The 250,118-nt window shown below is 46.5% G+C and overlaps 1 protein-coding gene and 1 long non-coding RNA gene across 3 annotated transcripts; one reads left to right on the plus strand and one right to left on the minus strand.

Moving 5' to 3' along the window:
- The first annotated feature begins 835 nt into the window (after positions 1 to 835).
- On the plus strand, positions 836 to 203,726 carry LOC138260997 (metabotropic glutamate receptor 6-like). The gene is made up of 11 exons (XM_069209587.1): positions 836 to 1,232; positions 21,641 to 22,200; positions 116,112 to 116,328; positions 117,056 to 117,191; positions 119,002 to 119,156; positions 124,941 to 125,081; positions 137,102 to 137,302; positions 143,775 to 143,914; positions 149,273 to 150,208; positions 171,439 to 171,682; positions 198,670 to 203,726. The coding sequence occupies exons 2-11, from the start codon at positions 21,697 to 21,699 to the stop codon at positions 198,723 to 198,725; spliced, it is 2,730 nt and encodes a 909-aa protein (XP_069065688.1). The 5' UTR covers positions 836 to 1,232; positions 21,641 to 21,696; the 3' UTR covers positions 198,726 to 203,726.
- Positions 108,504 to 219,753, minus strand: LOC138260998 (uncharacterized). 2 transcript variants are annotated; one of them, XR_011199038.1, is made up of 3 exons: positions 219,623 to 219,753; positions 166,995 to 167,082; positions 108,504 to 108,639 (listed from the first exon to the last, which is right to left on the minus strand). It is a non-coding gene; the product is annotated as an uncharacterized lncRNA (long non-coding RNA). The 2 variants fall into 2 exon arrangements; XR_011199039.1 differs by lacking the exon at positions 219,623 to 219,753 and adding an exon at positions 202,880 to 202,966.
- Between the last annotated feature and the right edge of the window lie 30,365 nt (positions 219,754 to 250,118).

Below are 250,118 nucleotides of genomic sequence, written 5' to 3' on the forward strand. Positions count from 1 at the left end.
GAAGGGAAGAGAAACGGGGCAAGGAGAAGTGAGACGGAGGGGACAGAGAGAGAGAAAGGTACAGCGATAGAGTGAAAGAGAGAGGGGAGAACGAGCGATAGAGAGGGAAAGGGAGACAAAGAGAAGGGGAGAGAGAGCAAGAGACAGAAAAGAGAGAGGGAGGGAGTAGGGGACTGAGGGAAATAGAAGAAGAAGGGAAGAAGTGGGTGGCCGAGGGAGGGAGGAGCAGAAAGGAAAGGAGGGCTAGAAATAAAGTGAGGGAGAGAGGGGACGGGAGGGACGAGAAGAGTGGGAATGAAGGCGGGAGAGAGGTAGGGAGACGAAGAAGGGAAGAACGGAAAGAGTGAGAGAGCGGAAGGAGGGCGGTCAAAGAAAAGAAAAGGGGGGGTGAAAGCGCTATATCAAGCGAGAAAGAGGACAAGAGACAAGTGACGGGGAAAAGAGGGGGGAGAACAACAGACTAAAGGAAGAGTCTGGCAGGAGGACGCGGAGGGAGGGAAAGCAGAAAAGGAGCGAGAAGAGGAGAGAGAGCAGCAGAGGGTGAGAGGAGGAGAGAGAACAGAGGAAAGAGGGGAAGAGAGACGGGGCATCTCAGGGGTAACAGGAAGGAGACAGGTACCGGGGAATTGAAGGAGCGGGGGGCAGGTAAGAGAGGAGGGCGCGGGAAGAGAAGGGCACGGGGGCAGGTGGGGGCTGGACGGAGAGTGGATACGAGTCATCGAAGAGGAGGGGGCGGGTGGACGGGTGAAGGGACAGAGGGGGCGCTTCTGTGGAAGGGAAGAAGGGGGGGCACAGTAACAGGGGGGGTGGGAGACATCAAGAACTGTACAAAGAAACGAGGGAAGAGGTGCGAGAGAGAGGGCTGGTGAAAGGGAAGGGAGTGATCATGTGCCGGAGGGAAGAGTGAAATCAGAGGAGATGCTGGGAGCCTGAAAGGGAGAGGGGAGGGAAGGAGCTCCCGAAAGAGACGGTGGGAAGAGGGGATACAGAGAGACTTAAATAGAGACGGAGCGAGAGAGAGGAGGGGAAGGAGCTCTAGAAATAGACGGAGCGAGGAAGGACAGAGAGAGAGAGGGGGGATCGCAGGTCCGGGGGAGACGAAGGGACCCACCACCGGGGCTGCGCGGACACCGGGGGGAGTCGGAGCCCAGGAGGATGCTGCAGGTCGGGACCTTTCCAAGGAGAGGCGCCATGCACCGGCCCCTCTGTGACTGAGACCCCCCAGGAAACCGGTGAGTAGCCCCTGACTGATCGGCCACCTGACGAGTGACTGACACAGCCCCAGTCCTCCCGGAATGTCAAGTACACGTATAGTCCTCCGAGGCGCGACTGATAGACACCGAACACTACCAGGGTTTAGGGGACACTGGACTACATACCACCTGACCTGTGCCTGGCCTCTCCCCAACCCTCACAGCCTTTCATCAGTCATGGCCTCACACCTGACCTGTGTCTGACCTCTCCCCAACCCTTACAGCCTTTCAACCGTCATGGCCTCACACCTGACCTGTGACTGACCTGTCCCCCACCCTTACAGACTTTTATCAGCCATGGCCTGCCACCTGCTCTGTGACTGACCTGTCCCCAACCCTCACAGCCTTTCATCAGTCATGGCCTCCCACCTGACCTGTGACTGACCTCTCCCCAATCCTTACAGCCTTTCATCGGTCATGGCCTCACACCTGACCTGTTACTGACCTGTCCCCAACCCTCACAGCCTTTCATCGGTCATGGCCTCCCACCTGACCTGTGACTGACCTGTCCCCAACCTTCACAGCCTTTCATCAGTCATGGCCTCCCACTTGACCTATGACTGACCTGTCCCCAACCCTCACAGCCTTTCATCAGTCATGGCCTCCCAACTGACCTGTGACTGACCTGTCCCCAGCCATTACAGCCTTTCATCAGTCATGGACGTCCACCTGACCTGTGACTGACCTGTCCCCAACCCTTACAGCCTTTCATCGGTCATGGCCTCCCACCTGACCTGTGACTGACCTGTCCCCAAGCCTTACAGCCTTTCATCAGTCATGACCTTCCACCTGACCTGTGACTGACCTGTCCCCAGCCATTACAGCCTTTCATCAGTCATGGCCTCCCACCTGACCTGTGACTGACCTGTCCCCAACCCTCACAGCCTTTCATCAGCCATGGCCTCCCACCTGACCTGTGACTGACCTGTCCCCAACCCTCACAGCCTTTCATCAGTCATGGCCGTCCACCTGACCTGTGACTGACCTGTCCCCAACCCTCACAGCCTTTCATCAGTCATGGCCGTCCACCTGACCTGTGACTGACCTGTCCCCAACCCTCACAGCCTTTCATCAGTCATGGCCGTCCACCTGACCTGTGACTGACCTGTCCCCAACCCTCACAGCCTTTCATCAGTCATGGCCTCACACCTGACCTGTAACTGACCTGTCCCCAACCCTCAAAGCCTTTCATCAGTCATGGCCTCACACCTGACCTGTAACTGACCTGTCCCCAACCCTCACAGCCTTTCATCAGTCATGGCCGTCCACCTGACCTGTGACTGACCTGTCCCCAACCCTCACAGCCTTTCATCAGTCATGGCCGTCCACCTGACCTGTGTATGACCACCAACCCTGACATCCTTGTATCCATTGTAACTGAACTGTCACCTAACCTGTGACTGACCTGTCCCCAACCCTCACAGCCTTTCATCAGTCATGGCCTCCCAACTGACCTGTGACTGACCTGTCCCCAGCCATTACAGCCTTTCATCGGTCATGGCCTCCCACCTGACCTGTGACTGACCTGTCCCCAAGCCTTACAGCCTTTCATCAGTCATGACCTTCCACCTGACCTGTGACTGACCTGTCCCCAGCCATTACAGCCTTTCATCAGTCATGGCCTCCCACCTGACCTGTGACTGACCTGTCCCCAACCCTTACAGCCTTTCATCAGTCATGGCCTCCCACCTGACCTGTGTATGACCACCAACCCTGACATTCTTGCATTGGAACTGAACTGTCACCTGACCTGTAACTGACCTGTCCCCAACCCTTACAGCCTTTCATCAGTCATGGCCGTCCACCTGACCTGTGTATGACCACCAACCCCACATCCTTGGATCCATTGGAACTGAACTGTCACCTGACCTGTGACTGACCTGTCCCCAACCCTCACAGCCTTTCATCAGTCATGGCCTCCCAACTGACCTGTGACTGACCTGTCCCCAGCCATTACAGCCTTTCATCAGTCATGGCCTCTCACCTGACCTGTGACTGACCTGTCCCTAACCCTTACAGCCTTTCATCAGTCATGGCCGTCCACCTGACCTGTGTATGACCACCAACCCTGACATCCTTGGATCCATTGGAACTGAACTGTCACCTGACCTGTGACTGACATGTCCCCAACCCTCACAGCCTTTCATCAGTCATGGCCGTCCACCTGACCTGTGTATGACCACCAACCCTGACATCCTTGCATTGGAACTGAAATGTCACCTGACCTGTAACTGACCTGACCCGAACCCTTACAGCCTTTCATCAGTCATGGCCTCTCACCTGACCTGTAACTGACCTGTCCCCAAACCTCCGAGCCTTTCATCAGACACGGTCTTCCACCTGACCTGCCCCCAACTCTGAGAGCCTTCCAATAGTCCAGGACTGTAGCTTTAACTTTGACTGACCTTGTCCCAACCGCAACAACATTTCATTAGCACTAGACTACCATCGTGTCTGTGACTGGCCTGTCCCCATCCCAGAGAGCCTTTCTGAAGCCCTGGACTGCTACCATACCTGTGACTGGCCCGTCCCCTGCCCTTCCGAAGCACCGGGCTGCTATCTGACCTATGACTGGCCTGTCCCAAACCCCCCAGCCTTTCCGAAACACTGGGCCGCCACGTAACATGACTGACCCAGCCCAACCCTACCAGCTTTTCAAAAGCCTCGGATGGCTACCTGAGTGGGCCTGTATCCAGCACCCCTCCCCCACACTTCCAACTTATCAGAGGCACTGGATTGTCTTAGACCGAGAGCCAGCCCTACCGGCCTGCACGGGACTGTCACTGGCCCATGACTGACCCATTATGAACTCCCTCACACTTTCCAGCGCATGTAATTCACTCAGGCAAACTATTTTTAATTGGACATCCCGCGGACGTCTCGGCTAATAATTTGGCATTTTTACTGCTTCGTGGGTACTGCTGCATTTTCTAAGCGCTATAAATAACAGGCGCTCCTCGTTTCCAGTTTACTGGCAATCATTTTCAATATCTGAAGGATGGGAGATTAAGCTGGCCCTGCCATGAGTCAAATTCATCACCTGCAGAGCACACACTGACTCGCCCCCACCCATCTGCTTGTCACTTGATGTGACTGACTCCGCTCCAGCCCTCCTGGCCTTTAGGTGATACTGCTCAGGCCTCTTACTGTCCAAACCCTATCAGTTTGTAACAGGCTCCGCTTGTTGCAGGTTACCCGATTTCTCCTTAGTCCACTCTTGTCGCCCGGCTTAACAAAAATACTTGACCACCCATCCACCCATTCATCCATCCCGAATGAGGAGATTGAGAGGTCTGCTGGCCCTGTGTGTTGTCTAAAAGGCTGGCATGTGCTATAAACTTTGGAACTTTGAAAATAAGGGGTACCTGCAGCAGCAATTACCGTGTTACATGTAGGAAGTATGTGGCACAAGAGTTATCGGCTGCAATAGTGTTACATGTAGGAAGTATGTGGCACAAGAGTTATCTGCAAAGCAATGTTACCTGTAGGAAACGTGCGGCATACGAGTTATCTGCTGCAACAGTGTTACATTGTAAGAAGTGTATAGCATAAGAGTTATCTCCTGCAACAATGTTACATTGTAAGAAGTTTGTGGCACAACAGTTACATCCTGCAACAGTGTTACACGGTAAGAAGTATGTGGCATGAGAGTTATCTCCTGCAACAGTGTTACATTGTAAGAAGTGTATAGCATAAGAGTTATCTCCTGCAACAATGTTACATTGTAAGAAGTTTGTGGCACAACAGTTACATCCGGCAACAGTGTTACATGGTAAGAAGTATGTGGCATGAGAGTTATCTCCTGCAACAGTGTTACATTGTAAGAAGTGTATAGCATAAGAGTTATCTCCTGCAACAATGTTACATTGTAAGAAGTTTGTGGCACAACAGTTACATCCTGCAACAGTGTTACATGGTAAGAAGTATGTGGCATGAGAGTTATCTCCTGCAACAGTGTTACATTGTAAGAAGTGTATAGTATAAGAGTTATCTCCTGCAACAATGTTACATTGTAAGAAGTTTGTGGCACAACAGTTACATCCTGCAACAGTGTTACACGGTAAGAAGTATGTGGCATGAGAGTTATCTCCTGCAACAGTGTTACATTGTAAAAAAAGTATGTGGCATAAGAGTTATCTCCTGCAACAGTGTTACACTGTAAGAAGTATGTGGCTTAAGAGTTATCTCCTGCATCAGTGTTACTTTCTAAGAAGTATATAGCATAAGAGTTATCTGCTGAAAAAGTATTACAATGTAAGAAGTATGCGGCACAAGACTTATCTGCTGCAATATTGTTACATTGTCAGTATGTGGCACAAGACTTACCTGCTGCAATACTGTTACATTGTCAGTATGCGGCACAAGACTTACCTGCTGCAATAGTGTTACATTGTCAGTATGCGGCACAAGACTTACCTGCTGCAATAGTGTTACATTGTAAGAAGTATCTGGCACAGGAGTTTATCTGCTGCAACAATGTTACATGAAGGAAGAAGGTGGCACAAGAGTTATCTGTTGTAACAATGTTGCACTGTAAGAAGTATGCGGCACAGCAGTTATCTGCTGTAACAATGTTACCCTGAAAGAAGTATGTGGTTTAAATGTATCTGCTGCAACAAATTTACAGTTTAAGACCTATGTGGCATAAGAATTATTTGAAGTATGTGGCACAAGAGTTATCTGCTGCAACAATGTTACATTGTAAGAAACATGTTCATTAGAGTTATTTGCCACAATAATGCTACATTTTAGAGAGCATGTGGCGTAGGGTGTGTTAGCAGCTATAGGAATGTTCGTTTGTAAGAGGTAAGTGGAATGAGAGATTGTATTGTAAAACTTATAGTGGAAAGATGCAGGTGCCGTAAGGATGCATGTGCTGCAGGAGATAAACATTGGAAGAATTGTGTGGCACAAATTATGTGCTATAAGAGGTATAGGTTAATGGAGCTGTCTCTCATATATGGTATGTCCTTTAGTGAGCATTGTGGGTTATAAGAGTAGTTTTGTAAGAGTTATGCAACTTCATATTTAAGTGGTATAAGAGATATTGTGCTGTAAGAAGTAAACGTTGTTTGCATTGTTTGGAACTATCCTGTATTGTAAAAGGTATAGTTTGTAAGCTATATGAGTCACATGCTGCAAGTGCCATAGGCTATAAGAGTTATGCGGTATAAACATTGCCTGCTGTGGTAAGTGGTGTATGGCATCAGAATTATGATATACTGAAAGTGCTGTAGAATGCATGGGTATAGTGGCATAAACATAATTTACCATAAGGTACATAGATTGTAAGAGTTATGTGGCATAAGTGTTATGTGCTGTAGGAGTTATATGGTGTAAAACACATGCATAATACGTGTTATGTTCTTTAAAAGCTGTTTGTTGTAAAAGGCATGCAGAATAAGTATTATGTGCTGTAAGAATAGTATGTTGTAAAATGCATGCAGCATACGTTTTATGTGCTGTAAGAGTTGTATGTGGTAAATGGCACGCAGCATAAGTGCTATGTGCTTAAGCATTGTATGTTGCAAAAGGCATAAATGTTGTGTGCTATAAGAGTGGTATGTTGTAAGAGGTATGTGGCACGAGTGCTACGTGCTATAAGAGTGGTATGTTGTAAGAGGTATGTGGCGCGGGTGCTACCTGCTATAAGAGTGGTATGTTGTAAGAGGTGTGTGGCACGAGTGCTACCTGCTATAAGAGTGGTATGTTGTAAGAGGTATGTGGCATGAGTGCTAAGTGCTATAAGAGTGGAATGTTGTAAGAGGTATGTGGCATGAGTGCTACCTGCTGTAAGAGTGGTATGTTGTAAGAGGTATGTGGCGCGAGTGCTACCTGCTGTAAGAGTGGTATGTTGTAAGAGGTATGTGGCGCGAGTGCTACCTGCTATAAGAGTGGTATGTTGTAAGAGGTGTGTGGCACGAGTGCTACCTGCTATAAGAGTGGTATGTTGTAAGAGGTATGCGGCGCGAGTGCTACCTGCTATAAGAGTGGTATTTTGTAAGAGGTATGTGGCGTGAGTACTACCTGCTATAAGAGTGGTATGTTGTAAGAGATGTGTGGCACAAGTGCTACCTGCTATAAGTGTGGTGTGTTGTAAGAGGTGTGTGGCGCGAGTGCTAAGTGCTATAAGAGTGGTATGTTGTAAGAGGTATATGGCACGGGTGCTACATGCTATAAAAGTTGTATGTTGTAACAGTCATGCAGTATAAGCATTGTATGTTGTAAGAGGTATGTGTCTTAAGCTTTAAAATATACTAAAAGTTTTATAGGTTGCATGATTACAGCAGCATAAACATTTGTTGTAAGCTATATAGGCTATAGGTTTTATGTTGTATAAGTAATATATACTTTAAATGTTATCTGTAGCAAGAGTTAAGTGTCATAGGTGTTATATGTGATAAGTGTTTCATGCTGTAAGGCATGTGGGTTAAGCGATATCCGCCCCAAGACTTATATGGCATAGGAATAAGTAGTACCCACTTTGGGTTACCACGCAGGCCTCTTGGGGGAGTGGGGGAAGCATGCCTAGTAGTTTCCCGCTAGCAGTGTCCCACTCACACCCACGAGCACAAGCCGGGTGCGAGCGGGACAGACACTACTATGTGGTTCCGAGGTGTGCTACCCTTGATGACTGGGTGACTACAGGGGCACGCTCCCCCGCCCCGAGAGGTTACAGTGGTAACCCAAAGTGTGTACTACGGCCAGTCGCGGTTGGCGACTTGGAAAAGTGATGGGGTGGGATAAAACAAAAATAAAATATATATTTTTTTAAACTTACCTGAACGTCACCACCGCTCAAAGTCTCTCTCCTCTGCGCTGCAGGCTCCCAGCCTGCCCTGCGGCGAATCATGACGCTGCTCAAAGCAGCCCTATGATTGGCTGGGGCGCCCTAGCTGGGTGCTTCAATGCAGACTGGGAGCCTCGGACGGCTCACTCCAACCCCGCAACACAGTGCCAGTTTAGAGAGAGCCCTTGTGCACATGTGTGTATGGCCGGCCCGAGACGGCCGGCCAAACATACATGCGCACTGAGGGGAGTGCTCTGTGCACTCCCCTCACTGCTCGTCACCCCCATGGCCCCGCCACCTTTAAAAATAAAACCATAATAAACGTGGTTTATCATCGTTTTATTTTTAAAGGTTTGCATCTCCTGCTGCTGGCAAGGGGCGTGGCGCTCCTCTGCCCTAAAGGAGGAGCCGCCCCCGACTACGGCCCTGCTTTTTGATTGGAGGAGGCGAGTTTATATATTTTTAGCATGTACGTTTTTAGCACTGCATGTCTCATGTGTTCAATTTGACTGATTGTACGTAGGTGCCGGCAGTGCTTAATTTGTAAATAAAATCGTGCCGGCACCCAAAGCCCTCCTCTGAAACATGCGGCTCCTGCAATTAAATGTGCAAGCACAGAATACCGAGGCAGCGTAATCCTGAAGCCATCTCGGGCCTCCTTAATTCATTTACAGCACTCCCTGCCCTTTCAGCTCACTCCTGCAGCTTTCTGTTTTCTCCCTAAGTGACGCTTTTACGTTTTTCTCTTCCTCCGTCTTTCCCATATGTCTCTTTGGCTTGCAGGAAATGCTCGAGGCAGACAAATAAGTGCCGGTCCTCAAAAATAAGTGCTGGTGCCTTGCACTGGAAACCACCGGCTCAAATTAAGCACTGCTGCCGGCGCAACTTCAATCATAGACTTCCCGATGAAAGCCCAGGACCTTTTCAAGCCACAGATAAGGGCTGAAACATGTTGACAGGTTAAGCAAGGGTCTTAGGACCACCAAGCCTTAGCAGTCCCTTCACAGTGATTTTAACTTATACCCACGTTTACCACAAATAAAGGGACACCTTTGCCCGACGCCTGGTATTTTTAACTTTGAAGTCCCCGGTAGGGTCTATATCAAAGTGCACCTTAGAATATGGTTGAGCCCAACCTGGATTTAGCGGTTGGGGTGGACCCGATGTTGAAGCATGCCACTACTAGAGAGGGTGAGGGTCACATCTAAAGAAAAGAGCTCTTTTCTTTAGAAATGATATCCAGTTTCTTGCCTGGAGAAGGAGTCTTTTATTTCTCAGCTGGGAATACTTAGTTCTGTGTAGTGTTGATGCAAAACCTAGAGTGTAATTCTAAGACCCCCATTTAACAAGGAAATATCTTCCTTTTCCCTTCGTAGTGGAGGGGCCCCTTCATGGCCTTTTTCTACTTTTTTGTAATAGTGACCTCATGCATATTCATAAATTGAGCTTAAGATTGGGTGTCTCGCAGAGGCCAGATCTGCTTAACGCCACCTCAACCTCAGTCCTTCATCTGATATTTTCGAATGCTACTATTGTTCCTCTCTTGGTAATCCTAGCACCTTACCTTGTTGCAGATAGTTACCCGCACTTCTGAAACATTCTCTAAATGTTTTCATCTGCTTGGCTGCCCTTTTGCTCTTGCTTTTTTTCAAGGTGTGGCTTGACAGCACAGGTGTCTACTATACTGTGTGTTACCAATTCCGTACAATATATGTAGACTGAGCTTTGTCTCAGGCAGGAGGAGTATCACTCTCTCACCTCATATTATTGGGCGCTGGTATACCTTTCCACCACCCACAATGTGCTTGCATTTCAATGCACGTGGGACAATTCTTTTTTTTATTTCAAATGTACACAAAGACTTCACACAGTAAATTCCATATTTCTAAAACATGCAGTATGTACAGGATACTTTTTTTTTATTTTTGGAACTGGAGCAGGCGGCTTTAAACCGTTTTATATATTTTAGTAAGGATTCAAAATGCAACCAAGAATTGTTGGTTTTGCTAATGCTTTGCCAATTCTTGTTTTGAGTTGTAACGGCATGCACATTTCTATTTACTTTTATTGGAAAGGCAAAAACCTTTTCAGATTGTTTATATCATTTCACTGTATTTGACAATCATTCATTTTGTTGTTTAATGATTCTTTATTAGTATATTTATAATACGACTTTAAACAGAATAACAGATGTAACTCTAGAGCAGTGATCTCCAAACTTTTTAATGCTGCGTCCCCCAATTGATAAATAAAAATAATTGCCCCCCCTCAGATTTGTTCACGATTGTTTATAAAGATGGCAATGTTTAATATGTCTAGACCTATTTGAACATTGCAGTTAAGTACTGTTACCTCTTTAAAAATGCAATAACATGCTTCTGCTTATCACTAAGGTGTGTTATTTGTATAATGCTTCTTTTGGCCAGTGTCTGGCGCCCCACCCTGGGATCACTTGAGGCCCCCTTAGCCAGGCCCGCCTCCCAGTTTGAAAACATCTACTCTAGAGTATGATACATATAAGCGAGCAATGTACCTGAGGAGCCACATTAGGAGTAAACATTCTTTCTCCAGAACCGCATCCCACCTCACATAAGAATGATGTGTACAGTGGCATGTCCAGTATATGTAGCTTGAGTACTGGCATGGAAGGGCACAAACTACAAACCATTGTCATAAAGTGTCACGGATAAGGTACGACCCCAAGCTAGGTCCTAATTCCCAACACAGCTTCTCTGGTACATTGGGCACCAGTGAGTCAGGAGGTCAAGTGATGGAGGCCCAAGCAGAGATCCCACAGGAAGGAAAGATGGGCGTCTACCACCATGTCCCATGCAGGGGGTAGAGTGGCGAAAGGCATTGTATGGGTACCCAACACCTGGGTACTGACACAACCAGCCCTCTACTGCCTTAATTATGCATGCATCAGCCCAGCCACATCCACCATGTCACGGCATCTGAGTTATAGCATCTTCTTCCCGTGGACCAAAAGCAGAGAGCAGAGATGATCTACTCATGAGCAGACAGCACACTAGGCTCCCGAGCATCCGTCTAGGAATGGCCACCATCTGGGTGACATGGCTCTCATTATACCTGCAGACAAATGATGTACTGCATCCTTCCCAGACTTGTTTTAGGCAGGGTAGTTGTAAAGAAACAGCACTGCTTGCAGCGACAGAGGAACCTAAAACCATTCTTGACCAGAGAGGGACTTTAGTCCTGATCTTATTAGATCTCTGCTCTGCTTTTGACACTGTCTCCCACCCAGTGCTAGTCAGAAGATTAAAAGCAGCAGGCATTACTGGAACAGCACTAAAGGGGCTTATTTCTTTCCTCCAAAATAGAAAGTTTTGCATATGTGAGGAAGGTATACTGTCGGAACACTACACCTTAAAGTGTGGGGTCCCACTGGGATCCTCACGGAGACCCACACTGTCCAATCTGTCTGTCCTCTCGCTGACTGAAATCATACACACCTATGGTTTCCCTACAGTATCCTATGCTGATGACACTCAGATCATCATCTCCCCTCCAATCAAACTGATAGGACATCCAGCCATCTTAACAGCTGCCTTAAGGAGGTGATAGATTGGAAGACAGCAAGCACTTTGAAACTAAATGAGGAAAACACAGAGGTGATGGTGGTGGGAAACAACCCAGGGAGGTGGCTAGATTTGAATTGGCCTGATTCCCTTGGCAATCACCTACTCCTAAATCAGAAGTCAGGAGTCCAGGGGTATGGCTTCATAACAGCTGTCAATTGCAATTCAAGCAAAAAAAATGGCATCCAATTGCTTTGGCCTGTTAAGCACCTAGAGAAAGATGCTGGGGTGGCTGCCAGATTCCTCAAGAAGGATTGTTGTGCAAGGATTGGTCATAACCCAACTAGACTATGGCAACTCCCTGTATCTGGGTAGCCCCAAGTCAGTCGTAAAAAAACGTCCATTATTAAAACGCTGCAGCTCGCATATTGCTGAACATTCCTAGGCGTCAGTCTGTAACAGCGGCATTGCCAAACCTGCACAGGTTACCAGTAACCAAAATGATCCATTTTGAGGCGCTGTGCAAGGCCCATTGAGTAGTGCACCAAAAGAGTCCTAATTGGTTCAAAACTTCTCACCCTATGAGGTCGCTTTGCTCCATCAGACAGCAATTGTTCAAACTTCCCAGGATCAGGAAATCTAGCAGTGGGGGACGCTCCTTTGTGCTCCTGGTCTCTAAGCTGTGGGACTCTCTCCCGGAGCATGTAAGGAAAACTGAGTCAGAGCTTGGATTCAGAAAGTTGTTGAAATCAGTTCTTTTTTAACTTCTCGGCATTCCTGCGTTAGCTGTTTAGCACCGGAAGACCCTTCTGGGTAGTCACGCACTCCACAAATCCCAGAGATAGAATAGAATAGAATAGAACAGAATAGAATAGAACAGAATAGAATAGAATGGGATAGAATAGAATAGAACAGAACAGAATAGAATGGGATAGAATAGAATAGAATAGAATAGAATAGAATAGAATAGAATAGAACAGAACAGAATAGAATGGGATACAATAGAATAGAACAGAATAGAATAGAATGGGATACAATAGAATAGAACAGAACAGAATAGAATGGGATACAATAGAATAGAACAGAACAGAATAGAATGGGATAGAATAGAACAGAATAGAATAGAATAGAATAGAATGGTGTTGAACCATCTCATACGATGCTGCACCCACACGTGGGGATGGAATCATAAGAACCAAGCAGTGTCACCAGGATCCTTGGCAGTCGCTGAGGTTGTGGCAGTCCTGCCTTCTCTTCTGATGTCACTGTATCACCTTTAAGTGCCTTTGTACTCCTCCGCCCATCGATTGTATCGACTTAAGTGCAGTTCTTACTTCTGCTCCGAGATTGTATCATCTTTAAGTGCCTTTGCAGTTCTGACCAAGAGATTGTATCGTCTTTCAGTGCCATTGTGCTTGTGCACCCAGGGACTGTATTTCCTTTAAGTGCCTTTGTAATTTTGCACACACTGATTGTATCGTCTTTAAGTGCATTTGTACTAGTGCACCCAGAGATGGTCTCGTCTTTAAATGCCATTGTACTCCTGCTCCCAGAGACTGTATCGTCTTTAAGTGCCTTTGCACTTCTAGACATAGAGACTGTTTAATCTTTAAATGTCTTTGTGGTGCCGCGCCAAAGGCTCGCAGGTTTCGCCATGCATGACCGGCCTACCCACTGCATGTGTCTCTGCATTCCGGTGCCTGTATTCCTATTTATTCCCTTGTAAAGCGATGACTACAAGTCAAGTCCCTGAATTCCGATCCAAACGTGCACTTGATGAGCTGCTCATTGAGTGAGCTGGGGCACGTGAGAGCTCTGTGCACCCCTCATCGGTCCTCTCATCTTACGCATTATTTACACTTGCCTCTGTGTTTTGCCTTCCAGTTCCATCTTGAAGCATTCGCACCTCTGCGTTAAATCCCTCTCCAAGTCTTTCTTCTTCATTGACTTTGTAAACAATGAGCTCCCCTTCCTCACTCAACCTGCCACGCTGCCCCCTCCCCTCTAGAGTCAACATCTGTCTACAGCTTTCCAAATAACTTTTCTTAATCTTAAAATATCTGTTAATATTATAAACCATTTGTACTTGTTATGTACCCCATCTCAGCATTGCATGTATTTGGAAACAGTGTTGTATAACAGCAATAACATATATGTGTGCAGCCTAGGACTAGTTACTTGCTCTCAGAGTTCGGAGGCATAGAAACTATGTAATATGACAGTAAGATGCTCATGTACTCCGCAGAAGAGTTACAGCTGCTTCCGTTTCTAAATCGTATGTGGCATAAATATCATATTCTAAGAGCTGTAGATTGTATTTGAGTATGAGTTGTGGTTCGTGAGAGCTATGCGACAGTAGTTATGTGCTGCAGGAGTTACATAAGGCAGCTAGGGATGTATGTGCTATAAGTTATATTATGTGGTGTAAGTTATGTGGCATAGGAGTTATGTGGTGTAAGAGTTATGTGGCATGGGAGTTGTGCGCTGTAAAGTTATGTTTCAAGTATTATGCGGCTTTGGATTTATATGGAGGAAGAGCTAAATGTATGAGTTATGTAGGACATGAGGTAAGTGCTATAAGACCTATAGTTTGTGAAGGTTAAGTGATACAGTAGTTATGTACTATAAGCAGGGCCACTGGAATTACGTGATTCTGTGGCTTTGATGTGTTGCACACAATTTGGGATTTGCCACAAATCCAGTCATATGCTGCATCATCTTCAGATGTTAAAAATGTTGTTTCTAGCTCAAACGGATCAAACGTTACTAAAATTGTGGCAACCCGTGTTGCAGCGCAGTGGAATGCCCTATGCACAGGTTGACTGGTCATTTTTCAATTGCCTATTACGGTATTTGAATGTTAAACTTGTACTAATTAGATGAAACCTTTGCCTAGACAGTGTTAACGTGAAAAAGGACAAAATTATGTAGTAATGCTATCACAAAATGTAAAGCATCTGGTTGCTTAATTTGCTTTTCTTGATAGTGGTGTAAGAAAGGCCCCTGCAGACCCCACGGTGCTCCAGGGGGCCCCCTCAGAACAATACTCTGGCCTGTGAGCTCCAGAGTGACTCAGGAGGGGGGCTCTCCAGGTATTGTGCGGGTAGGAGGGTCTCCTTCATGTTTCATAACGCCACTGTGGGCTGCATCATTTAGTGAACCCTGCATCATAATTTGGTCCTTCCCTGCCACATCATTCTAGTGGCCCTGGCTATAAAAGTTGAGTTGTAAGAGACCTAGGGTATGAGTTAGAGCATAGAAAAAGTTGCATGTGCTTAGGATAATGAGTGTTTGATGCCACCTCCAAAGACAGCAGACTTATTAAAAGCAAAACAACAATAATAATATTAATGACATATTTTAAAGTATTAGCCAGGCTTTACTACTATTAATTTACAAACATTGTCCAGTAATATTGCTTGCTTAATTAAGCATGCAGCAATGTGTAGGCAGATCCTTATAACTGAAATATGAAACTACAGTTCCCAGCATGCATAGTGCTGCTAGTTGACAACAAAACTTGACTGAAAGTCATCCTTATGACATGGGCCTAGTTGTCATATGCCTGCTAATAAATATCACATGGCTGATGGCATCTCATACAAACGCAGTCAGGAATGTAGGACAGTCTTCTTTGACAGCCTCCTCGTGGGTGTAGTTTGGTCAGTAAGATTGGGAGAGGGGAGTGAGAGCTTCAGATGTCCAAGAACCCAACAGGTTAAAATAAATTATATGTGAAGCAGGACAGGAATGGGACATGGAAAAGGCAGTCAGAAGGCAGAGAAGCGCAGATTGTAAGAGGTACTTAAAAATTATATTTTGGAAAATAACAATTTTTTAAGACCTTTAAAAAAGCGACAAGTGTGTGTGCTTTTGCCTGCGTGTGCGTAAAAATCACAAGTGAATTCCAACACACACCTCACCATATCCGACTTGAAACACCTGTACCCAACTATTTACTATAGAACACATGTACTGGTAGGGGGGATCCTAAACAAGTCCCCAGAAGCTATGCCCCTGAGCCTCCTATCTTTCTCTCTTTTATCTGGGGGTTTCCACAACAGCTCTGGACTTAAGGACCGGCCCAGGGCTTCAAATGGAATAATAGAAGTGCATGTGCTCCGTACCAGAGTACCTGCTTGTTTCTGAGAAGTGCAACTGCTCTCCACTTAAAAGTATTACGTTTTTCTTGAGAGGTGCAGGCCCTCCCCTCTCAAAATAAAAAAGTGCCGTTACTCAGTACCGGCCCACTTAAAGCACTGGGCCGGCCTATTTAAATGTAATTAAATGTGATAGTTGCTGGGTGAACTTTTTAAGGATTAACTTCCAATTCTAAAAGACGAAGGTCAAGTCACATTAGAAGTTCTTTATTGCAAAAGTCGGTCGAGTACAAATCCCCGACCCCGGCTCTCTAGTGCCACGAGGCCTCCTGGCCACCTTGGAGCACCGCTCGGAGGCTTTAAAGTTTGCACCAATTTGGGATGGGGGCGTGGAACGCGCAGCGCGCGCGCGTCGGAACAAAGCCCCGCTGCCCTCTGGCCCCGCGCGCGCGCGCCGATTGGCCGGGTCTGAATTCCGAGCACGTGGCCACCTTCACCGAACGGCGCGCGGCGTCCTCCTGCCTGGGGAGCGCGCGACGGCCCCCGGGGCCGCCACCGCTTCCGCATCACAGGGCGATCCATTCTAGCAGCGAACAAAAGTCTCGAAGGAGAAGGAATAAAGTGGGTGGAGGCCGCGGGAGGAAAAGGCTCTTGAGAAACGTCGCGTGGGCTCCACAAAGGAGAGCGAGCCCTTCTTCCCGCCGGCGCCGATCGTCTTCAAAGAAGTGCACTGCTTCCTTTTGTGGGCTTTTGTCCCCTTAGTATAAAAGCTTCCATCGCATATTTCTTTTACCTCCTCTCCTGCCTCTCTGACTGATGTCCCTCCAGTTTCCATGTGGTCACCTATCCTCCTTGCTCTGTACCAGGCTTCTCCCAGGTGTAGCTCGCGAGCCGCTGGTAGCTCTCCAGCGTGCACCCAAACCTACTAAATTAGAAGCTTTTTTAAATCTATGAATTTTTAAAAACAAAATGAAATTACAATTAATTAGCCTGTCTCAATCCCCTCACCTCCCCCCCAACAAGGAGAGAGATGTGAGTCACAGCATGTGCAAATGAATATAAATCCTTACATAACATTGGATTACTGAAACAGCATACTTGGTATTATTGCATCAAATTACAGTAGATCACCATTTAGAAGCAATAGAAGCTTTTGCTTGGCTGAAATAACTTACGTACACCAAAATTGAGGGTGTGTATTTGAGATGAAAATATGTTTATTTTCAAAACTCATGAGCTGATATTATAAGGAAAATGGTGGAATTTCCCAAAAATATATTTACAGCTGATAATTTGAGTGATAAATAGCGTGGGATTGAGGAGACGTTTCACAAATGTTTTTACTTTGGTAAAGAGTGCAGCCCAGACTTATGTATTACCCATATAGAGGCATTTCATATTGCCAAAGCTTTTTTTAATATTACTACCGGCAAGTATGCCTGATGCACTGAGGTGATCCCTGGCAGCAAACTGGTAATAACCTTGCAAATAGGGGCCACTAATATGATATAGTCTAATGTGGACACTATTACACTGCTAATAATATTAGTAGCTCTCAATGAATTTAGTTGAACAAAAGTAGCTCTTTACACAGAAAAGGTTGGAGACCCCTGCTCTCTACCCTTGGAGGTGTGGCATGGGCTGGCTGTCTTGCGAAGATGAGCAGGGCAGACATTCCTGCTGGAGGACAGCGTTTGTTTACATGGCAAATGAGAGCGAGGTGCTGAAATACAGACTGTTCTGCTAAACACAGCTGTAGAAACAAAGGAATGCGAACAGTCAAACCAACAGGGAACCAACCTCATAGCCTTTGATGCAGTCTGGCCTGACAACCAAGCACTTGATCGAGTGAATGGTCAACCTACCACATACCTCACCAAAAACAACCAGTACCTAATTTGTAATTGAATGAGTGCTGGGGCCCAAAGCTTCGCTCAAAGCCCCCAGCATGTGCAATTAAATGTCAGTGCCCTGAATAACAAACTGCGTAGCCTTCAATCCACCTCCTGACTCTTTAATCCACTACCAGACGCTCCCTGTCCCTTCATCTCAGTCGTAAAAGTTCTTGTTTTCTTCCTTTTTGATGTTTTTCCGTCTTTCTCTTCCTCCGTCTTTCACTTTGTTTGTTTCTCCTATTGCTATCGCTAAATGCCCGATGCAGAAAAAAAAGTGTTGGTTTCCCAAAACTAAGAGCCTTATTATAAGTCTGGCGTTCAATACACCACCATACTCGCGGTGGTCGTCATGACTGCCATGGCTTTGACAGTCCAACCGTTAAATTAAGAGTTTGGCGGTCAGACTGCCAGAAGACCTTCGTCTCCACCGGGAACATTGTTCCCAACTGGCTCATGCCGGTCCTGGTTATAATCACCGAGGGCGGTGCTGAACGCGGCGCCGCCCTGCTGATTAGAACCTTGTTCTCTGCCAGCCTTTTCATGGCGGTCCAACCTCCATGAAAAGGCTAATAGAGAAAAGCTGCAGGGGGCAACGGGGGCAGTGGCAGTGCGGGGTACCCCTGCCCAGCACCCTTGAAATCGCACTGTCTGCTGTGCAGACAGTTTGCATTTCGGGGGTGCTGGTGCCCCTTGCGTGCTATTACGAGCCAGTGACAATGCTGCCGCACCTTTCCCACTGGGCTGACCGGCAGAAACCAGTGGAAAAGTCGTAATGACGCCGGCTGGGAGATTGCCAGCACCGCGGCAACACTCCCCGACAGGAGTTTGGTGGACAGATGTTTCCGTCTGTCAAACTCCTAGTCAGCCCCTAAGTGTTGGGCCCCCCTTCCCCGGCAACCACCGACTCAAATTAAGGGCCGAAATCCACAAGTTGTCGTTGTCAATGACCAAAGGTTTGACTTTTATGATGTCACAAATTTGTCCCCTGCTCCCACCCTAAGCTATATTTGCTACTTAGGAGCGACAAGGGTGGTGATAGTATGGTGCAAGCCAGTGGTAGAAGTGATACACATGTCTACTCTTAGTTTACATCTGTGCACAAGCCAGTGGTAGCAGTGATCCAGCCGGCTCTCCAGTTATCTTTATTAGCAGGCACTCCCTCCCCCACCAGTCCTGGAACAGACTGAAGGACCCCTCGTCTCCTCACCAAAGAGAGTTGGCAAGCCCACCGCCGCCAGCTCTCAACCCAGACCCCATCAGGTTTCTGTTAAAGACCTCAAAGCACAAGAGAACAATATTAACACAGACAAGAAGATACCATATTAAATGCTGTCCAAGCACCTTCATGCAGGGTAATATTCTGACCTGTCTAAGAAGTTTTGAAGTTATTCTACAGAGCTGTACCAAGGCCAGTGTAAACTACTAAAGATGGTCAAACTAACTGGCCAGGGACAAAAACATCCCCATTCCAGAGTTCTTGGGAAAGAAGCAATGGAACAATTCATCTGTGGCCCTCACTGATCCATTCAGGCCCAGCTAGCACTTTAAGCAATGGCGAGTGTAGGGTGTGAAGCTGAATCCCTTACCATGCAACTACAGGCATCCCCATGCTTTGCACTTCCAAACACAATGCATGCCAACCCTAGGCATCCCAGTGTTCTTCCTCTTATTGTAAAACTATGTGTGACTCTCACATCTTAAACAAATGTGTCAACCATATACAACCCAATGTACATAGACTCATTGCAAACAATGTGCCAACCCAAGGCAGCCCAAACAATGCTATCTCGTAGCAAACACATTTGTCAATCAAAAACAGTCCAATTATTGTTTCAGGCTTAGGCAGCTCAGTTCAATTCTGTGTTGTAATTTTCTGCACACAGCAATGTCACCAGGGTCGGATTGGGGACTCAGAACAGCCCTGGGGAAAATGATAAATTCAGCCCCCATGTACAGACATGCTAAGGCACGTTAGAATCAGAGCAACTCTTTCAAGTTGCCGGCAGTATTGCGTAACATGCACCACCACTCCTGGAAGCCAAAACCAGCCTCCAAGTGTCAAAACAGGCCTCCTGTGACTCCAGTGTCCTCGGGGTTTGCCCGCTTGCCTTTCTGGCCATTCCAACCATGAATGTGACCATCACTTGGGTCTCTCCTGGTGCTGATTCCCCTAAACTTCTTGTCTCTTTTTCCAAGGGCCCTGAATGTCACCCACAACCTCACCAACAGCCAGTTACTTCAGTAACTCCCAACTTGAGGGTATCTGTGACAGAGTGAACGCACCTCTTGGAGCACCCTGTTATCACGCTTCTTAAGTTCATTACGGTCTTCTTGGATATCATCACCATAGCTGTTTTGAAGGGAGCACAAATCCTAAAATAATGAATTGGTGGGCAAGATCATGAAGAATTGGGATACAGACAGAGTGATTACCAGTGGCTGAGATTAATTCAAGCAATACACCTTTCTTTTTTGGTTGTATATTTCTGTTTTACAAATTAAGCACCTCCTCTGCATGGAGCACAAGAAAACAAAAAGCTTAATGTTGGTGCAAATGTGGCAAGTCCATATGAGGTATAATAAGGAAAGCAATCTAATGAACACCAATCCTACAGGTACCCTTTGCCCCACACTACTCCTTGACAACGAGTTTCCACCCCTCAAAGCATCATCAGTGGGCAAAGGGCTGGATCGTAAGTGACACACAGTCAAACGGGCCTCCATCTTTTTGCATCCATGATGGGCGTGTGCCAACAGACATCTCCACAGCAGCAAGACACAATGATGATTTTCTCCCTTTTGGTCAAATCCAGTGGCCATCTTGAGGGTCCTGAAAAGTGATGCTACCCCTAAAAAAGAGGATGTCCTGAGTGATTTCAAAGGCTTAAAGAAATGGTTTACTACAGACTCTCTCTTTTACTCTCTCTCTCACACTCACTCATTTAGACCTGACCTGAGAGAAAAGACCTATGTCTGCACTCATGACAGCCTCCCTCTCTCACCCAAGCCAAAAGTAGGGGTGTTGTGATCAAGACGGTGGTTACCCATGTTGATGTTATCTCATATATCTGATAGGATGGAGGTAAAGTGCCTACACAGGATCGGGACGGTGTTAAACCTCCAGCATTTATGCAAAATGTCCCTAAATGGCATCAAAACACAATGCTGAGATAAATAGCAATTTCAAGGAAATAAATGATGTGGAGTTGGGAGTAAAATACAAAGGATAAAGACTTACTAAACAAATTCAAGGTGCAGTACAAAAGGCAAACATATTAGTTGAAATGCAAATCTAGTCGATATAGAGAATTAGCTTAAGGTTCATTCATGTGCAGCAATATATATGACATCAAAACAAGCCAAAAATATTCTAAGTCCAGATCATGAGATAAACCAACAAGAGTTCAGCCTCCAAAGGTGGGGGGGAGTCAGAAGACCGGCTCACTTTCAAAATGCATCATTTTTACAGGCAAATCCACAGTGGAAGCCGAAGGAAATTGCACAGTCAGCTTAGGGGGACCAAAGGTGCAGTAAATTGACAAATCACAATACGGAATTATACAATGTCACCCAATGACACCATTCAAGCACTAACCCCTAACTGAACATTAATATGCCCTATTCTAACCTAATGTCTTCAGCGGTAGCAGTACAAATCTAGTTACACAAACAATGCTGGACTTATAAACAACGATTCAGGCAAGAATAGCCTTGAATGTTGAAAAAGGCTTCCTCAGTAGTTCTTCGAGAACAACACGTCAACACAGAGCATGAGGGCACATTCTGATTGCACGCGGTGTCAATGAATAATGAAAATACGCATCATGGCTGCGTTAAAATTCAAGATGGAAGTTAGGCCTAGTTTGGACCTAGTTTAGCCAAGCACAGGAAAATAGTGTTATGTTTATTGCTGCATTTTCAGTTTAGTGTATAAATGTTAATTATGTGTGAATGCATAGTTTATTAAATGGAAGTCAGTTTTGTCACCCAGTACCATGTTAAAAGATGAGTGAGATTGTCTGTATGTCCTTGCCTTATTGTCAATTTATTTCTCCTCTTTCAGAACTGAAGCAGCACAGAGACTCAGAGTGATCATCTCTTGCCTGTAGATCTACAAGCATGTGGCTACTGCCGGCCTGCCTTCATTGGCCACATTGGATGAGTCTGGTTTGGTGCTTGGAAGCGTCAGTATTCATGACGCGGGGGCAGCAGACAACCCAGCCCCACTCCATCAAGATAGACGGAGACATTACACTGGGGGGACTCTTTCCCGTCCATGCCAAGGGACCGGCAGGGATCCCCTGTGGGGAGATCAAGAAAGAAGCGGGTATTCATCGCATGGAGGCCATGCTCTACGCATTGGACCAAATCAACAGCGACCCCGATCTCCTGCCCAACATGACGCTGGGAGCTCGAATTCTGGACACCTGCTCGCGAGACACCTACGCGTTGGAGCAGTCGCTCACCTTCGTCCAAGCATTGATACAAAAGGACACGTCGGATGTCCGCTGTTCTAATGGGGAGCCACCCATCATCAGCAAACCAGAGAGGGTGGTCGGGGTCATTGGGGCCTCCGCTAGCTCTGTCTCCATCATGGTGGCCAATGTTCTGCGTTTATTTGCAGTGAGTATTCCAAGAAAAGGTAGGGTGGTGTCTGCACCGGTGCAGTATATGATGGAACTGGTCCATTCTTAGCCCACAGTCGCATGAGGCCAGTGGTCTAGCTGTTAGCGCCATCGAAGCTGGTTTGCTGTCAGTTGCCCAATAAAATAGTTTATGGTGCTACTGAGGAAGTTGTAGGAAACACTAACTTGTTGCCATAAAAACAATTTAGGAATGAGTGTGCAGAGCTGCGGGACAACTGTACAGACATGGGGAAATGTCAACATCACATGGGGTCTCAGTTTACTTAAAGCAGAGGGACCTTGATTGGCCACAAAGGTGGCACAGGGAGGTGGGATCTGAAGAGGGGAGCTTGAGGATATTTTGGTAAATAGCAGTGTAATTTGAAGACTGAGGGGAAAAAAGACATCAATTGTGCATGATGAAAGAGGGCCTGGGGGAAATTCCAGTTCATCACTTGTAGGTGACTTTTGTTGGATCCAGATGTTAGGATGTGGACTTTTACACGTTCCTATGGAGGAACTTTCAGTTGATTTTGTTACATGTTCGGGCTTTAATACTTTTTAATGGTGTACATTGGTTTTAGCGGGTATTTTTTATTTCCCAGCGGAATTTGTCTGCAGGATATACATAGGTGAACGGCCAAAAACACTAGGAGGAAACACATGTTTAAACATTGCAGTTGAAGCTCAGTGAAGGTTGTCAACTTTATCTTCTTGGCTGGAGTGGAAGAGGTGATGGGAGTTAATTGTATGTGAACCTTTATTTGCGAAACAGTTTTCCTGCTAAAATTGTTTTTATCATTTTTAGCTGGAGCGTGCAAGCGCTCTGACGTTTTGTAATCTATCTGAGGGCTTTTAACCACACCCACTGCACGCCCATCACTATCACTCGTTCGTGGATTTGCCATTCAAAAATCCTGTGCTATCATTGGTAACTGCTTTATGTTTGTCCCTCCTTGGGGCAGTTTTGTTACCGCCTTGGCCATCGACCCTGTTACATTGATAGTTGCACTTTTGCCCATATGTTTGATTGCAGCAAACTTCTTTGTCCTTTTGTGTCTCTCCTTCATGCTCATGGCAGCCGTGACGCTTTGAATCGGCTTGCTTATGTCAACTGTTTTACTTTTCATTTTTCAATTTATGTGACAAGAAAAGTCCAGTTAGGAATTTACAACGTTAATAGCTCTAACTCCAGCAAACAAGAAACCCATTGTATTGCAAATGATTTTTTTTTTCTGCCAGAAACCTACTCGTAGGTAAAATCTTCTCACATAACTAGTGTTTTAAGTCTCACATGCTTCGTGAAGTCCAGAAAGATTGCAAAATGTAAAACTTCAGAAGGTTATAGAGTAAAAAGCTTTGCAATTCGCACTCCCCTAAAACACAGATTACAACTGGATCAGGTAGAACCTGTTTGTAATCAGTTCATTTTTGGCTGGACGGTTCATTAGATTAAAAAAATATGTTATTACCCAATCTAATTTAAACCTTTTGCAACTGACCTAATTGAATTTCAACCAGGGGAACACACACAGAATGGAAATACAGGATACCATCTTTGTTTTTTTCATGTACAGATTTATTTAGTGGAACTACAAAGAGCATGGTATAAATCACAAAACCAATGTTGTTCAGAAAAAACAACACTCAAAAGTGAAACAAAATATGATAATTACAAAAAGTAACAAAAAGTGCATTTTTCTCCGATACTTTGGAGAATTTGAAGGTCAGACTCTGGAGGCACTGAAAAGGAAAGACATTTTTGACCTTTTGGAGTGAAGGCAGGAGCAGCCATAGTAGAGAAGTTTGTTTTGTAAAGTAGGAATGTCGTCCAAGGGGGTTGCAGAGATGAGGATGCTGACATTGGGTGGATCACAGCACGTGAGCCTGGGAGGTTCTGTTCTAGGGCCTGGGCCCGGGATTTTACTGCTGCGATTATTGTGCTTCTGCATCTTTGGCAGGGCTGATAGTTTGTGTGCACTGGACCCCTGGTGGAATCTGCTGCCTTTTGCCAGAAACTGAACAATATTTGTTGCAATCTTCAAAGGTCCCTTTAAAACACTACAAAAGGACACAAAAACAAAATTAACTCTGTGCAGTGCTTGGTAAAGCGCCACAGAGGATCTTGGAACGAACTGTGGAGCTTTGCAAGCACATTATGTGTCACACGTGTATAATGACACCGTATGTCACACATATTTATAATGTTATGCTAAGGGAGATTAAGCGATATAACCTCAGTCACAAGATATTCAGTCCAATGCCAGAGCAGGGATTAGAACCCAAGACTCCCGGTTCCGAAGTTAGTAGGTTCACCCTCTGACCACATCTCCTCTGGTTGTATTTCTGTCACCGTTGTTGAGTGGTGGACAGGGGCGCAGATTTAGGGGGGTGTCTGGGGTGTTGCACCCTCGTAATTAATGTATTTTCTAATTAATAGTTGGGTACAGGTATTTTCAGATTTCACCAGGAAGTTTTACATTCACACAGACAAAAACGCACACACTTTCAGGCTCTCTGTTTTGAAAGTCCTTGAAAATATTTGGTAATTTCCACAGTGCTTAATTTGTGCTTGTTGTGTCCGGTGCTGAGCACCAGCACTTATTTTTGAGGGCCGGGGCTTATTCTTCTGCCTCAAGCATTTGCTGCGAGCAAAAGACACATATGGGAAAGACAGAGGAAGGGAAAAACGAAAAACCGCCACAAAGGGAGAAAGTAGAAAGCTGCAAGAGTGAGCTGAAGGGGCAGGGAGTGGCTTTATATGGATTGAAGAGGTCCGACGTCAGGATTACGCTGCCTCAGTATCCCATGTTTGCACATTTAATTGCAGCAGCCGCATGTTTAAGAGTAGGGCTTTGGGCACCGGCACCTTTTTATTTACAAATTAAGTACTGAATTTACAAAACTATTGTGTATTCTCTAACTTAGTACTCCTACCAATCAACATGCCACCCCCTTTCCGCTGCCCCTTCGGCCCCTCTCATGCACTCTGAATGTTGTGTAATGTATGTTAACATTATATGCCAGCCAGATTGTTAGAACATCTGAAGCTCACCCCCTTCAGGCTTCCTGACCAAGCTACGCGCCTGGTGCTGGATTCCTGGGTGCCCAGCATCGAGGGTCTTTCTCTTGAGTCATTACTCCTGCTCCGCAGGGGTTTACCATCCTGTGCTAACATGCTCGGGCCTCCCCGAGCCTGAACCCCCTCTGCTAAAGGATGGGTTTGATGGTACCCCAAGGGCACGAGGCTGTGGGGACACTATGAGGTCTAGCGACGGTGGTCCCAGAGCCGTGGCCCCATGGACGAGGGGGCTCTGGTGGGCTCTGGGAGGGGCTAGGGTGAGGGCTCGGACAGGCTGGACAGCACCGCCAGGTTGGTTGCCTGTGGTTTGGCTCTGCAGGTTGGCGGATGCGGTACGTCCGGGGTTTGTTTTTATGTGTTTGTGTTATGTTATTGAATGTGCTTTTTGGTTCTGTTTTACTGGGTCGGTGTGCTGTTGTGTTTTGGTTGTACATCAGCTACAGTGTTTCTGCCTAAATACGTACCCAGGCTTGTCACTTGATTCAGACACGATGCAGCGGTAAATCATTTTTGTGCTTAGTACCTCAGTATTTCCCGCCGTTGTAGCACTGACCCCTGACAAAGGGTTAAAAGAGGATATGTGACAGGTGCCGGTCTGTGACCTGTTGACTGCACCGTGCTGTGTGCTCTTACACAACACAGCACTGTCTGCAGCCAGGCCAGGGTTTTGTAGAGCAGACCAGTGATTCATTTGTAAATAAAAGCATGCAGGTGCCCAAAGCTCTCTTTCGAACGCACGGCTCCGGAAATTAAATGTGCCAGCAGGGAATACTGAGGCAGCGTAATCCTGAAGCCATCTAGGGCTTTTTCAATCCACTTACGGCCACTCCCTGCCCCTTCAGCTCACCCTTGCAGCTTTCTGCTTTCATCCATTGCGACGCTTTCTCGTTTTTCTTTTCCTCCGTCTTTTCTACATGTATCTTTTGATCGCAGTAAATGATTGAGGCAGAAAAAATAAGTGATGGTACCTCGCACCGGAAACCACCGGCTCAAATTAAGCACTGGGGCAGACCCAGGCTGACCTTTTAGCAATGTTGCACACCAGTGCGGCTGCTGTTCCGTGTGGCTAAAAGTTAGTGGCTCGGGGTGGAGTGGGGTAGATTAGGGAAGAGTGAAAAAGGGTAGATCGGAGGAGAGTGGAGTGGGGATAGATTGGAGTGGGATATATTGAAGTAGCGTGCAGTGGGGTAGATTGCGGAAGAGCAGAGTACAGTGGATTGGTGCAGATCGGATTGGGGTAGATCAGTGTGAGGTAGATTGGAGTTGGGTAATTTGTAGTGGAATGGGGTAGATTGGAGTGGAGTGGGTAGATTAGAGTGGATTTGGTTAGACTGGAGTGAGATAGATAGGAGTAGGTAGATTGGATTGGGGTAGACTGGGCAGGGGTAGATTGTGTTAGGGTGGGGTAGACTGAAGTGGAGTGGGGTAGATTGGAGTGGGGTGTAGGGTAGTTTGGGGTGGAGTAGGGTAAGGTAGATGTGAATGGAATATGGTAGTATGAAGTGGAGTGGGGTAGATTGGAGTGGGGTGTAGGGTAGTTTGGGGTGGAATAGGGTAGGGTAGATGTGAATAGAATATGGTAGTATGATGTGGAGTGGGGTAGGTTGGGTAGAGTAGAATGAAGAGTGGTAGACTGGGGTAGATTGGAGTGGGGTAGATGGGGTAGAGTGGAGTGGGGTAGATTGGAGTGGGTAGATTGGAGTGCGGTAGATGGGGTAGAGTGGAGTGGGGTAGATGGGATAGAGTGGAGTGGGTAGATTGGAGTGGGGTAGATGGGGTAGAGTGGAGTAGGGTCTATTGGAGTGCAGTGGGGTGGAGTGGAGTTGGATAGGTTGGAGTGGAGTTGAGAATGGAGAGGAGTGGAGTGAAGTGGGGTAGATTAGAGTGGAACGCAGTGCAGTAGATTGGTGTGGAGTGGGGTACATTGGGTGGATTAGAGTAGGGCAGACTGGAACGGAGTGGGGTAGATTGGAATGGTGTGGATTGGGGTGGAGTGGGGTAGATTTGGATGGAGTATGGTAGATTGGAGAGGGGTAGATTTGGTTAGAGTGGAGTGTGGTGACTGGAGAGTGGTAGAGTAGAGTGGGTAGATTGGGGGAGTTGGGTAAATTGGAGTGGGGTGGGGTAGATTGGGATGTGGTGGGGTAGACTGGAGTGGGGTGGAGTGGGGTAGGGTGGGATGAAGTGGAGGAGGGTAGGATAGAGTGGGATGGAGTGAGGTAGAGTGGGGTGGGGTGGGAAGAAAGGGGGTAAATTGGGGTTGAGTGGAGTAGATTGGAGTGGGGTAGATTGAATTGGCATAGATTGTGGTGAAGTGGAGCAGACTGGAGTGGGATCGTTTAAAGTGGGGCAGATCGAGGTGGAGTGGAATAAGATATATTGGGGTAGATTGGAGCATAGTGGGGTACTGTAGGAAGTTGGCTCTGTATATACTATCTCAAAGTAAGAGATAGTGTGCACAGAGTCCAAGGGTTCCCCTTAGAGGTAAGATAGTGGCAAAATTAGATCATTCTAATGCTCTATTTTGTGGTAGTGTGGTCGAGCAGTAGGCTTATCAGAGGGTATTGTTAAGCATTTGTTGTACACACACAGGCAATGAATGAGGAACACACACTCAAAGACTTAACTCCAGGCCAATAGGTTTTTGTATAGAAAAATATATTTTCTTAATTTATTTTTAGAACCACAAGTTCAAGATTTGAAGTAAATACATAAAATGCAAGGTACTCCACACAGGTAAGCTAGGAACTTTGAATTAAAGCAATATAATGTACAGTTTTTGTTAAAATGGCTGTAAGCTATTTTAAAAGTAGACACAGTGCAAAAATCAACAGTTTCTGGGGGATGTAAGTATTGGTTAGATTATGAGGTAAGGAAGACACTTACAAGTCTCAGTTCCTGGGCATAGGCAGCCCACCGTTGGGGGTTCAAGGCAACCCCAAAGTTACCACACCAGCAGTTCAGGGCCGGTCAGGTGCAGAGGTCAAAGAGGTGCCCAAAACACATAGGCGCCTATGAGAACAGGGGTACTTTGGTTCCGGTCTGCCAGCAGGTAAGTACCCGCGTCCTCGGGGGGTTTTGTAGAGCACTGGGGGGACACAAGTAGGCACATAAAACACACCCTCAGCGGCACAGAGGTGGCCGGGTGCAGTGTGCAAAGCAGGTGTCGGCTTTTGTATTGGTTTCAATGGAGGGACCCAGGGGTCACTCTTAGCGGTGCAGGCAGGGCACAGGGGGACTTCTCGGGCCAGCCACCACCTGGGCTAGGCAGAGGGTCGCTTGGGGGTCACTCGTGCACTGAAGTTCGGTTCCTTCAGGTCCTGGGGGCTGCGCGTGCAGTGCTTGGTCCAGGCATCGGGCCCCTTGTTACAGGCAGTCGCGGTCAGAGGAAGCCTCTGGATTCTCTCTGCAGGCGTCGCTGTGGAGGTCCAGGAGGGTCGTCTCGGGCTACTCATGGGGTCGCAGTCGCCTCGGAGTCCTCCCTGTGGTGTTGGTTCTCTGGATCTCGAGCCAAAGGGGCGTTGGGTGCAGAGTGTGAAGTCTCACGCTTCTGGCAGGAAGAGTGAGGGCATTGAAAGTTGCAGAAAAGTTGCAAGAATGTTGCTGGTTGTTGAGCAGACCCGCTGCTCATGGGAGTTTCTTGGTCCTGGGGTTCAGGGCAGTCCTCTGAGGCTTCAGAGGTCGATGGTCCCTTTTGGATGCGTCGCTTGTTGCAGGTTTTTGAGTCAGGAGACAGGCCGGTAGGGCTGGGGCCAAAGCAGTTGTTGTCTTCCGTCGTCTCTGCAGGCTTGTAGGTCAGCAGTCCTACTTCTTAGTTCAGGTTGCAGGAATCTGATTTCCTGGGTTCTTGGGTGCCCCTAAATACTAAATTTAGGGGTGTGTTTAGGTCTGGGAGGGCAGTAGCCAATGGCTACTATCCTGGAGGGTGGCTACACCCTCTTTGTGCCTCCTCTCTGAGAGGAGGGGGGCACATCCCTAATCCTATTGGGGGAATCCTCCAAAGTTAAGATGGAGGATTTCTAAAGGCAGGGGTCACCTCAGCTCAGGACATCTTAGGGGCTGACCTGACTGGTGGGTGACTCCTCCTTGTTTTTCTCATTATCTCCTCCAGCCTTGCCGCCAAAAGTGGGGGCAGTGGCCGGAGGGGCGGGCATTTCCACTAGCTAGGATGCCCTATGGCGCTGTAACAAAAGGGGTGAGCCTTTGAGGCTCACTGCCACGTGTTATAGTTCCTGCAGGGGGAGGTGAGAAGCACCTCCACCCACTACAGGCTTTGTTCCTGGCCAAAGAGTGACAAAGACACTCTTCCCATGTGGCCAGCAACTCGTCTGGTTGTGGCAGGCTGGCAGAAACTGGTCAGCCTAACACTAGAAGTCGGATTGGTATTCAGGGGGCATCTCTAAGATGCCCTCTGGGTGTATTTTACAATAAATTCCACACTGGCATCAGTGTGCATTTATTGTGCTGAGAAGTTTGATACCAAACTTCCCAGATTTCAGTGTAGCCATTATGGAACTGTGGAGTTTATGTTTGACACACTCCCAGACCATATACTCTTATGGCTACCCTGCACTTACAATGTCTAATGTTTTGCTTAGATACTGTAGGGGCATAGTGCTCATGCATACATGCCCTTACCTGTGGTATAGTGCACCCTACCTTAGGAATATGAGGCCTGCTAGAGGGGTGACTTACCTATGCCACAGGCAGTGTGGGGTTGGCGTCGACTTAGTCTTTTTCTTCTTACCAGCACACACAAGCTGTGAGGCAGTGTGCATGTGCTGAGTGAGGGGTCCCCAGGGTGGCATAAGACAATGGCAGACCTTCCCTGGAATCAGGGCCCTTGGTACCAGGGGTACCATTTACAAGGGACTTACCTGAGTAACAGGGTTGTGCCAATTGTGGAAACAAAGGTACAGTTTAGGGAAAGAACACACGTGCTGGGGCCTGCTTAGCAGGGTCCCAGCACACTTTCACTCATAACTTGGCATCAGCAAAGGCAAAAAGTCAGGGGGTAACCATGCCAAGGAGGCATTTTCTTACAGGTACATACAGAAGAGTGGCGTGCAGTGGATTGGGATAAATCGGAGTGGAGTAGATTGGAGTGTGTGGTGTAGATTGGAGGAGAGAGGAGTAGACTGAAGAGAAGTGGGGTAGAATGGAGTGAAGAAGAGTAGATTTGAATTGGATTGATTGGAGCGGAGTGGGGTAGGCTGGAGTAGAGAGGAGAAGACTGTAGTCCAGTATGGTAGATTAGGGTGGAGTGGGATAGAGGGAAGTGGAGTAGGTTGGAGTGGGATAGATTGGGTGGATTATGGTAGGGTAGACTGGAGTGAGATAGATAGGAGTGGGGTAGTTTGGAGTGGGCTAGATGTGGGTAGATTCAAGTGGGGTAGATTGGGCAGAGTGGAATGGAGTGTGGTAAATTAACCGACAGTGGAGTGGGTTAGATTGGGTGGATTGGAGTTCGTAGATTGGATTGGGATAGATTGGGGTAGAGTGGTGAGGGGTAGATTGGAGTGGAGTGGGGCAGAGTGGAGTTGAATAGATAGGGGTAGACTGAGATAGATTGCAGAAGAATGGAGTGAAGTGGGGTAGACTGGAGTAAAATGGGGCAGATTAGGGTGGGATAGAGTGGTACATTGGGTGGATTAGAGTAGGGTAGATTTTAAATGAGTGAGGTAGATTGGGGTAGGGTAGATAGAAGAGGGGTCATTGGAGTGGGGTAGTTTGGTAGATTGGAGTGGAGTGTGATAGATTGGAGTGGGGTAGAGTGGGGTGGGTAGATTGCAGTGGGGCTGGGTGAAGTGGGATGAAGTGGGGTAGGCTTGGGTAGAGTGAGGTAGATTGGAGTGGGGTAAATTGGAGTGAAGTGGATAGGGATAGACTGGAGTGGGGGAGATTGGGGTGGGGCAGACTGGGAAGGGGTAGATTGGAGTAGGGTAGATCGGGTGGGGATGGGGCAATTGGAGTAGGCTGGGTTGGGGTAGAGTGGGTTAGATTGGAGTGGAGTGGGGTAGATTTGAGTGAGGTAGATTGGAGTGAAGTGAAGTGGGGTAGATTTGGGTAGAGTGGAGTGCAGTTGATTGGGGTAGATTGTAGTGGGATAGATTGTGGTGGAGTGGAGTAGATTGGAGTGGACAGGTGTAGAACTGAGTAGAGATGAATTGGATAGATTGAATGGGGAAGACTGAGTGTAGTAGGGTAGATTGGACTGCAATGGAGTAGACTGGTGTGGAGTGGGGTAGATTGGGCTAGAGTGGACTGGGGTAGATTGTAGTGGACTGGGGTAGATTGGATAGTAGTGGAGTGGAATCAGGTGGATTGGGTTGGAGTGGTTTAGATTGAGTTAGTGAGGGTAGATTGGAGTGGGGTGGGTAAATTGGGGTGGAGTAGATTGGAGTGGAGTCGGGTAGACTGGGTAGATTGGGGTACATTGGAGTAGAGTGGGATAGATTGGAGGGAAGTGGGGTAAGTAGTTTGGAGTGGAAGGGCGTAGAGTGCAGTGGCATATGTCGTGGAGTAAGTGGCGTAGATTGGAGTGGCATTGAGTTGAGTGGAGTGGAGTGGCGTGGCATATCGTAGATTGGAGTGGCATCTCATAGAGTAAAGTGAAGTGTTGTTGAGTGGAGTGGCGTGACATAGAGTGGAAGGGCATAGAGAGAAGTGGCCTAAGGTGGAGTATGCATGGTGTGGTAGCGCACTGCAATTAGAGAAACACAATTAAATGACCATTACACTGGGACCGAAATACGGTTTTAGTGCATGCAAACAATAATGTGTGCAAATGTCACCCCCAGTGTATTGATGTGTTTTGATACCTATTCAAATATTTGTTTCCAGCACACTTCGGAACGACAAAAAGAAATTGCTTCATTTGTATAAATTCTGATATAATCTGAAACATGAGCACAGTTCATTTTTGTGTTGTGTGCCAGAAAACAAATCCCTTCCTCTCTTACATGGGTACTCAGCAGAATTGTCACATAAATTCACTCACTTTGAAGTCAGAGATAGAATAATAAATACCAAGCTCCCTGGAAGAGACAGCCTCACATGTGACCTCTGTGTTTGAATGCCCAGCAAAAAGGACAAAATAAGAACAAGATTTAAAGGCCTGTTTACCTAAATCGTTTGTAGAACAATACAGTAAAAAGGTTTGGGCAATGGGAGGGGAGAGGGACGAAGTCACGCTGGACAGCCTACAGCAAATAAAAACAGTAAATAGAAAGCCAGAAAATGTGAGTTACAAACCACAAAGCCGATGCTAAGCAATGGCGAATACGTTCCTAGGTCAGCTTTCTGAATGTCCCCAAGATGTCTTTATCAAATCAGACAGCTTCAACCTAAAAAGGGGCCAGATGTGGGGGAAGTGCAGCATTTGGCTCAATGTGGAAAAGAACACACGGTGTAAGATATTGTGAAACCCTTGGAAGGTATTTTAGTCTGTTATAAAGTAACCCACCACCCTCACATGGTCTTCCATACTCACATATCCTTGAAGATGTAATGAACTGGATTTAGAGATAGGCCACAAAGGGAGTTGAGTGTTCAACAATGTCTCCTCTGCCCTGGGCCGCCTTACCCACACAAGAGGGGAGGACAGCCTGTGTTCAGACCATGCATGGATACTCGTGCCTACAGCATGTGCTTGGATGCACAGACATCTGTCATGCATGCAATCATTCAGAGAATAAAAACTAGAATAGTGATATTGACTCAAATGTGAAAGAGTTGTGCAGGTGTGTGGTAAGGGAGAAGGGAGCAAGGGAATAGATGGTATTTCTCTGATATAAGAGAAGCAGGCAGAGGTGGCATGCGTCTCTCTTTGGTAGAGTGTAGGCACATTGAACCCTGGCTGCAACAGCAGCATCTGCCGCTGCATCCGGGGACCGGCCACACATATTCAGGCACTCCATGGGACCTGATACGCACAACAGTGCACCTCTGGTGACCTGACATGCATACCCTAGCACTTCTGAGGACCTGACACACACACACCCATGTACTTTGGGGACCTGACACGCACACTCATTCACTTCAAGGGGCCCGAGATGCATATCCACGCTCTTCGGGGGACCTGCCACGCACACCCATGCACTTCTGGTGACCTGACACGCAGTCCCATGCACCAGGAGGACCTGACATGCATGCCAAAACCCTTCTTTCAAAGTGTGGCTGGGTTTGAACTAAATGATGGCAACCCCATATTTCCAGACTTTTTGCACATCCAGGGATGACTCAGCCTGGAGATAATCTCTTATGTACAAAGATTTGCATTATGCTTGTGTAACCTTTCTAATGGAGACCCAGCACAAAACCCAGTTTGGTATTTAAAAACCAACCCAAATGGCGATTTGTGTTGGTTTGTAACCAAAAGTAACGCAACACGCAATTCAGCTCAGTACGCTGCAGTGTTTCTCACAGCACTTGAGGCGGTCAGATTGGTTGTTCAAAGTAACCTGGTTGAATTTGCCTTTTTTTCAAAATAAAATAAAACAGTTAAATTCAAAGAATACCTCTATAAACTACTTTGTTCATAATATTATATTGTATTATATTATACTGTAGCATTTGTATAGCGCTTACCACCCCTATGTGGGACACTGAAGTGCTTACCCACACGAATAGCAGGTTACACCGTGTAGGGGGTGTGGTTGGGAGGGTGCTGTCTTTGTTTTGTGCCTATATGGGAAGTGTTTTCATATTGTGCTGATGACGACTGAGGTGTGGATCTCGTGTTATGGGATGCAGTGCCGGCCAGTGTGAGGGTATATGAGAGATAAACGTGCAAATTATAACTATAGTAATGACCAACCTGATTAGCCACAGTAGCAGTGGGAGACTGGGTACTGATACACCAAGAAAAGGTGGGTAATCAGAGAAGGCCAGTAATCCATATAGTGACATGTGCCTGGGAGAGATCCTGACTAATCGGATAACAAAAGGGCAAGAATGAGAATTGGTAACATGAGCAGTAGCCACAACATAGCCATGCAACCTTTGTTTCAAAGGCAGGGGCACTGCCTATTGCTGAAAAATACACCCCATGAGGGAGGAGGGGTGTGGAAGAGCAATCATGACTGGCAACCTTAGTAGAAATGGCCCAAACTTTAAAATTCCCTGATTCCACCTACTACTCCCAGACTCAAGGAAGCCATAATTTTGAGCAGAGGTTGATGCCCAACCCTCTCCCAGTCACTCAGAGGTGGACAAACACCGCTCGTATCAGCCTTAGTAGAATTACAGCTCAGACTGTAACTAGCTGGGCACTTTGCACATATGAAGGTGAGAAACAAACTTCTTAGTAGTTTGCTGTCCTGACAGCGCAGGAGGGAACCCGCTTGCTTTGCGTTATTCTGCTGACCTCACCTCGACAAGCCTGCCCAGTAATGTTCTTGGATTCCAGGGACCCCTGTGTTTTTTCTAGTTTACATACGGAGGCATCCTCCTGACCTAGAATTTCCTCCAAGAACAACTTCCATTTTAATTATTAGTAGTGAATGACATCTTAAGGTAAAAGAGAGACAATGCGGTTAAAGGAAACATAGGCCGCTTGCATTATTTTGGGTACGACAGCAGCATGGCCCAGATTTGGTGTTCTCAATTTGATCAATCGCGGCCCAGCTCTTCTCTGGTTTGCAAGCCTTTTTTATAGTTGTCTCCACAAGTAAACTTCCCTTACACACTCCTTTCTCTGTCCCTGCACTCTATTCCTACCCCCACCCATTACTTCTGCCCTCACCTCACTTCAGAGGCCTTTGAACTAAAACGATTATAGCCAACAGGTGTCATTGGCTGCCCTGGCACACTCCTTATACAACCCCTATGAAGCCGGATCCAGCCGGCACAGTGTGTTGGTTGAGTCTACTGGATACTGCAGCCTTGGTTTGCCTTAGAAAAGCAGAGCTTTTGGTTGTTTTGTCCATCCAAGAACAATGGTTTTGGGCAACACATGCACGTTGTAGTGAAAAATTAGACTACCTTACTACTTTACGGCTTGCCAGTATGTCCTGGGCTGGCCTCATTGATGCTTGTGCACTTGCTTACATCCTACTGACCCTTCAGATTGTAGGCTGTCTTTATCAGCATTAGAGGATGTAAGTGCTCTGAGGCACGCCAGCAGGAAAAAAGCAAACTGCCTCCTACCACATTCAGGTTTGTTGCTGAAGGAAATCCTACTTTTCAGCATGGTCACTCCAAATTTTTCTCATTTTGCTGGACCCTATATTTTTGTTGGCTTTAAAACTCTGTGCACTTTACCCCAGCTAACTAGTAGTAAAATGCCTGTGTTCTCCTTTTAATCATCATTAAATTGTCTTACTCATAATTGGCACATTTAAGTATATAGGTAAGAAATCCTGGATGTTAAATGCCACTTGTGGACTGAAGGACATAATGTGCCATCCACTACAGTGGCAGTGCAAAGATGGCTTAAGGCCTACCTCTGTAGTCTGACTATACCAGTGCAAAACATGCAGTATGACCTTTCTAAATAAATCCTTTGTCAGGTAAAAAAACACCCTTTTAAATATTAGTAAGTCACTGCAATGCAAGTTGTGTAGCCCACAAGGTAGGGTGCATGGAATTTGAAGTGGGACGTGTAGAAAATTAATATTACCGTGCCCCTACATTAATAAAATAGCTAAAACACATTTTTTGATAATTATTAACATCCAATTCAGTGGTGAAGTCAGATGTGTAATAAATATTAAGGAAAAACAACTTTTTAGAAAGTTACACTTTATCTGCCTGAACTGCCAGAAGGCAAATTAGCCGAATCCTCCAGTAGCTCTCAGCCCGTGTACATCATTTATTATGTGTAAAAAATGTGTGAAGTGCCTCCCAGGAGCAAACAATAGGTTGACCCGAAAGGGCTGAGATAATCCCCTGAACTCCACAGAATATGCTGGCTGGGGACTTCCTTTTGACAGAACATTGTCAAGGTTTGCCTTACAGGTCTGTTGAGCCACATGTAACACTGAAGGCATACTTGAAAGGGATAGTAGATGAGGTCAAAACAATACTTTTGCATCCACTCTGTGTTTGCCGGAGGTCCCTGCTTTTGTCTTACCAGATTTTATCTCTGGGTTTGTTATGAGGATAGTGTCTGCCTCAAACTGGATTTAAGTGTTAGATGTGGGAGGACACTAGTATTACAATAGTACACGCCCCACACACTCCCCAGACCTCAGAGTTCATGTTTGTTGTTGCTGAAGACTTTTACCATCTTGAAAATGCCCTTACATGTGGCATAGTGCCTTGAGAACCTATGGGTGAGTATCGAGCTCTAGAAATAATTGATTGACTGATTGTATGAAGTCAGGCAAACAGGAACAACTGAACAAATGGTTAGGGTTGGCCCAGGGAACTTTTACTACATTGATTAGAGCATGCCCGTGAGTCACCCTACTCTCTAGATGGTTCCAAGCATAAATGTGACACCTCCATGCACCCACTTCAGAACAATTGTTCCACCTGTGTAAGACAGGAAGAGGACTGGACCTGCTATCTGTGACCTGAGGGGAGCCAGGAAGGACTGAACCTGCTCCCTCTTGAACCCAGAACAAGGAAGTGGACTCCAAGGGTCAGTTGCTGCCTCTAGTGTGGCTACATAGAGGCAACAAGCTGCAAGAGGAGTTGTATGGAAGTACCCAGCTTGTCAGTCAGCAGGCCTGTTTTTTGTCTGTTTGTGGGCCTGCATCATGGTCTGGTGGGCTGGTTTTTATTGCGGATTGCCCTGATATTACTAAAGACATTGCCTGCAGCAAGCACACATGCATGCAGTCTTCCATGTCTGGCAAAACAACTATATAGCGTGTCTTTTGACAAGACAAAAACTGTGCTGAGTTGCAAATGTGGGCCATATTTTTAGTTATCTTATTCATGCGGCCACTTTTGTTTTGATGCCCAGGCCTATTTTCTGTCCCAGCCAGCCCCTGCTGCACACTATTGCGGTCAGGCTCAAGTTGCACCTAGGTTTCTGTCTACTGCGAACATTGACTATCATCAGGGCTTTGTGCTCTATGGCACTAACTCTACCTAAAAGTTTAAACATTCATAAGTTCAGTTCCCACTTTTTGGGCTTTTGGCATTTTGGTGTAATTTTGTTTAATAAATTGTACTCTAGTTTTCTAATTCAATTTGGGGTTTTAATTGGTTTGCATTTTGACTTTATTACTGTTTTGTTACAACATAAATACTTTACACATTGCCCTGAATTAAGCCTGTCTGTTCCATCCCAAAGCTACAAGGGGTTGAGCTCAGATTATTCTATTGACTTTGAGTGTTCACCCTGACAAGGGTTGTGATTATTCCTTGAGGTGAGTAGTCACCCACTACAAAAAATAATCCAATTTCTTGCAGTTGCAGTCTCAGGTTATTCTTTCTAAATCCCAAGCAACTGGTCCCATCCTGCTGAGCCTTTCCTTTGTGAAGGTATGACCCACGATCTGCCTTTATCGGCCTTAGAATCACAAATAAAGGTAGAAAACAATCTGCTCAAACAGGGTGCATATATGAAAAAGATTAGCCAACGCCCTCTCTGTAGTACACACATTTTGAGGGCAGAATTCAGAGGTGTTATGAATGCTCTAGGTCAGTGGTTCCCAACCTGTGGTCTGGGGACCGCTGGGGGTCCGCAAAGCCTTCTTGGGGGGTCCGTGAGAGCCTAGAAAATTAAAAAATATGAACAAATATTGACAAATTAGGTCCCCAGCTTCCAGTAATGACTCAGGTGGGGATCCACGGATTCCCATGATGATTCAGTGGGGGTCCCTGCGTTCCATCAATGTTAAAGTGGGGGTCCACAGAAATCAAAAGGTTGGGAACCACTGCTCTAGGTGTTATTATTTTAATAAGGCTCTATTAGTGGTGGGATCAATGTTCATGGAGGTCTTGCATCCTCACCGTGGCGATGGGGTGAATAAAAAAATGCTGGTTTTCTCTTCTTTCAACAAAATGTGTTTTGGTCTTTTAGAACCCTGACAAGGTCAAAAAGGGTCATATTCAATGAGTCCTCCACCAGGTGCTATGGATTGCAGAAAAGGGGGCACCGGAGGAAATTCTAGTGATGCAACTGCCTCCTTTCCTATCATGGGAAAGACCTTCTCCCTAAAGCTGCTTTAGGTTTTGAGGCAGATTTTGTGGCGGTGCCTACCGGAAATCCCCCAATGAGTCAGTCTGCTGTAAGGCACCTGGCCACTCTGTCATCATTAGAATGACTATCACTGAAAGCACCTGGCCCTTCTGCTGTCATTGATATGATATGATATGATATGAGTGAAATGCATAAAGTGCAGCACGTGCCCGTAGGCGTCAAGGCGCTGTAATCATGGTCTACTGCTCGGTAAAGATGCTGGTTTGGCACGATTGCAAAATGTACTAACTTCCCTATAGGGTAAATAGCCAGGTCTTTAAGACTTTCCTAAAGGGAAGATACATTGTAAGACCTGTGAGATGATGAGGAAGCGAGTTCCAGAGCTTTGATGCCGAGACCGAGAAAGCTTTGCCTCCCCATCTCTTCTTCCAAATTCTGGGCACAGTTACCAAGTTGTGGCGAGCTGAGTGGCGATTCCTCCCAGGAATAAACCAATGAAACACGGCCTCGAATTACAATGACTGTCACTGACAGCACATGGCCCTTCTGCTGTCACTGGATTGGTTATCACTGACTGCGCCTGACCCTTCTGCTGTCACTGGATTGGTTATCACTGACAGCGCCTGGCCCTTCTGCTGTCCCTGGATTGGTTATCACTGACTGCGCCTGGCCCTTCTGCTGTCACTGGATTGGTTATCACGGACAGCGCCTGGCCCTTCTGCTGTCACTGGATTGGTTATCACTGACTGCGCCTGGCCCTTCTGCTGTCACTGGATTGGTTACAACTGACAGCGCCTGGCCCTTCTGCTGTCACTGGATTGGTTATCACTGACTGCGCCTGGCCCTTCTGCTGTCACTGGATTGGTTATCACTGACTGCGCCTGGCCCTTCTGCTGTCACTGGATTGGTTATCACTGACTGCGCCTGGCCCTTCTGCTGTCACTGGATTGGTTATCACTCACAGTGCCTGGCCTGGCCCTTCTGCTGTCACTGGATTGGTGATCACTGACTGCGCCTGGCCCTTCTGCTGTCACTGGATTGGTTACAACTGACAGCCCCTGGCCCTTCTGCTGTCACTGGATTGGTTATCACTGACAGGACCTGGCCTTCTGCTGTCATCAGAATGACTATCAATGAAAGCACCTTGTTCTTCTGCTGTCATTAGAATGACTATCACTGAAAGCTCCTGACTGTTCTCCTGTCTTTGTAATGACTATCACCCTGGCCCTTCTTGCAACACCACCTGTCCTCTTATGGTTAATTTACCCTCATCCTTCCTTTGCTGGTAACACAGCCTGCCTTCTTCTACAGCTGGTAACAAATCTTGTGATGGATGTTATGTTATACTGATGTGTATACCTCACTAATCACCTGAGAGGGTATCCAGGCTGGAGGCGTGCAGGTGTGTAGGTGTGAGGTGCCCAAGGTGCTTACTGGAAGAGCCGGGTCGTCAGCGTCTTGCAGAGCTCAGAAAGTGAGGGGGAGGCTCTGATGTGTTGAGGGAGGTTGTTCCATGTCTTGGGTGCAATGTAGGTAAATGAGCGACCTCCAGTTTTGCTTTTGCGGATGCGTGGAATGTGTGCTAGTGAGAGTGAGGAAGAGCGTAGGTGTCTGGTAGGTTGGTGAAAGTGTATGTAGCTTTGCAGGTGTTCTGGTCCTGTGTTGTGAAGGGCTTCATATGTGTGTGTGAGACATTTGAATTGGCTGCACTTGTGAATGGGGAGCTAGTGAAGCTTCTTGAGGTGTGGTGTGGGTGCAGCGTGGAACGTCGAATATGAGTCTGGCAGTAGTGTTCTGGATGGTCGGGATTCTGTGTAGGAGCTTTTTGGAGATTCCGGCATGGAGAGTGTTGCCGTAGACCAGCCTGATGGTGATGAGTGCTTGCGTGATTGTCCTCCTGGTGTTCTGAGGCAACCATTTGAAGATCTTTTGTAGCATGTGTAGGATGGATATACCCTCCTTGTTCTACAGCTGGTAACAAAGCAGGCCTTCTTCTGATGGCTATACCCTTCTTTTCCAGCTGAAATAAAAGCATGTCCTCGTCTGATGGCTGTACCCTCATTCTTCTACAGTTGGTAACAAAGCATGCCCTCTTATGATAACTATACCCTCATTCTTCTCCAGCTGGCCACACAGACTGTCCTCCCGTGATGACTTTACCCTCCTTCTTCTACAGGTGGGAACAAAGGAGGTTCCCTTCTGATCGCTATACCCTCCTGCCTCTACAGCTGGTAACAAAGCAGGTCATCTTCAGATGGCTATACCCTTCTTCTTCTCCAGCTGATTCCCAAGCATGCCCTCTTCTGATGACTATACCCTTCTTGTTCTTCAGCTGGCCACACAGACTGTCTTCTCCTGATGACTATACTCTCCTTCTTCTACAGCTGGTAACAAAGTAAGTCCACGGCTATACCCTTCTTCTTTTCCAGCTGACATAAAAACATGTCCTCATCTGATGGCTATACCCCCATTCCTCTACAGCTGGTAACAAAGCATGCCCTCTTCTGATGGATATACCCCTCTTCTTCAACAGCTGGTAACAAAGCATGCCCTCTTCTGACGGATATACCCCCCTTCTTCTCCAGCTGGCCACACATACCGTCCTCTCCTGATGGCTATACCCTCCTTCTTCTACAGCTGGTAACAAAGCATGCCCTCTTCTAATGGATATACCCTCCTGCCTCTGCAGCTGGTAACAAAGCAGGTCCTCTTCTGATGGCTATACTCTTCATCTTCTCCAGCTGGTAACAAAGCATGTCATCTTCTGATGGATATACCCTCCTTCCTCTACAGCTGACAACACATCTTGTCCTCTCTTGATGGCTATATCCTTCACCCACTCTACCAGGAACCACAGCCTGTCCTCTTAGGGTTTTTGCATGCTAATCCCTCTACAGTTTGTAATACAGCCTATTCTCTTCTGATACTATACCCTATACCCATGGCAGCTACTAACACAACCTGTCCTTTCCGGATGGCTGTACTCTCCTCCCTTTGCAGCTGGTAGCACAGCCTGTCCGCTCTAGATGGGTACACCCTCCTTCTGGTTTGGCTGGTGACACAGTCTGTTCTGTTCTGGTGTCTATACCCTCTGCCTTCTTCAGCCGGCAAGACAGCATGTCCTCTCTTGATGACTAGGCCCTTCTCCCACTCCCGGAGGAACCTCAGCCTGGCCTCTCAGGGTTTTTACTGGCCAGCCCGTTTACATTTTGTAACACAGCCTGTCCTCCTCTTCTGATGGTAACTCAGCCTGCCCACCCTGAGTGAGTATACCCTTCTCCAGCTCCAGGTGGTAACACAGTCTACCCTTTTCTGGTGTCTATACCCCCTCCTTCTATAGGTGGTAACACAGCCTGTCATCTTGTGATGGCTTGACTCCCCCGTGCAACCAGTGACACAGTTTGTGCCTTCGCAAGGGTTTTACCTTCCACCCCTTTCACCCCAGCAGGCTCCTGTCGTCCATGGCCATATCCCGTTGTTTGATGACCTCCAATGTGATAATCTGTGGACTCCCCATGGTGTTGTATTCCATTGCTACCACTGGAGCCTTAAGCTGGTGACCTTTAACCCCGTAGTCACATCCTGCACCATTCCATGCATACATGTTTCTTAATTTTCGTGGGGAGGGGAGGTTGCTGCATGGCCTGCACCCCTCCCTCCATTGTCTCATACAGTATGCTGTATGCACCCACACAATGCACACACGTGATAGGCTGGCGATGAGGGTCCATAAACACTGCTTTTGGGGGCCATATTTATGGGCTGGTTTTCATGACTCTTGCACCATGCAACATGGTGCAATAGGGAGGCAAACCTTATGTGAGATTTATGAAGCCACGCAAGACCTCTGAAAATCACTGTGTTACATTACTCTGTGCCAGGGAGGTATTTCCATGGGTGTTGCATGGCTGTTCCCACGCAACATCCATGGATTTTGATGCACTCCCAGAATTACAAGAACTTGTCAACCTGCAAATGTGCCAACAAGCTACGCCTCCCCAAGAGAGGCACAGCAAGGAGAAATATCTTTATCTCTCCTCATTTTTACCTCTTTCTATGTGTGCCTCATTTTGCAGCACACAAAGAGGGACAAGCATCTCAGGATTGCTATTGAGCAGGAAGATGTCCCTTCGAGAGCAAAACCAATCCAGCAGGCAATGCAGGGACCTTTGCGCCATGGTGAAAGGGGGTCTGGGTTGGCGCTGGGCTTCAAAAGGGCGCTGGTGCATGGGGAAAGGAAAGGAATGTGCTGTATTGGATAAATACGGGCCATTCCTGGCCTGTCCCTTTGACGCAGGGCGCACATCAAGGAAACTTGTTGAGCTGCTCTGCACCATAAAGCCCATAAATATGGGCCTGGATTTAAAATGGCTACAACAGGACCATGTGGTCACTGAAAGATGGCGACATGGAGGATAGTATAGGGAGAAGCCTCCTTTTAGAGTGCTCCTGATACATCTGGTCATTGCATTGCCCAGTGGCAAATCAGGCCCTGGTTCTGAACCCCTAGATGCCACTCCAGGTTGATTCCACCCTCATAACCCTAGGTCCCTTCCTCTGACTTGTCTGAAAACCTTCAAAGTTTTATATTTCGAGTTAAGCAGTCCATACAAGTGCCTGTGTTTCCAGCTACCTCCCTTGTGTAGTGCTGTCCCTGCTGCACTCTGTGTTGCTGCCTGTTGCCCTCATGCTTCTCTCTGGCCCTACATGTTGCTCCTACTCCCCAGTCCTGGCCTCCAAATTGCCCCCCACAAGCCCTTCTTCTCTTTCACCTAATGCTTTCCCTCCCCACCCCCTGTGTTGCTTCCACCTCCCTTTGCATTGTATCCCCTCCCCCGCACTCTCTGTGTTGCTTCCATCTCCCTTTGCGTTGTATCCCCTCTCCCGCACTCTGTGTTGCTTCCATCTCCCTTTGCATTGTATCCCCTCTCCCGCACTCTCTGTGTTGCTTCCATCTCCTTTTGCGTTGTATCCCCTCTCCCGCACTCTCTGTGTTGCTTCCATCTCCCTTTGCGGTGTATCCCCTCCCCTGCACTCTCTGTGTTGCTTCCACCTCCCTTTGCGTTGTATCCCCTCCCCCGCACTCTCTGTGTTTCTTCCATCTCCCTTTGCATTGTATCTCCTCACCTGCACTCTCTGTGTTGCTTCCACCTCCCTTTGCATTGTATCCCTCTCTCCTGTACTCTCTGTGTTGCTTCCATCTCCTTTTGCGTTGTATCCCCTCCCCCGCACTCTCTGTGTTGCTTCCATCTCCCTTCGCGTTGTATCCCCTCCCCTGCACTCACTGTGTTGCTTCCACCTCCCTTTGCGTTGTATCCCCTCCCCCGCACTCTGTGTTGCTTCCATCTCCCTTTGCGTTCTATCCCCTCCCCTGCACTCTCTGTGTTGCTTCCACCTCCCTTTGTGTTGTAGCCCCTCCCCCGCACTCTCTGTGTTGCTTCCATCTCCCTTTGCATTGTATCCCCTCCCCCACACTCTCTGTGTTGCTTCCCCTGCCCCAGCTCTGTGTGTTGCTCACCCCACACTGCGCTTTGGAAAAAAAACACACCTTTGCACTACTTTAAAAAAATGTACCAATAGCAATCAATGCAGATACAAAGGTGGTTAGAGACCATCTTTCAAGACCTAAATTTGATTTCACTGTTTGGCATAAAAATGTTGGCAGAAAAGTTTGAAGTGACTGCAATGTCCCCTTCAGTTCTTAGTTTGTTGATTTTTCTTTATAAAGGGACTCATTGCGAGTTGCCTGTTATGCTGGGAGTTAACACTGCACATGATAACTATTGGTGCCACATGGTGAGGTATTTACTGTGTGACGCAGTGCCTTCTCATTCCAAAGTCTGCACCTTGGTCTGGGGATAACACAGTTATAGCACACATTTTCAAGTTTTTAAAACTCTGAAACCCAAACTTTGGAGTGGTTTCACCCATTCCCAGCTGGAAATGTTAGAGTAAATGGTATTCGCACCAAACAAATAATGCCAGAATTTGTGTTGGGGGCAGTGTGGTATTTCTGCACCAAATAAATGTGCTGGCCCACCGCTGCCTGTGGAATGATGGCTGAAGGAGTTTTCTGTACCAGCTGACTACCAATAGCTCTTGGCAGGAAGCAGGCTGGTGGGTGGTTCTCTTTCCTTCAGAGTAAGGGTGAATGAAGTCACAAGTCAGTGGGGTAACACAAAATGATGGGCCCCCTTGATAAATGTGATGAGGGGCCCGACATCTCCCAGATCGCACAGATATTCATTGGTCTTGGGCTCAGAGGGGTCCCCCTGAAGGGTTGGGACCCCCTTGTACTGCAGGTGGCCTGCTTGGGAAAGCAGAGTACTTTCCAGAGCACTTGTCTGTTTCTTATTCCGCGTCATTGCACACGTTCTGCAAGGCATGCAATGGCATGTCTTTGGGAGCTGAGGGGACCCCCTCCAACAAAAGGAACCCTGGGGGCCCATCCACATTAGGGGGCTGCAGGGCCTCCGTTGTGCCACTGTCACAAGATGGTTATCCTTATAATTTTTGTAAAATTCTATGGAGAACTCCTAATTTGGTGCACCATGTTATGTTAAATGCATTTGTGTACTTTTAAGATTGCGAAGAGTTTTCATAACTTGTGCATCTTTGCGGGTCTGGTATTGCTGCTGAAGTGGTCTATTGATATTGTATTTGGTTGTATTTTCTATTGTTTAGAGCAGCGGCTCTTAACCGTTTGACTTCTGTGGATTCCCACTTAATCATTACTGGAATCCAGGGACTCCCCACTTAATTGTTACTGGAATCCAGGAACCCCCTACTTAATCATTACTGGAATCCAGCCCCCCACCCCACTTAATCATTATTGTAATCCAAGGATACCCCACTTAATCATTACTGGAATCCAGGGACCCCCTACTTAATCATTACTGGAATCCAGCCCCCCACCCCACTTAATCATTATTGTAATCCAAGGATACCCCACTTAATCATTACTGGAATCCACGGACCCCCTAGTTAATCATTACTGGAATCCAGGGGCTGCTACCCCCACTTAATCATTATTGTAATCCAGGGACCCCCCCCCCCCCCACTTAATCATTACTGGAATCCGGGGATCCCCCACTTAATCATTTCTGGAATCCAGGGATCCCCACTATATCATTATTGGAATGCTAGGGACCCCAGCTAAGCAATTGTGATGATTTTAACTGCATAACAATACACAAAAATATCGAAAGAAGCATTCATCAAACAAATACAACAATGATGAAATATTTGATTTAATTCACAAACAAATATAAGAAACAAAATCAATATTTTTATTTTAGTGGGAAGATTGGAGCTTTTCTAAATTCATCTGTGGCTACCCATCATCCGTGCTATATTCTGCTTGATTCACCTATACTGCTCTCCCAAATCAATCGGAGGATACCAACTTCAATTTTACATTTTACTTCTTTATTTACATACAAGTTATTATCCTGTTAATATTATTTGATTTTCTAAACAATCGTGGACCCCCTGAGTAGGCCCTGTGGACCCCTGGCGTCCCTGGAGCACAAGTTAAGAATCACTGGTTTAGAGACAAGTAATAATGAATAGTGGAGGTTGGACTCGACTAGAGTATTTGTTTAATTACTGACTATATTGGATAGTGACTGGCTCAATCATGCTATGGATCAGTATAGACCAATATGTGCAGGGTTGTGTATGCCGGAGGACTGGGCCATTTATTTAATTCCCCTGTGATACGAAGTTCTCCATCGCTCGGCTTTGAGTGCTTGTTATGTTTCGAGGCACTTTTCCCTATTACGTGGTTTATATATGTGCAAGTGGGTGTGTTTAAGTTTATCTGCCCCAGGGACAGATGATATGTAAATTGGTGTCAAAATATAGATGTGTGAGTGCAGCTTGCACAGAGGTGGCAAAAGCTTATCCAGCTATATGTCTCGGAGCCGTCTTGTGTGCCTGATGGAGCCAGGAGCTGAGCTGAGTCTAATGTATACAAATGACGTATGACAGTGGGCGAGAATACCGTGATCAAGATGTGCTATAGGTGAAAATGCTTATCTATTTCATGATATTTTTAAAGATTGCAAAGTTTTTTTCCCTAAACTATTGTAGTTAGAAAAGACCAGTCCGTTTTGTGAGTAGAAATAACAGCAAATTTACTTTTTGCAAATTTGCTTTTAGCAAAACAAGTGGTATATTCTTTGAAGTTCTTTCCACTTTTGTTGATGAATACTCCTCTGCTCCATGAAAATCAAAATTTTCATGAAAACTCAGAAAAAGTTTGCTAATGGCAAACTTGGACAAACATTTTCTAAGCTTTGACGTTTCATGCAGTGAAAAAACTATGAATTCCAACCCCTTGCGCTTGCAAGATCCTGGTTTTGCAGACTTCAACTTTGTGTCTGAAACGGAGCTCTCATTTTCAAGCACCTGGTTCAAAGATGTGTCATAGTGAGTGGGGCCTCTTGTGTGAGGAGCGCCCTCGCAGGCACACTCAGGTATCACTGCTCCCAGCTGTAGAAGCAGCACGGAGGGTGCTGTCAGCATCTGCCAGGTGAGGTCCCCGTCAGGATATCTTATGAAAGATTCCACTACATTTCTATCTCAGTACTCCCCTTGAGAAGGTGGCCTTTGCATTACACCAATGGAATGCCGTCCTAGACAAGAAAGGAGTCAAGGGTGTTGCTCGGTTGGCTGACATTTAACCGCCTGTCCGCCCCTTTTATTTCAATAGCTTTCACCCTACCGTTCACATTAAAAGCCCCACCACTATATGTGTCACTTGTCTGGAGGAAGATCTTTCTCATACCTGGCAGCTAAAGGTTGCAACACCTTCCCCCCCCAGACAGTCGCCATCGCTGCCTCCGTTCAAGAAGGACCTCAACACCTGGCTCTTCAGCTGATCTCTGAGGACCCCCTTACCGCCTTGAGACCCTATGGGTGAGTAGTGCGCTCTAGAAATGATTGATTGATTGTCACCCACCATATAGCCATTTTGAGTTGTGCATGTCCTTGAATGAAAATGACCAAGTACGAACCCGTAGTAGCAATAAAATCCATTCCGAAGAACCTGGCTTTGAGGTGGCTGTTAATGGACTATACTCCTTTCTGGAGGAACTGCTACCTCCAGAGGAGAATCCGCTGGTGGAATTTCCTGTTGATGTAACAATTTCCCCTGAAATTAGACTAGTTTATTTTTCATCCTTCTTTTACTAGGCCTACAAATCATTGCCCAGACCATGAGCATTGGTGAACTAGATGCTCTCTTTGTTTTCCTTGGCTCCTTTATTATAGCCTTATAGCCTGCTGCCGAGGGCTATACCAGTTGTTAAAGGCCCTGAACCACAGTTATAGGCTCGAGCCTCAGCCACTAAGGGTAGAATGTTCTACATTAAAAAGAGAGAAACATGATGCCAATTTATAAGCCTAGAGCCACTTTGCTGTATTCAATAAAGCTCTCAACATTCCAATGTTCTAATTCTTCATATGTCTTGCGTCTTTTCCCTGTTCTCTGTGATTCCTAACGGTGCTTGACTGAAACTGCTGCACGCTTGCTTGGAGGATTCACACTCCTCAATACTTTTCACTTCCCTGCGGGCTTCACCTAAGCAGAAAGCACCTCTGCCGAGGAAGACAATGCTCCTAATTATTACCTTTGTGGTGCAGCCGTCTGAGTCTGGAGACCACTGAGTGGTTAGGAATCCCTTAGGAGACGCATATCTTGCTTTGCAGTACGACAGCTTGGGTGCACAGTCGCAGCTACTCGAAGCGTGTTGAAGGCTTGAACTCCCCTGGTAGAACTGGCTTGGTGACCCCCACAGGGCGCAGGTGCTTTTTCTTTGGTGAGAATTGATTCAGAGGGACACTGTGTTCTGCAAATCTTTGCTGATTGGGAAAATAAGTGGGTCCTGGTAGAGACAGAACGTCATGGAACACAGGACCCCTAGACGCCCGTGTCAGGGCTCGTTACCACCTGCCAGACACAATTCCTAAGGACCTCTAGGGATAAGGATGGCTCCTTGGACCCTCAGATGATCAGCTGCCATGGCCAAGCATTTTGGGATCATCTTGAAGCTGCTCTGTATCGAAATTGCACCCCCCCCCCAATCTATCCACCAATCACCACCCAGGATAACTTTTTGTATTTTTTTAAAAGTGCATCACTGCTAACAGGACTGCTGCACGCAGCAGCAAAAAGATCTTAAGAAAGTTTTAAGTTGGGTAGTAGAAGAGTGATATATGATGATATGAGCAGCAAAACAGAGCCATGCAGGCCAGGAGACATCCACACACAGAACACCTACATCATGTGCAGCTGTATACGTACTACTTCAGGACACCTCTGACAACTCGAGGGTCCAGAGATCTGGCCTCACTCTTCCGGTACAGGAGCAAGCTGGACTGAGATCCCTTCTTGAATTAATTCCTCTGTGGTGTCTGTTCTTTTGAGATATATTGTCCTATGAGTCTTGATTCGGAGTTCCACGTGACCCCTCAGGTCATTGGCATCATTTGTACTCTCTTTGTCCGAAGGCACTTTGGGGCATACTCATGAGGAAGTGGCACTGTGCCGCGCGGCGAGTCACCTTGCTGCGCTGCCTCGCTGGGAAAGGGCAGGGATGCGCTGTATTAAATGCACGCTGCACAAACCTGACTTTTCCTCCTATGCTGACACCCTTTTGGGGCAAGGGTGCCTGTGCTGCATGCAGGATTGTTTTTGTGCAGGAAGGGGCATCTTCCTGCACAACAACAATTCTGTGTGCAGAACGCAGCACACTTAGAAAGAGGAAGAAACACGTAGAATTGAGATATTTCTCCTCGTTACACCTCCCCTGGGCATGCGTAGGATTTTGGCACATTCCCAGGTTTACAAGGTCTTGTAAATCTGGGATTGCTTCAAAAACCCTGGGAGTTGCGTGGGAACACCCACACACCACCCATGGAATGTCTTTGCAGGGCAGAATAATGCAATGCAGTGATTTGTGCAGTGTTGCGGTACTCCATAATTTTGGAGCCACTCAAAGCCACACAAGGTGGCTTTACATGGCTTAAAAAATATGACTTAAAGTATGTGTCACGCATGTACAATGTTGTGTGGTGCAAACTGCTCATAAATATGCCCGTTAGGGTTGGAACTAACAAAGGCGCCCCCTCTCACTGCCCCTGTGGAGAGTGGAATCCCTACAGGCACGCAGGTGAACAGCACCTCTAGGAGGTGGCTTAGTGCTCCTATACTCTGGTACAGATGAGAGAGTCAAGCAAGGCACACGCTCGGGGCAGTGCTTAATTTGTGCTTGTTGTTTCCGGTGCTGAGCACCGGCACTTATTTTTGAGGGCCGGCAGTTATTCTTCTTCTTCAAGCATTTGCTGCAAACAAAAGAGACATATGGGAAAGATAGAGGGAGAGAAAAACGAAAAAGTGTCACAATGGCAGAAAGCAGAAAGCTGCAAGAGTGAGCTGAAGGGGCAGGGAGTGGCTGTAAATGGACTGAAAAGGCCTGAGATAGCTTCAGGATTACGCTGACTCAGTATTGCGTGTTTGCATATTTAATTGCAGCAGCCGCGTGTTTGAGAGGAGGAATCTGAGCACCGGCACGTTTTTATTTACAAATTAAGCACTGCCCAGGGGTGAGCCTTATGAGCCCTGATGGTACCCCACACCCAACATTGAAAACGAGGGGACACTGTTGAATAGGCGCTGCCCCCAGTAACGTGAGAGTTGGAGGGGACATTGTGGAACTGCAGAGGGAAGCCCCCTTATGAAGACAGATTTAATATTTAGTCAGTGGCATTTAGGCCCACATGTTTCCAATAAATCACACACATCAGCGTTTGAACAAACTCCGACACTAGAGCTCCTTAGAAAATGAGTGCAAAATGGGGCGCACTTGTGTTTTCACGAGTTATAAGCACGCGAAGCTGTTGGCGGTGGTTAAACTGCGCTGGAACCCATGTTCCCAGCCTTTTTTAAATTTTACAAAAGCAGTTCCCATACTTTTTTTAAAACTAAAAACGAACCGTTGATGAACAGTTATTGACGACTTTCAGGTGCCTCGGGCTGAAAGGGAGGAGAGGGGGGTTCAAGAAACCAGCCTTCTCGAGATAGTCTTCTACCTGCAAGAAATAGAACTTGGGGATTTTTAAGGGTGTTACCAGCTGAGTTCTGAGGTGCATCCTTCTAATGGAAACTTGAACAAACAAGGTTTTTAATAGGTACACTCTGATTGTTGCTAAAAATTTATATTTTGAAAGCAGTTGTTTTATCTTAAGCTCATAGGGTCTCATTTAGAGTTTGGCAGACAGGTACTCCATTGCAAGTGTGATGAATTTCCAGCCCACCTTATTACAAGCGTACTAATGCCTTTTTAATAATGCTTATGGCATACGAGGGAGTAATGCACTTGTAATAAGGCAGAGAGGATATCTGTTACATTTGTGGTACACCTCCACCAAAATCTAAATCAGGCCCAATATCTTTTTGCAGCAGTCAATCTAATACTGTGTGTGATAGATTTTTAAAATAATGATTTGCATATTCACGGTGCTTTCAGCTTAAGACTGGGACCTTGCAGAATTATAAATACATTTGTAACCATCTGGTTGCATACACAGACATCTGCAGTGATCGCATTAACCAGTTGAGCTTTCATAACATAAATGAGTGCATTTCACTAATTACTTTTATTTGCATTTATTTTTTTCATTTAAAGCGTGTGTTATATTTTTTAAGTGAAAGGCCAACAACATAGTTGCAGAATACTTAGTTTTTTTTGCCACGTCTCTGACCCCCACCTCCAAATTAGCCAACCCCACACTATACTTTGTAATCCTCTTCTACTGCTGCCTGTAGGTTAAGCAGGTCTACTTGTACTGCAGCCCATGCTGTTAAAGGGGATCAACGCAAAAAGAACAGTTGATGGACGGAATGTAGAACAAATCAAACATTCACCCCCAGTCACAGATCTGGGTTTAATTCATCCGTTTTGTTGCTCACCATGCCATTCCAGTTTGGGCCCAGTCATATCCAAATCAGTCTTGACCTTGTTCCCCTAGGGAACAGTCCAGCCCGAACCACCAGACCAGGTCCCCCCTGGACCAGAAACGAGCATCCTGGGACCGGTTTCGGGGTATCACCCCTCTTCAGCCAGGCTAGCTTGAATCTGGTGGCATAGCTAGCACGGGACCCAAGTCTGGGCATACCCTTCCCATTTGGGGCAACAAACGCAAAAAGAACAGTTGATGGACGTCCATTCTTTGTGTTTGCTTTGCTGTTAAAGGGGATCAGCAGTTTGGCAATGAAAACACTTTTGAGAAATAATAACAGTAAAAATAACTATTTTCTTTTATTATTTGTGGCTTTTCTAAGTATTTTTCAACTATAAGGTACTGTAAACAAAAACAGTTCTGGTGATTTCAGAATGAGCTGATCACTTGGGCACCCCTTTACCCGGAAGCACCCCTTGCACCCCAGCCTGAAGAGCGGCCAAACCAGTGTGCTCCCCGGCATAGTCTCCTTGCTTCCCTACTGGCTGCTCCCCCATTCATCACTGTGGGGATCTGGCACAGTGAGAGAACACCGCACCCCCCATTTTCTTGCCAGGCTGGTGCAACTCTGTGCACATCTCCTGTGGTTGCAGACAGTGCTTCATTTGATCGGGTGGGTGACAGTGGGGACTACCGCCACTCATTTTTTGGGAACCAGCTCTTAATTTGTCCTCATAAGACATTTGACGAGAGCAAGATAGGGAAAAACACACCAAGAGAAAAGAGGGAGGTAGAGAAAGATGGAAAAACTGTAACAAAGGGAGAAAGCAGAAACCCGCAAGAGTGAGATATAGTGCCAGGGAGCGTCTTGTACGGAATTAAAGAGGCAGGAGTGGATTTAGGTCTACCAGCCGTGGCATTCAGCCACCAACATTGAACAGCACCAGTTGCTGGCTTTTCAGAAGAGACTTAGGCACCGGCACTAATTCTTTCACAAATTAAGCCCTTGTTGCAGACGACCATGGAGCTGCTTCTGTTTCCTTATTCCTGGTCACTGCCTGCTTCTCTGATCCTTCTCTGCCTGCTCAGTCTGCGACCCATTTCCAATTCTGAGCTGCAGCCTCCATGCGGTGGTTGATTTTTTGTGTTTCTTTTATCTTTCATATAGGTGCCAAACCTACTGATTTAGGGTGGCTGGTTACTGCTGTTTCAGCAAACCTACAGCCTTGATATTTACTGGAATCATCTGCCAGCTTTTGAGGAACCTGTAAAATTAACCTGTCAAGATAGGAAATTAGGGCGAGATGTAGCAAAGGGTTTTTCTCATTCTGTGTCAATAGGAAAATGTGTTCGTACATATGGCCCTTAGTTCCCCGAGAAGGAACAACTCCCTGAGTGTCCCGTACTACTTTCAAAATGCCTTTCAATTTTTCAGCTTGCACAGTGAAAGCCAGGCCACAGCACATGGCTGTTTACTCAGTTACATCACAGGAAGTGACATCACTTTCAAACTAGTGACATCACAGGAAGTGATGAGAAAATGCTCTCATTTATTCAGCAGACATTATAAACAAGCAAATGAAAGAGCATTGGTGAGATCAAAAAGTCACTCATCTGGTCTGGGCATGTGCAGTAGTGACGCTCACAAAATAATTTGTCTGTCTCAAAGTACTCAACTTCTCTTAGCACTTCACCTTAAACAAATAAAAGGCCTCTTCTTCGCAAACTCTACGTTATAAACTTGCCAGACTCTAAATAACTAAAAGTTGTCAAATGTATGCAAAATGCTTTTTACCCTCTGGTCCTGGTATGAAGACTCCTGGTGGGGGCATTACCAATGCTGCTCTGTCAACACTCGGTGAAAAACAGCCAAATAATGATGCCTCTCAGGCAGATGATGACACTTTCAGATCCAATGAATGAATGTTTCTTATAGAAAAAAAAGCAAGGGTGAAAAACTTGAAGGGACAAAAAATGGGGTATATTTAGGCATTTTGGCCAATGGCTAAGCTGTGGATGTTGTTAATATTGTCTAATTGTAAGTGAAATACATGGACACTCATTATGAGAGGCCTGGTAATTGCTTTCATATTTATTGTACCTGATAAAATCAAACTCCGTCAAGTCAGAATTTATCGTTTATGGTAAATACCAATCAATTTTAAGTTTTGTGGGAATAACATTCAAAAGATGGTGCTTAGTGTACAAAAATCTGTATGTTCGGTTAAATACCGGGCATTTTCCCGCGATAAATATTGTCAGGTTTGACCCACCAATATTTATCACAAAATTCATATTTGCGATATTTCTGTAACAGAGGGTACTGCGCATACCACATTTAACTGGGCTGATCATTATGAGGGCCTTAATCTCTGTATGCGTGAATTGAAAATATACTATGTGTGTTACATATTCAGAAATCCCGTTTGCCGAAATACAAATCCCATATGATGTAATGGGATTTATATTTCGGCAGACGGGATATCTGTCACAGTTGTGATGGAATAACCCCTCTGCCAAACTCTAAATCACGCCCTTAGTACTTCTCCCAACTTTGTATAGCTTGTGCGCCTTCTCTAGTGACAATACAAGGTTGGTTTCTCTTCTATTGGGAAGGTGGACATGGCAGACCCTCTCACACAAACGTGTAACCTTGCGCTAGGAGCTTCATGCGTCTCTGGTCTCCGGCTCATTGCGTCCTTCTTGACTCGACCCCGGTCTGTGAGCCTGAGATAGGCACAGGTAGCCATTTGAGGTTACGCGCCCTCATTGTACTTACTGACGATATCCCACTTGTCATCACTGTGGTGGGTCATAGAGAGGAAGTGTGACACCTTCCACAGAGGATGAGTTGAAGCATAACCTGGAAATGCCTGTTTTTCAGCAGCTACTGGAGTTACTGACAATACTGCACCACAGTGAACTCTTTAGCGGGGAAGATATGAGCTATCAGGTCTAATACTGGCCACTGTGCTCTAAAGTTGCAGTTTCCATGCTGCTTATAAAGTCTGTGCTGGACAAGACCTTTTGATTCTACTAATCGTATAGATATAATATACGTACTTATAGTGGCTTTAGTTTTCACCAGCCTTCGTAACCCACTGGTTAGTTATTGTGTCATTAACATTTTTCTTCTGTCCCCATAGCATAGAGCACTGGGCAGTGGGTCAGCCCTCTTCAGCCATTGGCTAACTTCACAGTGAGTGACTGCATCCTGCTCTTTCACAAGGAGCTCATTGGCACACAAAGTAATTTCATTTAGTGACAGAGACTACTATGGTAAAGTTAACATTTTAAGACCAAAAAATAATTTTTCCTTCTGCCAATATTTTTTTAATATTGGCAAGGGCCTGGCAGCTCCTCAAAAATTAGGTTACACAAAACCACGAAAAAACAAAACAAACATTGACAAATCCAAAAGCCTTACAGCCAATGCCAAACCTATTACATTTGGCAGTGCTTCTTTCTCATGGTGCTATCTTGGTCAAAAACCAGTGTCATTACCTCTGATCTGGATCCAATGACAAGGGTTGTCATTTCCTGTGATGTCATCATCTAGTTTAAGACTGTGTGGTGACATTTCCGGTGATATAGTAATTGTGCTAATTGGTGCTATTGAAACCTGAAAGATCTTACCTCTTTTCAGTCCTAAATTGTCAGCAAGCATGCTTTCAGCAGGAGAGGAGCTCCACCTGCCCCTGTATTTTCACTATTCCCATAACCCTGGCCACCATACTGAAATCAATGTTTTTCTCCCTCTGTCACTAATATAGGAGAGTTGTAGAGCTGTATTTAGAGCAGGAATCCACTGTGCTAAATGGCCACAGATGATAGGGTTACATATCACAACAAATATATCCAGGGCAGATACACGCCAACAGGAATGTATCCAAGTCAATTTTCTTTGTAAAAATGACAGATCTGAAAATAATTCTTAATATGTCTCAATTCTAAAATCAGATCTTTGAGTGTCACATCTATTTTGATTAAAACTACATTGTTATTCCTCTCGCATGTGGGGATTAGAAAGCGTGGGGCGCTTTCTGTTCAGTTTGATTCCTTTTCCCTGGCCACAAGGCATTTTTAAAACCATTTTGGTGCCAACATATGGTTTGCAGTGGCTTCACTGTAGAACCAACCTTAAGCGGCTTTCACCAGAGCCCGTAAACACATGGATATCTCCTAGATGAAAGAAAAGGTCTGACAGGCCTGTCACCAGCTTTTTTACCTCCTACCGCTCTTCAGAGCCCACCATGTCTTGGGATTGGGCCACATCTCCATACCACTGAGGAGCAGATTTCATAATGCTTTTTTTTTAAACCCGGAGGTCACAATCTGTTAGTTAATGAGCCACCGCCCTCCCGCTGGAACACCCACATCTTCAGAGAGACCGCTCTATGTATCTACATCACTGCTGAGAGACTGCTTTATGAATCTACCACCTCTGCTAAGACCACTCTATGAATCTGCATCACTGCCGATAGGTTGCTCATTGAATTTGCACCCACTGCCGCAAGACTGGTGCATGATTCAATCACATCTTCTGAGAGATTGCTCTATGGATCTACACCATTGTTAAAAGACTGTTCTATGGAGCTACTACCTCTGCTAGGAGACTGCTCTCTGAAACAGTCACCCTACTGAAAGACAGCTGTATGAATCTTCCACCTCTGCAGCAAGACTCTTTTGTGACACTGTCTGCTCTGCTCAGAGTCTGTCCTCTGGATTCCTCATCTCTTTAGGAGGCTGTTGCCTTCATTTCCCTCCACTTTCAGTGGCTGCTACTTTGATGATTTGTACCCCCTCTCTCACCCCAGTGTGGATACAAATCCCTTCAAGCACATTGTGACTCCTTGATCAGCAGCACTTAGCATCTGACCCGGATTTGCACAAATAGTCTTCGGACTTTTTGTGGACTTTGTGTTTTTAACCATTCTTTCATTATCTATTCCTAATGTTGCTAAAAAGTGTTCGTTTTGGTGCTTTAAAACAAATGAAATGTATGTGAGAGGGGGCAGTGGAGCGATGTGGGGCACTTTAGGCCGGTGGAAGCCAGGGAATCCGAGGAGGAGGTCCAAAACAGTGGTGTAACGTTGGCCCCTGCAGCCCCAGTGGTGTGGGGGGGCATCCGAGCTCCAGGGTTCACCCTCAGCGCAGTGCCATAGCCTGAGAGCTCCTGACTGAGCTTGGAGGGGGGTCCTCTATGTACTTTGCAGTGGGGGGGGGCTCAAGTTTCCCTACACCACTGGGCCAATAAATGATTGCCATCCCGGGGGCCACCAACGCTAAAGCCCGCCCTGCCTTAAGCTGTCTCCAGTGCATCCAACTCAACAGTTCATGGTCTCTGCTGGTCAATCCTCAGTCTATCCTCCCTCAGAATGAAGAATTTTGATTTGTGCCAGTCAGTGCTTTAAGTGTCTATCCTGCAGCAGAAGGACCGATTCATGACCCCTGCCTGTCCATTCTCTAACAATCTGTCCTGGGTTAAACAATAGGGAATGGATGTTTTTTTTGCCTGTTAGTTCTCTAGTTGTCGGTCCTGAAATAATATACAGAACAGTGATTTCTGCACACCGGGTCTCTGGCTGTCTCTTCTTAATCTGAATAGAGGCTTGAAGGCCCCTACATGTCAGGTCTCCAGCTCTAAACTTGGGATCCGTGGCTCCCAGGGGATCTGCAACTCTAGAAAATTACATAACATTAAGCAGATTCATGCAGTGTTTCCATTAAAAATGCACAATGTAAAACCGAAAAGATTAAAATGCTCCGTGAATGTGAATAAATTTGAAATTGGAGGTTGACAATTACAAACTGTGTTGGTTTTCAGCGCAGGAACTGCGGACAGACTCGCATGACTAAACGGTGCCACAATTTACGCACTGGTTTGCTCGACAAAAAAGAGAGCTTGTACCAGGAGCAGGCCAGGCAATGCTATGCTAAAGCCACATTTTGAACAGCTTCAATTAACATTTAGATTTTTGTATATTTTTGTTTGTGAATTAAATCAAACAATTCACAATTTGTGTATTTATTTGATGTATTCTTGTTTCTGTATATTTGTGTATTGTTTTGAGGTTCGAATGGCGGAAATGATGCATGCTGTCTGACCCGCCCCCTCTCGACGGTCCTGGATCAGCACACAGAGCGGGGGTAGGGTTAGAAATCCCTGCCACTCTCTGCTGTGGCTGGCAGGGCTCCCTGGCCTCCTCTCTGTAAGCTTGCCTGCCCCAGGGGTCGACATACAGCTGTTAGAGAATTATATTCCAGCAGCTTAGCCTCTCATCCATTAACAGTTTGCTGCAGGAATCTCCTGTGCTGAGGTGAGGGCTGGAGGGCGCATGCGCCCGCATCAGCAAGGGAGGGCATCAGACTGTGGCGCAGGGCGCATGCGCCCGCATCAGCAAGGGAGGGCATCAGTCTGTGGTGCAGGGTTAGACTGGCACATAGGTCAGTCTGTCAGTGTCGGATGGGCTGCTCCGACAGGTCAGTGAGTGGATCAGACTTCTGGCTATTTGTGGCCTGTTTTATGGTCTGGTGGGCTGGCTTTCACTGTTGATATCCCTGATATTACCACAACAATTTCCTGCAGCGAGCACAAATGGATGCGCCAATCCATACCTTGCAAAACGCCTGTGCATCATGACTTTACAATTCAAAAACGACTCCAGTTTGCAAATATGGGCTACATTTTTAGCTATCTGATTCACTAATAGGGACCACTTTTATTTTGGTGCCCAGGCCTATTTTCTGTCACAGGCCGGCCTATTCGTGGTGCATTATATCCCATTAGTATGGCCTTCAGTTCCCTTACATGTGCTATCTGCACACATAAAAACATTGGCGTTCTATTGATGTTTTGCTTTGCTAGCCAGACTATTTTTTCAGAGGCGCTTTCTATTGTGCACTTTAATTTTGGGATTTTTGGCTTTCAACTTGTGTGGATATTTTCTTTGCTTTTTTCACTTCAGCAAACTATTCCACCACCCCTCATTTTCACTCAAAGTTTGGCCGCCTAAACGCAATTTAGTATTTTGCTGTTGAAGTATGGCCCTTTGTGTCACAAAAATATATTGTTATGAAAGGCAAAAATGTTGAGCGGGGCTATGTTTTCCAGAAGCTCACATTGAGTACACGTGATGCCAAAATAAATAAATCCCCTGGAATCCGTGTTCCACTCAAGCCGCATTCTGCAGCACACATAAAAAGAGGAAAACACCTCTTTGCATTGTTTTTTTGTGCAGGAAGGTGCTTCTTCCTGCACAAAAACAATCCTGCCAAATATATAGACACATGGGGCAAGGGCGCCTGCTCTGGCTCTAGGCAGCAGTTCGTGCGCCAGGGCAGGGGGAAAGGATGGAAATGCACAGCATCTTGTAAATATGGTGCCCTTCTGCCCTTCCGAATTGGCATAGGGCGGTGCATCAGATATACCTGTGTCGCTGCCCTACAACAATTCCTTGTAAATGTGGCCCCCTGATTTTTTGTGCTGGGTCTAGCCGCACGCGCTCAACACCTGAAAGAATTGTGCGTGCTTTTATTATTGTTACCGGTTCAAAGTTTCCCTAAGAAGCTGCAGGGTTTCATGGTTCAGAGGTGCAGTTTTCATCCCACGACGGTCACGATTTACGTGTTTCATTACTTTATTTCTAACCAAGGGGGTTGTGCTAAAATCTATGTTTTTTCCTCCTTGCTATTGACATTTCCAATAGAAAAGCTCTATTCACCTGCACTTGCTCCTTTGAATTGTCGCAAAGTGCTTTCTTCCTTTTCACTCAAGTTGACTTCTACATTCTTTACATTTTGTCGATCCCGAAGTCTTTTCATATTTTAATGTAAAGGGCTTCATTCAGGATTCCCTAAACTATGTTTTCATGTCTCGTTATATTATTGTTTTTATTTCTGTCAGTCAATTGAAGACACGTGATCCTTTTGAGACCTGAAAGGAATCACCTAGAAATCAATGCTGTTCACATTCCAAGCCATGTAACTGCATCTTCTTCCGCCTTCCTTCCTGGGAGACATCAGAGCCCCCTAAAGACAAGGGGCAGGTGGAGCTCTGTGCACACTTGCATTCAGATAATAATCTCATTAGATCATATACATCCTGAAACAATATATTGACGTGTCTTGCATTGCAAAAAGACAAGGTGATCTGAAGTCGTGGATGGAGATCTCAGAAATGTAGAGTGAATGAATTCAGGGATGTCACACAACTCATCTTAGTTTACTAGGTGCCCTGATCTTTGGAGGCAACATGTAACATCAGGCTGGTTGTTACTTCCCTCCTATACTTCAGTATGCAGAATAGCTTCACACCTGCTTGCTATCTCTAGGCCAACTACACGTCGTGCACCCAAACTATCCACTTACTTCATAGTGCACAGACATCCATTACATTGGAAGGTGGGGCTGTAGATATGTTACACTTACAGAAGGGAGACAAAAGGGTCAGATGCTTGGCTTGGCCATCTCCATACACTACTTTTTGAGCAAGAAAAAAAAAATAGTGGTACTCTCAAGGTTTTGTTGATGCTTGGGTGCACAACTGAATGGAATTCACAGGACTATGATCAGAGCCACAGTAGCAGCTGTTTGTCAGAATATTGTCAGAATTTAGAGGACAAAAATATTGCCCTACAAAAATACTGTGGCCTAAATATCAGGAACAAAAATACTATGAAGCAAAGAATATGTATGAAACCATAAATTTACTATTCTTAAATACACATCTACGTACCATGGTATCTATCTATATATCTATCTATCTATCTAGCAGCAGCTGGCATGTATTTAGAGTGGAGGGGTGGGCAACATACAAGTGATATTAAAATAATAGAAAAAAATGCAACTTAACTTTTTCACTTGCCTCATGACCTCAGATGTCTTCTTTCCTCGAGGCTCAGACCTAAGAAACTGCACTACGTAATCCTGGCACTGCTCTCATGCTGTTAAACAGCATGAGAGAAGTGTCAGGGTTGAGAGAGCGTCCTCTCTTAGTGCTGGAGGCCTGTGCTTTCTCTAACCCAGCTGTCTAAGACAGCTAGGTTAGAGAAGTTTAAGATGTGCACTTCTGGCTGGCCGTTGCAAGGCGTCCGGCCAAAGGGACATGCGCACTTTAAACATAAGTGCACAGCTCCCTGCTGCCACTCAGCAGCAATTTCCCTGCCCCGTCCTGACGCGGTTCAATACAGGTTGCTGAAAAATAAAATGGTAATAAGTAAACTTGATTACCATTTTATTTTTGAGCTGCTGTGGGGCATTTTTTTAGTGGGGTGAGGCTCTTCCGCTCTCATGGAGGAGCCGCTTCTGTATCTATCTATCTATATTCCTGAGTTATAATTACTTCAGCTAACTACAACTGCTGAATTTCTATGGCTGTGTGCGAGTAACTTCAGGACCTAACTATAACGTTCCTCTAACCTTTGGATTTTTAAGTGAATTTCTATTTTTTGTTTTTTAACACTAAGTAATTTTAATTACTTTACGTTAATCCAACCATTGCTGCACATGGCCTGTGGCCAAGTTCTGCGGCCAACCCCCAACGAGCACCAAATTCCACACCATGCACGGCCTTTGGCCTTGCACGGTGGGTGTTGGACATCTCCTTATGCCAACCCTCTGAAATCACCAAACGCTGCTCCACGCACAGCCTTGGCCAAACACACAAAAAGAAGATGGGGCTGGGTACAAATACCCTAACACCCCTGCCTTGTTCCTGGTGTTCCCCTGGCCAGGTCCCGTGGGTATGCCCAATATAACAAATAAGGAGGGGGTATATGGAGCACCCCTCCTAGGGCTTTTAAAAGCCCCAGTGACCCCCACCTTCCCGGGGCTACATGAAAATTTTTTAGAGGAGGCGGTGTGGGCCACCCCTCTGGGCACCGGGGACCACCACCTCCCGGGGGCTACATTAGAAAATGTTTTAGAGGGGTCTACATGAACCCCACCCTGGCCCGAGGGACCTCCACCTGCCTGGGTCTGCATTTAATAAATATTCGGGTGGCCACTCTGGGCCTCGGGAATCATCACCTCCCCAGGGCTACATAAGACAAAGTGTTGGGGGTGCTGCACGGCCCCTCCTCCCCCCGAGGCTCCCAGGATCACATCTCTCTGGGGCTACATTTAATAAATATACAGGCAGCCATGTGGACCCCCCGGGGATCACCACCTCTCTGGGGCCAAATATTTACTTTAAAATGAGAGTGGGGAGGCATGTGGCCCTCCTGCATAGACTGATTTCATCCCCAGGGACCCCATACACCTGTGATCGGCCATGTCCTCTTGGGTGCCCTGGCCCCACCCAAGACACCCAGTATACTTTGATAGGGACCTCGGGGGAGCCTCAGGGCCCCTGCGGTCCCAGTTGGCTCCATTGTTCCAGCACGTTGGGAACTGCTAAATATACTGCACCTGGCATGCAGGAGCAACACTTTCATCTCTTTATGTGGTCAGGGAAAGAGATGAAATCTCTGCTTCCAGCAAGTGGGAGCATTTTTACAGTTTCCGATTGCTGGAAGCAGAGCATTTTCTTTTGCTTGGCGAGAGCTGTCACAGCTCCTGTCAAGCAAAAACAAACAGCTATCTCCCGAGGTGGGCACCTCGGGACGTAGCAGGAGCCAGCGTGAGGGGTGGCGGTCCCCCAGGCCATATATGGCTTCCAGAAGGGGACACGTGGCCCCCCTCCTTTTTCTTCACAGGCCGGCCCCTGAGAAGTGGTGGTCCCCAGGGCCGTATATGGTCTGGGAGGAGGGCAGCATGACCCCCTTCATGTTTTTAAAAGTTTATATGGCCCCTGAAAGGTGATGGTCCCCGGGGCCTGGGAGTCCACCTGGACCCCCTCTTTCAATTTCATTGTAGCCCTGGGGAGGTGGTGGTCTCTTGGGATGGGGTGGGGTACCCCACGACCGCGCAACAACATTTATTATGTAGCCCTGGGGAGGTGGTGGTCCCTGGGGTGGTTTGCGTGGCCCCTAGTATATTTATTAAATGTATCCTGGGGAGGAGGTGGTCCTCAGAGCTTTTAAAGGCCCTAGGAGGAGGACCCTGTGTGCCCCCTCCTTTTTTATTATGCCCTCAGGACCTGGCCCACCCAGGGGCCAAATTAATAAGCACAGGAGATCTCGCAAAAAAAAAATTGTTAAAATCTGCAGCTCTACACGTGGATTTTGCTAAAAATGTAACAAAAAATACTTTTTAGCCCTGTCGGGGTCCTGGTGGTCCCCAGGACTAAGGCAAGGGGGTTAGGGTATTTCTACTCCACCCCCTTTTCTTTTTTTTAGAGCTTATGTTTTTAGGACTTGGCTGAAGCCATGAAATCTGTGCTTAGGTCCGCTCAGATATCTATATTTCTTCTGCCATTAATATCTCAAAAACTACTGAATGGACTTACACCAAATTACAAACAGGGCATTTTCTGACCCAAAACCTACCTTTCTGCCAAATGTATTGTAATTCCACCCAGCAGTTCGGGTTGTAGTCGTGCCTAAAAATCCCTATGATGTCATTTGAGATGTTATCAGTGCTGTCCTCAATTATGTCATTTAACATGTCATGAGTGATGTAATATGTGAGGTCATAAGCAATGCACGTTATAGTTATCTCAGTAAACTCTAACTGGTAAATTTCAGTGGCTGTTAAGTGAAGTTAGTTACCTTGGCATCAGAATTCCTTGGCACATGTGACCAAAAGTTGCCCAGGAAAGCAAAATGACCTAAAATACTGTTAAAATTCAATGACTAAAATAAAACTAAAAGAACAACTGTGCACCAAACAGCACTGAAACTAAAATAGAGAATTAAAATAACTAGTGAGTGGTGGGGTGCAGGCTCCCTTAAAGTGCAGGGAAAACAATAAACTGGCTAATGAAATATTAAAACACACTGTGATATAGTAACAGCGATCTCAGCCACCTTCAAGCTGTGCGTTTGTGCCTCTATCCATCTAATTAAGTCCTCGGAACTGAGAAGGGAGCGTATGTGGAACTGGTGGGTGGGGCTAGTTACGTAGGCAACAGACACTTGTTTGAACTGCTGACCAGGAATAGACCGCTCACCACCGAAGAAAAAATAAAAAAGTAACCAAGAGCCCAGTGTCCTACTTTCTGCCTCTGCGGTTTATTGGACAAACAAAATGATCTAAAGGAAAGTTAAAAATCAAAGCTAATCTTTATAAAATGGAAAGTACTTTCAATGCATATAATTAAAAGTTACATATGAAATAGGACTACACGTTGAAAAGCAGAGCTCCGCAGCATTTCTTTGTCAGAAATCTGATCCAAAACATTATTCTGTATCATACAATAGAGCAGCCCACTATATCGGTGTGGAATATGGGTATTTAATTATGATTGTACGACGAAACAACGACTTCAAAAACAACTACTGCCTTAACAACGAGGTCGGAACACCGACCTCGTTGCTACTACTAATGATTTTACCACGAATGCCTTAACAACGATATTTCGTTGTAAAAGCATTCCTGATAAAAGCATTAGTAATAGGCACCATTCACCCTACATCCCTCACCCCACCCCCCCAACCCTACCCCAAAACCTAAAACCCCCTGACCCCCCACCCCCTCCCCAAAACCAAAAACGCCCCACCCCCCCAACCCCACCCCAAACCCTAAAACCCCCTAACCTCCCACCCCCTCCCCAAAACCAAAAACGCCCCACCCCCCCAACCCCACCCCAAAACCTAAAACCCCCTGACCCCCCACCCCCTCCCCAAAACCAAAAACGCCCCACCCCCCCAACCCCACCCCAAAACCTAAAACCCCCTAACCCCCCACCCCCTCCCCAAAACCAAAAACGCCCCACCCCCAACCCCACCCCAAAACCTAAAACCCCCTAATCCCCCACCCACTCCACAAAACCAAAAACGCCCCACCCCCCCAACCCCACCCCAAAACCTAAAAACCCCTGACCCCCCACCCCCTCCCCAAAACCAAAAACGCCCCACCTCCCCACCCCACCTCAAAACCTAAAACCCCCACCCTCCACCCCCTCCCCAAAACCTAAACCCACCACTTACCTTCGCCAACTCCCTTCTTTGTACCTTAACCATGCATGTTCGTTGTTCAGAATATACGTAGTTAAGGCACAAAAAAATGGAGTCGTGGTTAAAAAAAGCGTTGTTGCGCTTTCGTTAACCACGACTTTCGGAAAAAAAAAGTCGTAAAAAAGGATGTTTCCCTTTAACTATATACAGGTCAATGCATAGGCTGGAAGTCGGAGTGTGAAGGTGCTGCGGCACCCCTTAAATAACCATGATGGAGTACACAAGGTGAATGAGCAATAAAGATGCCTTCAAATTTTGTTTTTATCTTGACATATTGGTGGTACATTCATAGACAGAGGTCAAAAGTAATTTGGCAAATTGCTGCTTATTCTTTTAACATGGAAAGTGTTAACTTTTCTTTCTCTAACTACAAAGATAAAGATTTTTGTTAGTTGAGCTATCTGACTATGTTGCTGTGGATCAAACAGTGTAAAAGAAAAGGCTGTAGGAAGTCAGTTTTTTTCTAACACACAACAACATTTACAAACCTGTAAATGAACTGAACACACATTTCAAAATATATCAGCTGTCAGGAAAGTACAAATGAAGTTCATTTATTTTCTGATTTCGAAATGCAATTAAATCAAAGATTTTAGTAAATGAAGACACTTCACTTGAGGATGTGCAAATGTTAAATATTTGATGAAACCTCATTTTCACACACTATTGCACTACGGTTTTATTAGCAAAACTGCATGCCAGCGTGAATTCTGTGGCCATTTCAATGGGAAATGTGCTTTCTTTAATAGTTTTGTGACAGTCCTAGTGCTTAATGACCCTTGAAGGGGCTTCCCTGCACAGTACATGGAGGGTCCCCTCTCCAGCCTCACTCTGGAGGTCTCAGGACAGTGTACTGTGCACAGGGGACCACGTGGATCTTGTGTTCCCCCGCACTTTGGGGTCTGTGGGGGCCTTTGTTATGCCACTGGGCAGTCCATTCCAGAATGCATCACTGGCTTAATACCACACCCTTACCACTCTACTGCTGAATGGCCATGGCTCATTTGCAATGCTTATTCTCTGTGATGCTTGGATGGTTCACAGTCCCTAGGACTTCAGTGATATGACATTGATGGAAGCACCCCCGCTCTAAAAATTGCGCTAGCACGACTGGAGCAATGATTCCAAAGGTTTCCATCTCAACAAATCTTCAGCTCTGGGGCTCCCGCTAACGAGGCCATGTGCTCACCACATTCATGTAGTTATTTAGTTGTTTGCAAACATAGATACTCTAATGTCCAAAAGTCAATATATATGAGCAAAGTTACAATAATTGTCGTCTTAGCCCAGTAATCAGGGAGAAACCTCAAGAACTTTTATATTTGTCTGGCTCACTGGCTCAAAAATGAAAAAGACGATGGAGACTTTACAGGAAAAGACATTGGGCTGGGGGCACAGCTTAGCATCCCTATGCAACATTCTGTTCCAACAGGGAGTGAGTGTGCATGTGTGAGAGACTACATGATGGAACCTATATGCCTGTGTCCATGTGAGCCTGTGTCCGTGTGCATGTTTGTAAGTGTGTTGGCTTGCGTGTGGAGCACATATGTATGCCTTGCAGGTGTATCTGTATGTTCATGCATGTTTGGGGTGGCAGCTACATCCTGCACCCCAGCTGTTGTCCCAGGGCATCTGATGCCATTTCCCCACATGGTGACACCATCTGACATATTGTGGGCTTTCCAGGCATCATGGCATGCCTGGTATAAGGTGTCCCTTAGAATATAATGGGCATTCTAGTCACTGGGCCTTATTACAACCTTGAAGGAGGGGTTTTCCTCTATCACAAATGTGGCGGATATCTCGTCCGCCGTATTATGATTCAATGCAGATCGTAATGCGGCGGACGGGATATCAGTCACATTTGTGATGGAGGAAACCCCTCTGTCAAGGTCGTAATAAGGCCCATTATGATTACCCTGCTTCATGTGGTGTTGCGGCGTCTAGACATGGTCACCTCGCATAAGTTATCCTTCCTTTCCATATCGTGGCCATTTTAGGCATAGTGTCCTTCCTTTGCATAATAGAAGCATCATATACCTTGGTATATGCTGACCTCTTGCATGCCTGCATATGGTGGCTACCCGTGGCTTTGGACAGGTAGCCTGGCATAGGGTGGGCATGTTGACCTTTCATGACTACTACTAGCATACAAAGATACATAACGGTGAATAATGGCATGCGGGCCAGATACTCTATCTGCTTTAATTGCATGAGTCCACTCTCTAGGACCTCGTCTCCAGTTTTACTCATCTTCACTTTTCACGTAAACCAGCAAGAATCAAAGAGAGGCATTCGAGAACTATAATTGGACATTTTTGAAAGCCAGAGGGCTTTGACACTGAAGTATCCCCAATAGCCATACTCCCCTGTCACTTATTTCAAGATTGGAGAGTTAGTCAGACCATTTTCTGCCAGAAGGAGCCACCTTTCGATATATTGCACAACAGCCACGGGAAAACAAGTTTCCATCTTCAGCAAAGCTGTAGGAAGTTGGCTCTGTATGTGCTATTTCAAAGTAAGGAATAGCATGCACAGAGTCCAAGGGTTCCCCTTAGAGGTAAAATAGTGGTAAAAATAGATAATACTAATGCTCTATTTTGTGGTAGTGTGGTCGAGCAGTAGGCTTATCCAAGGAGTAGTGTTAAGCATTTGTTGTACATACACATAGACAATAAATGAGGTACACACACTCAGAGACAAATCCAGCCAATAGGTTGTTGTATAGAAAAATATCTTTTCTTAGTTTATTTTAAGACCCACAGGTTCAAATTCTACATGTAATATCCCATTCGAAAGGTATTGCAGGTAAGTACTTTAGGAACTTCAAATCATCAAAATTGCATGTATACTTTTCAAGTTATTCACAAATAGCTGTTTTAAAAGTGGACACTTAGTGCAATTTTCACAGTTCCTAGGGGAGGTAAGTATTTGTTAGGTTAACCAGGTAAGTAAGACACTTACAGGGCTTAGTTCTTGGTCCAAGGTAGCCCACCGTTGGGGGTTCAGAGCAACCCCAAAGTCACCACACCAGCAGCTCAGGGCCGGTCAGGTGCAGAGTTCAAAGTGGTGCCCAAAACACATAGGCTAGAATGGAGAGAAGGGGGTGCCCCGGTTCCGGTCTGCTTGCAGGTAAGTACCCGCGTCTTCGGAGGGCAGACCAGGGGGGTTTTGTAGGGCACCGGGGGGGACACAAGCCCACACAGAAATTTCACCCTCAGCGGCGCGGGGGCGGCCGGGTGCAGTGTAGAAACAAGCGTCGGGTTCGCAATGTTAGTCTATGAGAGATCTCGGGATCTCTTCAGCGCTGCAGGCAGGCAAGGGGGGGGTTCCTCGGGGAAACCTCCACTTGGGCAAGGGAGAGGGACTCCTGGGGGTCACTTCTCCAGTGAAAGTCCGGTCCTTCAGGTCCTGGGGGCTGCGGGTGCAGGGTCTCTCCCAGGTGTCGGGACTTTGGATTCAAAGAGTCGCGGTCAGGGGAAGCCTCGGGATTCCCTCTGCAGGCGGCGCTGTGGGGGCTCAGGGGGGACAGGTTTTTGGTACTCACAGTATCAGAGTAGTCCTGGGGTCCCTCCTGAGGTGTCGGATCTCCACCAGCCGAGTCGGGGTCGCCGGGTGCAGTGTTGCAAGTCTCACGCTTCTTGCGGGGAGCTTGCAGGGTTCTTTAAAGCTGCTGGAAACAAAGTTGCAGCTTTTCTTGGAGCAGGTCCGCTGTCCTCGGGAGTTTCTTGTCTTTTCGAAGCAGGGGCAGTCCTCAGAGGATGTCGAGGTCGCTGGTCCCTTTGGAAGGCGTCGCTGGAGCAGGATCTTTGGAAGGCAGGAGACAGGCCGGTGAGTTTCTGGAGCCAAGGCAGTTGTCGTCTTCTGGTCTTCCGCTGCAGGGGTTTTCAGCTGGGCAGTCCTTCTTCTTGTAGTTGCAGGAATCTAATTTTCTAGGGTTCAGGGTAGCCCTTAAATACTAAATTTAAGGGCGTGTTTAGGTCTGGGGGGTTAGTAGCCAATGGCTACTAGCCCTGAGGGTGGGTAAACCCTCTTTGTGCCTCCTCCCAAGGGGAGGGGGTCACAATCCTAACCCTATTGGGGGAATCCTCCATCTGCAAGATGGAGGATTTCTAAAAGTTAGAGTCACCTCAGCTCAGGACACCTTAGGGGCTGTCCTGACTGGCCAGTGACTCCTCCTTGTTTTTCTCATTATTTTCTCCGGCCTTGCCGCCAAAAGTGGGGCCTGGCCGGAGGGGGCGGGCAACTCCACTAGCTGGAGTGTCCTGCTGGGTTGGCACAAAGGAGGTGAGCCTTTGAGGCTCACCGCCAGGTGTGACAATTCCTGCCTGGGGGAGGTGTTAGCATCTCCACCCAGTGCAGGCTTTGTTACTGGCCTCAGAGTGACAAAGGCACTCTCCCCATGGGGCCAGCAACATGTCTCGGTTTGTGGCAGGCTGCTAAAACTAGTCAGCCTACACAGATAGTCGGTTAAGTTTCAGGGGGCACCTCTAAGGTGCCCTCTGGGGTGTATTTTACAATAAAATGTACACTGGCATCAGTGTGCATTTATTGTGCTGAGAAGTTTGATACCAAACTTCCCAGTTTTCAGTGTAGCCATTATGGTGCTGTGGAGTTCGTGTTTGACAGACTCCCAGACCATATACTCTTATGGCTACCCTGCACTTACAATGTCTAAGGTTTTGTTTAGACACTGTAGGGGTACCATGCTCATGCACTGGTACCCTCACCTATGGTATAGTGCACCCTGCCTTAGGGCTGTAAGGCCTGCTAGAGGGGTGTCTTACCTATACTGCATAGGCAGTGAGAGGCTGGCATGGCACCCTGAGGGGAGTGCCATGTCGACTTACTCATTTTGTCCTCACTAGCACACACAAGCTGGCAAGCAGTGTGTCTGTGCTGAGTGAGGGGTCTCCAGGGTGGCATAAGACATGCTGCAGCCCTTAGAGACCTTCCTTGGCATCAGGGCCCTTGGTACTAGAAGTACCAGTTACAAGGGACTTATCTGGATGCCAGGGTCTGCCAATTGTGGATACAAAAGTACATTTTAGGTGAAGGAACACTGGTGCTGGGGCCTGGTTAGCAGGGTCCCAGCACTCTTCTCAGTCAAGTCAGCATCAGTATCAGGCAAAAAGTGGGGGGTAACTGCAACAGGGAGCCATTTCTTTACACAAGCCCCCCCCAGCCCACAGGCCAGGAGACTCAGCCCAAGCTGGGAGAGTCTTCCTAGTCTGTCAGGCGAGGAAGAGTAGGAGAAATAGGCTGGTTAGTTGCAGGGCCTACTCTGCCTTACATCCTTCTGTTCAGGTCATTCCCTTTGGGGAACTGACCTACTTCCACAGTGATAGGACCTAGTCTGAATTGCCTCTTGTCTGCCTCTTCAATGTCTCCACCCATTCTTTCTATTTTGGTCTTAGAGGTATCCACCTCTGCTAACTTTATCTTGGCCAGGGTCACCCCTAGCTTACCCAGAGAGGTTACCCAGAGCTGGAGTAACCCCACCATGACCAATAGGGTCAGGGGGCCTAACTTGCTATTTGGCATGGGGTCAGACCACCATGCTAAGGATAGTGCAGCCATAAAGGCTAACACCCAGCAGAGGCCACTGACAGCTGTCAGTGCCCAGAACCACACCTTTAGCTCTTCACCTACAAGGGAAGGGGCTAAGTTACAGGCTTCTTTGGGTTCAGGGTGCCTGTCTGCTGTATTAGAGTGGGGGGTCACCACATCTTGTAGTAAACACCCTTCTTCCACTCTTTCTTCTGTTAGCTGAGGAGCCACCCACTCAGGCTTAACAGTTGCCTGACTAGCCAGGACTTCTTGTGGGTCAGGTTGGACTTTATCAGAGCCATTTTTGGAGTTCTCCCCTACTGGAGCAGAATCTCCTTGGCTTGCTGGAACCTTGGCTAAAGGTTGTCCACCTTTCCTACTCTGTTTCCTTTTCTTTTTCTTCTGGGGCCTACTTGCATTTACTGCAGAGGCAGGACTTCCAGAATCCTTGGGAGAGGACTGGCACTGGACCAGTTCCTCTCTTGGGCTCTGACTAACCTCTGGGTAGTCATTTCCAAGGAGACAATCAAGGGGGAGGTCTGTACTGACTACTACCCTTCTCCAGCTAAGAGTGCCACCCACTTCTATGGGTACTAAAGCCACAGGCCTCTTAGTGACCCTGTCTAGGCTAACTCTTACCCTGGCAGTCTCACCTGGGATGTACTGGTTTGAGAGCACCAGCCTGTCATGCACAATAGTGTGACTGGCACAAGTGTCTCTCAGGGCAGTGGTTGGGATTCCATTCACCAGTAGGTGGTGGAAGTGTCTACTTCCCTCTGGAATCTCCAACTCACCTGTTGGGCCCTGTTTCCAGTTGAAGGCTATGAAGACCTCCTCATCTGAGGTGTCATCTCCCATGGCTACACTGGTTACCCCTGGAATCTTGTTCTGGGGTTTGTTTTTGGGACAAGAAGTGTCCTTGGTGTGGTGCCCAGACTGTTTACAGTTGTGGCACCATGCCTTAGTGGCATCCCAGTTCTTACCCTGGTACCCACCTTTGTTTTGGGTTGTGTCTTGGGGCCCACCCACCTGTTCTGGTTTTTGGGGGCCTACAGAGGACTCTTTTTCTTTGTTTCTAGTGTCACCCACTTTCTCCTGGGGAGTTTTTGTAACCCCTTTCTTTTGGTCACCCCCAGTGGAAGTTTTGGTTACCCTAGTCTTGACCCAGTGGTCTGCCTTCTTTCCCAATTCTTGGGGAGAAATTGGACCTAGGTCTACCAGATACTGATGCAACTTTTCATTGAAGCAGTTACTTAAAATGTGTTCTTTCATAAACAAATTATAAAGCCCAACATAGTCACACACTTCATTTCCAGTTAACCAACCATCTAGTGTTTTTACTGAGTAGTCTACAAAATCAACCCAGGTCTGGCTCGAGGATTTTTGAGCCCCCCTGAATCTAATTCTATACTCCTCAGTGGAGAATCCAAAGCCCTCAATCAGGGTACCCTTCATGAGGTCATAAGATTCTGCATCTTTTCCAGAGAGTGTGAGGAGTCTATCCCTACACTTTCCAGTGAACATTTCCCAAAGGAGAGCACCCCAGTGAGATCTGTTTACTTTTCTGGTTACACAAGCCCTCTCAAAAGCTGTGAACCATTTGGTGATGTCATCACCATCTTCATATTTTGTTACAATCCCTTTGGGGATTTTTAGGATGTCAGGAGAATCTCTGACCCTATTTAAGTTGCTGCCACCATCGATGGGACCTAGGCCCATCTCTTTTCTTTCCCTTTCTATGGCTAGGAGCTGCTTTTCCAAAGCCAATCTTTTGACCATCCTGGCTAACAGGGGGTCATCTTCACTGAGAGCATCCTCAGTGATTTCAGAAATGTGGGACCCTCCTGTGAGGGACTCACCATTTCTGACTAACACAGTTGGAGACAGGACTTGAGGGGTCCTGTTCTCCCTATTTAGGACTGGAGGAGGGACATTGGCCTCCAAGTCACTAATTTCTTCCTCTGTGATGTCATCATCAGAGGGGTTGGCTTTTTCAAACTCTGCCAACAGCTCCTGGAGCTGAATTTTGGTAGGTCTGGAGCCAATGGTTATTTTTTTGATATTACAGAGAGACCTTAGCTCCCTCATCTTAAGATGGAGGTAAGGTGTGGTGTCGAGTTCCACCACATTCATCTCTGTATCAGACATTATTTTGCTAAAAGTTGGAAGACTTTTTAAAGAATCTAACACTGTTTCTAGAATCTAATTTCAAACTTTTAACAAACTTTTAAACTCTAAAAGAAAATGCTAAACAGGGACTTAACACACAAGGCCCTAACAGGACTTTTAAGAATTTAGAAACATTTCAAATTGCAAAAATGAATTTCTAATGACAATTTTGGAATTTGTCGTGTGATCAGGTATTGGCTGAGTAGTCCAGCAAATGCAAAGTCTTGTACCCCACCGCTGATCCACCAATGTAGGAAGTTGGCTCTGTATGTGCTATTTCAAAGTAAGGAATAGCATGCACAGAGTCCAAGGGTTCCCCTTAGAGGTAAAATAGTGGTAAAAATAGATAATACTAATGCTCTATTTTGTGGTAGTGTGGTCGAGCAGTAGGCTTATCCAAGGAGTAGTGTTAAGCATTTGTTGTACATACACATAGACAATAAATGAGGTACACACACTCAGAGACAAATCCAGCCAATAGGTTGTTGTATAGAAAAATATCTTTTCTTAGTTTATTTTAAGACCCACAGGTTCAAATTCTACATGTAATATCCCATTCGAAAGGTATTGCAGGTAAGTACTTTAGGAACTTCAAATCATCAAAATTGCATGTATACTTTTCAAGTTATTCACAAATAGCTGTTTTAAAAGTGGACACAGTGCAATTTTCACAGTTCCTAGGGGAGGTAAGTATTTGTTAGGTTAACCAGGTAAGTAAGACACTTACAGGGCTTAGTTCTTGGTCCAAGGTAGCCCACCGTTGGGGGTTCAGAGCAACCCCAAAGTCACCACACCAGCAGCTCAGGGCCGGTCAGGTGCAGAGTTCAAAGTGGTGCCCAAAACACATAGGCTAGAATGGAGAGAAGGGGGTGCCCCGGTTCCGGTCTGCTTGCAGGTAAGTACCCGCGTCTTCGGAGGGCAGACCAGGGGGGTTTTGTAGGGCACCGGGGGGGACACAAGCCCACACAGAAATTTCACCCTCAGCGGCGCGGGGGCGGCCGGGTGCAGTGTAGAAACAAGCGTCGGGTTCGCAATGTTAGTCTATGAGAGATCTCGGGATCTCTTCAGCGCTGCAGGCAGGCAAGGGGGGGGTTCCTCGGGGAAACCTCCACTTGGGCAAGGGAGAGGGACTCCTGGGGGTCACTTCTCCAGTGAAAGTCCGGTCCTTCAGGTCCTGGGGGCTGCGGGTGCAGGGTCTCTCCCAGGTGTCGGGACTTTGGATTCAAAGAGTCGCGGTCAGGGGAAGCCTCGGGATTCCCTCTGCAGGCGGCGCTGTGGGGGCTCAGGGGGGACAGGTTTTTGGTACTCACAGTATCAGAGTAGTCCTGGGGTCCCTCCTGAGGTGTCGGATCTCCACCAGCCGAGTCGGGGTCGCCGGGTGCAGTGTTGCAAGTCTCACGCTTCTTGCGGGGAGCTTGCAGGGTTCTTTAAAGCTGCTGGAAACAAAGTTGCAGCTTTTCTTGGAGCAGGTCCGCTGTCCTCGGGAGTTTCTTGTCTTTTCGAAGCAGGGGCAGTCCTCAGAGGATGTCGAGGTCGCTGGTCCCTTTGGAAGGCGTCGCTGGAGCAGGATCTTTGGAAGGCAGGAGACAGGCCGGTGAGTTTCTGGAGCCAAGGCAGTTGTCGTCTTCTGGTCTTCCGCTGCAGGGGTTTTCAGCTGGGCAGTCCTTCTTCTTGTAGTTGCAGGAATCTAATTTTCTAGGGTTCAGGGTAGCCCTTAAATACTAAATTTAAGGGCGTGTTTAGGTCTGGGGGGTTAGTAGCCAATGGCTACTAGCCCTGAGGGTGGGTACACCCTCTTTGTGCCTCCTCCCAAGGGGAGGGGGTCACAATCCTAACCCTATTGGGGGAATCCTCCATCTGCAAGATGGAGGATTTCTAAAAGTTAGAGTCACTTCAGCTCAGGACACCTTAGGGGCTGTCCTGACTGGCCAGTGACTCCTCCTTGTTTTTCTCATTATTTTCTCCGGCCTTGCCGCCAAAAGTGGGGCCTGGCCGGAGGGGGCGGGCAACTCCACTAGCTGGAGTGTCCTGCTGGGTTGGCACAAAGGAGGTGAGCCTTTGAGGCTCACCGCCAGGTGTGACAATTCCTGCCTGGGGGAGGTGTTAGCATCTCCACCCAGTGCAGGCTTTGTTACTGGCCTCAGAGTGACAAAGGCACTCTCCCCATGGGGCCAGCAACATGTCTCGGTTTGTGGCAGGCTGCTAAAACTAGTCAGCCTACACAGATAGTCGGTTAAGTTTCAGGGGGCACCTCTAAGGTGCCCTCTGGGGTGTATTTTACAATAAAATGTACACTGGCATCAGTGTGCATTTATTGTGCTGAGAAGTTTGATACCAAACTTCCCAGTTTTCAGTGTAGCCATTATGGTGCTGTGGAGTTCGTGTTTGACAGACTCCCAGACCATATACTCTTATGGCTACCCTGCACTTACAATGTCTAAGGTTTTGTTTAGACACTGTAGGGGTACCATGCTCATGCACTGGTACCCTCACCTATGGTATAGTGCACCCTGCCTTAGGGCTGTAAGGCCTGCTAGAGGGGTGTCTTACCTATACTGCATAGGCAGTGAGAGGCTGGCATGGCACCCTGAGGGGAGTGCCATGTCGACTTACTCGTTTTGTCCTCACTAGCACACACAAGCTGGCAAGCAGTGTGTCTGTGCTGAGTGAGAGGTCTCCAGGGTGGCATAAGACATGCTGCAGCCCTTAGAGACCTTCCTTGGCATCAGGGCCCTTGGTACTAGAAGTACCAGTTACAAGGGACTTATCTGGATGCCAGGGTCTGCCAATTGTGGATACAAAAGTACATTTTAGGTGAAGGAACACTGGTGCTGGGGCCTGGTTAGCAGGGTCCCAGCACTCTTCTCAGTCAAGTCAGCATCAGTATCAGGCAAAAAGTGGGGGGTAACTGCAACAGGGAGCCATTTCTTCAAAGCTCATCTTCCTTCATCGCGAGTCTGTGTTAAGTTTTGCTACAGAGATTATAGACAAGGCCTGGGACAAGGATAAATATTTATGGACACCTACCATCATCCATAATGCCTATGTGCCCTAAGAGGGGCGGTGAAATTAGGCACCATGCTTGCAATTGTATTTTTTACCTTATCTAATAATCTATTGTAGTTCAGTCATATCAATCATCACTCATAGACAAATCACCCATTTAGATTATTGCAAAAATACTTTTTCAAACTCACTCTACCCTGGCACCATTACATGTGTTTCAGGGTTGATGATCTTGCTGATTTGACTCTCTATCTGTTTGACCTTTGTCTGCCAAGCAAGAAACCTAGCAACCTTACCTATTTCCTCAAACACTTTTTTAAAGCTTTAAGTGACGTTGTAGTATCAGCTTCCAGATATTTTTATTTTAATTCTCTCACAACTGAGCTCACATGTTTTTGGAGGTGTTTAGAATAACAAAAGCACGTCCATTTGAAGCTCTTTTTCTTACCTTAAATGAGCTAAGTCCTTATTTTCCTTGTTATAATAGTGTATTGACTCGCTAATCCCGAAGGTAAGCTTTTAAGGTGTCCCATCTATAGTGAAAGAGCATTTGTTCAGTTCTCAGAATAGCCTTATCTGCTCTGACACCTGTGGGAAAGGATCTCATCCACTAAAATCTCTCTTTTCAGCCTTTGAGGTTGTTTATCTAATTCAACCTTGCCTTCTCCAGGCCACCCACATTCAGTCATAACCACTGAGTGATCAGGCACTACAGCATGTAAGCTCTTAGACTCAGTGTATTGCTGTTTTCTTGAGATGAGAAAATGATGAAGTCTTCCTTGGCTTTTATTCCTTTCGGTCAATATTTTTTGTCTGCTCTTGTTCTTTAAACTCCTTTATTTGTGCCATCATTGATACAATCTTAGCCATACGTTTTCAGTGAAATGGTTGTCCATTTCCCTGTTCCTTTCTCTGAGCTATCAGAGATCTTTTATTCCCACTATATTAGGTACAAAGTAGACTTCTTCCTTATTCTGTTCGGTCACAGTCCTTATTATCTTTTTATTTATTAATGTTTAACTAAGTAGCAGAAACCCAAGGTGTCCCTCGATCATTTTTGTGTTTTTCTTTAAACGTTTTGATTTTCTTTGAACTCTTTATTCAGATGGAAGGTTGAGCTATGGGGTAGGTGGTTGGGTATTCGGAAACCATGTCATCTCAAGTTACATTTCTCGACCCACTTACAATTGTGACTTCTGTGCCCTGAACATATGTTTCCTCAAGTTTGTGATGACTTCCCCCAACCCGCTGGGCCTATTAGCTTCTTTGGCCTGAGGGGTGAGAGAGAGGTTGACACAGGTGAAACGGCCCTGGTCGATGGCGAAGTTTGCAACGTTCCTGCACATCACGACACATACACAGTTCACAGTTTCACATCTGGGTTTCAGCCTCTAGGCCACTATTGGTTTTGCTTAACAGTTTCATGAAGACAACATTGTATAGTGTCCAGCATGTGCACAGTCCTTGATCCTGACTCCTTGCAAAGGGACACCATTCCAATTCCTCAAACTCTTTACCGGTTGCATGAGCTGGTCCTCACTCCCTGCTTTCATCACCTCGCAGGCCCATTCTGAAATAACTTCTCTCACATTAGCTCATTTCCCCACCACTGGTAACACAACATGCCCATGATATCAGCATCACAAACTTCTCAAATAATCTGGGGTCACATCCTTTTTACTTGACAGAGACAGGCGCTAAAGGGGCCATTGAATTCAAACCTCCAGGTGATGAAATATCTATGAAGGGTTTGTTATCTGTACTTAACTGGAATCTACCACCCCTCACATTGGGGTCTCTTTAGAAAGGTATTTTGGAACAGGTAAAGCAGCATCCCTGTATTACTCTGTTACATACTTTTACAGGCCTTTGTGAAATAGCCCCAGAGCGTCTAAAGGGGGAATATTCAGGAAGTATTCACATGGAATCAGTACAAATAGAAAGAACTGTGCCACAGTTGCTCTTTTACTAATAAGGAGTTGGGTGTTTCTGGGCTGATTCACAAAGATGTGCAAGAGTACGTGAAGGAGTACTCAGACGTCTCATTCTTACAAACTACGTATGTGAATTACCCATAATACCTACAACTACATACTCCACATTCACAGATCACTGGCAGGCACTCCATTGGTGAACACACCTGCCCATCTTATTCACTGGGTGCGACTCAAGTGTCAATTTAGATGCTTCCGGCCAATGGAGAAGACAGCATTCAGTCAATAGGCTGTAGCATTTACCACCATTCTACACATTTACACCACCAAAAATGGTTTCCGGGACTTTACAAACCCCCATTGACCTTGCTGAAGTCTTATTCCTTCTTTCCCCTGCATATAACAGACCAGTCTGAGTATTAACTCTCTAACATCAACAAAGCATTCCACAAATTTACTGTGATATACACAAGCTACAAAAAAATCTTTTTGTCGGTATTTGGAGATGGCAAGTGTTGCATATACCATTTGCGTTAGCTTTATATCATTGCTGGAAACTGCAGGCCCTAAGTTGTTCTCTTCTTGTTCAGGCATCAGCCATATCTCTGCTGTCAGTGTCAAAGCTTTTTGTTGCAAGATTTCACAAACTTCATATAAAGCCTTTTTTATGTCAAACCTCATCCTTTGTGGACACCAAAATATCATCTTGGAAACATTTAACCTTTACCGCCATATTGTTTAAAAGATGGTCCATTGCCCTTTGGAAAACAGAGGCAGCAGAAGCTAGCCCAGATGGCATTCTTTTGAACCGGAGCTGGCTGTGGGGAGTGATGAAAGTGCTTCCATCCTGACAACCCAGTTTGCCGTTATGCTCATCACAGATCAAAAGCATAGAACACTAATGCACCTTCTGACGTTCTTGCTAATTTATCAACTTTAGGTGAAGGATGAAGGTCTGCAATAATATCACAATTTCTTCTTTTATTAAATCCAGCATCATTTTTTCTAACACATTTTGTTACTCCTTAAAAGTTAACTGGGAAATGCACCCTTCCTCAGCCAAATTTTAAGTGCAGTAACCAGCAATTTTCCTAAATTATATAATCGAAAAAGTGAAACAAAATGTCTAATAAAGGTTTCTCCAACCAGTACCTAGTGAGCTACGTGTAGGTCTCCAGCTGCCTCTAGGTAGCTCCCATTGTGCTGCTCAGCCTACTAAAATTTGCTTGGTTGAATTAATATATGCATACCAAAATTGGACAGTGTGTATTAGAGACAAAAACATGTGCATTTCCAGAACTCATAACCTGATGTTTGGAGAAAAATTCTTGTTTTTCTAAAAAGTGTTTAATGCTGATATTTGCATGATAAATTGTGCAACGTACAAAAGACTTATTACTAACTAGTAGAATTACTTAGGTGCTAAGTGGATTGCAGTTATGGCGGGTATCTATTAGCCATGCAGGGGAATTCCAAACTGATATAGCCTTTTTATTTACATTACTGCTGGAAGTCACTGCTGACACTCTTGCATGGTGTGGCCACTAATGTACTCATGTCTGATGCAGTGGCGTAACAAAACTTGAGGGGGCCCCCCTACAAAGTACATGGAGGGGCCCCCCTCTGTACTTACTCATGAGCTCTCAGGCCGTGGTAATGTGCAGAGGAGGCCCCCTAGAGCTCATGGGCTCCCTTGCACCACGGGGCTGCAATGGCCTTTGTTACGCCACTGGTCTGATGTGGTCACTATTACAACAATAATGATCATTGTAGGTTCAGGATGATTTTCATTGATCATAAGTAGCTCGTAGTAAAAAAAAGTTTGGAGAGCCCTGGTCTAATAAATTCCGTTTCATCTCATTACAAAAAGAACCAAACTTGCTCCTTGGAACAAATGTCCAATGTTATTCTCATTCAAACCTTTAAGCACCTGACACATCTTGGTGTTTTCTGGCTGTTACCTACACTATACTGTTGCAAACACTCCTGATGTGTCCCTCGCTACTTCATGTTTCACACGAGCAACACAGTAACTAATTCAAAGGCTTCTTAGTGATTGTATATGGAACATTTCATTTACTTACTTTTTTAGCACCAATACTATTTTATGATGACACTGATGACATACCTTGGTGAACTGTCCTCTGCATCCACATACAGTAGATGACTTATCAATATCTGTAAAACCTTCTCAAAGAGTAACATGGGCAATGCTCCATCGTCAATAAAACAACACAATTGTTTTGTTTTTAGATTTCTGTTGTCCTCTGTTGTCACAACAGTGCACACTTGACAAATCTTTTTTCTCCTTTTTCTTTAGTGACTGACTTTTACCCTCCAAGCCCTACCTTATGGCAACTTGGGGATGTTGCTGAAGATACTATTTCCTTCCATGATTGGCCCACGTTGAGCTCCATCCATTGATCTCTAAATATTGCACCAAAAAACCCATAAACTGCGCCTAGACACTAAGGGCCTGATTTAGACTTTGACGGATGGGTTACTCCATCACAGCGGTGGCGATAGAACGGGACTTATATTTCAGCAGACGGGCTATCAGTCACTGTTGTGATGGAGTAACCCATGGGTGTCCTGGGTTTCGTCTGGAGGTCCGGGGTGACATGCCGGCATTGACCAATATTGCTGAAGCTTGATGTTTCTGTCCTGTGTAAGGAGTTTGTTGGAGAGATGAAAGTGACTTAAATGTGTACTGTTCACTAGTGTGGTTTACATCTTATACACATTCATTGTCTGTTCGGCTTGTTTTGCATTCTTATAAGTACAAACCTTAAAATGCTTTACGCTTTTCCATTCTCCCTTACATAAAATATGTATATTTCTAAGACCACACTAAGCATGCTTTGAAACACTCTTTCAGTTTATACTTTGCTTCATCAAAATCACCCGAGCTTTGGAGCTCACCAATGAGGTTAATTCCTAAATACCTCCTCAATTGATTTTTAAGCCGCCCTTATTTTTTCATGAATCTGTGTCTCTGGACTGGACAAAAACTGCTTTCCACATCTTCCATGGCATCACCCCTCAAGCTTGGTAGTGAAAAAACTTTTCTGGTGTCTCCAGCTGCTGCCTGACTCTCTTGTTGGATAAGATGGAGTCCCCTTCACCTTGCACAACAGATTCTGCCTCTCCACCGCTACTTCCAACCAAGCGGCGGTGCACCAGGGTAGCTAATCAGCAGCCCGCAGTAACAAGGCCTTCATCTATTTTCTTCTGAAAGGAGACCAGTCACCTTCTGCCACACCTCAGTGTTGGGATCTCCACCCTCCAGCCACAGAAGTGCAGGCCATCCATTTACGCTCTCTGGGGAAGCTGTGCTCACCCTACGTCTTTTACGTATACCATGCCAGACCAGACACATCCAAAAGGACCCCACTTTGCATTTTGTAATTAATCACCCCTGAGCCAAACTCTACGATGACACCAGGCACCAGGAGACATTTGATCCAACGTTCCCAATGTTTGCACATGTCACTATGTATTTTCCTACTCTTTGAGCTTGTTGCTTCCTTAGAGCACAATATTTGCTGCATAGGTGCCCATCCATTACTTCTCACTTCAACCCTGGAGCTCATTAGCTGAGTTAGAGCGCTGGTCTAGCAGTAGCTTAGTAGTGGAAAGACTGTTTGCCTGATTTTATTGCCAATCAGAAATACCCAACATAGCACTATCTTCACTTACAAACAATGTTTATTTTATTTTTTCTACAGTCTGCATCCTCAAATTGCATGTGATCTTAAAAAAGATCTGCAATAGCCCTAAAATCTGGCATGAAACACTGACCTTTACCCAAAACTTCTTATTATGGCCTCTTGCTCTTTCTTCTAACTCAGCCTCTCCTTCTCTTCCATCATCTCTCTGCCTCTTCTTTCCAAACACAATATATTCTCTCAGATACATCTTTGCCATAAGCTCTATTATTCTCTTTCTCCAAACTGCTCACAACACATCTACAAGATCACAACCTCTCCTCATCTGGAAGACATACCCGTGCCTCACCTATGGATCCCACCAAACATGTGCACGTTCCACACACCCCTACTAGTGATGACAAATAACTTGCATTAATTTAATCCATTGTAATGAACCTTGAGTGCTGCATGGAACGGTGTATGCATGGATACACAAGACTAATCCCAGTGGCACACAGTAACCAATAATTCAGGACTAACCACTAACCTTGGGTTTCCAGCACAGCCTGGTGCCTGGCATAAAGCGCTTCAAAACCTCGTCAGTGGTAGTAGGTGCTATATAAATGCAAACACATTTTCAACTACAATAATTCAAGTTAGATGAAGATGATGTGTTATTTAACCAAATAATAAAGTTAACTTTACTGTGATACACAATATGCCAGTAAAAGCCCAGGAAGCTGATAAAATAAGTGAACATTCAGGCCCATATTTATACTTTTTTTGCACTGCATGTGCGACATTTTTTGACGCAAAAACGGTGCAATCTTACAACATATGTTTTGTTGTTCAAAAAGTGACGCAAACGCGGCGCAAATAAAGTATAAATAAGGGCCTCAGTGTCCTCATTGGAAAATGCATTTGTGCCATAGACGTCCCCCTACATTACCTTTTTAATGTGCGAATGCAGTTCACTGGCACCAAAATTATAAAAACTCACTTTCCCAGATCTAATAATGTACTTGTCAACCCTTCACAGGAGTAATCTATTAATGATTTTTCCAAAGATTAAATGTGTGCCAAACACAGAGTTAGGGTAGCTGTTGAAAATGAAATTCCATAAGGATACACTTCTGAGGGAATTTATTTTATTCTTTAAATTGTTTGTGGATCACCGATACGAGTTCCTACACCTAGAATGGCTGTCACCCTCCTTGAGAGATGGACCTCAACCAGAATGGAAGGATGTCCATACAATACAATATGCACATTGTAGGAACTCAGAAGATGGCTGCAATGCTCTTAATGTTCATGTGTAGCAAATGCTAACTATATTTAGAACCCCAGCAGATAATGGAACCCACATACTTCCTGTGTAGATGCTAGTTCAGGGAACCGGAGCACGTTCTCTAGACCTAACATCGGTGCTAGTATGCAGCTTTTTGGATTTCCAGTTGTTGCCTACCTCCTCTAGAAGCTTGACCCAGGCAGGAACCAATATGGCTGCGAGGAGGAAACTTTTATCGCTTAGACACTGCGCTATCCCATCATCACTAGTGTACTGTATAAAGATGTCACACCATTGTGTGAGGGATGCAACCCTTTTAATCGGTACCTCCTACACTATCCATCAACTATATTTAAATCCTCCCCTCATTTGATCCAGTGGTTCCTTACAAAAACTTTGTTTCATCAGATGTGCATTCCCGACCAACCAAGTTGATAAATGCAGCAAACTCTAGCCAGAACTACACCATTCCAGTGCCTCGTCAGGGCTCTGAAAGCATGTCACTGATGCTTGAAACACTACGCCACAAGCACTCCAACACCTCTTGTCCCACCCAGGAAGAACATCTAGTTCAACATCTAGTTCAACACCCCGTGGGAGCAAGTAGTTGATCCTTTCTGGACTGAGGCCAACAAGTCCAGCCTCATCCTTTCCTAAACAAATCCCCACCAGACCCCCATAGATGCCCGCAGTCTCCAGTGCATACACGAGTGAGCTCAGTGTCACACCAGGATCTTCAAAGCATGACGGCTAGAGGATGACGAACAAGAAATGCCATGACGTAGTGTAAATTAATAGTTTTACTAATTCATCTCTTAATAAACCAGAACAAGTGACAAAACGGATAATGCTTCCTTTTTCTGCAAAAGCATACCTAAAGTTAGACAATTACTGGGCCTGGCCTAGACACCAAGGGTCTCCAGATTCTGAATCATAAGCTAAACCTTAACCATCCAACTGAATAAAAACAGGGAACTCCTATGCCAGTACTTGAGGTGGAGAGAGAAGGGCTGTCAGGGAGGGTGATCTGTGGCTCATATAAGAACAGAAGAATGGAGGGTACAATTAAGGGCTCGGTTTCTTGATCGAAGACACTGGAAAAATATATCCGCTCTGGCTACAGCTCCTATGCACAAAGATGAGTCTGATAAATTGAGCCGTACCACTTCTTGGAGGGAAAGATGACTAATTCCAGGCAGGCTACTATATACCTGTTAACTTGAACAGTTTCCTTTTTTTGGGTGATATGGTGCCGCCATTTTTGACCCTCTGAAATGTATTGAAGTGAATGACTCCTTTTTTGTGTCATATAAAGGAAAACATATCAAGGGTTATACCACATATCATACTAATTTTAGGTGTTCTATTAAAATCTAAGGTGATATTACCCTGTGAAAAATGCTGATCCTCTGTTGGGATTTGATGAATTATGTTTGAGAGAAAACATTTTTGTATGATTCTCTCAAACAAGGTATTGAAGGTGTTCAAAAGCTAAAATTAGAACACCTTTTCTACAAATTCACACATCTCTTCCTCAGCCATGTGAAAAAAACATGCTGAGTAATAGCTTCCTCATTTGTGTCAGAAAAGTCTGGCACGCTGATGGTCGAGCATCTGCGCTCCGTGATGGATTCCGGTCGGACGGCGGCACTGTTGTTATTAGATCTTAGTGCCGCCTTCGACACGGTCTCGCACGGAATTCTGATTCGGCGTCTTGAGGAGGTGGGCGTTTCTGGCTCCGCCTTGCACTGGTTTCGTTCCTTCCTTATGGATAGGTCATTCCAGGTGGCGATCCCGCCCGGTAAGTCGTCACTCTACCCGTTAGACCAGGGAGTCCCACAGGGGTCTTCACTGAGTCCCACCCTTTTCAATCTGTATGTGAGACCGTTGGCTGCGGTCGTCAAGCGGTGGGGCCTAACCATGGTATCCTACGCAGATGATACGCAGCTGGCGGTCACACTGAGTGGGGACTCAGACCTGGAGGCTCCCAGGTTTTGTGATGGTCTGCGAGAAGTGGCTAACTGGATGAAATCCAACTGTCTCCAGTTAAACACCAAAAAGACGGAGATTATGGTGGTTGGTAAACAGGTGGTTTTGTGGGATGATAAATGGTGGCCTTCGGAGTTGGGTGTGACTCCCCTCCCAGCGGCAGAGATAAAAAACTTGGGGGTATGGTTTGATTCTTCTCTGAGTTTCATCTGTCATACCAAGAAGGTGGCGGCTTCTTGCTATGGCATCATCAGAGGACTTCGACCTATCCTCAAATTCTTTGATGCACCTACAAGACAGCTGGTGGTTAAGCATCAGTGCTGTCTAGGTTGGACTATGCCAACTCCCTACTGGCGGGGATAAACCAGTCAGAATTTCGGCGGCTCCAGCGGGTTCAAAACGCTGCGGCCCGACTGGTGACTGGTCTCCCCAGGCGATGTTCGGTGTCCAATAATCTGCGCTCTCTCCACTGGCTCCCTGTGCAGCAGAGGATTAGATTTAAGGTTCTCTGTTTTGCATTTAAAATCTTAAAGGGTACTTCCCCGCAAATCATGGAGAAATTGCTGATTCCTTATGTTCCCTCTCGCACTCTTAGATCGTTAGGCCAGAACTTAGCAGTGGTTCCGCGCTTTAAGCTGAGCAGAATTGGGGGCCGCTCTTTTCGAGTCCTGGCAGCGAGTTGGTGGAATTCTCTTCCTCCACAAATCCGGGCCATTGATGAGCTCCTTCAGTTTAGGCGGGCTATTAAGACCTTTTTATTTGTCTAAGCTTATCTGTTGTGTTTTGTCTTCTTTTGCCCGCTTTTAGTGCTGTGTTGTGTTTACCTTCTCAAAGCGCCGGGACGCCCCTTTGCTGGGGCAGCTGTGCGCGGTACAAATAAAAATAACATAACATAACATAACATAACGTGCTTCCAACACCTGAAGCAGTCTGTCATCTGTGTCCATAATGACCTACTGTAGTTTCATCCACATTCCAATGAACAACTAGCTAACTCAAAACAAAAGTGACACACTCTTGAGTGCCATTTTGTTGAAATATAAGCTGTGGAATTGAAAGCCTTTCCTGTGCTTTGAGGTGTTAATGCAGATTCAAAACCCGCTGGTTGAAAAGTTTGAGGGGAAGCATATCTTCAGTAATTTGTGGCAAAATATATATATATGAAGGAGCTAAAAATAGTTAATGAAAGAGATCCCTACCCAAGTCCAGCATACCCTTTCCGCACGTGTTTACTCACTGTACCCATTGTTTCTGTTGCTTACTATTGCTTAAATATTAAAATAGTTACATTTTGGTACACATTGAAAATTAAACCTTTTAAGTAGATGCAAGAAACTTTTCACAAAGAAGTCTTATATTTGAAATCTATAGACTTGTGCTCCAGGGGGTAGTGAGACCCTCCAAATGAGCTGCTCTTTGGACATTCAACTTTTTCATTTTACATTTTCTTCACTTCCTCGAATCGGTAGTTGTGTCTCGCTACGCGAAAGTGCACTGGCTTCAAAATATTTTTTCCGCGAGTTAAACATAAACAATTTACAAAACACGTTAAAAAATATGTTTGTTGCCAACAAAATGTTGTTCTGTGTACCTTATATACAATATCTTTCAAAGTCAGTTAAACATATTTTACAATAAGTACCTTTGTACGTCGGACAGTACAAAGAGGCTACTTTTTTTTAAAACACAGTGAAAGCTCCTATGGATTACACAATATTAAGACTTGGAATAATTTAAATATCTAATGAAAACAAACGGAAAGGAATGTTTTCAGTATGCTTTTATTTCAGGAATGTTTAGCAGCAGAGGTAAGAAACATTTTCATGTACATATTCAGCATCTCCACAGGCAAGTGAATGATTCTAATGTTGACATTTTCAGCCACATATCTCGCACTGCGGGCGCGTTTGTTAGGCCTGTGTGATGCTCACAGGCAGCTGCTATGAGAAGACGGTGAAGTGGAGGGGTGGTTGATACTGTGATGAGGCTTAGCTTGGGTACCATCTAGGAATCTCCTCATAGATATCACCTGGCTAGGAGCCAATCAAGATGCAGCACTTGTGGTAGGTTAGCACCGTCTGATTTACAATACTTAACATCAGTCTTGAACCACCTGGAGGTACATTCAGGTAACCTAATTTATTAAAGGGGTACTCTATGGAGGAGAAGATATTCAAATTCCATTGAAATCTGACAATATGGTCATGTTGGGTGTTATGTGTATCACCACATATTTTGGAGAAATTTAGGAAAACGGTTATTTGGCAGAAGACATCTGGGTTGGTAGTTTGTATCTAAAAGCTGTAAGACCTAATGGAAACACATAGGCAGTCCTGGTGTTTTGATGGACACATGAAGTACGTGGGAAAAATCATTACTTGGGAAAGGTGACAATGGAAAATAACACTTTGACCCGTTACTTATAAAATTAACGAAAGATGTTGAAATGAAGCCGAATTTAAACCCAGGATTCTTGGTTAAATTAAATTTGGTATAAGTGATATGATGTTACCTAAATTTATCTGTGTGGATACTCATGGGTTGGTTTCATGGCCTATGACATACTTTAAGAATTAAAAAATATTTGTTCAGATTGAATGTAGAATGGCAAGGAATTTTTTTAAGTTCTATACAAAGATTGCATTCTGTAGTCAAGAACTGGGGAACGGGGTTGGTCTGCCCTCTCGGAAGAGGTATAAGGAAAGGTTTGTGCTTCAACAAGCTTCTAGAATGTTTCATAAAGGTGAAGGAGAAAGTCTGCTGTATACTGCAACTGAATAAGAACTCCTGGGAAAAACTCCAGTTGAGTATTTTTGGGAAATGTAAATAATTAGAAGGGCATAGATGTCCCTAATCCTTTGTTAACTAGAAAGATTTTTTGCAACTTAAATTGACAGAATAGAAAACCTTTTGACGAAGAGGAGTTTCTTCTCATTTTGGAATAACGCAGGGATTAAGGTAAATCACAAGGTGTTGTATTGGCAAAACTTGTCAGAGAAATGCGTGAATATAACAGGGCAATCGCACAAGAGAAATTGGAAGAGATGTTTCCAAGATGTCCAAAGGAGTTTGTCCCTTGATCTGCTAGACAGGCAAAGAAACAAGGCCCTTAAAAGTTTTATGTAGAAGTTCCAGAAAAAGTAATGGGTAGATTTGGCTGATACAAATGCGAGGCTGGCAATGAGTTGAGTTGTTAGAGGTTCTGTGGACCTGTGCTTTGTATCTGTCCTATGTGGAACAATAGGCCATACTACGATGTACGTGTTGCAAAAAGTAGAATGAATCAGATTGACGAAGAGTCAATCACCAGAAATGGAAGGAGACCCATTATCCCAATCTCGAAGGTCCAGGGAAGCATGTTCGGAAGGAAAACTTAACAGAAATTGTGCTATATTCTTCCCTGGGGACCTGCAAATGTGAGATGACGTAGGGGCTTATTTACAAGCCCCTTGCACAGCAGGTGTGTCACTTAATCCCATAGAAAAAGAGACGCACTGGCTGCGCAAGGGGCTTGTAAATAATTAGGTTGTTAGTCTCAGACACTTCTTGGATATGCAACTCTGAGGTAGGGATTGAAAACGTACCTTGTTGAGGGGTCCTGAAACTTTAACATTTTTTAAATTAAAGAGTTAGTTTCATTGTGGAATAAATGTGGAGTAGCCTTCTATGAGAAATTGATAACTTTAAGGATATTTTGGTATGTTGGGGCCAAGTGCTCTTTTAAAACTTAGGATACAAAAGATGGTGATGGCTGTGAGGTGATGATCTTCTGGAAGATTGAAAGATTCAACATCTAGCAGAAAACAGTAACCTTCACTAATCGGAATTGATTGAATTTGGAAATACTTTTTGGAATTCCATGCAAAACTGTGTTTCCTAATGTTAGGTCTGAATGCAATTTAAATTACACTAGTGAAACTTACAAAATCCCCAATTTGTTGCCACACGAAATTTCGAAACTTTCTCGATTTTTTTTTCATAATGCTATTTTGTGTAGTTTTTGCCCTCATCAAACAACAGTTTCTCCTCTAAGCAGTCTTATTCTGGTATCTCGCTTGGCTTTTGAGTTATGTATGCCCTTATGCAAAAAAACATGTTGATTCACTGAAATTCCCATTAAAGTTCACAAACAAGTTACCCAATTTTGCACACCTCTTCAGTATATTCCTGAAGACACATGCATATGTATGTTTTGCTTTGTAGAGTATGTTTATTGTGGAATTTAGGTTTTGTGTTTATCTGCTATTTTATTGTTATATGATTTTATTTCATAAGAGTTAGTTCTTGTATTTATGGAGAATTCAATAACATAAGTTGTAATTCAAGGAAATTGCCTTAAGGGGGCTATCAGTCTTCCTATAAAGCATGTGTATTGTGGAAGCAGTTTCAAGATGAGATAAGACTGAATAAACAACTGATGGCATTCCGAAGGAGTATAAAAACAATAAATGTTATAATTCCTTTGACTCCACATTCCTTGGAACCCCAGTTTGAGTAATTCAATGCTTTTTGGTAATGGGGAGTTCTACTTGGGACCCTGTCATCCAGCTGCTTAACTGAGCAGCGTGATTTGGTCAAGTTGATCAACCTGTTGTGCATCCAGTGCAAAACGCACACAGTAAAAATATGTGGGGTTTCATCATCGGCACAGTTAGCACCTGCAGGACTGAGTGGAGAAAAATCTAGCATGTTTAGATGTATCTGACATTTGCGGCTGATTGACACTAACATCAGCTAGCCAGATTTCAGCCAAAAAGTCAATGGTCCAAGAGGCAAAGAAACACTTTCCTAGCAGAATTATATGCAAAGTCCACTGCTCCAGCAGAATGTTTGTCAGGTTTTGCAGATCCTGCAAATGTACCTCTAATGATAATTTACACCGTACCCACAACCACCGTGCCATAGACCTCCTGCGGAAGTTCCTCTGCATGAGACAGATTGATTTGTACCTTTTTCTGCAGACTCTTCCGTGTTTCCTTGGCTGACATATTGACCACGTTGTTAACATGATGGCAGATTTTCAGCTGTCAATAATTCAGGTTGATCCCCACCGTGTTGTATCAGTTTTGCCAATGCTTGTTGGAGTAAATGGTGGTGGTCCTGGCAGAGCTAGCACGGTAGAATTATTGCCAATTAGCACAATACTCAACCGGTGGTAATTCTACTTCTGGTAGAATTGCTGGATCTACCAACCTTTTGGTGGATTTTTTGTTACTGCTGTTCTCAAAGCTTGCTCCTGGCTCCTTGTAAACACACATGTCTAATCTGAATAAAGCACACTGAGTGCCTGCACCCTGATAAATCACTCCTACAATCTTCAAAGCTAAGACTGTGTTGTAAGTGTTGCTGGTCTTTCTCTGCATGTTTGAGATGCTTGCCTCTTGGGCCATCATTATGAGCTGGCCAGAAATTGGTGCGGGGATATTGGGGTGCCAGAATCTGTTTCCTGACAGTATCACCACACTAAACTCTGGTGATTATGAGTTTTCCCCCCAGAATAGGGTGTAACTGCTCAGAACTAGTTATACGAGATACATTTCTGAGGGGTTTAGCTGATTTCAGAGGAAATAAAATGGTGACATTGTTGCTGTTTTTGATCAGCCGGAAAGGGTCAGCAGGGGTGCTGCAAGGCGGGTCAGAGTGAGTGAAGCGCGGGATATCGAGGGTAGCATAGTCTGAAAACTCCACCCTTGCAGCAGCAAAGTCAGGTCTGGTGTCTACGACTCAGAATAATGGGGTGCAAAGTTTGTGGACAGGATAGTTCCGGGCATGGAGAGAGCGAGAGAGTTGTCATTCCGAGCTGTCGAATTTCATCCGGAATTCTACTCCTGGTGAAATACCCCAATTTCTGATGAGGGTCTTACAAGCCATCGTAAATTGAGAAAGCCTGGCGCCAAGAACCCTCAATGAGCAACTTCTCCACCCTCAAAACAGCCATGGGCAAACACCACCAACTCATCCGGTCCACCAAACAGTCCTTCTACAAAGAACGCATGGACAACAACACGCACAACAGCAAGGAACTTTTTGCCATCATCAAAGAACGCACCAAAACCCAAATCCTGCACCATCGACCCTCCACACTCCCAAGACCTCTGCAACTCCCTCTCCAACTACTTCCACCGCAAAATCGCAGACATACACAACAGCTTCACATCGTCAGCACCCACCACCACCGACACAACCAACACAACAACACTATGCCGCACCAACCTACTGAACACCTGGACCCCCACCAACGACGAAGAAATCGGGAAAACCATGAGCTCCATCCACTCAAGCTCCCCAACAGACCCTTGCCCCCACCACACCGTCATCAACGGCTCCTTCGACACCTAAACCTTCCCAGATATTTGGAAGCACGCCGAAGTCAACGCTCTTCTCAAAAAACCCAAAGCAGACCCTGAAGACCTCACAAACTACCAACCCATTTCTCTTCTCTCCTTCCCGCAAAGGTCAGGGAGAAGATAGTCAACATTTAACTGTCTCGCTTCCTAGAAGACAACAACATACTAGACGTCTCCCAGTCTGGATTCTGCAAGAACCACAGCACCGAGACCGCCCTCATCGCCTGCACAGACGACATCAGGACCAGATTGGGCAAGGGCGAGACAGTCGCCCTCATCCTCCTAGACCTCTCTGCAGCTTTTGACACTGTATGCCACCAAACCCTCTGCACACGCCTCTCTGACGCCGGAATTCGCCACAAAGCCCTGGACTGGCTCACTTCCTTCCTTGCCGAAAAAACCCACAGAGTCCGCCTTCCTCCTTTCCGGTCTACAGCCACCAAGATCATCTGTGGGGTCCCCCAAGGATCCTCCCTCCGCCCCACCCTCTTCAACATCTACATGCTCCTCTCGCCAACATCCTCTGCCCCCATGGCATCTCCATCATTTCATACGCTGACGACACCCAGCTCATCATCTCCCTAACTAGGAACCCAGCTACCGCCAAGAATAACCTGCACGCCGGACTCCTCAACATCGCCAACTGGATGACAGCAAGCCACCTCAAATTGAACTCAGACAAAACAGAGATCATCATCTTTGGCCCCAACAAGGCAGCATGGAACGACTCTTGGTGGCCCACCACCCTCGGACCACCCCCAACACCCACCACCCATGCACGCAAACTTGGCATCATACTGGACTCGTCTCTCTCCATGACCCAGCAAATCAATGCCATATCATCCTCCTGCTTCAACACCCTTCGCATGCCACGCAAGACTTTCAAATGGATTCCTTTAGAAACAAGAAGAGTCACCCACGCCTTCATAAGCAGCAGACTGGACTACGGCAACGCCCTCTACGCAGGGACCACAGCCAAGCTTCAAAGAAAACTCCAGCGAATCCTGAACACAGCCACACGTCTCATCCTCAACCTCCCTCGCCACGAACACATATCCACCCACCTCAGATCCCTACACTGGCTGCCCATCAACAAAAGGATAATTTTCAAAATCCTTGTCCACGCTCACAAAGCCCTCCATGACACTGGACCGGCCTACCTCAATGACAAGTCAACTTCCACATACCAACTCGACAGCTCCGCTCCACCGACCTCGCTACAGTCCCCCACATCCAACGCACCACCTCCGGCAGCAGATCCTTCTCCCACCTCGCCTCCAAAACCTGGAACTCCCTCCCCACCAACCTACGCAAGACCCAGGACCTCCTAACCTTCAGAAAGCACCTAAAAACATGGCTTTTCAAGCACTAACCGCCCCTCTCTACCCCCTTCTCCCAGCACCTTGAGACCCTACCGGGTGAGTAGTGCGCTTAAGAAATGTATTTGATTGATTGATTGATTGATCGTAGGATACACCTGACCACCTAAGAGTAGCCTTTAACCAACCAATGAACCTCACTACACTTCTCACAGTTCTTTCAAGATAGTTTCCTTACGTAGCGCCACTGACCTTTACCCAATATTGTAAGTGTCAGGAAGTAACTTAAAGAATGAATTCAATCTGTAAAGCTTTGTTACTTTGCTTTAAAACAGTCCAGATTGTCTGCAGTTGCAGAGAATGTTTTGGGGTCTACAGCATGGCTGCTTTGCATGGAAGAAAGTGTTCCTCTCACCTACATGACGTATCATTCCCTGCGCCCAGTGGATTCTCCCTTCTGTGGTGCGGATCCCTGCTAGCTACCATTGTTACTCTTACCACACGTACCAGAAATGTGTGTTTTGGGGCTAACTTTGCACTCTCCCAGTTTTTCTCTGATACCTTTTGGCAGGTCAATAGTCATGGGTAACTCATGCATTGAATTACATGACAGTTATAATACATACATGACATTGGCCTAACCACTATATTGCAAGATAAGTATAGGTCAGTACAATAGGTGGCTATAGGTGTTAATAGCATTAGGTGGGTGATTTAAAGGCAAAATAATAAAAGTAATAATATAATGACCATCACAAGGTCATGGCAGACTGTAATGGCTGTGATAAAAGTGTAGGTTGATAATACTAAATCTATGTAGTGTCATTCAATCGAATAGAAGGTTGTAAGGGAGAAATGGGGGGCGGGCTCCTCCTTTATCAATTGAACTTAAACAAGAATTTAAGGCAAATAGTATTTTTGACAAAACAAAACATGTACAAATTGCCTTTCAGGTCATTGTGGTATAATTACATTTACCTTCTGGAATTTTAAATAAAACAAAGGTGATCTGATGCAATCGTTTTAGGGCAAGTCACAGAGATTCGTGTAAGTGTTCTTCAGCTGGTGATTCTTTTGTACAAATGTTGCCTTTGGATAATCTCCCATAACTGACCTGCTGGTGCTTCCCATACCAAGCAGACAGCTCTGATAACTTAAAACCTCATATTGGAGTAATATGTGGCTGGCCCTCTAATTGCTGGGGGTATTGGTAGCAATTGTATTCAGTTCTCACAATCGTGATCCATTGAGGTGGTTGCCCGAGGTTAGGGTGGTCAAAAGGTTTTGCTTGAGAGAGTAGCAGGCTGTTTACCAAGACCCAGATGTATCCCCAGATACACAATGAATGTCAATATTTCCCCGTTAATTCTTAGCCATAATATTCCTTGTTTTTTTGTTACTTTTCATAGTACTATTAGCACCACAACTTTACCACACTAGTCTCATTTTAAGTGCCATGGTTCTCCCATATGTAAGAAGCATTGGCAAAGCCAATAGAGCTCACCTTTAAGACCTATTGGCTTTGCCAACAGTTCTACTCTTGCTGTGCAGCAAAAATGAACGTCTATGATGCGACTGACTGCACCAGTGTGTAGGTGCCCACACCATGCATGTTCTGCCCTACAAATGGGCATAAGCGGTTATTTTCTTTTTGTTTTCCTATCCGAGTTGACAAACAAAAACACAAAAAAAGTAGGGAAGGAAGTTACACGGAATGAAGAAGGAAGGCCAATGACCGGGGGCTATGGAGGAAACAGGAGGGAGGGAGTGAAGCAACACAGGGAGATGGGTGAGGAGGAGGAACACGGGGCAGGAATGGGGACAAGGGACACGGCGGTCGCAGGTGGGGCAAGGAACGCACAGGATGCAGGTGTGGGGAACCAAACGCAAGAGGCATCGTAGACACCATATTGGAAGGGATTTAATCTTTTCTAGAAGGTAGAGATATGTCTGTTGTCTTGCCACCATTTTTATCAAGATCCGTATATAAAGATGAGGATGGACTATATCTTTGTTTCATTTCAGTCTTTACGTGCAGCTTCCAGTTATTTTACTCCATCGGGGGGACTGTGGGTTCCATGTCTGTGAATGACACCCGCTCTGTTTTTGGCCTCCTCTCACCGAATCTCCTAATGAAAAGTCAGAAGCCCTGCAGATTGTCAAGCTTTGACTCAATGGTTGATAACCTGTTCATCCTGTCCCAAAACCTGGTAAAGCTTTTATAATTTATTGTACGTACATTTGCAAAGTTAGTTATGGAGCATGTACCTAGCTAGCTAGCAACTGAGCAGTGGCCAAACACCAGGGCCAAGTAGGGATCGTGAGACGATTCAGGATAGGTTATAGCGAGGCCTTTTTCTTATGGGCCGTGGCACCTAAAATGTAGAGATGTAGTGCTGTCTGAATAGGATGTTCTGAATTGAAAGAGGGTTGGATTGGTGCTGATGCTGACAGGGTTGTTATTCCAGACCTGGAAGAGCTGGGGAGGAAATGTCCAGATGAGGAAGACCTGTCTCTGTTGCAGTTCCCACTGATGATGTCCTGGCTTCTGGTGAAGTGCGGATGGCCGAGGTGGTCATTTTCCTGGCCTGATATAAAGGGCTGTTGTTTCTGGTGATCCTGCAAGTAAGACAGCTCTTCTTGAAGATGTGGCTTGAAAGTTGTTCCTTCGGAGTTGGGATGATGTGGTCAAACTTCTTCAGGCCTGAGATGGAATTGCTACAGTACGCTGGATGACTTTCAGGGGTGGCTGAAACCTGTTCTGGGAAGAATGCTTTGACCTCCTTCAGGAGGTTCCAGCTGTTTTGGTTTTCGTAATGATGTGTTCTCTGAGGGAGAACTTGATGTCCAGGGTAAATCCAAATAATTTGGCGTTAGATGTCAGCTGGGTTGTAAAATCATGCAATTTATTTTCCAACACGTAGGCTTGAATTTGTGGTTGCTTGTTGCTGGTAGTGAAAGGGAGGAATTTGGTCTTTGTTTCCTGAGCACCTGGCTGCAGTGCAAGTTTGCCTATAGAGCTTCAAAGCAAAACCCATGTTTTTTAATATGGATCTTGTTAATGTATGTACAGTCCTGTCGGTTGTGTACCTTGATCATTCCCATCTCTTCACACATAGATTTGCATAACCGTGCGGGCTGCTCCCACCCCAGTTTACTACTTACAGCGCTAATTGCATAACAGCTGCATCTCTTTAATGAATACAGATCAATAACATTTGCGAACAACAGCATCACTGGATTGTTAACCAATAGGGGGCGCTGCGGTGCTCGCCGGGCGCTGGATTTCTTGCTGGTAACGAGTTCCAGTCTCCAGAGTGAAGGATATCTGAGGAAACTGGCGGTTTTCGTTGAGTTTTACTTATTCCGGAAAATGTGAAGGGAGGAAATGTCGGATGCGCATTTCCACACCCTTCACTGAGCCTCTTAGCGTTAAAAGCAAAGCTACAAGGCTCTGAATGCGACGTGTTCTTCACTGAAATGATAAAAATAGAGCCTAGCAGAGACAGGCTGTGAGATGCGCGCTTGCTTAAAGTCCACCTGTGCAGGGAGTGATTATTTATTCATGGGGGGGCCCTCTGCTGCTGGCAGTCTGCGTGTGTGTGTGTCCGGGGGACCCCCTGTCCTGGGTGTGTGCCCCGTCACCGTGAACGTGTGTCCGGGGGACCCCCTGTCCTGGGTGTGTGCCCGTCACCGTGTGTGTGTCCCGGGGACCCCCTGTCCTGGGTGTGTGCCCCGTCACCGTGTGTGTGTCCGGGGGACCCCCTGTCCTGTGTGTGAGCCCCGTCACCGTGTCTGTGTCCGGGGGACCCCCTGCCCTGGGTGTGTGCCCGTCACCGTGTGTGTGTCCGGGGGACCCCCTGGCCTGGGTGTGTGCCCCGTCACCGTGTACGTGTGTCCGGGGGATACCCTGTCCTGGGTGTGTGCCCCGTCACCGTGTGTGTGTCCCGGGGACCCCCTGCCTGGGTGTGTGCCCCGTCACCGTGTACGTGTGTCCGGGGGATATCCTGTCCTGGGTGTGTGCCCCGTCACCGTGTACGTGTGTCCCGGGGACCCCCTGCCTGGGTGTGTGCCCCGTCACCGTGTGTGTGTCCCGGGGACCCCCTGCCTGGGTGTGTGCACCGTGTGTGTGTCCCGGGGACCCCCTGCCTGGGTGTGTGCCCCGTCACCGTGTACGTGTGTCCGGGGGATACCCTGTCCTGGGTGTGTGCCCCGTCACCGTGTACGTGTGTCCCGGGGACCCCCTGCCTGGGTGTGTGCCCCGTCACCGTGTGTGTGTCCCGGGGACCCCCTGCCTGGGTGTGTGCACCGTGTGTGTGTCCCGGGGACCCCCTGCCTGGGTGTGTGCCCCGTCACCGTGAACGTGTGTCCGGGGGACCCCCTGTCCTGGGTGTGTGCCCCGGCGCCGTGTACGTGTGTCCGGGGGACCCCCTGGCCTGGGTGTGTGCCCCGTCACCGTGTGTGTGTCCCGGGGACCCCCTGCCTGGGTGTGTGCCCCGTCACCGTGTACGTGTGTCCGGGGGATACCCTGTCCTGGGTGTGTGCCCCGTCACCGTGTACGTGTGTCCCGGGGACCCCCTGCCTGGGTGTGTGCCCCGTCACCGTGTGTGTGTCCCGGGGACCCCCTGCCTGGGTGTGTGCACCGTGTGTGTGTCCCGGGGACCCCCTGCCTGGGTGTGTGCCCCGTCACCGTGTACGTGTGTCCGGGGGATACCCTGTCCTGGGTGTGTGCCCCGTCACCGTGTACGTGTGTCCCGGGGACCCCCTGCCTGGGTGTGTGCCCCGTCACCGTGTGTGTGTCCCGGGGACCCCCTGCCTGGGTGTGTGCACCGTGTGTGTGTCCCGGGGACCCCCTGCCTGGGTGTGTGCCCCGTCACCGTGAACGTGTGTCCGGGGGACCCCCTGTCCTGGGTGTGTGCCCCGGCGCCGTGTACGTGTGTCCGGGGGACCCCCTGGCCTGGGTGTGTGCCCCGTCACCGTGTGTGTGTCCCGGGGACCCCCTGCCTGGGTGTGTGCCCCGTCACTGTGTACGTGTGTCCGGGGGATACCCTGTCCTGGGTGTGTGCCCCGTCACCGTGTACGTGTGTCCCGGGGACCCCCTGCCTGGGTGTGTGCCCCGTCACCGTGTGTGTGTCCCGGGGACCCCCTGCCTGGGTGTGTGCACCGTGTGTGTGTCCCGGGGACCCCCTGCCTGGGTGTGTGCCCCGTCACCGTGAACGTGTGTCCGGGGGACCCCCTGTCCTGGGTGTGTGCCCCGGCGCCGTGTACGTGTGTCCGGGGGACCCCCTGTCCTGGGTGTGTGCCCCGTCACCGTGTGTGTGTCCCGGGGACCCCCTGCCTGGGTGTGTGCCCCGTCACCGTGTACGTGTGTCCGGGGGATACCCTGTCCTGGGTGTGTGCCCCGTCACCGTGTACGTGTGTCCCGGGGACCCCCTGCCTGGGTGTGTGCCCCGTCACCGTGTGTGTGTCCCGGGGACCCCCTGCCTGGGTGTGTGCACCGTGTGTGTGTCCCGGGGACCCCCTGCCTGGGTGTGTGCCCCGTCACCGTGTGTGTGTCCGGGGGACCCCCTGTCCTGGGTGTGAGCCCCGTCACCGTGTGTGTGTCCGGGGGACCCTCTGTCCTGGGTGTGTGCCCCGTCACCGTGTGTGTGTCCCGGGGACCCCCTGCCTGGGTGTGTGCCCCGTCACCGTGTACGTGTGTCCGGGGGATACCCTGTCCTGGGTGTGTGCCCCGTCACCGTGTACGTGTGTCCCGGGGACCCCCTGCCTGGGTGTGTGCCCCGTCACCGTGTGTGTGTCCCGGGGACCCCCTGCCTGGGTGTGTGCACCGTGTGTGTGTCCCGGGGACCCCCTGCCTGGGTGTGTGCCCCGTCACCGTGTGTGTGTCCGGGGGACCCCCTGTCCTGGGTGTGAGCCCCGTCACCGTGTGTGTGTCCGGGGGACCCCCTGTCCTGGGTGTGTGCCCCGTCACCGTGTGTGTGTCCCGGGGACCCCCTGCCTGGGTGTGTGCCCCGTCACCGTGTGTGTGTCCGGGGGACCCCCTGTCCTGGGTGTGTGCCCCGTCACCGTGTATGTGTCCCGGGTCCCCCTGACGTGGTTGTGAGCCCTGCGCCCCTCCTTTGTCTGTGCGCACAGCGCGGGGCGGAGGGGGGTGTGGAGTGAAGTGATCGAGGACGACGCCCCCTCTAACAGCCCGCTGACCCGTGAAAATAATGACAAATCAGCAGAACGAGGATCCAGGAACCACGCAGGGGCAGTGGGAGACAGGGAGAGGGGCCGGCCTAGGATGGGGCCCCCGGATGCACCAGCCTGGCCCTTAAGTGCGTCACAAGGGCCACGGGAGGGAGGGTGAGGGAGGAATGAAGGGGGTCCCCGTGGGATGCAGCAGAAACCAGAGGCCGCGTGGCCTGGCTCACCTCTGGCAGCTGCCCCTGTTGGATTAACCAGATTTAAGGGGGGCTGGGAGTTGGGCGCAGCGATGGATGGGGTGGCCCCAGGACACCTTCTATCATTGTTAGTTTTGTGCTCTCCTCTCTTTGGGGTGGCGCCAGGGTGGTGGGGTCATCCCCAGACCTTCAAGCTCATCTCTCCCAAAACACCCCACACCTCCTCTCTTCCTCTCCCTAAAATCTCGCCCACGGTTGCCATGGTAACTCTCTTGCGGAATGAGCGGTGCGTGCGATGCGCTTGCATTCCTAGTACTTTGATGTAATCCGAAATCGGGCGATGAGCAGTGCGCCTGGGGCTCAGCTGGCGAACTACTGCTTGGTGGGACCACCAGCCCGCCTCTGTCAGTGAAGCGCAGGCTGCGGTCTGATCCCTCCCCCAGGGACATCCTGAGGGATTTGGAGGTGCGGGGCCAAGCATATTTTGGGGCCCCATGTCGGGAACAGTTTTGCGTTTATGATCCAGTTTCAGCACTTTCATGCCCTTTTGGCCAGGTCACTGACACTCGTCCGAATTCTAAATGTTATTACATGTAATACCCAGGCACAGTGATGTGTTCTCTCAGTATTGTAACACAACAGCTGCTCAGTAATATTCTTGCACATAATCTCTGTGACTCTTTCCCAGTTCTCATATGTGAGGTCCTGAATTCATCTAAAATAAACATTTTTATGGCTGTTGCACGTTTTTCTCTACAAGATGTCTGTAATAGACGTTCACACATCAGCCACATTGAAAATAAAGCAAAGGAGAAAGGTATTTAAAACAATCAGTTTAAGAATCATTCAAGGTCATGAGAGCGAGACTCAGCAGAACAGAGCTGACTCTGCCAGGGGGCCCCTGAAAGGCTGGGGCCCGGGGCCGAAGCCCACTTTGCCCATGCATCACATGTCTCTGCCCCCCCCCCACCCCCCCCGTCCAGCTCTGGTTGCTCAGCCATCACTTAGTGTAACCCAGACTGCTCTCCGATCTCTTCATTTGTGGGTTAGTTTAACAAAGGCTCCCTCAGCTCTTTTTCTCTTGAAGGGTCTCTTGCACAAAGGGTCTTAGCATTCATAAACTCTCTAACTCAGTAAATCATAGAAAGGGTCCCTTAGGGTCTCCTTTCCTTTTGGCATTTTGACAAAAACATGTTATAGTGGTAGGCAGTGGTCCTATTCATAAAAAAAGGTTTGTAAACGTTTAGTTTATTCTTTAGACCCATTCCTTTTTCCTTTAAGGACAATTGTCTGCATTTCTAAACACCCTTGCTTCATTGAAAGCAATCACAGATGTGCTTTAGTGGACCAAACGCTGATCCGAAAGCTCTTCCTTTCTAAGGGTAACCTAGTAGACTGTTCTCTGACCCTTGCTCCCTTGGTTTAGTTTAGCCCAGGCTGCCCTGTGAACCCTTCCTCTGCGGGTGCAGTTTAGCACAAGATGCTCACAGGCTGCTCTCTCCATGTTTGCACAGCCTGCTCTCTGCTCACCTCTGTTTAGCAGTTTTTTCTATAAATGTAGCGTAGGCTGCTCTCTTCCTCTGTTAGTTTTAACAAAGTTTGTACAGTGATTGTCTCTTGAGTATTGAGGAGCATATTTCCAAGAAAGTAGTGCATCGGTCCTGGTGCGCCACTTTTCTTGATCGCCCTTGCTCCACCTAACACCACCATGGTTGCGCCAGATTTACACCACTGTGCATCCGCACCATGGCGGTCATTGGGACAAGAGCATCAATATTTTTAATGCTATTGTGGCGCTTTGCTGCAAATCTGAATGCTAGCGCCGCAAAGCACAGCGAGGTCCATTTATTAAAATGGGTGCGTCATTTTGATAGCTGCTCTGAGCAGGCGTTGAAATGACAGAAAAAATAGTGCAGTAAAATGTTGTAAATATCACTGCGCCATTTTTGGGCCTCCATGCAACCGTGGGCACCCATGCATCGGAACGCCCTCCCCTTGCATACATTATTCATGCTGCAGGCATAATGTGGCTCCAGGGTTTACAAAGGGGAGCAATGCAGCCATTGCAACACTTTGTAAATACGGCGCGGGAGAAATGCATCTTTAAAGCTGCCTCAGCGTAAAATAAAAAATTGACTCTAGTGGGGTGCTAGGGGCTTGGAAACATGCCCCTTAGTTTGCGTCCCCTTGTATATGTTCTATTCCCATTGGCAGATCTGTGGCCATCTTGTGTGTTAAGTTAGCATAGGCTGCTCTGTGACTGCCTCCTCCTGTGTGTCCAGTGGAATAGACCGCCAGGTCATTGCCCCACCGCGTGTTTCATACCACAGGCCGCTCTGTCACAGCTTGGTCTTGTACTGTGTCTTCTTGCAGGATAAGCTGTTCTGTGACATGCTCCTCAGGTGGGTTGAAGTGGGATAGGCTCCTGCATGACGCCTCCTCTTCTGAGGACTCTCACCCCTGAACAAGGCATCAGGGGAAGATACAAGAAGACCTCCCGGCCTGAACTTGTGGAATTTTGGAAAAATAAACCCCTCATCCCTGCAAGATGAAGGGTGCAGTACAAACCCTCCAGCTCTTGATCAAAGCCTGGAGGGTGACATTATACCAGGGGAACTAATATCCACCCCACAATAAGCAAGACTGAGCAGTGCACATAGACATCTCGCCGAGGATCTATTGCAAGTCTCGGCGGGTGGGGATAGAGAAGAACCACCACTGGGCTCTTAGCCAAATTAGGGTAAAGATTCCAAAGGGAGTGGTGCTCACTCTATTTCAAGGCTATTAAATTCTAAGCCCCCCTCCTCATCTACAAGTCTAGTAGGGCCAGCCGGTGACCCAGTGGTGTAACAAAACTTGAGGTCCCCCCTTGCGCAGTACATGAAGGGGCCCACCTCTTCAGACTCACTCAGGACTGAGCTTAGGGGGCCCCTGGAGATGGCCCCCTGCCCGCACCGTGGGGGCAGTGGAAGCCTTTGTTACGCCACCGTGGTGACCATGTAAGACCTTTTCATTTTATATCTCTACCAGTGGGGAGATCTTGATAAAGCCTTATGCAGAATGAGGTATCCACCCTAAACCATTTTCAGTTGGACTTTGCCGATCCCGCAGAGGGGTGTCCATGCGTATTCGTAAAATCCAGCCAAAAAACAGCATTCTTTGCACCGCATACCTGGCAATTGTGGTGCAGTTTCATTCCCCCGTTTGTTTGTTAAGTATGGCTACACTTGCTTCTGAGAGCTTCTATTTTAAATGGAAGACATCTTGTTTTGGGACACTTATCACCTTTAGCCCTGATGAAGGATCTTCAAGGAATTTGCCCAATTAACAACAGGATTTTGAACTGTGTTTCTCCAAAGTTTGATGTAAATTGTTGAAAGTGGGTAAGCATATTAAGAGTGCAAAAATGGATTTTCCTTTATAGTTTTGTGCACATTTTAACTACAGACACACATATATCAGTGAAGTGCCATCCCCGGAGAGCGAACATGAAGCAAGGGATCAGCATGTGGGAGCCGTGTTACCTCCTCGATGCAGGGATGCTCCATTACACACCGTCAGCTCCTAGCTTACGTGGACCTGTGGTTCAGTCAGTGATAATTATCAATGAGTGATCCTGCAGAGGGCCATCCAGGTTTTGTAAAACCCCAGTTTGTAGATGTCCAGGAGGCCCTAGTTGCCATGGTGGCAACAACCATTGAGAACATCAGATGCTTCCATACCTGTTGAAGCAGCTGTGGTCAGCAGTGGGTGACAGGTTTGACTGGTTTCATCCTTGAGGCCAATTGCGGTGTGCTCAAGAAGGTAAAGTAATTGTCCTGTGTAAGTATGTCTAACTATCCTTACCTGCATCCAAGAGTGTCCTGAAGAAAGCAGTAGGAATCAGAGAAAGCAATGGTCAGAACACAGGGCCTGATTTAGAGTTTGGAGGATGGGATATTCTGTCCATCGTATTATATTTCCGTACAATATAATGAAATCATAATACGGTGCACAGGACATCCGTCACGTTTGTGTAGAGTTACGCCATCCTCCACACTCTAAATAAGGCCCATAGTTTTTACCCTTGAGTCAATCTTCACCTCGAAGTTTGATTGATAGACACAGTGCTGTCCTCTCCTTGGCGTTCGACTACTATAGAGTGTTTGTTCAGCTCAACATATCTGTTAGATCAGGCGTCTCCAACCAGTAGCTCATGAGCTACTGGTAGCTCTCCAACAGCTTCTAAGTAGCTCTACATTGTGCTGCTCAGCCTACTAAAATTAACTTGGTTGAATTTATAAATGTTTACCAAAATTGAACAGCGTGTATTAGAGACAAAATGTTTGTATTTCCAGAACTCATAACCTGATCTTTGGAGAAAAATTCTTGTTTTTCCAAAATATGTTTAATGCTGATATTTGCATGATAAATTGTGAAATGTGGAGAAGACATTACTAACTAGTACAATTACTTAGGTGCTAGGAGCATTGCAGTTATGGCAGGTATGTATTACCCATGCAGAGGAATTCCAAATTGATAAAGCCTTTTTTATTTATATTACGGCGGAAAGTCACTGCTGACAATCTTGCATGGGGTGGCCACTAATGTATTCATGCCGGTTGCAGTGTGGTAGCAAAACATGAGGAAGGCCCCCTACAAAGTACATGGAGGGCCCCCCCTCCGGACTCAGTCAGGAGCTGTCAGCCATGGTAATGTGCTGAGGGGGTCCCCTAGAGCTCAGGGCCCCTCTGCACTGCGGGGGCTGCAGGGGCCTTTGTTACACCACTGGTCTGATGTGGTCACTATTACAACACTAATATTCATTGTAGCTTCAGGATGATTTTCATTTCTCAAAAGTAGATGGAAGTAAAGAATAGTTTGGAGGCCCCCGTGTTAGATTAACACTTAGAAGTCTTTGATTTCATACTCTTTGTTGAGTTAGCCTGAGCAGAACTCTGATCGGCTCCTGGATGTTGCGTTAGCTCAGCTCTCTCATCTGTGCCTTGATGTTAAGTTAATACAGACTACAGAGCTCCTCTTATTTGGGGTTTCATATATTGTACATCCAGTCATCTTAATTCTGCTCTCATTGGAAGTCCCAGCCAAAGTACAGGTACTGGAGCATCTCTAGTAAAGAAAAAGAGATATATTTGTCAAAGGAAGCCAGGGTGGTTGTATGCCCAAAGCTTTACCTATTCCATGTGCCTATTCACTCTCATACCTCAATTCTCTTCTTTCGCTCTAGGTGTTTCACAAGGCGCACAACCTCTGTCAGTGATATTCTTGCCCTTCTTCAGGACATGTTCTTGGGGTCCACTATATCTGTGCTATTGGAGATGGGTTCAATAGATGTCATTCCTGACAAGGAAACATCTTTGAAGCATACCCACAATGTTGGTGTCTACACCTTGGGTCCAAGAACTTCAGTCTTGAGTGTGCGCTCTGCGATTCTATCTCCTTCATACCATTGAACAACACTGATTTCTCAACTGGCCTGAATTCTTGGTTCTGAACAATCTTGAGGAATTTGTTCAACAGAAGCAAAAATGTTTCCAGTGTTTTCAGGGAAATGCTCCTTGTTTTCGAAGTTCTAGCATGTGGGTGACCTATCCTTTCTGGAGACATTGTTGTGAAGAACTATTTGGTCCTCCACTGTGCACAGGAGATTCTGAGATGTGGCCATCCATATATCTCGGTTTATGTTCCACGATTCTCATGCAATGTACATTCAGCAGTCTCAAACATGAGATGCCTTGGGACTTTTTATGCCAATGTTCTTGTAAGGAAATGCCTCTTTTTGCATGTTCACCCCACAGTTTTGGACTGATGCTGCTGTTTTGTTTTACTTTGAGAGTGCACTGAGGCCTGCTAACGAGACCTCAGTGCCAGTGTTCTGACCCCATGCAAAGTATATGTCGAATTGGATACAGCCAATTGGCAATGTCTGGCTTACTTATAAGTCCCTAGTATATGGTACCCAGAGAACCTAGGTCATGTAAGGCAGGGTGTCCACGCAGGGATGCAGCACTGTTTGTGCCACCCTTCATGTGACAAGACAAAAAATGGCTCACAGCCACCCACTGCAGACTGGAAGGCCGTGTCCTCGCTGTCAGTTCAACTTTGCCATTTAAACTAAGGGCAAAGCCACCCTGCCCCTTAGCTTTGTCCCCTAAGGAAGGCCTAGAGAGCCCTAGGGCAGGGCGCTTTATCCTGTTAAGTGAGACATATATATTTTAATATGTCTCGACAGCAATACTTCTAAATTGTCATTTTGCGGTGTGGAAAGTTGGTAGCCACATTAGCTAACGCAGGTATACCCGGTTGCATCCCCACCCGACTAATTTTGACTGGGACTACCAAACTCAGTCATGTACGGGATCAAATCACTTGTGATATTAAATGCGATCTGATGCTCAGGTCAACATTAATGTCACTATTATTAGTTGGCCACTTTTAGAAAGTGACAACTCTGTGCTCTGCTTGTCCAGGAGCCTCACAGAGACACACGCATACCGACAGTTTCTGACCACCTGGGGAGACATGTCAACAACTCCCAGGCTCAAAGACAAAGGCAGTGCTGCAGCAGCAAGGTGTCACCTCCTCTGCCATCAGGGCCACTCAGAGGATTAGCCTGGAGGCATGCCTCTAAAGGGAAGCCGCATTTGATGGGCCGCCTGGCCCAACACCCCTGCGTTTGATGCCTTTTGTCATTGTAGACATTCTTGAGACATTATGAGGAGGGAAACTTGCCCCAAAACCGGTTCTATCTTGGGCATGTTGTCCCCAGATACCCACACTTCTAGGGTGGGCTACCTTGCTCCTCATGACCAAGGAACGGTTGTGCCATCTTGAAGGGAGCAAAAATGTGGCATTCTGGGATAGCCAGATGCACACATCACAGGAACTTTGTCACTAGGTAGGAGGGGATCCAGTAACCCATTGACTAGTGACCGGGTGGTCCCCTCTGGGAACTTTCCTGGGATAAATGAGGCACCCCTGAAATGTTGACCCTCAGTTCTTGTTGGACCTGGAAAGTGGATGAGAAGGACACCACTCTGCACCCGCTAGAAGCACATAATGAGAGGCTGCGACGCCGAAGCAACGGCACTTGCTGTACTTTGGGCTATCTGAGTTTGGACCCTGTTTTGCATGCCTAGCTCAGGAAAACACTGATCCCCAGTCCCATTCTCAAGCACAGACCCCAAGGTCAGTTGGTTGGCCCCCAGAACAGCTCTGGCGACATTAAAGCTGGAGGAGCCCAAGTCGCATCTCTGTTAGCCAACACAGAAATCTTGCTGCAACCGGACGCCAGATACCCCCAAGGACAATTCAGAGATAGCCAAAAGGTGCACCCAGGTCTTCTGGACCCATGGTTGCTGGTTGTGACCAAATTCATCACTCGTGAGGGACACCAGCCTCCACCAAAGATTGGCACTGTGACTGCTGTGTTGCAAAAGCGCAAGGTCTGCATCGGCAGCCCTTGGAACCCTACAAAGAGGACATTGTGCGACTCTGCAATCCATGGCCAGAGTCGCCCCCCACTCATCTGTGGACCCAGGACTCAACCGTACTTCACCCCTCTGAACAGCACAGTATCAGAAGCCTTCCTGACAATTTTTGAGCCTGCATCCCTCAGCATCAGGACAACTCCATTATTGTCTCAGGCGGTCATCCTGTAAAGTTTGGATCTTGCTCTAAAAACGCTCTGGTGGCTAAGTAATTGCCCAAAGTATCCTCTTGGGCCCCCTGGAACTCTGTCCTGCTGGACTTGGTCAACCAACTCGGGCCAGAGTTGCCAAACTAACTTTCCCAAGCTTTTCAAAAGTTTCTAAAGTTTTTGTTGACCAATGCTTGTTTGCGGTTGATGCTAAAATGATATATTCCTTTAAAAATCCATATCTCTGGAACCCTCTGGTGGATTTTGATGATCAAGGTCTCTAAATATACATAAAAATCTATTTGTGTGATAAGGTGACTTGTCTCCTTGTTGTTTGACATTCGTATTGTGTTGTATGGTGTTGTTAAATGCTTTACACATTGTTCCTTTGCTAAGCCTTACTGCCCGCAGCAATGGCTACCCAGGGTTGAGGTTAAGGTGGGGTAAAAGTACCTGACTGGACTCAAGGCAGTAGTTGTGGGTGTACTGTACCATAGGGCTACCCAGCCACACCATATAGTACACCCCAAATGCTCACAGTGTTGATCAGGCCTAATTTGATTGGAAGGATGTCAACTCCTGTGGTGCCAAATTGATTGAAGAAGAAGTCATTATTGGACTAACATTGACCCTTAGGATACCACCAACACCTTGAGATCCATCCTGAAGGCCAGCCTGCTCACAGCGGAGGACAGTATTACCTTGTGTTAACCCAGCTCAGACTAATACACGTTCCTGGTCTGAATCAGATGGTCATCAACACCGGTGCCAGCAGAGGAGAATTGTCACCAGTGCGGGTCCCTGCGTCAGTCTCACTGATCAATATCCGTGTGATCTGTAATAGGATACTAGTTGACTAAAGAAAGCCCTTATTGGTTAAGGAACGCTATGCATGTGCCAATAGCAAATTCACATCTGCCAAATGAAGCCTTGATAAAATCCTTTTAAAACTTTCACGAAACAAATGCTCCTGGTTCCCATTGAAAATGAGACCTCTGACATCTTTGTTCTTCTGGTCTTAATCTTGCAGCCACTGCCACTTGTGGTGGCAATGCCTACTGATCCTTCTGTGCCAGGAACTTCCCCGCCAGTGTCACCTCTCTCTGCGCCTCTTCACTCTGCCATAACCCTCTAAGGAGCTCTGACTGTCCGTGCTGAGGAGGAAAATGACCACAATGGGAAGATGATATTGAAGGTCAAATCCTATCATAATATCCTCATTGACTTGGTGATGTGGCTGGAGAAAAGAAAGGCCTTCTTTCCATCTGAGCTGGCCCTCCACACAGGGACTCTAAGAGAGCCAGGGCACCACTCCATACAAATGTTTTCAGGGTGGTCACTTGGATATAGCAACAAGCCTTCCTCTCAGCCTCGGTTAGTAGGCAGGTTGACATGAAGCTCAGATTGGTACTAGAAGAGTCGGTCTGTAGGCTAGGCCAGCAATTCCACAGCTCACTTCATCCTGGTAGCAGGTTAAATGCAATGGCCGTATTCATTGATGCTATACGAAAGGCTGACTTAAAGTCTCCATTTTGGGGACTCTCTTATGATATTGTGTGTGGTTGTAACAGTAAAATTAGAAAAATATTGACTGGTTTCACACAGACTTTCACAAGGACTTTCTAAATTCCTTAAAACCCACTTAATGTGCTCCACAACGTTTTTGTTATTCCTACAGCAGAGCACTAGATTCTCTTGGATCTTCATCCATGCAGAGAGCATATACTGCAACCTCTGCCACCAGTTGAAAGACTGAGGATTAGTGGACCCTGATTTTAGCATGGGGCCATGGGGCTTTTTACAAAGCCATCATCAGCAGCACCTCCGCTTATCCTAACAGACAAACTCATCATCTATAGTGATTCTTGGCACTCGTGCAGGCACAGCCAAAGGACCACCAGACTGCAGATCAAGGGCCTCTTAATGAGTTTGGCAGACTTTCGGCCACCAAACCCGTGGTGGCAGTCGACTTCTGCACTCCTGGCGGTCCGACCGACAGATTACGACCCTGGCAGTGGGACCAGCAGGAGACCACCGCCACCACTGGGATCATGGATTACGGTGGGTTAGTGGCGGTCAGAGTTGTGGTCAGCCACTGTGGAGCCCTTGGCAGCTCTGCTATATTGATCACGACTCCACTTTCCTCCGGCCTTTCCATGGTGATTTCCCCACCATGTAAAGGCTGGTGGAAAGCCGGTGCTGGGGGCCCCCTGCCAGCCCATTGGGATGCACACTGTCTGCTATGAAGATAGTTCGCATTCTGACAGTGCTGGTGTGCGACGGCATTGGCTTCGGATCCCTTAAGGGAGCTGAGGCCAATGCTGTCGCACTGTTTCTGATGGGCTCACCGGTGAAAACGTCATAATATGATGTTTCCGCCAGTCAGCCCAGTGGAAACATCGTAGTATGACATGAGGTGAGGCCGCCGGTATGACGGCAGCCTCACCCCGGTGGCTTTGACAGTCCCTCGGTCAGACCGCCAAAGTCATAATGAGGCCCTAAGAAGTGTAAGAAACTAAAATCAAGGCAGCAGGCCTTTTCCATCCATGCATCCAGAACAACATCCACGTATCGATCAGGACTGCCCCAATGCTGCTACAATTTAGGAAATAGTTGAAGCTGTACTTCTTTACAGAATACTACATTACAAATAAAGTGCTTTAAGCAACCACAAAACTGCAGCCTCTCCTATCACTCATTTACTTACTTTTTCGGGTACGTTTGTGCTATAGAAATACCAGATATATGCATTCATACATACAAGCATACATAGATACATACATAGATGCATATATAAATACATTTTACCTGAAACCATGGAAGATGGGCTCACCAATACTCTTGTTAAAGTCCATGCTGTTTTCATCACAGGGACTCTTCACTTCCTCCTAAGACGGTGTGCATGATTGCACTCACATGGGGGCCGTGTAGGGTATGACTGGTGCCCTCTGGCTTCTACGACATAATATTGAGGTTATGTATATTATGATAGAAAAATACTGCAGCAAAAATATTGAGGTAAAAAATATCGAAATAACATACTTACTATGTAAAGTACAATAACATCGACTACAAGAATATTGTTTACAAAAATATAAAAAATACATAGATAAGTATCTTTAGATGAATGTGTTTAACAATAAAATAACTTCATAGGAAAATAAGATATATATGTAACTTCAAATGAAACGTAAATACAAAATAAATATATACTAAAATTAATAGACAAACAATTTAAATAAATATAAATGTAATCATTTAAAACTGTACTAAACAATAAGATTCAACAAGAGTATTCATAGTGAAATTCTACTCCGAGTATTTGTCAGAGTGGGTGACAACACCAAAACTCTTGCCTACTATGGTATTGGTTTAACACATGCTTTTCACAGAAATGCCGGGCTTACTGCCTTTGTCGTAACATTTTGTAATAAATAGGTCATACCTATGACATCTGGCACACCATTTTCCTGCACACCAGTCAAGCCTGTAGCTGTTATCACTGACTTTTCACCATAACCAACTCAGGCCAACTGTATAGTGAATATGAACTTTTCCACAAGGCAACCCTCAGTCATACAGTCATAAACTTGCACATTTATACAAAATGACAGTCAGCAAAGTGCTAACTCTACTAACAGAAACTAACAAGGGCTATAATAGTGCATAATATCTGTACCCACAAGTTGTTTGGGTGGGTCACTAACACCAACCTCTTGCCTTCGGCGGTAATCAGTGAGATCCCATGCTTCTGCTTACAGGCTTTCCTTTATCGCAATATGTAGGTTAGCCCTAGTGAGTTTGTCATAACATTTCATAATAAATAGATCAACCCTATGGAATCTGGCATGACTTTCCTCAATGAACTGATAAGAATTATTCCCTTTACCATTGGCCTATTATCTATTCAAGTGCTCATAAACTAGCATCCATCATGCATTCCGCAATAAAAATATGTAGATAAATGCAGTTTGCAAACAATTTACAACCCCTGTCAATAGGGTCTAACAAGACTCATCAAACTGAAAAAATCCCAGGGTTTGTCAGAGTAGGTGGCCAATGACAAAACTTGTGCCTACATAAAACAAAATACCCGTCTATGGCCTGTAACACGATGTGATAATGACCAACTGATCAGAAAAGAAGCTAGACAAACTGCCTTTGCCATGACATTTCCTAATAAGCAGACCAGAGCTATGGCATCTGACATGATGTTTCCCTGTGCACCAATCGGGTCTTTAGCTTATGACCATAACCAACTCAGATCTAGTGATCTGAGTGTAAGCTTTTCTACGAGGAAACCATTAGCTGCCTAATCATAAAATTATAAAGGTAAGCACAGTTATAGTTAGGTAAGCAAAATAATATCTCTCCTATGAGGGTCTAACAAGGTTTCTCACAGAGAAAATCTTCTATACTGATGGTTTGTCTCATTGGGTAACAAGCACAAAAACCTGTTCCTACTCCAGTAAACTTTGAGAATCCATTTAACAGACTATCTATGTGTTGGCTTTTATATATATCAACAATCTACCCTTAAATACACATCGGGCCTCATTACGGGTCTGGCGTTCACTAGACCACCAGACTTGTGGATGGCAATTAAACCGCCGCCAGTGCGGCGGTCCGAGCGCCTCATCACGACTCTGACGGCGGTCGGGCCACCAGGGAATCGTCAGCTTCGCCAGGATCAGAGATCCCGACAGTCTGGAGGTGGCGCAGTCCTAATTCACCAGGGCAAAACTGCAAGAACCGCTGCCCTGGGGATTACGACGCCGTTCTCCATCAGCCGTTTCATGGCCATCAAAAGACAGGCGGAGAACGGGTGCTGAGGGCCCGGGGGGGGGGGCCTGCACTGCCCATGTCAAGTGCATGGGCAATGCAGGGACCCCACTGGCCAGCACCATTGCAATGTTTACTGTCTGGTTTGCAGACACTAAACATTACAAGGGTGCTGGTGCACCCTGCGCTACAGCATTGCTGCAGACTGTTTCCCATGAAGCCAGCGGGCGAAAACTCAGGTTTCTGCCTGCTGACCTAGCAGGAAACTCTTAAATCAGGCCAGCGGGGTGGTAGCCTGTTTGGTGGCAACCTCCCCGTCGGACGTTCAGCAGACGGTGGAAACCGTATGCCGAACTCAGAATTATCCCTATTGACTTTAACATATGCCTTTCACAATACATTTGTCAGCCCTATTGCCTTTATCATAACATTTGATAATAAACAGATCACACCTATACCCAGGACCTTTGTCTTGCCACCATGACCAACTCAATACTCCTGCATTGAGTATAAACTGCAATAAGTCAAAAAGTGCAATAAAAGCACTCGTTTTGGTGGGGGCATATAAGTTCAGCCCAGACGAACCCTGTAGTCAGTAGTACACTTTTCTTTTATTGTTAATCACGAGGTTAGGCAACAGCAGTGTTGTTAAGCCAGGTCTAATAAAATGTAGATTAATAAAAAAATAGTTAGACAAACCTAAAAATATGCACAATAACTAAAAATGAAACATTTAAAAATGTACATATATATAAAATAAAAATTAAGGTAATATAAACAAAAATGTTTAAAATCAATGTTAATTATTTAAACACTTAAGGCCTGATTTAGCGTTTGACGGATACAGTAGCGTCTATCGTAATGGTGGAGAACACATTAAGAGGTAATTTCCTTACCTTGAAAGGAACCAAGGCGGTTCACTTCAAGGAAAGTTTGGTGGACGCCCAATGTCGATTTTCATGGCCATTCACTAACCGTTTAACGTTTTTGTTTTTCAGAAACAAAATTCCAAAACAGGAGTTTGTTTCTGAAAAACAAAAGACTAATGGCTCCCACACCTTGAGAGTTTTCACCCAGGTGGTGGGGATCATTATTGTTTTATTCTGTCTCTCACAGATAAGCTTTCCTGGCAATGACGGACAGGAAATAAACCCTTGCACCATCTGCTCTAAATAGGGAGGGTGGAGTGGTGGTTTTACTCCAACAGATACTACTCTGTAAGGCCTCTGGAGTAAGCTTTCTGTCAACAGAGCCAATAGGGGCTGGGCTGACAGAAAGCTTTCATCCCGTCTGTCTCCTAATGAGATACGCAGATGGACAGTTTGGCAGACGCGTACTCCGTTGGATTTGCGTCAGGGTACCCTGTCCACCAAACTCTAAATCAGCCTCCAAATTTGTGTATTTATCAAATTATTCTACTAACCAATAAGTAATACATCAAATTTTAAATTAAGAAAATGAAATAAAAAAAAACTTCCATCCCCTTCCCTACAAAACAAACCGCTCACCTCAATTAAAAAATGTAAAAATAATTCTTATAAATTATGAAACATAGTAAACCAAACAAAATAGAATTACAAATAATAAACAAAGCAATTACAAATGTACAAAATATTTCTTATAAACAACCATAAACTCTTAACCCTTTTTCAAATAATTATTGAAATAACTGGCATATTTAATAAACTGACCAATGAATTAGAAATAATTAATGAATTTAAAACTTTAACAATATCTATATTTAAAATATTTTTTATCCTACTTCCCATTAAAGCCATCAACCCACCAAAAATAATAATATTTAAAAATATATTTATAAGTACACACACACATCTGTTGAACCATTTCTAATGTAATATATTAATTAACAGATTTTAAAATACTGTAACACACATGTGTAAGACTCCTCACCCTATCCCTCATAAACATCCAAACCACCAACAAAACAATCTAAATAAAAATTACCATATATCACCAAACCGCCAATATTAATCTTTATCTAAAATAATCACTAATAAATAACAATAAAATGTTAACCTATGTCACTACAACTAATAAAACATAACAAACGTTTAAACAGATGTTACAAAATGATAATACATAAAACAATATTAAATCATTCAATATATTTAATAAAGTGAAAGGGAGATATTCCTGTCTGCAATATTAAGGGCCATAATATTATTCTCATCACAATATTTTTAACAATATTAGTATAGCAAAATAATGTTCAATGAAATTAAGGTTAAACACTGTCCTCTTTTAGACCACACTGCATGTAGTACAAGTTTGTGCTTTTGCGATTCAATATGAAGCCATTCAGACTTGCCTTTCTTTGAATCAGCCCCTGGTGTCCCGTCCAGCCATCCACCCAGAGGCCTACCTAAAGTATGGAATGTGTCTAGCCTGGATGCCCTACTCACTATCTGCTTGGGTCGACCCTGTGATAGCTCATTTCTGCTCAGTGTGTGCACCCCCTAAAATGACCCTGTGGACATCTATGAATCCTTCCTTTATGATGTGCTCTGAGAAGCCTGACAACAGGAGCGTCCCCTCTCGGGATGTCTTCATAGTGCCTTTCAGTACACATTCTACTGCCCATGGGGTACTTCTCTTTGTGTCTAGCTGCCCTCTGGAGCTGAAATGCCCTGGAAGATCTGCCATGCACTGCTTGGTTAGAGTTATGTCTTAGGGTGACAAATCTTATTAGTCCTGGCCTTTCACCAGTGTCTCTACTTCTGGATACATACTCACTCTCTGGAGCCATTAAATAATATTTGTCTGAAGATACTGTACAATACTATTTAACCAAGACAAGGATGTGAAAGTTTCAGCATCCTTCTGAGTGTGGGAGTAGATAACCTCCGATGCTGTCCAGGAAAGAAGAAGATGTACCTTGAAATGGATAGCAAGCGGAAAAAACATCTGACTCTGACCTGCGTGTACGACAACTGAAGAAGCAGAGCTTTCTCATGAACCCCCATTAGCCAGGCAGGAACTGGTTGACTATTGCATCAAAACTGCCACTTAGCTTCTCAGTTCCCAAGCTGCTTGAAAAATTTAACTGCAGTGAGTAGTTAAGGAGATGCTGGCACGCTGACTTTAGTACTCCTTGGAAGCTCCTTGTAGATGCTAGCCTATCAAAAGCTTAGTTCTCTCTGAATATGTTTTCTTTAGTTTTCTTCCCCTCTTTGAGTGACCACCCTACTCCAGGTGATTCAACATTAACAGACCAAAGTTTCCAGATGCCAAACTAACACCTGCATTGCAGGATAGGTTGGAAACGCCATCCCACCTTTGGGTGTTGAGTTTGTTATGTATGGGGTAATTGTTCAGCATTTGCTCAGGCCACTTAAATATCTTGCTTCAGCTTAAGGCAGAGATGAACTTACAGCAGAGGGTTGGCATAACACCACTTCCAGATGTGAAGGTGACCGGATCATCCCCAGATCTGGTGAGGGCAATTACTTTCCCCGGTGCTGACTTGGCCTTTCGGGCAATCTGGAACTGCCAGATAAGCCAGGTTGAAAGGGCCAGTTTTTGGGTCTCTTTTCAGACAAGAAACAGTCATGATAAAAAAACAACCAACTCTCTGGCCCTTTCAAGCAGTCCCATCTGGCACTGCCAGACTGCCTGAAAAGACAGACCAAACTGGCATTCTCCATGGTGAAAATACTTTGGTGCTGAATAAAACAATGTCTGTTTGCACAGGGGATCTTATTCCCCCGCTCCGTGCTGAGCGTTTTTTTTACTATGGATATATCCACACAGACATTATAGGAGACCTCTTTTAGCTCAGCTTTGCAGGTGTGCCACTGTGAATGTTTGTGAATAGGAAAACGTAGTAAATTTGCACCCACAAGTAAACATAAATCAATGGGCGAAGATTTACTACTTCTAAATCTATGGGTGCAGATCTAATCCTTTTTGTGAGTAGGACCCCATTATGTGGTATCTGTGCCTATGGGCTTTAGGTGTCAGTGAACCTATATTAGGGCAATATTCCACTTTCAAACCACTTGACTTGTACAGTAAGTGAGCTCCAGATCCCTATCATCTCCTAAAGTAAGCTTTGACTGCTCCACCACACTACCCCTGGACATGCACTGCTCAACCATGTTAAGCCTTGGAAGGCCCTTCACGACCAGACTACTGTTGGAAAGCACTACTTGACCATGCTGATTCTTGGGAAGAACTGCTCGACCTTGCTAACCCTTGGAAAGCCTAGATGAAAACGAGTACACATGACACCCGCCAAACATTGCAGCAGTGCACAAGGCTCTGGGAAGCCAATGGTACAGGCCAGTTACTCACCCAATCTCTGCTCAGTAACCACAGGGTGAGAAAAGGCCCAAGAGCTTCTAAAATGACTTCATGGTTTCCAAGAGCTCTGTTCATGGTGTGGTACATAAAGGTGAATGACAGTCAGTCCAGTGTGCAGACTGAATTCCATAATAAGCCAATTGGAACCAGAAGCCCCCTATCTCTCCAGGTTGCTTCATCTAGGAAGGTTGTGAATGATGTATTTAGTATCCCAAGAAGGCCGGTCTGTTGGACTGCTTTTGCCCTGTCATCTTCTGAGAGGAATCCGCAAACTACCATCAATATGAATTCTTCTGTCTTTGAAGAGGTGGGAAGTTGGTGATGGTCTTGGTGGACAATATGATGTTGTATATAGAAAAAGTTGAAGGTGACTGCAAATTTGAAGTCCGGCCCTCTACTCCTGTATCCTTGCTTTTACACATGGCCTCTGCTTGTTTGTAGTTATACTTTGAGGCTCATCTAACATCCAACTAGATTTTGAGCAAGCTGATGCATCCTACTTAGTACTGACACCAGATGACCTCACACAGTGCCTATTTTTATAGTGGACAAATGTAGTTTCAGAAATACAAATGTAGATAGTTTTCACCTTACATGTATAGTTCCTCCCGCTCACTTGGGATTATCTACCTACTGAACTTGAAAGGTTTATTGCTTTATGTCTTTACACATGATCTCCTCTCACTCTGCTCTGATCCCTGTGATACCCAAAGTCATCTTTAAGTTAGAGCACTCCCTTGAATGCTGTAGGATGCTCATGGATCTCTGTGGCCTGGTATGTTATGGTTTTTAGACTTGATCAACTCAACTGGCAGTAGAAGACTTCTTTCTCCTCCCAGCCACTGTTCATCTGCTATCTTAACAAGAAGGATAGGTGCTACATCCTTGAATAGCTGCTTACTGAGAGCCTACGATTCAGCAAATTAGTTCTTTTTGATGATAATTTTCTGGCTGCCAGAATAAGATCTGCCAGATCCCAATATGACAGTAAGTAACAAAGGGCCTGATTTAGATCTTGGTGGAGGGAATAGGCCAATATATGCTTTCCCATTCTGATGGAGTAGTAATATCTAATTTGATCTCCTTGCATTCTCTGTTGGATTAGAATGTGCTGCTCATGCATTTCCTGCTAATTTAGTGTATGCTACTCTGTGATTTCCTTGCTTTCCCTTTTGATTTAGCATGTGATGCTCTGTTATCTACTAAGCTCTCTTGATATACTGTCTGGAGCTCTGTGAGGGACATTGGAATAACATTTATGTGTATTCTCCTTTATTGTTGTGGTCTTCATTATCTCTTGCTCTGTCTTTGCTCTTGCGTAGATACCGCAGATTAGCTACGCGTCCACAGCTCCTGAGTTAAGTGACAACAACCGCTATGACTTCTTCTCCCGCGTGGTGCCACCTGACTCTTACCAGGCCCAAGCCATGGTGGACATTGTGAAGGCCCTGGGATGGAACTATGTGTCCACGCTCGCCTCTGAGGGCAACTATGGTGAGAGTGGGGTGGAGGCCTTCGTGCAGATCTCTCGTGAGTCGGGTAAGAGCCAGCAGGGCACAACCTCTCACCCGGCCGCCAAGTCTGTGCTGCATATCTGCCTCATCCAGATCTGGCCCGGTGATCCGTGCTCCATCATTTCAGTCCATACTCCCATCATTGCAATCCATGCATCGGTCACTGCAGTTCAAGCACACCTTGTGTGATCCATATACCCTTTATTGCAAGCCACATCACCAATCATAGCATTCCATAATCCCATCATGGTAATGTATACACTCATGAAAGTTATAGAAATACCTCTTCCTGTAAATCCATATTCCCGTAGCTGCATTCTGTGCACCCATCCTAGCAGACCATCCACCTCATCATGGCGATTCATGCAACCAGTTATTTAGGCACACATATCATGACAATCATTGCACCTTCTCAAAGTAATCTGTGTATTTCGAAGTTTCTCAGCATGCCTTTTTAATTCTCAAACATGCTTCACATATTGTAAATGATGTTTCATGCAATGTCACATGATATTCCCTAAATCACAATACAGCAAACACCTAAATTGAGGTATTCTGTGTACAGGCTCTTCATTTCTGTACCACCTATTTGATGTTTCCTCACATCCTCATTTAGCACAGCACACACAATGCAGTTAGACACGGGATTCTGATTGCAACTAGCTGATGTCTCAAATTTAAGGGTGGGACGAAGCATCAACTTTCAAAAGGAGTGTCTCTAGTCAACTGACTGGAATGTTTCTTTTGCACAGGGGGCGTCTGCATTGCCCAGTCCATCAAGATCCCTCGTGAGCCTCGACCAGGTGAATTTGATAAGGTGATCAAGCGGTTGCTGGAGACGTCCAATGCTCGAGGGATAATCATATTCGCTAACGAAGACGATATCAAGTAGGTGGAGACAAGAGTCTAAGGATATCAATCAATATTTGTAAAGTGCGGCTACTCACCCGTGAGGGTCTCAAGGTGCTGGGGGGCTCATCCAAAGAGCTTCGTCTTGAGGTTCTTCCTTGGTTAACTTCTTCAAAGATGTATCAGCCGGTGTTCTAAATGTATATACTTACTCGTATGCAAGATTTCCCTCCTAATCCACACCTCAATATCCTGGTCCACATTGTATTTTGTAAATTTGCGCTGCTTTTGCGTCAAAAAATGACGCACATGCGGCTCTAAAAAAAGTATAAATATGGGCCTTAGCCCTCTGACTCCCTGACTGTACCTAATTGTCCTCTGTGTGTCTACTTCGCCTAGTTCACACTCATTCCTCCTAGCCAGACTTATTCATAACAATTTCTGTCCACCTTTGTTTGTTCTTCACCACACCTTCTCATTCAGGTCTGCTGCCCCTTGTTTTTATTAGGATTTTATTTTCATCAGAGGGACAGTGCGGAGCACACGTCTCACAGCCAGTTTCTGGTTGGTTGGATTTGTCCAGAGGATGTAGGGAGATAGGTGGAAGAACACAGGGAGAAGGAGGAAAGAAGGATTGCAGAAAATAGATCCTGAGCTTACAAATGAATAAAGCTGTATGCTTGTGTATAGGAATTGTACATTTTGAAGACTGGAAGTAGAGGAAATATTCATTCTAACAAGTGCATACAAGGTCTGAAATAAATAAGTTGAAAGTTAATATGGTCAAGCTTCAAGTAAATTATGACTTGACAACTGAAGGCTCCAATGTGAAATAATTTTGTCAAATGGTTAGATAACAACATTAAAAAGTCTTGCCCCATTACATGATCTCTAGCACAAATTGCTACGAGGGAGCATTAACTCTAGGTGGAATTCTGCCCTAGACAATTACAAGTTCCTTTTGGGATGGATTTTTTAGGTCTGCAATGTCCGGACCCAACAATTCAGGGCTCGGAGACAACCGACCTCACATAACCCCGGGGATAATTCTACCTCCAGACAGGTCAAATCCTGCCCTCTCTGCCTGCTCTCCCACCCAACCTCTCACCCTCTATACTTTCCACCTACTCAAAAGGCAGAAAATGGCAGTGGTTTGGGGTACCCCTTTATACCTGAAGCCCCACCACCCCAAAATGAATGTTCCATTTGAGGTGCTCCATGGATTCTGATACCCCTTGCTACCTGAGAGAAAAGGCGACTGACCACATAGTAGACATTCCACTACGAAGGGCACTTGAATTGTGGTACCACCTTAGATGAAACCCTCCTTGCCACAGAGTGGACATTCTACTAAGATACTAAGAAGTGCCCACAGGATTGTGGTACCCCTCCTTCATGAGAGAAAAGACCACTGGTAAAGGAGTGTATGTGCCTCTTAGGCCCTGGTACCCCCTCAAAGTTGAATCTCATTGATACTGAGTGCACATTCCACTAGTAAGTTTCTCAAGGAGTGTAACAGCCCCCTGAGTAAGGACACCCATTGCCACAGAGGGGCCATTCTAGTAGAAATTCCCTCGAGGTTTCTGGTGCCCCTTTCCATGATGTTTCATTCCATACTATCCCCAGGGAGTGAGAAAGGAACCCTTTTTTTTTTATGCTTGCAAAGTAGCACAATGCTTTACTTAACAAAGACAATGCACAATTTGAAATACAGACCATGAAACTGGGAGTTGAGACCCTATGCCCAGTCTATTCTTGAGCTTTCCAAGGACTGTCCACGGTAGACCCTGACGGGGAGTTTCTGCTGCTCATTAGAGTCTGATCTTTTCCCTTTTTTGTCTTTGTGAAGGCGTGTCCTGGAAGCGGCCCAGAGAGCCAATCAGACGGGTCACTTTCTTTGGGTCGGCTCGGACAGCTGGGGCTCAAAGATCTCGCCCATCCTGAAGCTGGAGGAGGTGGCAGAAGGGTCGGTCACTATCCTGCCCAAGCGGGCTTCCATTGATGGTGAGTCAGGGTGTGAGGGGTGAGAGTAGCCTGGGTCGTGGGAAGTGAGGAGTGGTGAGGGGTGAAGGCAGGGGATGTAGTGATGTGTTAGAATAGCTTGGGATTTGAAAGGTGAACCTGGTGACAGAAGTTGATGGACGAGGGTAGTCTTGGTCATTGAAAGTGAAGGGTGGTTAGGGGTGAGGATAGACTGGTGTGGTGATCTGTTGGGATAGCCTGGGTTGTGGGATGGGAGGTGTTGCGTGGGGTATTGAGGGGTGAAGGTAGCCTTTTGAGGTTATTTGCTAGGCTTAGGATAGCCTGGGATAGGGGAGGTGAAGGTGATGAGGAGTAAAAGTAGCTGGGAGGTGAGAGTAATGAGGGAGGTTGAACCGTTGGTGCAGGGTGCAGATTAGGAGAGTTGAGGCAAAGGGTGGAAAGCACGGGTGTGAGGAAGAATAGCTTGGCTCACAGGATGGGAGAGATGATGAGTGTGGATGAGGGCAATAAGGACTGGGTGAGGGGCAGGGACTGTTTCATTGGTGGCGAGGGTGGTGCAGTCGCTTGAGGGGTGAGCATAGCCTGGGCCATGGAAGGTGAGGGAGAGGACAATGGGGATGGTCTGAGTCAGGAGATGTGAAGGTGGTGACAGAAGGTGGGGATAACCTGGGCATGGGAGGTGAGGGAGAGGACAATGGCGATGGTCTGAGTCAGGAGATGTGAAGGTGGTGACAGAAGGTGAGCATAACCTAGACCATGGGAGGTGAGGGAGAGGACAATGGCGATGGTCTGAGTCAGGAGATGTGAAGGTGATGACAGAAGGTGAGCATAGCCTAGACCATGGAAGGTGAGGGAGAGGACAATGGCGATGGTCTGAGTCAGGAGATGTGAGAGTGGTGACAGAAGGTGAGCATAGCCTGGGCCATGGAAGGTGAGGGAGAGGACAATGGCGATGGTCTGAGTCAGGAGATGTGAGGGTGGAGACAGAAGGTGAGGATAACCTGGGCATGGGAGGTGAGGGAGAGGACAATGGCGATGGTCTGAGTCAGGAGATGTGAAGGTGGTGACAGAAGGTGAGCATAGCCTAGACCATGGGAGGTGAGGGAGAGGACAATGGGGATGGTCTGAGTCAGGAGATGTGAGGGTGGTGACAGAAGGTGGGGATAACCTTGGCATGGGAGGTGAGGGAGAGGACAATGGCGATGGTCTGAGTCAGGAGATGTGAGGGTGGTGACAGAAGGTGAGGATAACCTGGGCATGGAAGGTGAGGGAGAGGACAATGGGGATGGTCTGAGTCAGGAGATGTGAAGGTGGTGACAAAAGGTGAGCATAGCCTAGACCATGGGAGGTGAGGGAGAGGACAATGGCGATGGTCTGAGTCAGGAGATGTGAGGGTGGTGACAGAAGGTGGGGATAACCTTGGCATGGGAGGTGAGGGATAGGACAATGGCGATGGTCTGAGTCAGGAGATGTGAGGGTGGAGACAGAAGGTGAGCATAGCCTAGACCATGGGAGGTGAGGGAGAGGACAATGGCGATGGTCTGAGTCAGGAGATGTGAGAGTGGTGACAGAAGGTGGGGATAACCTTGGCATGGGAGGTGAGGGAGAGGACAATGGCGATGGTCTGAGTCAGGAGATGTGAGAGTGGTGACAGAAGGTGGGGATAACCTGGGCATGGGAGGTGAGGGAGAGGACAATGGCGATGGTCTGAGTCAGGAGATGTGAAGGTGGTGACAGAAGGTGAGCATAACCTAGACCATGGGAGGTGAGGGAGAGGACAATGGCGATGGTCTGAGTCAGGAGATGTGAAGGTGGTGACAGAAGGTGAGCATAACCTAGACCATGGGAGGTGAGGGAGAGGACAATGGCGATGGTCTGAGTCAGGAGATGTGAAGGTGATGACAGAAGGTGAGCATAGCCTAGACCATGGAAGGTGAGGGAGAGGACAATGGCGATGGTCTGAGTCAGGAGATGTGAGAGTGGTGACAGAAGGTGAGGATAACCTGGGCATGGAAGGTGAAGGAGAGGACAATGGGGATGGTCTGAGTCAGGAGATGTGAAGGTGGTGACAGAAGGTGAGCATAGCCTGGGCCATGGAAGGTGAGGGAGAGGACAATGGCGATGGTCTGAGTCAGGAGATGTGAAGGTGGTGACAGAAGGTGAGCATAGCCTAGACCATGGGAGGTGAGGGAGAGGACAATGGGGATGGTCTGAGTCAGGAGATGTGAGGGTGGTGACAGAAGGTGGGGATAACCTTGGCATGGGAGGTGAGGGATAGGACAATGGCGATGGTCTGAGTCAGGAGATGTGAGGGTGGTGACAGAAGGTGAGGATAACCTGGGCATGGAAGGTGAGGGAGAGGACAATGGGGATGGTCTGAGTCAGGAGATGTGAAGGTGGTGACAAAAGGTGAGCATAGCCTAGACCATGGGAGGTGAGGGAGAGGACAATGGCGATGGTCTGAGTCAGGAGATGTGAGGGTGGTGACAGAAGGTGGGGATAACCTTGGCATGGGAGGTGAGGGATAGGACAATGGCGATGGTCTGAGTCAGGAGATGTGAGGGTGGAGACAGAAGGTGAGCATAGCCTAGACCATGGGAGGTGAGGGAGAGGACAATGGCGATGGTCTGAGTCAGGAGATGTGAGAGTGGTGACAGAAGGTGAGCATAGCCTAGACCATGGGAGGTGAGGGAGAGGACAATGGGGATGGTCTGAGTCAGGAGATGTGAAGGTGGTGACAGAAGGTGAGGATAACCTGGGCATGGGAGGTGAGGGAGAGGACAATGGCGATGGTCTGAGTCAGGAGATGTGAGGGTGGAGACAGAAGGTGAGCATAGCCTAGACCATGGGAGGTGAGGGAGAGGACAATGGCGATGGTCTGAGTCAGGAGATGTGAGAGTGGTGACAGAAGGTGGGGATAACCTTGGCATGGGAGGTGAGGGAGAGGACAATGGCGATGGTCTGAGTCAGGAGATGTGAGGGTGGAGACAGAAGGTGAGCATAGCCTAGACCATGGAAGGTGAGGGAGAGGACAATGGCGATGGTCTGAGTCAGGAGATGTGAAGGTGGTGACAGAAGGTGAGCATAGCCTAGACCATGGGAGGTGAGGGAGAGGACAATGGCGATGGTCTGAGTCAGGAGATGTGAGGGTGGAGACAGAAGGAGGTGAGCATAGCCTAGACCATGGAAGGTGAGGGAGAGGACAATGGCGATGGTCTGAGTCAGGAGATGTGAAGGTGGTGACAGAAGGTGAGGATAACCTTGGCATGGGAGGTGAGGGAGAGGACAATGGCGATGGTCTGAGTCAGGAGATGTGAGGGTGATGACAGAAGGTGGGGATAACCTTGGCATGGGAGGTGAGGGATAGGACAATGGGGATGGACTGAGTCAGGAGATGTGAGGGTGGTGACAGAAGGTGGGGATAACCTTGGCATGGGAGGTGAGGGATAGGACAATGGCGATGGTCTGAGTCAGGAGATGTGAGGGTGGTGACAGAAGGTGAGCATAGCCTAGACCATGGGAGGTGAGGGAGAGGACAATGGCGATGATCTGAGTCAGGAGATGTGAGGGTGGTGACAGAAGGTGAGGATAACCTGGGCATGGAAGGTGAGGGAGAGGACAATGGGGATGGTCTGAGTCAGGAGATGTGAAGGTGGTGACAGAAGGTGAGCATAGCCTAGACCATGGGAGGTGAGGAGAGGACAATGGCGATGGTCTGAGTCAGGAGATGTGAGAGTGGTGACAGAAGGTGAGGATAACCTGGGCATGGAAGGTGAGGGAGAGGACAATGGGGATGGTCTGAGTCAGGAGATGTGAAGGTGGTGACAGAAGGTGAGCATAGCCTAGACCATGGGAGGTGAGGGAGAGGACAATGGGGATGGACTGAGTCAGGAGATGTGAGGGTGGAGACAGAAGGTGGGGATAACCTTGGCATGGGAGGTGAGGGAGAGGACAATGGCGATGGTCTGAGTCAGGAGATGTGAGGGTGGAGACAGAAGGTGGGGATAACCTTGGCATGGGAGGTGAGGGAGAGGACAATGGCGATGGTCTGAGTCAGGAGATGTGAGGGTGGAGACAGAAGGTGAGCATAGCCTAGACCATGGAAGGTGAGGGAGAGGACAATGGCGATGGTCTGAGTCAGGAGATGTGAGGGTGGTGACAGAAGGTGAGCATAGCCTAGACCATGGGAGGTGAGGGAGAGGACAATGGGGATGGTCTGAGTCAGGAGATGTGAAGGTGGTGACAGAAGGTGGGGATAACCTTGGCATGGGAGGTGAGGGAGAGGACAATGGCGATGGACTGAGTCAGGAGATGTGAGGGTGGAGACAGAAGGTGGGGATAACCTGGCCATGGGCGGTGAAGTGGTGAGGGAGTGTGAGGAGTGAGGATAGCTTGAGCACGCCAGGTGAGGAAGGTGAGGGAAGTTAGGCAGGCTAGGATCGGATGCATCATGGGAGGCGAGGGGGCTTTCTGGGGTGAGGATAGCCTTCACCATGGGAGGTGAGGGAGATGAGAGGAAAGCATGGTCTTACTCTGGAGAGGTGAAGGTGGTGAAAGAGGTTGAGACCTGGGTGAGGGATGTGGATTGCCTGGGTCATGGGAGGTGAGGGAGGTGAAGGGTGAGGGTAGGCGGTGATGAAGGTGAGGGAGGGTAGAAGGGTTGGATAGGCTGGCTCAAGGGGGGTGAGGGTATTGAAGGGGGGCGTGGGGTGAGAATGGCCTGGAACTGGGGACATTAGGTAGGGTAGAAGGGCAGAAGAATAAAATGATCCTGGGCCAAGGGAGGTGAGGGGTAAGAGGGGAAAGGATCGTCTGGGTCAGGAGAGGTGAAGATGGTGTTAGAGGTCGAGGTCTGGGCGAGGGAGGAGCCAGGGTCGTGGGCGGTAAGGGAGGTGAGGTGTACTCATAGAGGTGAAGCAGAGCGAGGATAACCTGAGAACAGAGAACTGAGGGTTCATGTGTCCCTCTGGTGTGCTCTTTGGGTCTTTTTGGCAGAACATTTTAAGAGAAAAAGGGATAATTCCTCGTTTAAGTCAATGGGACAATTGCATGTGGCGTAAAATGAAACTGCGCCCTCAAGCATCAGACTCACACTCGCTGAATGTGGCGGAGGGGTTTACCCTGATGTCTACCCTGCAGCAAATCACTGGACATCCAGGCTGAACATGTGGCCTCTGGTCTGCTCCAGAAGCAACATAGGCTCTCCCTGGAGGGAGCCGTAGTCTGCCCCTCTGCTCAACAGATATCCCTCTTAATCCACCTCCAGTATGCATTAAATTCCTAATATGGGTACCCCCTGAGCTGCGTAAGCAAACTCACATGCCCTCACCACACATGCACACACACACGGTAAGGAGCTCCATTGCCTTCAATGGCCAGGTCCATGCTGGACAACATCACAATAATCATCAAAGAAAATCCAGACAAAGCAAGTGAGGCCTAAGGGGTCAAGGAAGTGGATCACTACTAGACAAGACTTGCATCAGGCCAAGAGGTATGCCACAGACAACACATGTGCCAGGCTTACAGAGGGAGACCACATTATTTAAAAGGCAGCAAGCCATCCCTTGGAGAGGACAAAAACTCCAGCCCTCGCTTAAAGGATGCCAGATAGCCCAGGAGACAATAACCCTAGACTTCATTGTAGGAGCACAACACATCACTCAGAATAGATAACCACTCCAGCCATCATCTGAAAGAAGGTACCATATCACTTACACAGAGGACCCCTCAAGGGTTCTCACAGACGTCTGATGCAAGGATGAGGATTCTCACCCTCTTCTGTCCTCTCCTTCCACACCCCAGGTTTTGATCAGTACTTCATGAGCCGCTCCTTGGAAAACAACCGCAGGAACATGTACTTTGCAGAGTTCTGGGAAGACGACTTCCAGTGCAAACTCACTAGGCTTGGGACCAAACCGGATGGCTTAGTTCGGAAATGCACAGGTAAGGCTGCGCTCTTTAATAATTATTTACAAACTAAGTTCTATTCCTGTAGTAACTCTGGGTGTGCCAAGTTGTGAAATTAATTGACTCACAACATTGTTAATTTATCTGATGTAGCCTCTGACAAGACCATTGGGTTTTACTAAAATTTGATTTCCCTAAAATTATAGGAGCCCTTTATGTCAGTCTTTTTTGCCGTTGCTCATTGCTTTCTCACTCATATTAGTGTCATGTTTGATGTGCCTTGCCATGTGCACCAGAGACTGTAGAGCATGGACAGACAGGGAGCTAAAACCTCAGGTCATGGAAGTTGTGCAGATTTGCACTCGCCACTGTCTATTTGTGTCTTTGGGAGAATCTGACTGACTTTAGGGGTAGAAACAGGCCTGTATGTGGATTTTGTGGTGGGTTGCTGGTTGTGTCAGTTTCTCAATGTAGAATGTATTCTTAATGTAAGGCCGTAGGTTTGCCATTCTATGACATCATAGTTATACGATACTACTGTGTATTGTAGAACCCCTTGGACTGCCACACGGGAGCGGCTTGCCCATTGGTGTTGAGTCTTTGCTCCACTTCAGTGGCGGGTGGTTTCTATTTACGGGCGGGGGGTGGGGGGTGCGGGTACAATAATAATATTTTTTTAAAAAGATTAGGCACTTACCTGCCAGCGATGAGTCTCCCTCTCTTGACAGCGTCCTCCTCTTGTCGTGGCTTCAACGTGGCGTGGGGACCAGGAAACAGCGCTACCAAATCCTGACGTCGGTTTCATGCTGGTAACCAGTATGAAACTAACATTAGGATTGGGGACACACCTCCTTCCCCCAGGTTTGGAACAAGTTTGAATCTGATGGCACATCTGCTAGTTCTGCATGATGCCAAACAATATTGATTTAGAATTCAATTTTCAAATCCTGGGTCACAAAGCTGAAATATGCCTTGGCCAGGGTCATCCTAAGGATACCACTGGATAAAGGGAGAGTGAGAGGTTGCAGGGGAGAGAGTTGTTAAGATAAAGAAGTAGATGGAGGTGAGATCAAGAGAGAGTAAGATTATTTTCCTTGGGGTTTGTTGGAAGGCGGAGTCCCTGGGCAAATCCCCACTTTGCCCATGCGCTAAAATGTCTCTGGCGAGATTGGGTTGCAGATGTCTGCTTTTTTGGAGCTCCGATTTTGCTAGAAAAGTCTTGTGCATTGGTTTTTGTGAAGTTGCAAACCTTGTGAGGTGTTTGAAAAAAAATATTAGCTTTTCATATTTCAGGGAAGTTTGTTATTTTCTGGGAAAAATATTTGCAGAAAAACATCTCACAAAAGTAGTTTTTTTACCACTCTGCAAAAATTCACTAGCAGTGTGAGAATTTTTTTAAGGAAAATATTTTCTGCAAAATTAGCTTTTTCGTGAATTTTAACCCACAGTGACCCCCTCACCTGAGTACGTTTTAATTTTTTACTTTTAACAAGAACCCCAGTAATGCTGTTGTTTGAAGGTTTGTGCTTCTGTTAGTATGAAGTGTAGTCCCACCTCTTAAGGGGCCACATACAGTTTACCTAATGGAACACACAAGTTAAGCCACACATTGACGGTCGACACACATTTTAAGGAGGGGCCTTGCAAAGGTAAATTAATCTTTCTTCGTGACTGGCACTTTTGAAACCTTGAAAAGTAAAAAAGCTTTCACAGTACAGAAAAAAGTATATAAAGATATTATTCAAATAATCAATTTCCCTCACCCTCAAACACAATGAGGCTGATTACAAGTTTGGCAGTCGGAAAACCCGACCGCCAAACTCCTGATGAGGAGGCCGGCACAGTGCTGGCGGGCCCCCACCGACCCAATTACGAGTTTTCCATGGGGCTGACTGGCGGAAACTAAGGTTTCCGCTGGTCAGCCCAATGGAATCGGTGCGGTGGCATTGGACTCGGCTTCACATGGAGCGGAGTCTAATGCTGTTGCACGGGGACCCCACTAGCACCCTCAGAATGCGCATTGTCTGCTAAGCGCTGCCATGGCTGATTACAGCCACGACCGCTGTCATCCCATCAGGATCAAAGATACTGACGGAGATGGCGGTCTTCTGGCGGTCCGACCGCTAGGGTCGTAATGTGGCGGTTGGACCACCAGACCTGTGGCAGTCCAACCTCCACCGCGAGTCTGGCGGTCTTTGGACCGCCACACTCATAATAGGGCCAATCATCTATGCAATGTGGAATCTTCACCCAAGCAGGGTTGGACAAACTGGACATGCACGCCCATTTTTGCAAATATAAATTTACTTGATGCTTGCTTAAAACATTTGGGAGCCACAAACCCACACATCAGAAGATCTACAACATTTTGTGAACTGGACACCTTTAACTCCAACTCTGTCTTTTGTGTGGCATTATCACCTTCATCCCTAAATCTAATGCTGTCAATAATTGATGACAGCAAATCTGTACAGACTAGACTTACTAAAACATACCTTGCCCCCTAAAAGTGGGGCTTCATGCCACACAGCATTTTGTGCCTGGTACTTTTCAAAGATTTGATCACATCTCACTACTGCTAGTATCTCTTCAACGGACACGAATTGAAGCAAGGGCCCTCTGCAAGAGGGTATGCACCACCCACTGAATCCTGCATACTATCGGCTCGCATTATCGTGCAGCAAACAGGAAAATGTCTGGATGGTCCAGATCCTTGTGTAGCTCTGAAAGACTTCTAGAAACACCCAGTTTCAAATTAGAATGCACAATGCTTCAGAAGGAATGTGACTAGGCTCTGGAACTCCCCACCAGATCCAACAACCACTACACCTTGGAGACCTTCAAGGGTGAGATGAAACTTCTCCTCTTTAAACTATACCTACTGTGAACTCCCAGCTAATTTGGTTGTACGAAAACATTATACCAAGTTCCATTCTCTCTTTTCTTTCTCACTCTCTATTCTTAGCTGCTCCACCTAGCCCCATCTCTCCCGCTGCTCCTCCTTCTCTCAGGTTTCCCACTCATACCACATCCCACCTATATTGTCTCTGCTTAACTTGGGTCTCCATCACCGATTTTGCCTGTCTATATTCCTCTGCGTATTCTGATGTGTTTGCTTCTAAGCAATGACCTGAAACCTTGGCCAGGTTTAGGACACTCCTCCCTTCTACTGTCTTTTTCATAGATACACATAATTTGAAAGTCAAAATATATATTTTTTACATTATTTCTCAGGGGGACTTTTAGTAAGTCTCTGCCTCTATTATTTGTTATGGAGTGTGTTGCAATATGTGTGAGTTGTCTTGTGTGGTGCTATACCTACTCCAAGGTTGGGCTGGAGCACATTTACTACTGTTTAGGGCAGTGGTAATTTTAGATGTGTAGTTTGTGAACAGCAATGGTCTTACTTATTCTTTTGTGGGTGGGTATTTGTATTAGCATGCTCCTCCCTAAGCTCCTCCTCTTCCTCTAAACTGCTTCTTATTCTTCCCAAAACCCCTCACTTTTAGAAGTAGATAGGAGTCATTTTCTCACCACTCCCCCAACCCCTCCCACATTTAGGCCCATATTTATACTTTTTTAGCACCGCATTTGCGCCACTTTTTGATGCAAAAGCGGCGCAAACTTACAAATTACAATGGAATTTTGTAAATTTGCAACGTTTTTGCGTCAAAAAGTGGCGCTAAAAAGGCGCTAAAAAAGAATAAATATGGGCCTTAGTACTAATTGTACGCTTATGTGCAAAGATCTATCCCCATAGAAAATACAGGAGCTGTGGAGGGGGAGATTTCCATCCCTAAGCTTATGATTTGCATTTTGTAGTAAGTAAACATTACTACAATATTACTACTTTCAGTATTACAAAATGCAGTTTTTGAATTGGGCCCCAAATTTCTGTTTTAAGAAGTTCACACCTTTGCTATTTTTCTGTCAGTCTTTGTTCAAACATCACATTATTTCTCTTTTAACTGTTTGCCTGTGCTTAATTTGAGCCAAGGGTTGCTGTTGGGGGACACCGGCAGGTTTTTGGGGGGACTGGCTCTCATTTTTCCTCATTGGACATGTCCCGGGAGCAAGAGAGGGAACACACACAAAGGGGAAATAAGGAGCAAAAGTCATGGACAAAAAACTGACACAAAGGGAGAAAGCAGGAACTTGCAAGAGTGAGATGAAAGGGCAGTTAGTGTCTGCCAATGGTTAAAGGACCATGAAACCGATTATTGACCATGCAGCCTTGGTATTCATCCCGCTGGTGCCAGCTGAGGGCTTCTGTGCAGAGCTTTGGGCACAGGCACTTATATTTCTGCAAATTAGGCAGTGTTGTTTGCACTTGTTTGTTGATTCCTGCATGTCCAGCGCCTCTGGCAGAGTAAGGCCCTGAGTCCGGTCTGTGCTACCAAAGGAAGAGCGTAAACTACTACAAGGAGGGCTTTGTGCCACTCTCTTCATAAATAAATGGGCGAGGGTGTTGTGGGAGCTCAGTAAGAGAATGTTGGGGTATATTTATGGGGGCTTGTGTTGCTGTTGTGTCACTTTTAGTGATGCTGCAGCAGCACAAACCTCAACCATATCCATGAGGCCACGCAGAGCCACTTTGCGTGGCTTTCAGCGGGCCTCATAGATACTAAGTAAGGCGAGGCAGCGGAAGTCAGTGCGTTGCCTTAATCTGCGCTGGGGGCATTCCATGAGCGCTGCAGTGGGTATTCCCATGCAACACCTATAGATCCTGACACATGCTCAGATTTACAACAGCCTGTAAACCTGGGGGATGTGCCAAACCCCTACGCCTCTCAGGTGAGGCGTAACAGGGAGAAGTATACTTCTTGTTTTTTCCTCTTTCTATGTGTGCTGCATTCTGAAGCACACATAGCAAGGGGAAAACACCTCTATGGATTGTTTCTGTGCAGGAAGGTGCCCCTTTCAGCAGAAAACAATCCTGCCTACAAGGCAGACACCCTTGCACCATAGTGCAAGGGTGTCTACATTGGCGTTAGGCTGCCAATTGTGTGCCAGCACAGGGGGAAAGGACAGGAATGCACAGTGTTGGATAAATACAGTGCTTGCCTGCGCGTTCACTTTGACGTAGGGCCGCTGAGGAAGGTGACATGCTGAGCCGCCCCGTGCAAATCCCCATAAATGAGGGCTCTTGTGCCAGTGGTTGCATTACAAGTGCCCCTCCCCCGCACGCAGAGGGGGGCCCGCACTGTTGCCGCTCTTGGGGTGCTGAGTGGATTTCCGCAGGCTTCCTCTGCCCCATCCTGCTTGTGGGAGCTGGTAATCCTGCTAACAGATTTAGTCAGGCAGAGGTTTATCTTCTCCCTGCAGGCCCAGCACTGGGCGGCTCCTGCTGAGGCAGCAGGGGGGAGCGCCTCCCTCTCCCGCAAGGGAATCAAATAATGAACTTTCTCCTGACTGAAATGCATCTGAGAGGCGTAAAATGCCCATCACTGCTGCTTACACTGGCACCAGACTAAGGAAGGCAGGGAAAACCTTGAAGGCTCTAAGAAGCCTTCGTCAGGGAGCTTCAGTGTGATCCAAGCCACCAAGGCTGTAAGAACCATGGCTCCAGGATTCTGGAGCTGGGAGGACCCTGAAGAACATGTGTGGGCCATGAGACGCCGGAGCCAGAGAGAATGATGAGTCTAATAGATATAACAAACAAAAATGGCCTCCGCGTGGGAACAGGTCTGTGTACAGGCATTTCATAGAGAAATCAATAGGTTAGCAATTTTCCATTGATAACAACTTATTTCTCATCATCAGTTTGAACCAGTTTTCAACATCCCCCTTTGCGGATTACAGATCGGTCTAATACAGTTAAAAGGAAAACGTTTTAACTAAAGGAAGTTATAGTGTGTGGTGATGTATTTCTTTTATAGTGAATTGTTGCTTTGAATCATTTACCACATTTTTATACATTTCTCTTTCTAAATATACGAGATCATACTTCAAACCATACATATAATTCCAGTCGTGGCTGGCACCAGGGCAAAGTGGGGGGGCAGGGGTGGGGGAGGGTGAACAAAACAAAATAAAAGTAAAAAAAAAAAAAACTTACCTTGAACCCACTGCACTGCTGCTTCTTGGGGCGTCACTGGACTGCAGGCGCCCAGGCACAGACTCCCAGACGGCCCAGCAGTGAATCCTAACGCTGCTCTCGTGCATGAGAGCAGCGTTAGGATTGGCCTGAGCACCCTGGCTTTGCTCTCCCAGGCAGACTGGGAGCCTCGGCCTGCTTTCTCCAACCTGGCAACACAGTGCCGGGTGGTAGAGAGATCAGTGCGGATGTGTGTATGGCCGTTCCGAGACAGCCGGTAAAACACACATTGATACTGAAGGGAGTGCACACCACTCCCCCCGGTGCCTGTCATCCCCCATGGCCCATCTCTTTAAGAGTAAAACAACTATAAACATCATTTATTATCGTTTTATTTTTAAAGTTTTGCAGCTGCTGCTGCTGGCAGGGGTGATGCTCCTCTGCCACATCGGAGGAGCTGCCGCTGTATAATTAAAAAACAATCTCTTCTTGTCTCTCAGTGTATAATGTTTGGAAAATGGTAGGGTATACAACATTTCATCCCTTAATCCAGCAGGAGGTAGTCAGTATGGAGATAAAGGAAATCTATAGAGTAATAGCCTCTCCAAACATTGCTTTAAATTCCTAATTCGTGCTGTTGCTTCCATCAGATGTAAAATCGTCAGGGTTATCCACATGCAAGGCCAACACGTTTCGGCCTCAATATTCTTGGCCTCCTCAGGACCATAGAAAGACAAGAATGGTTTCTGTATAAACCACAATACACTTACAATCACTCATTAAAATCAAAAAGGACTTCTACTTTTACCGCACACTTCTCTCGATTCACTCTGCCTATAGGTCCCCCATCCTATACAGAAATGTACCGCTGTGTCATTTCTCCTTCATTGAAGGGTCCACTTATACACAACACAACAATTAGTTAATAAATGTCTGTCCGCAAAACTAAATGCGCACAGACCCGCAACTGTCCCCTCCACTGTTGTCCAAAAACAATACGGACAAAGACCCAGCCAAATGTAGCTAGGAACTACAGGTAGGCTTCCAAATCCTCTGCACAGGAAGGATACTCTGAGTGAGGACACCCGCAAGCAGGATTCCCTGGGTGAGGCACTTACACAACTTGTCAACAACTCGCATGGCTGGTTGCACAACACCCAGTGGTTACCCACTGCTGCTCCTGGATGGACACAGTACACAGCACAGCTGGTTGTACCATGCCCAATCCTATGGGGGGTGCACTGGTGCTGTGCTCTGAGAAGGACATAGCATATTGCACGGATGTATGCACAATATCAGTCCTATGGGTCGCTCCCTGCTGGGTGAACCCCTCAGAGTGTATGCCGTGGTGGTTATACAATGCCCATTCCCATTTGGTGCTCATGGTTGGTCCTAGGTTGACCTCTCTCATCATATTGTGTGGATGCTGGTACAATCCCAGTTCCTTTAGATTGTCACTTCTGGGTGGACTCTTGGAGCATAATCTGACTGGTGGCACAGTTCCCCTTCTTATTTGTTGCTCACTGCCACTCCTGTGTGGACCACTTAAGGCTTATTCTGTGGCTGGTTGCACTATTCTCATTCCTATGTGTTGCTCACGGCCAGTCCTTGGTGGACTCAACAGAGCTTCTAGAATGGGTGATGGAAGGTGACACCCTTGGGGTAGCACCCTTACACTGCTGCAAACTTTCCTGTGCTCCATGCTCGGTGTGACTTACTGTGTGATACAGACAAGTCTAAAGACCAGAGGTATCCACATGCATCACTGTGTCACATCTCTCACTTTTCTGCTACATCCATGCGTAGTTGCAGCTACACCCTTGCTGACACATGTTTTGATCAGTCTCGGCCATGCCCCCACGGTAACATAAGCCACACTGGCCTCACACACCGTGGCCCTCATTTACGCAGATTTGGCGTAGGGCAGTGCAGCAAGTCACTTTGCTTCGCTGGGCCACGCCAAAGTGAAAGGGCAGGAATGCACCGTATTTATGAAATACGGTGCATTCCTGTCCCTTCCCCCGGCACTGGTGCCATTTCGGCAGCCTAGCACCAATGCAGGCATCCTTGCACCGCGGTGCAAGGGTGCCTGTGTTGTCAGTGGGTTGTCAGAAGGGACACCTTCCTGCTCAAAAACAATCCTGAGAGGCATTTTCCTCTATATGTGGGCTGCAGAATGCAGCACACATGAAAGAATTAAAAACAGGGAGAAATAAAAATATTTCTCCTTGTAAGCCTCACTTAGGGTGGCATGAGGTTTTGGCGCATCCCCAGGTGCACATGGTTTTGTAAATCTGGGCAAGCGTCAAAATCCATGGATGTTGCGAGGGAACACCCACTGCAACGCCCATGGAACGCCCCGCTGGCGCAGAGTAAGGCAACGCAGCGACTCGCGCTGCCTTGCTTCAGCCCACATATATGAGGCCAGTCATAGCCACGCAAAGTGGCTCTGCGTGGCCTCACAGATATGATTTTGTCTGCGCTGCCGAAGCATCACAAAAAGCGATGCTCTTGCAGCACCCGTGGCTCATAAACATGCCCCCGTGTATCCAGGCACTAGCATCTAAAGCTGAAGTGTGCAAACCAGCAGAAAACCACAACTCTCGCCTCCACACACAACATCAACACAATACCTATGCAGGCCACAAGGCACAAACACTCACACACCCGGAGCCCTCCAGTGGAGTAGTGTGCTTGATGTGGTTCATCAGCGCTATATGTATGTATATACATGAAGCACTATATAAATGCATCTATGCACCCAGGACAAAGAATCATGTTGTCACTCTGTGCAACACGTGGTGTGAAGATCTTGGTTGGTTTCCAAAAAGGGCGATAGATTGGAGGGTTCTCACTTCATGGTTACAAACTCATTCAGACCTCATCATTTTTACACTCGGGTCACATAAGAGCCACATCCGAGTAGGGGTTTCACCTTTGTCGTATGACCAGTTTACATGTGTAATTACCAGGCACATACAAATATATGAAGACACGTGTTATATTTCCATCCTCAGCTGATAAGGTTTGCTTTACACCAGCCGCTGTCTCAAGCTGAAGATATCTGTAGATTGCGCAAAAAATCAATTCCACGAGGGGCGATCCTTAGATTCTCCTAATTTTATTTAACAATATATGTGTTTGTCATTATTTTGTGCCCGGGTCGGGGTCCGGCCTTGGACTGGGTTTCTAATAAAGCTATTTCCCCATTCGTGCACTCTAATGTATCTTCTTAGCATGAGTAATAAAAGCGTGCTTCCTCGTTAAATTACTTATGCATGCAATATGTGTTTTTTTCTTTACTTTTCTGGGCCCAATTAAATGCAAAGAAGCGTTTATGCTAAGAGTCACCCTCCTCTGACATCATCACAGTGCATTATGCGTAAATATTCAGGGCATCTAATGAGAGAATTCCACAGAAGGCAACTGGCTATAAATAAACACAACAGAAGCTGGAATAATACAAACATATTCTAGAAGTCGATGAAGGTAGAAGGTGCCTCGGTTGCATCACCGGCGGCAGTTTACAAAAATCAGCATCATTTCTGGAACCTCGCTGGGGCTGTGGCTTCAGCCTTGACAATCCAGCATTAGGTTTGTGAATGCATCATCCATCCATCTCGGTAATGACGAGTGCATAATAGTGCAGAGTTATTGAACGTGCACGTGTAATGGGAGGAACAACTTCAAAGAACATTGTTTGTGCGCTCTGGCGGAGGTGACTGTGTGGGGGGCACGGATAGCCCACAATGACACACACAAGTGTGGTTGTCACATTCAGAGATCTGCGTTTAGATCCCGACTCCCAAAACAGTTGGAAATGTACTCCTGTAATTTTCCTGCTCCCATCTGAATTCACTGCCTGGATGACAAAAGTGCCCAGGAGCACTCCTGGGATGCGATGACTGGCAGTTTTCCAAGACTTCTGGACTTCTTTTGTAAATCCCATCTTCGCATAAGCAAATGCCCACCTGCATAGTTATGTAATCGCTATATATCTCTATATTTGGAACTGGAAAGATACACTTGCTATTTTTTCCTTTTTGCTGCACAGGTCAAACATTTCCCACATGAAAAACCCCTTGCCCTGCACTAACACCTGTTTTGGGAGTGATCCCTGCCCACACCCACCCTGGAAAGGGATGTAGCATGCAGTAGTGGCTCGCGGGGCGGCGGCCGAGGGGGCGGGAGGGAGGAAATAAATATTTATTTTATTTAAAAAAAAAAAAACACTTACGTTTCCTGCCCAGCCTGTCCTGCACCAGTCCTGACGCTGCTCAAATCAGCATCAGGATTGGCTGGGAGCATCCAGCCAGGGCGCTCCCAGGCAGACTGGGAGCCAGTGCCGGCTCTCTCCAGCCCGGCAACCGAGACGGCCGGCCAAACACACAAATTAACTCTGAGGGGGCGTACTGTGCACTCTCCCCTCACTGCTCGTCACCCCCGTGGCCCTGCCCCCTTTACCAGAAAACGATCCAACTCAAACGGCACCACTCAGTGCGCCAGAGGGTGCTACTTCTTTCTGCCGCCTCGACTAGATTCTCTACCTGAGCGGGAGCTTTCTCAACGCTAACAGTCGCATCCTGCCGTGAACTCCCGCTTTGAGAAATACCGCCGGTTGGCATTCTAGTGGCTGAAAATCATGCTAGGGGTTGCAAATTTTCACACTCGCCTGCTTAACGCTTGCGAGACACGTCCAAGAAAAAACTCCGCCGTGTGGCAGATGGCGGAGGTTTGCTAGAACTTCGTGCTCACCAAAACTCCGTGAACTCTCAGTGGAGTGGAATATTTTGCCCACTCCTAATTAGACTGCAGTCATTCGTGAATCGGTGATAAGGCATCCTTCGCTGGTGAGATACTTCAGGAGGAAGAGGTCTTATGCTTTCCCTGGTCAGGTAGTGGTGAGTTCCAATTGTTTGGAGCACAATCCCAGAACGTCATACCCAGGGATGCATCAGGCACTTCAGGCGTCCACTAGGCCGCTCACTATTAACAACTACTAAGGTGAGGTTTTTCACAAGATGCCTTGGGACTTTGTAATGTACAGTGCTCTGTGTTATGCAGACTGCACAGGGCTGGGCTGGAGATACAGGAAGGGATTCAGGTAAGATCTTCTTTAATAAATCAGGAGATCCTTTTATTTTATTTTATTTATTTATTCATTTCATTCGGTAGCTGGGTATTTATCTCATCCCTAACATCACTGCCTTTTGGAGTTGAATCACAGGGCCACATTATTATATAAGGTAAACACATTATTAGAGAGATGGCATGTGTTACCTTTGCCGATCATAGGCAGAGTTTTTTTAAATCAAAATGTCGATCCAACCCTTATTTCTATTTGACCCATTGATTTTTTGACAACTTTTTTTTAAAGATTGATGCTAAAGGAGTCAGAGCCTCAACTTCTTTGTTTAAACTTGGAAATGCCCTAAAAACAAGATATAAGATGTTAAATTAAATGATATTGAGGAAAAATGAAACTGGAGGAGAGTATGGGATACCGGGTTGCCAACTTTTTTTTTTTCATTCCAGATCTTATGCCTCTGCATATGGATGAGGTCAGGGGGATAGTCAGTCTTCTGTCCCTGCATAAAAATGAGGGGGAGCAGTGATGGGTCTTCTTCACTTGCATTAACCTGAGGACAGGGGCTCGTCACAGACCTGCCAGCGCATAAACGCAAGGCTGGGGAGTGGTTCGCCTCCTGCATCAACAAGGTGGCAGGAGGGGGAGCACTTATGCTCTAGACCTCAGTTTTCTGTCAGTATCCATCCTTCCATGGTGGTTAGATCCTTAATATTGCCTGGTAGCCTCAATTTGACCCCTGCCTTCCTCCCATGGGCATGTCTTCAAGTGTCAGTGGTTACCATGGTGATGCTGAATCATGACAAACTGGTACATTTTGGTGGTAAACCTCAAATGTGTGGGGGGGTAACAATAAAGGGTGGAGGGATGAGTATGGATGAGACGACTGTACCCTGTTTAATCTTTACCCCTCAACACCCTCTTCTTCTGCAGGTGAGGAACGGATCGGCAAGGACTCGCTGTACGAGCAGGAGGGCAAGGTGCAGTTTGTGATCGATGCAGTCTATGCCATGGCGCACGCCCTGCATAACATGCACAACGACCTGTGCCCTGGCTCCATGGGCGTCTGTGACCAGATGGACCCCATGAATGGTCGACAGCTGCTGCGCTACATCCGGGGCGTCAACTTCAATGGTGAGTCGCCTGTGAGCCATCAATAAACGGCACTCCATGAGCTCGCAAGGTGTATCCTGTCCGCGCGCACTGCTCTATGCATTATTGTGTGTGCATAGGAACCATCACTGTGCACATCATCATGTGCCTAAGTCTGCATTTCTCGGAGTCCTTAAGGGTAGTCAGCATCACTCCACCTTAGATGAGACTTCAGCACATAAGGAATAATGTACAAGATCTGTTGACACTGACTCTTGAGGGCTGTCATATATAATTATTCTGCAGGTGTTAGAATTGTAAAATAACTTCACTGTGTTCAGGGTGCATTGCTTTATTCCAGATGCATGGTAACCTTGCGTCCCGCAGTGAACACCTATGCGTCAAAGCCTTTGAAGGAACAGCCTCAATTTTCATACAGTTGTATGCAATATTGTGGGGGAATGTATAGCAACAGGAGTGTGTAAACAATCATGTGCATTATTCTATATGTAGCATAGGGCGTGAGTAGCAAGATAAGCAGCCCGGTCTTTTTTTGCCTTACGGTGGATGTACTAATCCGTCGCAGCTCTCCCTGGCCATTTGCAAGGATTCGCAGAAATCCTATCTCATGCACATAGATTAAGAAACCAGGATTCCCTATGTAAATCTTTAGCAGTAGATGGGAATGAAAGCATGGAGGCCTGTGTGGAAGAGCAGATCTTCATCCTTACAGTCACATCCTCAAAACTTCTCGTTGGCAGGCCCTGTCTTAGAAACAAAATATGCATGATGCGCTGGACGTCAGGGGAGCATCTATGTCTCCTGAGCCACTATCTCCCCCACACAATGGACCGATTTAGATACTGGAGGATGTGTTACTCCATCACAACGGTCATGGATATCTCATCCGCGGACTTCTAAATTCCATAGATTATGATAGGATTTAGATTTTGGTAGATGGGAAATCCGTCACAATTGTGATGGAGCAACCCGTCCACCAATATCTAGATCAGGCCCAATCTCTGCTACGTTCAGTGAGTAGAACCAGTCCGTCACAGCTGCCCTTTGAATGGTTACCACCCGTTTTCAGCTGTTGTCAGAGCTCAATGAGCCTTCCAGAGGGGGGTGGGTTTCATGAGCAGTGTGTACATGAGAAAAGCATGATGGAGCTGTGGGATGAGGCAACAAATTAAGGAAAGGAGCCTGAGCTGAAAGAAGGAGTGTTGATGGGTAGAGCGATGAAGAGATGGATGGAGAGACGGATGGTTGGAGGGAGAGGTGGATCGATGGAGGGAAGATGTGATGGATGACAGAAGAAAGGAGGGAGCAGAGGAATGATGAATGATGGAGAGAGGGATGGATGGTGAAAAGAAGGATGAGTGGAGAGAAGGTAGATTGAAGAAGAGAAGAAGAATGAATTGAGAAAAGGAACGAAGGATGTAGAAATTGATGGATGGATGACTACATTTATTGAAAACTGAGGTGTGAAAGACACAATCTAGCCACACTGTTTTCATAACTTCCCTTGGCAAACAACTGAACACGTTCCAGGCCTGCTCACCACACGCAATCACTCCATGCTATTCAGGATGTGTTCAAGTGGAATGTTTACTGTTTTTCTAACGACTCCCGGGGGTGCTGATATCCTAACATTGGTTTGCAGCCATGGAACAGATGCTACCACCTTTCCCCAGATGTAACTTGCAGGATGCCATTTTCAGGGTCGAGCCTGCGTATCGCTTGCAAGACGCTGTAGTAGTTAAAAAAGGGCTCGAAGCCCCATCCATGTCAAGTCAGTGTCTTTCATTGGTTCGTGGGCTTGCCTTTTAAAATCCGTTTGCTTTCATTGGTGAAAGGCATGCATATGTCATGCCTTTTCCGGTGGTTAGCCCTCCTCGAGCACAGCGACCACTGAAAACATTTGAGGCTCGCTGTTTTCAGTCTGGTTTTTGGACTACTTTTTCTCTTTTTTCGCAGCGTGATCTCGCTTGTTTAGCACCGCGATTGTGCTTGGTTTTTTTTCATTTAATGAGGCAAGAAAAATCCGGTTGGGAGTTTACAACTGCTAATAGCTCTAACTAGGAGAAATGCGAGACCCGTTGCATTGCAAATGCTTGTTTTTATTACTTCAGCTGGCTACAGGGCCTCTGTCAAGGCATTTTGTGAATGCGACTACATTGATGAAGGTTTGGGGCCATAATGTAGAAAGTGTCCTTAGGATTTTTGTATGTGCTTTTTGCACCATCGGGGCACTTTGGTATTACAAAAGGGGCTGCAGACACTTGTGCTGTTCCTTCAGTAATATAGTTATATATTAAATTAAATATAATAAAAATGAGTCAGTACAATTTTAAAGGGGAATTCCCTGATTTGCATAATAGTATGTCTTCAGGCAAATGAGGGAATCCTTTGCCTTTGTGACCATACCGTATTACTGATACAGGTTAAGTGGCAAGGAGGCCATCATGAAATGGATGACTGTGCCACATAAAGGTGGCTCATTGTTAGTACCCACACCGTGACCACCCCACCAAAGATGTCCCTTGAAAGGGAGGAAAGGGGCTCTCAGGAACCCCCAGACAGGGCCCTGCAGAAGGGTGCAGCCATTCACATCACTCGCCTGCATAGAGATCTCTGTCCCCCCCCCCCGCCCCCTTTGAAATGCAAGCTAGGTTGCCACCTGCTCAGTGCAGCAAACAGCAAACTTGTTGTGAAGGGGCACACTTTCCTAATCTGTGCCTGGCCCACACACGTGTGTGCACATCTGCACAGCAGAGGGCTGTGCACTAAAGCTATACTGAACCCCTGCTATTCCTCGCAGGATCCCTCACTGCATTTACAAGCATTCAGTCGAATTTTAATTGGGAGTCCAGCCTCATTAATTTGCATAATGGGGGATTTCTGTAAATCCCATCGCATGGGATTTTTTGTGATGTGCAGATCATGCAGGGGTTTTAGCAATGAGTTCATAACCTACTTGAGATGTTTTAAAAGTGGCACGCAGGAATATATTGTTAAAATACAGCAAATAAAAGCGGGAAAGGAGAAACAGATGGTTCCATACCATGCAGCTTGCCTGTGACGTCCAGACTATTTAAATACCATGTATCCTTCCAAAATTTCAGGCGATTAGTAAAGTGAGCATCATTTATTTGAAATGGTGATGACAATTACTTAGAATTACTTATGCAAGCACGTTATCAGCATAGTCCTATAAATATATTCTTGTAAATGTGAGGATCCTAAATGCTCCTAGGAGTGATATTGAATAATTACATTGTTATAAATCGGAGCCCAGACCCCCTTCTAATAATGTCAGGTTGATGATGTCACTTCCTATGACAGTATCTCCTCTGACTGCACTGGGATTATCAACCCCCACTTCTTGTTAATAAAATGTTTAGCCTTGGTAACTGTAATTCAGTTTAGACTGAGGTTTGCTCTGCTTTTTGTGCTGCTCAGCGCAATGTCTTTAATCTGCCAAGTGAGGCAAAAAGACGGTTTTCTAGCCTACGGGTATCTCGCCAGCCTCTTGTAATAAAAAAATATAAATAGAACATACACACAGAAATATATATTTGCACCGATACAAGTCTTCTTATCCTGTGGTATGCATTGAAACTAAACAGGCCTTCTCTACCTCTTTAAAGTACACGTCTGGTAGGAAGTACATACATTTATAACAATTTTATGTGATGATTTTTTTTTGTGAATTCTAATTTTTTACAGCAAGGCCATGGTTGCCGTATTTAGGTTTTAACATCTTTCCTTTATTTTATTTTTAGCATATACTTGCAATTAAAAATATTAAAAATACACCTGTAACAGCAGTTTGATAATGCCACACCTATTGGCTTTGCTAATGCTTGTTGATAGTGTATTCTTTTTAAAAATGCAGTACAGAAATACATACTCTACCCTGGTAGTCCTGTGCATTCAGCTGCTACTTAGCATTATATGAGTTATTAGACCTGGTGCGCTGCTTCGGTTCAGTTCTTTCTGCACCGCTCTGCCGAGCTCTGCTCAGTTCAGCAGTTCCTTGGTGTAACTGTTTTAGAATATTTTAGGATATTCTCACCCCCAGTAACTGCTGCACGTGGTTGATTCTCTCTCTGAAAAGATTGTGTTTGTTGATTTGTGGCAGGGCACAATAGCACTGTTCCTCGCCACTGGGGTGGGCATTGGCACAGTCCTACTGTAAACACATACACATTGGGTCTGTATTGCTTAAGTGCCATCGTGGCATTGTGCCAGCCAGAGGGAGGGCTCAGGGGGCCTATGTGAAGTGTAAACAGATAATCCAGGTCAGCTTTCTTTCCGTTCTGATACTTGCAGTTTTGATGTTGCTATTGGAGATGTAGGATTACAAATGCCAAAATGTAAATACAAAACCACACACAGAACTGAAGGAGCCGGTCCGGAGTCACAGGGGATAAGTTAATTACTCAAGTGTCATATATTCCTGGTGGTATAAACCAAAAAAAGCTCATGGACAGAATTAGGAATCTGATAAACATGAAGGGAAAGGTGTTTCCACAGAACACTTCTGGGACATGCAAAGAACTTGAGAGAGTTGGACAAGTGGGATGCTTACCACCACTTCAAGATGGAAGAAACACACCTGTTAAGGAACATTGTGAGAGCCCACGAATGAATCAGGTGGTGTTGAATGACACGTGTTTCACAAGCTCTGCTCATGGGGGGCACCAGGAGGTTTGCAGTCTCTCTGTGAGTACAGGTGGTGGCAGGTTAAAGGTCTTCCTTATCAGTTGTCTTCTGCTCCTTGCTGCTTTACCAAGCTCTTAAGGCCAGTGGTAGTTTTTTTGTGAGGCAGGGGTGTAACAAAGGCCCCGCAGTCCCCGCGGTGTGGAGGAGCCACTGAGCTCCAGGGGGCCCCTCAGCACCGCACCTGACCATGTTCTGTGCAGGGAGCCCGCCTCCAGTTTCGTTACGTCATTGTTGTGAAGGATGGGTATGTTTGGATCCCAGAGTATCTTTTGTAGGGTGACTCTCGGTTGGGTTTTCTGTTGTTGAACGCCCCCAAGCCTGACACCTGGTTAGGATTTGCATTGCAGAATTTGTCTTTGTTTGATGTTCCTGGTGGGGTTTGCATAATGGGATGTCCATTTTGTTGACCATGTCAGGTCACTTTGTTTCATGATGTGCGGATTGTTTTGGATTTCAGAAGATCTCTTTACCTAATAATGCATAGATTTGGATTCCTGAATGTCTCTTTGCTGTTGGCGCGTTTTAGAATCCAGAATGTCAATTTCTTTAATATCTGGGTAGGAACTGAATTTCTGAATGTCACTGTGTTTGATGGTGTCTGGTTGAGTTTTGGATGTCAGATATCTCCTTTGTATGATGACGTTATGGTGTGATTTGGATTTTATGATGTCGCGTTGTTGGGTTCCATGTGTACTGGAGTTTTAGATTATATTACAGACTGCCTTTTTAATTAATGACACCTGGCTCAGTTTCAGAATGCAGACTAGCCATGTGTGTGTGATGAAACATGTTTTGGATTCCAGAACATGCACTTGTTTGATGATGTTTAGTGGAGTTTTGAAAACATGGAATGTGCCTTGATTTGATGCCGGGTTGAGGTTCATCTTCCAGAATGCAGATAGTGTTCTGTTTGGATTTTGGATTCTGCAGTATCTCTTTGGTTCATGATGTCTGCTTGAGGGTTTGGATTTCAGGATATGCTTATTTCTGTTCATGACTTGTTTGGAGTTTGGACTCCAGAATGTCCCTTAATTTGAATGTATCTGGTTGGATTTGAGACATCCTGTGACATCATTGACTGGTTGCCCCTTTAAATAAAACTCTCCCCGCCGGAGTAATTACGAGTTTGCCGCTAAGTCGGTGGGCGGAAACCTCAGTTTCTGCCCACCGGCCTAGGGGGAATCAGGTTACAGCCTTGTCTCAGGCTCGTAATCAAGCCGGCCGCAATGCTGTAGCCCGCAGGGAGCACCAGCACCCTCGCAATGTTCACTGCCTGCAAAGCAGACAGTGAACATTGCGAGGGTGCTGGGCAGGAAGGCCCCTGCATTGCCCATGCCAAGTGCCTCCCTTTGGCCCCCTCCACCTGTGTAACTGCCATGAAAAGGCTGGCGGAAAAAAGCGGATTATGATCTCTGCCACCGCCAGGCCAGCAGGATCATGGATCCTGGCAGAGCTGGCGGTTTCCTGGCAGTCTGACTGCCAGGCTTGTAATGTGGCGGTTGGACTGTCACAACAGCAGTGGTCGTGACCGCCACAGCAAGTGTGGCGGTCTGCAGACCGCCACACTCGTAATGAGGCCCAGAGTACTAGATGAATTACCACATTTTACACAATTTTCTGCTGCTGCTCCTTTTGGTACGAAACTCTGCTAAGATAGTGGCATTCTGTTGCTGCTGTGCGAACATGGGGAGGGGCTGATTTGTCTCTCTAGGCGGCACTTCTTCGTTGACACCTTCGTTTGTCTCTCCAACCCCTTTCCCTCCTCCTTCCACCTACCATGTTTTAGGCAGTGCTGGGACACCAGTCATGTTCAATGAGAATGGAGATGCCCCTGGACGGTATGACATCTTCCAGTACCAGATGACCAACTCCTCGGCCCCTGGATACAAAGTGATTGGGCAGTGGACAGAATACCTCCGCCTTAACGTGAGTAGCTCTGAAACAATACGTCAGGGGTGCAGAGTGGATCAGGCTTTAGGTAGCATACGATCCCTCTCAGGCTAAGCTGCGTTGTCCTGCTCCAGGCAAGGACGACCAAGCTCTGCCTGAGCTTCACAGAGGTCACAGGGATGCACAACATAGTGATCTCCCAGGTTCCACAAATCTGATTGTCTCAGGCCTCAGACAGCATAGCTATTCCATGGTTTAAGCAGATTGTAAAGTCTTGTTCCTCAGACAACTCAGCTATCCTTCAAGTTACACAGATCTTGCAGGCTCCGGTGTCAGACTACTGAGCTTCCTCCCAGTTTATACAGGTCTTGCAAGATGAAGCTGCTTGACAGCAGATCTATGCCCCGGGTTACATTAATTCTATATGTGCACGCCTCAGGTCGAAGAAGCCATTGGATTACACAGATCTTACAGGTTAATTCCACACATAGTTGTAATTTTGAAGGTTGCATGGATCACACAAGCTCAATTTTCAGGCAGATGAGCGGTCCCTCATATTACATCGATCACACGTGCTCTGTAGGTAGGCCTGACATTCCAGGTTTGGGGCCGGAGCCTGAGGTGTCCTTTTTGTCCATTCCTTTTGATAAGTATATTGATTGAATGTGTTTATTACCCATCCCCAACTGCCCTTGGAGACTGATACACGAACCAAAAAAAAACAGAAAAGAGAAGCCGGCCAAAGCACAGGAGAATCCCACGAGTTTGTTCTACACTAAAGGGTAAGTAGTGGCAAAGAACCAAAAGAAATGTAACCTTTTCTAAAGATCCTCCTAAAACAGACATGTGGTCTGCGTCTTCCTTCACAAACTGAGTTACGCTTGGACTGTTCTGACATAACCCACTGGAGAATTACCAACTTCAGAGGTGCATCCATCAATCTTGTACCAGTGAGAGTCCACGTGGAGTGGTTCCTAGGTGTTTATTGTATATCTGAGATCTTGGAGAACAACAGGACTACAAGGTGAGGCCTCCTACAGCAGCCAGGGAGGCAAACAAGTCTGGAGGAAGGACCACTGTGTAATGGCAGCAGATCTCTGAAGGAGGAGGCCCCCATGGAGTGATAAGTAACCAAATATCAGAGATGAAGGGAAGAGAGCTGCTGCCATGACACCCACTTGTAACAAACAATCCCCTGGACCACCTATTCAAGGGATGCTGTGAATATCAGCAACATTTTCGCCAACTCTGGAAAAGATAACATGGTCTGGAGAGATGAGCTGATAAGGAGTGACCAAGATGTAGTCCTGGCTACAAACTGATGCAAAGTTGACAGTCTTCACAGAACGGTAAGACTGCAAATTTTGTCAACTTTGTCTGCCAGTGAAAATCGCTTCCACCCTAAAAAAAAGATTTTGTGGAAGAACTTTCCAACAAAATCATTTCTACATGAGAAATTTCCCATTTTTTTGCAGACTTCTTTCCGGCAAATAAAAGATTGTAAATATTGACAAAACTTCACCAAGTTGCAAAGTTTATAAAAAAAAAAGCTTTGCATAGTTTGAGGATTCAAGTCTTCAGAACTCTGAGCATCCCTGGTACTAAGTGACATATCAAAGCACTTTAGCCTTATTTTAGACAAGATTTAGGGTGTCAGGCGATATGAATAGTGGACAGGAGACTGTGTGATGCAGTAAAAACACAGAAGGCCAGATTTACAAGAAACTAGCGCAGCGCAGTGCTGCACCAAAATTAGCAACAGCGTGCTGCACCAGTTTTAAAATGCAGGGATGAACCGTATTTACAAGAAAACGGCGCAACCCAGCAATTCCTCCAGCGCTAAATTAAGCAGCCTGCGCCAATGCAGGCATCCTTGCACCATAGTACAAGGGTGTCTGCGTTGAGGGGTGCGATTTTTTTTATATGCAGAAAGATGTCCCTTCCAGCACATAAACAATCGTCCATGGCATTCTGCTGCTGTGCAGGATGCAGCACACATAGAAAAAGCAAAAAACGAGGAGGAATAAAAGTATTCCTCCTCGTTGTGCCATGCTAACGCCACCAAGGGGTGGCGTTAGATTTTGGCGCTGCCTTGGATTTACATTTTTTTGTAAAACTGGGGCAGCATAAAAAGCAATGGGTGTTGAGGTGGAGCGCCACTGCAAAACCCAATGCACGCCTCTCTGAAACAGAAAACTGCGTCAGAGGGGCCCATATTTACAAGGAGGCGTAAAGCCACAAAAAATGGCGTCACACCTTGTTGTAAATATGGAGCAGTGCTTAGCACCACCAGAACGTCGCAAAAAATGATACTCCGGTGGTGCTAGGGCCTTGTAAATCTGGCCCAGAGAGTTGAACAAATCCTAAAAAAATGGGTGGTCTCGGGAGGCAAAGGCGTTACGGAATATGGAAGACCATTTTATAATCCCACTTTCCCCTCATCTCATAGTCAGCACATTCAGACAATCTCTTCCTAGAGCAACCCAGTGATTGCCAAAACCAACTGAACTAAATTATCAATTGAAACGTTATTGCAATATATAAATAGAAACACCTTCTGTACCCGACCTGATCAGGAGTTAGGTGACGTCTAGAAGGAGCTTGCAGTGCCTGAAGTTGGCTGCTATAGCTAGGCAGAGCTTAGCTTACAGTGCACGTGTGTTGCCCAGAAGTGGCTGCCGGAGCTAGGGAGGACCTGATAGAAGGATGAAGAGTCTGAAAATGGCTCCTGGGAGCTGGCAGAGCCTACAGTGTGCACAGGACATGAACATGGCTCCTGGAGATATTCAGGGCCTACAAAGAGCATGGAGTGCCTGTTATTGGCTACTGCTGAAGAAAACTTCATTAATTTTTTGTTTGAGCGTTGTAATTCACAACTTCACATCTTGGGTCCCAAAACAAAGCACACCTCAGTGTTAAGAGATGAGCGTAGCCTGCAGGCCATGTTAGCATAACAAAGAAAATGGCTGAAGCGGGTAACAGTTATACTAAGACAAATGCCTTTACAGTGTTCACACTGCTCTAGTTAGGCGTAGCCCAAAGGATGAGCATAATGCCTGTTAATGACTGCCGGAGTTAGGCAGGGTCTACAGGTAACCTGTAGTGCTCTGTACCTGGCTGTTGTAGTATGGCTGTGGGCCTACAGGGAACCTGTAGTGCTATGTACATGGCTGAGGGCCTCCAGGTAACCTGTAGTGCTCTGTACATGGCTGTGGGCCTCCAGGTAACCTGTAATTCTCTGTACATGGCTGTGGGTTCCAGGTAACCTGTAGTGCTCTGTACATGGCTGTGGGTTCCAGGTAACCTGTAGTGCTCTGTACATGGCTGTGGGCCTCCAGGTAACCTGCAGTGCTCTGTACATGGCTGTGGGTTCCAGGGAACCTGTAGTGCTCTGTACACGGCTGTGGGCCTACAGGTAACTTGTAGTGCTCTGTACATGGCAGTTGTAGTTTGGCTGAGGGCATACAGGAAACCTTTAGTGCTCTGTACATGGCTGTGGGGGGCCTACAGGTAACCTGTAATGCTGTGTAGATGGCTGCTGGAGTTAGGAGGCAGGGCCTACAGGGAACCTGTAGTGCTCTGTACACGGCTGTGGGCCTACAGGTAACCTGTAGTGCTCTGTACATGGCTGTTGTAGTATGGCTGAGGGCCTACAGGAAACCTGTAGTGCTCTGTACATCGCTGTGGGGGCCTACAGGTAACCTGTAATGCTGTGTAGATGGCTGCTGGAGTTAGGAGGCAGGGCCTACAGGGAACCTGTAGTGCTCTGTACACGGCTGTGGGCCTACAGGTAACCTGTAGTGCTCTGTACATGGCTGTTGTAGTATGGCTGAGGGCCTACAGGAAATCTGTAGTGCTCTGTACATCGCTGTGGGGGGCCTACAGGTAACCTGTAATGCTGTGTAGATGGCTGCTGAAGTTAGGACGCAGGGCCTACAGGGAACCTGTAGTGCTTTGCACATAGCTGATTTCTTTGGTCTGGGCTTAAAGAGGACATCTAGCGTAGGGATGTCCAACCTTTTCTGTTATAAGAGCTTCTTATGATCAATGAACCACTAATATTATTAGGGTTGTAATAGTGACCACATCGGAAAGAAATTACATTAGAGTTCAGCATGTGCAGGATTACCAGCAGTGATCACCTTACTGCACCAGGCAGGGTTGCCGGCAGTAATGTAAAAAGGCTTTGGTAGTTTTAAATCCCTTTACATAGGTACCACATACCATCCATAGCAGAGATGCTTTTGACACCAAGATAATGTTAGTAATAAGTCTCCCCAGCACCACATAATATACCACTCAAATATCTGGTTGAAAATATTTTTGAAATCCAACCATTCTGTCTCCAAACATCATCTTATGAGTACTTGAAATACACATATTTTTGTCTCCAATGCACACCTTTCAGTTTTGGGATACATATATTATTTAATTCAGCTCAACAAAAGCCTTCTCATTTAGTAGACGAGGCTGCACACACTTGAGCTACTTACAGGTAGTTGGAGAGATACTAGTAGCACACGAGCTACTCGGAGAAGGCTGATATAATGCCTCTAAAAGGCTGCTGGAGTTAGAGGGGATCCAAGATGGGAGGGGTGGGCCTGGGCCGAGCACATAGCTCCTGGAGGCAGGTAAGACGAACTACATAAAAATGGCTGCTTGCTTTGAAGAAAGACGCAGGAACTGTCCAGATATCACATGTATTTGTTGTTAGATCTTCTGGGAGTAAATGTTGATTTTCTCATTGTTCATCATTTGCCTTCTCTCTTACTGTTTCTTTCAATTACCCCCCAACTCTTCACTTCATTGTTTTCTCCCCTAATACCTGGACTTCCTTTTGGTGTCTTCTGACTCATCTCCCCTGTTCTTCCCACCAAATCTCAACATCCCTAACAATCTCTTGACTTGATGCTTCCCTCTGATATCTTGGTTGCCTTCCTCCCTATCTGGGGTTGACTCAATATTTTACTTTTCTTCCCCATTCTTACCTTCACCTCTGAATAATTTTAACTCTTCCGCAACACCACTGGCTCACTGCTTTTGCCCACTTTCTAATGTCTGAATGCCCCAACTTTTTGATCACCCTTTTCCTGCATCTTTACCTGGGTCTACTTGGCCCCTGGTACTTCCTGCCTACGTAACTTCTCCCTTACTGTCTCCACTTGTTGCTCCCTCCTCTTTCCCAACCTCCTCTAACCTCTGTCTGCTTCATTTCTTGTCACCTCTCCTACTTTTCTGTGCTCCCTCTCTCTTACCCCTCCTCTTTCTTCATCTCCCCCACTCTCATATTCTATCACTGGCTTCCTCGGCTGCCCATTCACTCTTTCTCCTGCTCCTTTACTCTCTTCCCTGGTACCTCCCCTTTTCCTTACCCTCTCTTCTTTTTCTCCAAAGATTGAAGAGATGCAATGGGCTGGTGGTGAGCGTGAGATCCCGCCCTCTGTCTGCAGTCTGCCATGCGAAGCCGGCGAGCGCAAGAAGATGGTGAAGGGCGTGCCCTGCTGCTGGCACTGCGAGCTGTGTGACGGTTACCAGTACCAAATGGACGAGTTCACCTGCGAACTGTGTCCCTTCGACATGCGGCCTAGTGCCAACCGCACTGCCTGTCGCCCCATCCCCATTGTAAAACTGGAGTGGCACTCTCCTTGGGCCGTGCTGCCCATCTTTCTGGCCATCCTAGGCATCCTGGCCACCAGCTTCATCATCGTCACGTTTATACGCTTCAATGATACTCCCATGGTGCGCGCTTCAGGACGCGAGCTCAGCTACGTTCTGCTCACCGGCCTCTTCCTGATCTACTCCATCACTTTCTTGATGATCGCGGAGCCTGGGGTGGTTGTGTGCGCCTTCCGTCGTCTCTTCCTGGGCCTGGGCATGTGCATCAGCTACGCGGCCCTGTTGACCAAGACCAATCGCATCTACAGGATCTTCGAGCAGGGCAAGAAGTCGGTGACACCGCCCCGCTTCATCAGCCCAGCCTCGCAGCTGGCCATCACCTTCAGCCTCATCTCGGTGCAGGTGGTGGCTGTGGTGGTGTGGTTGGGCGTGCGGCCACCACACAGCGTCATTGACTATGAGGAACAGCGCACACCCAACCCAGAGTCCGCCCAGGGGGTTCTGAAGTGTGACATGTCTGACCTGTCGCTCATTTGTTGCCTGAGCTACAGCATTATCCTCATGGTCACCTGCACTGTCTACGCCATCAAGGCCCGCGGCGTGCCCGAGAACTTCAACGAGGCTAAGCCCATTGGCTTCACCATGTACACCACCTGCATCATCTGGCTGGCCTTTGTGCCCATCTTCTTTGGTACTGCACAGTCTGCTGACAAGGTAGGCCTGCCCTGCCCCTCCTTACAACTTTCTTCACTTCTGTGTTTGATTTACTGGGTTATGGGCAGGGCCACTGGAATTATGCAACATGGGAGAACCAAATTATGTGCCAGTGCTGACTAAATTATGTATCAAGAAAAGACAAGTTGTGTGGTATATTGTACCACATTTTATGATATTGTTACATCAATATTTTGTCATTTTCACGGGTTAACATTGTCTGGGCACATGTTTCACCTAGTTATTACTAGTTTAACACTCAAATACAGAAATATATAAGCTGTGGCATAGGTGTGTATGGCAAATAATAAACAGAGATACAATAGGCAACTGAAATAAAAATCAGTCATCCTTTGCTAAGAGCCTCCCACTGCATGGCAAACACGTTGCTGTATTTTTAGTAACTTTTAATGCAACAATTGAGCTAGAAACAATATTTTTGTTAAAATCTTAAAATGATGCGCAAGGATTATATGGCAACTGTGGCAAACACATATTCACGTGGTAGATGCCACAGCCACAGAATTGAATCCTTCTAAAGGCCTTGTTATGGCTTTTTGCCATTTGACCAGAGGACAACTGGTCACTGGGAAGCTGGCAGATTTCTCAACAGACCTGTGCTGGTAACCCCCACCTGACCAGGGGCAGAATCAGTCACATGTCAAGCTTCGCGAGCCTATGGCTGGAGTATCTCGAGAGATCATATGTAGAGTAAAGCATGAGTAGTATAGGGACAGTGGAATCAGAGAGGAGTTCAGAACTTGGGGATATTGTAACTCAAGACAGGCCATTCACAGAGCACACGTACAACAAAGACACAGTATCAAGGCACAGCTCCCAAGGGCTAGTGTGCACTTGTGTATCTGAAGGCACAGTCTACTAAAGAGTGTAACCTGTGTGACTGAAGAGACCATGTCTAGAGCGAGGCAATAGTACCTGGGTTATAAATTGGGCATCACTTTGCTAGAGGTTGTAGAGGTATCAGCGAGGGAATATATGCATGCTGTGATGAAGCAACAGTATAGGATACATAGATTTTACTACCCATAGTACAGTAGAGAGCGCATATCTGTAAGACGCATGCATTGCAAAGACAGCATTCGGGGGAAAGATTATACGCCCAGGGCTAGTGTATTGACAGCTTATCTATAGAGCAGAGGGACGGTATAGAGGTTATAGAAGGACGAAAGTGATGGTATGGAAACTGGAGGTGATGCACACCGGGGTAAGAGTATAGACATTGTTCACGGAGAACACATGTGAGTAAAGAGACAGATCAGGAATATCAGAACATATGGCTGGAATGTGGACTGTGTATACAGTGTAGTCATGCAACAGCAAGGGACTCACAAAACCCGTAGAGTAGGGGCAGTATATCCAGTGGTGAGATGTAGAGTAAAGTGATACTACAGGACTTAGGGCCAGATTTACAAGGTCCTATTGCCCCCGGAGCATCACTGTTTGGGGCGCTTCAGTGGCGCAATGCCCTGCACCGTATTTACAAGATGGCGTTAAGCCACTTTTTGTGGCTTAGTGCGACTTTGTAAGTACGGCCCCTTCACACTCGGCACTTTGTGTGGAAGGGCCGTGCAATGGATGTTGCTGTGGGCCTGACACAGCAACACCCACTGCACTTTGACGCTGCCCCAGATTTACGATATTTCGTACACCTGAGGCAGCGCCAAAATCTAACGCCACTCCAGGGGTGGCATTAGAGTGGTGCAACGAGGAGAAATGCTTCATTTCATTCTGCAGAACACATAGAAAGAGCAAATCGCCATTTAAGATTGTTTTCGTGCAGGAAGTGTCCCATCCTGCACAAAACCCATCTCCCCTCAATGCAGCCATCCTTGCTCCATGGCACAAAGGTGGCTGCGTTGAAGCTCAGCAGCAAATTCATCGCCGGCGCAGGGGGAAATACTGGGGTTTGCCATATTCTATTATACACGCCGCATCCCTGCATTTTTAAAATTACAGAGCGGGGCGCTGCCAAATGTGGCGCAGCACCGCACTCCATCATTTTCTAGTATATCTGGGCCTTAGAGTCATGACAGTATACCCGGACAGCACATGCACATTAAAGCCGTACCATAGAATTAGAGATGTTACAACCCATTACCCTAGTAAGCACAGTTCATGGAGAGAAAGGACAGCACACACAGAAATCTATAGACATCAGACTCTGCAGAGGATGCAAGTGAGTTTGAGGAACACAGATAGCGCACATTCATAGCACACGGCTGGGATACGCCTTACACTAATACTACACTCGTAGCACATGGGTAGATCATATCAGTCCATAGGGTGAGCAGAGATAAAGTCCACTGATAGCACACAGCTCAGATATGGCAGTCCGTATAGAGAGCACGGCGTACATTGAGAGTACACGGTTAGGCGTGCCAATGCCTGTGGTGAGCACAGATACAGTACATTAACCGTACTTAGCTTGGGAAGGCCAGTGTATACGCTAAGCGCAGATATAGTGCTTTGAGAGTACTCGGATACCAATGCCTGTGGTGAGCACAGATATAGTACATTAAGCGTACTCAGCTCGGGAAGGCCAGTGTATATGCTGAGCGCAGATATAGTGCTTTGAGAGTACTCGGGTACCAATGCCTGTGGTGAGCACAGATACAGTACATTAAGGGGGTTATTCCAACTTTGGAGGAAGTGGTAATCCATCCCAAAAGTGACGGTAAAGTGACGGATATACCACCAGCCGTATTACGAGTCCATTATTTCCTATGGAACTCGTAATACGGCTGGTGGTAAATCCGTCACATTTGGGACGGATTACCACCTCCTCCAAAGTTGGAATAAGCCCCTAAGTGTACTCAGCTCGGGAAGGCCAAGTGTATACGCTGAGCGCAGATATAGTGCTTTGAGAGTACTCGGGTACCAATGCCTGTGGTGAGCACAGATACAGTACATTAAGTGTACTCAGCTCGGGAAGGCCAAGTGTATACGCTGAGCGCAGATATAGTGCTTTGAGAGTACTCAGGTACTAATGCCTGTGGTGAGCACAGATACAGTACATTAAGTGTACTCAGCTCGGGAAGGCCAAGTGTATACACTGAGCGCAGATATAGTGCTTTGAGAGTACTCGGGTACCAATGCCTGTGGTGAGCACAGATACAGTACATTAAGCGTACTCAGCTCGGGAAGGCCAGTGTATACGCTGAGCGCAGATATAGTGCTTTGAGAGTACTCGGGTACCAATGCCTGTGGTGAGCACAGATACAGTACATTAAGCGTACTCAGCTCGGGAAGGCCAGTGTATACGCTGAGCGCAGATATAGTGCTTTGAGAGTACTCGGGTACCAATGCATGTGGTGAGCACAGATACAGTACATGGAGTGCACTCAGCTCTGGTATGCAGGTGTATATATGAAGTCCAGATATAGTTCATTGAGAGGACTATGATACTAGTGCATGTGGTGAGCACTGAGGGTACTCAGCTCTGGTATACCAGTGTATATGTTGAGTGCAGATACAGAACATTGAGAGTACATGGCTAGGGTACGAGTACATACGGTGGACACAGGTGCAGTACATTGAGAGTACTCAGCTTCGGTACGCATATGGATATGTTGTGCGCAGACATAGTGCATTGAGAGTACTAGAGTACCTGTGTTATGTTCTGTGTACTTGTAAAGCACATTATCACCCGCGAGGGTATCCTGGCGCTGGGCAGGTATGTGCCTCGCCCTGCCTACGGGAGGTTGGGTAATTGAAAAGCCAGGTCTTCAGCTTCTTGCAGACTTCAAGAAGAGCGGAGGAAGCTCTGATGTGGAGTGGGAGGTAGTTCCACACTTTAGGAGCGATGGAAGAGAACGCCCGTCCTCCTGATCTTGTGTGCATGCGTGGGATGTGTGTGAGTAGGAGTCCTGCGGAGCGGAGGTGTCTGGGTGGTTGGTAGAAAGAGATGCAACTGATCAGGTAGGTGGAGCCCAAGCTGTGTAGTTCCTTGAATATGTGTATGAGGAGTTTGAAATGAGAACGTTGGTGTATTGGCAGCCAGTGCATGCAGTGAGCACAGGCACAGTACACTGAGCGTACTTAGCTCGGGTATCAAGTGTATATATTGAGTGCATAAATGGTGCATTGAGAGTACATGGTACTAGTGTATGCAGGGAGCAGACACACAGTACATTGAGAACTCATCTTTGGTATGCCAGTACATATAATGAGCGCCGCTATAGTACATTGAGAGTACTAGGGTACTAGTGCATGCAGTGAGCACAGACGCAGTACACAGAGTACTCAGCTCTGGTATGCCATTGTATATGATGAGCTCAGATACAGTACATATAGAGAACTAGTGTACAGTACATGCTGTGAGCACAGACACGGTACATTGAGAATACTAGGGTGCCAGTGTACACAATGAGCACAGACACAGTACATTGAGAGTACAAGGTTATCAGTGTACACAGTGGGCACAGAAGCAGTCATTGAGATTATTCACCGTGGGTATGCACAGGTATATTACAGATATAATACACTGAGAATAATAGAGTACTAGCGCATGCAGTGAGCACAGATGTGGTCACTCAGATTATTCAGCTTGGGTATGCACAAGTATAGTACAGATGTTGTACACTGAGAATACCAGAGTACCAGTGCATGCAGTGAGCACAGACACAGTCATTAAGAGTACTCAATTCTAGTATGCACTAGTATAGTACAGATATAGTACACTGAAAATACTTGAGTACCAGAGCATGCAGTGAGCTCAGATGCAGTCATTAAGAGTGCTTAACTCAGCGATGGGCAGGTATAATACAGATATAGTTAACTGAGAATACTAGAATACCAGTGCATGCAGTGAGCATAGATGCAGTACATTCGGTTCACTCAGCTCTGGTATGCAGGTGTATATACTGAGTGCACATATTGTACATTGAGAGTACTAGGGTACCACTTCATGCAGTGACCACAGATGCAGTCATTGAGAGTACTCATCTTGGGTATGCACAGGAATAGTACAGGTATAGTACATTGAGAGTACTAGGATACCAGTGCATGCAGTGAGCATAGATGCAGTACATTCGGTTCACTCAGCTCTGGTATGCAGGTGTATATACTGAGTGCACATATTGTACATTGAGAGTACTAGGGTACCACTGCATGCAGTGACCACAGATGCAGTCATTGAGAGTACTCAGCTTGGGTATGCACAGGAATAGTAGAGATATAGTACATTGAGAACACTAGCACAGACACAGAACATTAAGAGTCCTTGGGTGCCAGTGTATGCAGTGAGCTCAGGCAGAGTACAATAGTACATAGAGAGTACTAGGGTGCCAGTGCATGCAGTGAGTACAGACACCGTACATTGAGAGTACCAGTGCATGCAGTGACCACAGATGCAGTCATTGAGAGTATTCAGCTCTGGTGTTCAGATGCATATATTGAGTGCAGATGTTGTACATTGAGAGTACTAGGGTACAAGTGCATGCAGTGAGCACAGATTCAGTAATTGTGAGTACTCAGTTTGGATATATGCAGGTATAGTATAGATATAGTATATTGAGAATATGAGAGTACCAGTTCAGTGAGCACAGACAAAGTACATTCAGTGTACTAAGCTCTGGTATGCAGGTGTATCTATTGAGTGCACATATTGTACATTGAGAGTACGAGGGTACCAGTGCATGCAGTGAGCACAGATGCAGTCACTGGGAGTACTCAGCTCAAGTATGCACAGGTATAGTACAGTTATAGCACAGTGAGATTACTAGGGTACCTACCAATGCATGCAGTGTGTACAGATGCAGTCATTGAGAGCACTCAGCTCGAGTATATGCAGGCATAGTACACATACAGTACATTGGGAGTATTAAGCTCGGATACATGCAGATATAGTACAGATATAGTACATTGAGAGTACTGGGGTACCAATGCATGAAGTGAGCACAAATGCAGACATTGAGAGTACTCAGCTCGGATATGGGCAGACATAGTACAGACATAGTATACTGAGAGTGCTAGGGTACCAGTTCAGGCTGTAAGCACAGATGCAGTCATTGAGAGTACTCAGCTCAGGTATGCACAAGTATAGTACACATATAGTACAGCGGGAGTACTAAAGTACCAGAGTACCAGTGCATGCAGTGAGCATGGACACAGTGCTTTGACAAAACTCAGCTCGGGTATGTGCAGATATAGTACAGATATAGTACATTGAGAGTACTAGGGTACCAGTGCATGCAGTGAGCACAGATACAGTCATTGAGAGTTCACACCTCGGGCATGGGCAGGTATTGCAGACATATAGTTTACTGAGAGTACTAGGGTACCAGTGCAGGCGATGCAGTACAATGAGAGTACTCAGCCCGAGTACGTGCAGGCATAGTACAGATATAGAAGACTGAGTGTACTGGGGTACAATTGCATGCAGTGAGCACAGATGTAGCCATTGAGCGTACTTAGCTCAGGTATGTGCATGTATAGTACAGATATAGGACACTGAGAATACTAGAGTACCAGTGCAGGCTGTGAGCATAGACTCGGTACATTGAGAGTACTCAGCTCGGGAATGGGCAGGCATAGTACAGATATAGCACATTGACAGTACTAGGGTACCAGTGCATGCAGTGTGAACAGATGCATTCATTGAGAGTTCTCAGCTTGGGTACGGACAGGTATATTACAGATATAGTACATTGAGAGTACTAGAGTATTAGTGCATGCAGGGAGTACAGATGCAGTCATTGAGAGTACTCAGCTTGGGTATGGGCAGGCATAGTACAGATATAACACACTGAGAATACTAGAGTACACCCCAGTGCATGCAGTGTTCACAGATGCAGTCATTGACATCAGCTCGTGTATGCACAGGTATAGTACACATATAGTACACTGGGAGTACTAGAGTACCAGAGTACCAGTGCATGCAGTGAGCATTGAGACTGTACATTGACAGTACTCAGCTCGGGTGTGTGCAGGTATAGTACGGATATAGTACATCGAGAGTACTAGGGTACCAGTGCATGCAGTGAGCACGGATGCAGTCATTGAGAGAACTCAGCTCAGACATGGGCAGGTGTAGTACAGACATAGTATACTGAGAGTGCTAGGGTACCAGTTCAGGCTATAAGCAGAGATGCAGTCACTGAGAGTACTTAGCTCAGGTATGCGCAAGTATAGTACACATATAGTACATTGGGAGTACTAGAGTACCAGAGTACCAGTGCATGTAGTGAGCATGGACACAGTGCATTGACAATACTCAGCTCGGGTAGGTGCAGCTTTAGTACGCCTATAGTACATTGAGTGTACTGTGGTACAATTGCATACAGTGAGCACAGATTTAGCCATTGAGAGTACTGAGCTCAAGTATGCACATGTATAGTACAGATATAGGACTTGAAAATACTAGAGTACCAGTGCAGGCTGTGAGCACAGACTTTGCACATTGAGAGTACTCAGCTCAGGAATGGGCAGATATAGTACTGATATAGCACATTGAGAGTACTAGGGTACCAGTGCATGCAGTGTGCACAGATGCAGCCATTAGGAGTACTCAGCTTGGGTATGGGCAGGTTCATTACAGATATAGTACATTGAGCGTACTAGAGTACCAGTGCATTCTGTGAGCACAGATGCAGTCATTGAGAGTACTCAGCTTGGGTATGGGCAGGTATAGTACAGATATGGTACATTGACACAACTAGGGAACCAGTGCAGGTTATAAGCCCGGATGCAGTCATTGAGGGTACTCAGATCGGGTATGGGCAAGTATAGAACAGATTTAGCACACTGGGAATACAAGGGTACCAGTGCATGCAGTGTGCACAGATGTAGTCATTGAGAGTACTCACCTTGTGTATGGGCAGGTATATTACAGATACAGTACACTGAGCGTGCTAGGGTACCAGTGCAGGTAGTGAGCACAGACACAGTGCATTGAGGGTACTCAGTTTGGGTATGGCCAGGTATGGTAGAGATATAGTACACTGAGAGTAATAGAGTGCCAGTGCAGGTGGTGAGCAGAGATGCAGAACACAGAGTACTGAGCTTGGGTATGCGCAGGTATAGTATTGATATAGTAAACTGAGAGCACGAAGGTATCATTGCATGCAGTGAGCACAGATGTAGCCATTGAGAGTACTCAGCTTGGATATGTGCAGGTATAGCACAGATATAATACATGAGGCTACTAGAGTGCCAGTGAAGGCTGTGATCACAAACGCAGTACATTAAGAGTACTCAGCTCGGGTATGGGCAGGTATAGTTCAGATATAGTACACTGAGTGGTACCAGAGTTCCAGTGCATGTAGTGAGCACAGATGCAGTCATTGGGCGTACTTAGCTTGGGTATGCATAGGTGTAGTACAGATATAATACATTGAGACTACTAGAGTACCAGTGCAGGCTGCGAGCACATACGCGGTACATTGAGAATACTCAGCTCGGGTATGGCTAGGTATAGTACAGATATAGTACACTGAGAGTACTAGAGTACCAGTGCATGCAGTGAGCACAGATACAGTCATTGCCATTATTCAGCACAGTTATGTGCAAGTATAGTACAGATATAGCACACTGAGAGTACTAGGGTACCAGTGCATGCAGTGAGCACAGATGCAGTCATTGACATTATTCAGCTCAGGTTTGCGCAGGTATAGTACAGATATAGTAAACTGAGGGTATCAGGGTACCATTGCATGCAGTTAGCACAGATGTAGCCACTGAGAGTACTAAGCTCGGATAGGGATCGGTATATAAGAGATATAGTACATTGAGAGTAATAGGGTACCAGCGCATGCAGTGTGCACAGATGCATTCATTGAGAATACTCAGCTTGGGTATGGGCTGGCATATTACAGATATAGTACACAGAGTACTAGAGTACCAGTGCATGCAGTGAGCACAGACGCAGTACTTCGAGAGTACTCCGCTCAGGTATGGGTAGGTATATAAGAGTTTATAGTACATTGAGAGTACTAGGGTACCAGTGCTTGCAGTGTGCACAGATGCAGTTATTGAGAGTTCTCCGCTTGGGTATGGACAGGTATATTACAGATATAGCACACAGAGTTCTAGGGTACCAGTGCGTGCAGTGAGCACAGACGCAATACACTGAGAGACCAGATATCAGATTGAACATCCCCTCGTTACCGTGAGATTACATGCGTAAAGCATGGGGTCTGTAAACAGATTGCAGATCTGCTGAGTTTATTTTCAGAGGCTGATGCCTCGCCTGGAATTGGCCAGCAGATCGCAGGCAGCTTTCCCGCTTGGGGCTGGGGACGTCATCGCCCCCACCCTTTCGGGTCTTCGATGCTTAACAAGCAGATGAACGCATGGAACCCTGGGAACAACCCAAATCCGCAGATGGTTCTGCACGAGGCTTACCGCGCCCTACATTAGTGAGAGTGGATGCAGGCAGGTGGCGTGCCCTCTGACCCCTGCATCTGGAGCACGGTTTAGAGTCTGTGTGAAGCCAGGCTAGAGTGAGGCCTTTGGCGTGCCCTCTGACCCCTGCTTCTGGAGCATGGCTTTAGAGTCTGTGTAAAGCCAGGTTAGAGCGAGGTTTTGCTGCAGAGATGGAAGGGATGCGTGCCCTCTGACCCCTGCATCTGGAGCATGGTTTAGAGTCTGTGTGAAGCCAGGATAGAGAGAGGCCTTGCTGCAGAGACGGAAGGGTGGCGTGCCCTCTGACCCCTGCATCTGGAGCATAGTTTAGAGTCTGTGTGAAGCCAGGATAGAGATAGGCCTTGCTGCAGGGATGGAAGGGTGGCGTGCCCTCTGACCCCTGCATCTGGAGCATGGTTTAGAGTCTGTGTGAAGCCAGGATAGAGAGAGGCCTTGCTGCAGAGACGGAAGGGTAAAGCAAAACACAAATAATGGACGGAATGTGGAACCAATCAAACATTTACCCTCAGTCACAGATCTGGGTTTAATCCATCGTTCTTTTGCTCACCATGACACCCCAGTTTAGACTCAGTCATCAGTGCAAATCAGTGTTGACCCTGTTCCTCATGGGAACAGTCCAGCCCGAAGTGCCAGGCCAGAAACAAGCATCCTGGGACCGGTTTCAGGGTTTCACCCTTCATCAGCCAGGCTAGCTTGAATCCAGTGGCATAGTGAGCCCGGGACCCACGTCTGGGCATACCAGGCGCACTTATGGCGGCAAAAGCAAAGCAAAACACAAATGATGGACGGGATGTGGAACCAATCAAACATTCACCCCCAGTCACAGATCTGGGTTTAATCCATCGTTCTTTTGCTCACCATGACACCCCAGTTTAGACCCAGGTATATGCAAATCAGTCTTGACCCTGTTCCTCATGGGAACAGTCCAGCCTGAACTGCCAGGCCAGGTCCTCCCTGGACCGGAAACAGGCATCCTGGGACCGGTTTCAGGGTTTCACCCTTCATCAGCCAGGCTAGCTTGAATCCAGTGGCACAGTGAGCCCGGGACCCACGTCTGCATTCTGTCCATCAACTGTTCTTTTTGCATTTGTTGCCCCAAGTGGGAAGGGTATGCCCAGACGTGGGTCCCGTGTTTACTATGCCACCAGATTCAAGCTAGCCTGGCAGAAGAGGGGTGATACCCCGAAACCGGCCCCAGGATGCTAGTTTCTGGTCCAGGGAGGACCTGGTCTGGCAGTTCGGGCTGGACTGCTCCCAAGGGGAACAGGGTCAAGACTGATCTGATTTGCATATGGCTGGGTTCAAACTGGAATAGCATGGTGAGCAAAAAACACTGATGGATTAAACCCAGATCTGTGAAAGGGGGTGAATGTTTGATTGGTTCTGCATTCCGTCCATCAACTGTTCTTTTTGCAGAGATGGAAGGGTGGCGTGCCCTCTGACCCCTGCATCTGGAGCATGGTTTGGTGTCTGTGTGAAGCCAGGAGAGAGCGAGGCCTTGCTGCAGAGATGGAAGGGATCGGCGCCCTTTGGTCTGGTGGGGAGCTGCGCATGCTTTAGGGCGAGGGAAGAATGGCTTCCTGTGCTCTTGAAAACCAAAGAGCATTTAGGGCCGGATTTAATAAACTTTCATGCATTGTAATGCAACAAGGGAACTTGATGAGCTGCGTTGTGTGAAAGGCAGAGAGCAGAAAGGTGCCATATTTACAAAGGTAAGGCCCTCTTCTGCCCGCTCCTTGCGCTGGTGGCAGTCTAGCACCATGCGGCACGATGCACGAGCACCTGCATTGTAAATAAAGATATTGCTCCTCAGTTACACCAGCATCATGAAGGCGTACCATTCTGGGGCAAACCCAGGTTTACAGACTTTAGAAAATCTGGGTTTGTGTTGGAATCCGTGGGTGGATGCATGGGAACGTTAATGCTCTAACCGTGGATCGCCTCCCTGACGCAAGGTAATGCGAGGCAGCAGTATGAGCTACCTCAATTTTAATTTTTTTATACAAAGCCATGCAAAGCCACACAAATCGTGCTTTGCGTGGCTTAGTAGAAATACATTTTCTGTCGGGGCTTCATCAAAATAATGACACAACCCCGATGCAAAATGTTAGTAAACCTGATCCTTAACAGTAAATCGGGACCTTAATGTCTTGGTGCTTCCCGCTATATGTGCTTGTGTCCGTCAAATTTGTTGCTACACGTATTGAACTCAATAACATTCTGTATTTCCTTTGCTCTACAAAGTTTATGTTCCTATTTTTAACTATGAAAACAGACATGAAGTGCAAACATTGAGGTACACCATGTCAGACCCCCATGAAAGGGGCCACACGGAAGACGGTCATTGGGCATCAGCTAATGGGGTTGGAGTCATTGCCTTTGGTGTCCCGGGTTTCGTCCTACTATGGCTCTGCAAACTGGGCGAAGTACAACCCCTTGAGCGTGTGACTCTCAGGGCCAAGTCACAGGCTTCTCCTGGTGGTAGTGTGACGGGCAAGAGCCCCGAACTCAATAGCCAACCAATAGACACAATAACGTACTCTTCAGGCTAGTGCTTATCTTCTTGTTGAAAATAAAGTACCTCGATCACAGAGCATAAGGTAATACTGCACTGTGCAATTAGGGGGTTGAGACACACGGTCCTAATCCTGTTTGTGATCGTCAGTGATTCTCTACAGCCTCTCGGAACCTGAGACTCTACAGCCTTTCGGAACCTGAGACTCTACAGCCGTTCGGAACCTCCCCCCACTGATGGAGTTTAATTGTGTTAACAATCAAAGCTGCGTAACGCAGGACACTGATTAGGAACAGGTGCAGTTCACCCAAATGACCTCAAGCATAGATGCACACACCAGTTCACTCTCATCAGCTCAAGTATGCACAGTAAAAGCCTTAAATTCATAAAGCAGAATGACTTCCCCATCTCTCATTCCACTCACAGTCTAGGCCCCTTGGTTATTGGCGACTTTCAGATGTGGTTCAGGTGTGTGCCGTGCAGTGCTTAGTTTGTAAAACTACAGGTGCCAGGGCCCTCATCAGGAGGCCACTGCAGCTTGCAGCAGCCACTGCCCCCACCAGCATTGCCAAAGACATGATTTCAGGCCCCCAAAGCTATAATAAGGCCTTGTACAGGAGATATTAGTCATTTTTAATATATATTGAACTAATAAGCAACTGTTGTTGTGATAATCTTTAAATAAGACAAACAGTGCCACCATGTGGCTTACTGTCAGAGGTACCGCTCTTGACAATTAAGTCTCAGTGCTGAGCACTGGAAACCACTGGCTCAAATTAAGCACTGGTGCTGTGGTCCTGCTCCTGCTACCTGACTCAGGACTTGACAGCTAGGTTGGATTAATACAGTGGTTAATACAGTGGCACTTGCCTTTGGCAGCAGGTGCCTCCCTAGACCAAGCACAGAAGGGGCGCTTGGATGGCAAGCTTGGCCTCCAGGCCAGTTGTCAATAAATGGATGTCTCTGGCGGTTGGGGCCTCCAAGCTGATGAGGGCTCCCTCCTCGGCATCAACAATGAATATCAGTCCCCAGTGTTAGCAGCAGGTGCACTAGTCTTTCAGGCACACCGCAGGATGCCGATCACACATGGTGCATGGTCATTTCAAAGTCTTGCTGCAGTTCACAGCAAGAACCACTCTGGGAGTTCAGAGATAACCTTTACACATAGTTGGCTCTTGGCTTTGCTATTTTTCTCTCTTTAAACTTCTTCTTCCGGCAGTGCTTCCTCTTGCAGGACCAGGCACACTCCTTCATTCTCTCAGTAGTCAGTCATCCTTCTGCGCTCTAAGCAGACCCTCAGCTCCCCCAGCAGAAAGTACTGGCTTCAGGCGATGCCCCCTCACCTCTGGGAGAGTGGCTGTCATGCGGACACAAGCTGTAGTCACATGGCAGTCCCTAGAGTAATCTTCAGGGCACTTCTTCCTTGGTCATGTCATGAAGTACATGGAATTAGAGCAGATGGATCTCACTTTTCTACATTTATTTCATGTTGTCATCTTGAACAATGGAAACTGAAGTCTCACCCCCACCCCACTCATCCAACAACTGGCAGCCCTTAGGAAGCACCATCGGCAGCTTCTTCCTTTCTAGGGCATGATTGAATTTCCAAGGGTAGCCGTGCCTCATCCTCCTTCACATCAGTATCTGGGTCTCCACCCTCCAGCCACAGGAGTGCAGAAAATACAGATTCACTGCCTGGGAGATGTATCACCCTCCATCCTGTGCCAGGGCAGAGCATGGGCATCCAGAATGCATCCCATCGGTCCCAATACTCAGAATCTGCCCACACGGAGACCCCTGCCACCGTACATGTGCCACACACTCACTGCACACACACACTCACTGCACACACACGCACACACACACACTCACTGCGCACACACACACACTCACTGCACACACACACACACTGCACGCACACACACTGCACACACACACACTTACTGCACACACACACTGCACACACACACACACACACACTTGATATGCACGTGGAATGTCAGTTCAAGAGTCTTGTATTCACATAATGGAGGAACTTCAAACAAGAGATGTCAGCAGACCCCACTCTCTCTGACACCAAGAAAAAAGACTTGTCACCCTAATGAATCACAGAACTCAGTGCGCTTCACCTACTGCTTTCTATGCCCCAACCGGTGGATGAACACTGGTCCAGTGCCCGCTATGAGGGCAAGCTGTATACATCCCCCAGGCCGCAGCACAGGCTCTGCACCCTACATGACGAGGGGATGGCCCAGGGTTCTGTGTGTGCCCCACAAGAAGCCCAGACCCCAGTTTCACACACCGTCGGGGGTAAGCACTCGTTTGACAGGTAGAGGACATTTTCGTCCCAACGCCTCTGTGTTGCATAAAACCCCAGAAGGAGCAGAATCTCACCAGGGACCTCTCTGACGACATCAATGTTTTGTTAACAAATCCCACACAAACATATCACAGAGATTACATCGGGTAAGCGCATTGCTGGTTCCTTGCTGCTTTGTGGCGCTAAAGTACCGCGCTGGAGTATTGCCTGACAGAAATACTGCCCAGATGAAATTAATACTACAAAATGTACATCCACGGAGTGAAGTTCTTGTGAGTTATATTTAGGTTACTATAGTAATGTCAAATGCTATTTTTGTTATAAATAGTCTGGCATATAAACATGTCCATCAGGCCACCTTCCCCCTCTTGTAGACCACTGTAGATTACTCTTCTGGTCTGCACCTGGGTGGCTAAGATTGCATTTGCACCATAAATGTGGCATTTTAGTACATCGACAGTAAAACAATTATTCAAAAAAATAGCCCTAGATTGCACGTGTTCAGAGCTCATGTTTCCAGTATGTCTGCTTTACCTAAGTGCAAGCTAGGTAGAAGTGCTGGTCATCAACAAGGAACTGGAGTTGAAAATCAAAATACTTTTATGCCCCAGTTGTGTAAGATCGGCCATGCTTTAGATTATATTTTCGCATTAACTCTGGCCAACTAAAATACATACTGATCCTGGACAGACTTTGATGTTTATTTACGAGGTGGGAAAGAAGAAAGATGCGTTTTTTAATGTTATGTTTTTTTGCATAATTTAGTTTCCTTACAGCATGCAGCCTTGTTTGAAGTGTTCTTATCATAACAAAGGACACAAAAGCAGGGCCAGGGTTACCAAAGAGCAACAAGGGTAGCAGCTACAATCCCCAGTTGGCATCCGGGCTCACCGAAGCCAGATAGCTGTGGGCTGTTTGGGAGAGCTTGGTTAGTTGACCTACAACCAGTCCGGCTGGCTGAAAGGCCTCTCTCACTAGTATTTCTGTTGATCGCATCAGGTCAGCACCAGATGCAATGTCAAGCCAGACCTAAAAGCCACAGTGAGTGAGTGTGAAAAGCGACCTTCTCAGTGATCTTAAATTGCAACCTTTGCAAACCGCAAATCTTTCACACTTACATTACTATGTAGGCGGGAAAACAAATACTGCCAATGTGTAAGCACAGTAAAGTCGTGAAACTATTCATCAGCTCACCTCAGGAAAATTAAAATGTGCTAAAACCAGTGCTTAATTTGTGCTTGTTGTTTCTGGTGCTCAGCACCGGCACGTATTTTTTAGGGCCGGTGCATAGTCTTCTGCCTCAGGCATTTACTGCGAGCAAAAGACACATATGGGAAAGATGGAGGAAGAGAAAAACGAAAAAGCGTCACAATGGGAGAAAGCAGAAAGCTGCAAGAGTGAGCAGAAGGAGCAGGGAGTGGCTGTAAATGGATTGAAGAGGCCCGCGGTGGCTTCAGGATTACCTGTCTCAGTATTCCGTGTTCATGCATTTAATTGCAGCAGGCGTGTATTTAGGAAGATGGCTTTGGGTACCGGCATGTTTTTATTTACAAATTAAGCACTGGCTAAAACCCAAAAGTTCATAAAGACACACATGCCTCCATTCTCACATGTGCATGCACACACGCGTACACACACACACACACAGAGGCACACACGCACACATACACAGACACACACCTATAAACCCTATGTAAGCACAGATTTTAGCATCACCAATCTCTGTTCAAAACTCAGGCATAGGGAACTACTATTGAACCATGACAATGATAAGAAAATGGGATAAGATTTCTTAAATCTGCTTGCATAGATACTCAGGTAAAACATCAGGAGAAGGAGAAGGCCATTGGTAAAGATGTTTCATGAGAACACCAAATTCCAGGCTAGATTCACAACAATAAATACATACATCTATATTTACTATTACATCTAGGGTTAACACTCCACTTTTTGCTGTTCACCATTTCCGAGTGGATATTTACACCTAGGTGTAGGCTTGCACGTCTCTACCCCCTCAAATCAGTGGGTGGAGCTTCCTACAACAGGATTTAAAAGTGCAAAGTTACAGTCAGTAACTTTGCACCTTATTCGTGGAGATTTCTGCCTCTATGCTGGAGATTTCTTTACAAGAATATATAGGGAAACGTGTTTAAGTTTATTAATCTTTAAAAATATATTTAAAATATTTTAATTTATAAAATACATTTAACTTCATTTGAAATATTTATCGTTTACCTACAACTAATCAAATAAAATGTTACAGCACATTAAGACATCATATTAAACGTGTATGGAATTAGTTTAAAGATTTTATTTTAATTTAAGAGTAACTAATTTTAAACAAAACTTGAAATAATATTAATTCTCAACATTTTCATTGTTATTAAATATTTAATAAATTGTGTTAAGAGTAACGTGTTTCATTACAGTTTTTTAAAGTTTAAAAAAAAAAATATTAGAAGTTTAACAGTTTAATTGATTGTAAATTAAGTTTATTATTACATTTAAAAATGACGAAAGAATAAATTATTATATGTACATTTTATCACTATCACTTTATCATTTACCTTCTCCATATGTGACTGGGGTTACACCTTGAAAGGCTTGGTTCATGACATCATACCACATCTCAATATCAGTTGAAGGTGTGTTTCCCTGTAGAGAAAATGCAACAATTTCCATTTCAAATATATGTTAATATAGGCTTTTTATTTTCAAGTTCAATTCATAAAATAGCCATTTTTCTATTTCTCTACGCATATTGGGAACAAAATGATTTTATCGGGAGAATTATTAAACTGATTTTGCAATTAAACAAATTAAAGAACAATAATTACACACCACTCTTTCATGATAATGGAATTTCATAAACAACCCAACCACAATGGAACAGAGAAAGTATAACATGGGACATGTCTTGATATAAAGATTGATAGATTGATTCATTGATTACCACCTATAGAGATTACGTTGCCATGTGCTGGGTATATAAATGCAACAATTGCGCTTGACTTGAGTCAGAGTTCAGTTGTGATTGAAAGATTATCTTTCCCTGCTTAGCAACATAATGGACAACATTATGGCTGGTATTGTGGGTGATAATGCTTAACATTGTCACCAATAGTATTCATCTTACTTCTCCCCCAATAATGGCATGATTAAAATTTCTTTACGTAGTTCGCAACACATAAGCGAATAATAGCTGCATTTGACATTGGCTAGAGATATTGTGAATTATCTTGCACTCAAAACATAGACTCAATGTAAATGTGAATCTGTCTGGTCAATGGCAAAGCTGAACTGCTATTGGTAAATCCAGTAAACAACATACATTGCTGTCCTGCTATACGAACAGAAACAATATAGACTTTTGTAAAGATAACGTGAAATCCCTAGGAATTCCCCTAGATCCGCCAGATGCACAAATATCCCATTAGTCACTGGCTGGCACTACACTGCCAACATCCTGACACCCACACATTAGCCAGGACTGTTGGAGTGCAATTTTACTTAAACATTGAAACCTACTTGAATAATTCACCACACATACCTTTATTGCTAGCTGTTCTGTATTCAGGAAAATCTACCAATCCTGGTCCTCCTTGCATTGCGCCAACACCTCCAATAAATGTACTGGTTTTCAGTAAACTAGACTATTGCAATGAATTACTGGTGGGAATACACAAATGTATGTTTTCCCTTCTTGCTAAGAGTATACATTTTCACACACAAACATTCTGCAGCTTTTCAAGACACCCACCCACCTCTTCACACCAACACCACCCTTGTATGGCTGTCTCAAAATCAGAGAGAACTGTATAGATTTCCCACCCTTATTCAGATCACACGCCACTCTCCATACCCTGGCCCAGCGGGAAACTACCCACAACATTGACGATGGCTCGTAATCGAGTCGTCGGAGATGTTGCAGTGCGTTGGGTGCAACAGCACCAGTCACGCTTTTCACTGCCTGTAAATCAGGAGTGAAAAGAGTGACAGGGCGGCCCATTGGGGCACCCGAACTCCCCATGCCAAGATAATGGGCAGTGACGGGGCTGCCCATGGGGGTCCCAACACCCCGGCTCTGCCATCCTTTGCATGGTGGTGGAACTGCCATGCAAAAGCTGGCAGACACAGAAGGTCGTAATCCCCAGGGCAGCGCTAATAGATTCAGACCACTGGCACCGCCAGGCCGTCAGCTGGCCAAAGTGTGGCAGTGCCGGCAGTCCAACCGTGACGCTTTTGCCACAGTTGTAATGTGGAGGCCAGACCGCCATCGCGAGTCTGGCGGTCCTAGGACCGCCAGACTCCTAATGAGAGCCTCAGTTTTCTTACAACTAATCTTTTGGAATGCCCTCTCCCTCCTGCTCCGAACCACCTCTGCCTCACCGACTATAAACTTGAACTCATATTGCATCTCCTGACTCAAGAATGACTAAAGACAGAAGTCTGGATAGCGCTTTCTCTGGCACCACCTACCTTATGTCCAGCTAATTCCGGGGTATTTTATCTGCCTGTGTATCTCCTACTTCTATGAATTACCAACTTCTTCTTTGTCAACCTTCACATCTTCTTCATATTGTACATGCAATCTTTAAGCTGTTCTTTTATGCTGCCTCTTTAGCATTGTCAAGTATGTGTCTCAGAAGCACGATGTGATCTTTCAGTTGTCAGGCAGTATTGCTTTGCTCATTAGAGCCACTGGGCTTGTGGTATATTAATTACAGAAACCTGTTGCAAAATTCACCTTCTGACAAATTTCCAAAGCCACGTGACTTTATAAAGACATCTTAGTAAACCTATCTGCTATTACCTCCACTTTCAAATGATTTCAGGGTCAGTAAAAAGGCACAGTTTTCAAGTAAATTGCAGGTGAAGCTCCCAATGCCTTTCGTGATGAGGGTCATCCTCTCAGATTTTGCACCAAAGAATATAAATATTGCTCTTACTTTCGATAACACTTTTAGAAAGCTAATAATGTGAGTTTCAAAATGTACAGCACTTCTCCTGTGCTATATGTTGGAAGAGGAACGCAGGGGATGGGTGTCAGTTTCCCAAATTAAGAGATATTATGTCCTTCTGATAATCCTGGCAGCACTAATCAATGGTGCTATTTTCCCAAAGTGACATCACTTCCTTCTGAAAGATTGCCCCACAAGGATTGGCCCGTAGCTCTGGACTGCAGGGATATACCTGTGGTCTTTTGCATTAAACTGTGCTTAAGATATATGACATACTTTATAAATTCAATAGGACATAAAGGGAAGCGATGATACATTTGACAGTATGTGCTGTATTGTGCTGTAAATGAAACAGGATTATTAGGAGGTTATGATACATTCAGTAGTGATAATCTGGAGAATGCTGTAAATTCAACCAGGGATCAGGAGAAGTACTGTCAATTCAATATTGCAAAGCAAACAGAGGCTGCTTGGATTCTGCTATACATTCAACATGCACCAATGAAAGCCTAGAGTAAGATCACCCTACTGTAGAGGAAATTCTGTACCTTATGGTAAGTTTAATAGAGAATAGTGGAAATGTAAAAGTGGACAGTGGGAGTCACGGATAAATTCAATATGGAAAGATTGCGGTCCACTGAAAGCATAATATGTGTTAGAGGTCGAATCAGTAAGCTTAAGGGCATCTGTGGCCAATTAAATGTGAAAGAAAGAGTGAGTAGGAAACATCAACTGTTAGAAAAGGGAGTCTAATGTGAATACAATGGGTGATAAAGGGAGTCATTTTCAATTGTCTGTGCTTGTGGAGGTGGCTGTGTCAGTACAAAGTAAGACTAATGTTATTTCGGGGTGGATAAAGGGTGTACGATATCACTTTAGCAGGGATGAAGAGAGCATAATGCAAATTCACTAAAGGCTAAAGAGAGACAAATGGCAAATCAATATGGAATAAAGAAACATATAGTTAATTCTATAGAAAATAAGGCTGTTCTGCTTCCAATTTATTAGGGGATAAAGTGAGTCAATGGCCAAGTCAGTAAGCGGTGCGGGGTAATATAGTCAATTCTGTTAGAAGATAAAGGACGTCTGCTGCCAATTGGGGATGAAGATAAGATAAATCTACTGAAATCAGCTGGTGATAAAAAAAAGTTTACACCCAACTCAACACAGGCTCGGAGGAGTGTAATGTGATTGGTGTCACTGAAATGTTGTTTTGTATTGTTCTTTCAAGACAGTCTATTGCAAATAAGTTTTCATCCTAAAAAAGGATAATTTTCCCAAATAGGATTTTATAATTTATTTAATAGCAGCACAAGGATCCTACTACCAGTTCTTACTGGAGTAGTATCAATGTCCTACTGAATGGGGAACTATGTGATAGCTATGATGTGACATGGGTCCTGATATAGGTCTTGGTGGAGGAGAATACTCAGTGCTTAATTTGTGCTAGTTGTTTCCGCTGCTGAGCACCGGCACTTATTTTTGAGGGCCGGCGCTTATTCTTCTACCTCAAGCATTTGCTGAGAGCAAAAGACAAATATGGGAAAGACGGAGGAAGAGTAAAACGAAAAAGCGTCACAAAGATAGAAAGCAAAAAGCTGCAAGAGTGAGCTGAAGGGGCAGGGAGTGGCTGTATATGAATTGAAGAGGCCCGAGGTGGCTTCAGGATTACGCCGCCTCAGTATTCTGTGTTGTCACATTTAATTGCAGCAGCCACGTGTTTAAGAGGAGAGCTCTGGGCACTGGCACGTTTTTATTTACAAATTAAGCACTGGGAATACTTCGTCACAAACGGATACTGTCCGCTGTATTATGAGTTCCACTGGATATAATGGGATCGTAATAGGGCAGACGGGATATCCGTCACATTTGTGACAGAGTATTCCTCTCTGCCAAGATCTAAATCAGGCACATGGTCTGGAGATATCTCTGACAATGGTTTCCCATCACTTTTTATAGTTAAAAGTGTTGTTATAGCAATGTTAGGTGAGATCCTACTTAGCATAAACTAATAATGGTCCTTGTCCGTTGTTTGTCCTGGTGGTTGCAGATCTACATCCAGACCACCACTCTTACGGTATCCATGAGCCTGAGCGCCTCCGTCTCTCTGGGTATGCTCTACGTACCCAAGGTCTACATCATCGTTTTCCACCCCGAGCAGAACGTGCAGAAGCGAAAGCGCAGCTTCAAAGCTGTGGCCACCGCGGCCACCATGTCCTCGCGGCTATCCCAGAAGCACAGCGAGCGTCAGAACGGAGAGAGCAAGAGCGCTCCCGACGAGAAGAAGGTGGACAGTAAGTAATGGCTAAGTATGTATCGACTTTCTTTTTCTTCTTCCTCCTCGTCTGGCCGTCCTTCCATCCTCTCCGGAAACACAGCCTTCTCCTCACCCTCTGTGTCCTGCACCTGCCTGTAAGTATCCTCGGTCCAGCATAGTTTCACTCCTCCTGCTGGACACTTGTCCTGTAGCTCAGTAGATAGATGTCCTCATAGATACATCTCATGTGTAACTTCCCAAGGGCCTTTGGTTGTATCAACAGCCTCAATGGTTCCTCTCCTGCCTTTTGTCCCCAGTACAAACCTGCCAACCCTTCCTGTTTCAAAGAATGACACCCTGTTTTTGGCTGAAGCTCACTTCTGCCCAGATTTTTATCATCTTTTATAATTATGTCCCTTGCCAAAATACAACACTTTTTGGAAGTAATTCGGAGAGTGAAAAATCTTAAAACATTTCAAACAAAAACTTTCTCTTTGAAGATTGTAACTGTTGGCTGGTATGTCCTGGAATGACCTAGGATCTAGAGCTCCACCTCCCAAAAACTGAACTTCTGCCCATCAGCCGCTGCCCTGCCTCTGACTCCTAGTGTGGCCCTAGACACAGAACTCCATCTGCCCATATGTCAGTGTAACCATTTATATGAAAAGCATTCTTCTTCTGACTGGGACCCTTTACACCACCTCAGAAGGTTGATGTGCTCAAATGTCAGTCAGGCATATCTCTCTGAAACTGACTCCTTTGTGCCTTAGACACATAGAATGAGATACCTGTTTCTTGACTTATCCACCATTGACATTCACCCCTTTCTTATGACATGACGCGAGAAGGAATGCACAGCCCAGTGTCTTGTCACGCCTCTGACACTGACTCTTTCAGTGATCTTAGACACAATGATTCAATACACTAGACCTAAGCTGAACAATCTGTGACAACAATATTGTCCTGCTCCTGGCATGGACTGCCACTGAGATGTGAAAGATCTTCTCAGCTGTGCCCACACAATTATTACTACAACACTGCTGCCTCAGACTCCATATATACACTAAGAGGAGGTCTATGCAAAGAAGATAACTAAAATAGTGGCATGGAGGACAGAAACAACCCTATTGGGATTTTGCCTTCTGTGTTATTTATCTTGTCTTAGGGGCACCTATTGATACAGTTATGTGGTACATAGGAAGAGTTTTATGTGGCTCACAAACATAAACCTCCACAGATGTCAACACATTCATTTCTTATTATTTATTTAACATAAAGGAAATGTACTCTACAGCATCAAGAGCAAGGTTTGGACAATCACTAATTAATCTAAAACAACATCTGATCAAAGAGATCATTTAATCATTAAAGTGTATCTCAGCCCACAGCCTCAGTTCAGGATGAAAACTGCTGTTACATTATGTTTGCACGCTTCTTTAACTATTCTTCCTCCTGTAAGTTCTCTTTTATTTTCATAACTCTTTTCCACATGGATTGATTCTAGCACCTAGAGCAAAATGAGTGCATATTTTCAGTTTGACATACCTTCTTTGGTACCTTAATTAACAATGATACCATACATAAAGTCTTGCATCCTAGATCCTCCTTGCACCCTCAAGGTGGTGATACCCTAAAACCAGCCCCAGGATGCTTGTTTCCAGTCCAAGGAGGACATGGCCTGGCAGTTCGGGCTGGACTGTACCCATGGGGAGCAGGGTCAAGACTGATTTGCATATGGCCGGGTCCAAAATGGAATGGAGTGGCGGACAAAAAAACACATTGGATTTAGGCCTAGACCTGTGACTGGAGGTGAATGTTTGGATTTATTCAGCATTCCGTCCATCATCTTTTTTTTTTTCATTTGTCTTCTCATTTTTACAGCATAGATCCCACAATGATCTGGTAACATTTATGCAGTAAAAAAAGGGTAACATTTCCCACATTACTTGGAATCCCAATTCTGGCGCAAAAATCCTGTTTGCACATGACTTGGCATTACCAGCCCTCTGAGAAGAAGAGCCTTTGTAGAGAAAGATCTCAATTAATGTTTTGATAATACACATTCTCTGATATCAGTAACAAGTGAATATCTCTCTGTATCACAAGCAAAAGCATTACTCACCCCAGACCAGGAGTATGCAACTGATTTACTTTTGGATTCTGAGTAGCAACATTGAGTACAATTGACTACCCAGGGGTAAATCACGTAATATGGCGTACCCCAAGTTTTGCCCATCACTTGCACCTGACTTCATTAGGCTTTTAATATACCATGCAACAATTGGTTATACTGCTTTGCACTTCATTGGGAGGTAGGGCGTTGTGGTAGCTCCTCAGTGCACTTGACCAATCCATGCCCGTAACACCAAATTTGCATCAGTTATCACTATTTCATGCAATGCCATTTAGCACTGTGCTCACTGAGATGTCTGGCTCAAAAAACCTTTTGTGCATGAAAGTTGATCAGTGCTGTCACCACATCCCTCTGCATTGCGTGAGCACCTGCACAGAACCTTAGTACATCTGGTCCTCAAGGTACAGCACAACTTCAATGAAACTGTCCCAGTTATTCCAGACTGTGAGCACTGCCTTAGGTCCATTCAATTTAATTGTTTTCTTTCTCTTGAGAGTAACTTAATTTCCTGACAAAAAGATATTCGGAGGTGTTTCTCTTCCTGGTGTGAGAGGTTGATTCTGATCAGCCTTCCCTTGCCTTTGCTCTTATGTTGGAGGCACACAGATCCATCCACAGTCTGGTTTTTCCTGGCAGCGACGGACAGAAAAAAGGACATCACACCATCCACCCTAAATAGTGCACCCAATGTAATGCTTTTTCTCCCACTGCTTATTTTTGTTTAAGTATCCTCATTTCCTGACCTTAAAAAAAGACCATGAGAAGCATCCTTCACTTGGGTTCTGTCGGGCAGCTGTCCGCAGCATCTGGATTGGGCGGACTTCTGCTTCATTCCTTCTTCACCTGCTGATTTCCTGATTGGATAATTTGCAAGTTTAACAGGAAATGCTAATGAGAGGCTGGAAAATAAGAAGGGCCATATTTATGACCCGGTTTGGGTGCTTTCGCACCACGGTTCAAGGGCCAACCAAAACTTAAGTCAGATGGCCTTGCGTGGCTTTGAATGGCTTCACAAATCTGGAGTAATGCAGTGAAGCAGAAGTCGCTGCGTTGCATCAATCTGTGCAACAGATGCGTTCCATCGGCATTGCCAAATCTGGCAAACATGGGAATGCACTAAAAAGATACTCCTCCCCAGGACAGGCGTCACGAGGAGAAATATTCTTATTTTGCATAGTTTTTCCTATTTCTCTGTTCTGCAGCACACAGAGAAAGAGTAACAGACCTCTTGGGATTGTTTTGTGCAGGAAGGTGCCCCTCCCTGCACAAAACAATCCTGCCTACAACAGAGACATCCTTGCACCATGGTGCAATGGTGCCTGCATTGGTGATAGGCAATAGGGGAAAGGAGAGGAATGCGCCATATTGGAATACTATAGTGCATTCCTGCGCGTTCCCTGTGACGCAGGGCTGCGCGGCAAGGTGACATGTTGCACCGCCTCTACCACTCAAGTAATAAATAGGTCCTGAAGTGAATTTAGGGGAGTGTGCATCGGTGTCTGTGTTTATTCGCATACATGGCTGTATGTGTGTGTATGCGTGGGTACACGGCTGTGAGGTGTGTGTAACAGGCAGTTCACCCTCCTGCAGTTAGTTTCGGTGAGTATCTCAGGTTGTAGTAGGTTTTTCATACGCTGCGGCCATGTTCACAGATTTAACAGTTTGACAATTGTGTGGGGTCTGCGTCTTTGTGAAGGAGCTTGAGGCCCTCACGAGAAAGCTATTTCTAGATCTCATTTGCTTTCACTAGTATTCTCAGCAGATAATTTTAAAATAATCAGAGTAACTGCCTTTGTTAGAAATAGTAGGGTGACAGAAAGAAAAGTAAAAAATGTGTATTTAAATACATCGATAAGTTGCATGATTTAGTTGTTTAGACTCAAGAGTTATGCGCACTCTGTGTAAACAGTAATCAAATCTTTAGGTTCTAATGGCACACCGAATACACGTGTTTGTCTGATTGTTGTTTGTTAAGGAGCTTTAGAAAGCGCTATGACTAGTCTTCTGGTTCTTTCAGGGATGTGACAAAAAGGAGTGCAAATCTGAAGGCCCCTTCATAATTACTTGGGAGCTAAGCTCCTTTACCTATGCCGTACCATAACCCAGCATAACATAACATACCATATAACATAGCATAGCATAAACGTAACGTAGTATAGCGTAACGTAACAAAGCTTAGCGTAGCGTAACATAACGTAGCATGACATAACATAGTATAACATAGCATATCATAACACAATATAACGCAACATAGCATAGCATAACATAAAATAACATAGCATATTATAGCATAGCATGACATGGCATAGAGGAAAAGTAACATAGCATAACGTAACAGAGCTTAGTGTAGCATGACATAACAGCATAGCATAACATAGCATAGCATAACATAAAATAACATAACCGAGCATAACATAGCATGACATAACATAAAATAATACAACAGAGAATGATATAGCATAGTATAACATAACATAATGTAGCATAACATAAAATAACAGAGAATTACATCATAGCATAACATAACATAGCATAAAATAACATAACAGATTTACATAGCATAACATAATATAACATAGAGCATAGCATAACATAAAACAACATAGCATAGCATAGCACAGCATAAAATAACATATCAGAGCAAAACATTGCATGACATAACATAAAATAACATAACAGAACATAACATAGAGTAGCATAACATAAGATAACATAGCATAACATAGCGTAGCATAGTGTTAGACCTGGCAGCTTTTTAGCGTGTCTCCCCTGTCTTTTTGCCTTCTGACCTCCTAGTTTTGGACTCTGTTTTTGCTGGTTTATTGTCTCTGCACACTTTACCACTGCTAATCAGTGCTAAAGTGCAAGTGCTTCCCATATAAATCATACTGTGGATTGGTTTATCCATAATTGGCATATTTGATTTACTAATAAGTCCCTAGTAACATGCCCTAGAGGTGCCCAGGGCCTGTGAATCAAATGCTACTAGTGGACCTGCAGCACTGGTTGTGCCACCCACATTAGTAGTCCTGTAAACATGACTCAGACCTGCCATTGCAGTGTCTGTGTGTGCAGTTTTAAACTGCCAATTCGACTTGGCAAGTGTACCCACTTGCCAGGCCGCAACCTTCCCTTTTACTACATGTAAGGCACCCCTAAGTTAGGTCCTAGGAAGCCCCATGGGCATGGAGCAGTGCATGTTTAAGGTAGGACATATACTAGTGTATTTTATATGTCCTAACAGTGAAATACTGCCAAATTCGTTTTTCACTGTGCAAGGCCTATCTCTCTCATAGGTTAACATGGGGGCTGCCTTTAAATATCCTTAAAGCGCAGATTCTCTTTGAGAGCAGATAAAAATGTGGAGTTTAGGGTCTCTGAGCTCACAATTTAAAAATACATCTTTTAGTGAAGTTGTTTTTTTAGATTGATAGTTTGAAATGCCACTTTTAGAAAGTAGGCATTTTGTTGCTTAATCCATTCTGTGACTGCCTGTTTGTGGATTCCCCGTCTGGGACAGTTTGATTGTTGGGCTGTTCACACCTCTCCTCTAGACAGTGACACAAAGGGGGCTGGGGTGTAGCCTGCATATCTTGATTAGCCATCTGTGCTGGAAGGGAGGAGTGGTCACACACACACCTGAAAGGACTGTGCCTGCCCTTAGAGAATGCCGTCTCCAACCCCCTGGTGCGTGTCTGGAGCCTGGCCTGGACAAGGAAGGATCTTGCAAACACTTGAGACTTTGCTTTGAAGTTTGCCAACTTCAAACGCAGAACTGGGAAGAAGACCCAAAACCCCAGACTTTTAGAATCTTTCTGGAACCAAGAGGAACCTCTGCCCAGGAGAAGAGCTGAAGAACTGAAGGAGGAGTACTGTCCCTTTGCTGTGTTGCTTTGCTGGACTGGCCTGCAGTTGCTGCTTCTGCCTGAAAAGAGTGCAAAGGGTGAACTTTGCTGTGTGTCGTGCTTGAGAAAATTCTCCAATGGCCTGGAGTAGACCTTTCCTCCTGGGAGTCTCAGGGACACCAAAGACTTCAGTTTCCTTGACTTGCAGCATTGGTGACTGTGTGTTTTGTGCTGTTCAAGAGGAGAAACCACTGCAATGCCGCCAACGACGCCACTGGCCTGCCCTGTGACCTGCCGACGCCACACGGAGTCGTATTGCCCCGCTTCGCACCGCGACCCTTGTCTCCCCGATGCCGCTGGATGCCGTCACCAAGCCGCTGCCTGCACTGTGACCTATGGGCACCGCATATCGCATCGTCCCGCTTTGCAGCGCAGCCCCGACGCCATTCATGCCGGCGCACTTGACTTCATCAGCCTGGAGTTCGATCCGCAACGTGTGTGACCTCAAGGGCCCAACGACTCCTGTACCGACTCCAGAACCGACACTGCGATGTCAATGACGCCGCTCTCTGGAGCTCACCGCGAGGATCACAACACCTTGCAAATCCAAGGTACTGTTTGTGGGTCTTCCCGACACCGTAGCTGGCCCACAATGCAGTGGCCGGCTTGAACTGTTTGTTTTGTTGATCAAGACGCCGTGATAGCCCCAGGTGGAGCTATCGATTTTAAGGAACTGCATTTTTGAGTAAATCTTGCAGAATTCATATTTTTATTACTGTATGTTGGATTTTTATCGTATTTGGTCTAGTTTTATATAGACAAATATTGGCTATTTTTCTAAAACTGGTGTGGTGTCCTTTGTGGTGTTTTCACTTATTACTGTGTGTTATGTGCAAATGTTTTACATATTGCTTCTGAGATAAGCCTGACTGCTCATGCCAAGCTACCAAGGGGGTGAGCAGGGTTTATCTGAGTGGGTATCTCCCTTATCCTTACTGGAGTGAGGGTCCCTACTAGGACAGGGTGCAAAACGACTGCCAACTAGAGACCCCATTTCTAACACATAGCATAACATAAAATAACATAACAGAGAATAGCATAACATAAAATAACATAACAGCATAACATAGCATAGCGTAGCATAACTTAACATAGCATAGCATAACCTCACATAGCATAGCATAAAATAACATAACAGAGCATAACGTAGAATAGCTTAACAAAACATAGCATAACATAAAGTAACATAACAGAGCATAGCATAACATAAAATAACTTAGCAGACAATAACACAGCATAATATAGTTAACATAACATAGCATAACATAAAAAATAACAGAGCATAGCATAACATAAAATGACATAGCATAACATAAAATGACATAACATAGAATAGCATAGCCTAAATGTAACGTAAACGTAGCATAACATAACGCAGCTTAGTGTAGCGTAACATCACATAGCATAACAGAGCAAAGCATAACATTAAGTAACATAACAGAGTATAGCATAGTATAACATAAAATAACAATTTAGCATAACATAGCATAAAATAACATAACATAGCATAACATAAAATAGCATAGCATAGCATAACATGACATATGTTATTATTTGCTAACAGAGCAAAGCATAAAACAAACTGACATAGCATAGAATCACATAAAATGACATAACATAGCATAGCCTAAATGTAATGTAACCAAAACGTAGCATAGCATAAGATAACGTAGCTTGGCGTAGCGTAACATAACAGCATAACATAACAGAGTATAGCATAACATAATTTAGCATAGCATAAAATAACATAGCATAGCGTAAATGTAATGTAATATAGCATAACATAGCATAGCATAAAATAACATAGCATAGCGTAAATGTTACATAGCATAACATAACATAGCTTAGCATAGCGTAATGTAGCATAACAGAGCATAGCATAACATAACATGACATCAAATCCCAAGTGTAATTGTAAAACCCACGTTCAAGCCTTGGGGCATCCCTGTGTTCGAATAGCAGGTACTATGTGACAAAGACTGCAGAGGCATTTTTTTAAAATATACATACTCCAGAATATAGAGTTTATGCAATCACCTTCCAAACAAAAATAGGACTTGCCCCTAATCCCACTATCAGCACCTGCCGCATCTGTACTATGCCAGGAGTTAGATGAGTAAATATCCCCAGTCCTGAAGCATGTGAGAGTTGAGCCTTGCTTGACTCGGGAATTAAATGCTGGTCATTGTTTTTGAGGAGAGATGTTTTATACGGTGTATTTTTCTGACTCATATTTTTGCAAAATATGTTTTTGTATTCTTTGTTTTCAAAAGAAGTGCTACTGTAACCTCTGTTGTTTGAACTATCCCAGTCTACCCGTGATGCACTGCAGCGGAGGACCAGGGGGCGTGGCTTGGTCAGTAAGATTGGGGGCGGGGGGAGTGGGGACTTTTTTCCAACAACCACTCTGGTTAAAATACATTATATGAGAAGCAGGTTGGGGTGCTTAAGGGCCAATAGGAAGGGAGATGAGTGTGGATTGTTAGCAGTACCTAAAACTCAATATTTTGTAAAATAACCATTTTAGGACCTTTAAAATAAAGACGACAGTGTGTTTTGCGTGTGTGTGTGTTTCTATCCGCGTCTGTATATAAAAATCCCATGTGAAATCCAACAAACACCTTACCATACCGGACTTAAAACACCTGTACTGTAGAGTACATTTATTAGTGGGGTATAACACCCCAAACACCCCTCCTCGAGAGGACTCTGCAGTGTGAGACATCTTGGAACACAGCAACCGACAGACTTAAGCCCCCGAGCCCCCCTCACTGCAGCTCCAGTCTCATAAAACTCAATGTATTCATTTACGAAATGGAGTTAGATGTAGGATAGAATGGACAGGGGTCATGGCAGGGTCACAGAGCCACCGATAGTGGTGGTTCCTTGGCGCGGGCGCGCGCGCGCGCACACACACACACACACACACACACACACGCACACGCACACACAGACATTGAAGGCTGGAATGGCCAGCAGGTCCGCTCCACAACAGTGTTTAACCAGATGCCTGAGTATCAATCCTGGCTTCCCCAACAAACCGCACTGTGTGATTCTGGACAAAAAAGCGGGGGCCTGAAGGATAAATTACAGTTCAGTGTATAATTAACAACTTATTTATTTAGGCGCTTCACAGAGCACAGCATGTCCCCTGGGTCACTTCAGTCCGCTGAGGGCTCCTGTTAGCAGCGCTTTTGCCGCAGACTTCTATCAAGTGTAGCGCTTTCAGAATCGAGGCGCTTTCCTTTCATTGAGGTTCAAGTATTTTTCACTGACCGGTGTCGCGATGCTTTGATGTCACTGTGTTTTAGACTCGGCCATCCCTGTGGTGGAGGACATTCATCTGGTGGATTTCACTCTGCAGCGATTTCTCCAGAAAGTGGAGGATTTTCAGTTCCTTCCAAAGTGTAAACGAGCCCTTTGCCTTCAGTCCTGTTTGCTAACGCACCGCGGGCACGCAGATCGATATGTATATCATTTATAAGGCTCCTGGCGCGGAAACAGCATGGCAGCTGCCCGTGCTCCGTGAGCAGGAGGAAGTGACGCGGGGGGTGCAGTGTGAGCCACAGATGCTGGCCACCACGGAGAAGTGTGGATTCCTCCATTCGTGAAGTCACTCGACCACACCGCACCACCGAGACAGAGTATATCAGGCCTGCTTGTTGTTCCACCACCTCGGTTCACTCATCGCTGCAGTTTAGGGTGACCAGACGTCCCCAGACACCCCCGGTTTTCAGAGGACTGTCTTTCCTTCATTTTACATAAATGTCCCTGTTTTTGAAGCAAAGGTCAGGTCCACCCGCGACACCCACACACATGTATAGGACAGGCTGGGTATAAAAGTCAGACTAAGTCCTACTTTTATGTCTAACCTGTCCGTTCTTTTCAAAACCTGGTCACCCTAATGCAGTTTGCAAGGAAGTACCACATTCTTGGGTTGACGAGGTGGAGCCCAGCACTGGGCTTGGAGCCCCTTGCAGCATGGTGCAGCTGAGAGCATGTCTGCCAGGGATGCTTCCTATCTCCTTGTGCACCTCTCTAGGGGCCCGAGTCCGATAATGCACAACATGGCCCCACTTGTCCCCAGCACGGGGGAGCCTGTACCTCGATGGCGCGTGACCCATTCCCAAAGCCCAGCCGTGGCCCCGACCACTGCGGGAGGAATGAGCGCCCCTCCACTGATGTGCGCTTTGACGCAGGCCCCGCTGCCTTATTAATAGCCTGTGGAAGCGGCGAGGGGAGCCAAGGCCGGCCTCGGACAGATGGAAATGTGCCTGGAAGCGCGCGCGGCTGCCTGAGCAATGTTCACTGGAGCGCGCGCAGGCCACGAGGCAAGGAGCAACAAAGGCAGCGTTCAAGGGAGAGCCGGATAACACGGGCACCCGGGAGGAGAATGGAGAGCCTAATGGGCGCCAGGGGAGCACTGGGGGAGAGAAGATGAGAGGGAAGAACCGGGGACGAGGATAGTTACGCAAGAAGAGGAAAGAGACCGGCGGAGACAAAAATAGGAAGACGCAGGCCGAGAGGGAGAGGACATGAGAGCGGGACAGCCACTCATTGTGCAGAAACAGAGCAGAGGAGTAAGATACCAGGAGAAAGAGGGGAGGGGTCACTGTATGGAGAAGAAATGAAGGAAGTAGAATGAGACAGCAGAACAGGAGGAGACCGAGCAGATAAACCGGAGCAGAAGATGCTGTGGGAGTGGAGAAGGGATTTGCAGGATAAAGTGATAGATTAGAAAGAGGAGGATGAAGAGGAAGGAAAGTGGGGACACTCAGAAGAGAAGGAACATAAGGCACTCAATGGCCTGAGAGATGCACAAGAAGGAGGGCGAGAGTGAAGGGAGGGCCCTGCAGGACCCGGAAGCTAACAGATGGAGTCAGAGAAGGCGGGGCTCCACAGGACCAGGAGAGGGGATGAAGCAGTGAGAGGAAGCCACCAGGAGTGCAGGGAGAGCTTTCAAACTTTGTCATGCCGCGCCACCCTCCCATGGAGAAACACATTACCAAGGCCTCCCTCCGAAATTTCCACAATTATTTTATTAAATTGGCAATGTTTAAATATGCCTAGACGTACTTAAACATTGCAATTAAGTTTTGTTACTGTTTTAAAAATGCAGTCAAATACATGATGCTAAACATACTTTTCTGGTCAGGCTGGCCTTACTAGGGTGTAAAAGTATCCACAGCGTGATTATTAGAAATGGGGGTGGGAGTTTTAAAGAGTATTTGGAGTCTCTTCCCTTTTGACACCTTCTCTCAGCTTGGATATAAATGACATAAGGTGCTGGTGATGTCTGGCTACAGAGTGGTTACCTGCTGCTCATTTTTCAGCTTAAAACAAATCCCTGTTATCAGCATAAAGCTTCATTTAACCAGATCCTGGTGCCGCCTCCCGCCCACCGGGATCCCCAGTCTGAAGACCCCTGGGGTAGACAAATGTGGGATTCAGGAAAAAACAGAGTTGAGAAGAGGGATGGACAAGTTTCTGAACTTGGTTGTGTCACAGTATCTCTGAGACACACAACACTGAGCTCTTCTCAGGCCGCTGCCATCAGGTATTTAACCAGTTGAAAACCTCTTAACCATTGAAGCCTCCAAGATGCACAGGCTGAACTGTTTGCACTGAGTGACTGGATTGACGTCAATGAAGATTAACCCGTTTTAGAAGGTGAGAGCAGTTTTCAGGGAAAGTGATCTAATTTGTGGTTGTTGAGAGTGTTAACCCTGGTTGATGCATCCTTGCAAGGGTGCCGATAGTTCTTCTCTTCAGCCATGGTTATGAGCCAAAGGCATGGGAACATTATTAGGGGAAGGGCAGATAACAGCTGTTAACGACTGGCAGCAGGAGGGCAATAAAAAACTATGAACAGCTGCCTACCTAACTTCACCTTTCACAGGTAGACTAACTGTTCCACTGTCTGTAACAGTTTCACGTCCCTGTTTTGCGATGTCACTGAGGGTGGGATGCAGGCAAATAGCAGTGGTTAATGCCTGCTATCTGATCATTCTGATTGGCTAAACCAATCTCAGCAATTCGCACAGGGTGCAATTTGAAGTCCGTTGGAGGCATTTTGGTTGTTGAGAAGGTGAAGGTGATACCAAGAGGTTGGCACATTCCCATTAAGGGTGAAATCAGACAGATGGTAACCCCACTGTGCCATTCCGGGTAAACTGGGTGCCTTTCACGCAAGTACAGGAGCTACGGGCCAGATGTACAACAGTTAGCTTTTGTGACTTGCAAATTGCGATTTTTAGCAACTTGCAATTTGTGAGTCGCAAAAGCTGACGAACAGCAGTCTCTCAGACGCTGTGTGATTTGCAAATGGGTCGCAAGGGACCTGCCTCATTAATATTCATGAGGCATGTCATAGTTTGTGATCCATTTGGGAATGGCTGCTCTCACATGGATTGTGGCCTTCTGGGGTCAGCAGACCACCATGTCTGTTTTCTAAATAAAGCATTTTTTTTAAAAATGCTGCCCGATTTCCTTAAAGGAAAACTGGATGCATTTCAAAAATAAAAATGAAACGTTTCAGTTTTAAAGTGAAGGCAGTGTTCGGTGGGACCACTGCCTACTATGAAAAATGTTAGCACCCCCATTTACAAATGGGGAAGGAGTCCCTCTGGAATCCCTTCCCGTTTGCGAATGGGTTACCACCAGTTTGAAATTGGTGGTAACTGCAATTGTTTTGCGACCGCATTCCCAGATGCAAAGCAATCATACATACCCCTCCTACTCACCCTTGGTACGCCCCTTCCTAGCAGTGAGTCGCAAACCCTATTTTGCACGTCGGTAATAGGTTACTGACTTGTAACATAGGGTTGGTACATGGTGCAAGGGCATTCAGCAGTCGCAAAAGTCAAATTTTGCCATTGAGACAGCTAAATAGCTTTGTACATCTGACCCTAAGCGCCAGGGTCTGCCCAGTCTATTATTCAGAATATTCTTCTGAACTAGAAAAACTGCACAGGTCTTCTATTACTTTTGAGAGATACTGGGTGTAGGAAGGCAGCAAACTGTGGTAGTTCCCTGAAACGTTAAGACAATTCAGTGAGTTGAGCACCCCTTTTGAAGGGAAGAATCTGCCCTCCATCCTGAGGAGGTTGATAAAATGAGTAGAACCCATCAAGACTTGCATTTATTATTCAAGAGATAATTTAATCGCAATTCTTCATAAATTTATTCGAATAATTTATAGTGAATACTCTGAAATCCTGCTTGCCTTTAGGCACATTTCCAAACAGATGGGGATACAGCTAATATTAGGGTAGAGATAGAGTGACAAGGAAGGGTTAGACGGTCTTCCTGAATGTGAGTAAAAGATAGAGGCTGACTCAGTACTAGAGTGTGGGTGCTAAGGCAGGAAAGATCGTCACCGCTGCCCAATAGGCTGGATCTGGGGTGGTGAACACAGGGCCTGCTTTAGCGCTGGTGGCACCCTGTGCGACAGTCTTTTTTTGGCACCCCCCCACCCTATGGCCACCTCCTTGGATTCACTCACTACCACCCAGCAAATGTGCCCCTCATCTCTCCATAGCCCCCCTTTCACATACATTCATTTGTTTTTACTGTTTTTCAAGCGCCTCGCCTCCTGCGCTTCTGCCCCCGTTGTGCCCCTCTGATTGCTGTTTCCCCGATTGTATACTGTGCCATTAGTGTATTTCTCTGATTGTTTTCATATTGTGACTGTATTTTGCTCGACTTTTTGTGCCTTCGTGTTTTCGCCCCTTGGGCGCTCCCCCTTGCTCTCCGCTCCCTGCCGCTGCCTCCCTGCGGCCCCGCCCCCCTCGCGCCCCCATTCGCCGCTCCCTCCCGCCTCCCAGCTGCTCCTCCCTCCCCCCTCCCTTCTTAATGGCTGGCGCTGCGCGTCGCGAGTGAGCGACCTCTGACCTGTTTTAGGTCCTGAGCTCGCCCCCCACGTCCGCAGCACCAACCTGCTGTCTCCTGCCTCTGACCCCCGCCCACGCTGCTGCTAGCGTGTTCGAGGCTTCACTTGACCCGTGTGCCGTTTTTCCGCCGTCCTGTAAGTGTTTTTCTATTTTCAGCGCCTTGCCTCTTGCGCTTCTGCCCCCGCAGTGCCCCTTCTGATTGTGCCACTTTTCGCCGCCCTGTAGTGCGTTTTTACTGTTTTTCAAACGCCTCGCCTCCTGCGCTTCTGCCCCCGTTGTGCCCCTCTGATTGCTGTTTCCCCGATTGTATACTGTGCCATTAGTGTATTTCTCTGATTGTTTTCATATTGTGACTGTATTTTGCTTGACTTTTTGTGCCTTCGTGTTTTCGCCCCTTGGGCGCTCCCCCTTGCTCTCCGCTCCCTGCCGCTGCCTCCCTGCGGCCCCGCCCCCCTCGCGCCCCCATTCGCCGCTCCCTCCCGCCTCCCAGCTGCTCCTCCCTCCCCCCTCCCTTCTTAATGGCTTGCGCTGCGCGTCCGCGCCGCTGGCGCGCCGGAGGCACGCCAGAGGCAAGCCCGTCTGCGCCCGTCTGCGCCCGTCCACGCCTGGACCGCGCCCAGCGCCACCCCCCCTGGTCCTCACTTCCCCCGCAACTCCTGCCTCCGATACTCGGCCCGCGAACTCCTCGCCCTCAACCCTGGCCCCCTCCACAGAGTGCTTCCTGGCCACCCTGAAGCACACCAAAGGACCTTTTTCCTGCCGCACCTGCAACTTCTCCTGCAACAGAACAACGAAGCCAGCAACAACCAACACAAACCACCTGCACTGCATCCTCCTCAACACACGCTCCGCACGAAAACACGCTATCGAGCTCTGGGACTTGCTCGACACCACCGCCCCAGACGTGGCCTTCCTGACCGAAACCTGGTGGAACGACTCCTCGGCTCCTGACATCGCCATCGCCATACCTGACGGATACAAGATCACCAGAAGAGATCGCACCAACGGAATCGGCGGAGGGATAGCCATCGCCCACAAATCTACCCTCAAGATCCACACCCACACGGACAACACCCTCAAGACAGCCGAACACCTCCACTTCCAGATTCACACGGACCCCAACACTACCCTCAGAGGAACCCTCATATACCGCCCTCCAGGACCAAGAGCCCCCTTCAGCGACACCGTCTCCGACTTCGCAAGCACCCACGCCCTCGCCTCTCCAGACTACATCCTCCTGGGAGATCTAAACTTCCACCTGGAAAACAACAACGACGCCAACACCGCATCACTGACCACCAACCTCCTCAACCTCGGACTCCGTCAACTGGTCAACACCCCCACCCACATCGCCGGACACACGCTTGACCCACTCTTCACCTCAAGCAACCACATCTCTTTCAGCCACACCTCCGAACTCCACTGGACCAACCATCACTGCGTCCTTTTCACCTTCAAGAAAAACACCGAACACCACCGCATCCCTCTACCGCCTCACCGCCGCTGGGGAAAAGTCACCGAAGACCAACTAACCAGCACACTCGCCAAATACCCACCACCCGAACCCACCGACCCGAGCACCGCCGCCATCAACCTCCATCAATGGATCCTCAACTGCGCCAACACCTTAGCCCCACTCAAGAAACCCACCGCCAACCAAGAAAAGAAAAAGCAGCCTGGTTCACAGACGAACTGACCACCTCCAAACGCACCTGCCAGAAACTCAAGAAGAAATGGATCCTCGAGCGCACACCCGACAACCTTGCTACCCTCAAGGACGCCAACCGTGAACACCACCAACGGATCCGACTCACCAAGCGCGCCCACTTCACAGAACGCCTCAACAACAACGCCCACGACTGCAAAGAACTCTTCTGCATCGTGAAGGAACTCTCCAACCCTAACGCCAACGTCAACGACGTCCCTCCCTCCCAGAAACTCTGCGACGATCTCTCCACCTTCTTCCACCAGAAAATCGCAGCCATCCACGACAGCTTCAACACCGCACCTCCGCCAGACCCCACCCCCGACGACTCCTCCCACGCCTGCCGCCTCACCACCTGGACCCAAGTAGACGACGCCGAAACCCTAACAACCATGAATTCCATCCACTCAGGCTCTCCCACGGACCCGTGCCCACATCACGTATTCAACAAAGCCGACGCCACCATCTCCCCCAAACTCCGCAAGATCATCAACCTCTCCCTCAACACCGCCACCTTCCCGGACAGCTGGAAGCATGCAGAAATCCAACCCCTCCTCAAGAAACCCAAGGCTGACCCCAACGATCTCAAAAACTTCCGACCGATCTCTCTCCTCCCTTTTCCAGCGAAGGTCATCGAGAAGATCGTCAACGCACAGCTCGCCCACTTCCTAGAAGACAACTCCATCCTAGACCCCTCACAATCTGGATTCAGACGAAACCACAGCACTGAGACCGCACTCCTCGCCGCCACAGATGACATCAGACAACAAATGGACAACGGCGAAACCTCAGCCCTCATCCTCCTCGACCTATCAGCCGCTTTCAACACAGTCTGCCACCGCACCCTGCTAACCCGTCTCCACGAAGCCGGCATCCAAGACAAAGCCCTCAACTGGATCTCATCTTTCCTCTCCGACAGAACCCAGAGAGTCCGACTCTCACCCTTCCGCTCCAAAGCCACCAACCTCATATGCGGCGTCCCCCAAGGCTCCTCTCTTAGCCCAACGTTGTTCAACGTCTACATGGCCCCCCTCGCACAACTGGCCCGTCATCACAACCTCAGCATCATCTCCTACGCTGACGACACCCAGCTCGTCCTCTCCCTGACCAAAGATCCGCTCACCGCCAAAACCAACCTCCACGAGGGACTTAAATCCATCGCCGAGTGGATGAGCAACAGCCGTCTGAAGCTCAACTCCGACAAGACGGAAGTCCTCATCCTCGGACGCACCCCCTCGGCCTGGAACGACTCCTGGTGGCCCACCGCCCTCGGACCCCCACCCACCCCAGCCAACCACCGCAGAAACCTCGGCTTCGTCCTCGAATCTGCTCTCACCATGTCCAAACAGATCAACGTCGTCTCCTCTTCTTGTTTCAACACCCTCCGCATGCTCCGCAGGATCTTCAAGTGGATTCCAACAGGAACCAGGAAGACGGTGACTCAGGCCCTCGTCAGTAGCAGACTTGACTACAGCAACGCACTCTACACAGGCATCCCAACGAAAGACATCAAACGACTCCAACGCATCCAGAACGCATCCGCCCGCCTGATCCTCGACATACCCCGCCGATGTCACATCTCCCCCACCTGAAGGACCTACACTGGCTCCCTGTGGATAAAAGGATCACCTTCAAACTCCTCACCCACGCACACAAGGCACTACACAACACCGGACCCACCTACCTGAACACCAGACTCAACTTCTACGTCCCCACACGTCAACTCCGCTCTGCCAACCTCGCCCTCGCCATCGTCCCCCGAATCCAGCGCAAGACCTCTGGCGGCAGATCCTTCTCCTTCCTCGCCGCCAAGACCTGGAACTCTCTCCCCACCTCACTACGCCAGACCCAGGACCTCCTCACCTTCAGGAGACTCCTCAAGACATGGCTCTTCGAACTCTAGCAGCAACCCCCCCCCCCCAGCGCCTCGAAACCCTGTCGGGTACATAGCGTGCTTTTATAAATTCACTGATTGATTGATTGAAAGCACTTGTAAAGGTTGACATTACTAATCCACTCAGCTATCCACATAAAATATAGTTCTGTTCTTTGCATCAGGCATATTAACCCTCTCTGCTCGTTTATGGCTTGTCAAAGCTGCTGCTGGACAAAACTCCCACCTCTCTCCCTAGCAGGAACGTTAATTGTTTCCTGAAGGCTGGACGCATAAGGAACTTTTCAGCAGGTGCTTTTAAAACGCACGTTTCGAAAGTCACTGATAAACATAGCGCCCCCCCAATCCAGGTCAACACCCGATGCGGCCGAACTGCTCGCACCGCCCTAAAGCTGGTCATGGGTGAACAGGAGTATTTTGTCAAAGGATCCTGTGTAGAATGTGTGGGATAGGTTTCGATCTGGGAAGTACGAGGGGCTAAACTGGCAGTCATATTAAGGCCAGGCAGAGAATCATGCAATTAATGGTAGACTTGGCAATATGCCCGCAGAGTCCACTTACGAGAGAGGCAGATTGTTCACTTTTTTGAAGCCTTCAATGGGCCAGAGGTTTGACTCTGAAGAGGGGGTTTGTGTGGGTTTCAGGGAGTCCAGCATAGATGGCCATCCTCAAGTTACGCTTTGTGTTAATTTTTGGTGATTAGCAGTGTCTGAAGGGTGTTAGGGATGAAGGGGAGACCTGAAGTGCCCTCCTTTTCTGACTGCAGTCGAGAAGAAAAATTCATTTCTTAGTGCAGTGGTTCCCAATCTGTGGTCCGTGGGCCACTGGGAGTCCGCGAAGCCTCCTCAGGGAGTCCGCGACAGCTCCGAAAATTAAATAAAATTAACAGATTAGGTCCCCAGCTTTTAGCAATGACTCAGTGGGGGGTCCCCAGATTTCAATAATTATTCAGTGGGGGTCCCCGGGTTCCAGTAATGAAAAAGTGGGGGTCCACAGAAGTCAAAAGGTTGGGAACCACTACCTTAGCACACTTAGCAAAGGTTCTGGGCAGAAGGCTGGATGCCAATGACATGAGCATGTAGCATGTTTATGCCACTGTCGCAAGACCCTGCCCCACCATCCTTGTGGAGAAGGAAATGCCTACTGGCATTCAATGGCCTGAGCAGCTGTTAGTGGAGAGTTTTTATGACGTTCTCCAATCTGGAGGAGAAACTGGGGTAAAGTAGTGGTGTGCAACTTCGTGTGCATTTTGCTTTGTGAGATATGCACAACTCTTGCCAATTCTATGAAAATCAAGCGAAGTACCTTTAATTCTATATCGGGGGTGGAGACTTCCACGTGAAACTTTGGCCTTTCTAGAGACTTTTGTACGTAAGTGTAATTTGTGTTGAGTCACTAGTAAAGAAAAGTTGTTCTAGGTATGCACTTAAGTACAAAATGGTGACAACTTAATATGGCACGAGTTGGTTTCAGTGTCACTCGCACGACAAACTAAGAAGGAATGAACTTCCATACGAATGCTAAGCAGGTGTGTAGCCACAATAACTCAAGGTATGTAGGTTAATTCTTCCAGACTCTGACCTCCTGAGACGTTTAAGTACGGGACACTCAACATAAAAGACGAGGTGGATGCTTTTGAGAGTAAACTGATGCACGTGAAACAATCACTTTACACGTGTTATAAATCAACACCCCACTCTGTAGAAAAGAAGAGGCAAATTAACACTTTTAAACACCAGTAACACTAAAGATCAGCCATTAAGTAATCCTTCCCTAATTAAAAATAATGGTTAATGTGGAATAATATTCACTTGTGTACGCACTGACTCATGGTGAAGCTGATTTGAAGCTCTGGAGGTTTGGAGGGAAACCTTGAATTACTCTTAGTAGAATCCTCAAGCTGTGTATAGGCAAGATATTGACAGTTGTCTCAAAGTCCTAACTAACTCTTGTGGTTGTGATCCCAGGCATTGTTGAAGATAAGCTGGTTATTTTGGAAGCACAGATGCAGCTGGATGCAGGAGTTAAAAGCCTTCACAGAAATTAGATCGGTTAACTGTTTGGCTTTTGCCATGTGCATTCATTTATTAGATACAACCAATCAGGAAACAACTGGATGCCCTATTCATAGGAATCCCATCCATAATACCCTCTACATCAGGAAGTCCTGCCCACAGGAAGCCCATTCACAAGATGTCCTACCACAGGAAGTCACACCCACAGGAAGCACACCCACAGGATGTCCTACCACAGGAAACCCTCCTTAAGATGTTCTATCACAGGAAGTCCTGCCGAAAGGAAGCACATCCACAAGACGTCCTACCAAAGCAGGTCACATCCACAGGATCTCCTACCACACCTACAAAAGCCCATCCATATGATGTCCTACCACAGGAAGTCCTGCCTACAGTGAGACAAGCTTAAAGTCAAAACTTCTCAGTAGAACCAACCAATCAGGAATCAACAGGAAGTCATCAACCTCTCCTCCTTTAGGAGGGCCTTAATAATATCTGGTCCAGCTGCCCAAGGCTAGGAGGAAAACACAAGGGCTACTGATGTTTGTTACTGTTAAGAGCTAAGAGGGACAAAGGGCCAGAATCACTGCATAAACCTGCTCAGGCCATTTGTCACCATGTGCCTTGTCCCACGTACTGTATACCTCACACATGACCACAATCGTACAAATACATAAACACACCACCTGTGCCAAGTGCACGAAGGACCAGATCCCACAGTGTTCTCACACACACTTTATTACTTCTTGTAGCAAATACACAGAACTAACTTTGCATCTGGTCCTTATCAACACATAGTCTGCAAACTACGCACAGATGACATTGCAGGCACCCTATCAACACATACATTGCATGTTCTTTTCATCACAGAAACCTGATTCAGCATCAATATCAGTTATATCTTGGCGTCCTAGTGCTATCAGAAGACCTCATCCAACACTCTCATTCTTCATTCAAGACATGAGGTGGCCTTGTAGTCTTTCATAATTCCACCTGGCCACTCACTCTCCAGGCATAGTCTCAATCAAGACTTTTGAACTTTTTTATTCACCACGTTTCACTACCTGTAGCAGAGTTATCACCTCTGCAGACCTCCACGACCCAGCGCCATCTTCAGAATCGAAATATTTAATTCACTACGCCACAAATCATACCTGTGAGCACTTCAAACTTCCCAGGGCTGTAGCTACCAAGACCACAAGAGAAGCCCAGTCAGCAGCCTGAACACAACCCACACCAGACAACAGGTCATGCTTCCGGAACCACATTAATGGATATACTTTGGAACTCAACATCAACGCCATCAGACCCCACTACTGGTGGTAATTGTAACCATAAACTGTACTCCCAAGGTCATCGTAGATGCTTAGGCTTACATGGATGCCAGCTCAATGAATCCCAAGACCTTGGCACTTTGGTACACCCAATAGATATCAGACAACAAAGGTACCTACTGAAGGCAAGAGAAGAAGTGGTGAATGTCACAGCTCCAGGCAGAATGTGAGGCCCTGCAAACTCTTTGCATATGTTCGAAAGACTGAAGACCAAGCCAAAGCAATCTACTACAACAACACAACCAATGAAGCCACAGATTAATGGAGGAAACACTCTGCACATGTATAATGGACTGGGTACCAAGTCAAAGCAATCTACTACATTAAAACCATCAATGAAGCCACAGATTAAAGAGGGATAGTGTTCAAGGCCGTCAAACACTGACCCAGTCCCACCCACACCTTCCAGTAGATAATTCAATAGACATGTGGAATGTTATTAACTTGTTCTTCAAAAACAAAATAGACAAGATTAGGAAGCTCATGGAAGACAATGGGACATCAACCTCTACCATGACTCTCTTAGCCCACAACACACACTAGAATGGACAAACTTCATTCTCGCTCCCCTTTTTATGACATGACCACCTCTTCCTCCAAGCGGCATCCTCTGTTGCAAAAAGTCAAATTTAGCCCCGACTACCTCTCCAACTAACACCCAATTACCAATGTCTTCTTCTTTGACATAATCTTGAAGTCAATCAGAAACCAGCAACATGAGCAAATCAAGACCAGCGCCTTAATGTAGGGCCGCCAGCAAGATGAAGACCACAAAGCTTCACAGAGACATGGCCCTGCTCATCACTTACAGTGGCAGCCCGCGCCTTCTCATCCTGGACCTTCTGCAGCAGTCACTACCGGTGACCACCGAGCACCACTCAATACCGGACTACACATAATGGGTCGGACATATGCAACAGATAGGAAAGGTTCTCAGCTTCTACCTTTTGATGTTTAACTCACTCGTCAGCAAAACATCTCTGGGTAAAAGGAAGGCCTTTCTCTGGGTTCTAAAGCAGCCACTGGATGTGAGGTCATTGGTAGCTTCTGGGCAATATCCAAGAAGGTCAAGAAGTCTCAGGTACAACTGAACCTCAGATGAACTAGCAAAGCTCTCCTTCTTATGCTTGGTTTGTTAAAGGTAACAACAATGAGCAGTCGAGCTTCCTTCATGAGCGGAAGAGAATTTGAAAGTCAGGTACTGTACTACATAAGTACTTTTACTTATACAACAAACCCAGTGCCCCTTCAAAGCAATATTACTGAAATAGAACAGACCTTCAGCTTGTAAGCGGTAGAGTGGGGCGGGTGGTGGTCTAAAACAAGGCACTACATTGGTAATTGTCTGGTCGAGCAAAAATGCTGAACCCCATTGTACCCCCTTACATGGTAAGGTGCTACAATTCAAATAATAAAGGGTTCTATGGTCAATGACACTCTGTATAGAAAGGTTTGGGGGGTCCCTGGTCACATCAAAGTAGCACAGGTGCCAGAAAGGATGCTAGGATGTATCAAGCTTGCTATGTGCGCGTGTTCTTGCTAGAGGAAACTGGCTGGCATGGGTCATGGGTGCAGTGAGCTATCCAAGGCAATGCTACATCCACAGTACATCCCTTCTGGCAAGTTGGAACCAGGAAGCGGCCGGGACACAGATTACCAACAAATGATGGGCAAGGCCAAAACACACCACACCACAGTCTGAGCACCCCTCAGTGGTCTAATGTGTGAGCCTTGTGAACTAACACGGTCCCTCAGCAACTGCTGTACAGTCCCTCACGCCAAGCGGCGTATTTTCACAAGCAGACGCGGATTGCACCGTATCCTGCGGATTAAAGACCCTGGCAATCCAGATGCCCTATTTAAAGTGGGGAATTAGTGCCTATCAGTTATGTACCAAATGGCTCCGTGGAATCTGGTCTTAGAAGATGCAGGAGGTGCCAGTAGATAGATTTAATATATGTAGAAGCTAATTTATAGTCAGTGAACAGGCTTTTTTCCAGTGCAATTCTCCTTAGATTGCCAATGCACACGTGACCTCCCCTTTCTCATCACCATTTCCTGCTCTGGTGTTTGAGGGAGTCAGGCATTGATGCTATCTACACAGGACATGAGACACCATTACTTTCACAGGCTCTGCCCATCTGCATGGTGTCTCATCTCATCTTCAGCCTCCAGTCTATGCCCATGTACATGATGCCCAGTCAATGTGCCTTCCTGTGGCGTGCCTGTATATCAGAACCTCTAACGTGGCTAGGGCTGGGGTGGGCCAGCGCTTTAGTGGATGACATGTTGTCCAACTTCGTTTTCTTCTTCCAGATTTCTGGATTCCCTGCAGCTCTGCACTGCCCCCTCCTAGGTGCCACCCTTTGTAATATTCATGCCCTCGAGCGCCACCCCTGGACCACTTCATATAAAACCTCACACACCAGCAGCACTGGGCTTCACACTCCTTTCCTAAACATGTCTGTCTATTACTTCAAGAGTACTGGCTTGTATCTCAGTGGGTCCACTCAGTCTCCCATTCTTCTGCGATCGAATAGCATGAGTTAGTATTAATACCCCCTACCATCGGTGTTCAAGCTTCATTGGTATACAGGATTAATACAATCCAAAACAATCTAGGACAGATAATTTCATTAGTATTCGACATTCATATATAGCAACGAGACCCAAAAAATATACCAGGAACATGTAAAAGCTAACCTCGTTCAGGTCAACTCGACACAAGTACTTGATACACGAATTAACCCCCGTGAACTCCAAATCACTCAAATTGTGACAGCCTGATATCATGTCAATCCCACCCCAAGATGCTGTGGTTCACACAGAAGCTACAATGAAGGCTGATCACCAGCACAGATGGATGCCTCTTCCGAAGGGTTATTATCAGGAGTATTTTGATTGCTTCAAGATGCATTTCCAATTCTAAAAGCAACCCTAAGATTATACTAATGAATATCAATTCTAAGAACATCGTGGTACAAGGATTTTGAGGACAGACTGTGTAAACGTAGTTGCATGTAGGGAGGGATTTATTAGTCCTCACTCCGTGTGTACGTACCGGGAAGATATATGCACTGCATAGGTTCATATTTGTGGAGTAAGACTTACTTACCCGTCAATATTTTTTTTCAATATTTTGTCCTCGATATTGTGCCCCACTGGGGTGGATTTTCAAGTTGCACATTCCACCCTGACTGAGGAACCCTCCAGGCACAACTTCAGGACATGAACACAAGTCGAACTTTAACCTCTTTAAACACTGACAACAAATACCACTTTCTCAGTTGCATGGTGCCCAGCAAATTGTAAAGAGGTGAATTAAAGGCTCTTTATGCAATGAACTGAGCCTACATTTTATGTTACTAAACCTACTGTCTCCTAGGCCTGTATGACTTTCTGGATTAATCTGATGAAATCTCACCTTCAAACACTCCCCGTGCCTGAAAGGGTTAAAGCCATTAACCAAATAAGGTTACGGAGGAAGCGAGCCAGGGACTATCTTACATCTGCTTTACACTTTTGATCAGATGGGTTCAGGTCCTCGTATAACTCTGTAAGCGCGTTTTACAGTAGAGCCTCCTCTTCAGTTTTGATTGGTCCCTAGCTTCAGCATTGAGCATCACTAGCACTTTTGGCAGTAGTCATATGCTTGCTGTGAAAGTGTTGCTAAAGTTGCCCTAAGTGGGAAGGGTATGCCCAGACGTGGGTCCTGTGCTCGCTGCGCCACTGGATTCAAGCTAGCCTGGCTAATGAAGGGTGATACCCTGAAACCAGTCCCAGGATGCTTGTTTCCGGTCCAGGGAGGACCTGGCCTGGCAGTTCGGGCTGGACTGTTCCCATGAGGAACAGGGTCAAGACTGATTTGCATATGGCTGGGTCCAAACAGTGGTGGCATGGTGAGCAAAAGAACGATGGATTAAACCCAGATCTGTGACTGGGTGTTTGCATTGTTCAGCACTCCGTACATCATCCTTTTGTGTTGCTTTGAAAGAACCACAGCACTACAAAGTTCTTTCCAAATGAAAATATCAAGGGCCTGATTTAAGAAAAGCGTTACTACACTGCATGTGGTGCCACTTTTCTTGTGGCCCCTTGCGCCCTCCTACCGCCAGCATGTGTGCGCCGTATTTAAAATACGGAACACCATGGTGCTGGGTAGGGGCAATAGCATCAGAACTTCTGACATTATTGATGCACTGTTAAGGGTTAGCGCCAAACTTTTGGCGCTAACCCTGAACAGTACATAGAGTCCCATTGAAAACAATGGCATGCCCCTGCTCTAAGCAGGCGTTAAAAATGGCGAAAAAAAATTACGCAATGAAATCTCTTCAATTTCTTTGCAAAATGTTTGTGCCCTCCCCCCCCTCCCCCCCCCCCCCCCCACTAAAGGGGGAATGCCCCCCTTGCAATCATTATGCCTGGGGCAGGCATAATGTGGTGCAAGGGGTTATAAAGTGGCAGAATGCATGCATTTGGCCATCTAGCGCCACATTATGCTAATGTGTCGTTAGATGGCGCTAGGCCCTCTCACATCTGGGCCTTAGAGACTTGGGGGGGGCGCTTCCTTAGTTTAGAGGCTTTGTCAGCTCTTTTGAATTCCACCGGAATGTTCAATTGGATTCTTGCCAAACATTAAGGGGCAGCAGAATTATTGTAAAGCAGGGTGCAGGGGCCCTTGTAGACCCTCAACATTGGTAAGGTGGAGGACCCAACAAGACGAGTGTTAACGAGAGAGAGCCCTGAGCATATCCTCATAATATGAGCATTCAGATCACTCTTATGAGCTTTCCAAATCATGATCCTCTCAAAGATGGCGCAAGATATCTCTACTGTCTGTAGCTTTACCCCATCTGTTGACCAAAAATGGCAATGCGTGTTTTACCAAACATCAAAACCTTAGTCTTTCTACTATTCACAGTCAGAGAATTTGTTTCGTTCCGTTATACCTCGCTAGTGCATCCAGTATTCTTAGCAGCCCAATAGGCATCTGAAAACTAAATCCTCAGCATTGAGTATTATGTGTTGGTAAAAGTAAACTCCACAATCAGTGCTCAGAAACATTGCACTTTCAAGTCTGCACTATTATGTGTGGTAGGTGTTGCATTTATTAATTATGATGAGTGCCAAGGCATATAAACAGTGAGATTTAAACAGTGACACAAACTGCTTCTGGTGCACAAGATGCCACGTTACCACTTATTCTGTGACCAGTGTGTACATCTCCCACAAAGGTTTTACATTTAGAGGCCGTAACCTTCAGGTAAACGTATATCAAGGGCTGCTTTTAAAGTCTTTAAGAATCCTGCCCAGCTCTCAGAGCCATCTACTGACATGCACACATTCTGGCTCCAGAAGGCAGCCCCTTCCCAGGAGCTATGGCTGTGCCAGGACCAGAGCTTGAGAGAGCAGAGTGAAACCTGAGGATGGCACAATGCATGCTGCCCAAGATGGTCCTCCCACCTCAAGGGCAGAACACCAACACAGATGGGCTTGGTACTAAACAATTGAGGTAAATATATCATCTGACATAATTAAAGTGTCCAAAATACCATTTAGAACAGTAACTCCCCTTTGGAGTTAATAATAGAACATCTACAGCAATTGGGATACTTTCTGTAAACAATATTTATGGCATGCCATTTATATCAGATGATATTTCTGCATTAGGGGCCTGATTACAACTTTGGAGGACGGTGTTAATCCGTCCCAAATGTGATGGATATACCACCAGCCGTATTACGAGTCCATTATATCCTATGGAACTCGTAATACGGTAGGTGGTATATCCGTCACATTTGGGACGGATTATCATCGTCCTCCAAAGTTGTAATCAGGCCCTAAGTATTCAGACGTATGCCCCATGGGAGTTCTGGTACCAGAAATTGTAGTCAGAAGATTGTCTGACATAAATAACTTGCCCACATTTCATTTGCTAACATATAGCCACATCAGCTTTTATAATAGAAAATCAGCATCTGGTAGTACAATATTTTTATGAACAATATTTAGGACACAATATTTATGTCAGGCAGTATTTCTGCATAAGGTATTCTGAGGTACAACCTTCAAGAGGCTGCATGAAGCACCCTACCCTCTCTACTTTCCTTCGTCCAAGTCTCACTTTATTTTCTTTACCCAACAGGTCCTCCCAAGATGGCGTACATCAAGTACACAGAGCTGGAGATCCCACTGACGTGACCCCCAGCAGCTACTGAGGACTACTGCTACAGCTCCCGCGGACACAACGTCTGAGCACAGATAGAGCCATTCTGAGGACTCCACAAAGTAGAAAGGACTGGCTAAGACCATGGACAACTGTATGTGTTTTATGAACAGAAAAGGACAAATATTTATCCGTTTTCTGAGTGATGACTTTATATCTGATAGAAATGTGTGGAGGGCTAAGGTGTGATCAACTTTCCCCTCCACTTCCCTTCACTGTGAGACGACGTTTTATCGGCAGACCTGGCTCTGAGATGGCGCTTGAACTTACAAGATCTTCGGCGCGTCTGGGTGTCCTGCTAATGGATATGCGGGCCATTGGGGGAAGTACATGGTCATGGAAAAGCTACTAGATGAGGAATTAAGGAGGGTCTGAGATCTTCAAACAACCATGGCAACCATGAAATGGGGAGCGTTGACACCTGGGAGGCAAAGCTGGAGACCAACATGTCTCCTGGAGGCACAGACCTCTACCTTCTCGCTGGCTGCTGGACACCTATGGCTCAAACAGACAAACACCCAGGCATCACCCAACAATACGGTTGTGATAATATGATGGCGCATTGTGGCACGCAGGGAAAGCCGCTGAAACTTGGTCTGGGGTGGGCATTACCCTTGAGTTGGTGTTCCAACAAGGACCTGGCAAGGACTTGGTGTTTTGCTCTTTAGAAGTGGAAACTGAAGGTATGGCAGGATGCCAGTCTTTCACAATGTGGTGACAGTGTATATAGGAAATCACAGAGTTTCAGTGTGACATAGAGAATGAGGAGCAGACAAAGAAAGCTCAGGTGTCAGTGTTACACAGTGACGTGGCAGTGGATGGCATGGTCTTATTGTTAATCAGAGACCTAGCAGCAGGCATGCAGTAGATGCTGAGGTCTCACTGGTCCACAGTGACTTAGAAGCACATAGGCAAGTGGTGGTCTAAGTGTTACACAGTGACTTAGCAGTACACAGGGATATCATGGCCTCACTGGTACACAGCGGTTAGAAGCACACAGGGGTATGGTGGTGTCAGTGTTACACAGTCAACAGCAGTACACATGGCTTTCATGGCCTCAGTGTTACACAGTGACCTACAAGTATACAGGGATACCATAGTCATGGTGGTACACGGAGCACTAGCAGCACACGGAGATACCAGGGCCTCGGTGTTACACAGAGAACTAGCAGCACACGGAGATACCAGGGCCTCGGTGATACACAGAGAACTTGCAGCACACGCAGATACCATGGTCTGAGTGTTACACAGTCACCAGCAACACACAGGGGTAAATAGTCTTGGTGTTAAACAGTGACCTAGCAGCACACAGGGATATCATGATCTCGGGGTTACACAGTCACCTAGCAGCACACAGAGATACCATGATCTCGGGGTTACACAGTCACCTAGCAGCACACAGGGATAGCATGGCTTTGGTGTTATGCAGTGGCATCCCAGCATAAAGACATACTATAGACTTGGTGATAGACAGTGACTTAGCAGCACACAGATATACCATGGTCTCGGTGTTACAGTGCCCTAGCAGCTCACAGGGATATAATGGTCTCGGTGTTACAGTGACCTAGCAGCTCACAGGGATATCATGGTCTTGGTGTTACAGTGACCTAGCAGCACACAGGGATATCATGGTCTCGGTGTTACAGTGACCTGGCAGCACACAGGGATATCATGGTCTCGGTGTTACAGTGACCTAGCAGCACACGGGGATAAGACAGTCTTGGTGTTACAGAGTGACCTAGCAGCACATACCATTGTCTCAATGTTACATTGTCACTTAGTGACACACTGGGGTAGGATGGTTTCAGTGTTAAACAGTAAAATAATAGCTTTTAGGAAACCCCTAACTTTCAGTGCTATACAGTGACAGCAGCAACTAGCAATCCCCCAGTATCTTTGAGCTACACAACATAGCAGGCGAAAGGGGACCACAAGATATCAGTGTTACATAATGACTTAGTGGTACAAAGGAAGTAGCAGAATTTCAGCAGTAGTCTGTGACTTAGCAGCACGCAGGGCTGCTATGGTTTTAGTGTCACACAGGGACTCGCAGCACATAAAGGGAATGTAAGGGTCTCGGTGTTGCTGAGTGGCTTAGAAGTGCACATTGAATACACATCTCACAGCTGCTTAGTGGTTTACAAGAACACACATGAAACCCCAGGGTCTCAGTGTTACACGGCGACATAGCAACACACGGGAAATTCCACCGTCTCAATACTCAGCAGTGACTGCTGCACACATTACGAATGCCTAGGTCACAGAGTTGAGCACTGAGCTGAAAGCCAGTTGGCTCAAGAGTTACACAGTGACATAGCAGGCCGCTTAGGGAATTCTATGGATTAGGTTTTACACTTTGGCTGAGTGCACAGAGAATACCAAAGGCTCATTGTTATTCTGCGACTTAGCAGCACACAGGGAAATCCATGGTCAGTGCACAGTGCAGCAGACAGAATCCCAAGTTTCCAGTGATTGTCAGAGCAGAATACACAAGGAATGTTCTAATCTAAGGCCCATATTTATACTTTTTTAGCGCCGCATTTGCACTGCTTTTTGACGCAAAAGGGGCGCAAAATTACAAAATACAATTGTATATTGTAATTTTGCGCCACTTTTGCATCAAAAAATGACGCAAATGCAGTGCTAAAAAAGTATAAATATGGGCCTAAGTTTTACACAATGAAGTAACATTGCACAGGGAACATCCGGGTCACAAGACGTAGCTGCAGTACTTCCTCACCTGCACATTACCATCTGGATTACTGGGTCTTCTGCGATTATGTCCTTCGGGTGTAAACATGCAGCGCCTAGCAAGCCCTCAGGCTAGGTTGGCACTATGTAGATGGCTACATGTTGCTCCTTCTGTCTCCTGGACACCCCAGCATCTAGCAGATGTTAGGTGGAGTACTCCTAGATGTGTAGCTGCTCACCCAACAGAGGTTAGGCAAACAATTATCAGGCATCTAACAACATGCCGTAGACCATCACCAAGCTCATAGCAGCATTCTCCTCCAAGCAACACGCACAAACATCCAGCACAACGCGTCAGTCAGCGCTCAGCACAGCCCTCCAACAGAGCTCAGATATTCCTTACATTGGGGTACCAGTCACCTAGCAAGATAATCACCATCACACATGCGGGAGCACACTGGATGGCCTGCAGGGGAGTTGAAGGCGGCTTTGAACACAACCTTCCCATATGGTACAATAGCCAATGTCTGACAAAGCACATTAGCCGAAAACGGCACGCACACCCAACACAGCTCAACGGCGCTATACACATAGACCTCACCGACCTCACTTAGCACCCACGCGCTGGTTGTAAGCTAGAATAGCAAATTGTTTACAACATCATCCCATTAACTCTAATGGGGCAATGTTTTTGTAAGTGATATTTAGGACACAATATTTATGCCAGTTGACATTCTGACAGCAATACTCTGGTATTACGCCCCACTTTCCACAAGCAATACACCACGCAACAACAACACATGCCACACTGCAGCAATACTCATCAAGCCTCAACCGTCTGGAAAAAGGGATGTTGCATGGACCCTGACAGCACACCCAACTCTCAGTTATCCAAAAATATGTTTCAAGCTGGGGAATATCCCACTAGAGCTTCTAGGTAGCATCTGCGTGAATTAGGAAAGACCTTTAGCTGCACTTACTAAGCGCTACTAATCCACAGTTACACACATTGAGGCAGACATGCACAAGTAAGAAGTCCATTATCCACACCAATGATTAATCAACCAAAAATGGAGCTCGTCTGATGGAATCCTGGGCCCAGGGTGGGAAGAGCCTCAAACTCTGACAGTGCTGAGAGGTCCTACTAATCGCAGTATGGCACTACACAACACTAATCTCTCTAACACAAGATTACCTTTAGAATCTGAGCGTCTCCCATCCCCCATTGACTTAGGAACTGGTTTACTTTGGCGGATGGGTTTCTCCATCTGAACTGTGACCCTAACATTAGTCCCCGCAGCCGCCGTGGTGTGGGGCCCTCAGCACAGCCTGCACTGGGCATGGACGGTGGGCACCTGGCCTGAGAGGTCCTGACTGGGTCTGGGGGGAGATGAGGACCCCTTAGTTTGCAGGCGGCCCTTACTGTTCCGATACGCACCTGCAGTGGCGTTTGTGACAGAGGAACTTGTCCCCCTCGGCCATGCTCCAGACCTGAGCCGGGTGTCATTGCTGCGCACTAGTGCCAGGGCTCCATTTCAGACTGCTGGCATCCTTGGAAGCGTCACTGTCAGCTCAGCTGAGCACTAGATGGACCTGCACAGACCCGAGACTCCAGGACACCAGCTGGGCTCTCGCGCAGCGGTCCCCGTCCCCTCCGGCACCTGGAGAATTTAATTGAGGCGGACATGAAACAAAGACGGCGGAGCCGGAGACTCCTCACCACCAGCTAATGCCACTTAATTGGCCCCACGTCACTCAGAAAGCATTTACTGCACAGTTCTCAGCCGAGTAGAAGCGGCCCCTCCCCCTCCATGAGTCGTGGCCTGTGGAACAAGCCGCTTGGTTGCAGAGACACATATCTGGGACTCAAACACATCCATGAAGTTGCCCTCCTCCTGCCTTGGGGCGCACCCACCACAGATGCCCACAGATGTGCCCAGCTGCCAGGGCAGGGTAGGGTTGGCGCATGGTTTTATTTATTTTTGTGAATTTATATAGGGCGGACATGGCCCAGAGGAGTCAGGGCGCTATACAAGAGAACTGAGTGACTTTAACGGGAGTGGCCCCGCAGATGCTCCGCTGTTGATGAAGGGCCCCTCGCCGCACGTGTCCACATTACAAGTACTTCCCAAGCTTGGACTTTGTCTTCAAGTAGATGTGAAACGATGGCCGCTGATTTTAACCAGTGGTTTTCCAAGAGACTATTCAGCTCGTGGTGTGCCCTATCCATGCGTAATGTTACTTATACGTTTTATTTTTAATAAATGGGAGGGTCACGGGGCCACAAAATGACTGTGTGAGTTAAACATTTACTACTGACTTCTTTTGTGACCTACTTTTTACAATTTCGATTCCGAGCATGGCCAATACAGCCATTCATATTTCTGAAGTCGATAAGTCGAGTGCTATTGCATTGGTTAATAGTAGCACCTGTTATCTACAGAGCCTGGAAAAGTTATGCAGTGCTGTTAACTGATTTACTCACAGCCTTCTAGCCACACCCAGTTCCAGCCTCTCCAAGTCTGTGTAAGAACTGAAGGGCATATTTATGAGTGGCTTACTCCATGCCTGCACCACGCAACGTGGTACACTTGTGGCACAAACCACCAACTCATATTTTTGAAGGCACACAAAGCCACTTTGCGTGGCTTTGAATGGGTTCAAAAATATGGAGTGAGGCAACACAATGCAAATTGCTGCAATGTCTTACTTTGCCCTGGGTAGGCGTCCATGGGCGCTGCGGTGGGTGTTCTCATGCAACTTCCATGGATTTTGACTCATTCCCAGAGTTACAAGGACTCGTAAACCTGGGAATACGCCATAATCATACGCCTACCTAGAAGTGGTGTAACAAGGAGAAATATCTTTATTTCTTCTCGTTTTTTCCTCTTTCTATGTGTGCTGCATAAAGAAGAGGAAACTGCCTGTCAGGATTGTTTTTGTGCAGGAAGGTGTCCCTTTCTTCATGGAAACGATCCTGCATGCTATGGAGCCACCGCTGCACTACAGTGCAAGGGTGCCTGCGTTGGAGCTAGGCCGCCAAAACGGCACCAGCGCAGGGGAAAGGACAGGAATGCACCGTATTGGATAAATACAACTCATTCCTGCCCTATCCCTGTGACGCAGGGCAGGACAGCAAGGTTACATGCTGCCCTGCCCTGCCCTGCGCCAGAAAGCCCACAAATCTGGGCTTAACTCTAAGGAATGAGAGACGAAAGTCAAGCACATGGTGGAGAAAGAAAGAAAGATAGAGGGAAGAGAAAATCTAAGGAGGGAATATATTAGCAGAATGATAGAGCACGTAAGGGCGATACAGAGGGGAGGACAGGACAAGATTTGGGGGACAGTGAAAGAAAGATAACGACAGTCGATAATGAAACTTGAGGGGGCTCCTGCAAATTACATGGAGGGCACCCCACCTCCTCGGCCCACCATCTACCACTTTTGCTGAGGTGGCCCTCTGGAGCTCGGCGCCACCCGCAAGGCGCTTATGCTAGGCCACTGGAAGGAGAAAGAAAAGCGTGGAGGAGTGACAGTAAACGTGGAGAGATGAGAGTGAGAAAGTGGCAGGTAGCTAGAGAGAAAGAGCAGACGAGGGCAGTAAACAAGGACAGGGCAGAGAGAAATTAAAGAAAGGGAAGAATAAAGACAAGTGTAATGGGAGAATGGGGGAGGAATGAGACCTCACACATGACATCACTCATGAAATGATCTATGACATAATTTATAACAAAACTGATCACATCTCAAATGTCATCATTGATGGTCATGCACGGCGGGAGTTGTCCACAGGGCCTGGCTGGCAGCCACGCCCTGCAGCCAACCCCCAACATGCAGGCCACCCCACGCTGTGCACATGGTGGGGGTTTGGTCACAAGGCCTGACCTAAAGCCAGGCCCTGTGGCTAACCCTCCCTGAAGGCTGCCAACCCCGCATTGCACATGGCCTTTGGTCATGCCGAGGGGTGGGGAGTTGGCCACAGAGCCTGGCCCTGAGGACCCCATCCGCAGGGCCTTTTTTTTTTTAAAGGGGAGGGGGTTGCGAATATCGCTGTGAGGTAGGAGGTGCATCCTCAGCTGTTACTTTGGTGGATACGGGCAGTGGGAGAGAGTGCAGTGGGACGGGCGAGTGAGAGGGAGGCAAAACGTATTTGCCTGGTAGAGTGGTTGAAGATCAGGCAATGGTTGATGTAGGCTAGTCCTTGGTTGTGCAATGCTTTGTAGGCATGGCTCATCAGATTGAATTGGCAACTCTTCTGTATGGGGAGGCAGTGGAGTTTTCTGAGGTGGGGGTGATGTGGGTCCATCTGGGGGGGTTGCAGATGAGTCTGGCAGCAGAGCCCTATATGGTCTGGAGTTTCTGCAAAAAGTGTGTGGTGATCTCAGCTTAGAGTGTATTGCCATAGTCTAATCGGCTGGTGATTAGGGCCTGAATGACAGCATGTCTGGTGGTCAGGGGGAGCTATTTGAAAGACTTTTCATAACATGCAATGTGTACAAAAGCAGGCAGAGGCAACTGTGTTGGTCTGGGACTTCATGGTCAGTTTGCTGTCCAGGATTATGCTGAGTTTCTGGTGTGGTCAGTCGTTTTGGGTGATGGTTCAAGTTCCGACGGCCACCAGGATTCATTACTAGGGGTTGTGTTTTTCCCAAAGATCAGCACTTCCGTTACGTCCATGTTGAGCTTCAGACAGTTGTCCTTCATCCAGTTGGTGACGCCTGTCACGCGCCTGTGGAAGTTGGTTTTCGTGCTGGCGGGATCTTCTGAGGGCGAGACGATGAGCTTGGTGCTGTCTGCATGGGATATGATGTTTAATCTCTGGGACAATGTTGGCCAAGGGTGTCATGCAGGTGTTGAAAGGGGTTGAAAGGGGTGGGGCTGAAGGAGAATCCCTGGGGAACACAGAAGATGATGTCCTTCGGTTCGGAGGTAAATGGAGGTAGGCGAACCTTCTGCATTCTTCCGATGGGGAAGGAGGAGATCCACTCGAGCGTGTTTCCTTGGATACCAATGTGATGCGCTCTTCTGATCAGGATGTGATGAGATATGGTGTCAAAGGCTGCTGAGAGGTTGAGGAGGCTCAGGCTGCTGTTTCTCCCCGATCGAGGAGGGCTCCGATATTATCATTGGCTGTGCTCAAGGCAGTCTCAGTGCTGTGGTTGGCACGGAATACAGATTGGGAGGTGTTTGCTCTAGATAGTTTGTGAGTTGTCGGTTAATGGCTTATTCCCGGACTTTGGCGGGGAATGGGAGAAGGGAGATGGGGAAGTAGTGTTTGAGTTCATTCAGGTCGCCATATGGTTTCTTGAGGAGTGGTTTGACTTCTGCATGTTTCCAGTCTTTGGTAAAGGAGGTCATGGCAAGTGAGGAGTTTGATAGGATGGTTATCTCACTGCTGATCCTGCAGCTTCCAAGGTTGAAAACGTGGTGGGGTGGAGGTCCATGGTGGCTCCTGAGTGGATGGAGTTCATGATGGTGGTGGTGTCCTGGGGTGAGCTGGTCCAATGAGGTAAGTCAGTGGTCTGTGTTGATTTCGGTGAGTGCCTGAAGAAAAGAGAAGTCTGAGGGCTTGGGTTGGGGTTTGAAGTTCATATAGATGGAGGTGATCTTGGCATGGAAAAAGTCCCAAGTCTGTCACATAGTTCTTGGGAGGAAGTGATGCTGTTTTTCGTGGCTGAGGGGTTGGCAAACTCTTTGACGCTTTTGGGGAGCTCTCTTCTGTAGTTGGAAGTCGACTCAATGCGGTTGTTTGGGATTTCCTCTTTGTACCTCTCAGTTGCTGGTTAGAGGTTGAGGGAGTTCTTGCAGGTGGTACTGTCTGAGATGCCCTTGCTTATGTGCCATCTTCCTTCCAGTTGCTTGCAGTGGCATTTTGCTGTTCTCAGTTCCTTGGTGTACCTTCTTGCCTGCTTGCTGATCTTCATGGGAGCGATGATGTTGGAGCAGTTTGTGATACAGGAGTAGAATTTTTTGACAGCTTGGTCCAGGTTTGAGGCAGTGTTGAGGAATGATGTATTGAGGGTGTCAGCCTAGTGGCTCTCTGATACTTTGCTCCAGCTGCGTGGGGGGCACTCGGTGGCAGAGGTGCGGGGGCTGGAGATGTTGAAGTGTACAATGGAGTGGTCAGTCCAGGTGAGTTTGCGGACGTGGCTGTACTTGACCCTGTTGCTGGAGGTGAAGATGGGGTCCAGCATGTGTCCTGCTTTATGGGTGGGGTCAGTGATGAGTTGGGTGAATCCAATGTTATTCATGCTGTCCAAGAGGCTGCCGGTGTTTGTGTTGTTGAGGTCATCGAGGTGGAAATTTAGATCTCTGTGGAAGATGTAGTCTTTGGAGTCAGTGGCAAGAAGGACAATGACGTCCGGATGACAGGGAAGATGCTGGGGTGTTGTTCAGGTGGTCTGTAGGTGAGGGAGCCTTTGCTGGTGGTTTCTCCATGTGTTTAAAGTTTGAAGTTGAGGTGTTCCATGGTCTGGGTGGTCTATTCTGTCTCTGTGGTGCAGTGGATGTTTTCTTTGTGGATGATGGTGATCCCTCAAGGTTAGTTGGTACAGGCTTGGTGTGTGATCTTGCATCCGTTCGGTGTTGCTGCGATGATGTCGAGAGTGGACGTGGGTGTGAGACAGATCTCAGTGAAGAAGATGAAATTGGGGTGAGGGTGGTGATGAGGTCTCAGATCTTGGTGATGTGTTTGTTCACATGGTGGTGGATGGTGTGTTGGTTGGCTATCAGATGATGCAGTTGAAAGAGCAGTGGATGTAGGAGAAAGGGCCTACTGTGGATTGAGGGAAGGTGCAGCAGCAGCGGTTGTTATGGCGTCCATAGTTCAGAGTTTTGAGTTCAGCGGCGGTGTAGCTGCGGGTGTAGGAGAACCAGGGTTCCTGGTGTTGGGATCAGTTCAGGCATGGATGGGTGTTGACGGGCTTGCCTTTGGCAAGCCAGCAACACAGTCGAGCTGCGGCCTCCATTAAGTAGGTCTAGGGAGGATGGAGGCATGCTGAGTGGCGGTTGGTGGGGCTAGCATAAGGTGGGAGACGGGCGGTGGCAAAACAAGTGGGAGAAAAAGGGGGGAGAAAAATGAGGAAAAAGGAGGGAAAGATGGAAAAAAGGAAGGAGAAAAATTAGGAAAAAATGAGGCACAGGCAGGCACAAAAGGGAAAGGCAGTAAGGCAAAGGAAAAAGTCACAAAAGACAAAGATCAGAAGAAGGAAATAAAATAAGCACAAAGAGAACAAGAATCTGGCTGTTCGGGGGCCGACAGTGGGAGAGAGAGAGCTACTAATGCTGCTCCCTGCTGGCAGGTGCAATATTCTGATCTGTTGATGCGAGCAGGGAAACAGATCAAAAGTCCACTCCTGGCGGGCCGAAGTGTTTCTAAAGCTCCTGTCTGCTGGTGTTCGCTTGGTGTTCGTTCCTGCTTGGTGGGAAATTCAAAAATGCTCCTGCCAAGCAAGAGCAAACACAGGTTTCCCTCCCCAAGCCACTGCAGCCAAGGAACCCGCTACGTCCTGGTTGTGGGCTCCCAGGGACGTAGCTACTCAGCCAGTGCTGGGTTCAGGAAAGGGGATGTGTGTTTCCCTCCCTTAAAATAATAGGCCTCAGGGGTGGGATTCCTGGGCCTTTTAAGGCTCCTGGATGCGGGGCGCATGGCCCCCTCCCCATTTTGTTTAATATCAGCCCAAGGGTGGGCTCCCGAGGGCTTTTTAGGGGCTTGGGAGGGGGGCTGCGTGGTCCCCTTTCCCCATATAAATTAATTTTGACCCTGGGGTTGGCGAAGCAAGGCCTCTGGACACTCAGAGAGGGGGGCTTGCATGGCCTCACCTCCCCATATAATCTTGTTTTGGCCCTGGGATGGGCTCCGCAGGCCCTCTGAGGCTCGGGAAAGGGAACCACGTGGTTTAACTATGCCATTTGGAGTTAGCTAATGGTTCTAGTTAAGAACTTGCACTGGGAACTGTTGGGAACTTTTAATACCAATTTGAGTAGAAAGTGGGGAGGTTGTGTCTTCTTTCTGATAAAAAATGTTCTGACCATGTTAAAAAAGGGGAGCACATGCACTTTATTACTGGTTAAAATAGGTAAAGTGCACAGAGATGTGACACCTGCAAAGATATAGGCTCCAGCAAAGTTGACAAATATGGGATGACCATGCAGTAAAGGTGGATTTTCTACTGATGCCCTTAAAACAATTGTTCCTGTGCTCCATCCTACATCTACGGTCTGATACTAGAGGTGAAAGCCTTTCCATTACACCCCACCATTTTAGCCAGTACTGTGGAAAGACCGGGTCCAGGCCTTTCCATGGCTCTCTTATGATATGCTGCTGCAAGGCCATCTCTACCAAACCTTGACAAGTGATGTCTTCCCTTTTAAAAGATGGAGCTCACCTTACACCAAAAACAGTGTTACCACAGCAGTGGTTATCCTAGCAGCCTCAAAAAGTGTTCAGGGGCCCCAGATAAAAGGCAAACCTTTCTTACCTAGTGTGACTTGCATTTTCTCTGCCACCCCTTGGAATTCCCATGTAACCAATCAAAAGCAGAGTGAAAGGGAGGGACTTTCTCTACTTGGAATAATGCTTGGGGAAGAGTTTTTTTAAATGGACACGACATTCCTCGAAGTATGCCGGGAAGCCTGTGGCAATGTTTTCCAGGTATTTGTTAGAAAGGGTGTTTCTGGTTGGCTAGGGTATGCACCTAAGCCAGGCAGAATCCACCTACTCTAGTCAGAGCAAGGGAGTTACACACCCAAGATAACCCCTGTTCACCCCCTTGGTAGCTTGGTACAAGCAGTCAGGCTTATCCCAGAGACAATGTGTAAAGTGATCGCATAGCACACACACCACACATGACGCAATAAATACACCACAAAGGAAACACAACAGCAAGTTATATAAAAATAAACTGTATTGCATAAAACATCATTAGACCAAACGCAACATGTATCAGTAATACCTGCTACACAAGCAGTTGTCAGAACATCACACAGGTTACTAATAGTCTGTAAGAATAAGCAGTAGTCAGGTAAACACATAGGTTACTGGTATTCTGCAACACAAGCAGTAGTCAGGTTGTCATTATCACTAAAGATTAACATATTAGGATAAACACCCTACCAGAGATGCTAAAACATCATAACGAAAGTACATAGCATGGCAACATTCCCCAAGTGTAAGTCATCAGTATCACCAACATGAATATACCAGGCATAGAAGCATTTCCTGAGGGCATACGCCCTATATCAACCTTACCCTCCCCAATGCAGATCGTGAAAATATGTGCATCGCCAAGCAAGGCAAAAACCATGAGTCACAGATCATTAAGTCATGAAATGCTGGGGAAACCCTGAGGGAAGGACATATCCTGGTGGGAGAAAACAAAATCAGAGAGACGATCCCTCCATGGTCCCTCCTACTTGAAAATCCTAGCACCTCTGCACTTCTTTTCCTGGAGAATGTGGTAAATGGGGCACACTCCGCCCCCAGAGGAGCTCCTGCGCTCAGATTACTATGAATACAATCCTTTAGTGGTATCCAGGGTAACGACCCCGCTTCCCTTAGGGGGACTGCTACCACAAGGAATATGGCGCCGTGGGTGTGTATCGTGCTGGCCCGTTTCCTCACACCAAAGAAAGAAAGAAAGGGCCCGGCAGCCACCCGCATGCATGTGGCATGGCTGCTATCTGCCTCCCAAGCGCTACCTCTCTAGGGCAGCCGCCCGGAGCCCTCCGGGGCCTGCTGGCTGCTGCTTCTCTACTCGTGGCAACGCAGTCCCTGGCAGCCCCTCAAGGTATGTCGCATGGACGTATTGGGGGCACACAGGTCTCCCACATCGGTGTGGCAACCTCAAAGGTTCCCTGCTATCAGAAGGACACACACCGGCCGCAAAACACTTGATCCACTGCTGAGTACGAGGGGGAGGCCTCACCGGGTCCTCCTGTCTGTGCTAGCGGAGTGCGATCCCTCTTGAAGGTGGCAGGGATTCTGCGGAGTCTGTCCCGTGGGGTTGCTTTGTCCCAGCACGAGGCGGCGGTGCCGTTTGGTCTGTGAATGAGGTGTTCAGGGTGTGGCGGTCCTCCTCACGCATTCCTGGGTCCCGGTTCCCCCAGCGGAAGGGAAATGCTACCAGCCTATGTCAGTGCTCACCGCGCACTGATTAACTCACATAAAGGCACCCCACGGCTCGACCCAGAGCACCATTCCTTGCGTGGCTCACGCTACTGCTGGATTCACAGGCCACCAGAGTACCATGGCAAGGGTGAGCAAGGGTCATTTATGAGGTCCCTGGGGTCACCAATACCCAGGGGACCACGCAGCAGGTCCTGGGAGATCACTGGGGGCACACAGAAGGGGGTAACAACAGCAGGCCAGCACATGTCTCCTTACAACTAAAAATAGCAGACATTCTAGTGACCTATCAGGCCACAGGTCAGCACTAGAACATGGTAGTCCTCATGGCGGTTTCCTGGCAAGTCCCTCCAACAGCATCTGGTTCCTGGTCCATCAGTATCTAAAAATGTGGGGGGAAACTCCCTGTACTTATACTCATTTTGCAAAGCCGCCACAAAAGGGGGAGAAGGGGTTCTAACCAGTACTAACCAGTTATAGGATTGTCCCCTTTCTCCTCCAGCACTGGCTCCACACATCAGTGGGTGGTAAACAAGCCTTTTGTGTGAGGCTAAGGCACAGCCTTTACAAAAGCAGGTGTGCTTGGCCTCTCTTTCTCCCAGACCAGGAAGACCATTCAGTATGCAGATGCACTCTTATGACACCTCCACCCTCCCTGTGTACAGGCAGTATCCACAAGCCCAGCTGTCACTCTGCCCCAGACGTGGATTGGAGGTAAGCTGCGAAACACCAGAGTCATAAGCACAGGGAAATGCTCACTTTCTAAAAGTGGCATTTCTATAATGGAAATTAAAAAAACACCTACGTCAGTGAGCAGCATTTCTCATTTCCATTACAACCATACCAAACATGCCTACGCTACCCATCATAGATCAGATAATACCACTTATACATAGGTTAGGGCATTTCCAATGCAATCCTATAAGAGAGGCAGCACCCACAGCAGTGAGAAACCAAATAGGCTGTTTGTCACTAACAGGACATGCCACACATCCAGGTACATGTTCTGCCTTTTACCCACACAGCACCCTGCCCATAGGGCTAGCTAGGGCCTACCTTAGGGGTGACATATGTAGTAAAAGGGGAGTTCTAGGCCTGGCAAATAAATTTAGATGCCAGGCCCCGGTGGCAGTAAACTGCGCATGCAGGCCCTGCTGTGCCAGGCCTGATACAGGTTTGAAAGGCTACTTCTGTGGGTGGCGCAAGCAGCGCTGCAGGCCCACTAGTAGCATTCACTTTACAGGCCCTGGGTATAGGGATGCCACTGTACAAGGGACTTACAGGTAAATTAAATGTGCCAATTAGGTGTAAGCCAATCCTACCAAATTTAGAAGGGAGAGCGCATGCGCTTTAGCACTGATCAGCAGTGATAAAGTGCTCAGAGTCCTAGAGCCAACAAAAAGGGTCAGAAAAAATAGGAGGAGGACGGCAAAAGGTTTGGGAATGATCCTGTAAAAAGGGCCAGGTCCAACAGCATTCTTCCTGGAATGTTTGTGAATTGCAAAAATATACCAGGCACGTCAGGTACAGGCAGAAATCTACTCTTCACTTTTTGTTAATATGGCTCTATGTGTGCAGCTTGAGTTGAGTGTACTACTGTGCTATTTACTTTACATACAAACATGTTTGTGCACCAGATGATGTGGACAATTGGTGGCCCAACAGTTTAATTTGTGCCACCTTGTGTGCTCCCTCCAAAATCATTCCTAGAGGTGCCACTGTCAGCTTCTCCTTGTTCACCACATGCACATTGGAACCTCTCCTATCTCCCTTCCCAGACCTCACCCACATCATTCTTAGCCAGTAGGCCAGGTGTTCCTCTTAATGTCCACATCTAGAGGCGGAGCTAAGGCAATGAGGCCAGCCTCGAATGTAGCTATGCTGGCCCCACCACACAATGGAGGCAGAAGAGGAGCTTGTCAGCCTGCTTCCCTCATAGCTTCACCATCAGGATGAGATCACAGAAGCCTCTTCCATCTTTAACAGTACCATAACACATGTGAGGCCCGATTCACAAAAGTAAACTTAGACCAAAAGTCTAAGTTTAGACTAAAAGTCTAATTTTAGACCTGAAGTCAAACTTTACTGGTAGTAAAGTTAGACTTTTGGTCTAAGTTTAGACTTTTGATCTAAACCTAGACCAAAAGTATAAACTTACACCAAAAGTCTAACTTTACTATGAGTAAAGTTAGACTTTGCGTCTAAACTTAGACTTTTCATCCAAGTTTACCTTTGTGAATCGGGCCCGAGAAATTTTGAATTTCTGAAACCGAATATGTGTGTGTGTGTGTGAGTGAGACTGTATGTGTTTGTGTTTTCGGGACAATAGTGATAGTTTCATGATCCAAATCCTCAAAATACATAGAATCAGGAATCATCTCTCCTTCTGATCTACAAAACCAGGATCAACAACCTAGCAGGTGATGTGGACAGAGCTGCTGACTTTAGATCAGGGAAGCTAAGTTTGGGTCCAAGTTGGTGCAATCTATTGGCTTTGTTGAGGCCTTTTAGCCATATTATGCAGTGTAGGAGGGATGGTGCAAGAAACAATTACAGAGCAAGCAAAAACATGGGAGGGAGTGGCAGGGATGGGGCAAGCAACAATGCAGAAGAGTATTGGGTGGGCCACAGGGCAAGCAACAATGTGGGCCTGGGTAGGAGGAGTAAGACTGGCAACAATGTGGGAGGGGCAGGAGGTGCAGGGCTAGCAACAACTCAGGACGGGCCGTAGGGATGGCACAAGCAGTAGGGTGAGCCTGGGTAGTAGGGGCAAGGCGGACAACAAAGTGGGAGAGGCAGGAGGCATGGGGCTAGCAACAACTCAGGACAGGCCATAGGGATGGGACAAGCAATAATGTGGGCCTGGGTAGGAGGCGCAAGACAGGTAACAATATGGGAGGGGCAGGAGGCACTGGGCTAGGAACAACTCAGGACGGGCCATAGGGACGGGACAAGCAATAATAATGGGGCAAGTAAAGGCGAGGCAAGCAACAACGCAGGATGGTGCGGGAGTAATGAGACAAACAATAATGTGGGAGGGTGGTGGGAGGAACATGGCAATCGACAACAACGGGTAAGAAAGCAATGCGGGAGGGGGTGGGTACAAGCAAAAACACAGGAGGTGGCAAGCAACAATGTGGAGCTGGATGGGCAGGACACAGGCGACAAGCAAATGCACTCTTATGGAGTACTCCAACTGAAAGAAAAAAGTAGCTCTGAAAGCGCAAACACTGGAAGTACAATTGGCAAGGAAGCAGTACTTGGGACATGCTCCATGGCAGCAACAAACACACTAAATGGAAGTGAAGTTGGCATACACTGATCAAAGAGAAGCAAGGAAATGAAAGTGACAATGAAGCCAACCAATTGTAAACAATGGATGGGCTCTAAGCCTCCTATAAGTAAGTAAAATGTCTTGCAAGAGACAGTGCATATGCAGTCTCAGGTGAAACCTAAAAAATTGTTAAAGCACTCTACTGTCCTTGGGCCAAGTTTGCACTATAGAAATCTGCTGTGTGCTAAATAAATGTGATAGAGGACTCCTGCTCGGTTTTACAAAGCGTATCTTCACCAAATAGCCAAAGGCTTCTACTTTGTGACACTCATGCTACTCACACTCCTCACGTTATGCTTTCCCTCCAATGACTGTCTCTTTTCATTCTTTCTGCTTTGGCAGTCTAATTAGTAGCTCTCTCTCTCTCAAGCTGGGCAACGGCAGGAGTTGTGATGGTTAGACATATTTCCTTAGGCGAATTACCACATTTTTGCTTAGGTAGTTTCAAGAGGAAGTGAGACTGAGTTTCTGCTCAAGGACTCTCCAGCTGCTACACTCCCTCCCAGTTCACATGTAATATTAATGCTTCCAGGCCCTAAGTGAGGACTCAGCATAGACCTGAAGTTCAAGGTTTACATGAGTGAGATCAAAGGGTTTTAGCTCTAATCCCTGAATGGATTTACACCAAATTTGGCAGAAAGCTAGACCGGGGTCCACTACAGTGCTTTTAGTATTTTGGTGAGAATCCATTCAGTAGTGTCAGACTTTTTCCCTTTTGCAGGGTCGCCTCCAATGTTTTTGCCTCCTTTCTCCTATTTTTTCTGACCTGTTTTTGTTGGCTTTAGGACTCTGGGCACCTTACCACTGTTAACCAGTGCTAAAGTGCATATGCTGTCTGTGTATATTGTATTGTTGATTGGTTTTTCCATGATTGGCATATTTGATTTACTAGTAAGTCCCAGGTAAAGTGGACTAGAGATGCCCAGGGCCTGTAAATCAAATGCCACTATTGGGCCTGCAGCACTGGTTGTGCCACCCACATTAGTAGCCCCGTAAACATGGCTCAGACCTGCCACTGCAGTGTCTGGGTGCGCAGTTTTAAACTGCCAATTCTACTTCGCAAGTGTACCTACTTGCCAGGCCTAAACCTTCCCTTTTACTACATGTAAGGCACCCCTAAGGTAGGCCCTAGGTAGCCCCATGGGCAGGTTGCAGTGTATGTGAAAGGTGGGACATGTACTTATGTGTTTTACATGTCCTGACAGTGAAATACTGCCAAATTTGGTTTTCACTGTTGCAAGGCCTATCTCTCTAATAGGTTAACATGGGGGCTGCCTTTAAATATTATTAAAGCGCAGATTCCCTTGTTGTGTAAGCATTTTAGCTATAATTGTACAGATGTTATTTTAGCAAACTAGGCCTGCCACTGTGCACTTTAACCTAGATATATTGTATTCAGCTTTGTTTTATTATTTTAACATTAGCCACATTTGCGTTCTTGTTTTATTTTCTCTATCCAGCTGTTCTTAGCCTAGGTCAGCACTGCGTTCTTAAACAAGACATTTTTCTCACTCTGTGCTTTTCTCAAGGCTGCAGTAAGATAGGTTGCCGGCAAAAGTGGTACGCTTTGTCTCTAATGTTCACAGAAACATACACACTCTTATGTGGGGTCCTTTCTTGGAACATCAGCTGTTTTATTATAAAAACACTACTTTGACCCATATACGTTAGAGGGAGATTCCAGCCAGATGACCACGACTGTATGCCGATTGCTGATTGCTTCGCTACAGCTGCTTGTGAAGACTACAGGCTTCTTGCTCAGGTATGAGGGATGATGTCTTCCCAGGGAGAACTTGAAGGGCAGAACTAGAGCATAACATGCAGAGCTCTAACATAGCTTAGGTAGAAACTATCCCTACAAACCTTTGTGACAATATGGTAGCATTATTCTTGTATTTTACTCTCCTTGTCACAATTTTAATCTTATTGTGCTTCATCGTCCTAGTTATTGCAATACATGCTTTATTATCTAAGATGCAGTCACTTCAATAAAACCTATTTGAACTTTACTCTGCCTCTGATTGTCCTTGCATACGTGAGACTGATGTAACTGAGAGAAACGGATGAGATCTGAGTGACCACGATTCCCCTAAGGAGTTGTGTATGTCATGCACCCAGTTGCCTCAATCATCCCTGCTCTTGGGTGGAGATGAGGCACTGCTAGTTAGCCGTAACAAACCCGGATTAGGCCAACAGGTGTCACCTGGTGTGGGTTCAGACTCAGTCCCCCGCAGTACAAGTGATTCTGTCACCCGAATCCAGTAGTCTCATTAGGAGAATGATAACCTACGTGACACCCTTTGGGAGCAGATAGAAATTTTGAGTTTAGGGTCTCTGAACTCACAATTTAAAAATACATATTTTATTGAAGTTGGTTTTTAAATTGTCTGTTTGAAAATGCCACTTTTAGAAAGTAGGCATTTTCTTGCTTAAACCATTCTGTGACTGCCTGTTTGTGGATTCCCTGTCTGTGTCAGTTTGACAGGTGGGCTGTTTACACCTATCTCTAGACAGTGACACACTGGGAGCTAGGGTGTAGCCTCCATATCCTGATGAGCCATCTGTGCTAGGAGGGAGGGGAGGAGTGGTCACTTACACCTGAAAGGGCTGTGCCTGCCCTCATACAATGCAATCTCCAACCCCCTGGCGTGTGTCTGGTGCCTGGCTTCGGCAAGGCAGAATCTTGAAAACAACAGGGACTTCTCTTTGAAGTAGGCCTACTTCAACGGCAGAAATGAGTATAAGAAGAGGACTCAAAACCCCTGAAAATTGGATCACTTCTGAAACCAAGAGGAACCTCTGCCAAGGAGAAGAGCTGAAGAGGAGTGCTGCCCCTGCCTGTGACTGTGCTTTGTTAGGCTATCCTGCAGTTGCTGCTTCTGCCTGTGAAAGGGAACAAAGACTGCACTTTGTTGTGCATTCTTGCTTGAGAAGAATCTCCAAGGGCTTGAACTGAGCTTGCCTCCTGTTGTTAAAGACTCAGGGCCATCAAAGACTTCCCCTGCCAGCACCTGGACTTTCTGCTGAGACCCATGCCAAGTGGTGCCCTATCCAGTTCCTGGGCCCTTGAAAGGTGAAGCTGGCAAAGACTGAAAATCCACACACAGACCACCGTGAGGGTAATTTTTCGACACACCTTCCGTGATACGGTTGATAAACGACGCACCGCCAGCTTTGTGGCTGAAATCAATGCTTCACCTGCATTGCGGCTGGAAGATCGGCGCAACACGGCTAGAGAAATGATACGCAACACCCCCTAACGGAGGCTGATAACAACGTAAACCCCACGCAGCGCGGTTTCGTGATACCATGCACCCGGATTTTCAACGCAACATCGCTGGGTGCAGAAAAACAACATAAAACATGCCCAGACCCGAGGTGCCCATCCGGATTGCCGCATCGCTCTCTTGCAGGAGAGAAGAAACGACGCACGCTGACCTGATCGGAGGAGGAACGGCGCATGGTCTCGCTTGCGAGTGAGAAATCGATGCATCACTGGCCTTTTCTGATGGACACTCACCCGTGCAATGTTATTTTGATGCTACCCAGCTACGTTTGTGCGGTAACAGCGTTCTCACTGTTTTCTAAGGATTAAGACTCTTATTCTTTGAAAATTCATATATTGACTTATGTATGTTGGATTTTTGTCATTTTGGCCTTGTTTTGTTTAATTATTGCCTATTTTTCTAAACTGGTGTGGTGTCCATTTTATAGTGTTTTCACTGTATTACTGTGTGTGTTGGTACAAATACTTTACACATTGCTTCTGAAGTTAAGCCTGCCTGCTCGTGCCAAGCTACCAAGGGGGTGAGCGGGGGTTAGCTGAGGGTGATTCTCCTTTACCCTGACTAGAGTGAGGGTCCTTGCTTGGACAGGGGATAACTTGACTGCCGACCAAAGACCCCATTTCTAACAAGTAGTTTTGGAGTAATTAAAGTTAAAAAATAATTGTATGTTTCACACAGGTGTGGCTCTGTGGACCACACAGATCTCGAGGTCTGACTGGTTGCCGCCACATCAACAAGGATGTGATGGCAGCTGTCCTAGGACTCAGGACTCAGTCTTGAGTCCAACAAAAAAAGTAAACAAAAGATGTAAGGGGGCAGCATAGGAATGTGCTAGGCCTGGTGGAAGGAATTCTGCAGCAAATTTGGAGAGGACCCACAAAATTAAAATTTCAAAAAAGTGTGGACTAGAAACTACAACTCCCCACCAAGCACCCAAGGGTGGGCCAGTCCCCAGTTGGCCGCACAATATTTTAATTATGGGAGGGGGTGCATGTCCCCTCTCCCTGAGCCTCTGGGGGGCCCATCCTCCGGGGCTGAATGAATAGAAAGGGGAGGAGGATGTGCTGCTCCCTTCACCGAGCCTTAATAGGCCCCAGGATCCCATCACCTGGGGCCCATGTTACATTAAAGAAAAGGAGGCGCGTTTCCCTCCTCCCTGAGCCATAACAGGTATCAGGGACCCCATCCCATGGGGCTCATCTTAAATTAAAGTGGAGGTGAGTGTACGCACCCTCTCCCCAAGCGGCTAAAGGTCCCAGAGACCTCATCTCTCGGGGGGGGGGGGGGGGCTCAATCACTGTGTCCCTGGGAGCCTACCCTGGGTAAACGGTAGTTTCCCTGCCCCCAAGGGCGCAGGCATGGAAATGTATGTTTGCTCACACCTGGAGAGAGAATTTTCAAAGCTCCCGCCAGGTGGAAGCTGACACGCCTTACCTGGCTGCAGGAACGAGGGCAGACGGGATCTTGGGGGTTCAATGCAAGCAGGTGGGATCTCGTCGTCCCTGTAAAATGTACAACTCCTAATGCACAGCATTCAGTTTCTCCACATGGTCATTCTCACTCTTTAACTGACGCACCAGTGTGGTCTCGTCACAAGCACTATCGTGGCATAGGATGTGGAGGAAGAGAGGGGATGACTTGTGCTGACGCAGGGCCCTCCTCCGTGCAGGTACCAGGAGGTCGGTGCCAGCGATCACTTCCTGCTCACGCGGTCATGCACGCGCCGGTCACGCCCTGACAGCAGCGTGACACGATGGTGTGTGCGTGACGCCCGACTTAACACGAGGTGTGGGGGGTCGAACCTCCTAGAGGCGGCCGTGTGCTCAGAGCCGGGGAACACGGAGCCAGGCTCTTGGGCGACAGCACACACTTCCGAGCTCTTCTAGGTGCGGGACCACCTGGACCTCACAAGAGAGACCACCTGAGGTCCAAGACATGCACTTACACTGAAAGGGCAAAACTCTCCCCCACTGAAGCCCTATTCTTCAAACTCCAACTGCAGAACCCAAAACACTTCCCTATTCATCAAACTCACGCTGCAGAACCCAAAACACTTGTTTATTCCGGAGAGACGTGCTTGGAAAAGCAATCAATGTTTGCCCCCCACCTCCCCAAAATCTTCAGGGCTGCTCTTTGCACCACCGAAGTTTGTTGGTAAGCGGATGCACGATTTAAATTTATGTTGCAAATTCACAGTTGTTTTGCAATAACATGAACTGAAACACGTGGAAAGAGGAAGGAACAGATTGAAAAGGATTTTCACCCCCACCGCGCCCCACCCCACATCCCACACTCAAAACAACCAAGGAGGTTATAAGGTGCTAGACAATGAACCAATACGTGGAAGCAGCACAGGGCTCATAAGTGGTGTAGTGAAATAATTAATGTATAATACATATATACATTATGGGTAATTTAACATTTTATTCAAGCATAAATTGATCCGGAATTAGAAATTATTTCGCATTAAAGGATTCTCACTCCAGTGTCGACGTTTCGTCCCACAGATAATTTACAGCGGGTCTCCTCAGGACAAAAAATCCATCCGACAAAGCACCTCTCAGCAGTATATATCTCGCATTTGTAGAGGTCTCAACCAGTCCCAGCAGCATTCCTGGCTCCGACGATTCAATCGAGAGGGCGCGAGGCTGGTTTGCTGAGACGTCCGATTGATTTGGAGCTGAGACTGAGGTTGCAGGGACACGCGTTCCAACCTCCTGGGTTCTTTTGACCGAGTCCCATGGCATCACTTGTTCTATGTTTTGATATACCCAGGCTCTGTTGGTTGGGAAGGCTGGTGGATGGTCCTGTGTATTTGTCAAGGGGCACCTGAGTCCTCAGGGTGGTAACACACGGGGGGTGAGAGGCTAGCCTGAGCTTGCCACTAAGTTGGAGCCCGGACATATGACTGCCTGATTGCTCAGTGGACCAATGCACACACTGCAGGGATCTGTGTTTCATCCCCATAGCCGCAGGCTCCAATCATGATGCGTCCACTCAGCATTTCATCCTCCTGAAGCAGATGAAATGAGTATGACTGAGTTGGGTAGGAATGAGTACCTGTCATTCAGCACCAAGATGGCGAAACTGTGTGCTGTACACACACATTATGGTATAGGGTGAACAGGTGAGAGGAGTCCAGTGTTTTGGGGGTGCAAAGGTGGGCGGGTGTGCTGTATGGGTGCCAGTCTGAGGTCCTCAGTTCTTGACGCGGGGCCAGCATCACCAACCAATGGCCCTTAAAGTCCGCATTTTGTACTGTTGGATGATTTATATAAATAACAAACATATAGAGGTGTCACAAATAATCCAGAGAGTAGCCTTCAGCACCTGTGAATGTCCATGGTAGATTTCCAGGGATTGTATTATGGAATATCGAGCATAGGAATGTTGTGGTATCAGAACATCGTGGACAAAATATGGAAAGGCAAGTGCATATAGAGAAGTATAGATTTACTATTTGTACCTACACACCTATGTACAATATATATATATATATATATATATATATATATATATATATATATATATATATATATAAAATGGAGTAAGTACAGAAAATCTATAGCTACCTGTTGATGTTTCGACATCGATAAACTGGTCACAGTATTTCGGGCCATAGAACCATGTCGGAATTGCGGGGCGCATCTTTCCAGGGAGACTCACATTACTAACACTGGTGGGAATAGTGTGGGAAGTGTGATGCAAATATGTATCTGTGTGCTTGAGGTTTTTTTGTTTATCCAGGTGGAAAATGTTGTTTTTCCACTGGTGGAAACCTTTCCCGCCACACCCTTATTAAATATTAAGATGTTAATTCTCCAAAACGCACTTACTCCCGTCTAAGAGGCTTATGCCTACCACTTGCCTGGGATTTGTAACTAATTACAAGTTTATGAGCTTATGCAGGTACCCTAAAAAGTCAACAACCCCTTCCCCCAATACTGGCAATGGTATTTCTCTAACCCCATGTAAACCTTTTGATCGTAAGATTGCAAGATAATTTGTGCCAATCAAAATGTATAATTTACAGATGCAGAGTGGCCATGTTCTACAGCCGTGTCCAGCTCAGGTGTGCAGTTGTGAACTGGGGCCAGAGTCCACGGTGGTCCCTCACTGCTCACTTGTAAAGGCAAACGTTATTGGCCCCATCATTCATTTGCCTTATTTTACGTGTTTCATTTGTGTCAGTGAGGCATCCTCTGGGGCAGCGTCATCGCCTGGCAGAGTCCACTCTGCAGCCTTCAGAGGGTACACAGGTAGGGTGACCAGATCTTTAGGAGCAAAAAACGGGACAGGTCAGACATAAAAGAAGGACTAAAGACTTTACTTTCACTTTTGTATCAGACCTGTCCCGTGTTTTTTTTTTTTTTGCGTAGCTTTGTGAATGTGTGCCTATACAGGTGTGTGTATATGTATGTATATATATACACACACATATATATACACACACACACACATTTAAAAGACTACATATAAAATTAGCTATGGTTTGACCTTCACCCTGCAGGCCCAACCCGCCCCCACCCACCTCTCTCTGCTCCCCACTCCGTCTTTCTGCTAAGACCAGACAGGGGACTGTGTTGCCTGACAGTAACAGATAAATTACTTTAATTATTTCATACTTTGTAGGCGTTTTTAACTTATGCTTCTAGGTGATCCGACCTTTGCCCCAAAAACCGAAACACTTACTTAAAATTAAGAGAAGCGTCGGGACACCGGAACAGTTCTAAAAAAACGCTGGACTGTCCTGGGAAGTCCGGACGTCTGGTCACCCTATACAGGTGTAATCCCGAGGACTGTAACTAAGGAGTGAGGACTGTAACCGAGGACTGCACAGTGAGGAAACAAACCAGGGGCCCAGCCCTCAGTGCCTGGTTCTCGCACTTCACTTCTAGCCACTTTGATTCATTTCACGTCACTTCCGTTCTGTCCACCGGTTCCGGTACAACATGTTCTGCCCGCTTCTAACGCCAGTGGCATGTGTTTGCCCTACACCCTGACACTGGTAGGATCTGTGCTGCCTGCTCGTGTTCGAAGCATTGTTATAGCGCGCGTCCAGGCACTGGTATCGCCTCGTAGCGCTAGAAGAGATCAGGGTGCTATTCTAAGATGGCTCCGTGATTCTCGCCCATCCCATGCCGATGGAAGTCCTCCACTGAGGGACAACTGAGTCCCTGGCACCTTGGCAGCAGTCCGCTTCACAGTCCAGGAGCGTGAACTGGAGCATTTCCCAGAATAAATGAAGGGGCTTATTTAAGAGCCCCTAGCGCCTCCTTGCGCCACATTAGCATATTTGTTTACGCTAATGTGGCCCAACAAGGCCAAAATCACTGTGCCAAATTTACAAAGTGGCGCAATGCATGCATTGCGCCACTTTAGAACCCTTTGCACTACATCATGCCTGCGCCTGGCATAATGTATGCAAAGGGGGCGTTCCCCTGTTAGGGGGACTGAACAAATGGCACAAAGAAATCTAAAAAATTTCTTTGCATAATTTTTTCAGCACTTCTAAGGTCTGCTCTGAGCAGGCGTTAAAAGGAGGCACACCGTTGCTTACCATGGGCCTCAATGGGTTTTGCAGGATTAGCGTCAACATTTGTGAGGCTAATCCTGCTAAACTCCGAACTAGCATCATAAATTTTGCCGCTAGTTTCCCTCACTACTGCCATGGTGCGGCGCACATATGGTGGTGTTAGGCGGGTGCTAAGGGGTGCTAGAAAAGTGGTGCTGCACTATCAGGCCTGAAGTTTTTGAGAAATGAAGTTTGTACTTTGGCCCCCGCTAGGTCAAGCTCCTTGCCAGCTTGCATGATGAGTTTTCAGTCCCTGGTTAGTAGTAGTAGTGTGGTTGTAAGGAAATGCCTCCTTGGCATGGTTACCCCCGACTTGTTGCCTTTTGTTGATGCCAGTTATGATTGAACGTGTGCTGGGACCCTGCTAACCAGGCCCCAGCACCAGTGTTCTTTTCCTAAACTGTACCTCTGTTCCCACAATTGGCACAGCCCTGGCATCCAGATAAGTCCCTTGTAAATGGTACCCCTGGTACCAAGGGCCCTGATGCCAGGGAAGGTCTCTAAGGGCAGCAGCATGTCTTATGCCACCCTGGGGTCCCCTCACTCAGCACATGCACACTGCCTCACAGCTTGTGTGTGCTGGTGGGGAGAAAATGACTAAGTCGACATGGCTCTCCCCACACTGTGCCATGCCCACCTCTCACTGCATGTGGCATAGGTAAGTCACCCCTCTAGCAGGCCTTACAGCCCTAAGGCAGGGTGCACTTTACCACAGGTGAGGGCATATGTGCATGAGCACTATGCCCCTACAATGTCTAAGCAAAACCTTAGACATTGTAAGTGCAGGGTAGCCATAAGAGTATATGGTCTGGGAGTATGTCAAACACAAACTCCACAGCACCATAATGGCTACACTGAAATCTGGGAAGTTTGGTATCAAACTTCTCAGCACAATAAATGCACACTGATGCCTGTGTGGGATTTATTGTGAAATGCACCCAGAGGCATCTTAGAGATGCCCCCTGAATACCAGTCTGACTCCTAGTGCTAGGCTGACCAGTTTCTGCCAGCCAGCCACAACCAGACGAGTTTCTGGCCACATGGGGTGAGTGCCTTTGTCACTCTGTGGCCAGGAACAAAGCCTGTACTGGGTGGAGGTGCTTCTCACCTCTCGCTGGAGGAACTTTAACACCTGGTAGTGAGCCTCAAAGGCTCATGCCTTTTGTTACAGCACCCCAGGGCATCCCAGTTAGTTGAGATGCCAGCCCCTCTGGCCACAGCCCCCTCTTTTGGCAGCAAGGCCGGAGGAGATAATGAGAAAAACAAGGAGGAGTCACCTACCAGCCAGGAAAGCCCCTAAGATGCCCTGAGCTGAGGTGACCCCTGCCTTTAGAAATCCTCCATCTTGAGTTTGGAGGATTCCCCCAATAGGAATAGGGATGTTCAATGTTCCCCCCTCCCCTCAGGGAGGAGGCACAAAGAGGGTGTAGCCACCCTTAAGGACAGTAGCCATTGGCTACTGCCCCCCCAGACCTAAACACACCCCTAAAGTCAGTATTCAGGGGCGACCCTGAACCCAGGAAATCAGATTCCTGCAACCTGAAGAAAGAAGGACTGCTGACCTGAAAGCCCCACAGAGACGACGGCGACAACAACTGACTTGGCCCCAGCCCTACCGGCCTGTCTCTAGACTCAAAGAACCTGCACAGCGACGCATCCGACAGGGACCAGCGACCTCTGAGGACTCAGAGGACTGCCCTGAACCTAAAGGATCACAAAACTCCCGAGAACTTCAGCACTGTTCAGAACCTGCAACAACTTTGCAACAAAGAAGCAACTTTTAAAGAGACTCTACCTTCCCACCAGAAGCGTGAGACTTCACACTCTGCGCCCGACACCCCCGGCTCGAGTTCAGGAAAACCAACACTGCAGCGACGACTCCAAGGGGACTCCAACGACGTGGACACCCTGAGTCGACCCCCTGCACCCCCACAGCGACCCTCTGCAGATAGGATCCAGAGGCTCCCCCTGACCGCGACTGCATGGTAACAAAAGAACCCGAAGCTTGGACCAAGCACTGCACCCGCAGCCCCCAGGACCGAGAGGAAACAACTACCAGTGTAGGAGTGACCAGCAGGCGGCCCTCATCCTAGCCCAGCCGGTGGCTGGCCCGAGAAGCCCCCCTGTGCCCTGCATGCATCCCCTAAGTGACCCCCCCGGTCCCTCCATTGCTTTCAATAGCAAACCCGATGCCTACTTTGCCTACTGCACCTGGCCGCCCCTGTGCAACTGAGGGTGTGTTTTGTGGGCTTGTGTGTGTCCCCCCCATTGCTCTACAAAACCCCACTGGTCTGCTCCCAGAGGACGCAGGTACTTACCTGTAAGCAGACTAGGACCGGAGCACCCCTGTTCTTCATAGGCAGCTATGTGTTTTGGGCCCTCCTTTGACCTCTGCACCTGACTGGCCCTGTGTTGCTGGTGCGGTGACTTTGGGGTTGCCATGAACCCCCAACGGTGGACTGCCTATGCCAAGGAGACTGACTGTGTAAGTGCTTTACTTACCTGAGAGACTTAAACAAACGTACCTCCCCCTGGGATTTTGATTTTTGCAGTGTCCACTTTTAAAATAGCTTATTGCCATTTTAACCACAACTGTGTGTACTACTGTTAAGATCAAAGTTCTATACTTACCTGTGTGACATACCTTGCATTTTATGTACTTATCTCAAATCTTGAATTTTGTGGTTCTAAAATAAATTAAGAAAATATATTTTTCAATATAAAAACTATTGGCCTGGAGTTAAGTTTTTGAGTGTGTTCCTCATTTATTGCCCATGTGTGTACAACAAATGCTTAACACTACCCTCTGATAAGCCTACTGCTCAACCACACTACCACAAAATAGAGCATTAGTATTATCTAATTTTGCCACCATCAACCTCTAAGGGGAACCCTTGGACTCTGTGCACACTATCTCTGACTTTGAGATGGCATATACAGAGCCTACTTCCTACAGTAGTCTTTCAATGGAAGGCACTACAGCCCAAATTTAAGAAGGCCTAGCGCCACATTAGTGTCATTTTTGTGACGCTAATGTGGCGTTAGGCTTACAAAATGGCCGCGCCATATGTACAAAGTGGCACAATGCATGGATTGGGCCACTTTGTAACCCATTGTGCAACATTATGCCTGTACCCGGCATAATGTATGCAAGGGGGGGGCAAAAAAATGACGCAAAGAAATCTAAAAGATTTCTTTGCACCATTTTTTGCGGCATTTTTAACGCCTGCACAGAGCAGGTGTTAAAAGGAGGCACACCATTATTTATAACGGGCCTCAATGTGCTTTGCAGGATTAGCATAAAAAATGTTTACGCTAATCCTGCAAAGCGCCAAACTAGCGTTATTTTTTACACAAGTTCACTAACTACCAATAAGATGCACCATATCTTTAATACGACGAACACATGGTGGCGCTAGGGGGGCGCTAAGAGGCGCAAGAACAGTGACGCTAAAATCTGCCCCAACCTTTCTAAAGACTTCTAGGGCCTATAGGCTCTGAGTGGAATAGTGCTACAGCCTATTTCATTAATTGAGCAAAGCTTGTAAAGTTGTTCACTTGAACTTTTCCAAGAAAGGTGCAGTGTGGGGAAATTAGTTTAGTTTTCCTCCACAAAGAAAGTTTTATTTTTTGTTGTTTTTCACTTTGTTTTTCGGAGAACGTTGGAATGTTTTTAAGGTGCTTTCATTTATTTCTTTAGAGAAAGTAGCAACGCTTGTAAGGTCACTAAGTTTAGTTCTTAAAAGAAATGAGCTGTGTTTCTAGAGAAGAGACTTTGGGCCTGATTTAGAGATTGGCGGATGGGGTGACTCCGGTGCAAAATATCCCGTTCGCTGTAGTATGATTCCATTACATCCTATGGACATCGTAATATGGCAGATGGGATATCTGTCAAGTTTGTGATGGAGTAACCCGTCAGCCATACTCTAAATTAGGCCCTGTGGGCCTGATTTAGAAGTTGGTGGATGTCCCGTCCACTGAAATCTAAATCTCTTTGGATATAATGGGTTTTATATTTTGGCGGACGACACATTCGTCACCGCTGAGATGCAGTAACCCGTCCACCAAGTTCTACGTCAGGTCCTTTGTCTTTTTATAGGAAGGTGCAGCCTTTATAAATTGTTTTAGTTTACATTTTCTATGAAAGGTTCAATGTATGTAAAATACTTCGGGACTTTAGGACTGGGAGGGCTTCCAGAGATGCAGGCCCGGCTCTCTTCTACTCCTGTGAAACATTTATGAGCTGCCTGAGAACATCATGCTTTGGGATAAACGCTCAGCGGATTGGAAATGCTCGGCCTGTCCTCATGCATTAGTGACAAAGGAACTGAAGACAAGCTTCCCTCCCTCTGGAAGGAGCCTGGCTGTCTGGAAAGAAATATCTCCGTGCCAGGACCAGACCATGTGGAAGGGAGAGGGCTCAGCGGAAAGGCACAGGGTACCATGGACACCCATGGCCCTGGTCCGCCACCCCTTCTCTTCCAGAAGTGGAACACCACAAGGGTGGTCCTTTAAACATGGATACATGGTTTCTTTTTTTCTGGAACATATTTTATTGTTTTGTAGAACAAAAAAAAGAAACATACACGCATTAATCCCACAATACACCCACAATCCCAGTACAGTGTGCTCAGCGAACCAGCCACTGACCTCCTAGCAAACAACCTTTTAGCAAAAGGTCCTGGCAACTTCCTGGATGTCGACCTCCCAGTCCCTCTTCTGCATCTGGCATCATTTTGGCAGGGGCCCATCTCCTGCAGCATAATGAAAGCCATCTGCCAAGCTGTGATATGCCGTCCAGTGCCCCCAAACTATTTCAAATTTCTCCGGGCAACCCCATCTTTCATACACCACTCTCTCTGCCTCTGTGCATCGATTCATTCCCTCCTGCCACATGAACCTCATGGTTGTGGTATTTCACCCCCCTCCCCCAGCACCTGGTCTGACCGTGTTTAGCTACAACAAAGCTCAAGGTGCATTCAACCTTTCCTCCTGTAGACATAGTGGACATACGCCTGTCTCCCCATAGCCATGCGGTTCACTGTGAGCCAGTGACCCCATTCATTTAGGAAGTAAACCTGTGCTGGCCTGTGACATGCCCTAATATCCAGGAGTGTCACTCCCTCATTATACACAGACCTGTATAGTGTCCTCAGGGTTACCTTTGGGGCATTGCCATCCCGTAACAATGTACAAAGCAACTTAACAATGCTGACAATGTGTCACGGATCGAATATGGGATGTTCTGCATAACATAGATCAGCTCCGGCGGAGTGATCATTTTGTACAGGGAAGCCCTGCCCATGAGAGGGAGTGTCTCTAGTGCTCTACATCCGTATGGAATTCCGTCATGGCCCGTTGGAGTATCCGATCCTGGAAATGCCTGCGATTCATAGTAATCTTGTCGTAGACTCTCGCTGTGGCAACAAGACCGCTGAATTTTGGGGGGCAGCACCGCTGAGCATGGGGGACTGAGTCGGATCCCACACCGCGCGACAGCTGTTGGCCTAACCCTTTCTGGCTAGCTAGCAGCACCTCACCAATACCAGAGGTAGAAGTGATTTGTGGAATCCTATCGCATGGCACTCAGACTCCTCAGGGACGTTTTGGTGTAACAGATCACACCCCTTTCTCTCAGTTACATAAGTCTCATACATGCAAAGACAAAACAGACGCAGGATCTTGGTTCAATACGTTTTATTGAAGCAACTGTGTTCAACATAAAAAGGCACGAATTGCGATTATGAGGATAATGAAACACAGCGTTAAGACAGCAGTGACCAAGAAAGTGAAACACAAGAAGAGTCCCACCATATTGTCACAAATGAAGTGTCTAACATCCTTACCCACTCTACTAAGTTTCTACATGAGAGCAAATAGCAGTGGTAGCCCTCATCCACCCTTCTGGTCCCAAGAAAGAAGCCCAACCCCCAATACCTGTGTTCAGAGGTAAAGAAGAGGCCTGTTAGTCTGCTGAAAGTCCTCCCACGTTGACAAAGAGTAACCAAAAGGTTTCAGCAGAAACTGAAATGACACGCAGCATGAAATGGCAAGCTGGCTGGAATGTCCCCTCTAAGATGTTGTGGGCAGTGTGATGTTTTATAATAACATTACTGTTGGTCTAGGAACTGCCCTGATGTGACAGCACATATTTTTCTGTGAAGGGTGGACAGTGTTCCCTTTGGACCGGCAATACCCAGTACATAACATTTGCAGCCTTGGGTTGAGCACAGGATGAAAATGTTGTGCAACGAAATGAACAATAGATTCTTCATCAAAGGCCAACTGATCAAAATAACAAAAACATCTCCACTAAAATGAAGCTTTGCTAAAATAATAAAAAGAATAAAAGTGAAATGCAATTAGGTGAGAAAGCACAGGCCTCATGCCCAGAGCTAAATAATGTGCGTCTGTAAAAGCTAAAATAACCTCAAGACACCCTCCCCTTTGTTGGTTCAAAGGTGCAGAAGTCTATAATAAAACCTAATACGAAAATCACCTCTCCCTCATTAATTACTAAAAGCAAGCTAAAATATAGCCAATTAGATGAAATGTCAATGTCGACAAGCAAAACAGACCAAAATATGAGCCAAATTAAAAAAGGCAATTTAGAATTTTGCAAAAATCAAACATCAATTAAGGCCAAATGTTAGTAAATCAACAATAATCATGGTCATTTAGAACATCACCAATTAAATCAATCATTATTGAATCCCGGAAAGTAGATGGAAAAAAAACCATGAGTGAGCACACATGTTTTGTTACCTCAGCCATAGCTCCGGCCAAGGCATCAGCACCCTGTGCAGTGCCCGGTGTTGTAGCACCAGAAGCCACTTGATCCATAAAGGATGGCTCTTAGGAAGCTTCCCATAATAATCGCAATATCATTGCGAATCTCTGGTAATGAAACCTCATTGAGAACACCAACAGACCAGCATCCAAAGAAGGTGTGCGTTGCATGGTATTCCAAAAGGCACTACAAGCATCGAAGGACGGGCTGCACACAATTCAGAACCGTTCTGAGTGACAAAGGCCAGTTGGATTCCAGTTCTTCCAGGAATGGTGCTCCAAAATAACGGGATCATACAGTCACGACACAGTTAATCTGGTGGAAGCGCCATCAGTCCTCCTTGTTGAGATGGGGCAGCCATTGCGAAGGAAGAATAGCAACAGTAAAACGCCACTAATTAACACCAAAGTAATGAGGAATCCCCCGAAGACACTCGAAAAAATAGAGTGTATAGCTGAAGGTATCATGCCAAATATAGAGGCGAAAGTGCTGAGAAAACCAGAACCAACAGCCTTAAAGAAGTGGACAATCCCAGCGGTGTTAGACTCGTTAAAAATGTGACCTATTAGTACACTGTAATGTCTTGGAAAGTTTGTATTTAAAAGGGACTGTATCTCTGAGGATGACCTCACCACTTGGAGAGCAGACGTCTTGTGGCAGATATAAGCATCACGTTTTATTTAAACAAAAGAGCCTTCCGCCTGCCCATCTTGTTGAAAATTACATTCGAAGTAGCCATATGAGGCTAAATTTCAGTTACTTTTTTCTCTCTCATGGGGAGAAAAATCACATTTTCCCAACATGTAACAATCTGGGAGACCAAAACTACATAGGCAATTCCGGCTTGCATACCACAATAGCTGATTTCATTCAGCATCACATGCCTCTCTTTCGAGATCAAATGGAATACTGAACAAATCAAAGGGACAGGAACACTCTTCAGATAACAAGCTAAATTTGCAGCTGAATCATTACAGGCTCTGTGCAAGGACAGCTGTTTACAAATCATTGAGGCCCCGATTTAATGGGGCCTAGCACCATCTTAGCGCCTAAGGTGGCCTTTTCCCCGCACCATATTTACAAAGTGGTTCAATGCATGCATTGCACTATTTTGTAACCCTTTGCGCTATATTGTGCTTGCACCAGGCATGCTGTATGCAAAGAGGGTGTTCCCCCAAAAATGGCACAGAGAAATTTCTTTGCGTCACTTTTTTTGGCAATTTTAACGCTCAGAGCAGGCATTTAAACAGGGCGCACCATTGTTTACAATAGCCCCATGTACTGTTCAGGGTTATCACCAGCATTTTGGTGCGAACCCTGAGCACTACAGCAACAGCGTCAGAAGTTCTGACGCTATTGCCCCCTATCCTGCGCCATGGTGCGCCATATTTTAAATACGGCACACACATGGTGGCGGTAGGGGGGGCCGTAAGGGGCTGCAAGAAAATGGCGCTACATGTAATATAGCGCTGCTTTACATAAATCTAGCCATGAATGTCTTACAGAAGTGTCGCATTTGCTTCCACTAAGAAAGACTTCCTTCATGCCATTGAAAGAATTGTACGTAAAGGGTAGCTCCCATGCCCCATGGATATAACCATCTCCTAGCTTTTCAAATCTGCCGACAGGAATTGGGCAGATCAATAACCCCGTGTACTACCCAAACTGCAGATGATGTTTCCGCCACAGAGAAAGGCAACTTTTCAAATTTTTCAATGTTCAACAAAACATATGTTGCCTCTTTCTAAACCATTATTTGTTTCTGTTGTGCCAATTAAACAAGACAAAGAGGTCCTGGAGCGGACATGTTGCCAGGGCACGCAACCACTTTTCAGAACTTGTAGCGTCCAACCTAACTGCATAATGACCTAAACGGACTCTTTCCATGTTGTAAAAATTACGTCATTTTGTAGGATGTCAATTGCACACAAAACTATATTGTTAATTGTGTACATGCTGTTAACAAGGTGTTCATTCCAGCATCTACAACGGCTAGTGCTTTAAACAAGTTTTCCTGCTCCATTTGCCTCAACCGGGCGGCCACTTCTTTTTGTGAAAGTTTCCAAATTACATTATATATTGCATATAAGAAGCACTTTGGGCATTGTATTCTAGGACCCACCAAAAAAACTTGCAAGTCTGTGTTTTCTGATAGGAAATTAAGGTGTTCTTTAATGGCTGTTAATGTGGAAGATTTCAACCATTGTTGACATAATTTACCCAAGGTATATGTGGGGACAATATCAGAGTGTTGTGATGATACGTAAAGAGGGTCAGGTCGGCCACAGTAACCACCCATTTGGACCTGAAAGTGTTGAATTAAATGTTCCATTTTGGACCCACCCGTTGAGCTGTTCTTCAGTGACATTTAGAATCTTTTGCCGTTTGTCAAATTTTGCTTGTGACGGAATATTGGGTGCATTCAATTCCTTAATCTTTGCTAAGCCTTAACAAATTGTTTGTTGTATAGTTTATTTAAAAATATATTATGTAATGGAATAAGGCATGCTCTAAACAAAGCTTTCCATCCTTGTATTTACCAATTTCTAGTTCCCCACACACTCTTTGAGTCAATCGACTTTAACCCATATTGATAGCCTTCAATAGGCAACTGGGAATCAGAATAGATTAAGTTGGTGTTAGTTAGCAGGACATTGTGCAATTTCATAGGACGCAATTTAAAATAATAAGACTCAGCATTTGTGACATCATGTCCAGAAAAATATGTAACCTTTTCTACACACATTTTAGAACTTCCCATTGTCCAACTTCACCAATGTTCCCATTGTGTGTAATTGTAAACAGTTCTCGGGGTGCTGGCTTTATGTATAAAGTGGTATCCATGATGATGGTAACAGAACATTTCCCCATAATATGCTGTTGTTTGGTAAACATATTCACTTTCAAATACGGCATAATATTCAAGCCCAGATAGCACAGAATCAACCGTTTTCACATCCCAATCATCAGAAATCACCCCAGGTGTTATTATAACATTCATAGAGACTTTGAATACATTTGGAATTTGAATAGTTTTTGTCGGCCAGAATATATTAAATGATACTTTATCCCAAACAATCCCATCAAGAATTGGTACAGCTGAAATGTTCACTAGGGACAAGTCTCTGCAGACCTTATGTGAGGACATCGAGGCTTCAAAACCTCATCCACCAGTTCAACAGCAGAGCATTCAGGAAGATAATGACCATGTATCAAAAAAAAAGTTGACAAAAGCAATCCAAAGAAGGAAGGCAAGCACAGTTACCAGGACCCATAGATAAATCCATGGACAAATTAAATAGTTATAAGCCAATTGAATAGTTTACGCGTTCTTGATACAGGTAAGATGCTGAAGAATTTGAGAAAGAATCGTTGATGTCAGCACAATATCCAAAAGTAGTTTGTGCAAACACTGGAGCCGGTGCTGGCAGATGTGTCCCTTGGTGGTTCATACTAAACAATTTCACTTGTTTGTGTTGAATTCAAGTAAAATAGGTCAGAACTTTGGACATTTCTTGTTGTCGATGTAGTGACAGGTACTAATGAAAGTTCATTTTCTACCCTCCCCAGGCTTGGGGAAGATTCATCACTGTTGGTTAAATCTTGAACAGGCATATCCTTACTGGAAGTGAGAGGGGTTCGGGAACTGCTCAGGATTCCTCATGGTCCACTGTCTACTTACTAAGGTAATTAGGGTGCCTTTTGCATGTAATGAGACAGAAATACTTGGGAGATCCGTAAAGTCAGTGCCTAACCAACACTGGTGGCGCCATGTCGTAGACTCTTGCTGTGCTAATCAGATTGCTGGATTTTGGGCAGCAGCAGCACCAAGTGTGGGGGACTGAGTCTGATTCCACACCGTGTGACAGCTAGCTAGCAGCACCTCTCCAGTACCAGTGGAAGAAATGATTTGTGGCAGCCTTTTGCATGAAGCTCAGACTCCTGAGGGAATTTGTGGTGTAACAGATCATAACCCTTTCTCTCAGTTACATCAGTATCAAAACAAAAGCAGGATCTTGGCTCAATAAGTTTTATTGAAGCAACTATGTTCTACATAAAAAGGCATGAATTGCGATTATGAGGATAATGAAACATAGCGTTAAGACAGCAGTGACCATGAAAGTGAGCCCCACCATTTTGTCGCAAATAGCGTGTCTAACATATCTGCCTACACTACTAAGGGCCTGATTACGAGTATGGCGGTCCATAGGACCGCCATACCCACTGTAGCGGTCAGACCCCCACATCATAGGCAGTCCCACTGCCACATTATGATGCTGGCGGTTGGACTGCCAAAAGACCACGGCCGTGATCATTGATCCCGATGGGTTGGCGGCGATGCAAGTCGTGGTCAACCAAAGCAGTGCAGAACTCGGCACCGCTGTGCTGATCTCAACTTGCCTTTCCGCCAGCCTTTTCATGACAGTGTCACTGCCATGAAAAGCTGGCAGAAAGACAGAGATGGGGCCACGGGGCCCCAGCTCAGCCCATTCTCTCGGAATGTGTACTGTCTGCAAGTGCAGACAGTACACATTCCGATTGTGCTGGACGGAGCAGGCAGTGCAGCCTGCATTGGCCGCTGCTCCCTTTGAGCCAATGCCAATGCAGGCTGCACCACCTGTGCCACCAACCTCCCGGGGAATTTCTTATTCAGCGATGGGAGGACACAGGCTTGGCGGCGGCCTCCACCCTCCTACATTGGTGGTCGGACCGCCAATGTTGCTGCCGTGAATAAATTCAGGAGATGGAGGAGTAGTAGGGCAGCAAAGTGTTTATAAAGTTCTAGAGGGAGCCCATCGGAACCTGGCATTTTTTTCAGACTGTATCGCCTATACTGATTCCTCCAGCTCCGCGATCATCACACCAGTTTCTGAAGTGGCCTTATCTGATGATTCCAGGCCAGAGAGCGGCACCTCCGCCAAAAGCCCAACATCATCATGTGCCGCACGGTCACGTCGGGCCGTGGATAACCCACTCTAATAAACTGCAAAATTCCAGGTCTTTCTCTACATCTAAGTGAACCAGTCCCCCCATACCAGGCTCTATCTCGGCCACCCATCTTGCCTCCTCATCCCTTCTACCCTACCACGCAAGGAGGCAGCCCGCCTTGTTGCCCGTGTTGTAAAGTCGATGGTGGAGCCCCAGGTAATGTTGCGGTGCAGCCTGCGTTCCATGGGTATGATATCGGATCTTTGACACCCTGTAGGAGCATGTGGGAGTGCTCATCTCCTGTGGCCACCCAAGCCCACTCCTGCTGAAGGAGATGCCATTCCAGGCACAGCATTTCTTCCTCCCTGCAATGTTTCTTTAGGATGTCTGGTTTCTAATACCATCTGCTGCACTTTATTGAAATGTGTAATTCACGGGCAATCATGTTACCTCTCCTAAAATGTAAATATGCTATCTGTCTGGGGAGATGAATTAAATGTAAACGTGACAATACCAATCATACAATACTTTCGAAGGCTTTTTAGGTCTTGCTCATTGACAGCTTTAGCAGTCTAGTGGTAAAGAGACCTATGTTTTTTAGTGTAGACGTGAGCCCTGATTATAAATAAGGGGGACTGGAATCACAGTATGGAAAGCCACTCCTCTAGATGTGAATTGGCAGCTGCTCCTGCACCCAGTTTTCACAGGTATTGGGTCACCAGACCTGGTCAAATCCCACAAGGCTTTGGCAGCAACAGCAGCCAAATCTTGTCCCCTGATTTTTTTTTCTGCCATTGGGCGCATTCGGTGCTCCTGTCAGACCTTAGCTTTCACTTCACCATATCCCTACTCACCACATGCCCTTCCCCCTACTCCATCCCCCACTGAGGCCCTGTGCATATTTACCACCTGCTGAGAGAAAGAGGTGAATGTGTTTGTTAAACCCCAGGTGATTGGGAATTCATTCTGGTTGGTAAAGCTGGTCCTAAACAGTAATTTCCCATACCATGAGGTTCATCTCATAACTGCATGGTATTAGAGCAGTGTTATCGGACAGAAACATAACATATATATATATTTACCAATCTGCCAGTACTATGCAACTTCCACTCAGGCCCTTAGAGTGGGCTCTGGGTCCACCTCCTGCTCATGGCTTGATGGCTTTCTTGTCTTAGTTTCCTGCTCCGGATTGCATGCCTTTCCTTCCTATTCTTGTTTTTCTCCCACCCATGGAGCATTTCACTCTCACCAAGCACTGACTGGGTGAATTCTATTCTTCCACTGCTGACATGAGGGGGGCATTTTTTAATTGTTTTTCAGACTTCATAAGAGTGCGTCGCTTTCCTCACTCTCTTCGCATCTGTTTTACGTTTTATTTATTTTAAATTTTTTGTGGGTGCTGGAAGGTGCACACTGTTATTAGGAGGCTCACATTTTCTTATCTGCTCCCCATGGACTGCCCCACCATTCTCCCACCCTAACTCACTTTACATTTTTCCTTCTTAAAACTAATTTTTGCAAAGGCACATAAATTGCATACTGCTTCTGGGCCACTTGTTTGGTCCAATTTACAGGGCATACCATGCATAATTTTGTTTTTTAATTTGCTGTTCCGAATGCCTGTCAGCCATTTCGGAACAGGGAATTAACAAACACTGGCAAAGCCAATAGGTCTAGGCTATGCAACATCTATTGGTTTCATCAATGAGTTTGTACAGCAGAGCGGACTGCTGTACAACATGGATTAAAGTATAGAAAAGCATTATGATGTGGCAGGCGCTGACCGCGTCACAGCAATTTATTTTCTTCGAGCCATGTTGCACAGCAGCCCAGGACAGGCAGATGCATCTCTCTGGGAATGAGGGCTGCGCAAGCTCCTCGAATAATACAAACAAAACTTCCCAACAGCACACATTTTGCTTGTGGCCTTGCTTTGTGAGCACCATTCATTTTTCAATCTGGGAGAATATGCTGTGCACATGCTTTTTTTGTAAAATTGATCACACTCAAAAGTAGTCTTTAGCGAATCAAAAATCAGTTTTATTTCAATCAAAGGAGAGCCCACACTTGGCGTACGAAGTGGTATCATGCCACACTTGTATGGACTCAGTGGCACAGCGTGGGGGGTGCAGGGGGGGCCGGCCGCAACATCTGGGGGGGGGACTCGAGTGCTAAAATCCACGGGTTAGGGGGCGCAAATTACTTGCCTTGCCCCGGGTGCTGACAACCCACGCTACGCCACTGTATGGACTATATCGAAAAATATTGCATTCTACTGCTGTTTCCATTCATCTTTTAAAAAAACATTAATTGTTTTGGGAACCATAAATTCCAAATTAAATGCTGGTAATCTCAGAAATCGTGCTTTAAATAAACACGGCTAACTTAGCGTCTGTCTTCCATCTTGAATATGACACTGTTCTACACCACGTGATTAGCTTTGCTGTTTCTTTCTGTTAGAATAAGGAATTACTGGGCTCCATGGAGCAAGTTGAAGCCTTTGCTGAATGTTATGAACAAAGTAATTTTCTCAAGGCTGAGTTTAGCCAGACTAAAAACAGGAGTGACTCGCTGCACGGAAAAGGGGTGGGATGGCACATGGCGAGGCATTGAGGGAAAAGAGAAAAAATAAAAAATAAAAATAAAGGGCCAGATGTCTCATCACGGCCCTTTGCGATTCGGAAATAGCGATTTTTAAGAAATCGCTATTTCCGACTCGCAAAGCGCCATGTATCACATTTGCGAATCAGTAATAGCGATTTCTTAAAAATTGCAAATGCTATTACTGAATCGCAAATAGCCATACCGGCCCCATTCGTACCAAGGGCCTGTTGGCCCATATCTGCGAATTGTTTGCATTTCCAAAATTGCGATTTGTGAACCAGAAATTGCAATTTTGGAAATGCAAAACCCCAGGGTGCTGAGGGCCTAAGGCCCCCTGTGCTGCACCCCAAAAACATTTTTGGGGACATGTAAGGGGCACACATGCCAAAAGGACATGTGTGCTTTACATGTACAATTTAAAAATGCATTCTAAATGCATTTTTAAATTTTGCACCAGGTTACCACCTGGTTTCTTTTAATGGTAATTTGCAAGTGCAAAATGCCATTCTGTGAAAAATCGCAATTTGCGATTTTTTGCAGCATCTCCTTGCGATTTGGATTTTGCGAATCACAAATTGCGACTTGCAAAACCAGGTCGCAACGCAAGAAATCGCAATTTTTGCGATTTCTTAATTGTGGTCTGCGAATGCCTTTCATGCATCGCAGGCCACTTTTTTGCACTCGCAAACGGCCCAATTTTGCGATTTGCAACGTTTGCGAGTGCAAAACAATTTCGTACATGTGGCCCAAAAACACTTACCTGATTCCCTGCCACCGCGCTTCAGCCTACATTGCAGGTACAGATTCCCAGCTTGCCCTGCAGCCAATCCGAATGCAGCTCTCATGCTGCTGGCAGCATGAGAGCAGCGTTCGGACTGGTAGGAGAGCCCTTGCTTGGCGCTCTCAGGCAGACTGGGAGCCTCTGCCTGCTCTCACCATCCTGGCAACACAGTGCTGGGTTGGAGAGATCCCAGTGCGCATGTCTATTTGGCTGACCCGAGACCACCGGCCACACACAAATGTGCATTGAGGGGAGTAATGTGCACTCCCCTTCCGCCCCTGTCACGCCCCACGGCCCCACCCCTTTAACAAGAAAATTATAATAAACACGGTTTATTATCATTTCCTTGTTAAAGGTTTGCAGCTGCTGATGCTGGGGGGGGGACGCTCCTCCGCCGTAGCGGGGGAGTTGTACATGACTAAATAACATACTATGTAGCAGTTGTGTCCCCATGTGCCTGATGCTATGAACACAGAATCCCATGTACTCTAATAGTGAGACAATCCTCTCATGTATTCAGTTGCAAATGTTTCTCGTTGCCGAATTTCCATTGGTTACAAGTCTGAGATCCATGTACTAATGTAGAGAATGTAGGAACCTGTTGTCTAAAATCCTATCATCGAGTGTGATTTTACGATGAAAGGGAGTCCGTTCCCCCTCTCTTAGTAGGAGACTCTCTATCGGTTGTGCATCTGAACTCAACTGAGTTTAAGATTCTTTATATTTTGGGCTTAGCACATTGACTGAACTTCTACTTGACTATCTGCAATTTGTGCCATTCTACTTAAAAAAAATTCTAAGTAAACCTTTAAACTTAAGACGTTGGCTTCTGTCATTCCTGAAGACTCCACTGTGACAGGAGACAAGGCCTAGTGACTTCCATCACAGGAGGGACGGGTCCGGGGAGCACCGAAGTCTGTCCAGGGACCGCACTGCTTTCCGTCTGAGAAAACCGGCGCCCCCAGGGGCGGAAGGAAGGGGCGGGGGTATGAGCTGAGGGCTTTGCACAGGTGCACTTCTTCCCTGTAAAAAACTACTAAGAAAACCCGCAAAGCAGTGCTATAAAGCATCCTTGGCGGTAGAAGGGTCTTGGGTTGGAGTAATCTAACACAACAGCTGCAGCTTGTACTGGATTTGCACACACGGTGGGGGTTTGGGGGCTCGTCCAACACTCACAGACCTCTGACTCCATTACCCCAAAGATGAGGCTCCGCGCTTCACAGCCAGCAACGTGGGAGGAGGAAGGGTGGCAAATAAAGCACAGACAGAGGGGGGAGGGATGGGGTGGGAAAGCACAGACAGAGGGGGGAGGGATGAGGTGGTAAAGCACAGACAGGGGGGGAAGGGATGGGGTGGGAAAGCACAGACAGAGGGGGGATGGGGTGGGAAAGCACAGACAGAGGGGGGATGGGGTGGGAAAGCACAGACAGGGGGAACGGATGGGGTGGTAAAGCACAGACAGAGGCGGAAGGGATAGGGTGGGAAAGCACAGACAGAGGGGGAGGGATGGGGGAAGCACGGAGAGGGAGAAGGGATGGGGTGGGAAAGCACATGTCAAGGAGGGAGGTGGGGGGTGACGACGGGGAAACAAAAAACAAAACACTTACCATTCTCACTACCGCCACCTTCTGCCGCCTCTCTCCTCTTCTGGTGTCCCAGTATTCACTGGGACACCAGCACAGGCTCCCCAGCAATCCTGGTGCTGGTGTCATGCTAAACCTAGCATGAGAGCAGTGCCAGGATTGGTCTAAGAGGTTCAGACTGCTGCTCAGACACTGCCCTGGGGTCTGTGTAGTTTCTCCAGCTCGGCTATTCAACACAGCCGAGTTCGAGAAATCTAAGTGCGCATGTATGTTTGGCTGGCCTGAGGCAGCTGGCCAAACACACATGCGCACTTAGGTGCACGCTCTCCTCTTACCACTCCCCCCTCCCGTGGCCCGCCCCACCCATCTCTTCACACGCTGGCTGAGCCATCAGGTGAAAAATAAAACCATAGTAAGCTACTGCTTTATTTTTCATCTGCTGGCTCTTAACCAGGGGGGCAATGCCCCCCCACTATTGCGAGAAGGCGCCCCTGTGCCCTTGTGTGTGTGTTAGTAAAACATGGTAAAAACCTATTCACCATACAGAGGCCAAACCACCAGGCACTGTCAGTATTAGTGTGCATGAGTGGGGTCAAACAGCAAAGTCCAACAAAATATGTGAACAGGGCTTAGAACTCCAAATCCCAGAGTGCACCAGCCTGATCTAGCTGAAATGTGAAAAAGTTTAAAGTATGACGTATGTGAGATTAGAAGTCATGTTTTCTTAGCTCGAATAGACCAATATGTAAAATGTAACGAGAAAATAAGGATGTGGGGGAGGTAAGGGAATCAGAGATTGCCTTTCAAGAGACACTGCTACTGGGCAGCAGTTTGCAGCCATTCACACAACGGGGCACGCTCCAGAGCCTTATTGCCCCAAAGAATGTTTTAGAACTGGGCAGGGGGCACACAATCCTGATCATTATTGATGTCTAGGTCCAAACATGTAGTCTCCTGCCTCTGTTGTGGTATCGTCCACAACAGCTGCAGCAGAGTGGGTCTTTGGAGACACGAGGAAGGGTTAGTGCTTAATTTGAGCTGGTGTTTGCAGGTGGGGCCCTTGGCACACATTTTTTGGGGACCGACCCTGTTACATGGATAATTGCACTTTTGATGATATCCTTGACTGCGAGCGAACTTATTTTTCATTTTGTGTCTCCTTCACGCTCATGGCAGCCATGGCGCTTTGAATTGGCTCGCTTATGTCAACTGTTTTACTTTACATTTTCAATTTATGTGGCAAGAAAAGTCCAGTTAGGAATTTGCAACGCAAATAGCTCTATCTCAACCAAACGTGAGACCCATTGCATTGCAAATGCTTGTTTCATCTGCTATTACCACAAACATTGCCTGCAGCAAGCACAAATGCATGCAGTTTCTCATATCCTGCAAAACACACATGCAGCATGTCTTTATAACTACAAAACTGCCCTGATCTTAAAATTTGGGGCACTTTTTAGCAATCTGATTCACTAGTCGGGGGCACTTTTATTTTGGTGCCCGAGCTTAATTTCTGTCCAACTTTGACCTGGGGCAGGGCTGCCTTGCTGTCCAGGCTTTACCATGATTTCACATGAGCACTGGCAGTGCCCTTCTGATCTGCCTTGTAGACAACAGGTGCAGCACGGGTTGCAGGCGCGGTCCTGCGAGACCGGCCGCGCTCTGCGCCGTATCCAACCAGCTCTCCGGCTCCCACATTCACAAGAGATAAGAAAGGTGGAATGAGGACAGCACTTATCTACACTTATTATTCTTGATGCCAATAGCGCCTGTCTCTCGCTTCCCATCCCTGGACCATCTCACTGCCCTGGGGGAAGTGATGAGCATTATAGAGATGGAAAGTGCACGGCTTGAGGGTTCACATTCATTTTCCATTGCTGACACAAGCTCTCCCCCTGCAGTTGTTGTCTGGTACTTCAGACACTAAAGCTGTTTCCTGTTAATTTTTTTGGTCTGGGTTTTCACAGTGCAGCCTGAAATATCTTGTGGCTTACAATGTTCATAGAGTGAGCTTTGGCTCCACCCCTTTCAGCCACTGACTTTCTTCTACCAGCCTCTTTCAGCCATTGGCTTGAGACTTTGTCAATTACATCTTGGATCAGTAGAAGTGGAGAATTAATCTTTCACATACTGCTATTGACTCTTTAGATGTATCCTTCCGCCTCCACTTGAGTGCTTGCATTGAAGTGCATGACAGACTACTTAGGAACAACATCCCGCTCTGTCCTTTCTGCTGGTTCCCTCTCTTATGCCCTGCTGAGATGTACTATTGCCAATCACAAAGAGAGGTGAGAGGAACAAACCCCATCACACTTTCTCCCGAAGGTAAATCTGTGCACACAAAAGGTGTGGAGGGGGGGGGGGGGAATTAGGCTCGGCTGAGTGTCTCTATTTGAGGCAGATCCAATAGAAACCAAACCCTTCCTCCAACAGACGAGGATTATTTAATCCAAGCTCAACCCTATTTGGGACATACCCACGGTTCCCCGAGTATCACTCTGTGAGTAAGAGGAAAGTTTACTTTATGGAAGAGGTGGTCTCACACACTTAATAGTGTCCTGCTTCATCATAGACCACCTCTACCCACCCTAGTAGAACAATGTCGCCAGGGCAGACTCAACCATCTGGTTCGGACCTACCAGAGGGAGTTCTTATATAAAGCTCACTGGACAAAACCGGGACCCAGATACCTAAAAATACTTAGTGGACTACCGGTAATTCACCTTTATTATGGTGTCCACTGGTATGGTTAAAAACAACGAAGAAAGGATGGGCTTGAGTATAGTGGGTCAGCTCATCCTTAAATACGCGTATTTATATCTGGATCCCGGTTTTGTCCAGGGAGCTTTATATAAGATCTCCCTCTGGTAGGTCCGAACCAGATGTACTATTGCTACAGTTTTCAAACCCAACCCTAGTGGCTTTTCTAATGCTGGGTTTGTAAATGCATGTAAATCTCCAAACTTTTAACTGCACCCTGTGACTTGTAGTTCCACAGATGCAAGTGCAGTGACTTTTGTGATATCTAGAATGTACATGTGATATCGTTTCTTCACAACATGTTTTTATTTTTTTCGTGAGTATATTTTAATAGTTTTTAATAAATAACATATCTGTTTTTCTGTTCTCTTTAATAAAGGCCTGGTATACATTTATAACAATGAGTTATTGGCATTTTGAATTATCTTGTAATGTAATACTTTTAAACATGCAGTTTTGTCCGAAAAATAAATGTAACTTAGTTTTCATAAAAATTGTATTTCTTAAAATTGGCATAAAGTAAGAAAATGGAGCAGTAGTTAAAATAGTAGCTTCAAAGATAATTTACCAACATTTGCCAAGCTTGTAATGCACACACAACAATTTTTACTATTCTGAGTTCTGACATTTTTTATTGTCAAATTTAAATTTGTTAAAAATATTTTTTTTTTTTTAAAACGATTTGCAGGGGCCCAAACTTTTCTTTGGAGGCTTTCTTTAGCGACTATTGGGGCTGCTGAATATCAAGATTGCCTAGTCTTGATTCCACCTCATGGCTTTTTATTCCACCACCCTACACATCCCTTTCTTTTTTATCTAATTCTGAACCATTCTTCTAATACCTGCTTAATCCCTTGTCCAGTATTTTCGTATTTCTCCCCTCCTCATTCTTGGTGAAAAACAAGTTTGGGTCCCTAAAAATGATGGCCAGAGTACACCATCTGCAGCCACCAGCACAATTTCCTCATGGTGTCCTATGGAAAAATGGTGCACATTTAAAGTCAAAGTACATTTTTTCTGGCATGGTTTGGTTACAGGGGTTTTCCAACCAGAAGGAACCTTGGGGATTACCAGGACCTCATTAGGATTGGCCCAGAAAATGGGCTGACTGTCCCTATCCTGGGAGTTAAAGATACCCCGGTGGGTGGGCGGGGATCCTCAACCCATTATGAGTTGGACTCTGAGGTTCTGCTAAGAAATGAAGAACTACAGGGTAAATATGCAATTTCAGGTCTGATTCCCCTGGTATTCCTCATTTCCCCCGACTTCCTGATGGAAGTTTTGGCTGTTTTCAGTAGCCAAAATGCTGTACAAAAGTAAATAACGCATAATTGCAAGGGAGCCAGTAACTACTGTTTTCGTTCTCATCAGAATTAAGAGGCCACTGGTAATGAAGGCCATTGTAACAAATCAAATAAGACTGACAACTCTGACCAACACACGAATGCACATTCCAACAATTTTATATGTATGTGGTAAAATATTAGGGTGCTCATACACTGATGCACATTGTTGCCAAAATGTGGGTACTGCAGTCTCAAAGAGACTCCAGAGAATAAATGAAACTGCAGAAATAGCGGAGCACACCAAGTACAACTCGAACACTATTAACTCATATTAAATTCAATCTATGCAAAGAAATATCAATAAATTATACATTCATGAAAAAATGTATCCAATGGCAGGAAAAGGGTGTTCATTATTTTCTATAAACACACAAACATATGCAATGATACAAGATTAAAAATATTTAATGTAACCATACAAAAAATTATGAAATAAATTGATTAACATATAAAACAACATAGTACACATAGACACGAAATACAAGACGAATTTGACGTATAAATGTATCAAACAAACAATTTTCAAATAATCAAAAAATTGCTTTGGACAAAGACAGAACGATGTGCACTACAATCCCTTTGTAGCACTGCTTCAGCCGACACGTGTTTCGCCCACTGACGGACTTTTTCAAGGCTGATAAATGACAATAAATAAACCTCAAATTAATTACAACAGTCAATATCGGACTAAATTTGATAAGTGAAGACAAATTATGTATATTATTTATTCCCAAAAGTCTTTCAATATATAAAACCTCCAAATAGAAATTAATAAAGGAAATAACACCCTATATCCTTCACCAAATCAGAAAACTCAATGGTGCATAATGTGTAATTCAAAACCAGAAAAGTCTTATCCCAAAACATGCAACCCAGACATGTGAGGGAAAATGAAGTCTTAAGGAAAGCAAAACATGCAACCACAAAATAAACCTTTCCATAATATAATTATAAAATTCAATCCAGAAACCAACAGATTAGTAGTACCCAGAGTCCATACATAGTCCCTAATAAGTGTTTGGAACTAACCTTAGCCTATAAGTCAAACCTGCAATAAACAGGAATGGTCTTAGATCCTGTACCATAATAGTGGCTAATATAACTAAAGGTAATAGCCAAGTCTGATTATACATACCATTTTTTCCACACAGAGTCCACTAAGGAAATAGTAACACCATCCTCTTAGTCAGATATAAATTGTCCATCCTCTCAACCACCCGTTCAAAATGTGGTACGGACCTTCATATGTGGTCAGTTCTTCATGCACCACTCCAGCGCACCCAAGGAATAATCCTTTCTGTTTTATATCTAAAATCACAAACAACCTATTTAAATCTAATGAAGGTCACTATAGCTAGTATTTAAATCTAGAAATGCACTTTTGACGTATTGATATATTCAATTCAAAAGCCTTAATTGACTTGACTTTATAATTAAGATTATAGGCTCCATTATCAGATATAATCAAAAACAAAAAAATATTTTATCATCAAAAATCCATAGAAGTTATCTATTGCAAAAAAACAAAGCATCCTATTTTAACTTTTTTATACAAAGAAACTATTAATCTGTGGCAATAATACCTGTGTGTTAAAATATCCGATACGCAGCATCGCGGACATACAGAAAATAGTGCAGAAACAAGTACTACAACTCGTTTAAATAGGAAAGTCCTGTTTTACTCTGCATTTCAATTAACCAATGATATCTTGCGTTGTTCACCAGTATGAACGATGGACACCATATTGCAGTATATTTCCAAGTCAGAAAGTAAACACATCACCGTAATCGACATAGAAATAGTCTTGCTAAGTCAGAAAAAGGCGGCCATTTTAATATTGTTCGATGAAAAAATTAAACTAATTCTGGGGTATCTGATATAACAACCCTTATTGTGTGTACTGTAATCACCAATATTTATCATGTTATATAAACATGATTGTGGCAAAATGAGAAAATAGAGTCACAATTCCCATCAAATGTGCAATATTACTAAGACTGTCATAAGCACATTGCATTATTACTCAATGTCCCTGAAATCATTATAATGATGTCAATAGTGTATCTCACAGCAAAAAATCAATTCAATATTATGTAGTTCAGTAGACCTACTACAGCAATATGTATAGTCAATCAAACTTTCATCTCAAAAGCAAATTACTCCAAAATGCATATTAGTCATATAATGTGTTAATAGAGCATCTTATATATTAGTCTGGATCGTGAAATAGTTGTTATATAGTTATTTCTTAGTAATACATGCAATTAGTGTGCACGATGAACACCAATGTCCATATCACCCACAGATGAACAGAAAGGTTTGTATATCGACATTCACAAATGCTTATATATAAAAGCTTTCAATAAATAAACAAAATATAAACAATGGATGTGCCCATAAAAAATGGTACATTTCATCATCCAAATTCATTCCAAGTTCTATGGCTGTAAGTCTAAAAATCCATTTGGCTTCATTTCACCTTAGTTCTAGGGTTCTATTACCCCCCTTAGGATTGACAAGAGTCTGACTAATGCCCATAAATTTTATAACTGGGAACTCCGAGAAAGAATGCATTTTTGCCATATGGCGTACCACGGGAGATGTCACTATCCTGCCATTGGATAATTTTTTCATGAATGTATGATTTATTGATATTTCTTTGCATAGATTTAATTTGAGTTAATAGTGTTTGAGTTGTACTTGGTGTGCTCCGTTATTTCTGCACTTTGTAACAAATGTTGCATTTTAAAGCACAAAGGGCAGGACCATCATGGACATCATTTAGGGGCTCCCAGAGGTTCGCAGCTGCGAGCTGTGACTTGCCCTCCAATGACACAGAGATTATATCCCATGTTGAAGAGAGCTGCGTTTGAGTGACTGATTAAAGTTAAGGTGTGGGTATTTTTATTACCAGTGGTGGCCACTTGTGAATGAGGGTGGCGGGCCAGGAGGAGGGAGTATTAAAAAAACCCAAAAAAAACGTGTCTCTATGTTGGGAGAGACGGCTCCGTCTCTCCCTCCGTCCTTCTCAGACTCCTGGAAGCACAGGGCTTCTAGACTCCCCTCCAATCACAACGCTGCTGTCAACAGCATGACAGCAGCATTGTGATTGGTCTGAGCGCCCTGCTTCGGCGCTCAGACAGGAAGTAGGGCCCTGTGCACTTACTCCTCCCGACTGTCCAATACAGTCGGGTGGAGAAATGCAAAGTGCGCATGACTGTTTGGCCGTCCGAACTCTGCTGGCCAAAACATCATGCACACTTATGTGCACTCACCACTCTGCCTCCAGCCCTCCTCCTCTTCCTGCCCTGCCCCGCCCTGCCCTAAAAGCATAAAGCAGTAGGGCCACGCTCCTCCACCTTAGCCGAGGACCCACTGCTGTCTAATACTGGGTGGAAAGGCATAGACTGTGGATTGCACGGCTTAGTTATTGTACTCCAGCTGTTTATTGGGATTGTCTATGCCCATGGTGTGTGGACAGTCACCTCCATCATAGAGAGGGACCCGCCGTCTGTCTTTTCAGCATGGTCTGCCCCAAACCTACGGGCGGGCCGCACTTGTGATGATACATTGGGAATTCAGTGTTTTGTCCCAGGGTCAGCAGTTGACATAGTTATCACAGGAACAGCCAGGTTTTCACTCCTCTTCTGATCTCTACATGTTCTTCAGTGCATCATACTTTAGGTTTGAAAGACTTCCCGACGTGGGCCACAACAGCCATTATCTGCACCAACCTCGCTTTTGTTTTAAATTTTTCACGTACAGCACCAGACTTTATGCAAAATAGCAGAATGTTAGTGATGTCTGCTCCACTCCCATCAAGTGGCACCAGAGGTGGCCCGCCTCCATCCAATACCACTTTGCATGCTGGAATTTTTTTACCCCATACTCGAGGTAAAAATACAGGCCCCAGAATGCATCATGTTCTTGGCTAAAAAGCCAGTGCTGGCAGAAGGTTTCATACATGAGATGGGTCCAGCCAGGGCCCGCTTTAGGGCAGTGCCACTGGTGCCACCACACTGGGCTGGCCTCACTTTCAAATATCTTACTGGATTAAACGCACTTGCTGGAGAATTCTTTGCATGACCAGCAATTTTCAGGCAGTAATAAAAATGTCAACATCACTCTGGTGACTGATTTACCTGCTGGAGAGATCTGGGTTTTGTCTAGTGGTTTTGACTCATCATACGGAAGAGCAGAGGGATAATGTGCCTGCTGCAAAGCACAGGTAACCTGCATATTACACAATTGGATTTTATGTAGGTAGCTCAGTGGGTTACTGCTTTTGTCACAGAAATCCTTTTGTTCCTTGAAGTTTGTTAGTTTCAATATTTCTAATATAGCAAAGTGGGCTATGATCTGGCAGCAAAACTCTGCATGCAAACTGCAAGGCATAGCTTTAAAAGGGTTTGTTTGGATAGAAATAACTTGTTACTAACACCTACCTGGACCACTGTTTTATTACATTTTAAATCCTGAGTTTTGCTTCACCAGACCCAGCACTATATACACAAATACCGCCTACTAGTATGGATGACATGCAACACCTACACCTAATAGTCCTCATCGTCTTATGTTTGTCTAATGTTATGTTTCTCATACATTGACTATACACTTTGGGCAAGATGTACGACCCAGAGTTTTGCGACTCATTTGCGGGTCGCAAAACTATATATACAACAGTGTACTTCACGCTGTTTGCAATTCCCAATGGGGTCGCAAATAAACTACCTCATGAATATTCATGAGGTAGGTCGCAATTTGCGACCCCATTGGGAATGGCTGCCCTCACAGGGATGGTGGCCTTTTGGGGACAGCAGACCACCATGTCTGTGACTGATTTTAAATAAAGCAGTTTTCTTTAGTGCAGCCTGTTTTCCTTAAAGGAAAATAGAATGCATTTCAAAAACAAAAAGTTTTCTTTTCATATTTTCAGAAAAAATATTTTTGCTACCATTCACAAAGTGGAAGAGGTCCATTGGGGACCCCCTCGTTTGCGAATGGGTTAGCACCAATTTGAAATTGGTGCGAACTGCGATTGTTTTGTGACCGCATTCACGGTCACAAAACAATCCTACATTGCGCTGCGACTCGCAATTGGGAACGGAACGTCCCTTCCTAATTGCAACTCGCAAACCTATTTTGCGATTCGGTGAATAGATTACTGAATCGCAAAAAAGGGTCTGTACCTACCAAAATGCTTTTTTCTTGTCGCAAAGCTGCGTACATGTGGCCCTTGATTCGTTGTCTTTGTATAATGAGGGTGTGATTAGGTGTTCTGAGGTCATTCATTGATTGGGGTGAGTGCGCTATATATACACGTGTGCGAGAGGAGTGGTAGGAGAGAAGGGGCGCTCTTGGAAGGTGGCAGTGGGGGGGATCGGTGGAGGAGGATCTTGGGAGGGGCACCAACGCCGAGCGCCCCTGTGCTAAAGCCCGCCCTAGGGCCACTTGGAAGCTGTGGTTGGGAGAGAGGATAAGGTGCGTCTCAGAAAATTACAAACCATGACGGGCAAAGGTCACCAGGGCCCCACCCGTCGCAGGCAGCAGCCCTGATAATC

Source organism: Pleurodeles waltl, chromosome 10 (genome assembly GCF_031143425.1).
Source record: "Pleurodeles waltl isolate 20211129_DDA chromosome 10, aPleWal1.hap1.20221129, whole genome shotgun sequence".
Lineage (NCBI taxonomy): Eukaryota > Metazoa > Chordata > Amphibia > Caudata > Salamandridae > Pleurodeles > Pleurodeles waltl.

Excerpts from the sequence above, each read along its gene's own strand:
- LOC138260997 (XM_069209587.1), top strand. The coding sequence starts at position 21,697 with ATGTGGCTACTGCCGGCCTGCCTTCATTGGCCACATTGGATGAGTCTG. Across the intron at positions 116,329-117,055 it reads GCAGATCTCTCGTGAGTCGG|GGGGCGTCTGCATTGCCCAG; the intron begins GTAAGAGCCAGC and ends TCTTTTGCACAG. Across the intron at positions 137,303-143,774 it reads CCGGGGCGTCAACTTCAATG|GCAGTGCTGGGACACCAGTC; the intron begins GTGAGTCGCCTG and ends ACCATGTTTTAG.